The 288,358-nt window shown below is 42.0% G+C and overlaps 2 protein-coding genes across 3 annotated transcripts; one reads left to right on the plus strand and one right to left on the minus strand.

Moving 5' to 3' along the window:
• The first annotated feature begins 1,578 nt into the window (after positions 1–1,578).
• COL8A2 (collagen type VIII alpha 2 chain) lies at positions 1,579–216,626 on the plus strand. Its single transcript, XM_040337324.1, has 4 exons — positions 1,579–1,793; positions 107,142–107,202; positions 167,289–167,463; positions 214,174–216,626. Exons 3-4 carry the CDS (start codon positions 167,301–167,303, stop codon positions 216,093–216,095), a joined length of 2,085 nt encoding a protein of 694 aa, XP_040193258.1. The 5' UTR covers positions 1,579–1,793; positions 107,142–107,202; positions 167,289–167,300; the 3' UTR covers positions 216,096–216,626.
• Positions 216,627–248,488: 31,862 nt separating this feature from the next.
• Positions 248,489–276,061, minus strand: TRAPPC3 (trafficking protein particle complex subunit 3). Of its 2 annotated transcripts, none has more exons than XM_040337326.1 (5): positions 275,783–276,061; positions 271,063–271,160; positions 267,086–267,185; positions 257,590–257,772; positions 248,489–250,272 (listed from the first exon to the last, which is right to left on the minus strand). In XM_040337326.1, exons 1-5 carry the CDS (start codon positions 275,822–275,824, stop codon positions 250,153–250,155), a joined length of 543 nt encoding a protein of 180 aa, XP_040193260.1. In that variant the 5' UTR covers positions 275,825–276,061; the 3' UTR covers positions 248,489–250,152. The 2 variants fall into 2 exon arrangements, with proteins under 2 accessions (XP_040193260.1, XP_040193261.1); XM_040337327.1 differs by lacking the exon at positions 275,783–276,061 and adding an exon at positions 272,448–272,466.
• Positions 276,062–288,358: the final 12,297 nt, after the last annotated feature.

The raw sequence follows: 288,358 nt of genomic DNA on the forward strand, positions 1-288,358 counted from the left end.
CCCTCCTTCAACATCTGCAGCAATGCTGGCAGCACTCATACATCTATTTCCCAAAGACAACATTTGTGAAACAAAAAAAACTAAAAAAAACAAAGACAACCTCTGGATGTGACGCTGAGCATGTGCACTCAACTTCTTTGGTTGACCATGCCGAGGCCTGTTCTGAGTGGAACCTGTCCTGTTAAACCGCTGTATGGTCTTGGCCACCATGCTGTAACTCAGTTTCAGGATCTTGGCAATCTTCTTATAGCCTAGGTCATCTTTATGTAGAGCAACAATTCTTTTTTTCAGATCCTCAGAGAGTTCTTTGCAATGAGGTGCCATGTTGAACTTCCAGTGACCAGTATGAGAGAGTGAGAGCGATAACACTAAATATAACACACCTGCTCCCCATTCACACCTGAGACCTTGTAACACTAACAAGCCAATTTAGAAATTTTCACTTAGGGGTGTACTCACTTTTGTTGCCAGCGGGTTTAGGCATTAATGGTGTGTTGCGTTATTTTGAGGAGACAGAAAATGTACACTGTTATACAAGCTTTATGCCCTGTACACACGACCGGTTTTTCCTGACATGCCAAAACTCGACGTTTTTCCCCACGTGATTCTTGTCAAGCCTGCCTTGCATACACACGTTCAGTCAAAAAAACGCTCGACCAAATCGCGGTGATGTCCAACGCGTACGACGGCACTATAAAGGAGACGTTCCATTCAAATGGCGCCACCCTTTGGGCTGCTTTTGCTGATGCTCATGTTAGTAGAAGTTTGGTGAGAGACGATCTGCTATCTCCATTATGAACGCTAGTTTTACCAGAACGAGCACTCCCGTCTCATACTTGATTCTGAGCATGCACGTTTTTTTCCCCTCGGAAAAGCATACACACGAGCGGTTTTCGTGATAAGAAAAAGACTGATGGGAAACATGACGAGGAAAAAATAGAGCAGGTTCAAATTTTTTTGCAGACACTTTTCTCGTCGGGAAAACTGCTATGGAGCATACACACAACCGGTTTTCCCGACCAATATAAAAAATTGCAGTTTTCTTGTCGGGAAAACCGGTCGTGTGTACGAGACATTAGACTCACTACTTTACATTAAGGCAAAGTGTAATTTTTTCATGAAAAGATATTTACAAAAATGTGAGGGGTGTACTCACTTTTGTAAGAAACTGTATATACTGTATATATATATTTGACAGACCAAAAGAGACATTTATTGTTAAGGTTTACATGTACGTTAACCCTCTCCTAACAGTCACTGCAGACTCCATCATACTGCTTTCTTTCTCATGTAAAGTCAGATCTAAATTTATCCAGCTTTCTGACATTACACCTTGGGCAAGGTCATTTCATCCCACCCCAAACCACCCTACTTTAATATCACCCACCCCTCCGAACATACACCCTTCCTTCTTGTCACACCCCTCGTTCAGGATTTTGTTTTTCTTGAAAAGAAATAACAAGAAGAGGAAAAAAAATAAACTTTTGGGTCTGTGAAAGTGAAAAGTAATCTGGGGGCTGGAATCCAGTCCAAACCTCCTGGTCTCTGCCCCTTCTCTCTTCTTACACACTCCCGCCCCTTGGTCTTAAAGAGAATGTACTCATCCTGAATATTCACATGTTATAAAACTTTCTCCTTTGCTGAGCTGGGCTCAGCTGACTGCTGTAAGGCTGCAAGGTGCCACTAGCAGCTGACCAGACATCCAGCTGTTCCTGGAGGAGAGAATCACATCTGTCTGTTGGCACCAGAAGCACAAGCAACCTGATGCCACACTGATTGCTGGGATTGCAACGGTAAGCTCTAGTTATATTTGTTTGTCATTTTACCTAGTAGAAGTGTTTAACAGTCAGTGGGACAACTAGGGAGCAATAAAGAAGTGTGGTAACCAATAGCAACCACTTTCAGGGTACTGTCAGAGTTTACAGACAGGTTGCTATAGGTTACTAATTCTTATTTTATTAAATAAAACTAGCGACGCCGCTAACGTTTCTTATTGCATGCGAGAAACACAGAGCAAAAGACACAACATAATAAAAAGAGAACAACGTATTTAAATATGCTTCAGGGGAAGGTTATAAAAAGAGTAGAAAATGGTTACATATTTGTAACTGGGGTCAGCCTGTTTTGTCTGGAAACTTGTGTGTTTGATATTATCTTGAGACCACATAGAAGTCTAGATGAATCACCAGGCTGAATGCAGAACAGGTGCAATGAATTTTTATTATACATTTTTTGTTCTGTTCTGCCAGTTACCTGTATACAGTAGGGAGGGGGTCAGTGGAGGAGCCTCAAAATCCAAGGGAAATCAAAAGTGGAAAGTGCACTTTGCCGTAACCTATAGCAACCAGTTTGCAATCATCTCTCTTTGATCTCATTGTGCTAAATTGATGACATCTGATTGGTAAACTGATGACAGATGACACCTGATTAGTAAACTGATGACAGATGACACCTGACTGATAGATTGATGACAGCCTATAGCAACCAGTTTGCAATCATCTCTCTTTGATCTCATTGTGCTAAATTGATGACACCTGATTGGTAAACTGATAATAAATGACACCTGATTGGTAAACTGATAACAAATGACACCTGATTGGTAAACTGCTGACATATGGCACCTGATTGGTTGCTATTTGTTTGGACATACTGTTAATTGTGGTGCCCTCTGTACTGACATTTAATAAACTGGTACAGTAAAACCTTGGTTTGCGAGCACAATTCCTTCCAGAAACATGCTTGTAATCCAAAGCACTTGTATATCAAAGCATTTTTTTTACAGGGTATAAAAGAGAAGAGAGGCACCTCTAAGTGTTGCAATAAGTTGCTAAATGTTGTACCTTCATTAAATGTAACCATATTGCTACACTTAGAGGCTCCTCTCTTCTTTTTTATACTCAGTTGTGACATGACGCTACTCTTATATCAAGACATCGCTTGTATATCAAGGCAAAATTTATTATAAAATGTAGCTTGTCTTGCAAAACGCTCTCAAACCAAGTTACTCTCAAACCAAAGTTTTACTGTAAAAGGTTCTTATTGTACCTAGTTGCCTGTCGCAGAAATAAAGTCTTTAGAAGTGCTATGGCTAATGAAAACTAGGTGTTTTTGGCACTGAATTAGGAAAGAATTTGGTGGCATGAGTTTAGTCTGTGTAAAGCTGGACACCTTTGTTACAATCTGATTGTACAATGTGTGAGGACTTACCTAAGTAATCCACTACATTCTAGATTCTAGATTCAATCAAGTAGGCTCTTATGGAGGTTGTACAATGACATTCTATTATGTGTGGTCAGCGTAACAGATCTTCCAAGGACAATATCCTGATACCTTTGTATTTGCAGGATGTTTGTACTATTATGAGTAGGTATCCTGAGGGCTGTCTATTAGCAACAGATCAAATGCATTAAAACCTTGTTTAAGAAGTTATAGTGCACCAACCCATAAAAAACAATTAGCCATCAACCTCACTTATTCCAACTGCTATTGAAAAGTAAAATATGGTTGCTAGGCAAAACTGCACATGGTACATTTTTTTCTTGTATTGCCTTTAAAATGCCATTCCACCCAAAACTGATATACACTATACTGTCAAAAGTATTGAGACACCTGCCTTTACGTGTACATGAACTTTAATGGCATCCCAGTCTTAGGCCCCGTACAGACGAGCGGACAGTCCGATGAAAACTGTCCCCCGGACCGTTTTCATCGGACATGTCCGCTCCTAGATTTCGGTTTGATGGTTGTACACACCATGGCATGCTTTATTGAATTCCTCCTAATTCCTCCTAAGCTTCTAGCTTTATATACTGTTTATCTATATCTAACACATTTTAAAAAATGTAAATGCAATTTTGCACAGTATATTGAATTTGCTGTGTTTTGTTTTTTTAGTAGTATGGTATGAGGAAAGTAGGGGTTAGATAAAGTGAATCTAAAATTCACCTTCTTTGTGTTCTGGTGACTAGGACTCAAAGTAAGATAAAATCCAAAGTTTTAAGTTTTCACTGGAAGTTAGGGACTTCTCGTCCAACATCACTGCCTGACCTCGCAAATGCCCTTCTGGAAGAATGATCGAACATTCCCATAGACACACTCCTAAACCTTGTGGACAGCCTTCCCAGAATAGTTGAAGCTGTTATAGCTGCAAAGGGTGGGCCAACCCAATATTGAACCCTACGGACTAAGACTGGCATGCCATTAAAAATTATGGGCCGGATTCACAAAGCACTTACGCCGACGTATCTCGAGATACGTCGCGTAAGTGTAACTATGCGCCGTCGTATCTGTGTGCCATGCCCACAAAACCAGATACGCCTGAAAATAGGCTTCCTACGACCGACGTAACTTGCCTACGCCGTCGTATCGTGGGCGCATATTTACGCTGGTCGCATTTGCCGCTCCCATTGATTTTCTATGCACATATGCAAATGAGGGAGATACGCCGATTCACGAACGTACTTGCGCCCGGCGCATCATATACGCGGTTTGCAGTCGTACGTCCGGCGTAAAGTTATTCCCCATATAGGAGGCACAAGTCATGCAAAGAGGGAACACAAGCCGTCTTATTTTACGTTGTTTACGTAGTACGTGAATATGGCTAGGCGTAGGTTACGTTCACGTCGTAGGCAGTGATTCGACGTATCTTAGGCAGTTGTTTTGACGTGATTCTGAGCATGCGCACAGGGATACGTCCACGGGACGGCACATGCGCTGTTCGTTTTAAGTTCTTCTATGATGCTTGGCCCATCATTTGCATGGGGTCACGCCTCATTAGCATGGCTCACGCCCACTTCCACCTGCGCTGGCTTACGCCGAGGAAACCCAGCGTAGATTTAAGAGCGAGTGGGAGCAAGTGCTTTGTGAATACTGTGCTTGCCTCTCTGCGCTGCGTCGGCGTAGCGTATATTCGATACGCTACGCCGGCATAAATATGCGCCAATGTATGTGAATCCGGGCCTATGTGTATAAATGTACACTGAAAATGATATAAAATGTATATAAGATTGTATGGTGGTGAGCCTGAAGACTATGTTTTGGGACATAAACAGAGTGCTTTTATAGCGCTTGAGAATATGTTCTATGATCTTCAATTTAAAAATATAGGGTACTAGGATACTGCATGGTGGTTTTATAAGAGACTGCGCCGGAGGCAATCTGAAGTCTGATAATTGTTCCATTTCAAATTTGTCTATTCTGGCAGTTGACAGACCAGCAACTGTCACTGACTTTAGGTGACCTCTGGCCATCTACCTTAGGAATGGCATTTTTAAGATGTCCATCCTGACGTGTCCTTTTCAGGATTCTCTTCTAGATTTCAAGGTAGAATCAAATACTGACTTTCTGACAGTGTGTAGGACTGCAGTATGCCATATGTAATAATTTGTACCATTGCAAAAAGATAATAAAAGATAATAAGACCTATGCATTTTTTTTCTCTTTAAAGCGTCGTACACACGACCGGTTTTCCCAGCAGGAAAACTGCCAGGAGAGCTTTTGGCCGGGAAAACCGGACGTGCGTATGCTTCCTCGCAGTTTTCCCATCAGGAAAACAGCTGGGAATCCCGGCGGGAAAATAGAGAAATTGATGCCGTCGGGATTCCTGGCATTTTTTTCCCGCCAGATCTACTACTTACCTATGGGAAACACTGAGAGGCAGTGCCGATGGAGCATATACCAGATTCCCGGCCAAAGCTCCATGGCAGTTTTCCTGCTGGGTTATCGGCTTTCCCCTCGGTTTTCTCTGCAGACTTTTTACCGCCGAGAAAACCGAGCGTGTGTACAGGGCTTAACTGCAGACTGATTTCATGTATTTAAAATATACAGTATATCTAATAACTACTAACATGCTGTCTTACCAAAACAAATCCATCATGGACTTTCAATCTAAAGGGCTAATCTATTGATTTCCCTCTGCATCTCTAAAGGTTCCTCCCATGTGGAATCCTAATAGTATGCCCAATGTTCTGTACTAGAAAGTAAGTAGATATGTCAGTTTTTAGCAATTAGAGATTATATCCTGGTGTCCAAAACACAATAGGCCCTGTTTTAGCATATTAAAAACTGAAAAGTTCTTTGTCCTTATAGTACATGGGTCTTCAAACTATGGCCCTCCAGTTGTTCAGAAACTAAATTCCCATCATGTCTTGTCATGTCTGTGAATGTTAGAGATTAACAATGCCTCCTAGGGTGTGTAGTTCCGAAACAGCGGGAGGGCCGTAGTTTGGGGTTCCCTTTTTAACATTAATATTTGGCGACAGGAACCTTGTTCATTGTATAATAGAGATGGGCAAGCAGTACTTGACTTGTGCATATTCTTGTCCAGCTTGGATATCTTCACAATTTTAGTTCAGGTTTACTAATTAGAAATCAGTGTTATAGACACTCTTTGGATTCCATCACTCCTCCACCACAACAAATTTTGGTGCGGAAGACAGATTAATATACTTGTCAAAAACAAGTAGATGGATTTGTCATATAGAAGGGGTAGAACTAGGCCTAGAATGTCCATACTGCGGACACGCTTTCCTCAATGTTCATTCATTTGCTAGCTAGGACACTGCTGATGAGGCAGGCAACAAAGTCCTAGCAACAGGTGACTGATTCATGGCCCCATGTCGACCAGGAGATTCCCCACCCTACAGCTGAAAGTAAAAGGGAAAGGGCGAGATGTTGGCTGACATCATTTTCCAAATATGGCCATTGCAATGCCTGGTTATTGACATCAGCCAGAAGCCCTGCCCTATATTTATCTTTAGCTGTTGGCTGGGGGAACACCCAGCTAAAAGCTCAATAGGGCTAAAGATGAGTCATTGGCTGCTATAATGCTGGCGGTTGCTGGCTTCATAGCAACCAAAAAGTGCTGTGAGATAATCTGTCATATTCATAACAACTTTCCCGGCACAAAATACCCCACACTCAGCACTGGCATCTCTCTGTATGCTAGAATTAGAATTTGTCACAGACATAGTGGTACATTCTAAAAGTGGCACAAATAAGAACCACCTGAATTTGTGGCACATATGGCTGAACTAAACTGTCTCAATGCTAAGGTGAATTTGATGCAGGACCTTTGTTTTATGCGGAAATAATGCTAGAAAAGTGAATGATTGCTTTATTGAATTCCTCCTAAGCTTCTAGCCTTATATACTGTTTATCTATATCTAACAAATTTAAAAAAATGTAAATGCAATTTTGCACAGTATATTGAATTTGCTGTGTTTTGTTTTTTTAGTAGTATGGTATGAGGAAAGTAGGGGTTAGATAAAGTGTATCTGAAGGACAATCTTTTTATTAGCTTTGGATAGAATGAGAAAGGACTAGAACACCTGTCACATTGTTTTCTTTTATTTCTATGTCCCCACTAAGGAAATTCACCTTGTGTTCTGGTGACTAGGACTCAAAGTAAGATACAATCCAGAGTTTTAAGTTTTCACTGGAAGTTAGGGTACATTTTCTATTGGGGATGCTTATTCCAGTGACAAGTGTCTAAAAGGGGATTTTCCTTATGTCATAGAGATTTCCTCTTACTTACATAGTTAGTCAGGTTGAAAAAAAACACAAGTCTATCCAGTTCAACCATAAAACAAAATAAAATAACAACAATAATAATATCATACAATCCCATATACCCACTTCTATACCCATAGTTGATCCAGGTACTCCAGGTTGTACCTATGGGACAAGCAAGATATGAAGGTTAGTCTTTCCAAAAACACACAGATGGCAAAAAAAAGAGATAAAAATGCTATAATACGTCATTCAAAATGAACAAATTTCCCTTTATATATTCTATAAAGTGTCTTTATAGGCAAAGCTTTTTTTTAAGTTTTAAATGGAGTGGGGATGAACCTCTGTCAAGTTTTTATTGCTCTGTCCCCACTAGGGAGACTCTAAATCTCTATTTGCTCTTGTGATCATTGTCTAGCGCTAAAAAAAAAAAAAGTAGGGAAAGCCAAAATGCCACAGTTGTCACCAGAACAAGAGTTGAGTTAATTCCCGAATGGGTACATCTATTTAAAATTGAAATTTGCCTCATTCCGTAGAGATCATCTCTCATCTTCTGTTGTGTCTCCAGGACAGGAAGCAAAGGGAAATCTTCCCAACGGTAAATTTCTAACAAATTTCAACCCCCTCTACTCTATCCACAACAAAGAAAATGTTTTGGCCAAAATGGATTTGCGATAAGAGAGAAAAAGGTATAAGGGGTACCACTTGTACCTTTTGTGAGCTATAGGGCCTAAATGTCTAGCTATTATTTGGCAATAATCAGACTCTGGAAGATCCCTTCATCATCTGACATGCATAATCATTAATCAGTACAAGTCGGGAGGTTTTCCCAGCTGAGAAAGTACAATGTAGTGCTAGGATCATTACTGCTGTATGGTTAATCTGACATATTCTAACCCCAAAAAAGCCCTTTCAAAATGGCAATGGTTTCCTCATATAATCTTCAGATATGGTCACACATTTTTCAGACTTCTGCAATACATATTAGTATCTTCAAGCTTCTGATAAATGCAATTATTGTTGTGACCATTTGGATGAGTTCAAGATTTTGCCTTCCACCTCCACTTCGAATTTGTACTGTCGATGAACCTTAAAGGGGTTGTAAAGGTTAGTTTTTATTTTCTAAATAGGTTCTTTTAAGCTAGTGCATTTTTGGTTCACTTACCTTTTCCTTCGATTTCCCTTCTAAATGTTTTTTTTTTCTTTTTCTGATTTTCTCACTTCCTGTTTCTCCTCGGTAAGCTTGTCTGGTTAGTTATTCAGAACAGGTTATTCAGCCAGAACAGTTTACTGAACAGCTTACTGAGGAGGAACAGGACGTGAGAAATTCAAACAAAGAAAAAACCCATGTAGAAGGGAAATCGAAGGAAAAGGTAAGTGAACCAACAATGCACTAGCTTAAAGGAACCTATTTAGAAAATAAAAAACAAACCTTTACATCCCCTTTAAGTTCATGGCTTGTCGGTTGCTTGTATGATATGACTTACCTTTTTTTCAAGACTTGCAACTTCAAGTTCATTGTTAAACACCAGTGTTCCCCAGCCCTTGTCAGGACCTAACAATGTCCTATGGCAGGTGATGGTAAGCCATACCAAACAAGAAACAATTACACTCAAAACATATGTAAAATACCCTTTTAGAAAAATGCTTCCCAAAGTCTGGCAATTTTTTGTTGTCCATTACAATCATTCAGAATCCTTGTTTATAGCTCACTTTTGATACAGCAGCCCCTGTATATGTATTAATGCATTTTTGAATTTACAGTTCAAATATACATTTTTGTATTTTTCCATATTCAAATATGAGCATGTCAATTATATTTCCCCCGGCCTTATATTCGTTTAAGTTTGTGAGTTTTACCACAGATTTCGAAGTATGGGGCAGCTTAATATAAATGGGAGAAAGTCTGTGCTGCCCAATACATCTTTATATGACAGGGCACCTTTAAAAAAAACTTAGGCTAACCCCAAATATATAAAATGAATACCTTTACTTGTTCCTGAGATGCATTTATCAGCCATTCTTGTGTTGGTGTCAGACCCCCATGGTATATACCAACTTCCCTGTGGCACATGGTTTCTTCCTATTTTGAAGTACACTTCAAATGTTTAAATAGTACCCCTGATGGCACCAAAATGATAACATATCCAATTACACTATATAGTAGTAGCAGGACTACGTCAGAGTTTGCTGTGCTTTCTGTACATTGTAAGGAATGTAAGGTACTGCTATGTAACATTGTGGTTTATGGCTTAGAATTCTTCAAACATTTCCACTGTTATGATGTATTAATGTATTTCTAATGTCAAAATGTTTGTTTTTGTCAATTTTGCATAGAGTAAGGAACAGTTAAAACCCCTGTTGGTTTGTTGTGTCATTTGTGTCCCTTTGGAGAGATTTACCTTTTCTTTCTGTAATTCAAAAAGAACAGGAAGTGAAAATAAATCTATTCAAAGTGAGGTAAGTCCTCCCCTAGACCAGTGGTCTCCAAACTGCGGCCCTTTGCTTGCTTTTATCTGGCCCTTGGGGCACTATTTCATCCACTGATACCAACAACGTGGCATCATTTCTCCTACTGACACTAACAATGGGGCACAGTTTCTCTCATTTACACCAACCATGGGGCATCATTTCTCCTACTGACACCAACAATGGGGGCCAATGACACCAATGATGGGACACAAATCCTCATAATGACACAAAAAATGGGGCACAAGTCCTTACAATGACAACAATGATAGGGGACAATTCCTCTCAATGACACAATGGGGCAAAATGACATCAGTGATGACACCAACAATAGGACCCAATGACGGGGGACAATTACTCCCACTAAAACAAACAACGGGGTGTTCATTTTTTCCACCGACGTCTGGACCTTTTCGACTTCCACTGACCACTGTCCAGCCCTCGTAAACTCTGAAGGACAGTAAACTGGCCCTTTGCTTAGAAAGTTTGAAGACCCCTGCCCTAGACAGTTCCTGCATAAACCAGTGCCCCAATTTTGAAAACTTCCCCTCTATTTCTGTTCTGGCGGAAACTCAAGATTTTGGATTTCCCCTCACTTTCTTTCCCAGCGACAGTATACAGTAAAGCAAATAGAAAATTGAATAGTCCTAATGGGGACACAGAAAGTATTAAAAAGTTAATTGTGATTCTAACCCTTCAAAACATTGCATTTAGATATCCATTAAGTACATTAAGAAATTATACAACATTTGCCCTTTTTAATGGGTCTTAATGCTGGGTGGTAGAGGAAGTGTACCAATAAGATTATCACTGTGATTGGTTCTCAGAGCAATCACATGATCAGAAGCCCATCCCATTGGCTCCCCATAACAAACAGGGAGCAGTCAGTGTGCTGGGAGTGCACAGCGAGCATGCTCTCAGCACACAAACCCAGACACCCATGGATGCTGCTACATACAGTATATATACAGTACTTTACGGTGGTATGAAGAAGTTAATATGGCCCTGTTACTTTTATTTATTTACATTCATATCGAGGGTAACTGTGCTGACAGCTCAGACAGGAAAAGGGAACTATAGTTACAGTGAGCCCAGCTGATCCCTTATAAAGCAGCTTATACCACCTTTTACCCTAATCTGAATACAGTGCCTATTTTGTGTTTCCCATGCTGACTGTTTGCAACGTGATTTCTTACAGTGCAAATAGTAAGACATTAACACTTTCAAGGAATGAAAAAAAAAAGTGTAATTTTATGGTCCGAAACTAATTAGCAAGAGTTTAAATACAGAAGAAAGTAGAGGAAAGGATAAAGAAAAGAAAGAAAAGCCTAATGTTTGGGCAGACTGAATGGAAATGTGATGTGATGATATAAAAGGTTGGGTTGTTTGTCCCAGTGTCCTGCTCCTATTCTGGTTGCCACGTGCTCTGGAAGGAGTCTCGGGCCGCTTTGGCAAGGACATTGGAGGAGGTGTTCACCAGGAGTCTGGCAGTGACAGGGAGACTGTGAAGTTATACAGAGGAAACTGTGTATTCAAACCGGGGAAATATCCCTAGCTCAGCATGTAATGTACAGTATAAAAAGAAAAAAGAATAATTGTTCTTCATGGTGGAAAGAAAATGAGCGACGTAATCTGCGTCAGTATCACAATTAACTAAGGCTGGACAAGGAACTTTAATCATAATTAATAGCATCTTGCATACACTGGGCAGCTTTTAGCTTGTATAGCCTGCAGGTACCTTGGTGCATAAAAAGGCTGCTGTTTCCTTTGTGGTGTGTAGGAGCTATAGGAAATATGTAGTAAAGGCTGGGCAGGGAATAAAAAAACTGAATGCATTCTTTCCTATGTGATGTTCTTTTTCAGAAGGACCGGGATTTTATACAAAGTCCTGAGGTTAATACTATCCAAGTGCACATTTTACAGTAAATACGGATGATGGGATCTGATGTAAAGAAACATCACATAGCTCAATAACTTGTGGAGTTCATAATGTCTTTATGCTTTATTCATGTTGTTCTTTAAAACATTTAGGCTGACTGGATGTGTGTAACTGGCTGCAAGTTTAGGGGTCATTTCAGACTGCAGGTTAAGCATTAGGCTTGATTCACATCTATGCATGTTGCTTTTGAGAGTTTTTGCAGTGCTTTTTACTGCGCTTTTTAAATTTTTTAAACCACGTCTTTACCGCAATTTAACCATGATTTTGCTGTGATTTGTGCTTTTTTTTACATTCACTGTATATAGCTGGTTGCTAAGAAGCCGACCGAGGAGCCAGCTGCCAGATCCTTAACAATCGATAAGTCATCAGCTTTCAAGAAAAAAAAAAGAAAAAAATTGCATGGGGTCCCCCCACAGGTCCATACCAGGCCCTTCAGTATGGTTGAGGTATGGTTTGTATGGTTCAGGAGGGGGAGGGCACTCGCTCGTCCTCTCCCTTTCCTGACCTGATGGGCTGCATGCTCGGGTAAGTGTCTGGTATGGATTATGGGGGGGACCCCACGCCATTTTTTTAAAAATGTTGGCATGGGGGTGTCCCCTCGAAACCCATACAAGACCCTTTCTGGTATGGCTTTGAGGGGGACCCCACACAGTTTTTTCGTGATTTTTTTTAGCCAGAAAATCTATTTTTTACACTCAGCTGTCAGCGGGGAACATCGCTGACAGCCGATGACTCATTGATTGTTAGGGATGCAGCGGCCCGCTTCCCGGCCCACTCCTTAGCAAACAGAGCCCGAAAGCCTCCCCCAAAAAAACACAAATCGCAAAACTCAAAATGAGGCAAAATCGCGCTAAAACCGCAGTACTTGTATTTTGGATGCGGATCCATTAAAGTCTATTACATGCAAAACACTGCATGCTGTGGGAAAAAATTCCCTGAACCTTTCTAAAAATGCAGAGGCACAAAAATGCACTGATGTGGATTTGTTCAATAGGAAAATAATGTCCTGCGTTTCTGTAAAAAGCAAGAAGCATGAAAAAACTTATTTGAGTGAATGGAGCCTTAGGGTAAGATTAAAGGTTATTGTAAGTGCCAGCAGTTAAAGCAAGCTGTGTTTCGCCATTGCAGGGGAAAGCAATATGTTTATTTTAAAGCCCACACCTCATGCATTACTACCCACTGATCTATACAGTCTCTGAGGGTAATGGCAATACCTGTTACTTCTGGGTAAAGAAGGAACATGTGATTGGCCCAGCCCTGTGTAAGCTCCGACTGGAACTAGCTAGCTCCTGCCACCATCCACTGCTATCTGAAAACACTGGACAAAGTAGACAGAATTCTAGCTGGCAGCACAAAGGGAAGGGTGTGGTGGAGAAACAGAGCAGATGGAGCCTGCACAGTTATCCCCCTTCTCTGAGCGCTGCAAACAGAAAATCTGCAGCCCACCTTGTTATGCAGCCTGCAACCTCTTGCAGCCACCAAATAGTCCTTAAGAGAAGACTACAGTAGTAGCTGGTGACTTGCGTTGCATGAGTGATAGCAGCTGGGGAGCATGCTCTCATTTACAAAAAACAAGCCGACAACAGCACACACCAGCAGCTACAAAATTTGTCTGAGAGAGACATAGGACTGCTACACAATCACTGTGAATGCACAATGTCCTGGTGAATTCATACAGAGGTGTTTACCCAGGATAGAGGTAGTTCATAGAATGACATTGTTTGGCAGGATTGAACGATTGTCATGTGTATAATATAGTAGTGAAAGTCTTCCCAGTGCAGTGACATATATTACACTCATACATTTTGGTCCAGAAAGATGAGAACATCATTTGACACTTTTGGCTGCAAGAAAATAAAACATATATGCAAGGTGAATAGGCAGTGGCCAGGTGTAAAGCATTGTGCACATAGAGTAAACATATGTAAGTCAGTCATAAACAGACAATGGGGGTTATTTACGAAAGGCAAATCCACTTTGCACTACAAGTGCAAACTACAAGTGCAAAGTGCACTTGGAAGTGCAGTCGCTGTAGATCCGAGGGGGACATGCAAGGAAAATAAAAAAACAGCATTTTAACTTGCACATGATTGGATGATAAAATCAGCAAAGCTTCCCCTCATTTCAGATCTACCACTCAGATTTACAGCGACTGCACTTCCAAGCACTTTGCACTTGTAGTTTGCAGTTGTAGTGCAAAGTGGATTTGCCTTTCGTAAATAACCCCCATTGTATTCATTTTTTTTAAGGGGGTAAAGTAATCTTAATTAGATGAAGGAGCTAATGGTTGGTTTGGGTCCCTCCTAGCCTATCTAACCTATCTAGAGGTAGAAGTTCCTTAGTTGCCTCACAGCCCTCACCAACTATCCAGCAGCAATCAATTATGGACCTCCAACTATGAGATTCTGTCCCTATGGTACCAGACCCTGGTGGACCTACATCGCATGTACCCCATCTCTTCTAATTAATATTGGAAATGCAAGCAAGACAAGGGTTCCCCCTTACACATCTGGTGGGACTGCTTCACCTCATATAAAATCGATGTTTATTTCAGACATATAGGCATCCCGGACAGTTACCCTTCTGTATCCCTTCTTAGGCACTGTTTGTTGGCAGCGCAGGATGCTATTTTATGTTACTGGAAAACCACCTCCCCTCCTAGTCTGTTAAAATGGGCCCGGAAACCGAACAACAAAATGACAATGGAGATGTTGCGAGCTGAAGATGGTCCCAATCTGTTTTCTCAGAACTTTTCTCCCCTTTCCCTTCCTCTTCACCATATCTCAATGTCTTAGTTTTATTATAGGTTTACCACTTGCTTATTTTATGTACTGCAATGTTGGCTTTACATGCTCTCCACCATATGATGTCCTACTTGCATTCATATAGCCTTTTTTGGTGGCATTATAGGTATTCCTCAAGGTACATCTTTGATTTTTGTTTCTGATTATACTACCTTGCCTTTGTATCAAAACCTGAAAACTTGAATAGTAATAATATTCAACTAATGGGTCCACACTCCCTAATCTTTGCTGGGTGATACATTTATTTGAACAGCTCTGAGGAGGAGAAATAGGGTGTATGGGATAGCCAGCAACTTCAAAAAGGATCCATCCACAACAACCACAAACAGAGAGGAAAAAAATGATTTAGCCTTGGACTGGTTTTATTGTGCCTTTAGGCCGAGATTGACAATTCTTGTAGGGTTGGAAGTTCAGACTTCCTGCAGTGTCTACTGGTAGAGGCTTGTGCCCAGCCCACTGGGGCTCTCATAGTCTTGCCCAGGCATCAGGTCTGGGAGGCTCAGATAGACAGTATATCAACTACCCCCCCCCCTTCCAGAGAAGAGCCCCAGAAGCCGAAAGGCTTCCCCAAATAGTTATACTCTCCCCCAACATGCAACACTGACCATAAACCTTCTAGTGATTGGCCAGGATGAATATTCATAACCCAAGGCATGATCATTTCTCACACTATTTCCAGGGACACTACCCAGCAACGCGAGGAAGCAAACGATCACCTGAGCATAGGGCAACTCACAAAAATAAGATTATATACTGTAAATCAGGCCAAGGTTAACAGCCCGACAGTACTAAATTAGGGTGACCAGACTGAGGACACTGTCCCCGGAGCAAGACTGGCCCTGGTTTTGTCCCTGGATTCAGTGACATTGCTATGGGAATGGAGGGGGGCAGGCCACACCCGGGGTAATGGTTCTGTCAGTACTCTGTTGCTCCCATCTCCCCGCCTTATACATAGATTCTGCATGCTGCTGAGTCCACCCCCTCCTGACAATCTTCTCAGATTCGCTGGTATAGCGGCCACGGTAGATCGCGTCCCTTTCCCCGCCAACCTTGTCCTCATTAAAGCTAGGGGGCACTGCTGGGGAAAAGAGCCTTTTTATTTACAGTGCAAACTTGTTGGTCATTGACAATTTTGGAGACTGGGGAAAACCCTACTCTTACTTCCTTGGGCTGTGTTTCTCTCTTTTACGTGGCAGCAGGGCAGTGTTTATGCCTGAACTACCATTGTGAACTTCTTGCCATATCTCCTGCAGCAAGAACTGGCAAATGCACACATGCTTGTGCTGTGAACAACGGCCAAATCCTTTGCATTCTCTGTTGATCTAGGGAATTGCAGTTACAGTCTCTAAAGCACTTTTTTCTCAGGTGCAGCTTTCTTCCATGCTCTGGAACAGTGTTTCTCAACCTTTTTACAGTCGGGGCGCCCTTAAAAAGTATTTTCAGTCTTGAGGCACCCCAGTCCAAGGCTTGGTTCACATTACGGTGTCGCAGAACACGCGCAAAATCGTGCTCATTCCTGACACACAGACAAATGTTCTGCTCTTTAGGGGTACAATTAATTCTTAATGGTACCCCCACACATTGGAAAACATGGGGTGCTTTTGCTGCAGTGCAATTTAAATAAAAAAGTTTGGGGACTTGTTTCCCTGCATTTTGTGGGTACGGGTACCTACATGCAGCTACACAGATGTGAACAAAGGGCTTGTTCACATGTCATAGGGGCAGTAAAACCACATGATTGAGCTGTTTTACCAACCCCAACTTCTCCACCTTTAGCTGCAGAGGCAGCAGCTGAGGGTGTTCATGTGCTGTGGCTGCAACTGGAGGTATACCCAGGGTGAATAGGGCTGCACTGCAACTACCCCGCAACTGTGTGCATTGAACGGTTGCGGTGTAGTGATGCTGCATTTACGGGCTTAAAACAGGTGGTAAAGAGGCAACATAATGCCTCTTACCGCCTGTCAAATGCCTCTGAAAATCAATCTGTGCATGGATTGCTTTTCAGAGGAGCAGCAATCCTTGCTGCTATCAAACAAGCCCTACAAAAGCCATTCTGATGGTACAGGAATGGGGGGGGATGGGGTAGGGGGGTCAGAATTAAAAGTAACATACACACATACACATGCTTACACACGCATACACACGCATACACACGCATACACACATGAGATTCCTCATTCAGCCGGGTACTGCACTCTAGGGGGAAGCAGAGAGCACAGCACACTCCTCTGCACTTTACTTTCACTATTGAAGCCGACAAAGCTTCTCACAGTTCGGGAGGAGAGCAGGCTCATCTGACAGCCTTCTCTCCACTGACCCCGCGGCACACCTGAGAACCTCTGATGGCACACCAGTGTGCCGCGGCACACTGGTTGAGAAAGGCTGCTCTGGAACACTGCTTGGGTCCTTTAATCCCTTGAATGAGGGATTAAGTATCTTCTTTCTTAAAGGTATATACATTTATTTGCTTGTAAGCAACATGTCCGACATGTCCAACAGTATATGATCTGTCGAAAGAGATTTGAAAGTCATACAAAAATGGAGTCCGTACATATGACCTGTCCATCACCTTAGATTTCATGTGCAAGCTGTGTGAATGCAAGCTGTGTTCTGTCTCAGGCACTTATTTTTCTGGTAAAGTTTACTTCATTGTAGTTAGAGCTGTGAGTAATTTTCATCATCATGCTTCTGGTGATCTCCAATCTGTGAAACTTCAACCTAGTCTTCTGTTTAAATGTTCTCAACGTTTTACACGTTTGGTGTATTTGTCACTGAAGATAGTTTCTGCTAAAAAGTTCTGCAAGCAGATGTTTATTGCCCTTTTATTGATTTATTGATTGGTTTATTGATTTCTTTCTTGTTGGTCTGGTTCACCTATATCTTTTTTGGTGTGCCCGCCCAACTATTTTAGAGTGCTTTTCCCCCATGGACAATTAAGAAATTGGGATTTTTGTGCTCACTGTAAAATCTATTTATTTGAGTCCATTGACAGACACAGCTCCCTCTTCATTTGCTATCTTTCTTCTTTGGACTGCTACAGCTGAGCTAAGTGTTAGGTGGGAGGGGGTTATCCGCTCTAGGGGCCTGGACTTTGGTTTTCTTTGTACCTTACCAAAATTATTGAAAGAATAAACAAATAGTCACAACCATATGTTACTGGGATTTTGCTTTGGTGGTTTCAGGATTATTACAATTTGGAAGAATGGGTTGAACTTGATGGCTTTATTGATTCATTACCAGCTGTACTAAAATGATTAAACATGATTATATGAAGTATAGTGGAAGTTCATATCATATTCCTTAAATCATGGATTATATATTAGAATAATAATCAAGAAAAACGTTATATTCTTCACAGTATCTATCTACATGGCTAGCACTCTTGCTTTGTAGTACTAGGGTATCGTGTTCACTTGCCACAAAGGATGCTAGTTACATGGAGTCACATGGAGTTGTTCTCTATAAGTATCTGTAGGTTTCAATTGTATTCTTCCGATTCCCATCAAAATCTATGACAGACTGGTAGGTAAGGTTAACTGGCTGCTGATTAGACTGTCCCTTAAGAGTACATTTGTCTGTGTTTATATGGCTCTGGCAGGAAGATTAGAGTGCTTTACAGGCAAGGACTGATGCGAATAGTTTTGTGTATTCTCCAGTGCACTGTAGAAGATGTTAGTGCTGTTGATATATGCAAAATGCTAAAAATGTATAAACTGTACAATTACTGTACTAATTGTGTTTAACATTTACCACACATAACAACAGGGTAAACAGTTTAAACGCTGATGTCCAGGCAAGAATCTTAAAGCGGGGGTTCACCCTATCGACAGGAAAAAAAAAAAAAAATTTTCTTTTACCTTTAAATCAGGCACTGTAGCGCGAGCTACAGTATGCCTGTCCCGAATTTTTTCCCCCCATACTCACCTTGTAGTCGTCCATCGAAGATACCGGGGAATGGGCGTGCCTCTGGAGACGGAGGATGATTGACGGCCGGCTCTGGCGCGTCACGCTTCTCCGGAAATAGCCGAAATAGGCTTGGTCTTCACGACGCGTGCGCATAGCCTGTGCGCACGCGCCGTGAAGAGCCGAGACCTACTCCGGCTGTCTTCGGGGAGAGTGACGTGCCAGGGCCGGCCGTCAATCATCCTCCCTCTCCATAGGCACGCCCATTCCCCGCGGGAGCCGGAATCTACGATGGACGACTACGAGGTGAGTACGGGGTTAAAAAAATCGGGACAGGCATACTGTAGCTCGCGCTACAATGCCTGTCTCGATGGTAACATCATGTGGGTCAGGGTGAACTACCGCTTTAATACAGAGCTAAAATACATATATGGTAGCTTTTTGCCTGCCAAAAGGATTTGTCATATTGCACAGCCAGTTTATGGAATTTGGGTAAAACATTTTTCCAGCTAAACAGGAAAGGCTAACCTCTTAAAAAAAAAGTCCTTTTCTATGAGCTGACATTTAGGCATTTAATAATGATTGGGCTTAATGAGCAAATTTAGACAGATATCAAAAAATACCAATAAATGCAGTTATATTTTTATAAAAATATCACTAAACCTCTAAACATTTATTACTTTAATGCATTCCCTGCAGTAAGGTAATAAACTCTCCACTAACTGTTCACCCTCTAAACACTTTCCTGACACCTCTCACCGATCCACCGCTTATTTACTAGTTGCATTTAAAATCCATTTAAAGTGATGTTAAAGGCTATGTTTTAATAAAAAATTATGTTACACTTCTCTGCTCTGTGGAATGATATTGCACAGAGGCGTCACTTATCTCCTTTTTAGAGGTCTCCCACTGGCATTCTCCACTCCTTCTTCCATTTCGAACAATAGCTTGTCATCCAGATCGCAATGAGTTCAAGCACAACATGGTTGTCATAAACAGAGCCCTTAAAATTGCTTAGACAGTCCCTGGGCTGTTCTTTAAGGCCAGGACATACTATTTTGTATCAACATGTAGCCTATAATTTTCACCATCAGAAGCAATTGGTCTGATCTCCCTATGACTAACATTTTATATCTTAAGATAGATTAAACATATTCCCTCTGATCTAAGGAAGTAACACATGATTGTGGCCAGTCGGAGCCTCATTGTATAAAGCGCTCTCCTTCCTTGATCAGTTCTAGTCACACAGTCTGTGAGCATTTTTTTAGTACGTCAGGGAATGTCTGAACGAATAATTTAGTCAGCTAAACCGATTTTTGAATCGATCAATGAACCACAGTGCCTCCAATACCAAACAAATTTATAAAAATAATTTAACTGACTAATTAATTATTCCCTAATTCTTTTGCCTATGCAGGAAATTCTTTGAACAACACAACAAGATCAGTGTAATTATAGACTGCAGACTATGAAAATACATTAATATTTATTTACAATAAGTCACTTTACAAACACCACTAACATTTTTATTATTAGGTTGACACAGACACTAGATTATTTTTGCAATGAATTGCTAAAGCCTTGGTATATCTGTTGGCTTAAACCGAATATTTAATTTCTACTACTGTAGATATCCTAACTTGTTTTTATAAACTTTGGCAGATAGTAATCTGCATTTGTCTAACTTGAACTGTGAACCCTCTGCAGTTGGATTTCCGGGTGAAGTCCATCTAAAGTTATGTCAATACGGTAAATTAAAATGACCAAATTTTGGGGTGGCAGGATATCTAATGGGGTAGCAAAACAGCTAGCATAAAATACTTGCACACAGAAAGATGAACGATAGATATGGAAACAAGAGTTACCCTTCCACAAATAGGTGAAGGTTTTAAAATGGTTATTGGCCAGACTCTCCTAAGATGGCTGCCGATTAATAGGTAGATTTTCTGTAGATGATAAAGTGTGTTTTAGATGAGGCGGTCCCGATGATTTTGGATCTAACAATGAAGTGTGTGTGATCAGATCTAAATGATGTCCCTCAGATGATGCCTTTATCAAATTAACTAGTGTGATTTGATGTGTCCCCCCTATTGTCTCTCAGTAGATGATGGGCATGTCATCAGAGGTCAAGTCCTGGGGAAAAAAGTGTGGGAACTCCCACCCAAGATCCACTCACCCACCAAAAAAAGAAAATGATGCGCTCATATGCATAATTACTAAACCGCATGTTTTTTTTTCCGATCCACTGTACCATAGTAATCCTTTAAGAAAGTTCTTTCTAAATCCTGCGATAACTCGCGGCAGACCTCCGCAATATCTCTTGGGAACAATGACAAAAGACATTGTGGCATCGAGGTAGTGAGGGAATACCCGCACACTACCCAATGAATCCATATACAGGAAGCGGCCAGTAACATAAAGGATTACTAAGGTTCGCCTGCCCCTGACAGTGACTCGAGCTGGGCATCGCCGCTTAGTGAAGGATTGGCTCGGGTGGCTCGGCTGCTCTCTGCTGCTCTAGTCCTGCAAAGGGAACTGAGTTCATGCTGTGAAAAAAGTGCAGGAACTCCGTTCCCACGCGTTCCCGCAGGACTTGAACCCTGGCATGTCTCCCGTCTTGATGGAGAAGTCTGATCCCCCTTTTCAGATAATGCAATGTCCTCGCCTCCCCGTCCACCTTGACTTGTTATATAATCAGTGAGGACAATACACTCCTAAACTTCCTAACAAACCTGGCCCAAAAGATGTAACCTTCTCTCTGACTGGTGGATCAAGTTATGGTTCAATTATGTATTTACCTCTGCATTAGCTCCCTTGGCCACCGGGTGGCACTCTGAGACTAGAAATGTTTATCTTCAGTTTTCCAGTGAGAACGCATGTTATAGGACAAATTCATATTTTACTATGAGGTGAAATTTCATACATAACAATTAAAATATTAGTGATACATAGAAGAAAAAAAATAATTTGTATACTTAAATCATTACATGATTATGGATACATTATCACCCACACATATATACAATAATGATTCAGAACAAACACACATAACTATAGTAAGCTTAATAAATCCTTTTTTAGATAATATGATATTTAATCCTTATCACGTCTTTTCATATAGTATAATATATGTGGAAACAGCTGTGTGCCTTTTTAACCTTTTTACCCAAAACGAAATGAGCCTCAACAGTGTCACTAGAGTCATCTGATCAAATGATGAAATGCCCAGCTTCCTTACTATAAAGGTTGCAATCACCTATAAACTATACACATAATAATATTCATAATTGCATCTTGTGTGTATCAACATACATTGAAAAGTGTCCACATATTTTCAAAGTTAACATTCGTTCTACCTTCCTCAATGGTTTCAATTATATTTTTTCATAGCATTGGAATACAGAAACTTTTTCATATTGAATTTTGGTTAAAGTTCTACAGAAACCCTTTAGTCTTATGAGCAATAGCCAGCTGTGTACGCAAGGTTCGTTTGTCCTGGTAGTTTGTACGATAGAAAGAAAAATCTGTATATCTCCCCATAGGATGTTTGCCTGTGTTTGCTAGGTCCATGGCTTTTTTCAAACAGAGATCACGTTTAGGGTAATAAGATTTTCTCCCAGGATTCAGGTGTGTGTACATACCGGAAACTCCATTGTTCTGGGATATTGGATGTCAACAGCTTGTTGATTTAACACCACCAGCACAGTTTCTTTCCCTTGGGCGGGTTAAATGTAAGTTGGCCATACATTATACAGATGTAGTAGGGTTTAGTCAGGGAGCTCTTCACAGATTTACTTGGCAGGAGAAGTTATCTTGGTCTATTGATTTCTCCTTAAGTTTGGCCTTGTTGCACTTTTTTCTTCTACCACTAGGTGGCCCAGCCAATGGGCATGGATTTTCTTGAATCCCTTGGCCTGCTGGGAGAATCTATATATTCGGGTGAGGTCAGGTGATCTATGTTCCATGCCACCCAGACGGCTGTCTGGGTGGACGTGTGTTGTATTGTCCGGGCTGCTAGGCTGGAGATTGGGCCTATCCTGGGCACATCCAGCTGCTAGGCTGTCTAAAGGGCTTATCCAGAAGCAAGAGAGCAGTGCAGTGTTGGGATTGCAGATCGCAGCCCAACCAAAAGTGAAATTTCTGTCGGCTGGAGAACCTGTCAGTGGTCGGAGGTAGAAGGGAAGCTGTCGCCACAAAGGGATCAACCACCTTTACCAGGGACCACGGTAAGTAACTGAAGCAAGTACCGGAACCATATTCTCACAGAAAGGGCACAGTGGAGAATCTGGAAACTTCAGGCGGTGCTCAAGTCAGGGACCCAACCTTCGGAGGAGACGCTTGCAGAGCAGCCTTGCGAGTCAAGTCAGGGACCTCACAGGTTACCAGGAGTGAAGCTTCAAAAGTATCTGGAGTGCCAAGCTAGGAACCCAACAGGAAAGCGTGGGTGATGCTTGAGGGGATACCACTGCAAACATTGGAGGAGCTCAAGGGATTCAGAGTCAGTGCATCAGAGGGTCTAGTGAGAGACCGGGAGCTCAGTGTTGAAGAACTACAAGAGACAGATGTAGTGAAGCTAAAAGGACTGTTACGTCTGAGTTAGGAACTGTTACTGTTAACATAGGAGACAGCATTCCTGCAAGTGCAGTTGTGGCTTCTGGATGGGGCCTTTCCCTCCACGGCTGTTCTCTTTTTGAAGTCTCTGAGGCTGCCAATTGAATTTGCAATTACCTAAGGGTGTCCTGGCCCTAACACTCTTTCCACCAAAAATACAAAAAAGGACTGTTAAAAGAAATAAAACCTCTTTTACATCCAAGAAGTGTCTGGTGTTCAATGACTTTCACCATCTTTGCACCCACTATGCCCCACAACCTACTACATATTGAAGGATGTGAGCTATCTTTGGCCTGGAAAGTTCTCATTAGACTGGACAAGTCGGACCTTGCTACACATTTTTTTTATTCAATTTACTTTACATTTACACTTAACTATGTAGTGCAAGGGTCAGCCTGAAATGTTTAGGTTTGACCTCATATTATATGGTTTGTTAAATCTAAAGGAAAAATGAGGTTTTGGTCCTTTCTAAACTAAATGAAAAATGAAAATGTTCCCATCTCACTTGTTTATTTTCATCTGTTGTGAGAATAATAAACAAACAAGTCAAAATTTACAAAGAAACATTTCTGACATTAAAAAAAAAGTTGACCAAAATAGCGACCCTTATTTTCAGTAACAATCATAAGCCTTCCATATATGGAGTCTGTCAGTTTCTTTTTGTGCAGCAGCAACCACAGACTCCCAGACACTGTTCAGAGACAGAGAGGTGTATTTTTTTCCTTCACTGTAAATCTCCTGTTTAAGAAGGGGCCCACAAGTTCTCAATATGGTTTAGGTCAGGTGAGGAAGAGGGCTATGTCATTATTCTTTCATCTTGAAGGCCTTTATTTGCTAGCCACGCAGTGGAGTACTTCAGCACATGTGATTGAGCATTGTCCTGCATACATATCATGATCTTCTTGAAAGATGCACTCTTTTTCCTGTACCACTGCTTGAAGAAAGTGTCTTCTAAAAACTGGCAGTAGGTTTCGCAGTTGATTTTGAGTCCATTTTCAACCCAAAAAGCTCCAACTAGCTCATCTTTATTAATACCAGCCAATACACCTCCACTTTGCTAGCGTCTGAGTTGAAGTCTAGCTCTGTGCCTTTTACTGATCAAGAGACAGGCCCATTTATCTGGTCCGACAAGAGTGACTCTCACCTCATCAGTCCATAAAACCTTTAAGAAATCTGTCTTTAGATATTTATTGGCCCAATCTTGATGTTTCAACTTATGTATCATGTTCAGTGGTGGTCGGGTTTCAGCCTTCCTTACCTTAGCCATGTCTCTGAGCGCTGAATACCTTGTACTTCTGGGCACTCCAGGTAGGTTGCAGTTCTGGAATATGACCGCACTAGAGGATAATGGGTTCCTGGTAGCTTCATGTATGAGTCTTCCCAAATCTTGGTAGTTGATTTGTGTCTTTTTATCTCAACAAGTTTCTAGTGATCCTGTTGTCTATTTGCAGCAAAACCTTTGATGGTTTTGTGATCACACCCAATATTTTAGCAATTTCATAAGTGCTGCATTCCTCTGAAAGACTTTTTATCATTTTTAACTTTTTAGTCGAGTCAGTGAAATCTTTTTTTTGTCCCATTTTGCCCAAGGAAAAGAAGCTGCTTAATTATTATTATTATTATTATTATTATTATTATTATTAATAATTATAATTATGCACACCTTGCTGGGGTCTTGGTCTTTTTAGGCCACACCCTCCCTCATTACACAAAATTCACATCACCTAATATGCTTAAAACCAATAAGTTCAAGTTTATATAACCTGGAGTTAGACAATACGCATAACAATTATAATTTGGTCAAAATACTCACTTGCTTATTATATATATATATATATTAGGGCTGTTACTGATCAAAATTTTTGTGTTCGATTAATAGATTTTTTTTTTTAATCGATTAATCAACTAATTTAGATTAATTATAACGCACATACAGATCCAACTACTTTTAGCTGATCTCCTCCTTGCAGGCTGATTCCCAGTGCAGCTACCAACCACTGAAAAAATGGATAGCAGGATACAAAAAACACACAAAGGCAGCGCTCAATGGGAATAGCATTAAAACTGTTATAGTCTTTAAGTAGGTAACAAAAAAAATATTGCACTGGAGATAAAATCGATGTAGCTACATAAACTGTAAAAATGGTGCGAGTAATACCAAACGATAGCAAAAGCAGTCATTAAATTATGTAGCTAAGTATGATACTGGTATAAAAATGTGTACAACGATGCCACTGCTGAATCTAGATGAGGAGAAGTTAACATCAGTCCATCGGCATGTAGATGTCCCATGAAGGGAACTATCACAACTCCCAGTGGATGGCTGTAGAATCCCAGGTTGATAGAGGGAAGTGATGGAGGGAAGTGTAACAGCCCTTGCGTGTGGCAGATAGTAAGGTCCCGCCGGCATGAAGATATGAAGGCACAGCAAAGGAGCCCTTCAGATGGATACGATAAGCCCCGCCGGTGTCCGTGACGTCACCGGATCTCCGATGGAACTCCCTGAAGGCCCGGAAGCCGGCGGAGAGGTGGGTACCAATTAAAATAATTTTGATTGATCGAAAAAATTTTGATTGATCAAAAAAATTAAAGATTAATCGATGAATTAATAGTTATTTTCCACAGCCCTAATATATATATATATATATATATATATATATATATATATATATATAGTGGTGTGACGGTATTGCAATGATATCCCCGTCAAGCCGTCCCTTCTTCCCATAAAAGAAAACAACAGAACCATCCACACATGAGCCAAGGCTTAATGCTGGAACAAGACAGACTTTAATGGTATAACACAGCTTATATGTAATTTCCAAAACTGTTACAATGACAAATCTCCGCCCCCTCACACTGGGGCTTCCATACAGATCATAGGCAGACATTTCGGAGCCGACCCTGAAAACACATTTTCTTTAGATAATGACATCAGTGAAGGTAATTACTAGTTGTACAGAATACATTATCTAGACAGCTTGGCCCCGCATGTAGAAGAGATAATTACCACAATGAAGCAATCAGAATAATTAACATGAGCCCCTTCTAATCACAGTAAACAGTAACCACAGGGCTTCTTCACACAACACACTAGACCATTTACCCTTTGAAATAGGACTGGCTGAGGAAAGGTCATTACCATATCAACAGCCTGTTAGCCAAGGAGTGAGTCACACCTGAAATCCTCTAACACACACAACATAACTAGCAGGGAGAATTACACTGAAGCATCCTTCACAAGTGGAACCTCAGATTACGAGCATAATCCGTTCCAGGGGAATGCTCGTAATCCAAAGTACTCGCATCTCAAAGCTAGTTTCCTACGAAAATAATTAATTCTGCATTGACTTCCATGGCATGCAATACCGCATGCGGCCAGAGGTGGGGGGCACCAGAGAGCCTCAGAAACAGACGGAAAAGCCAGAGGACAGCTCAGCTAACCTCAGTAAACCTCAGAAAGGCTCGGGAATGGAGTATTTCCGTGTCTTTCTGAGCATTTCCGAATGGCCCTGAACTGCACCAATCGGCTGGGATTGGTGCCGTTCCGCTCCGGTGCCCCCCTACCTCAGGCCAAACGTGGTCGGCACACTGCTTTGGCCTGAATCCTGCTCGTTTTGCAAGATAACACTCGCAAATCGAGTTAGGATTTTTAAAAATACAGTGCTTGTATTGCGAAAACGCTCGTTAACTGCGTTACTCGCAATCCGAGGTTCCACTGTATATATACAGTAAATATATATTTTTTTTCCCCCATAAAAGTTCTGACAGATGGTTTATGAGGTGACAGTAGATTAACTTTATTTACATCACAAGCCTTCAGGGTATCTTAGAAAAATGAATTGACAGCTAGGTGATAATTCAGGTCTGCAGGCCTAAGCCGTCTGTTTAGATTCTAAATTGTGAACATTTGGCCATATCGCTAAACAATGAATCATGAACATATTTGTAATACTATCATTTCTACTTCTACATTTTATAGTACAATGTTCCACTTCTTATTATAAGGCCATGTTTTAAAGAACATTTCTTTGCACCTTTTCAGGAAGTAAAAAAAAAACGTGCTCACACATGGTGCTTTCTGTAAGTCGTTCCATACACAGTAATAAGCCTAACTGAGGAGAGCCCCACATGTAATATGATGCCCTCAACGGTCTCCTATTTTTCTTATATACAAGTCTGCAAAATGACTAAATTGTCATATACACACACCATCCTTGCAGGATACACTGTTAAATAAATGTTGCATAACCTTTGCTGATTGTTATTGTAATATATCAAACGTAATGGAATTCCTGTTCAGCCATTAACATTTGCCAACCAGCAATAATTTTTTGTAGACCAAATTAAAGGCAACAGTGTGCTGGAGGCAGTTAAATCCTGTAGTTCAAATACCCTAACATTTCTTGGATTCCACATTCACATTTAGCTAAGATTAATGTGATTGCTTGGCAAGTCTAAATAACATTTGGTAGGGTAATCCGTGGATATACTCTATATTAGTTGATACAGAAGCACAAATTAATACATATAACACCCTAAACTACATTCCTCCAACCTAGAAACTTCAGAAAGCAAAAGAGCAAATTCTAATTCACAGCATGTTGAAATGAAAAACAAATTAAGAACCTTTAGTGCAGGTACTATTTGCCATTCTCTAAAACAAAACACAAATACTAGTCCCTTGTATTGTGTAAGTTGACCATGCTGAATAATGCCGCGTACACACGATCAGTCCATCCGATGAGAACGGACCGATGGACCGATTTCATCAGTTAACCGATGAAGCTGACTGATGGTCCGTCACGCCTACACACCATCGGTTAAAAAAAACGATCGTGTCCGAACGCGGTGACGTAAAACACAACAAAGTGCTGAAAAAAACAAAGTTCAATGCTTCCAACCATGCGTCGACTTGATTCTGAGCATGCGTGGATTTTTAACCGTGCCTACAAACGGTCGTTTTTTTTTCTATCGGTTAGGTATCCATCGGTTAAATTTAAAACAAGATTGCTTTTTTTTAACCTATGGATAAATAACCGATGGGGCCCACACACGATCGGTTTGGTCCGATGAAAACGGTCCATCAGACCGTTCTCATCGGTTTGACCGATCGTGTGTATGCGGCATTAGAGTTCTTGTTTACTGAGGTAATGGTGTGCTGCCATTCTGGTTGGAAATTCCGTACTAGATGAGATTGATACAGTGGGACACATCAAGTGCAGACTTATGCCGCCTACACACGATCAGAATTTCTGATGAAAAAAGTCAGAAGGAATTTTTTTATCAGATATTCCGACCGTGTGTGTTCCCCATCTGAGTTTTTCCTTTGGAAATTCCAACGGACTTAGAAAGAGAACATGTTCTCTTTTTTTCCGATGGAAACTCTGTTCGTCTGTATGGAACTGCAACGGAGAAAAAAAACATGCATGCTCAGAATCAAGTCGACCAATGCTCGGAAGCATTGAACTTCATTTTTCTCGGCTCGTCGTAGTGTTGTACGTCACCGCGTTCTTGACGGTCGGAATTTGGTGTGACAGTGTGTATGCAAGACAGCTTGAACAGAATTCTGTCGGTGACAGTGACAGTTCTGACTGAGAAATCTTATGAAAAGGACTCAGTTTTGTCATCTTTACTTTTTCCTGCATAGAGACTGTTCAGAGAGGCTCAGCAAAATGGAGTGTCTCCCTGCAATTATTCAGTCGATTTGGAATATCCCATATCACCCTACACCCCACAATAAATATGACTTAAAAAGACATGACTTAGACTGGCAAATGTTACAATGCTAGAACATAGGGAGTGTAGGAAATATGGGCCACTGAAGAGGTGAGTTTACAAGTTCTGCTGATGCTTTGGAGTGACATTTGATTTGTTTAGAGACCTAACAGGGTCTTTTTTAAGGGGCCAACCAGGGTGAAAACACTGCTGTGCAATTTTACTACAGAATGTTACAACCAAAAATTTGAATGTATTTTATTGGGATTTTACGTACTAGATCAACACACATAATTGGCCAAGTGGCACATAATTGTGAAGTGGAAGGAAAATTATAAATGTTTTTCATTTTTTTTTAACAAATAAATATCTGAAAAGTGTGGCGTGCCTTTGTATTCAGCCCCCCTGAGTCAATACTTTGTAGAACCACCTTTCACTGCAATTACGGCTATAAGTCTTTTTGAGTATGTCTCTACCAGCTTTGCACATCTAGGGAGTGAAATGTTTTCCCATTCTTCTTTACAAAATAGCTCAAGCTCTGTCAGATTGGATGAAGGGCATCTGTGAACAGCAATTTTCAAGTCTGGCTACATATTCTCAATTGGATTTAGGTCTGGACTTTGCCTGGGCCATTCTAACACATAATATGCTTTGATCCAAACCAGGGGTCTCCAAACTGCGGCCCGAGGGCCAGATGTGGCCCTTTGCTAGCCTTTATCCGGCCCTTGGGGCACAATTCCTCCCACTGACATGAGGCACTATTCCTCCCATTGACACTAACAATGGGGCACTATATTATCCACTGATACCAATGATGATATACTATTCCTCCTACTAATAGGGGGAATACTCCTCTTCCTATTGACCACCAACCCTGAGGCCATATTTGTTCTCACTGATGCCGGGCCCATGACATTTTATTCCCTTGCTGGCCCCAATCCGGCCCTCCCAAAGTCTGAAGGGCAATAAAATGGCCCTTTGCTTGAAAAGTTTGGAGACCCCTGATCTAAACCATTCCATTGTAGCTCTGGCTGTATGTTTGAGGTTGTTGTCCTGCTGGAAGGTGAACCTCTGCCCCAGTCTCAGGTCTTTTTGCAGACTCTAACAGGTTTTCTTCTAAAATTGCCCTGTATTTGGCTCCATCAAACTTCCCGTCAATTCTGACCAGCTTCTCTGTCCCTGCTGAAGAAAAGCATCCTCACAACATGATGCTGTCACCACCATGTTTCACAGTGGGGATGGTGTGTTCAGGGTGATGTGCAGTGTTAGTTTTCTGCAACACAAAGCGTTTTGCTTTTAGGCCAAAAAGTTACATTTTGGTTTCATCTGACCAGAGCACCTTCTTCCACGTTTGCTGTGTCCCCCCGCGTGGCTTCTTGCAAACTGCAAACTGTCTTTCTTCTTGCCAATCTTCCATAAAGGCCTGATTTGTGGAGTGCGCGACTAATAGTTGTCCTGTGGACAGATTCTGCCAGAGCTATGGATCTCTGCAGCTCCTTCAGAGTTACCATGGGCCGTTTGGCTGCTTCTCTGATTAATGCTCTCCTTGCCTGGTCTGTCAGTTTAGGTGAGATGTTCAAAGCTTGGAATTTTTTTTAATAATCTATCCCTGCTTTAAACTTCTCCACATCTTTATCCCGGATCTGTCTGGTGTGTTCTTTGGCCTTCATGATGCTGTTTGTTCTTTAAGGTCACAGAACAGCTGTATTTATACTGAGATTAAAATACACAGGTGGACTCTATTTACTAATTACGTGACTTCTGAAGGCAATTGGTTCCACTAGATTTTAGTTAGGGGTATCAGAGTGAAGGGGGCTGAATACAAATGCACACCACACTTTTCAGAAATGTATTTGTAAATAAAATTAAATACCATTTACCATTTTGCTTCCACTTCACAATTATGTGCCACTTTGTGTTGGTCTATCTGTATCATATAGAATTCCAATAAAATACATTTAAGTTTTTGGTTGTAACATCACAAAATGTGGAAAATTTCAAGGAGTACGAATACTTTTTCAAGGCACTGTAAATAACTTTTTGTTTATTTTACCTACAGTTCCACTTAAAAATAAAAATAAAGTGGAAACAAAGCTGGTGTAGCTCTCTGTTGTGTTATTCATCTCATTTGTCATTTCACAATACAGTTGAACCTCAGATTACGAGCATAATCCGTTCCAGGAGTATGCTTGTAATCCAAAGTACTCGCATATCAAAGCGAGTTTTCCCATTGAAGTCAATGGAAACTAAAATAATTTGTTCCGCATTGACTTCAATGGGATGCAATACCGAATGCGGCCAGAGGTGGGGGCGCGAGAAAGCACCAAAAACCGCCGAAAAGGCCCGAGGACAATTTGGCTTGTTTCCTGCGCCCCCGTACCTCATGCCAATGTTTAGCTCTGCTCGGCTTCTGCGCCCCCGTACCTCAGGCCAAATGAGGTACTGCAGGCCTATTTAGGTTGAATTCTGCTCGTCTTGCGAGTCAACACCCGCAAACCGAGTCAGATTTAAAAAAAAAAAGTTGCTCGCAAATCAAAACGCTCTCAAACCAAGTTACTCTTAAACCGAGGTTCCACTGTATTGGTGGCTTTGATAAAACCATTAACGTTACATAGTCCTGCAATGTATACAAGTAGCTTTTAATAAAACTTTGTAGTGGTCACATAATCCTGCAATGTATTAAAATGTCAGCACTAAAATACCAGATATACCTTCTACTTAATCTTTCTGTTATATACTTTTATAATGATAGGTATCTTAAACAGGCTAGTTTGTTGAATGTAACTGCAAAGTATTGCTCTGTTATATTCTGTTTACCCTTTTCTCTTGAAGAATGTAATTGCAAAGCACTGCTCTTTTATATTTTGTTTACCCTTTATTAATGAAAAATGAAATATTGAAAAGAAAAATTTTAGCACTAATTTCCATTTAGGTAGGTGAATATGTATTTTGGATATTCTTCTATAACGGTCCATTTTATGGGACCCCAGGCATGGCTGTTTTAAATGCTCAGTCCAGACTTGCTTAAAGTGGAGGCTCACCCGGAAATGTTAATTTTTAACCTTAGATTGATGCTCATTTTGTCTAGGGGAATCGGCTAGTTTTTTTTAAATCGAAGCTGTACTTACCGTTTTAGAAATCGATCTTCTCTGCCGCTTCCGGGTATGGGCTGCGGGACTGGGCGTTCCTATTTTGATTGACAGTCTTCCGACAGGCTTCCGACGGTCGCATCCATAGCGTCACGATTTTCCGAAAGTAGCCGAACGTCGGTGCGCAGGCGCCGTATAGAGCCGCACCGACGTTCGGCTTCTTTTGGCTACTCGTGACGCGATGGATGCGACCGTCGGAAGCCTGTCGGAAGCCTGTCAATCAAAATAGGAACATCCAGTCCCGAAGACCATACCCGGAAGCGGCGGAGAAGATCGCTCTCTAAAACGGTAAGTACAGCTTCGATTTTAAAAAAACTAGCCGATTCCCCTAGACAAAATGAGCATCAATCTAAGGTTAACATTTTTTTTTAGGGTGAACTCCCGCTTTAAGGAAATGTTGCTCTTGTGGCTATAGCTTTGATTCTGAAGTTCATGTGTACCTTTTAGGTGTCTGTGACACATGTGAAAGCAGTTTTTTGGAATGGTAAAGGGAAAGGGGATAATTTACGGTGCATTTATATTGGTGGAAATGATGAGAAAGAACAATGTCTTTGTTATAAAAATACAAAATACATTTTATTTAATACATAGGAATATACAAAAAAGATATATATTAAAATCTAATGTTCAATTGATTTCATGGATATCAATGGTCATCAGCAAGCGGGATTGTAGTAAGCTTAACAGGAAAATCGAATATCCCTACATGTTTCGCGGGGTTCCGCTTCCTCAGGGGAAAACGATATCCAATTTAATTTAATAACTAGATAAAGAACATACATACATTAGCCATATAAAATACAACCATGCTACAAAAATATAATCGTTTAAAGATATGACATTGACATGAAGCAGTACATAGAACAGTAACAGGTAATAGCAATTGGTTCAAGAGTTCGACAAAATACGCAGCAAAACCAAGCCTACCTACAAGCAGCCACCAAAATCAATGCTGAACAACCCTCTGGGGCGTGGGCTGATGTGTGCAGACCCCTGCAGGAATGCAGGGGAAATTTCAAGGTAGGTCCCAACAGAACAATCTATAAGGGTGAATGCATATGGCGGCGGGTTAGGGGTTAAAATTAAATAGAGTACACATATTCCTATTGGGGAAATGATTAATGTAGAGACAAAATGTAGAGACACCATTCACACCATTCACACCATATCACGAACTCGGTGACATCATCGACTACGACGAGCATGCGCTCGTCACATTCGATGCCGTCGCCACCATCTTGCTTCACCCTACCTATGCCTTGGAAGCTACCGCGCATGCGTCAAAGTCATTTCGAGCATGCGCGGGTTTCCATGGAGAGGTAAGTATACCCACGCTCGGGTTTCTTGGAAAACACTGCCGAGAATCTCACGCAGCGCTTTACAACATCAGGGAAGACAGTACAGTTACAATACAATTCAATACAGGAAGGATCAGAGGGCCCTGCTCGTTAGAGCCATGTCCACTTTCCCCTTCTTCGATTATCCCTACAATGGAGGAGTGCAGCATGTAGCAAGATGGTGGCGACAGAACGTCACTTCCGTTACCAATTCTGACGGGTCACCATATATATATATATATATATATATATATATATATATATATATATATATATATATATATATATATATTTTTTTACTTTAGTTGTATATTTCTTTCTATATCCCACCAAATAAAAAACAAAAAACAGATAAATTCTACTCCTGTAGTTTGTGGCAATACAATAAAGTGCATTTTTCTTTTCTTTTTCACCCTACCTAAAACTCCTTGACTCTATCTTGACACTAACCTAGATTAAGCCCTGATCTAGCTATTTTATTAAATTTTTTTACACAGATGTTTACATACTTCTGCTCAGGTGAGGAGAAAAAGATACAACGAGAGGAATTCACGAAGGTTGAGTTTACACTTGTTGCTAGGTAACAGTAAAAATAAGTGGTTGCAATTAAGTTTTACAGTTACTCTTACTTAAAGCGGAGGTCCACCCGTTTTTTTTTTTTTTTTTAAAGCCAGCAGCTACAAATACTGCAGCTGCTGACTTTTAAAAAATGGACACTTACCTGTCCAGCACGCCCGCAATGTCAGCAGACGAGGCTGAGCAATTGCTCGGTCCTCGGCTGCTTCCGCTGCCATCCTTAGTGAGGGAATCACTGCCCAATTCCCTACTGCACATGCGCGAGGATCGCAGCGCACAGTCACTGGTCCCCGCTCTCTCCCGGGAACAGTGTTTCCCAGAAGACAGCGGGGGAGGGGGGTGACGTGACGAGGCTGGACTCCCGCAGGAGTCAGAACCCAGAAGTGGTGCAAATACCTGTCTCAGATATCTGCACCCCCCTCCCCCCTGAAAGGTGCCAAATGTGACACCGGAGGGGGGGGGGGATCCAAAAAGCGGAGGTTCACTTTGCCAAAGCGCGGCTTTGGCAAAAATGATACCCTCTCAAGTGAATGAAGCCATGGCACAACTGCACTGCAACTGTGTGTGAAGTGCATGTTTGTGGCCTAGTAGTGCAAGCTTTTGAGGGTTAAAACAGACAGTGTGGAGGTGACATATCACTTACCAGCTGTCTGTCAACCTTTGAAAAGTGACCCACCAGGGATTGCTTCTTAGAAGGTAAGTAAGAGCTGAATCTTGAGCAGCTGTGCATGGCAACCAATCATCTTCTTGTATTTTTAAAGTGTAACTGAACAAGCTTTAGACAGAAGCTGATTGGTTACTATGCAAAGTTGTTTGAAATTCTGTCTGCTCCAATTTGAATAAATCCCTCTAAAAAAGTATATTTTTCTCAATTCAGTGGAGATAGAGTACAGGGGTGGGTTTTTCAACTAGTGATCACTTCAGTAGCCAAAATGTTAGGCTTTTACAATGTTTGAATGATCTGGAGCCAGTTCTTCTGACTCCTGATGGTTAGTATGAGACCAGACGCTGTCAATGACAACTTGGTCTCTGTGCTGGGGGTTGTGGTATGGAGCACGTTTCCACCACAAACACAGGTGCACATATATAGGCGGTACCTTGGAAGAAGGCCCACATCTGTAATATCACATACTGTATACTGTATGTGCGAGGCTGGTGGCAACAGGTTAAGGCGGAATTTTACCTGTTCTTTTTCTTACCTGTTACATTTACTTACCAAGTGTTAAATAAACTTTACAATAAGCCCTCATTGATCTCTGTAGCTGAAAATAAGCAAAGTTTGCAGTGAAAGCTTTTCAGTTTAACCCCTTCTGGCTGACTGTACACATATATGTGGCCTCACGGAAGTGGGTCTTTATCCGTGGGGCCACATATATACATACCTGTGTTTCAGTCACTGTACACCCCACCTGTGATCATTCATGGTATAACCAACCCCTGCGTTTGTTTCTCCTCTTCAAAGGAGAAACATATATATTTTATCTTCTCCTTGCTAGAGGAGAAAAGTGTAAACAAGGAAGTGCGTGTAAAAAAATTAAGAAAATATACCTAAATCAGGGTTCGATCTAGGTTAGAGCCAGGGTTAAGCCTAGTACACGCAATGAGATTATCAGACGAATTATCGTCCATTTTCTTTTTTTATTTAATTTTTTACATGCTAGTCCCCATATCGAAAATGAATAGGATACTAAAGTATGACAATTCTCATACAGATGTAATGTATTTGTATTGTATTTTCGGACGACAACTGTACTGATTTATTGAGAATTGTACGATCTGGTAACTTGTAAAATTTTCATGTTTAACCCTTCGGAAAATTTCAGACGAAATGTGTGTAATCAGAATATCGTACGAACACTTCAAAAGCAGTATGTTTTGTATTATTTTCTGATCATGTGTACGAGTCTTTAGGGTCAAAGGTCATGGCCAGAGTCAAAGATCAGGGTCAAAGGTCAGGGTCTCTGTATTTCAGGTCGGATTAAGAAAGCATTTTTAATTAGTATCAGTGTCAGTTATTGTCAATGGCAGTGTGGTTTAGGTATGATAAAAAAGCAAAAAAGCAAAAAGCAAAATTGTGCATTATAGCAAAATGTGCATTATTGTTTCTGTAAACACACAAATCCCTGTTCTGACAGGGGAGGAGAACAATGATCTGGCTCCTCCTCTAGTCAGTCCCATCCCCTCACAGTTAGAACACACATGAGGGGACACATTTAACCCCTTGATCGCCCCTAGTGTTAACCACTTCATTGCCGGTGACATTTACACAGTAATCAGTGCATTTTTTATATGGTTCCAAATAAGTGTCTGATCTTTCCACCGCAATGTCGAAGTCCCGATAAAAATCGCTGATCGCCATCATTACTAGTAAAAAAAATGCCATAAATCTATTCCCTATTTTGTAGACGCTACAACTTTTGCGCAAACTAATCAATATACACTTATCGCCTTTTTTTTCCCAAAAATATGTAGATATGGGACGAAACTGATGAAGGAATTCGGTTTTTTTTTTTTTTTATTGGGGATATTTATTATAACAAAAAATAAAAAATATTGTTTTTTAAAAAAAAATTGACCATCTTTTTTTGTTTATAGCACAAAAAATAAAAACCATAGAGGTGATCAAATACCACCAAAAGAAAGCTCTATTTGTGGGGGGGGGGGAAGTTTTATGTGGGTACAATGTCGCACAACAGCAAAATTGTCAGTTAAAGCGATGCAGTGCCGTATAGCAATAAATAGCTCGGTCATGAAGGTGGTAAATCCTTCTGGGGCTGAAGTGGTTAAGGGCCATCTCACACTAGACACTTTGTAGCATCGATTTGTAGCAGCTACAAATCTGTTTATTTTCTCTAGTGATTGGAACTGGCTACAGAGTTGCTGCTGTGGCTGACTACAATGCTGATCTAGGCAGCTACAAATCTCTAGTGTGCCGCGATCATCAGCAGCTGCTTTGGATAACATTAGAAGTTACAGAAGCTGAGGATTCTATTGCTAGAACTGAATGCTACAAAAAGTCAATCGCTCAGCAACTAAGCTACAAATCATTTGGGATTTCTGCAACATAGATTATTTAGTTCTTGTACACATGGGGTGTATGTTAAAGCCCCTCTGAATGCTTAAAGTGGATGTAAACCCACTCTCATCCTTTCTAAACTACTGCCATAGTGCTGATCTATAAGGATATACACGCCTCCTGCATGTATCCTCACCTGTCAAATGTCTCCCCTCTGTCTGTTATAAGAACTGAAAAACTGCAGATTCTGTGGGTGGGTTTGTTGTCTGAGCTCGGTGGGTGTAGTCATGATGTCAGTAGACTCCCTGCCCACCTCTACACTCCCCTTGTTAAAGCGGGAGTTCACCCAAAAATCAAATATGATAAGAGGGGGGAACCAATGCGCAAGTCACCCTAATCAAGGATAGTTTTAAATTAAAAAACTAAAACTAAAATTAATAAATAGCAGCCACGACGAAAAGTGTTCACACACTCAAAGCAGATAGTATAATGTTAGGTGTAATGGCGCTAAAACACTAAAAAACTTAAAAAGACTTTAAAACAATAATCTCATCACTAGGCCCATTAATAAATAAGGAAATGTGTACGTAGTAGATCCTCCAATATATGTGAATAAATGTGTTCCACTCTGGGTAAAATCCTGGAATACCATCCGTCATTCACAAAAATGTGGAGGGTATTTATAGTGGTAAATAATAATACGTAACCAATAATGCGTGAACAACTGTGCCAAAACACTGCACAATGTTGCAACAATGTAATCAAAAGTGGATAGTGAAAACAAATCCAATAATATTATAACACCAAAACCACTAATCTAATTAAAGTGCAGCGTGCAATGATTAAAGTGCAAAAATATTAGTTTAAGTGATCCATAATACAAATAGATGACATGCAAACTGCAGCATGAAAATAAATAAATGTCCAGTGAGGTAATAAAATATTACCAATGTCTCTAATAGTCCACCAATTGAAGTAGGAGTAGAGACAAAGTGACAATGATAAAGTGTTCCAGTGCATAAAATAATAAAAAATACAAATTCATGGATGAATGTTCAGTGAAAAAATTGTGCTCCAAATCACAGGTCCTTATATCAACAGCGTTCAGTGATCAAATGCTGGATATGCATGCATGTTAAAACTTCCACCATCAGGCTTCCCAGAAGTGTCGGACAGACTAGGTGTTCCAGCCCCTTACCTCAAAGCGGCTTGTAATCAAGCCTAAATAGATATCTCCCAGGCAGTCTGCTGTTCATCAAACACCTCAGTTCCACGATTCAAACACGGCTGCTTGAAGTCTCTCAGAGGGAATACAAAGCAAGGGGAGCCTCCATAGTGCAGTATTATTAAAACATTTATTGAAAAAAACAAGTAAACACTCACAGTAAGGTAATGAAAAAGTCGGCGTGTACGATCTAAGTGTCAACCCGCTTTGCGGCCGCGAGCGGGTGACGTCACCAGCAGCTCCTCCACGTCCTCACGCGTATCGCAACTGTTACACGTTGCTTACTCATAGGATGGAGAGCGGCTGGCACGGAGGTGACTTATATAGCGCCAAATGGCGTCCTAATAATTCCAAGCTTGAACAGTTTAATACTTAAATTCTGATGTGCAGTGCAGGTACTTCTGAAATGTTTAATACAGTTAAGCAGGATTAAAAATAGAAAAATAAAAAATGCATAATAATAGAGACACGCTCAGAGTGCTCCCTCTGGTGGTCAATATACGGTAATGTGACATACAATCAACAAAGACAGAGGGTGTATAGACACCTTTTGATTAGGCTGGAGATTAGCAATTCACATATGTAGCATCTACTGAAGACAATAAAAGAGAGGAAAAGTGAGTATAAACAATCAATCCAAATAACCCCAGGAGCATTTTAACCAATCCGATCCAGGTCAGTCAGAGCAATGACCACATAACATAGTCACTGAAATTTATGCTTGTAGACCAACATATCAGCGCAATGAAAAGGATAAATATACTCATATAGAGAATAAAAGCCAGATATTACAAACGTAAAAATGGGGTTCAGGGTCATGTACTGCCAAATTAAATAGCAACTACTTCATTAAAATCATTAGAATCATTAAAAACGTTAAAATGTTAAAAAGGGTCTAAAAAGCAGGAGAAAAAATTCTAATAATTGGATATAAAGCAATTCAAGTCGAATTCCACATTGTGTCCATGAGGGGTTAAAGTGCATAGTTCGTGTATCCAGCGTGATTCTGCCTGGCTGATTTTTTGCACTTTATTATCTCCTCTCCAGTGTGGTTTATATTTCTCAATGCCCCATACCATTAATGAGGAGGGGTCTTTATTATGGTAACGTTCATAATGGCGGGACAAACTATGTTTGGGGTACCCATTTTTTATATTTTGAGTATGTTCACGTAGTCTTTTCCATAGATTTCTTTTTGTTCTGCCAACATACTGTATTTTACATGGACATTCAAGGAGGTACACTACCCCTTCCGTATCACAGGAAATAAAATCTTTAATTTTATATTCTTTGCCTGTGACACTGGATTTGAAGCCTTCCTTTTTCTTTTTACTCTCTTTCGTGTGTTTGCATGTAAAACATCTCTTACAAGGATAATATCCTTTTTCATTAAAAAATGAGAAGCTCTTTTTTTCCCGGAGGATCCAGTACATTCTTGGCTATTATATCCCTTAGAGTAGGGGCCCTTCTGTATGTGAATATTGGTTTTTCTGGTAAGACTGATGACAAATGACGATCCGCTTTCACAATATGCCAATATTTTTTACAAATTGCTTCCAATTGTTTGTGCTGGACACTATAGTCCATTATCAGTGGTACTTTTCCAGCAAAGGCATTGTTCTTTACGGAGTCCTGAATAAGTGTAACTCTGTCTAGAGCGGCAACATCTTTAATTTTTTTCTCAATATAGTCTTCTTTATAACCCTTTTCAATAAATCTTTTACCAATAAAATCAGCTTGTTCCAAAAATACATCAGTCTTTGTGCAGTTTCTCCTTAATCTTAAAAACTGCCCCTTGGGAATGTTCTCCAACCAGGGAGTGTGGTGACAGCTATCCAAGGGTAAGTAGCTATTTCTGTCCACGGTTTTGAAATGCGTTTTAGTTACTAACTTACTCCCTTCTCTGGCAATTTCCAAGTCCAGAAAGCTAATTTTCTCGTCACTAATCTCCCAGGTTAGTTTAATATTTTTTCATTGGAATTCAAATAAAAACCAAAATCTAAAAGGCTCTCCCTGTCTCCTGACCAAATAATTAAAATATCATCAATAAAACGCCGGTATAAAAGTAGTTGTTGTGGTTTTCTATTATATAAAACTTCAGCTTCCCATTCGGCCATATACAGGTTTGCCACACTGGGAGCATACTTGGCTCCCATCGCTATCCCACAAGTTTGTTTAAAATAATCATCACAATACCAAAAATAATTGTGGTCAAGACTGTATTCCAAGCACTTCAGTAAAAAACTCTTTTGTGTGTTTTTTAGATCACTAAGACCATTTAGCGCCCAATTCGTGGCTTGGATTGCTTCTTCATGGTTGATGATGGTATACAGAGATGAAACATCGGCTGTAGCCATATAAATAGAGCTTCCGTCAACAGAGATAGTATCAAGTAGTTGGATCAGGTGTTTTGTATCTCTCAGGTACGATTCCGTTTTCTTCACTAGGGGTTGTAGAAACCAGTCTATATATTCACCTATTCTCGCACCCACGGAGTTTATGCCATTAACAATCGGCCTACCCGGTGGGTCCTCTCTAGACTTGTGAATTTTAGGAAGTGTATATAGAACTGGGATTTTACATCCTACTGGTTGTAGATATTTTGCTTCTTTTTTGTTTAGAAGTCCTTTTTTCGTACCCCTCTTGACCAGGCTTGCTAGATCTTCCTTATAGCGTACAATGGGATTTCCTGGAAGTTTTAGGTAAGTGGTGGTGTCATTTAGTTGGCGCTCAATTTCCTTCATATAGGTAGCTTTCGATTGAATGACAATGGCCCCTCCCTTATCAGCTTGCCTAACCACCACATCTTTCCTTTCTTCTAGTTTGCGTATCCCATTCTTAAAATCTCCTGGATCAGATATTTTCTTTATTTTAAGGTCATGTAGATCTTTCAGTACCATTCGCCTGAACGCTTCAATGTGTCCATCATTACTAATAGGTGGATTGAACACCGATTTGTTTCTTAGATTACTATATACAATGTCATTCTCTTCAGTAGTTATTCTTGTTGTCCCATCTCCTGGTTTGTTCATCATATACTTCTTGATATGTAGGTTCCTAGCAAATTTGTTGATATCAACATATGCATCGAATTTATTAAAGTTCTTCTTTGGAGCATATTTTAGGCCTTTATCCAGTACTTTAATTTCCTCTTTGGTAAGTTCTACTCCGCTGATGTTGATAATTCCTTCTCCCACTGGTTTCATCTTCTTCTGCTTCTTCTTTCCCGCTCTGCATCCTCTCCTTGGTTTCCGTGCCTTCCAGATTGATTTTCCTGGGTTCTTTGTGGTGTTCTCCTCGTTTTCTCCTCTCTGTTCCGATTCTTCTGGATATCCTGATTCCTGGGATCTCCTTTCCTCATTTCCCATGATCTCGGTTCTGGACTCCAATTCCTGGATCTCTGTACCCCATTCTCTCGGTGACGCCTCGGGGATTCTTGGCGTCTCTGCTCTAAAAAACGCCGGGGGGAAGCATTTCTATTTTCTCTCCCATAGGAGAAATGCCGATTAGGTGATCTCCTATTTTCATACTGTCTTGGAGTTCTTCCTCCTCCCCCATCATCTCTTCTGAGCTGGTCATAATAATTCTGAACAGGTACATTATATGAGTAATCATATCCTCTTCTGTCATCATATTGGTAATAGTTTCCTTCCCGTCTCTGGTTTCCATAATAGTTACCATCTTGATGTACTTGATTTCTCCATGGGGGTGTCCGTGATCTTCCCCTATTTGGTAAATGTTGGAACGGTCTTGGGGCATTATAGGCGTTATGATTATGCCCATTCTTCTTCCAGAAGGGTTTCCAACCATTATTCCCATTTTTTTGGGGTTTTTGGTTCGGGGTGTTGGTCCCTTGATTTATCTCCACGGTTTTAACCTTCTGGTTAGTTTCTTTTATAATGTTTGGATTCTCTCCTGTATCCTGATCAGGTGTACTTCTATTTGAGACAGTCCCAGATTCATCCAATTTATTTTGCCATTTGAATACTAGGTCGTCTTCATAGTCTTTCATGTCCCTTTGGTATTTTCTTTTTTTCCTAGCTACTGTCTCCTTATCTTTTTGTTCCATGTCGCGCTGAAGTTGTTTTGACAGAGCTATAAATTCTGGTTTTTCCTCGCTACCCTTTAAATTATTTTTTATCTCAAGTAGCGTACGGTCTATTGCTCTGATTTTGCGCTGTTTTCTTTTTATCAATAATCCTAATAACTCAAGCCCTTTGTCATTAAAAAACTTAAACCACTCATCAGTGGCTTCTTTATCTGTTAGGCCATCATTGATGGGTACATCCCACCTGAGTCTCCTAGGGATCAATCTATCCTTAATATACTTTTCGTGGGTAGCAATATCCCACCAGGCATTGATCTTTTTCTCCATTAGATGTCCCATTTTTCTGAAAGAATGTTCAATATTCCCAATTGGATTCTCTTCTGGTTTCTCAAAAATATTTTCTAAATTAATTTCTCTATCCTCAAGATAGCTAAAAACCTCCATGATATGCTGCACAGGTAATGTAGATCTAAAGACAAATATGATAAGAGGGGGGAACCAATGCGCAAGTCACCCTAATCAAGGATAGTTTTAAATTAAAAAACTAAAACTAAAATTAATAAATAGCAGCCACGACGAAAAGTGTTCACACACTCAAAGCAGATAGTATAATGTTAGGTGTAATGGCGCTAAAACACTAAAAAACTTAAAAAGACTTTAAAACAATAATCTCATCACTAGGCCCATTAATAAATAAGGAAATGTGTACGTAGTAGATCCTCCAATATATGTGAATAAATGTGTTCCACTCTGGGTAAAATCCTGGAATACCATCCGTCATTCACAAAAATGTGGAGGGTATTTATAGTGGTAAATAATAATACGTAACCAATAATGCGTGAACAACTGTGCCAAAACACTGCACAATGTTGCAACAATGTAATCAAAAGTGGATAGTGAAAACAAATCCAATAATATTATAACACCAAAACCACTAATCTAATTAAAGTGCAGCGTGCAATGATTAAAGTGCAAAAATATTAGTTTAAGTGATCCATAATACAAATAGATGACATGCAAACTGCAGCATGAAAATAAATAAATGTCCAGTGAGGTAATAAAATATTACCAATGTCTCTAATAGTCCACCAATTGAAGTAGGAGTAGAGACAAAGTGACAATGATAAAGTGTTCCAGTGCATAAAATAATAAAAAATACAAATTCATGGATGAATGTTCAGTGAAAAAATTGTGCTCCAAATCACAGGTCCTTATATCAACAGCGTTCAGTGATCAAATGCTGGATATGCATGCATGTTAAAACTTCCACCATCAGGCTTCCCAGAAGTGTCGGACAGACTAGGTGTTCCAGCCCCTTACCTCAAAGCGGCTTGTAATCAAGCCTAAATAGATATCTCCCAGGCAGTCTGCTGTTCATCAAACACCTCAGTTCCACGATTCAAACACGGCTGCTTGAAGTCTCTCAGAGGGAATACAAAGCAAGGGGAGCCTCCATAGTGCAGTATTATTAAAACATTTATTGAAAAAAACAAGTAAACACTCACAGTAAGGTAATGAAAAAGTCGGCGTGTACGATCTAAGTGTCAACCCGCTTTGCGGCCGCGAGCGGGTGACGTCACCAGCAGCTCCTCCACGTCCTCACGCGTATCGCAACTGTTACACGTTGCTTACTCATAGGATGGAGAGCGGCTGGCACGGAGGTGACTTATATAGCGCCAAATGGCGTCCTAATAATTCCAAGCTTGAACAGTTTAATACTTAAATTCTGATGTGCAGTGCAGGTACTTCTGAAATGTTTAATACAGTTAAGCAGGATTAAAAATAGAAAAATAAAAAATGCATAATAATAGAGACACGCTCAGAGTGCTCCCTCTGGTGGTCAATATACGGTAATGTGACATACAATCAACAAAGACAGAGGGTGTATAGACACCTTTTGATTAGGCTGGAGATTAGCAATTCACATATGTAGCATCTACTGAAGACAATAAAAGAGAGGAAAAGTGAGTATAAACAATCAATCCAAATAACCCCAGGAGCATTTTAACCAATCCGATCCAGGTCAGTCAGAGCAATGACCACATAACATAGTCACTGAAATTTATGCTTGTAGACCAACATATCAGCGCAATGAAAAGGATAAATATACTCATATAGAGAATAAAAGCCAGATATTACAAACGTAAAAATGGGGTTCAGGGTCATGTACTGCCAAATTAAATAGCAACTACTTCATTAAAATCATTAGAATCATTAAAAACGTTAAAATGTTAAAAAGGGTCTAAAAAGCAGGAGAAAAAATTCTAATAATTGGATATAAAGCAATTCAAGTCGAATTCCACATTGTGTCCATGAGGGGTTAAAGTGCATAGTTCGTGTATCCAGCGTGATTCTGCCTGGCTGATTTTTTGCACTTTATTATCTCCTCTCCAGTGTGGTTTATATTTCTCAATGCCCCATACCATTAATGAGGAGGGGTCTTTATTATGGTAACGTTCATAATGGCGGGACAAACTATGTTTGGGGTACCCATTTTTTATATTTTGAGTATGTTCACGTAGTCTTTTCCATAGATTTCTTTTTGTTCTGCCAACATACTGTATTTTACATGGACATTCAAGGAGGTACACTACCCCTTCCGTATCACAGGAAATAAAATCTTTAATTTTATATTCTTTGCCTGTGACACTGGATTTGAAGCCTTCCTTTTTTCTTTTTACTCATATAATGTACCTGTTCAGAATTATTATGACCAGCTCAGAAGAGATGATGGGGGAGGAGGAAGAACTCCAAGACAGTATGAAAATAGGAGATCACCTAATCGGCATTTCTCCTATGGGAGAGAAAATAGAAATGCTTCCCCCCGGCGTTTTTTAGAGCAGAGACGCCAAGAATCCCCGAGGCGTCACCGAGAGAATGGGGTACAGAGATCCAGGAATTGGAGTCCAGAACCGAGATCATGGGAAATGAGGAAAGGAGATCCCAGGAATCAGGATATCCAGAAGAATCGGAACAGAGAGGAGAAAACGAGGAGAACACCACAAAGAACCCAGGAAAATCAATCTGGAAGGCACGGAAACCAAGGAGAGGATGCAGAGCGGGAAAGAAGAAGCAGAAGAAGATGAAACCAGTGGGAGAAGGAATTATCAACATCAGCGGAGTAGAACTTACCAAAGAGGAAATTAAAGTACTGGATAAAGGCCTAAAATATGCTCCAAAGAAGAACTTTAATAAATTCGATGCATATGTTGATATCAACAAATTTGCTAGGAACCTACATATCAAGAAGTATATGATGAACAAACCAGGAGATGGGACAACAAGAATAACTACTGAAGAGAATGACATTGTATATAGTAATCTAAGAAACAAATCGGTGTTCAATCCACCTATTAGTAATGATGGACACATTGAAGCGTTCAGGCGAATGGTACTGAAAGATCTACATGACCTTAAAATAAAGAAAATATCTGATCCAGGAGATTTTAAGAATGGGATACGCAAACTAGAAGAAAGGAAAGATGTGGTGGTTAGGCAAGCTGATAAGGGAGGGGCCATTGTCATTCAATCGAAAGCTACCTATATGAAGGAAATTGAGCGCCAACTAAATGACACCACCACTTACCTAAAACTTCCAGGAAATCCCATTGTACGCTATAAGGAAGATCTAGCAAGCCTGGTCAAGAGGGGTACGAAAAAAGGACTTCTAAACAAAAAAGAAGCAAAATATCTACAACCAGTAGGATGTAAAATCCCAGTTCTATATACACTTCCTAAAATTCACAAGTCTAGAGAGGACCCACCGGGTAGGCCGATTGTTAATGGCATAAACTCCGTGGGTGCGAGAATAGGTGAATATATAGACTGGTTTCTACAACCCCTAGTGAAGAAAACGGAATCGTACCTGAGAGATACAAAACACCTGATCCAACTACTTGATACTATCTCTGTTGACGGAAGCTCTATTTATATGGCTACAGCCGATGTTTCATCTCTGTATACCATCATCAACCATGAAGAAGCAATCCAAGCCACGAATTGGGCGCTAAATGGTCTTAGTGATCTAAAAAACACACAAAAGAGTTTTTTACTGAAGTGCTTGGAATACAGTCTTGACCACAATTATTTTTGGTATTGTGATGATTATTTTAAACAAACTTGTGGGATAGCGATGGGAGCCAAGTATGCTCCCAGTGTGGCAAACCTGTATATGGCCGAATGGGAAGCTGAAGTTTTATATAATAGAAAACCACAACAACTACTTTTATACCGGCGTTTTATTGATGATATTTTAATTATTTGGTCAGGAGACAGGGAGAGCCTTTTAGATTTTGGTTTTTATTTGAATTCCAATGAAAAAAAAAAAAAAAAAAATATTAAACTAACCTGGGAGATTAGTGACGAGAAAATTAGCTTTCTGGACTTGGAAATTGCCAGAGAAGGGAGTAAGTTAGTAACTAAAACGCATTTCAAAACCGTGGACAGAAATAGCTACTTACCCTTGGATAGCTGTCACCACACTCCCTGGTTGGAGAACATTCCCAAGGGGCAGTTTTTAAGATTAAGGAGAAACTGCACAAAGACTGATGTATTTTTGGAACAAGCTGATTTTATTGGTAAAAGATTTATTGAAAAGGGTTATAAAGAAGACTATATTGAGAAAAAAATTAAAGATGTTGCCGCTCTAGACAGAGTTACACTTATTCAGGACTCCGTAAAGAACAATGCCTTTGCTGGAAAAGTACCACTGATAATGGACTATAGTGTCCAGCACAAACAATTGGAAGCAATTTGTAAAAAATATTGGCATATTGTGAAAGCGGATCGTCATTTGTCATCAGTCTTACCAGAAAAACCAATATTCACATACAGAAGGGCCCCTACTCTAAGGGATATAATAGCCAAGAATGTACTGGATCCTCCGGAAAAAAAGAGCTTCTCATTTTTTAATGAAAAAGGATATTATCCTTGTAAGAGATGTTTTACATGCAAACACACGAAAGAGAGTAAAAAGAAAAAGGAAGGCTTCAAATCCAGTGTCACAGGCAAAGAATATAAAATTAAAGATTTTATTTCCTGTGATACGGAAGGGGTAGTGTACCTCCTTGAATGTCCATGTAAAATACAGTATGTTGGCAGAACAAAAAGAAATCTATGGAAAAGACTACGTGAACATACTCAAAATATAAAAAATGGGTACCCCAAACATAGTTTGTCCCGCCATTATGAACGTTACCATAATAAAGACCCCTCCTCATTAATGGTATGGGGCATTGAGAAATATAAACCACACTGGAGAGGAGATAATAAAGTGCAAAAAATCAGCCAGGCAGAATCACGCTGGATACACGAACTATGCACTTTAACCCCTCATGGACACAATGTGGAATTCGACTTGAATTGCTTTATATCCAATTATTAGAATTTTTTCTCCTGCTTTTTAGACCCTTTTTAACATTTTAACGTTTTTAATGATTCTAATGATTTTAATGAAGTAGTTGCTATTTAATTTGGCAGTACATGACCCTGAACCCCATTTTTACGTTTGTAATATCTGGCTTTTATTCTCTATATGAGTATATTTATCCTTTTCATTGCGCTGATATGTTGGTCTACAAGCATAAATTTCAGTGACTATGTTATGTGGTCATTGCTCTGACTGACCTGGATCGGATTGGTTAAAATGCTCCTGGGGTTATTTGGATTGATTGTTTATACTCACTTTTCCTCTCTTTTATTGTCTTCAGTAGATGCTACATATGTGAATTGCTAATCTCCAGCCTAATCAAAAGGTGTCTATACACCCTCTGTCTTTGTTGATTGTATGTCACATTACCGTATATTGACCACCAGAGGGAGCACTCTGAGCGTGTCTCTATTATTATGCATTTTTTATTTTTCTATTTTTAATCCTGCTTAACTGTATTAAACATTTCAGAAGTACCTGCACTGCACATCAGAATTTAAGTATTAAACTGTTCAAGCTTGGAATTATTAGGACGCCATTTGGCGCTATATAAGTCACCTCCGTGCCAGCCGCTCTCCATCCTATGAGTAAGCAACGTGTAACAGTTGCGATACGCGTGAGGACGTGGAGGAGCTGCTGGTGACGTCACCCCGCTCGCGGCCGCAAAGCGGGTTGACACTTAGATCGTACACGCCGACTTTTTCATTACCTTACTGTGAGTGTTTACTTGTTTTTTTCAATAAATGTTTTAATAATACTGCACTATGGAGGCTCCCCTTGCTTTGTATTCCCTCTGAGAGACTTCAAGCAGCCGTGTTTGAATCGTGGAACTGAGGTGTTTGATGAACAGCAGACTGCCTGGGAGATATCTATTTAGGCTTGATTACAAGCCGCTTTGAGGTAAGGGGCTGGAACACCTAGTCTGTCCGACACTTCTGGGAAGCCTGATGGTGGAAGTTTTAACATGCATGCATATCCAGCATTTGATCACTGAACGCTGTTGATATAAGGACCTGTGATTTGGAGCACAATTTTTTCACTGAACATTCATCCATGAATTTGTATTTTTTATTATTTTATGCACTGGAACACTTTATCATTGTCACTTTGTCTCTACTCCTACTTCAATTGGTGGACTATTAGAGACATTGGTAATATTTTATTACCTCACTGGACATTTATTTATTTTCATGCTGCAGTTTGCATGTCATCTATTTGTATTATGGATCACTTAAACTAATATTTTTGCACTTTAATCATTGCACGCTGCACTTTAATTAGATTAGTGGTTTTGGTGTTATAATATTATTGGATTTGTTTTCACTATCCACTTTTGATTACATTGTTGCAACATTGTGCAGTGTTTTGGCACAGTTGTTCACGCATTATTGGTTACGTATTATTATTTACCACTATAAATACCCTCCACATTTTTGTGAATGACGGATGGTATTCCAGGATTTTACCCAGAGTGGAACACATTTATTCACATATATTGGAGGATCTACTACGTACACATTTCCTTATTTATTAATGGGCCTAGTGATGAGATTATTGTTTTAAAGTCTTTTTAAGTTTTTTAGTGTTTTAGCGCCATTACACCTAACATTATACTATCTGCTTTGAGTGTGTGAACACTTTTCGTCGTGGCTGCTATTTATTAATTTTAGTTTTAGTTTTTTAATTTAAAACTATCCTTGATTAGGGTGACTTGCGCATTGGTTCCCCCCTCTTATCATATTTGTCTTTAGATCTACATTACCTGTGCAGCATATCATGGAGGTTTTTAGCTATCTTGAGGATAGAGAAATTAATTTAGAAAATATTTTTGAGAAACCAGAAGAGAATCCAATTGGGAATATTGAACATTCTTTCAGAAAAATGGGACATCTAATGGAGAAAAAGATCAATGCCTGGTGGGATATTGCTACCCACGAAAAGTATATTAAGGATAGATTGATCCCTAGGAGACTCAGGTGGGATGTACCCATCAATGATGGCCTAACAGATAAAGAAGCCACTGATGAGTGGTTTAAGTTTTTTAATGACAAAGGGCTTGAGTTATTAGGATTATTGATAAAAAGAAAACAGCGCAAAATCAGAGCAATAGACCGTACGCTACTTGAGATAAAAAATAATTTAAAGGGTAGCGAGGAAAAACCAGAATTTATAGCTCTGTCAAAACAACTTCAGCGCGACATGGAACAAAAAGATAAGGAGACAGTAGCTAGGAAAAAAAGAAAATACCAAAGGGACATGAAAGACTATGAAGACGACCTAGTATTCAAATGGCAAAATAAATTGGATGAATCTGGGACTGTCTCAAATAGAAGTACACCTGATCAGGATACAGGAGAGAATCCAAACATTATAAAAGAAACTAACCAGAAGGTTAAAACCGTGGAGATAAATCAAGGGACCAACACCCCGAACCAAAAACCCCAAAAAAATGGGAATAATGGTTGGAAACCCTTCTGGAAGAAGAATGGGCATAATCATAACGCCTATAATGCCCCAAGACCGTTCCAACATTTACCAAATAGGGGAAGATCACGGACACCCCCATGGAGAAATCAAGTACATCAAGATGGTAACTATTATGGAAACCAGAGACGGGAAGGAAACTATTACCAATATGATGACAGAAGAGGATATGATTACTCATATAATGTACCTGTTCAGAATTATTATGACCAGCTCAGAAGAGATGATGGGGGAGGAGGAAGAACTCCAAGACAGTATGAAAATAGGAGATCACCTAATCGGCATTTCTCCTATGGGAGAGAAAATAGAAATGCTTCCCCCCGGCGTTTTTTAGAGCAGAGACGCCAAGAATCCCCGAGGCGTCACCGAGAGAATGGGGTACAGAGATCCAGGAATTGGAGTCCAGAACCGAGATCATGGGAAATGAGGAAAGGAGATCCCAGGAATCAGGATATCCAGAAGAATCGGAACAGAGAGGAGAAAACGAGGAGAACACCACAAAGAACCCAGGAAAATCAATCTGGAAGGCACGGAAACCAAGGAGAGGATGCAGAGCGGGAAAGAAGAAGCAGAAGAAGATGAAACCAGTGGGAGAAGGAATTATCAACATCAGCGGAGTAGAACTTACCAAAGAGGAAATTAAAGTACTGGATAAAGGCCTAAAATATGCTCCAAAGAAGAACTTTAATAAATTCGATGCATATGTTGATATCAACAAATTTGCTAGGAACCTACATATCAAGAAGTATATGATGAACAAACCAGGAGATGGGACAACAAGAATAACTACTGAAGAGAATGACATTGTATATAGTAATCTAAGAAACAAATCGGTGTTCAATCCACCTATTAGTAATGATGGACACATTGAAGCGTTCAGGCGAATGGTACTGAAAGATCTACATGACCTTAAAATAAAGAAAATATCTGATCCAGGAGATTTTAAGAATGGGATACGCAAACTAGAAGAAAGGAAAGATGTGGTGGTTAGGCAAGCTGATAAGGGAGGGGCCATTGTCATTCAATCGAAAGCTACCTATATGAAGGAAATTGAGCGCCAACTAAATGACACCACCACTTACCTAAAACTTCCAGGAAATCCCATTGTACGCTATAAGGAAGATCTAGCAAGCCTGGTCAAGAGGGGTACGAAAAAAGGACTTCTAAACAAAAAAGAAGCAAAATATCTACAACCAGTAGGATGTAAAATCCCAGTTCTATATACACTTCCTAAAATTCACAAGTCTAGAGAGGACCCACCGGGTAGGCCGATTGTTAATGGCATAAACTCCGTGGGTGCGAGAATAGGTGAATATATAGACTGGTTTCTACAACCCCTAGTGAAGAAAACGGAATCGTACCTGAGAGATACAAAACACCTGATCCAACTACTTGATACTATCTCTGTTGACGGAAGCTCTATTTATATGGCTACAGCCGATGTTTCATCTCTGTATACCATCATCAACCATGAAGAAGCAATCCAAGCCACGAATTGGGCGCTAAATGGTCTTAGTGATCTAAAAAACACACAAAAGAGTTTTTTACTGAAGTGCTTGGAATACAGTCTTGACCACAATTATTTTTGGTATTGTGATGATTATTTTAAACAAACTTGTGGGATAGCGATGGGAGCCAAGTATGCTCCCAGTGTGGCAAACCTGTATATGGCCGAATGGGAAGCTGAAGTTTTATATAATAGAAAACCACAACAACTACTTTTATACCGGCGTTTTATTGATGATATTTTAATTATTTGGTCAGGAGACAGGGAGAGCCTTTTAGATTTTGGTTTTTATTTGAATTCCAATGAAAAAAATATTAAACTAACCTGGGAGATTAGTGACGAGAAAATTAGCTTTCTGGACTTGGAAATTGCCAGAGAAGGGAGTAAGTTAGTAACTAAAACGCATTTCAAAACCGTGGACAGAAATAGCTACTTACCCTTGGATAGCTGTCACCACACTCCCTGGTTGGAGAACATTCCCAAGGGGCAGTTTTTAAGATTAAGGAGAAACTGCACAAAGACTGATGTATTTTTGGAACAAGCTGATTTTATTGGTAAAAGATTTATTGAAAAGGGTTATAAAGAAGACTATATTGAGAAAAAAATTAAAGATGTTGCCGCTCTAGACAGAGTTACACTTATTCAGGACTCCGTAAAGAACAATGCCTTTGCTGGAAAAGTACCACTGATAATGGACTATAGTGTCCAGCACAAACAATTGGAAGCAATTTGTAAAAAATATTGGCATATTGTGAAAGCGGATCGTCATTTGTCATCAGTCTTACCAGAAAAACCAATATTCACATACAGAAGGGCCCCTACTCTAAGGGATATAATAGCCAAGAATGTACTGGATCCTCCGGAAAAAAAGAGCTTCTCATTTTTTAATGAAAAAGGATATTATCCTTGTAAGAGATGTTTTACATGCAAACACACGAAAGAGAGTAAAAAGAAAAAGGAAGGCTTCAAATCCAGTGTCACAGGCAAAGAATATAAAATTAAAGATTTTATTTCCTGTGATACGGAAGGGGTAGTGTACCTCCTTGAATGTCCATGTAAAATACAGTATGTTGGCAGAACAAAAAGAAATCTATGGAAAAGACTACGTGAACATACTCAAAATATAAAAAATGGGTACCCCAAACATAGTTTGTCCCGCCATTATGAACGTTACCATAATAAAGACCCCTCCTCATTAATGGTATGGGGCATTGAGAAATATAAACCACACTGGAGAGGAGATAATAAAGTGCAAAAAATCAGCCAGGCAGAATCACGCTGGATACACGAACTATGCACTTTAACCCCTCATGGACACAATGTGGAATTCGACTTGAATTGCTTTATATCCAATTATTAGAATTTTTTCTCCTGCTTTTTAGACCCTTTTTAACATTTTAACGTTTTTAATGATTCTAATGATTTTAATGAAGTAGTTGCTATTTAATTTGGCAGTACATGACCCTGAACCCCATTTTTACGTTTGTAATATCTGGCTTTTATTCTCTATATGAGTATATTTATCCTTTTCATTGCGCTGATATGTTGGTCTACAAGCATAAATTTCAGTGACTATGTTATGTGGTCATTGCTCTGACTGACCTGGATCGGATTGGTTAAAATGCTCCTGGGGTTATTTGGATTGATTGTTTATACTCACTTTTCCTCTCTTTTATTGTCTTCAGTAGATGCTACATATGTGAATTGCTAATCTCCAGCCTAATCAAAAGGTGTCTATACACCCTCTGTCTTTGTTGATTGTATGTCACATTACCGTATATTGACCACCAGAGGGAGCACTCTGAGCGTGTCTCTATTATTATGCATTTTTTATTTTTCTATTTTTAATCCTGCTTAACTGTATTAAACATTTCAGAAGTACCTGCACTGCACATCAGAATTTAAGTATTAAACTGTTCAAGCTTGGAATTATTAGGACGCCATTTGGCGCTATATAAGTCACCTCCGTGCCAGCCGCTCTCCATCCTATGAGTAAGCAACGTGTAACAGTTGCGATACGCGTGAGGACGTGGAGGAGCTGCTGGTGACGTCACCCGCTCGCGGCCGCAAAGCGGGTTGACACTTAGATCGTACACGCCGACTTTTTCATTACCTTACTGTGAGTGTTTACTTGTTTTTTTCAATAAATGTTTTAATAATACTGCACTATGGAGGCTCCCCTTGCTTTGTATTCCCTCTGAGAGACTTCAAGCAGCCGTGTTTGAATCGTGGAACTGAGGTGTTTGATGAACAGCAGACTGCCTGGGAGATATCTATTTAGGCTTGATTACAAGCCGCTTTGAGGTAAGGGGCTGGAACACCTAGTCTGTCCGACACTTCTGGGAAGCCTGATGGTGGAAGTTTTAACATGCATGCATATCCAGCATTTGATCACTGAACGCTGTTGATATAAGGACCTGTGATTTGGAGCACAATTTTTTCACTGAACATTCATCCATGAATTTGTATTTTTTATTATTTTATGCACTGGAACACTTTATCATTGTCACTTTGTCTCTACTCCTACTTCAATTGGTGGACTATTAGAGACATTGGTAATATTTTATTACCTCACTGGACATTTATTTATTTTCATGCTGCAGTTTGCATGTCATCTATTTGTATTATGGATCACTTAAACTAATATTTTTGCACTTTAATCATTGCACGCTGCACTTTAATTAGATTAGTGGTTTTGGTGTTATAATATTATTGGATTTGTTTTCACTATCCACTTTTGATTACATTGTTGCAACATTGTGCAGTGTTTTGGCACAGTTGTTCACGCATTATTGGTTACGTATTATTATTTACCACTATAAATACCCTCCACATTTTTGTGAATGACGGATGGTATTCCAGGATTTTACCCAGAGTGGAACACATTTATTCACATATATTGGAGGATCTACTACGTACACATTTCCTTATTTATTAATGGGCCTAGTGATGAGATTATTGTTTTAAAGTCTTTTTAAGTTTTTTAGTGTTTTAGCGCCATTACACCTAACATTACACCCAAAAATCAACTTTCTGCAGTTAGATCCAGCATACTGCTGACATCTGCAGTATACTGGCCTTTTTTTTTTATTTTGGTACTTATCGTTTTAGCAGTATGTCTTCTATGGCTCCGAGCGGGGAATCCTTTGGGGAATGGGCGTTCCCGAAGGCAAGCAAGTTGATTGACGGCCTTCGATAGTGCGTCACAGCTTCCGAAAACAGCCGAGGTGACACTTGGCTGTTTACGGCGCCTGCGCCTGCCGTGTAGAGCTGACTGCGCAGGCGCCGTAAATTGCCAAGCGTCACTCGTGTATTTTCGGAAGCCGTGACGTGCTATCGAAGGCTGTCAATCAACTTGATTGTCTTAAAGGGAACGCCTATACCAGGAAGTAATCCCTGCTCGGAGCCATAGAAGAAATACTGCTAAAACGATAAGTACCAAAATAAAAAAAAAAGACCAGCATACTGCAGATGTCAGCAGTATGCTGGATCTAACTGCAGAAAGTTGATTTTTGGGTGAACTCCCGTTTTAACATGCATTTTGTTTTGTGTATTACATACACTGAATTCTGCTATGATCACTAACATCCAGTCAAAATCCAGAAAAGTAACCACATGACTTCAGAAAAGCAGTGGGGGGTGGAAATTAAAAAATAATGCCTGTCTCCAGGCTAGTGCATGAGATATGTAAATAACCTGTCACTCACAGCAAGGGGGCGGAACGGACCAAGGTTTTTCTCTGTTAGTCCGTTTTATCTCACTGAACAATAAAAGAGGATTGCTCAGAGCTGGATTAACTTTGTGGCAAGACTGGGAACAGATGATAGGAAATCTTTTACTCTACATTGTGACAGCAAAAAAATAAATAAAAAATTGGGTTTACATCCACTTTAAAAAACAAGGTAAAAGCTGTATATTCCACATGTGTTTCGGTGCATTTAGGCACATCTAGCACTTGAGCATTAATGCATTCTGTTGGCCAAAATATGCATGCATACTAGCTCATTATGCCTTTGTCTTGTAGGGTGTATTTATTTTTTTTTTTTTTCAGGAGGCTTTACTTCCTCTTTAAACTGTGCTGTGTCTTGACCTATCACCTGTCTTAACATGTTGTTTTAGTTTAACACCATCAGTCAGTAAGACATTGTAGAATAACTGTGCTTGGGCACTTCCTGGCACACAGAGCTATTATCACATGTTGGATAAAACCTGCTGCAAATACAGACGAAGAGTGGGTAAACTAGAACAATATAGTTTTGCTGTAGAAAGAGAAATAGAAATCACTAAAAGGTGGTAACAATGCTTATTATAGCACCACCTACTGTACAGTTGATATAGTCCTTGTAGGATGAGTTGTAACTGTTTCTATAATCCGACAAATTATTTGAAAATACTTCTTCATATGCAGGTTAAAAAAAAATTGCAGTTTACGTGACAAGGAACGGACTACTTATTAGTTCTACTGCAGGGGATATTGCAAGTAGGCCTTACGCCTCGTACACACGATCGGAATTTCCGTCGGGATAAACTCCGACTGATTTTTCTGACAGAATTCCATTCAAGCTGTCTTGCTAACACACTGTCACACCATATCCCGAATGTCCAAAACGCAGTGACCTACAACACCACGACGAGCCAAGAAAAATTAAGTTCAATGCTTCCGAGCATGCGTCGACTTGATTCTGAGCATGTGTGTTTTTTTCTTCGTCGGAGTTCCATACAGACAATCGAAATTTGCGATAGAATTTTTTTTCATCAGAAAAAAAGAGAACATGTTCTCTTTCTAAGTCCGTCGGAATTTCCAATGGAAAAAATCCGATGGGGCACACACACGGTCGGAATATCCGATGAAAAAAATTCCATCTGACTTTTTTCATCAGAAATTCCGATCGTGTGTACAAGGCATTAGAGGCTTGGTGCTATACAGGACGGAATAAAGCAGCCCTGGGGTGTTTTACGCACACCAGCAATTCCTTTCCGTTTTTGGAGGACCAAATGTATTTTTTAACTGTCATCACAGGCAGTTTTCTACTATTGCGGAGTCAAGGGTCAGATGTGTATAAACTTCTGTTAGTTTGCTGTAAAACATGGTTTTCATTATGTTCCACAACAGGTCACAATAGTGTTACTAAACCCACAACAGTAGAATCAGTCTGTATATTCAGTAAAGCATGCTTGTTATACTCACTGTGGAACCTAAGGGGTTAATCTTTGGCATTGTGTAAAAAGGCTGTTTGATACTGTATGCACAGATCCACCTTTTCTTCCACTGACTCCAGAACAGGTCCAAATAAGACAGAGTTACTGGAGTCAGGCTGCACATGCTCAGTTTGGGGTGTATTGCTAGAGAGAATTTTATTTTATTTTTTTCTTGGGAGAGTGCATGTGATCAGCACAGGGCCAATCAGAACTGTCCAGACAGAGGGTCAGGGATCCTGAATCCTGATAGGACAGCTCAGTGCAGAATGAAAACTCCTACTACAAGCTTTGACCAGGAACTCATATAAGTCACAAGACTGCTATATACTGGTATTTAGCAGTTTATATTTACTAAAACAATTGCATTTCCTTGTTCTGTGGGAGACCAGATATAGTAAATTCGGGGTCTAGGGTCCTGGGTTTAGTACCACCACTCTTTGACCTTTGGTCTTTGCAGAATAGCCATATTGCAACTCTTGACTAGCACTGCATACAGTAAAACCTTGGATTGCGAGCATAATTTGTTCCAGAAACATGCTTGTTATCCAAAGCACTTGTATATCAAAGCAAATTTCCCCATAAAAATGTATGGAAACTTAGGTCATTCGTTCCACAACCATTTATTCATAAGCCCTTCAGTTTATAGTCCATATAAAAAGATTATAGCAATGTGATAGGCTGTGTAACCATAAAATGTCCATCCACAAATTGAAGCCTCCACAGCACAAGCAAAATTCAGCAGGAGCTGCAGAGCATAAAAGAGAATAGAGGTGCCTCTAAGTGTACCAATATGGTTACATTCACTGAAGGTACAACATTTAGCAACTCACATGGTTGATCATTAAAAGAGGCATATCTAAGTATGCAGGCATCCGTAGTAAAGCTGTCCACATAGACCATCCCCCGCACTGCCGGCTCTCAATGCTGTCAGTCTGCAGTCGTGACTGGGAAAACTACCCTGCAGTAGAGTGATCTGAAAGCGAGGCTTGAAGCACTCGTGAAGCGCAGCTTGGAAGGGATGACATCAATGGCGGTCAATGGTGTCAATGGCAGTTAATCATTAACCATGTGAATTGCTAAATGTTGTACCTTCATTAAATGTAACCATATTGCTACACTTAGAGGCGCCTCTATTCTCTTTTATACTCAGTTGTGACATGACGCTAATTGTATATCAAGACATCGTTTGTATATCAAGTCAAAATGTATTAAAAAATTAAGCTTGTCTTGCAAAACGCTCTCAAACCAAGTTACTTTCAATCCAAAGTTTTACTGTACTAGAAATTCCATTACCATGGCCAGCTCTGGGAGGCACCCTGGTAGCGGAGTATGAAAAAGTTCAGCAGTATTCAACATGTATGTAAACCCAAAAGCAATAAATGTAATCTATTGCAGTTTACCAGTCCTTGGTGTGGTGACTGCATTTATTTTCTCTTTTCAATCTTCTTTTACCTCTCTCAGTAATCCTGCAAATAACACATTTGCTGTACCTGGGTGGCTTTGTCACTCCTCCACTGAATCTTTGAAAGGAGTCGTAATTGTCACCCTTCACTCCTTGCCCGATATGGACTTTAAACATGTCCATATCTTCATTAGATGGCAGGCTTTGCTATGGTAGTGTACATAAGATAGCTAGGAAGGAAAATATTCTTTGGTACATGTGACAGAACCGCTTGGCACCCCGATTAGGTGCTGCCTCCTGCTAAACAGTGCCTCCTGTCCTGCAAACTGTTCTGACCAGAGCGAGAGCTAATACCAGCCCTTTTTACCCCAAACATTGTACACAGACAAGATGTGAGGTAAAGTCCAAAGGAATGACTGTTAATTGAACTCATGCTTTATGCCTCACAGAAGGACCTCCTGATCATATTACCCTAATAATACAAACTGTGAACAGGAATATAATTAACATAGCTAAACAGCCAACATATGTATACTATATAAACATTACATTATAGAAACAACTAGCCACCCAGACGACGCTGTGATTAAACCGAGATCCTACTTCTGGTCAGACTGCTCGGCACCAACGTCAGAACAAAGTACATTACACATTATGAAAGTATAAACATCCCACAATGTTTCATTAACAAGGTACAGTGGTCCAATGCTGTATCCTGGCCTAGGCCAACAAGGCCCAGGCCTAGGGCAGCACTTTGGAGGGGGTAGCACGGAAAGAGTCCCCACCGGTTTGCGCTACACTGTTAGTGTATGCAGGCTGCTTCCAATTTTGACTGTCCTATCGGCCTGGACCACAAACCTTCCTCACTGTGCTATATGTTTTCTGCTGTACCATTGGCATTGTTATATCTTCTTAGTCCTCTCCATAAAATTATCAGAAATTTGTGCTCACAGTAGAACTATAGGCAACACCTTTTTTCATTTTGGATAGAGTAAGGGAGGATTATAGTCCCTGTTGGTTTATTTTTTACCATCCCTGTTCTATTTAAGAGATTTCCCTTCACTTTCTGCCCCATAGCCAAACAGGAAGTGAGAGGAAATCTATGCAAATTAAGGGAATCCAATGCCCCCCCCAGGCCCTAAGAACTAGTGTCCCCACTCAAATAATTTTGGGGTGTGTCCTAAACAGAAAGGTGTGTGGCCTTGACAGGAAGGGGTGGGTCATATTTAAATTAGGGGTGCACACATTTAGTCAGGCCTAGGGCAGCACAAAACCTAAATACACTACTGCAGTGGTCACAATATTAATCACCTGTTCAAGAGATGAGCCGACTGACAGAAACAATAGGTGACTTATTTAACACTAATACAACTAACAATAGGACTGCAACCTAGAAAGCACACAATGGGAGAGACACACATTTGTATATTTTGTACACTAGACAAGTCATCAAAGGACATACAATGTCCCAGCAGTCTGTTACAGTGGAAATAATTTATCTTCATAGATCCATTGAGGATTATGATTGATAAATATTTCTGTCCCAAGTGAAGGAGCCTCTCCAACAGTGCCACCATATTCCCTCTGACCATTAGCCTGTACAAGATTAATTTAACCTCTTTCCATCCACTCCAGAAGTGTTCATGAAGTTGTTGTGCATAATTAGAGAATGATCTGCTCTCTCCATGGGCCATAATCAGTGGGTAGGAGGCTTACCCCTAGTCCTCTCCAAAAGCCCCTGTCCCTGTTGGGTCTGTCACAGTACAGCTCACAGGAAGTGACAAGGATGCTGCTTTTCTGGCAAGATCAACAGGTATTTTCTGCATTTGCTGAAAATGCTCAAAAAGGAAATTAATGCAGCCATCACATCTAAACTGCAATATATTAATTTTTTTTATCTTGGGTTTAGTTACCATTTAATTAACTGAATCAGCATCTACACCTGTTCTGTTACACAGGGACTTGGTGTTAATTGATTTGCTGCCATTTATTCCAATTTATTTCTTGCCTATTTCCAACTTTCAGATCTACTGTAGGTTCTTACTCTTGACTTAGTGATTTTTTTGGTCATCCACAAATACAAGTGCAAGAGTTAACCTCCACTTCCTACAAATGTAAGTGTTCCAGAAGCATGTAATACATGCTTCCTGAGTTTAAAAGTCACATAAGCATGACATTTGCCTTGTCTGGCAAAGACAGCAAGTAGTGGGAAAGGAAACTCACTAATAAGTTTATCAGTTCACACTCTTTGGCATCAATAAATCTTTCCTGTGTGATAATTCAGCTAATGACAATATATTCTAAGCTATATAGTAAAAAGCAATAGCCAGTGCCAGGTTTATTGGGTATTCTTGTCTCCCACTTCTTAGACTAGCTGCCCACCTCAAGGACCCTCCCTCTCCTTCCTGTTACATTCTTTTGTGAAATGTCCCGAAGGGAAAAATGACTTTGTGTTGATTTGTCTGGGCTGTGTGTTCACCTCCAAATTAGTCTTTTATGAAACAGCCTGGCTCAGAAGACTTAATTTCATTAAAAACATTCTTTTCATATTTTTATAAAGCCCGGAAAATCCACGGTGCTTACGCAGGGAATGCAGTCGGAATGTAAATGGGCTTATTGTGTATTAGGTACTGTATCATATAAAGCAAGTGGGTTCAGGAAGCATGGGAGCAGAAAAAGTTAACTATATTGGAGTCTGCATCTCCGGATGCCAAATGCACTTAGTACTTACTATCCATAACACATATAGTTGTGTGTTAACAATGTGTCTGAAAATGATCAATATCCATGTCATGTTAAAAAAGAAATGCTGCATAAAAGTCAAACAAATTGAATGTGTTATGGGTCTACTAAAAGGCCAAGAAGGCCAGAGCCAGTATTCCCACTGTTTTGTTATCCAGTGACATTTCCTTTTTATTGTAAGCCTGCACAAATGAAACAATAAAGAAACAAATATTACTTATTACACATACTTTTACACAGCTATTGTTTTTGTAGTACTAGTTTACTTACACCTTCAGTCTAGGTTCACATCTATGTGGTTGAGGTTGTCGCAGCTTGGTTTACGTTTTTAAACACGTGTTTTTGCATGCAGTTTTCATGTTTTTAGCATTTTCTTCTCTTTAACACACTGTGTATAGCTGGTTGTTAAGGAGCAGTCCGGAGCGTCCCTAACAATCAATGAGTCATCAGCTGTCAGCGGGATTCCCCGCTGACAGCTGATGGTAAAAAAAGAATTGCCAGCAAAAAAAAATCTGAAAAAATATTTTGTGCCCCCCCCCCATCCATACCAAGTCTTTCGGGTCTGGTATGGATTTGAAGGGAAACCCCAGACCAAAATGTAAAAAAAAATAAAAAAATTACGTTGGGTCTCCCCCAAAATCAATTCCAGACTCTTATCTGGTATCTTATCTAACATTGTTTACCGATGTAGATCCATCATCAATCTAGATGCCAGACTACTGCTGAAAATAAGTGATTTTTCATGCAGCAGATATACTTTGACGAAGGGGAGAACACTGGGCATCTTCTGTCAGTCCTAGTCAAAATGCAGCAAGGGACATCCCATATTGACGCCATCAGAAATGACAATGAACAGATCCAGTATACAGAAACGCAAATATCAACTATTTTTCACCAGCTTTATTTTCCTCTAAGGTTATGTGCACCCCTAAGCACTTGACACAGTTCTTAAATCAATGTTTCCTACTCAAGGCAAGTGCACAGGACGCCAAAATGCTAAACGCACCAATCACGTTGGTAAAATAGGGTTCTGTCCCACTAAACTGGAAAAAACATGTGAAACAGCAAATTCAGCAATAAATAATACATATAACATTGACTGCAAGGGAAATAATAGTATACTATGTTAGAGTGCAATCTAAAAGAACAGCTAAGCCCTGTGGAATGTCTCCTGAGAGCCACCTCTAAACTAAATAGACTTTAGTCCTGAATTTTCATCTAGCTAACGTTGAGGCCCAATGGTACCACTTGCCCGCATGAGAACAGTCGCAATAAGGCCTGCAACCAGTATTGGAGCTACAAGACAGCTTTGTTCCTAGGGGCTCAGTCTGTAGTAAGTAAACCAAAATACAATCTCCCGACTACCGTGCTCATTTGTGTTCCTCGGATGTAGGAGAACTGACTTTATTAACATCCATCTGGATCCATCCACTCCACTTCCACTATCCAGTGTATACAGCAGGGGGAACGGGAGCAAGCAGGGAAATCACAGCTCGCTATGACACATAGCGGACTGCTGCGCTTCTCTCCTCTACAGAAGTGGCTAGGGCAGGGGGGTGAACAAGGTATCCATACAGATGAGTTTGGCCTGCTCTGTCGCTGTTTACAGTGGGGCCGCTCAGTGGGAGAGGGGTAAAGGAGAAGGCACTGCACTGTGCTCCTCCAGCAGCTACACACTGCATAATAATATTGTACTTGCACATGTTTTGTTTGTTTTTATGAAGGATTGATCATTTAGAGCAGTGGTACAGATGTATACACTCCACCCAGCCTCCCACAACAATTGCTCTAAATCAGTGGTTCTCAACCTCAGTCCTCAAGTACCCCCAACAGGCCATGTTTAGGGAATTTCTCTTAGATAAAAAAAACTGTCCAAAATACCTGCAAACATGGCGTGTTGGGGGTACTTAAGGACTGAGGTTGAGAACCACTGATTAAGAGCAATTGTTGTGTGAGGCTGGGTGGAGTGTATACATGTGTCCCATACTTAGAAGTACATGGTTCCCTTTGAGACTTCAATGGCATATCAGGATGATAGTCAGAGGGTATGGTGATAATTCAAGGAGACTTCTTATGGTCTGCTATACAGTGTTTGTCTTGAATGTTATGGGAAGAGTGCAGGTTTACTTTAAAGTGTAACTAAAGGCAAAACTTTTTTTCATTTTGATAGAGTAAGGAAATGTTATAACCCCTGTCAACTTTTTTTTTCCATCTGTGCCCTATTGGAAATATTTCCCTTCATTTCCTGACCCATAAACAAAACCAGAAGTGAGAGGAAATTCCTCCAAATGCCAGAACTGGTGTCCCCATTGGAAGATATTCCCTGTTATGCCCTGTACACACGATCGGAATTTCCGATGGAAAAAGTCAGACAGACTTTTTCCATTGGAAATTCCGACCGTGTGTATGCCCATCTGAGTTTTTCCATCGGATATTCCGATTAATTCCATCAGAGTTTACATAGAGAACTCTTTTCCTCCGATGGAATTCCGATGTGAATTTAGTCAGACAAAGGTCCGATCGTGTGTGTATAGGGCATAAGTGTTCTGAAACCCAAAATTTGGGATTTTCGTTTACTTTTACTGATAACAATAAACAGGACAAATAGAGAGAGTGAATCTCTAACCGACAGGGGTTCTAATCCCTCTGCACTCTATCCAAAATAAAAAATAATATTAATAAAAAAAGGTTTTGCCATTAGTTACAATTTAAAGCTTCAAAGTTTGTCTTCAGCATCATTTTATTACTATCATTTTTAACTTGTTGATTGTTGATTGGACAGGGTGAACGTTGTTAAAGGCAACAAAGACTTCCGTTGATCCTTTACCATACATTTTCTTTCTTTAAGAGCACAGTTCCATCAAAAATAAATGATCCCTATGTAGGTGCCTTGCTGAGGACCCATCCCTCTTGGACATGCCAGAAACCGCACCTATGAAAGTGTTCTGGAAGACAAACAGTTCCAGCATTTACATACAACGGTTTACTATGTAAGGCCTCAGTTTCCTGTGCAATTCACATGCGATTCAGTGCAGTGCGATTTGAGCCTATTCATTTTGAATAGGCTCAAATCACACCCCATCGCACCAAGGACGTGCTTGCACCTTTTCTGGATACGCACCGCAACCCGATTGCATTGTCATTTTGTACCATCCAATCCGGTACGAAACAATGCAGGCAAACGCACTAAGTTTTCCACCTGCATTTGGGGTGTCATTAACTTTGTATTGACACCTGCAGCAGATCGCAAAGGCAGTGCGATTCTAATGCGGTGAGGTAAACACGCACGGATCATGGCATTTCCCATACCGCAGTAAAGTGGACCCAGGCTAAAAGTTGTACACGGTCCACACTTCAACAGTCCTTCAAGTCTGTGGGATATGAATAAGTCCCAACAATACAGGGGTTTTATATCCCAAAATTCCTCTTGAATCCCTTATACAGGTAATAAAAGCAGCATAGCAATAGTAGGGCCAAGCACAGCAGCAAAGTTTCTTCATAATCCACAGGAGTTTGTATCCTTTATTCTGGCCCTGTTTGATGTTCAGTGCAGTTCAGCAGTAGTTGCTCCTTTTAGGGCCTTGGCTATCCAATCATGTAGCAGGTTTTCTCTGCACTACTGACAGTAGCAGATACAGTATTTCACAAAAAAGAGTACACCTCTCACATTTTTGTAAATATTTTATTATACCTTTTCATGTGACAACCCTGAAGAAATTACACTTTACTACAATGTAAAGTAGTGAGTGTACAGCTTGAATAACAGTGTAAATTTGCTGTCCCCTTTAAAATAACTCAACACACAGCCATTAATGTCTAAACCGCTGTCAAGAAAAGTGAGTATACTCTTTAACACACAAATCTTAAAGTAGAACTAAAAGCATAACTTTGCTTTTCATTTTGGATAGAGTAAGGTAGGATTATAACCCATGTCAAGTTTTTTTTGCCATCTGTGTCCCATTGTGGACATTTCCTGTTCACTTCCTGTTCCATAAATAAAACAGGCAGTGAGAGGGAATCCCTCCAGAGTGAGGCAATCCATGGTTGTCACCAGGGTCACTAAAACTAGTTTCCCCATTGGAAGATTTGCCTACTATTAGTGTTCTAGAGACAACTCAAAATTTTGATTTTAACGGTAAACATAACAGAGTCCATAAATCTCCCTAACAGTGGCTGTTCTGACAATTGTACTAATCCCTTCCTCCCTACTCTGTTTAACAAATACATTGAGGGTAATACAGAGAAGTCAGGTGACTGATGGAATGGAAGCTTCTCACCACAACCGAAAGGAATGATATACAGGCTGTGTTGTGAAATGATCTGTTTTCTACAGTGCATTATGCATAACCTCAGAAAAATAGGTAACCAATTTAAACAAACTTGCCTTTCAACAAATATGCTGGTAAAGCAAGAAAACTTATCAGGGTGTGCACTTGGATCGACATATAGGATTCAAAACGTTGCCTTCCAGTTCAGTACACAAAGTATGAACCCAAAAGCCATGATTTTGATACCTCTTCGGCCTCCAAATGGCAGTTGCCAGCATCCCAAGGATTCCAGCACTCATGCCGCTTACACATGATCATTTTTCGGGTTGTAAAAAACAATGTCATTTAAAATGATCGTGTGTGCGCCTCAGAGCATTTTTCATGTTCTGAAAAATGACAATTAATTTTTTTCGAACATGCTCTATTTTTTCACGACGTTTTAAACTATGACGTTTTTCGGGATGTAAAAAATGATCGTGTGTGGGCTTTAACGACGTGCAAAACCCGCACATGCTCCAGAAGAAAGTTATGAGACGGGAGCGCTTGTTCTGGTAAAACTACCATTCGTAATGGAGTAAGCACATTCATCACGCTGTAACAGACAGAAAAGTGCGAATCGTCTTTTACTAACACGAAATCAGCTAAAGCAGCCCCAAGGGTGGCGTCATCGGCATGGAACTTGCCCTTTATAGTGCCGTCGTACGTGTTGTATGTCATCGCGCTTTGCTAGAGCATTTTTTTTCACGATCGTGTGTAGGCAACGTTGAAGTTGAAAAAAACGTTGTTTTTTCTAGAGCCTGAAAAACAATGTTTTTTACAACCCGAAAAATGAAGGAAGTGATGTCACAGGAAATACAACTTTAATAAAATGACACAACGAAGGACCACACAGCACAGCACGACACATCACAAATACATCAAAACACAATGCACAACAAATAAAAAATGACTGGAGCTGCTCAGAGTGACATCTGCCCAAATGCAAAATTAAAGGTGATATTTATGAAAAATGTAAAAAAAAATTCAACCTCAACCAGGAAAAATATCATCCAGTGCTGTACATCTACATTAGAAAACTGTGTAGCTTGCAAAGCTTATTGACCCTCAGGCTATGAGTAGTCAACTGTATTTAAAAGAATAAGAGAGGCATCTACTCGGGTCCACACAATCAACTCAGCTCTCCACTATCCAGGTACAGCGTGCCAAGTATATGAACATAAAACACAAGAGCAAATGTTTGCCCCTGATGACATCATTAATGACAAAACGTGTAGGGGGTAGCCTGGGATGCATGAATGCTGTATTGGATATTAGTCAAGTACAGTTGATTGTATGAAGCAGGATTTTTATTTTGGTATATAAAGTGCACTTTTATTCACAGTAATTTGTGATTGTTTTTAATTATTCTTAATAACATTGGCTTTACTTTATTTGTGTTTGTTCTTGTGTTCAATTTCCTATACTTGGCATGCTGTTCCTGGAGAGCATAGGGGGTCTCATTTGGATAGCTGGGCTGATTATTTGGCTTGACACAGGTAGGATGACTCCTTTAATCTTTCAAGCGCAGTTGACCACTTATAGCCTGAGGATCAATGAGTTTTGGTAAGCTGCAGAGTTTTCTAATGTGGATGTGCAACACTAAATGCTATTTTCCTGGTTGAGTTTTCACATTAATATCAACTGAAAGATTCCTCTCTTTTTTTTTTTCTTGTGACATCTGATGACACCCTTTGCTATATTCTTCTTTTAAAGGATAAGTTCACCTTTGGGAACATGTTATATATTCCACCTGTTTTTAGGGTGGATAAAATGTTCCATCTGCTGCAGCCTCTCCCTGACCCACAGCATTTAGTGACAGTGTGTCGGGAACCTTCTCCCCAAACTCGCTGTTGCAATTTTTTAAAAATGAGGCCATGCAGGGCTCCACTCACCGAGCCGCGTCATTCATTTACAGAGTTCTGTGAATGGCAGAACTACAACTACCGACATCCTTTGCAGTTGTCCACTTGTAGTTCTCAATGAACTACCAGATGGCTCCTGTGCGCTCTACATAGATAATTGTTTCTTGCTGTCATTGTGTAACTGCCGCTTTGTATGAGGTACAAGCAGACAGCTTACACTGACATGCTGCAGAAACTCTGCATTGCACCCGTAATCTGCAGATTCAGGCAATGCTTTGCAGGCTGTTAGTAAAAAAATTAATAAATGCAATTTTTTTTTCCCTGCAAAAAGATGTGCATTTATTATATAATTTTTTTTACAAAGGTGAATTTATCCTTTAAGATCTGAGGGCCAGATTCACAAATGAGATACGACGGCGTTTCTCCTGATACGCCGTCGTATCTCTGTTTCTATCTATGCGACTGATTCATAGAATCAGTTACGCATAGATATCCCTAAGATCCGACAGGTGTAATTGTTTTACACTGTCGGATCTTAGGATGCAGTACCGCGGCCACCGCTGGGGGGAGTTCGCGTTGTAAACCAGTGTCGGGTATGCAAATTAGGAGTTACGGCGGATCCACAACGGTTTTTCGCGTTCTCTACGTCGCCGCTAGTCTAGTTTCCCGTCTAGTTTTGGTGCCTTAACTTTAGTCAGCAAGTGTATTGCTGTCTAAAGTATGGCCGTCGTTCCCGCGTCGAAATTTTAAAATCAACGTCGTTTGTGTAAGCCGTCCGGGAATACGGAAGTACGCTACGCGCGTCGCCGTTCAAAAAAATGACGTCACGGCGCGCAAAGCACGGCGGGAGTTAGGAAACGGAGCATGCGCAGTAGGTCCGGCGCAGGAGCGCGCCTAATTTAAATGGCACACGCCCATTTGAATTGGGGTGTAGTTTTCATCGCAAGTGCTTGGTGAATCAGGCACTTGCGATGAAAAATTGCGGTGGTGTAACGTATCTAGGATACGTTACGCTGCCGCAATTCTACGTGAATCTGGCCCTTAGTACTTATACTTATTTGGACTGTAATATTATATTCCCTATCTTCTGGGTTGTTGGTGCACACATGTTTTTCACATTATTTACAGTGGGGATCGAAAGTTTGGGCACCCCAGGTAAAAACTTGTATTAATGTGCATAACGAAGCCAAGGAAAGATGGAAAAATCTCCAAAAGGCATCAAATTACAGATTAGACATTCTTATAATATGTCAAAAAAGTTAGATTTTATTTCCATCATTTACACTTTCAAAATTACAGAAAACAAAAAAATGGCGTCTGCAAAAGTTTGGGGACCCTGCAGAATTTATAGCATGCACTGCCCCCTTTGCAAAGCTGAGACCTGCCAGTGTCATGGATTGTTCTCAATCATCGTCTGGGAAGACCAGGTGATGTCAATCTCAAAGGTTTTCCAGTTTCTAGCAAATTTTCATGGCAAGTTTCTAGCAAGAGCAAAGTTGCAGTGGTGAGTCTCCAGCAAGAGCTCTGCAAGTGACAGTGACTATTGCACAACGTAACTAAACCAGAACTTGTAGCAGATTTGCAGAATGTTTGCAAAGAAAGTTGATCTGGAGTCATGCAATGCGGACTTGCTGCAATTGTGCAACAAACTTGTGAAGCCTAACAATAGCTTAGCAAATCATTTTCAAACTTGCAGGTCAATTGCTTGCTATCTGTAAATATTCAGTTAAAGCAAATGTCCACAGTCAGCTCATTTGGCTCCACGCTGAGTGTCACTCTTCAAAGGGACAGTCACAAAGCAAGTACTGGTCTGTAGCTAAAGTGAGATCTGATGTACTTAGTTTTGTGTGAGCCCCCTAGCATATGGTATTGAAAAAAGTAAGCAACTAGTGAACTTTAGGCAAATATGGAGAATAAGGTAAATAAACTAGAAAAACTAGAAAACTAGAAAAACCTAAAAAAAATAAACGCATTATGATATGAAATGTATATTTACTGCATGGAGCATAATTAGCAGATAGGTCCTAGAACGTTTTCTGTCCATTGCTTTTGGCCTGAAAGCCCCTTATTTCACCCTAAAATGTTCAAGTAAAATGAGCCTATTATTTTATTCCAAAGATGTTTATAATGAAAACATAGCCAATTCTAAACCCAAATTAAATGAGAAATTCAGGAATTTTAAATTCTTGTCTCTTTCTGCCCTACTGATAGGACACCACACCTTGTCCTATTTTTTTACTTTGTTTTAAACAAAGAAAGAGTTCATTTTTTGTTGTACAAAAAAAATGAAAGCTTTATAACAAGTATAACTTTTTTCTTGTTGTGTTTTCCCTTCGTTTTTACAGAAGTAACCAGTTGCTTACTTTGGCATTTCCCCAGCTAGTTCTTTCAGAGTTACAATAAAGCCTCATTTTGCTGCTGTTTTCTTTTAATTCAAACCAGAAAACGCCAGTCGTGGGTCTAGCCAAACAGGAAAAAAACGTTCCGATAATTGATCGACTTTTACTGACTGCTGAATTTAACCCTCCAGAATCAAGCTGAGTACAAACCATTCATTCTTTGGCCCTTACAACCATGTCTGTATCCCTGTTTTTGATACGACTTTCTAAGCTACAACTAAAATATTATATATAAGAACGAAAACATGAATAGGCCTTAAAGAGTTTTAATTCTACTATGTCTATGTCTGTGCAGCTTTTTAGACGATGGCACTGATCACTGTAAAATAGTGACCGTTGGTAGAATCCTAGCCAAATTTCTTCTTTCTAGTTTTGGATAGAGTTGGGAAAAGTTACAACATCTGTCAGGTTTATATTGGCATCCCTCTCCCCATTGAGGACATTCATCTTCTCTTTCTGCCTTGATGACCATGATCAACAGAACAGGCAAGGGAAATCTAAAATTGTGCAACTGTGAGTGGAAAAGGAGGAGGAATCTCACAAAGTAAGACACCTTTTCTGGTGACACTTATCAAAATTGAAATTGCCCTTAACTTTTAGGATTGTTGCTCTCTATTTCCTAGTGGTCTACAAACTGTGGCCTGCAGGGCAGATGCAACCCTGGGACATTTTTCCTCCCACTTATATGAGGCATTATTCTTTCCACTGAAATTAAAATTGGGGCACTATTCGTCCACTGACATCAACAATGGGATACTTTTTCTCTCACTGAAACCAGCATTTGGATAGCAATAGTGGAGTACTTTTCCTCTCATTGACACTAACGATCAGACACAATTTCTCCCACTGACACCAACAATTAGGCACTAGTCCTCCCACTGACACCAATAATTGGGCACTAGTCGTCCCACTGACACCAGTGATGGGACACCATTCCTTTCACTGGCACCAATGATATGGCATTGGTACACTCTTCCTTCCACTGACACAACTGATACAAACAAGTGGAATTATTCCTTCCACTAATACCAATGATGGGGCACTATATCTCCTCCTACTGACCACAGGAACTATCTAATTTTCTTACTCCCACTGACCACCAAGTCTGAGGCACTATTTAATCCCATTGAGGGTGGGGCATTTTTTTCTTTGACTGGCTTTTCTAAAGTCTGAAGAACCATAATGTCCCTTTGTTTAGAAAGTTTGGAGATCCCTGCTCTATTCTATCTAAAGCTAAAAATTGGATGGAGTACCATTTTAAAGCTGAATTGGCAAACAGTTACAATAAATACTCAGATGAAATATATATAAGGTAACTGTTTTACCTGTCAAATGATTTCTGTCCATTTACTTCATAGCTCATAGCACAGGTATGTCTTGTTTCTGCTGCAATGCAGGTCAGTGACCAGTCCGCAACCAATAGGGCATTGTGTCCTCCGTAGCATTTGCAGTGGCAGAGCAGTCTAGGACTGGCCATAAGAGGGATTACTTAGATGCAGTTGGCCAGCTCAAGCATGTATTGCAATATTTATGAACTAAAAATCCCTGTTTTTCATTGCATAGTTTGCTGGAAAGGGTGTATAGCAGTGTGCAGAGGGTTCGTTCAGAATTTGAACTGTTACACAGTCCTGGCACACATCAAAGTTCAGTCTGGCATGACAGGTTACCAGATTTAGATCTGCTACAGATCACTAACATGTGAAGGTCTCTTCCACACCCCACCCTATGATTGGACAGTAAAAGGAGAAGTAGCAGACTAATGTGCTCATTGTTTGCCCTCTCTTCCTATCAGAATATTCCCTGTTTGCATGTGGAAACTGAAGCTTAACGGACTGTCTATTTGTGCTGCTTCTCCCTTTCCCAATCTGAGGTCTACTGTAGTGGAGATTGTAAGAGGCTGATACCAAGTCAAAGTCAGGTAATGAATAATCATTAAATGATACATTTATAATACAGAGCTGCATCAATTTTGTATCTTTTATATCTGCCTGGAATGAAGATTTTTTTTGCTAACACTTTGACAATAATGCACACTATTTAGATAAGATTTTTATTAGGATTGTCCCGATACCACTTTTTTAGGACCGAGTACTAGTACCGATACTTTTTTTCATGTACTCGCCGATACCAATTACCGATACTTTTTTTTAAAATGCAGCTATGTGTCCCCAAATGCAGCCTTGTGTCCCCAAATGCAGCCATGTCCCTAAATGCAGCCTTGTCCCTAAATGCATCCATGTCCCTAAATGCAGCCTTGTGTCCCCAAAGAGAAAGCCAAGCCCCCCCCCCACCCCTGTTGCCGTCTAGTTGATCAGCACTCGGGGAACATAACAGCTTTCATTTGAATAGCTGTGTGTTCCCCGCCACGCCTCGTCATATATAGACACTCCCCATTGCTCGGGCACTTTGATAGACAGATCACCCGTCCAATCCTGGGACGGGTGATCTGTCCATCAAAGTGCCCGGACAAGGGGGAGGGGCTATATATGACGAGGTGCGGCAGGGAACACACAGCTATTCAAATGAAAGCTGTTATGTTCCCCAAGCGCTAATCAACTAGATGGCAGCGGCGGGGGGGGCTTGGCTTTCTCTTTGGGGACTAGGCGGTAGCGGCACCAGCTCTCCTCTCCTTCATACCCAAGGACTGCTCTGCTCCGCTCTCCGCCCCCTCTCCACCCGCTCTCGGGGGGGGGGAGTATCGGGGGAAGCATCGGGAGCATTTGCGCGAGTACAAGTACTTGCGCAAATGCTCAGTATCGGTCCCGATACCGATACTAGTATCGGTATCGGGACAACCCTAATTTTTATTATTTTCAGCAGATTGTTTTGTAAAAGGTTGTAGACTAATAGATGAAATCACCTAATGATGGCATCTGTCAAATGGATGTGGCTGTCTAGGTTACTATTTATTATTATAAATAGGAACTGCATGAAGATCATGCGAAACCTCAGTTGTGTTATTTTCCATATATGTTCTTATCCTGGGTGTATCCTTGTCCACTATCCCCTGTGGCAGGGGACCCTGTGCTACCTTAAGGATTGCTGGTTTACGCCAGATTTTGGAGAGAAAGGCACGCTGATTGCACAGCTGTGTGTTGGGCTTTTTAGTTGTGACCTGACTGTGGCTCAGGGCCCCACCCAACAGACAGAAAGTCTGTGCATGGGAGTCAGGTGGACTCCCATCCCTCTGAGAGGAGTCAGAGGCTGCATGGGTGCAGCCAGAGCATGCATGTCTGCAGAAGGCCGATGTCCTTGGTTATAGAGCAGCAAGGCGCTGATCAGGAGTGAGTTTAACTCCAGGAAACTGTTTGGTTCTGAGGAGCAGACCTAAGGCCTAGGCTAAAGGCCTGAAGCAGCCGTAAGGCAAGAATGTAAGCCGGGAGGCTAAAGTATTGTGTATGCCAGATACAGTAATGGTGGAACCCCCTGTGTGGGCTACGGATATCTTTGTGAACTTTTCTGTTTTTTTAAATAAAAGTGGGCTACCAGGCCCTTAAAAATCAGTTCTGGACTGGCGTACTCACTAAAAACGCACCTACCGCTGGAGTCTAATCATCCCAATCTTACACCCCATATATCAAAGAAAAGATTTTAAGCACAATTTCCATTGCTTTGTTTGCTGCTGCTACAATTTTATCTGTATAGACACCATATAGTATAATTATCATTGGTTTTCTTGCTGGTTTGGTTCTTAAAAATCTGATCTTTCATATGTGGGGATAGTGGGACGTGCCACTGCTCTCTGCTTGCTGAAAATTATTTTTTAGTATCTATTATTGTATGGGCACTGCAGAGCTTTAATTCCCTTGTTCTGTATACTGGGTATTTGTAGTATCTGTATCAATTATGTATTCATTGACTTCTATATGTAGTATGCACTTGTCTGGCAGATGTAATTCTTGGCATGTGTTCGCATTACCAACTGTACAACTTTCTATGATTGCTTAATCTAAATCTCTGCATGAGCTCCAAGTCTTCCAATAACGCTATCCCAATAGTTCTTTAATAACATAAACTTGAAATAGAACCAGTCTTAACTGGGTCGAGGAACAGCCTCATTCACTTGAATGGGTCTCGTTTGACGACAGTACTGCCACTAAACACGACCACGGGATGTATACAACCACTCTGTTTGGGATTAAGGTTGTGTTCGGGGGGTCACCTGACACCAGATGCAGCGTGTCACTTGCCACATTACCTGCCTTCAGATGCAGATTGGCACTTGCCACGGCCCCTGCCACCAGATGCAGATTGGCACTTGCCATGGCCTTGCCACAAGTTGCGGATTGTTACTTGCCTACCACCAGATGTGAATTGCCCCTTGCCACGTCACCTGACACCAAATGCCGAGAGATGATGTCATCTCTCTTCTCTCCCACCCACTGACCTGCTGACTGGCCTGCCCACCTGCTCCTCTGCTGATTGGCCTGTTCACCCACTGACTGGCCCGCCTGCTCACTCACCCGCTGACCTGCTGACTGGCCCGCCACCTCTCACTCGCCCGCCGACCTGCTGACTGGCCCGTCCGCTCACTCATCCGCCGGCCTGCCCACCTCGCTGGCCCATCACTAATTTCTCAAGTGGGGTCAATTTCCCCATTGCCCCCCCTGGATCCGTCCCTGCTGTGATGTAAAAAAGTCAGACAAAGAAATAATTTCAGAACTTTTTACACCTTTAACCACTTTCATACAGGGCATTTTCACCCCCGTCCTGCCCAGACCAATTTTTAGTTTTCAGCGCTGTCGTACTTTGAATGACAATGGCGCATTCGTGCGACGTGGCTCCCAAACAAAATTGACACCCTTTTTTCCCACAAATAGAGCTTCCTTTTGATGGTATTTGATCACTTCTGCGTTTTTTTTTTTGCGCTATAAACAAAAGAAGAGCGAAAATTTTGAAAAAAACACAATATCTTTTACTTTTTGATTTAATAAATATCATAATTTTTTTTTAAAAAAAGTTTTTTTTCCTCAGTTTAGACCGATACGTATTCTTCTACATATTTTTGGTAAAAAAAATCGCAATAACCGTATTTGATCGGTTTGCGCAAAAGTTCTAGCATCTACAAAATAGAATTATGGCATTTTTTTTTTTACTAGTAATGGCGGCGATCTGCGATTGTTATTGTGACCGTGACATTGCGGCGGACATATCGGACACTTTTGACACATTTTTGGGACCATTTACATTTACACAGCGATTAGTGCTATAAAACTGCACTGATTACTGTGTAAATGTGACTGGCAGGGAAGGGGTTAACACTAGGGGGCGCTGAATGGGTTAAATATGTTCCCTAAAGTGTGTTCTAACTGTTAGGGGTAGGGGGACTCACAAGGGGAGGAGATCGATGTGTGTTCCTCTGTACTGGGAACACACATCAGTCTCCTCACCACTGACAGGACATGGAATCTGTGTGTTTACACACACAGATCCATGGTCCTGCCGTGATTGCGGGCAATGGCGGGTGCCCAGCGGACATCGCGGCACGTGCACCAGGGTCCCGAGCAATGCGGCGAACTGGACTTCCCTCCAACATTGGTGAAAATTCAAGAAGAAAACTGGTCAGGGAGGCTGTCAAGAGGCCTACAGCAACATTAAGGCTGGGTTCACACCTATGCGAATTGGGTGCAGGTTTCCCTGGTTCGCTCACCTGACAAGAAGGCAGGAGTCTCTATGGCTTGTTGACATCCCAGGTTTCCCGTATATAGCCGCCTGGTAAAGAGTCTTACACTAATCAAAGTCGGTCTTCCGTGGGGCTTGATCCCCGTTTGTAGATCCACGAGGCATGACCATTGTAGGTCCACTTGCTGTGTCTCTGTAGCGCTATAACACCGTCTGGATAAACCATCCTGGTTCCTTACACAAAGGCTCCGTTGTCTGCAGGGTGTGCAATGAGCTTGCGCTGATGTGATTAGGTACATCATCTGTGACGTAGGGGCATCACTGCCATGGTATCGTAACCGACATGTTTCGATCAATCACGTGGTCTAAAAGTGAGTACACCCTTAAGTTAAAATGTCCAAATTGGGCCCAATTAGCCATTTCCCTCCCCGGTGTCATGTGACTCATTAGTGTTACAAGGTCTCAGGTGTGATAGGGGAGCAGGTGGTAGTAAATTTGGTGTCATCGCTCTCACTCTCTCATACTGGTCACTGGAAGTTCAACATGGCACCTCATGGCAAAGAACTCTCTGGGGATCTGAAAAAAGAATTGTTGCTCTACATAAAGATGGCCTAGGCCAGGGGTCTCAAACTCAAATTACCTGAGGGCCCAAGACAAGTTTTCATATGCCATGGGGGGCCGCATGCAAACTTTCAAACTTCAAAAACAACAGTACTGGTGTCAGCGAGTGCATTATTACCACCAGCACTGGTGTCAGCGAACACATTATTAACCCCCAGCACTGGTGTCAGCGAGCGCATTATTACCACCAGCACTGGTGTAAGTCAGGGTTTGACAAATTTGCTTGGAATCTAGGAGCCAGCTAAAAAAGTTAGGAGCCAGAAAACGCACCCCGTCTCAACGGGCTTGCGCGCAGAAGCGAACACATACGCGAGTAGCGCCCGCATATGTAAACGGTGTTCAAACCACACATGTGAGGTATCGCTGCGATTGGTAGAGCGAGAGCAATAATTCTAGCCCTAGTCCTCCTCTGTAACTTAAAACATGCAACCTGTAGATTTTTTTAAACGTCACCTATGAAGATTTTAAAGGGTAAAAAAGTTTGTCGGCATTCCACAAGCGGACGCAATTTTGAAGCGTGACATGTTGGGTATGAATTTACTCGGCGTAACATTATCTTTCATAATATTAAAAAAAATGGGGATAACTTTACTGTTGTCTTATTTTTTAATTAAAAAAAATTGAAATTTTTTCCCAAAAAAGTGCGCTTGTAAGACCGCTGCGCAAATACGGCGTAACAGAAAGTATTGCAACGATCGCCATTTTATTCTCTAGGGTGTTAGGATAAAAAATATATATAATGTTTGGGGGTTCTAATTAGAGGGAAGAAGATGGCAGTGAAAATAGTGTAAAATGACATTAGAATTTCTGTTTAACTTGTAATGCTTAACTTGTAATGCCAATCTGGTGGTAATAACTTGTAATACCAACGGCTCACCAGCAGATAGCACCAGCTCACAAAAAAAAAAAAAAAAAATATATATTTTTTTTTTTTACTCTTTGCTCGCCCCACTTCCACCCTGCCTGCGGGCCATTTATAACTGGTCCGCGGGCCGCAAATGGCCCGCGGGTCGGCACTTTGAGACCACTGGCCTAGGCTATAATCAGATTTCCAAGACCCTGAAACTGAGCTGCAGCATGGTGGCCAAGACCATACAGCGGTTTAAGACTCAGAACAGGCCTTGCCATGGTCGACCAAAGAAGTTGAGTGCATGTGATAAAGCATCATATCCAGAGGTTGTCTTTGGGAAATAGACATATGAGTGCTGCCAGCAGTGCTGCAGAGGTTGAAGGGGTGGGGGGGGGGGGTCAAAGTGTGTGTGTGCTCAGACCATATGCCGCATGCTGCATCAAATTGATCTGCATGGCTGTCTTCCCAGAAGGGAGCCTCTTCTAAAGATGATGCACAAGGAAAGCCCGCAAACAGTTTGCTGAAGAGAAGAAGACTAAGGACATGGATTACTGGAACCATGTCCTTTGGTCTGATGAGACCAAGATAAACTTATTTGGTTCAGATGGTGTCAAGCATGTGTGGCGGCAACCAGGTAAGGAGTACAAAGACAAGTGTGTCTTGCCTACAGTGAAGCATGGTGGTGGGAATGTCAAAGTCTGGGGCTGCATGAGTGCTGCCGGCAGTGGGGAGCTACAGTTCCTTGAGGAAACCATGAATGCCAACTATATGTATTGTGACATACTGAAGCAAAACATGATCCCCTCCCTTCGGAGACTCGGCCGCAGGGCAGTATTCCAACATAACAACCCCAAACACACCTCCAAGACAACCACTGCCTTGCTAAAGAAGCTAAGGCCAAGCATTTCTCCAGACCTAAATCCTATTGGGCATCTGTGGGGCATCCTCAAATGGAAGGTAAAGGAGCTCAAGGACTCTAACATCCACCATCTCCGTGATGTCGTCATGGAGGAGTGGAAGAGGAATTCAGTGGCAACCTGTGAAGCTCTGGTGAACTCCATGCCCAAAAGGGTTAAAGCAATGCTGGAAAATAATGGTGGCCACACAAAATATTGACAGGTTGGGCCCAATTTGGACATTTTTACTTAGGGGTGTACTCACTTTTGTTTCCAGCGGTTTAGACATTAATGGCTGTGTGTTGAGTAATTTTAAGGGGACAGTTATACAAGCTGTACAATCACTACTTTATATTGTAGCAACGTGTAATTTCTTCAGTGTTGTCACATAAGAAAAGATATAATAAAATATTTACAAAAATGTAAGGGGTGTACTTTTGCGAGATAATGTATGTTGCCCTCCAATGCTCCTTGCTGCAAAGGCCAGTTATATGTGGAGGCAGTGGCTAACTTTTTGTTTTTGGGCAAAAGGATATGTGGTGGGGGGCACTTTAGGAAGGGAAAGGACTAACATGAAGATGGACATTTAAAGCATAACTAAAACTTTATTTATTTTTTGGTAGTGTTGAGTACAAGTCACTCCAAAACTTTTACTTGTCCTGTTTACTATTATCGCTGGAAATAAAAGTAAAAGAAATTCCAAAATTTTGAGTTGTCACTAGAACAGGAAGAGAGGGAAAATCTTCCAATCGGGGCACTAGTTTTTTAGAGTTTGTTGATAACCAGGTATACACTCACTTTGGAGGGATTTGAAGGGAAATCTCACGAATGGGACACAGGTGGCAAAAATAAACTGACAGCAGTTATAACCCTTCCTTACTCTATCCAAAATAAAAATAAAACTGTTTTCCCTATAGTTCTACTTTAAACATTGTGGGATACCTAATTCATGTGTCTGTGATAGCAGGCTCTTTGTATTGAGAATGTGAGATGGAAAACACGGTAGTTTCATAAATGAAGGCCAGCGAAAGTTTATAATAACTGCCATGGGTACCAAGTGGAGTCTGTGCTTTGTTAAGTGTTTGTTTTATTTTATTTTTTTGCAAAAAAATCGAACTCATGAGAGACACCAAAAAAGTGTCATTATAATATGCTTACAGATGTAGATTAAAGTACATTAGATCAATCAACTGACATAAAAATGTCAAGCAAATTACAAAGCAAACATCCTGGCAATTTACATTATAATCATCCCAGCAAATGTAAATATACAGAAAAGCACTATCACATGATGTGCTATATAACATCTTCCTAACAGCTGACCATCATTGCACTGACAGAGGCACTGCTGGGGTGAACTTCTCAAGGCCTGTAAAGGATCTTTTGCTGTTAAAATGTACCTAAACTGGTACTGGCGTAGCAAAAAAACATTTAAATTGAAACCTCAGTTTTTTTGGAAAATAAAAATATAGTTTATCCTTCCAGGTGATCTTTATACAATGCAAGGATTTTAGTAAGTAGTATTGAAAATCCTTGACTTTATTTTTCTGGAGATACCAATGGAGGCCTTGCCACTGCCAGCACCTTTGAATACAGACTGCTATATGGGCAGGTCTGCCTTTACTATACCCACCTATTTAAGCAGTGTTATAATAAGAAAAGCTACAGCTCCCCCATCCCCTTATGCACAAAGGAGTTTTACAAGAGATTCAGAGAATGCTTGTAACTTGGCTTCCTGCTTTTTGCACATTTCTGAAAAAAAGCAGTAGGTGCATTGGATTACTAAGGAGCTCTGCATATTGTGAGTACTGGTGCTATGGCTGCAAAAAGACAATTTTTATTTAAAAAAATGTATATTTGATGGATTTGTCTTTTTTTAATAGCTGAGGAAAGTGGAAAGAAAGCGCTGGACCTGTAGGTTTATTTTACTGTTATTGTTATCTTAAAATGGAGTTCCACCCAAAAATGGAACTTCCGCTTTTTGGGACCCCCCTCCGGTGTCACATTTGGCACCTTTCAGGGGGGTATACAGGTATTTGCACCCACTTCCGGGGAGAGACTCCCATGGGAGTCACTCCACTAGCCCCCCCCCCGCACGCTGCCTTCTGGGAAACACACTGGTCCCAGGAGACAGCGGGGACCACAGGGAAGGCGCCGCGCTACTCGTGCATGTGCAGTAGGGAACCGAACAGTGAAGCCGCTTCACTTCCTGATTCCCTCACCGAGGATGGTGGTGAGGGCAGCAGAGAGACGAACGATTGCTCGTCTTCTGCTACCAACATCGCGGGCGCGCTGGACAGGTAAGTGTCTATTTATTTAAAGTCAGCAGCTGCAGTATTTGTAGCTGCTGGACCTCCGCTATAAGGTATTAATGTTGGTGTATGATCTGGTTCCTGAGCAGGTGGCTTCTACACCCCAGAGGATCTCCACACTCTCCTTGGCTTGTAGTGTATTGTAAGAAGGGTTGAATTTTAAGCATCACGCCACTGCTAAGAGGTCCAAATACAACTTTATTCCATTAAAGGTTAGGGGTACAGATCAAGGGATAGCCAAAGCATTTTGGGGGTCTAAAAGCTCCCTTGATCGGGGCTTGACTGGCAAACAAGTGAACAAACCAGTAGTGAACTGGGCCTACAATGGTATTTATACCAGTCTGAGTTAAAAGCACAGGCCTAGTCAGCAGCTTGTTTGGCAGCAACCCTTGGTTGCTGATTAGGTCTGTGCTTCAACTCACACTGGAATAAATACTATTGTAGGTCCAGTTCACTACTGGTTTGTTAACTTGGTTACCAGTTAAGCTCTGATGAAGGGGGCATGTAGAAACCCGAAACATGCTTGCTATTCCTTGATCTGTACCTCTAAACTTTAATGGAATAAAGTTGTATCTGGACCTCTTGTTCTTTTTGATGGCTGTTATAATAACACAATAGTAAAATCTGCAGCTACTGTGCTCATTTAAATTACCCTGCCAGGGTAAAAAAAATCCAGATCAAAGACCCTTGCAATAAAATAAATTCTATACTTGCCTTTCTGGTAACCTGTGTTCCCCCTTCCCTTCATTCCAGGCCTAAATTCTCACTAAGACTATTGAGCATTTAACATTTATAGGAGTGTGAGATGCATGTGTCCCCCACCTTGCTCTGTGGGTCTGTCTTTCGACCTGAAAGTCATTGCTGAGTCGTTTAGTGAGTAGGGTTTGTAGGATGAGACCATGGCGAGTAGCAGGGGACATAGGCACCCGACACTCCCAGGATGAATACTAAAGAGAATATTGAAGGCGACAACAGCTATGGGAGGAGTGAGGTGAGCATAAAAGCTCTTCTGTCACAGAAAACTTTAAACTTTGACTTTGATCCAGATTTTTTTTTTCAACCTGACATGTTTGCTTTAAAGCTTAACTCCAGGCAAAGATAAAATGTACATAATACATTGTGCATAAGTTACCTTACTCTTCAGTCTTGATTCCAAACACTCTACTTAAGCTATCCTGCTGTGTTATGAATCAAAGTCTCAGCTTCCTATTTGAGCCAAGCTATTTTTTTGCCCTGACCAGACAATTTTCCGTCCTCCTTATCTTCTTGGGCACTGGTCCTTTCACCGCCCCCATGAGTTCTTCTGCTTCTGGAGCCTATGAGAGAGGACCTGGCCACTGAAAGTGTTGCCTCCACCAATATGAGGTTTCCCCCTCAATCTCGGAGTGATGTGGACATCCAAGGAAGGATTCCAGGAAGTAAACAAAAGAAGAGAGAAAGATTATCATGTGGCCATGGCTTTAGGTGAGTTAAATGGGCATCTGAATATTTTTTTCTTTCATATCAGTTAGAGGGGGGTTAAAAGATGGGGGGGGTTGCTAATATGCTGGTGCTGGGCTTTAAGACTTCAACCTGCTTCTTGGTGTTCAAAGGATTTGTGTAACATATCTACAATTGCCCTGTAACTGAAATCGATATGCTCGATAATCTAAAACATGCCTGTAAGGCTGCACAGATAAAAGATATTGTAGAGCTAGTCTAAAAAACTGGAAGAAAGAAAGTTTTGTTGTTCTGACACGTTAACAGCACAACTGGTTATCATTCCATTAATGTCCTTTTTGTAGATAATCAGTTTTAGTTTATGGGCATATACTGTATTTATACTAAAATAACAGCAGAATCAGGAACATCATGTCATAAAGTGGGAAGGTGACATTTCTGTTGCATTGCCACTTTTTTTCGACATTCAGAAATAACTCAGTGTCATCATACATAAGAACGCCTTCAAGAACGCCTAGATATTACTGCTAAAAACAACTGCACTTTTTTGGAAGCTCTTTGTACTGTTTCACTTTATTGCTCCTAAAAATGTTCCATTTTATCCAAACCACAGGCTCCTAGGTTCTTAGAAGGAAGGGTGAAAGGATATTTCTAAAATACCCCAAAAGACTGCAGTATAGTTAACACTTATTTTCTGCCTGGCAGCTGATAGTAAAAGAGGTGTGATCAGATTGCAGGCACTGAATGAAAGACATACTTCACCTTTTAAAACTGGACAAGAGTTTAAACCAAATATCGTGGACATAGTTAAACATTGTAGGTCCCAAGTGGTTGTTGTAGTAAAACCAATACTTTCACACTAAACGGGTTGATGGCCATAAAGGTTTCAAGTAATCCCTGACCTGCCAAGTGAATTCTCTGTTTCAGTTGAACAGTTTGGTCTTGTTGACAGTAGGGTTACTATGGAAGTGGTTATATGAAAGGGGGGAGACTTATACATGTTTTATAATCTGCTGGGTTGAAAAGGGTCAGTTGCATGTTTTATATAGTATGTTATTTTAGACATATTCCCTTAAGAAATGCAATTCTATCTGAATTCTCTTTTATACATTTTTTTTATATAAAATAAAGAGTATATACAGTATGTATACCATACTACAATATTTTGCAGAAATATGTTGAAAATATAGAGAGAAGCATATTACTTGGAAATTCAGCTGTGTAAGAACCTGAGTCATTTGGCTTTTGTTCACGTCAAGTGGGATTTGCAATTACATACAATCTAGGAGGACAGAGGTTAACTTCATCTTAACCGTGCCTGTCAATAAATTCTCCCGAAGGCGTCTAAAACTGGTGTCAAATTGATGCAATCAACTCAAATCCAAAGTCAGTTGGCTCTGATTCCTATATCATATGGTAGAGGCACAACTATAACAGAGGTCGATCAATGGTTACAATTCTTTTTTTTTTAAATTATAAATTTTTTTATTGTTGTTTGCATATATAAAGTACAAAAAATGGTTACAATTCTTAACCATGCACAGGTGTTCTTTGGACTGGCACTTGGGCTAAGTGACCATAGCCTAATTTACTTAGTTCTCATCTCTGTCGAATGCTCACCTCTACTGAGAAACGTATGTAGACTATCATTGTTGACCCCTATTTCTGAAAATGTTAATTCCCTGGTTGGCATGTAGATCCATTGGCTTCAATAAATTCTGGGTCACTAGTCACTCATCCAGAACAGGTATGCAGATCAGGTGTTACGGCTTTACTGTGACATTTTCGATATGCACACTTGTTCTGGGCCAATTGCCTAAAGCTTGAAGAAGCCAGATACAGCCAGGCACCTAGCATTTTGAAAGGGAAGTCAGTAAGCTTTCAGTGTGGTTATGCAGCTTTTACAGACAGGTAGTGATGGGGAATCAGAGGGAGTTAAGCAGCAAGTGCCTATTACATGTGTTGTAAGAGGAGCACATTTTTGCTCAAGGTGACCTCGGCTCCAAAATGTTTCCCTCTCCACCGTTGTAGACCCAGTAAATCGTTTTTTCACTTTTGTAAGGCTGGTTACATGTACTGAAAGCAGGGTAGGGCTGGCAGACTTTGGCCTGGGGGGACAAGTCCACTCAAGTGGCCCATAGAGCGTGGAAAAGTGATGGATCGAGGAAAACAGTCTAAGATTTTTCATGATCACAAGAGTCCGCACAGAGGCCCCCCTTACATCAGAGTCCGCACAGAGGCCCCCCTTACATCAGAGTCCGCACAGAGGCCCCCCTTACATCAGAGTCCGCACAGAACCCATATACATCATATCTGATGTAAGGGGTGTTCTGGGAAACTTGATTTAAGGGTACATGCTGTGGATTATTGTGTAAAGAGGGTTTCTGCTCACCAAAGCCTGCCCCCCTCCCCTTTAACAAAGTCCACAGAGCACCCCTTTTTATAGACTGGGAGGCAGGAGAAACTAGAGAGGGTGAGCTTACTAGGATGGAGGCTGAGGCGCAGGCAGGCTGTCTGATGCTTTTTTGGGTTCAAACTTCCTGTCCAGTGCCGACACATGCCCAGGGAGTGTGGTCAGGGCAGACTCAGAAGGAGGAGGAGCAGATGAGCTCTATCTCTCCTCGTGTTTGTGCAGAGAGAGAAGGGGATGTCAGCACTGGTGTGCGCTGAGGCTGAGCTATGTGTGAGACATAGCTCAGCTCTGCAGCCATCTACCTCGGAGCTGACACAGGCACGGCTGCACAGTGGGAGGTGAGCAGCTGCCGTGACCTGTGTTAACAGAGCTCCAGCAGGCATATTCCTGCTCTGCAAAAATAGCATTTAGTAGTATTTTTTTTTGCTCAAATATTGGCACCCAACATCTAAATCAGTAAGTAAAATGTGTGGTAATGGGATTAAATAGTCACATTCGTAAAAACATGTATGTGCAAAACCTATTTCTCCGGTTTGGTGCTGTCCATCAAGATTTCCCATATACTATTTAGGCTGCATACAGAAAACAATATAGATATCTTTATTTATATATATATATATATATATATATATATATATATATATATATATATATATATATATATATATATATATATATATGTCAACTAAGCAAGCATAACATGGATTAACAATGGTAATAACACAATTTAGCATACAAAGTCATTGGATAAGATGACATTTTGCATCCTGATCAACATAAACAGTAGCAAGGCCACCTCAAGTGGAGCAGTGAGCAATAGTAAAGTTTAATTTACCAACTGCTGGAACTATACTGCCAGAGCGTATTTAGGGTGGCAATGCTAGTCCTAGACTGACTGGGTATGCACTGCCCAAAAAAAAAAGGACGATGGTAGTGGAAGGGGCAGGGGAACAAAGGGGCTTGCAGAATAATTATTACAGGAGAGGCAGTCCTTTGAGATTTTTTTCTGCCGACTATTGTTGGGGCCTTATGAGCATCTTTGCACTTAATGACAGTGCCAGTTAACCTGCATGCAGTACAGGTACAGGTGCAAGGCAGATGTGGTAAAGGTTTGGTATAATGCAATATAGGGTTGGTACAGGTGCAGTCTAGGTTTGGAATAAGTGAAGTGTAGAGTGCAGTATGGATTGGGTATATAAATTCTGCAAATTTTGGATGGTATTTTTATGACACCAAACGCAAACAAAGAAGTAATATAAGGTAATTTTTATTAAAGCAATAATTAAAAAACATAGCATATGGCTTAAAATTAGACAACAGTTCATAGCAGTTTATAATCATGGTTTGTATAAAACATTGGGTCCCAACTTGCTTTAACTCCAAAGAGTCTTCAAGGGTTAAACAACATTATGTGTTAGCAGAAAGGCAGAGGGAAAACCAAAAAAGATGCACAATTGTCACTGGTGAATCCAGGCCCATAAACAACATTTTATAAGGCTCAGATCTCAGCTGGTATAGCCTCCAGCTTGCAGGTGACTATTCAGACTAAGGTGCTATCCTTCTAACTCTCTCAGTGCGAAGATGAATCACTTTTCTGGGCTACTACTCCTCCCACTACAGTGCATATTGGGATCTGTAGAGTAACTATTGTAGTGTAGCCATTATATGGCTGCAGTCGCAAACTACTCCAAGGATTCTTAGTGTTCCGCATAGAAGTGTCTGTGCTTGCTTGGCTTTAGCTCTCCCTCTGCTGGTCAGAGAAGAATGGTGCAGCATAACATCAGTAACTCAATAGAGGAAGACAAGGATAAAACACAATGTGGAGAGTGCACAAAACTGGAGAATGCAGAATCTAGTGCAGCTCCGCATAGAAACCAATCAGGTTCCAGGTTTTTTTTTTTTTTTATCAAAGCTTAAAGCGAAACTTCAGTCATTTTTTCAACTTTCCATCTTTTAAATCCTCTGCCCTTGTTGTTTTAACTTTGGATAGTAAAACTTTTTTTTTCTGCCAGTAAATACCTTATACAGCCCTCTTCCTGTTTCTTGTCTGGTAAAAAGTCTAGGCTTATGACATCATGCACAGCTCTCTCTCTGAGGCCTCGTACACACGACCGAGAATCTCGTCGTAAAAGAAACATTGTTTTCCTTGACGAGTTTCTTGTCAGGCTTGTCGAGAATCTCGTCAAGCTTTCTTTGCATACACACTGTCAAGACAAAATCTCGTCATTCTCAAACGTGGTGACGTACAACAGGTACGACGGCACTATAAAGGGGAAGTTCGATTCCACTGGCGACACCCTTGGGGCTGCTTTTGCTAATCTCATGTTACTGCGTGTTAAGTAAAAGTTTGGTGAGAGACGATTCACGCTTTTCAGTCTGTTACAGTGTGACAAATGTGCTATCTCCATTACAAACGGTACTTTTACCGAAGGTGCGCTCCCGTCTCATACTTTATTCTAAACATGCGTGGGATTCTGAACATACACACGAACGTGTTTCTCGTCGTAAACCAGCCCGACGAGAAACACGACGAGGAAATTGAGACTCCCGACAAGAAAACAGAGAACATGTTCTCTTATTTTCTCGTCGAGATCCACAACAGTTTTCTCGACGAAAAACATACACACGACCGGAAAACGGTCGTGTGTACAAGGCCTGAGTCTCATGATAGTTTGCCAGGAAGGGAGGGGGGATGAGTCATAAGAGGGCCAATGAAAGCTACAGGGTGGCAGAGCTGGAGGTGTGCCTCTGTGTGTCTGTGTAAATCCAGGAAGTGAACAGGCAGCAGCTTCAGCTGCCCACAGTTAAAATGGTTGCAGCCAGAATCAGTGGAGGGAGATTTCTGCAGCATTTTTGGCAAGTACAGAATCACAGTATATATAAAATAATATGCAAAGTGGTTGGAGGGAAGCTTCAGATTGGCAAAGATGTTTTTATTACAAATTATGTGAGCAGACTGCAGTTTCTCTTTGAACACAAGCTGAATTTAGAAGCTGATTGGCTACCATGCACAGCTGCACCTAATTTTTCTCTGTCCATCTTGAGTAAATCAACCCCAATGTCTCCTTCTCGAAATTGCTGTAGCCTAAAACTAGCAATACATTATACAATTTTCTTATTCAATTTCCTTTAGATTTACCTTCAAATACATAGTGCAAGGACGTGCCTGATTGCATACAAATTGAAAGTGTTTAGGTTTGACCTCATATTACATAGTTTTAGAAAATCTAAAGAAAAATTGTACAATAAAGTTGTATCATGTATGGCCAGCCTAACTCTCTCTTTCTCTCCTCTCCTACAAAATTGTAAAATTAGCACTAAAACGTGTTTAGATGTAGAATATGAGAGTAAAATTCATATAATACCAATAACAATTTTATTAGAGGTCCTTGTGCCTTGTTAAAAAATGAAATATTGTTTTACAGCGTTATATACTATATGCATAATAGCATAACATAGTTCCAGTGCTTCCCATTTAATCTTGAACTGAAAGTCTTATCTTGGAGAAATTATAAAGCAGGATAAAAGGTTCTCAGGCTTTCGCTCATTTTGCTCCCTCTAGTGGAAAGCAGGAAAAGCAGCAAGTCTAAAAGTAAAGCTTGTGAGTAAACTTATTAGAACATAAAGTGAAATAGATTACATTTAGAAATGTATATTTGTTTCTTATTATTATTATTATTATTATTATTAATAATCATTTTTAAATTCATATTTTTATTATCTATATATTAATTTGAGGAACACTGAACGATGATTGTTACTATGCATTTTGGAGGAGGTTTAATGCCAAGTAAACCTAAACAAAAAACAGCAGAGTTTTGCTACTGTGACATTTGGAAGGGCAAGAAGAAAGAGTCAAATGACAGCAGACTAGACTGTACACTACAAGAACACAAGACTACAAAAGCATTAAATTAAGCAAATAAAAAATGAATGAAAGTACTGAAAGTGTATAACTACACAGTCAGGGCACAGCTACATACAGTTGTCCTCATAAGTTTACATACCCTGGCATAATTTATGATTTCTTGGCCATTTTTCAGAGAATATGACTGATAACACAAAAAACATATTTTTCACTTATGGTGTTTGGCTGAAGCCATTTATTATAAATCTACGTGACGTGACGATACGCGTCAGGATTGGAGCACTAGGTTCAGCCACTCACTGACTGCAGGAGACAAGCTCGGCGCTCGTGGATGTATCACGCCGCAGTTTCATGCGAAATGTGAGTTTTTAAGTGTATGTTTTTTAAATAAATCTCATATTCTTTGCGGGGTTATGCGATGAGTTTTCCTCTTTTATTCACCATTGCCACTGTCTTGGACCGAGTGACCATCTGATACATTTGGGAGGCCAAGAGGACTATAAGTTTACACACTGAAGGTTACGAACTCAGCGTTTTGTGAGATACACCCATGTTATTCCACTGCTTATTACACATTGCTTATTCACTGTGATTTATATATCCAGTCTACATTCACTCAGTGTGTTTATCAGTCACACCCCTTTCCCACTTCCCTTTTGTGTCCCACAGCGCAGACATCATCACTTATTCATTTACCATTTTTTCTGATTAGGACAGATCACCAGGTGTCTGCTGCAGTGCCCCCTAGCTTAGGTTTTAGACAGCGCAGGAGGCTCTCTCTCTACCAATTAACCCACTACAATTACCTTTTTGGTTCTCTCCCCTTCCCAGGGCCTGGGAGAGGGGGGCAGTGCGGCACATGCCCCATGTGATGCATTTGGAGGGGCGTTGCCAGGGGTGCCGCCCTTACCCACACTGGGAAGCGCTGCTCTAAGGGTGTCACTGCTGCCTGATGAAGTGTAATGGACAGGAAGCACCCGCACCATAGTTTTTCAAATAACGAAGAACCAAATATAAGGGAGACTGCACAAGCCCACTAGCGCCGAATCGCTCAGCTCCTCCTGTCCACCAATGCTATAGAAAGGCATTCCAGAGCAGCGCTTTAAAATGGGAGAGCCTTCCTGGAACTGGAAGGCATTTATTTCAAAAGAAGAGGGGTTTGTGTGCAGAAGGCCCTGGACTAGGAAGTTGGGGTTGGTACAGCAAAGGATTGGGGGGCCTTAAGGGGGTGCAGAGAAGGCCCTGAACTTGGAAGGTGCAGAGGAGGCCCTAGACTAAGGGGATACAGTAGAGGCCCTGGGCTGGGGGGAGGCCCTAGACTGGGGGGGATTAAGAGGATGCCCTAGACTCGGGGGTGCAGTGGGGGCCTTGGGCTGTGGGGGGTGTAAAGGAGATCCAGCTCTCTGCTCAGGGAGCACTGAGAACTGAGTGATTAGCAGTGTTTGATTACTTGGTTCTCAGCCTTAGAGCTTTAAGGGGACAGATGCAGCATCCACCTAGGATTAAAAAGGAAATCCTATACTTCTCTTTTATTTACCCAACATCTCCTCTTTCCTACTATCTGGCCCACATGACAGTACAGCACATTGTTTGTTAAACTGGTTGTAAAAGTACAAGTTTTTTTTACCTTTATGCATTCTTTGCATGAAAGTAAACGAATGTTCTGTGTGCAGCAGCCCCAATAGACCCACCTTATACTTACCTGAGCCCCCTCTCTATCCAGCGATGTCTACGAGAGCCTTGACTCTCCGGGGTCTCGCACTCCTGATTGGCTTTTGGCAGCAGTGGAAGCCATTGGCTCCCGCTGCTGTCAATCACATCTAGTGAGCCAATCAAGAGACAGAGTTGGTGGGAGCGAGCCACAGCTCTATGTGAATGGACACACACAGTGACGGCTCGGGAGTGGGCCTGCTGGGATGCTCCCATGCCAGATGTGCTAGCTACTGCTACTGCTATTGCCAGATGTGCTGCCCCTCCCACTTACAAAAACGGAGAAAACTGTTTGTTTTTATCCCAGGAGGCAATGTGATATCATTGGTACGTCCATATCACAGAATTCAGTGCATGCACAGATATGTGACTGGTCTTGGTATGTCTATCCACGTGCAGGACATTTTTGTGCATGCCCATAGATGCTGTGGGTCACTACAATCCACATGTACCAACTAGCGGCATTTGTATGCACGTGCAGAAAACCTCCACGCATTCGCAGCAGGTCTCGGCCAGATCCCAGAGACCTGTGGCACATCTGAGCATGCATTGGATTTTCTGAATATGGTGGCGTAAAGGAAGGGCGGAAGGAGGGGATTGATTTGGGGATGAACTTTAAGCAATATTCATTTATAGTTCTATAGCGCTTCTACCTGGGGACTGGGGAGTATTTTATCTGCTTGTGGGGCAGATGGTATAGTAGCTGTTTGGGTGCACTCAGTAGAATGTCACACTAGGGCCAATTCACCTACCAACATGTCTTTGAAGTATGGGAGGAAACCAGAGTACCTGAAGGAAATGCACACAAGCACAGGGAGTACGGGCAAATGACGAGATGGTATTTAACATCTATAGGCAGATCTTCTGCCTAGTACTTTTATGTCGCGTACACACGACCATTTTTAATGTCATGGAAAAAAACGAAGTTTTTCTCGACGTAAAAAATTACGAGAAACATTTGATCATGTTCTAAATTTTCCATGGCCATTTTTCACGACGAAAAAAATGCTCTGGAGCCTACACACGATCGTTTTCAAAGACCAATTTAAAAAATGGCATTTTTCACGTCATGAAAAACGGTCATGTGTACGCGGAATTACAGCAGCCACTGACCCAACCTTTCTAACTCTTATGATTTAACTAATAATTGTATCGTTTTTTCACCTTCCACAGCTGGTTGGAAGTCTGAAAAATAGGGCCATATTATTATTGGGGCAAGAAGTGCATTGGCCGCACGCTTATCACACTAGCCGATAATGGAGCCCAATAGTTGATGTTCTATTACAGTCAATATCTGAACCCCTGAGTGACACAGAAAAGTAAGTGATCCCTTACTTTAAAAAGGACAGTGTCCACTTAATCATATAAAATTCCAAGATATCCTTAGTTAAATTCTAAAAATCCAAGAAACGCTCAAAAGATTATTTGTACTTTACTCAAAAATGGAATCCCTCGGAAGTCTGGGATTCACCTCTTGTTGACAAATGTGTAATTTACAGCACACAAAAATCAGTGGAACCTATGCTTTAAAGTGATATTAAACGTTCAGTTTTACTTTTTATTAGAATAACAAATATTGTCTAAACTTACCTGCTCTGTGCAATGCTTTTGCACAGAGCGGCCCTGATCCTCTTCTTCTTGGGTCCCCCGCTCCAAAGAATGTATTAAGGTGAAAAACCTTAAAGAGTTCCACTGGTTGTTAAGTTATAAAAAAAGTCAGCAGCTACAAAAAGTATATAAACACACACACTCACTTGTCCCACGGTCCAGAAATGCGGCTGCCTGAAGCCTCGCTCCTCTCCTCTCCGCGGTGTCGGCATTGTAAGTGTGGGCGCCTCGTCTGTGACAGATTGCGGCTTAACAGCCGTGCTGCGCTCTGTCAGTGGCATGGCAATCTTCTGGGACCTGTGATGTGTCCCAGAAGATTGCCGGGAGGGAGGGGCTGCCTAGGGGGAGAGGAAGAGTCACCTAGGTGGCCAGAAAACGGAAGTAGGAAGTGGAACAGGAAGTCCCTCTCAAAACCAAGTACCCACTCTCCCCTCAAAAAAATTATATGCAGTTCAGTTTTGGGCACCAGTTCTCAAAAAGGACATAGGGGAACCGGAGAAAGCGCAAAGAAGGGAAACCAAACTGATAAGAGGCATGGAGGAACTCAGCTATGAGGAAAGATTAGAGGAACTGAATTTATTCACTCTTGAGAAGAGGAGATTAAGGGGGGATATGATCAACGTGTACAAATATAGAAGGGGTCCATATAGTGAACTTGGTGTTGAGTTATTCACTTTACGGTCAACACAGAGGACACAGGGGCACTCTTTACGTCTAGAGGAAAAGAGATTTCATCTCCAAATATGGAAAGGTTTCTTCACAGTAAGAGCTGTGAAAATGTGGAATAGACTCCCTCCAGAGGTGGTTCTGGCCAGCTCAGTAGATTGCTTTAAGAAAGGCCTGGATACTTTCCTAAATGTACATAATATAACTGGGTACTAACTAGGGTTGTCCCGATACCGATACTAGTACTTGTACTCGGGCAAATGCTCCCTATCCTTCACCCGATACTTGTACTGTCGGCGGTGATCAGTGTGTGGGGAAGTTACAAGCACCGATAACAGCTGATTATAAAGCAGCAGAAAGCCGCCGTGTATCCCGTGTATGCCGCCGTGTATCCCGCCGTGTATCCCGTGCATCCCGCCGTGTATCCCGTGCATCCCGCCGTGTGTATCCTGTATATGCCGCCATGTTTCTCTCCCCTTCCGTGCTCCACCTCCACCCCCTGGAATTGTCAGGATGGAGAGCGGGGTAGGAGCCGGTAAATCCGGCTCCTTACTGCTCCGAATGGACAGAGTCAGTGATCACTGACTCTGTCCATTCACATAACTGAAACATTGTAACCTGTGTTTACAAATGTTTCAGTTTATGAATGAAGAGAAGATGCTGTCTTCACTCCATTCATTTTCAGCGCAGCTGATGCTGCTGAGAAAGGGACAGGGGAACATGTGTCCCTAGTCCCTTTCCCTGTCTCAAAGGGAAGATGTCAGAGGTCTGTTAAGACCCCTGATATCTCACCAAAGCCCCCCCAACAGGGCTGAATAAATAAATAAAAAGAATAAAGAATAAAAAAACAAAATAATAAAAACAATTATTGTAGAAAATAAAAAAATTAAAGAAAAAACACACTGACACGGTCCACCCCCCCCCTTAAAAAAAAGAAAGCATTATAAATAAAAAAAAATGTAAAAAATTAAAAACAAATTGTTAAAGATAAAAAAAAAAAAAAACATACTGACACATGTGCCGCTGTCACATAAGATTAAAAAAAAGTATCGGTATTCGGTATCGGCGAGTACTTGAAAAAAAGTATCGGTACTTGTACTCTAGTACTAACATTTATAGGTAAAGTTGATCCAGGGAAAATCTGGTTGCCTTTCGGGGGATCGGGAAGGAATTGTTTCCCTGCTGTAGCAAATTGAAGCATGCTCTGCTGGGGTTTTTCGCCTTCCTCTAGATAAACTGTGGGTATAGAATTGGGTTTATTGGATTGTATGATATTTTATTTATTTTTATTGTTGAACTAGATGGACTTGTGTCTTTTGTCAACCTGACTAACTATGTAACTATGTAACAATGTAACAATCCAAATGTGGCATGTCAGGGGGAGAGAAGTACTTTAACTGGAAGTTCCACTTTTGGTTGAAACTCTGCTTTAAGGCTTTACAATCACTTTAAAGAAGAGTAACAATTACTTTGGACAAGTCAATTCAACAGAACAGTGTACAGGCATGTCCCACTTTTAAGTACACAATGGGGTTTATTTACTAAAGTTGGAAAGTGCAAAATAAGTGCAAAATCAGGCTCACTTCTGCAGAGAAACCAATGAGCTTCCAGGTTTTATTACCAGGCTTGATTGAACAAGCTGGGGTTAGAAGCTCATTGGTTTCTATGCAGAAGTGAGCCTGATTTTGCACTTTCCAGCGATAGTAAATAAACTCCATTGTGTACTTAAAAGTGGGGTATGCCTGTAAGCAGCAAAGTACACAATCCATGGCCTCCAATCAGAGTCTTTAATGTATTGGTCTAACTTCAGTAAAGATACTTCCTATTTGTTGTTATAGGATACTATTATTTGCTCTTATAACTTTACTCCATGCACAATAGTTTGACAACTTTTGGCTGCTTGGGGCCAATGAGAGTCAGTATTTAGGTCAGGGGTTAGGGGGAGGGGGATTTTGGAAGGGACTTTTCGCGGCACTGATAAAGACAATCTGATAAAAGGTATCGATATTTATTTAACAAAAAAAGGAAATACAGGTATAATACAAAAAACAGTTTAAGAACAAACCCCACATTTCACATCAGAAAGTAACTAACAGACTGTGTCTTAATGTAAGGAATCGATGGCCTCGACCGGTTTCGCGGTGATTTACCGCTTCTTCAGGAGGAGATTATGTTCCAGGTTGGTCATATGATCAGACGTGGAGCCTGGTAAAAGCCTTCTGTGGCGCGTGGAGGGGGATATTTTATTTAGACGGGCTCATCACTGCATTAAAAGTACGCAGATTACTGGGGCACAGGGAAATAGGTAAAATCAGCCTTATGTATATTGTCTTACATTGCCAGGATAAGGAGTCAGCACGGATGCTCTCCCTGGGGACACACTTGGATATCTTCTAGTCTAGTTGGACCGATTGTTATTGCCCTTATCCTGGCAATGTAAGACAATATACATAAGGCTGATTTTACCTATTTCCCTGTGCCCCAGTAATCTGCGTACTTTTAATGCAGTGATGAGCCCGTCTAAATAAAATATCCCCCTCCACGCGCCACAGAAGGCTTTTACCAGGCTCCACGTCTGATCATATGACCAACCTGGAACATAATCTCCTCCTGAAGAAGCGGTAAATCACTGCGAAACCGGTCGAGGCCATCGATTCCTTACATTAAGACACAGTCTGTTAGTTACTTTCTGATGTGAAATGTGGGGTTTGTTCTTAAACTGTTTTTTGTATTATACCTGTATTTCCTTTTTTTGTTAAATAAATATCGATACCTTTTATCAGATTGTCTTTATCAGTGCCGCGAAAAGTCCCTTCCAAAATCCCCCTCCCCCTAACCCCTGACCTAAATACTGACTCTCATTGGCCCCAAGCAGCCAAAAGTTGTCAAACTATTGTGGTCTCATTATTTTCTATATTCAATGGGATGTAGGCACCCCTTTACTTCTTGTACCTCTATTTTAAAAGAGGCGACACTCTCCCCTTTTTTCAATTTACTCCATGCACCTTTTTTTTAGCTGAAGTGTAATTTGTGAATATTTTTTCATCCCTGGTTCCTCCCTCATGCTAATGACATTTTTTTAAATAAAATGTTTCCATTTTGTTTAAACAACCTATTATAGACCAAGTGACATTATCACTAGGGCCTCTTTGCTTCTCGGTGCCATGCAGGCAGATCATGGCTGCTGGGTGAAGCTTGGAGGATGCTGTATAAACTTCCTGAAAACATCACAGCAACCTTCCTCAGTACTTCTCCCAAGAGCCCTTAGCCATGATGTAAGCAGTGACCTGGCTCCTGAGAAGAGTTATGCCAATACCAAAATGGCTTGATGGGTGGGTTTCAGTCTGGAGGATTGGGAGTTGCTAAGCTGACTATTTGCCTGTATTCCTCCCTAGGTAATGCTTTCATGTGATGTTGAGGCTCCATGATTAAAAGAACAGAAATCCATACCTCCCAACTTTTTGAGATGGGAATGAGGGACACCTATCAGCAAAATAATGTAGGCATAGGACACACACCTTGCCACGCCCCCTTAAAGGAGAATTGTACAAAAAAAACAAGATTGGTTAAACCCACAATTTTTTTACCACTACTATTCCTTTATATTGGCTTTTGGAATTTACAAATGAGGAAATGTAGAAATCAGATGAAAGGTTTAGCACTGGGAAACACTTTTTGATAGATAAAAAGAGCCTTTTTCTATACATCTATATAGATCAGACCAAAATGAGGGACAAATGAGGAGGAAAAAGGTACAGAGGGACATTGCTCCAAATCAGGGACAGTCCCTCGAAATCGGGGACAGTTGGGAGCTATGGAAATCCAATGAATGAAAGGGGCGGGCCAGGGACGGGAAGGCTGGGGAGTATAGGGTTAGATGACTTTGGACATCCTTCAGTCCAGAATTAAGATGGGCTCTATTTGACGTGTTGTAGTTCTGATACAGACTGTAAGAAGTGTGCAGTGTGCAGTGAGTCAGAAATTGACTGGAGAGGAGCCTGCACAACTGTACAGGACTGAGGCCTCGTACACACGACCGAGGAACTCGTCGTAAATGAAAGATGGTTTTCCTCGACGAGTTCCTTGTTAGGCTTGTCGAGAATCTTGACAAGCTTTTTTTGCGTACACACTGTCAAGACAAAATCTCGTCGTTCTCAAACGCGGTGACGTTCAACACGTACGACGGGACTATAAAGGGGAAGTTCCATTCCATTGGCCCCACCCTTGGGGCTGCTTTTGCTAATCTCGTGTTGCCGTGTGTTAGTAAAAGTTTGGTGAGAGATGATTCGCGCTTTTCAGTCTGTTACAGCGTGACGAATGTGCTATCTCCATTACGAACGCTACTTTTACCGAAGGTGCGCTCCCGTCTCATACATTATTCTGAGCATGCGCGGGTTTCTAAGCATACACACGAACGTGTTTCTTGTCGTAAACCAGCCCGACGAGGAACACGATGAGGAAATTGAGACTCCCGACGAGGAAAAAGAGAACTCTCGACGAAAAACATACACACAACCGTTTTCCTCAGCAAAAAAGCTCTGCCACCAAGTTTCTTGATGGTTTCTGTCGAGGAAAACGGTTGTGTGTACGAGGCCTTAGTGCAGCTATAACTGTTACTAACATTTGAGAGTACCTACTGTATGTGTTATTAACACGTTTAGTTTAGTTTCCCCCTAATGCAACAGGGCAGAAAGAAGAGATTACATTTAATTTAAGTCAGCTGTTTTTTTTAGAAGGGCCACATTCTATTTGAATCCCCCTTTGAAAGCACCAGCCAGATGCTGAAGGGCTTAGGCATTAGCCTATCCAGCAGTCATCATGCTATTTGGCCATTTTGTCATAGAGATATCATCAGTTATGCTTGGTATGAGGCCTATATATTTGGAATCTATAGTTACGCTGTTTTCTTTTAAATAAAAAATTCAAAAATATTACCATGCTGCTCCTGTCATATGAGAACACAGGATCAGCACTGGACAGCTCAGCAAGTACTTCTTATTGTTTATTTTAAAGAGGAAGAAAAGGCAAACAGTTGTATTCCCAGATGAAATATATATGGCAGTAGTGTCCTATCTGAAAACAATCTGTTTCTAATCTAGACATCCCTGTCAGATAGCACAACCAGGATCTGGCCTATGGCTAAATAGTAAAGAAGGTTGTATCTGTGCTCCCCCTAATATGAGCATGCTCCCCATACAATGTAGAAAAGCTGGATAGGCTTATAATGCTGCTCCATCCAATCATAGACTGTGGCTGTGCAGTGAGAGGCCAATATAAAGGCAGACCAAGGTACAATAAAAATGCATATAGGTATATTTTTACACATATGTAATTCAATTAACTTGAGTATTTTATATGGCTCTACCTGCACTATTGCTTCAACCCTTTCGCTCTCAGCATTTTTTGCACACATGATTAAAAAATTATTTTTGGCCTGAACACTACGTAAAACCCCCAAACATAAAGTCCCCTATGTGATGCATTTTTTTGGTGACAGGTTCTCTTCATTATGTAGATATTTGCCAGCGCACCATGGATCAACAAGGTAGCGCCCAAACAGATTTTATTGCTTGATCACAACACAAAGCAGTGCAATGTTTCGGAGCCACGCAGGACCTCCACACAGGTTCTCTTCATTGACACATCAGGGGACTAAAAGACCCATCCTCTAGTGAAACGAAGGCAGTGCAGGTCACACTACATTTGTTTCTTCCTCAGCCATACTGTCTGGGGAAAGTGACACGAGGACCTGAGGTTTTACAGATTGCTTCCAGGTCAATAACAAGAAAGGGAGAACAGCAAATGGAAACACTTCTCTTATGGCAGAGCCGGTAAGAGGGAGATCTTCCCCATGTTCCTGCTGCTATACAGAGTGATAACACTAATGTGCATGGGGTCATTAGGGTGTGCCTGGGCACACCCGGCACACCCTGTGCGCACGCCTATGTCAGCTGTAAACTAGATTTGAACAATGTTTGTCCTAGCAAAGGGTTAAAAATGTAGAAACTGCCCTCCTTCATTGTATGTTATTGAGGGGTAGTTGAGACAAAGACACTCTGAGACTGTTCAGAAATTCTAAGAATCAGCCATGACACCTTCTCTAGAAACATCTAAAAGTTAAGAACTATATACTGTATATATTTTTTAGATTTTAGGTATGCCAAGTGAATGGGAAAACATATAGATATAGAGGGGTTTTCTCAAAGTTGACTACAAAAGTGGAAATACACTTAAATCTGATGTCCTCCTGAAATAAATGGGAATCTTATGTGTAGAGTTAGGAACTCTCATGCGTATTGCTTGCATTTTTAACAAGTCAAGCATTAATAAGCACACCATGGTGAGCAATGATTTCCAGAAAAGGTACCACTCATGGTTTTGCCATTTGCATCATTGACCCAAATGTGTTGCATATTATATATTTTCAAAGTTGAATTTAGGATGATAGATTAGTAAATCAGTATTAAACCCAAAACCAAAAATGGAATATATTGTTATATAAAGTTATCAATCATTAGATGCGGGTTGCAAAATTTGAGGTAGGTAAGCTAAAGCTCTGAGCTGAACTAAACTTGGAGAATTTGAATGAAGTGTTGGTTGGTGTTTAACTAAAGTTAGAGGATTTGCAAGAGTGTTGGTCTGTGTTTAAGAGTCTCCTGAACACCTAAGTGATTTCAAAATTGAGCCATTGCTGTTACTTTTTGTCATTTTTGCAGCATACTTATGTTTTATATTATAATCTCAAGAGAAACCTAAACACAAACTTCTTGGGAGAAAACAACCTTTGGATTTGTAAAGATGAACCGCAATTTTTTTCATTGTCCTGGTCTAGTTGGCCTTAAACCATCCCTTTTGACAAAGCACTTCCTAGTAGAGTTGTTGTGACAACCTTCAAATTTGCTGAAAACACTTTCTGTTTTAATACTAAACCCCTTCAATATGTAATTTCTATTAGTTTATTCTGTAGATATTTATAGACAAATACAATACAAGGTCACAGTCTTAAACACATGTGTTTCTGAGGAGTCATTCCAGAACCCAGCTAATTAACACGCATATACGGTGCCTTGAAAAAGTATTCATCCCCCTTTAGTCTGATACCCCTAGCTAAAATCTAGTGGAACCAAATGCCTTCAGAAGTCACCTAATTAGTAAATAGAGTCCATCTGTGTGTAATTTAATCTCAGTACTGTATAAATATAGCTGTTCTGGAAAGCTGGGCAAAGAGAGCATTAATCAGAAAGGCAGACAAGAGGGCCATGGTAACTCTATAGGAGCTGTAGAGGTCCACAGCTCAGATGGGAGAACCTTTCCACAGGACATCTATTAGTCGTGCACTCCAAAAATCTGTCCTTTATGGAAGAGTGGCAAGAAGAAAGTCATTGTTGAAAGAAATCATTAGGACATCCCGTTTGCCATTTATGAGAAGCCATGTGGGGGACACAGCAAACATGTGGAAGAAGGTGCTTTGTTCAAATGAGAACTAGTGTTCCGAGCATAGGTATGTGTCCATCCAGAACTGATGTGCGAGCATAGGGCAGCCTGTCCAGCCTGGCAGTGCTCGGGGGAGGGGCCGCTCCTCTTCCTGACATGAGGGGTCTAGTTTTCAGTGGCTGCTGAGTGCTGATGTGCAGGAATGAATTCCTCATACTGGGAGTTTTGAATCCAGCACTGTCTCCACCAACTCCAGTTGGAATGCCTCCCACTCCCATCTCTATCTCGGGCTACACAGAGAGAGAACCAAGTTGAGTCACAGTGTTCAGCGTGCTGTGTGCTGGGTACTGGATGGCACCCCCAGCATCCCTTTACAAGCACTCTGGGCTGCCCCTGCTCCAGATGTTTTATGGCATGATAGATTGCATAGGATACACAGCCCCTGCCCATTCCTGCGCCTAGTCTATCTACAGATGTGATGTATAATGAGATGTACCAAGAGCCCTTTCACACTGACAGTGCGTCGCTGCTAAAGCGCCGCTAAAAGTGGTGCTTTACTGTCATTTTAGAGGTACATTTAACCCCCACTAGCGGCCAAATAAAGGGTTCAAAGGCGCCAGTGCCGAAGCGCTTTGCAGGCACTGCCCATTGTCTGCAGTCTCTGATAATCTCATGTACTATGTCTGCAGTCTCTGATCATCTCCTGTACCATGTCTGCAGTCTCTGACCATCTCCTGTACCATCTCTGCAGTTGCTGACCGTCTCCTGTACTACGTCTGCAGTCTCTGACCGTCTCCTGTATAATGTCTGCAGTCTCTGACCATCTCCTGTATGATGTCTGTAGTATGTCTGGGGGCTCTTTCTAACAGACACTCTAACAGAAGCCCTCTCTGTGTCCATCAGAGAGGCCCCCCTCCAGGTCCCAATAAAGTACTCTGCTTCTCTTCCTGTATTTTGTTTATTGTTAAGAGATCATGTAATGATCCCAGGTTAATGAAGACTTTGTGGGGGAGCATCTCTGTGGTTGAGTCATTGCCACAGAAACATTTGTAAAGGGAAGGAGTTAGTAAAATGAACACACCCATGTGGGGGCGCTAGAAATATTTCTGCACCCAGGCACCTGTGACCCTAGGATCGGTCCTACCTCTAAGTGCAACAATACAATACAAATGCACGCCACACTTTTCACATATTTATTTGTAAAAAAAAATTGAAAACCATTTAGCATTTTCCTTCCACTTCACAATTATGTGCCACTTTGTGTTGGTCTATCACATAAAATCCTAATAAAATACATTTACGTTTTTTCTTGTAACATGACTAAATTTGGAAAATTTCAAGGGGTATAAATACTTTTTCAAGACACTGTACTGGGCAAAAAAGGAACATGGAACAAAAATGTATATAACCTAAGTTCATAAATGACGTCTAAGGCTGACCATACATTGTACAATTTTCTTCTATAGATTTCCTTTAGAATTACCAAAACCATATAATAGAAGGTCAAATCTAAACACTTTCAATGTGTATGCAATCAAGCAGGCCCCTCTACTACACAGTTGAAGGCAAATCTAAAGGAAATTGAATAAGAAAATTGTATAGTGTATGGCCAGCTTTAGAGTATAAGTATTTGAGTGCAAAGGGTATTAATAAAGGGTTGACTTATTTGGAACAAGACTTCCACAACAATCTCCACTATTCAAAACACTCATGGAATCCATGCTCGGACTTCCAGTATTTCCAGAATTTCTAGGTTCTCCACTACCTCCAGTACTTTCAGAGCTCCCGGTATTGACACTCGGCATGTCCTCTAACCAGGAAAGCTTAAAAGGGTTGTAAAGGTTCATTTTTTATTTTCTAAATAGGTTCTTTTAAGCTAGTACATTGTTGGTTCACTTACATCTTCCTTCGATTTCCCTTCTAAATTTTTTTTTCTTTGTCTGAATTTCTCACTTCCTGTTTCTCCTCAGTAAGCTTGCCCCCATCATCCGAGCGGTAGTTAGTCAGCCAGAACATCTTACTGAGGAGGAACAGGAAGTGAGAAATTCAGACAAACAAAACAAAGAAAAAAAAAACATTTAGAAGGGAAATGGAAGGAAAAAGTAAGTGAACCAACAATGCACTAGCTTAAAGGAACCTATTTAGAAAATAAAAAATAAACCTTTACAACCCCTTTAAGTTTACCAAGTTTACTAAAAGAATAAGCACACATGACATTATTCTCCTTTATATTGCCTGATTATGTCCACCCTTGCCATCCAGCAGCTCCATCCATAGAAGCATATACAACTACATCTTCTATGAATGAAGGACAGGTGGATGATTCAAAAGTCTGATTCATAAATCACTTTTTATTCAAAGTAGCTGTGGTAAATTATACTCTAAAGGTAATCAGTGTCCCTTGTGCTGATTCTTTTTTGGCTTTAAGAGTAAGCCTATGAAATTCATAGTGCTGTTTCTTATCACCAGCTACTTAAGAGCTAAAGAGTGCTAATACTTTCTTGCTATTTTCCTGGTTGTTGCTGACCTAGAATAACCTGACTACTCTCTTGCTTGCTGTCTGCCTAGACCTGCTCTTGTGCCTGACTACTCACTTGTCTGCCACTTGTCTGGAAACCCTGCTTGGACCTCCCATCTGCAGCCCCATGAACAGTCTCCACACCTTCACTTCTCAGTTCCAGCCACCCTCTTGGTAGGGCAAACCAGAGGGCCATCAACTGGTGTCAGTTTGCAGAAAAGTAAACAGGGAACAACTTTAGTTCCCAGCCCATCTCTACCATTAGGAGCTCTGGTGAAGACCACATGCTACTTAGCTTCTGTGCCTTGGGTGAGCCCACATCATCTGCCAGGGGGCACTCAAACAAGGGACCCTGTCAGCGGTGGTCCTCATTCTTTAAAGTGATCTAGCTATCATGCAACTCCTCACATTCTTGAACCACAAAAGAGCTGAGATTGTCTTGGATAAAAAGTTTTCATGATAGAAGTAAGGAGTAATTTTGTGTTTTTTTGCTGCTACAAAAAAAAAATGTCTGCTATTACAGCAAGCATTACTACTTGAATAGGGTCACTTGAAACAAACCTTTAATTCTAGCTGTTAGAGGCACTGCTAAAATCTTCAGTATCTCATTAGTGTATTGGATGTCTGTCTCATCCCACTACATGTTGTTGATCCCCAACGTCTACAGATAATACATCAGTAGCGTGTCCTTTCAGAGCTGCAGGGACACATTAGTCCAGACACAGGATGCCAACACATCTGGAAGTGTTGGATGCTGAAGAATCAAGTAGCACCTCTAACTCTGCATCTGAGTATAGATTTGATTTAATGTAACATAAATGTATTTTCCAAAGCTGTTTTTAATTAAATTTCGGTATTATATTGCCAGTGAATTTTATATTTGTTTAGGTCTTCATAAACAGTGGAGTTTTACTTTAAACATTTACTTAGAGATGTAATATTTCCAGCAGGATGGGGATGTAATTTGGCCAGTTCTTGACTTGACCTCACTCACTTGTAATATACATTTTTCTGCAATAAGCTCATTCTTCCCTGGATCTTTTAACCGTAGGTTTTTAAACAGGATTGTTGTTACTGTGTAGCACTGCCATACAGTGGATGGTTCAAATGCCAAGGGGTAGATGAATAAAGCTGTACCTTCAATGTGGTTTGTTTAACCTAAAAATGGAACAGCCCTAATCTAGGTGTATGAGCCATGAATTTGCATCCAAAATAATAAAATTGTTTATATCAAAGTTGCCTACAGTAGCACATTTATCAGCTAGCCAACAATAAAAAAAAAATTACACCCTCTAAAAAATTGTGTTAACAAACAGAGGTTTTAAATTGAACTTCCAAAGGAAAGTGTGTTACAAATAAAGGGCTAGATTCACAGATATCTGCGGCAGGGTAACGTATCCCCTTTACGTTACACCGCCGCAAGTTTTCAGCGCAAGTGCCTGATTCACCAAGCACTTGCGTGTAAACTTACGGCGGTGTAACGTAAAGCCGTCTGGCGCAAGCCCGCCTAATTCAAACGGGGCGTGTAACATTTAAATTAGGCGCGTTCCCACGCCGAACGTTCTGCGCATGCTCCGTGTGAAAATTTCCCGACGTGCTTTGCTCAAAATTACGACGTATTTTTTGAACGGCGACGTGCGTTACGTTGTTTCGTATTCCCGGACGTCTTACGCAAAAAAAAAATATTGAAATTTGACGCGGGAACGACGGCCATACTTTAAAATGGCTGTTCTAATGTAAGCCATGAAAAAGCAGGCCTAAGTTTGCGACGGGAAAAACCGACAAGCGAAGACGTAAGAGATTGCGACGAACGCGCGAATCTTCGTGGATCGCCGTAATCAGCTAATTTGCATACCCGACGTTGGAAAACAACGCGAACTCCACCCGGCGGCCGCCGGAAAATTACACCTAGGATCCGAAGGCGTACGAAGCCGTACACCTGTCGGATCTTAGCCAAAACCCGTTGTATCTTTTTTGTGAATTACAAATAAAGATACGACGCGGCAAATTTGAAAATACGCCGGAGTATCAGTAGATACTCCGGCGTATTTCCTCTGTGAATCTGGCCCAAAGTACTTCATGCTTTTATCCTCTCGATCTAGTTACATTTTTTGTTTTGTTTTTTTACATTTTTAGTTTTAAATACAAGAAAAGTGACATTTAGAGCCTTTTGGCAACATCGTTGATATAGTTGGTATAGTTGATCTACCATTATAAATTCACACTTTGTTCCTATAAATACGTGGCAGCCACACTGCCTCATCAAGGCCCCCCTGTGTAGTGTGGACTCTAAAGTTGACCACACACTAGTAAATTTAAGAATGACTTGGCGCATGTTATTCGAAAACACTTTTATAAAAGTTTGCTTTTAAAGCCTAATTTTGGGTTTCATTTCACTTTAAATAACTTGTTTGGGCCTATTCTTCTGTAAAGACAGTGCCCAATGGGAACACACAAAAACTAAAACATATTTTAAATAGAGTGGGGAAGGTATGTGCCTTCATGTCCACATAATTGTCACATTTGGTATATTATTATAATATTTCGTACATTAAAGGCCAAGAAGTGAGTAATGATCTACTCAGAGGGGTCACAGAGAGAAATACACACCTTACAGAAAAATCGAAATTGGCTGGAATTAGGGTTTTAATCTAAAGCACAAACTCATTTACATAAAGTAACATTCTAAATAAGGTAAACCAATGTCTTTGGGAAAAAATAAGCTGCTTACCATAGCTAAACTAAGGTTGTAGTTTTATTGGGATATATTTATCTACAGTGTAGTATATTAAAATCAGTCATCCTTCATGTTTAAAAAATGTTGTGTGATGAAAGAACTGATTTGCGGATGAAACCACTCTAGAAACTTCAGTGAATCTCACAAAATCAGAATTAATTACGTGATCAGATTTCCATATAGTCACTCACAAATTTTCATATAGTCACTCACAATTTTTTTATGAAAAAGGTGAGATTTGTAAATTTGCCAGATTCTTTCAAATCACGAATCAGTTGGTCAATCTCTGTTATACCATAAAATAAATTCTAATATATACTGACATCACGTCACATTTGACACATCAAATGTACAGTGCGAATTACTGTCATCAGTCTGTCAGGATTTGGGAACTTCTATGTGAATGTGTCTTTAATAGTAATACCTCCCAAATGTCCCATTTTTAATGGGTGTATCCCATTTTGTGGACCCTAAAGGAAGTGGGGGCTAATGAAGTAGGTGCAGTTTGGGCCAAGGCTTTAATGGCCCAATTATTTATTTTATCACTTTGCCACGTATGAATAACTTCTCTGTGAAGGAACTGATGTTGTTGGTTAAGTGGCCCTTTAAAATTCATGCAACCAACAAGAAAAGAATGTACTACATTTTACCTTGTGAGAGAATAGGTCCAGCAACAACCTAGCAGCGCATTACACAACCTACATTTCTGTATTGTTCTCTGAAAACCTACTGATACTATGTAATGTCAACAAGATTTTTTTGAAAAAGTTTGAATGTTTTTTTTTTCTTCCTCTTAAAAGGTTCTATAAGAAGTTATTTACAAAAGCATTTCTGAACTCTGTCTCATTCCCATGTCTCTGTTCTTAACAAGAAAAAAAAATCATTTTTTCCTCTGGAAGGAATTTTTTTCCCCTTAAAAAAAAAACACATTTCAGAAGTACACGGTATAGGTTTTGGCAAGTGAAGCATCTTTCCACGAGCCGAGGAGGGGGTGAGAAGCAAAGACCTAGATTTTTTTTTCCTGTTAACATGCTGATTGAAATTCCAGAATTTTCCAGTCCTACTTAGTTTTATGTTGTGGTCTCTCCCGGACACATCAGGGACTTTGAACGCATTTCCGTATTTTTTTGCTTTGTCTTTGAGGTCATTCCCAAAACCGATTAACAAAAAGGAGTGTTACGGCATATGAAAACACAATGCGTTCAACTGTGAAATGGTATAGAATGTGCAGACAACATTTATTTTAACATATTCATGTTATTGTTATTGTATACACACCTTTGTTCAATAAAGAATTCCTATTCTAAAGTGAAAATTCCTAGTTGCAGTATTCCTAAGCAACCAATTAAAACCCAACTTGAATGAGATTGACTTAAGAAGAGTGAATTGTGAAGAGTTGCTCTAAGTTAGGAGTTGGCATTTTAAATAGAAAGTCTACCGACTAATACGTTTAAACAATACTATACATAGAATAATATCTTTTTTTCTGTCCGAAAAGCGGGTTGACTATAAAATGTAAAGTTATCAGCAACCAATTAGCATCTTTCTTTGCATTTTTAATGCCCAGCTCTACACTCGAGAAATAACATTAGGAATCTGATTGAATATTACAGCATCAATAAACTTATTAGGTTTTTTAACTCACCCCACTGTATCTAGTCCTGTACATTTGTAATTATAAGACAAAGTTTTTCAAAGGTTATTAAAAAAATATTTACTCTCACGCTTATGAAACATGCAGTGGGAACCTATGCTTGCAGTAGGTACCAGGGTAAACCTTGACAAATGCAAGAAAGTTGGAAATAGAGTGACCTCAGATCTCATAAGTGGCCTATAAAGGTTAAAGCTAAAGCTCCTTTCTGTCTTTTTAACAACATTGGTACCTCCAATTATTTTCACTGTTTATGCATATCTGTCTACTTTTATGTACTAACAATAAATATGTATTATTTCACCAAAGATATTTTAGGTTTACAGTATTATTGCACACTACTCGAATCAGCAGTTCTTAACTTTATCATGCCCCACATGCCTCATTCGGCTTATCCATCCTGCGCCCACTCTGCTCTGTCTTCCACCACCTGTTTCATTCTCTACCAACTTTGTGAACTACTTTTTCTGCCTGCACTGCCTTTGGAGCTGCCACCCATTCCATCTTCAGCACATGTGGCTTGCTCTATCTTCCATCTGCAGTGGCCTCTCCATCTTATTTAACATTTTTCTACAACAACTTCCATGCACTCTGTCCACATATCTTTCTGCTCATTCCACCTTTAGTTCCATGCTGTTCATACTACTTTTTGCCATATGCTGCTTATTCTGAGTCCATACATCTTCTTTCCACCTTGTCACTCAGTGCATTTGGCCACAGCAGATTGCAGGTCATTTATACTTACTACTTGAACATGTATGGCTTGGTACAAAAGTGTGTAGTAGGCCAGGCGTAGACTTGCAGATATAGCATTGATAAAAAAGAGGAAGCTCTGTTGGTGGTCTGCAGCTAGTCACTGAATATACGAAGCTGGTCTGTGAGGGATGTGTGGTGTCCAGTGTAAAGGGAATACAGTGATGTGAGTCCTCCTGTGGCAAGCGCAGCCATCTTATTGAGCACTTGTGACCACTCAGGAGTTAGCAGATTGGCCACAGTTGATAGGCGTAATTGATTAAAGTTAAAATGTGGTTCAGAGTGTTGTAGATTACTCTCTGAGGAGTTGTCCCAAGGAACTTTGAGTGCTCTATGTTATGTACTATGAATGTACATTATCCAATAGTGTGCCATTGTGAACCTCATTGTGTTTTTTTTTTTTACTAGATCTGCATGTCATTTTGGTTGAACCAGAAGCGCACTATATAATATACAGCGACAACACCAGGTAAGACTAAGAATACACCTGTAAAAGGGCACTTCTGACAAACATTTTATTTTGCCATTGAAAAAGACAAAAAAAATATTCACTCCATTGATCTAGTTTCATAGCAGTCTCCTGGAAGTAGCAATTGATAGATAACTCACATGCGTTTGATATCAGCATAGTGCTAGTGTTTCCTTCATAGCAAAATAAGGTCAATAAAGTATTGTATTTGGTACTTGGCAATGATCTATTTTAGTTAATTGTATTACTTGCAGTGATGGAAAGAAGTCAAGTGGCGTTTCCAAAACACGAATTTCCAGAAATGTTAATTGGACCAGCAAAAGCTGCACATCAAGATGCTAAATAATTTGTTTCCTTTATTAAAATAGCCACCCGAAACAAGTTCTATGCTGGCACGTTTCCCACTAGGCACAGTGCTTCCTCATTTCTTTGAGAAAATGCTGTGCCTAACATGAAACATGTCAGAATAGAACTTGTTCCCACTGGCTATTTTAATAAAAGAAGAATATTCATTTGCATCTCGGTGCATGACATTCCAGTTGCTGGTGCAATGGTACAATGAGATGTGATTGTGGAGTGTGAAGATGGCATGGCACATGAAATATTTGACATTTCTAGAAAGGCTAGTATAGAGAGTCTTCTTCTACAGGGTAGCTGTAGTGACAAGGTCACTCTAAAATTTTTAGTTTGTTTTTGATAGAGTAGTCGTTTTTTTATTGCGTTCTTCTCCCCCTGTCCCTACTGGGGAGGTTTCCCCTAACTTCCTGCCAGGAAAGGAAGTGATGAAGTATCTCTCCACTGGTAACACAGATAAATACATAAACATTTTTAGTAGAGTGGGGACGGCCTTGAACTTTTAACCATGTTGAAAAAACACAACCATTAGACCTGCATTGGTGCAGCTATGACTACGAGAAAAGTAGGTGAACGGCTGTGGCAAAGTTTTACCTTGGTTGGCATTATAATCTTTAAAGGAAAACTGTCATGAAAGATTATTGAAAGTTGCTAACACTGAACTTTTCTGAGAATGCTAGTTTCCTGGCTGTCATTTAATAGTGCCTGAGTCTCTGACCTGGAACAAGTATAAAGATAAATAGGTTTGACATTTTTCTGACACTGTGATTGTGACTGAAACATAGCAAAATCTGATACAACCAGGGTCTTAATTGCATTGTTACAATGGTCAAAGCTTGACTAATGTAAAGATTTCATGTCTACCATTTCATAAATGAATTGGAATTTGGCTAGTTCAGCAGGAACCAGACACATTTTGATCCATCTATAAGCAGGCTAGTTGTACAGAATTTGATCTCTCAAATTACTTCTGGACAACCAGCCTATTGAAAAACCTTAGCTCGATGATGATGATGATGATGCTGATGAGTGTGTTCTGATCGAGGGGAAGTCTCCCCGCTGTCAGAATACAATAGCTCCACAGGAGAGATTCTATCATCCACATGGAATTTGTGGATGGGAGAATCGATAAATTTTATTTATTTTCAGTTTCAATCTTTTTTATTTGGTTTTAACATGCAAAAGTTCCGCCCATGCAGGGGCTAGCAATGAGGTTGGAACAGGTATTAGATCATAAGAAGGGCAAAAATAAAGCGACACATAAATAAAAAAAAATGAGAGCTAACACAACAGTAGTAAATTTAGGTGTGAATCATACCGTCAGGATCCAGGGGTCCCAGAGAGGTTCCCCATACCTACGGGGCACCCCCTAGGCCCATTTTATTTTTAACCCATGCATAGCCTGCTTAGGGCACTGCAGCCTTGCTCGCTCAACACCACCGCCATTAGCAGAATGCCTTGTATTTGTTCAATGAATACAAGGCCTTTTTAATTGGATGAGGTGGAGTGGAGGGGCAGTGAAATCACAATCACCACCTAGTCCAATTATAGAAAGCTTTATTTATTAAAAAAATATATATATTGTGTTCTGCGAATGGGGGCATTGCTGAGCAAGCGACCCCCCCAGCTCAAGACCTTGAAGAACATGGCAATTACTGTAGTGGCGCCAACTACTACAGTGATCAGCTTCCACAATAGTCCCTCAGGCATCAGATATGCAATTTTAACAAGCTGGACCAATGCAAGTATACATTTAGGTCCCTGAACACTTATGCCGCGTACACACGATCATTTTTCGGCTTGTAAAAAACAACGTTTTTAAAAAATGTCATTTAAAATGATCGTGTGTGGGCTTCACAGCATTTTTCGGGTTCTGAAAAACGACAAAAAAAAAATTCGAACATGCTCTATTTTTTAACGTCTTAAACTATGTCATTTTTCGGGTTGTAAAAAATGATCGCGTGTGGGCTTTTACGACATGAAAAACCTGCGCATGCTTAGAAGCAAGTTATGGGACGGGAGCGCTCATTCTGCTAAAACAAGCATTCGTAATGGAGTAAGCACATTCATCACGCTGTAACAGACAGAAAAGCGCAAATCGTCTTTTACAAACACGAAATCAGCAAAAGCAGCCCCAAGGGTGGCGTCATCCGAATGGAACTTCCCCTTTATAGTGCCGTCGTATGTGTTGTACGTTACCGCGCTTTGCTAGAGCCTTTTTTTTTAACTATCGTGTGTAGGCAACCTCGTTTTAATGATGAAGTTGAAAAAAACGTAATTTTTTCTAGAGGCTGAAAAACTTTGTTTTTTACAAGCCTAAAAATGATCGTGTGTACGCGACATAACACTCCAAAACGCAAGTGCCACTCGGTACAATGTCCACCCACAGTCAAGTGATATTTTATTGTTGGGATTATTAATCTCTGCATATATTTTTTCTTTCAGCTAGTATAAGTATACTGTATATACATAGTCAAAACAAGAGACGGAAAGGATTATTGCTGTCTGGTTCTCTCTCTATTTTTCCTGGTGATCATTACCGGAAACTTAAAATCCAAAAGTTGTCACCTGAGCAGGAAATTAAAGGAAATCTTCCAATAGTGATAACTGTCGCTTTGTAGAAATTCCCTCTCACTTCCTGTTGCGTCTTCTAAACCAGTGGTTCTCAACCCTGTCCTCCAGTTCCCCACAACAGGCCAAGTTTACAGGTTTTCCTTTATCTTGCACAGGTGCTTTAACCACTTGCTTACCGGGCACATATACCCCCCTCCTGCCCAGGTGAAATTTCAGCTTCCGGCACTGCGTCGCTTTAACTGACAATTGCGCTGTCGTGCGACATGGCTCCCAAACAAAATTGGCGTCCTTTTTTCCCCACAAATAGAGCTTTCTTTTGGTGGTATTTAATCGCCTGTGCGGTTTTTATTTTTTGCGCTATAAACAAAAAAGAGCGACAATTTTGAAAAAAAATACAATATTTTTTACTTGTTGCTATAATAAATATCCCAGTTTTTAAAAAAAAAACACATTTTTTTTCTCAGTTTAGGGCGATACGTATTCTTCTACATATTTTTGGTAAAAAAAAAAAAAATCGCAATAAGCGACTGGTTTGCGCAAAAGTTATAGCGCCTACAATATAGGGGACAGAATTATTATTTTTTTATTTTATTTTTTTTACTAGAAATGGCGGTCGATCTGCGATTTTTATTGCGACTGCGACGTTATGGCGGACACATCGGACACTTTTGAAACATTTTTGGCGCCATTCACATTTATACTGCGATCAGTGCTATAAATATGCACTAATTACTGTATAAATGTGACTGGCAGGGAAGGGGTGACTGGGGGGGTGACCGATCTATGTCCCTATGTACAAGGGACACAGATCGGTCTCCTCTCCAGAGACAGCACCGCTGTCTCTGTGTGAGCCGGCAATGAGAAATGATCTCATATGTTTACATATGAGATCATCTCTCATTGGCCGCACAGATCGCATCGCAAACAGCCACTCTGATTGGCCGTTCGCGGCGATCTGTGATTGGCTGTGTCCAAGTGACACGGCCAACACAGACTTTCCCCGCAGCGCGCTCTGGAGCGCGCGCGGGGAACGCCCAAAGGGGCGGCCGTCGATTGACGGCCTGTTGGATATTCAGATCCGCGCTGAAGCCGTCATTCGGCTATAGCGCGGGTCTGTAGTGGTTAAATCAGAGACAATGGCTTGGTATTTTGGACAGCTATTTTATCTAAGAGAAATTCCCAAAACATGGCCTGATGGGGGTACTTGAGGACAGGGTTGAGAACCACTGCTCTAAAGGGACACAGACAACATTAAAAAAAAACTTATATTTGACATTGATGTATTTTATACTGATAAATTGATAGCTTTGTTACTAAGTTAGTTAATCATGTTATTATAAATATGAACTACAGTATTATACAAATTCTTTATTTGTGTATTTAAAACTGAACTCTAGCATTACCTTTGGTTTTGAACAGTTGTAAAGGCTTCTCTCTTGTATTGAGACTGCTTAGTCCGATTTCACTGCACACCATGGCCTTCTCACAGTGGCATTAGAAGCTGCATCAATTCAGATAAAATCTCTCTCATTTTCTAGCTGGAGGGTGTCCAGCATCATCTAGCGCTTTTATCCGTATCCTGACTTTCCCTAGCCTACGCCGTTATTTCACTGGATTTTGTTTCTTTTAATTATGGAGGATCGGCACTCAGAAATATATACAGGCATTGCCTAGGGTGGTCTTCATGCAAATACAGCCGGTCTAGGAATGCCCACTCCTCCAGACTGACACAACCATTCCCCCATTAAGACTTTTGGATATTTGTGTAGCGCTACCCCTGAAGAAGCTGCTGGATTCTTGGGGTTACTCTTTCCCCATTTCAGGTGCTTTTATAGTTCCATCAATTTATGCAGAACTTTACATATACACGTTCACATAAGTCCCTACCCTCAAGGAGCTTTCAATCTATGGTCCGTATCTCACAATCATACACTAATTTAGAGAAGATCCAATTAACCTACCAGCATGTCTTTGGAGTGTGGAAGGAAACCAGAGTACCCAGAGGAAACACACACAGGCACAGGGAGAACATGAAAACTTCAGGCAGGTAGTGCCATGGTTGGAATACTAACCAGCGACCCTTTTCTAGGCAAAAGTGCAACCACTACACCACTGTGCTGCCCATTAACCTTCTACCGAGACTACACTGACACACCTTAAAGTGAAATTATATTCCTTTCACTACAGCAATGTTGTGTCTCACTCACTAGCCAATTACATTTTTGGAAAGTCTTCCTCTTCCTCCAGGTTTTAGTCTTTGATTGGTCAGGCAGGATGGCATCTTTCCCATGTATGTGCGGGAGTTCATTCATATTGTCAAATGCAGAAATTGCACATTGAACTAACTGTTCATGTACAGCTCAGTGTACAGTGTTGACAGGCAGGTAAGTAGCTATAATGCAGATGAGACATAATGAAGTAGATTTACTAAAACTGCTGCATGTAGAATCTGGGAGCTCATTTTGCATAACGTGTGAAAATCAATGTTTCCCTATGGGAGCCGTCTTAACTGGTCTGGCACAAGTCAGTCCAACTTTGAAAATGCTCCCTGCACTACTTTGGTCCGAGTTTGATCCTACTTCAGCCCATTGAATATTACTGAAGTTGGATGAAAGTCAGATCGCCGTCTTGCCTGATCCGACTTTGGCATGCGACTTGTGCTCTGATGATCTTGAGGGGGAACTCCTTGCCAAATAAAAAAAAACGGCATGGGTTCCCCCTCTAAGAGCATACCAGGCCCTTCGGTCTGGTATGGATTTTAAGGGGAACCCCTATGCCGAAAAAACGGCGTGACGGGTCCCCCATATGTATCTTACTCTCTATGTATTTCTATGTTTTTTCTAATTTGATTTAAATGTGTTTTCGATTTTGAATGAAATTTTGCCCGAATTTAGGTTTGTTATTTCGGATTCGTTTAAATGTGTTACTATTGTATTTCCGAATAACAAAAAGTGATGTAACCGAGAAGTGATGCTGCATGTGAATCACCTGCTGCTGCTCTAGGCCACTCCCAGCCCGCACAGATCAAAACAAACAGGCCTAGCTTACAGCTATGCCTGATTAAATTTACCTGCACTACAAAAAAAAAACTACTTCTAGCAGCTACCTAAAGTAGAGGGTGCTGCATATATTATATTCTTTCTATTTTTTTTTCAAGTCTATTGTTTTTCTATTGTATTGTTTACAATGCAATTGTATTCTCTTTTTTTCTATTCTATTATATTATTTTGTTTTCTATTCCATTCTAATCTTTTCCATTCAATGCCTGATTAAATTTACCTGCACTACAAAAAAAAACTACATACAGTATATTATATTCTTTCTATTTTTTTCAAGTTTATTGTTTTTCTATTGTATTCTTTGCAATGCAATTGTATTCTCTTTTTTTCTATTCTATTCTAATCTTTTCCATTAGAATTTGAATTCATGCTATTCGAATTTCTAAAACAATATCTTTTCAAATTTTAAACACAGAGCTCCACGTCCTGTCAGGGGAGAGAGGAGACCGATCTGTGTCCCTTGTACATAGGGACATAGATCGGTCACCTCCCCCAGTCACCCCCCCTCCACACACAGTGAGAACACAATACAGGCACACATTTAACCCCTTCCTCACCCCCTAGTGTTAACCCCTTGAATGCAAGTCACATTTATACAGTAATTAGTGCATATTTATCGCACTGATCGCTGTATAAATGTGAATGGCGCCAAAAATGTGTCAAAAGTGTCCGATGTGTCCGCCATAATGTCGCAGTCCCAATAAAAAAAATCGCAGATCGACGCCATTACTAGTAAAAAAAAAAAAAAAAAAATAATAATAATAATAATTCTGTCCCATATTTTGTAAGCGCTTATTGCGATTTTTTTTTTACCAAAAATATGTAGAAGGATACGTATCGGCCTAAACTGATAAAAAAAAATTTGGAAAAAAAAATTGGGCTATTTATTATAGCAACAAGTAAAAAATATTGTTTTTTTTTTCAAAATTGTTGCTTTTTTTTGTTTATAGCGCAAAAAATAAAAACCGCAGAGGTGATCAAATACCACCAAAATAAAGCTCTATTTGTGGGAAAAAAAGGACGTCAATTTTGTTTGGGAGCCACGTCGCACGACCGCGCAATTGTCAGTTAAAGCGACGCAGTGCCGGAAGCTAAAATTTCACCTGGGCAGGAGGGGGGTATATGTGCCCGGTAAGCAAGTGGTTAAACATCCCTCATGCTTCAGGGAAAACAATAAGGTTTGGACAGGAAAAGCCAACTAAGCAATTCAATGCAATGTTTTAATTTGTGGATTTTTGGTAAGGTGAGACGGCTCTTATGACATGTGATCCAACCTTAATTGGTCCAATCAAGCAGAGTCTGTCCTACTGTAAAGAGGAAGAAAGAACAATCTGCAAAATAGGAGGACTGTCATGCAGAGAGATAGATGTGTGATAACCCTGCACGTCATACATATTTATGAGTCTGTAGGGGCTGTTTATAGGAAAACTACAGGTTGGAAGACTCAACACTTATAATCGACCCAAACAAATGCATGATCATGTTTTCTATGCTGCAATGAGCTCTAACATGATTCAAACACAAGAGCTGCTTTAAAGTAGATTATAAACAGATTAGAGAGATGTGACTAGTAATTCATCTTGTGATTTAGGTAATTAGCATGCAGTGCTGAATTGGTATTTTGAAAAGGAAATGAGGTCAGTGGAATAAAAACATTAAAAGCAATTTTTAGGAAACGTAAAGCACATGTTTCAAGAGAATTAATAAATGCACCGTTTTTATATGGGTATCACTTTCAAAGTAAAGATGAATTTCAGGTATGGATATTTTATACATAGTTTCCTTGGTCCAGCATGACATCATTGTACTGCCTCCCCACCTTGTTCAGAGAACACCTTGCATTCATTCAGAAAATACAAAGCATCCTCTGAATGGCACCGTGCCAAGTGGCTGACCTCCTATGTTCAGAATGCAGCAGGCCAGCCCCACAGCACGGAACTCAGAAGCTAGTGGATATTCACTGGAGCAGCGGTGTCTACTTCCAGCTTCCAGTGGCATCGGCCAGGTACCACTGGTACCATTAGTCAAGCTGGAGCAATGTAACTATGTATAAAATATCCATAATTGGAATTATTTTTTAAAGGAAATCCTAATGCTAGTTGCCCGAGTTATGGCCAAGTACAAGAGTTCTGACCTTACTAGCTACATGCCCATTCCAGGTATGTGACCCACAAAAGTACTGCAGCAAGAGACAGGGAACTATCTTTTTCAGGAAGCCAGTATTTGCAACATCCATGTTTCTCCCAGTACAGGTTTCATTTTATATTTAGACTGTTATAATTTTGGAGCACTTGGAACAGTGATTTTTGATTTCTCCTGAAATCCACTTTCCAGAGTGACAGTTCAGATTCTGAAAATTCCCACTGTAATGTTTCACATGCACTAAATTTGCAATAATAGAGCATGCTTCACTCTTCAAAGTATGAAAATCAATATTTAAAGAACCAAATGCTAAGAGAAATATACAAGTTGCCAATACTGACCTTATCCTAAATAAAATTGATGCCATTTTCCCTCACAAATAGAGCTTTCTTTTGTTGGTATTTAATCACATTTGCAGTTTAAATTTGTTTGCACTATAAACAAAAAAACACTGATAATTAAAAAAAAAATATATATATATATATATATATATATATATATATATATATATATATATATATATATATATATATATATATATATATTTTTTTTTTTTTTTACTTTATGCTATAAAATATTCCCAATATTTTTTTTTTTTAAATCGAATTTATTCACCAATTTAGGCCAATATGTATTCTGCTACATAGTTTTGATAAAAACAATTCAAATAAGCATATATTGATTGGTTTGCGCAAAAGTTATAGCATCTACAAACTATGGGATATCTTTATGGAATTTTTTTTATTATTGTTTTTATAATGGTGGCGATCAGCAATTTTTAGTGAGACTGCGACATTGGGAAGGACAGATCTGACACTAAGGGGTTGATTTACTAAAGGCAAAAAGACTGTGCACTTTGCAAAGTACAGTTGCCCTCTGCAAGTGCAGTTGCTCCAGAACTTAGTAAATGAGCAGAAGCTCTGCTGACTTTCATCATCCAAGCACGTGCAAACAAAATGCTGTTTTTTTTTATTTTCCTTGCACGAGTTTGGGTATTCTTTGCAAAGTGAAGCCTTATCTCATTTAAGTTCTGGAGCAACTGCACTTGCAGAAAGCAACTGCACTTGCAAAGTGCACAGTCTATTTGCCTTTAGTAAATCAACCTTTGTGACACTTTTTGGGGACCAGTGACACCAATACAGTGATCTGTGCTAAACAAAAATGCACTGTCGCTGTACTAATGACACTGGCAGGGAAGGGGTTAACATCAGGGCCAATCAAAGGGTTACATTTTCTCCTAGGGAGTGCTTTCGAACTGTGTGGGGGAGGTGCTTTGACTGGGAGGGAGACAGAGATCTGTATCCTGGCTTAGCAGAAACACAAGATCTCCATCTTCCCCTCTCACAGAAGGGTGGTCTACCCTGTTTACAAATGCAGACTGCCATCTGCATCTCCTGAGTACGATTGCGGTGTGCCGGTGTTCTGACGTTATGGTTCCCCCGCGTTGGTTAATGCCCTGGCTGGACTGCGCAGGCGCAGCGCATGCGCAAATGGAGCTGCCGAAAATCTCAGAGGATGAATAGCTGTTCTGTACCTGTAGACGGCGCATGCGCAATCAACACGCCACTCGCTCCTGATGCTCGGGGCAGGTTATTCATTGCTTACAACAAGAGACAGAATACATCAAGGGGCGGATGCTTTTCTCAAAGGGGCGGATGCTTTTCTCAAAGGGGCGGATGCTTTTCTCAAAGGGGCGGATGTATTCTTGAGCAGTGATCTTTTGGGAAATGGTTTTCTCAATAAACTAAACGTCTTTGCGGGGCAGATTCATTGAAGGACCCTCTTATTTGCACACTTTGTAAGTACACTATTACATGCCCCGCAAAGACGTGTAGTTTATTGAGAAAACCATTCCCCAAAAGAGCACTGCTGAAGAATACATCCACCCTTTTGAGAAAAGCATCCACCCTTTTGAGAAAAGCATCCGCCCCTCCTTGTATTCCGTTCCTTGTTGTATGCAATAAATAACCCGCCCCGAGCATCAAGAGCGAGCAGCGTGTTGATTGCGCATGCAAGGTCTACAGGTACAGAACAACTGTTCATCCTCAGAGATTTTCGGCAGCTCCATTTGCGCATGCGCTGCGCCTGCACAGTCTAGCCAGGGCATTATCCGAAGGGGGACCCATACCGACAGGACAACCGCTGGACCTGTTGATTGGCACCCCAGACCCAATGCACAAAATCCCATACAGGTACGGGATTTCGTGCAGAAGGGCCGCCCTGCCGCAGTATATCTGCGTGGGGTGGTCCAGAAGGGGTTAAACTGTTAAGTAGGGAACCACACTATATTACCTAACTACATTCTAGCACATATCCAGGAGGGTGCTACAGTAATACGTGTGGTTGCTGAGTGATATTGTACACTGCCTACCAAATATTTCGGAAAAGCAGGAAATGTAATTTTTGGCAATTATGATTTAGAATCTCAGATCTGCAACGAAAATCCTATTGGCAACACACACATGTGTACGGGCTATCTTTCTGTAAACAAGATGCGTATCAAGTGATAAAGGATAGCCTAATATTTTATTTCTGTTTCCTCTTCGCTCTCTGACCCAAGTTATGTGCTTTTATTGTAATAATAGAGCGGAACATGCTGAATGTTGCCTCCCCCCCCTTGTAACTTTACACACCTAGGAGCAGGGCAGCCTCTCCCTTGTTATGTCTCAAGTCTTCCCAGTGCCCAGCAGACCGCACTGTCCCACAGAAACTTATTTGAATATAAACCGAGTTCCTAGGCAGCTTTTTCTCATTTTCAAACTATTTCATATCAGACCTTGGCCTGTCGTTTGTTTTCTTTGAATTTGGTTGAGAAAATGGTCTACATTTTTAAGGATATATCTGCCTAGGAATCTTGGCAGGCGAAAAGACATATATCTAAACACACAGCAAATCTGAAACAGGAGGCGCCTATTAGCAAGAAATAAACAAGATTTTCTGCTAGCCTTGGAACAGGAGCATGATGGAAATAGATGATACTGAGTAGTGACAGAGGGTTGGTGCTCTTTAACCAGTTCTTACTTTCTTAGCAGCTGGCGCATTTACGCTGCTGAAACACTGCTTAAAGCTGCCTAAAGCTGCTCCAGCTTTACTTTCAGTCTCACCCAGCTGTACAGGCTCTTCTCCTGTACAGAAATTGCTTACTCCTATTTCACTGTACACTGTGAACTTCCCACATTGTCCCTTAGAAGCTGCAGCAATTCAAACAGAGTCCGCTGAATTTACTGTCTGGAGGACATCTAGCATCAGTGGCCATAGAGGGCGCACGGGCGCCGTCCCCCCTATCCATGCGTCTGGCCCCCTGATCTACATATCAGGGCGCCGGACTATGGATTCCAATGGGGTGGGTGTTTTTTTTGTTCTTGAAGCACGTTATTAGAGCCAGAGGCTCTAATAGGCTTCAAAAAAGGGTGGGCTCTGGGGCGCAGCGCACTGCCAGGTCCCGAGCCCACCCAGTTGTGTGACGATAGCAAATATATTTTTGCTATTTTCAAACTAAAGTTCCTCCCTGCCAATCAGGAGGCAGATCGTGAGACCTGTTTCCCGATTGGACAAAGCGTGAAGCGATCCTATTGAAAGCCTGACGCTTAAGCGGAAGAGAGAGGAGACGGCAGAGGAAGGAGCTGGAAGAGCAGACACCGGAGCCACTGGCTGCCCAGGGGGGTGGTTGTTTGCCGCCCCCCAAAAGTAAAAAACCCACCAGCTGCCACTGTCTAGCATTATCTAGCTCCTTTCTACCCAGCCTTAGTGTCCCTTTCATTCATTGGATTTCAGTTCTTTCATTCATGGAGGCTCAGCATTACAGGGAGTGCAGAATTATTAGGCAAATGAGTATTTTGACCACATCATCCTCTTTATGCATGTTGTCTTACTCCAAGCTGTATAGGCTCGAAAGCCTACTACCAATTAAGCATATTCGGTGATGTGCATCTCTGTAATGAGAAGGTGTGTGGTCTAATGACATCAACACCCTATATCAGGTGTGCATAATTATTAGTCAACTTCCTTTCCTTTGGCAAAATGGGTCAAAAGAAGGACTTGACAGGCTCAGAAAAGTCAAACATAGTGAGATATCTTGCAGAGGGATGCAGCACTCTTAAAATTGCAAAGCTTCTGAAGCGTGATCATCGAACAATCAAGCGTTTCATTCAAAATAGTCAACAGGGTCGCAAGAAGCGTGTGGAAAAACCAAGGCGCAAAATAACTGCCCATGAACTGAGAAAAGTCAAGCGTGCAGCTGCCAAGATGCCACTTGCCACCAGTTTGGCCATATTTCAGAGCTGCAACATCACTGGAGTGCCCAAAAGCACAAGGTGTGCAATACTCAGAGACATGGCCAAGGTAAGAAAGGCTGAAAGACGACCACCACTGAACAAGACACACAAGCTGAAACGTCAAGACTGGGCCAAGAAATATCTCAAGAATGATTTTTCTAAGGTTTTATGGACTGATGAAATGAGAGTGAGTCTTGATCGGCCAGATGGATGGGCCCGTGGCTGGATTGGTAAAGGGCAGAGAGCTCCAGTCCGACTCAGACACCAGCAAGGTGGTGGCGGAGTACTGGTTTGGGCTGGTATCATCAAAGATGAGCTTGTGGGGCCTTTTCGGGTTGAGGATGGAGTCAAGCTCAACTCCCAGTCCTACTGCCAGTTTCTGGAAGACACCTTCTTCAAGCAGTGGTACAGGAAGGAGTCTGCATCCTTCAAGAAAAACATGATTTTCATGCAGGACAATGCTCCATCACACGCGTCCAAGTACTCCACAGCGTGGCTGGCAAGAAAGGGTATAAAAGAAGAAAAACTAATGACATGGCCTCCTTGTTCACCTGATCTGAACCCCATTGAGAACCTGTGGTCCATCATCAAATGTGAGATTTACAAGGAGGGAAAACAGTACACCTCTCTGAACAGTGTCTGGGAGGCTGCGGTTGCTGCTGCATGCAATGTTGATGGTGAACAGATCAAAACACTGACAGAATCCATGGATGGCAGGCTTTTGAGTGTCCTTGCAAAGAAAGGTGGCTATATTGGTCACTGATTTGTTTTAGTTTTGTTTTTGAATGTCAGAAATGTATATTTGTGAATGTTGAGATGTTATATTGGTTTCACTGGTAAAAATAAATAATTGAAATGGGTATATATTTTTTTTTTGTTAAGTTGCCTAATAATTATGCACAGTAATAGTCACCTGCACACACAGATATCCCCCTAAAATAGCTAAAACTAAAAACAAACTAAAAACTACTTCCAAAAATATTCAGCTTTGATATTAATGAGTTTTTTGGGTTCATTGAGAACATGGTTGTTGTTCAATAATAAAATTAATCCTCAAAAATACAACTTGCCTAATAATTCTGCACTCCCTGTACATTTGGGGCGTTACTGAAAATCAGACTGCATAGGAATGCCCACTTCTCCAGACTGGCATCCACCTATCCATTTACCCCGAGACTGAGGGCTCTTAACCTCCCTGGCGGTATGATTTTTTCAGAAAAAAGGTGCTGAAAGCGGTACCATTATTTGCAAGGAAATTTGGCGTTTTATACTGTAGGTCTGTAATTTTTAGAAATAACTCACTTAAATCTGACCAAACAAGAGTCTAATAGGCATCCCGGGTATGACATTTTTTTAAAAACAAAATTATAAATTATAATATAATAAATAATTATAAATAATTATAACAAGTAATAATATAATTATAATAAAAATGATTCAATAATGTAATCAACTCAAAATCACAAAAATGTTCTCAGTTGCAGAATTGTCGCTGTCATTATTTTTTTTTTTTTATGACGAATTTCCCCACAAATCGCTATCGCACAATTCTGCAAGTGATTATAATTTATTATCGCTGTTTTTTAGCTGATCTAAAACTATTTTTTACATAAAGGGACACTTTTGGTTGCTATGGACAATCTACAGTTTACAGGCAGAAAAAAAAGGTTTTTATTAGTTAAAAGTACATGTAGGACACTGGGCAGACCACTAGGGACAAGGAGTGTGTGTATTTTTTACATACAGTACTGTAATCTATAAGATTACAGTATACTGTATGTAATGTGTTTGTTTACATTTTAGAATTTGGCGCCGTTCTCCGCTCCCGTGCGTCGTAACGTCGCAGGGAACGGAGATCGACATCACACAGAGGCACTGTGTGAATCGAGCGAGGTCCCACTCGCTCGCACAGTGCGGTGGCATCGCTGGATCCAGGGACAAGGTAAGTAAACACTCTCTGTGTATCCAGCGAGGCAAGCCGAGACTGACTCGGGGTTACCGCTCGCAGCAGGAAAATCTCACCCCGAGTCAGACTCGGGAATACCGCCAGGCAGGTTAAAGTAGTAGTAAACCAGATTAAAAAAAAAAACCTGTAAGACAAAGGTATAATGTGCTAGTATGCATCGCATACTAGCTCATTATGAAATAATTACCGTATTTATCAGCGTATAACATGCACAGGCGTATAACACGCACCCTAACTTTAAGAGGGAAGTTTCAGGAAAAAATCTTTCCACAGCCCCCTGCGTATAACACGCAGGCACAGTTTACCCTCTATTTTCAGGGTAAAAAAGTGAGTGTTATACGCCAATAAATACAGTACCTTAGAAGGAACCCCTGCAATGGTGCCCTCACACCGCTGAGACGGCTGACATCTTTCACTGTTTCTGTTCCGGGTTCGTGGGCTCCGACACTGTGACATTATTCCTGCGCAAAGGAGCCGTCAGTCATGGAGCAGGGCCCTGAAGAAAGGGCACAGGGGGCCATTCCTTTAGAGTGCATTCGCTGATGATGTCAGCCGCGGTGTATATAGTAAATATCTCCCAAACGGTGCAAGTTTAGGAGATATTTATAGTATCTACAGGTAAGCCTTATTATAAGCTTACCTGTTGGTGAAGATAAAAAGCAAGGCTTTACTTCATCTTTAAAATAGGAAAACTGAGGCAAGGTGCTGTGATGTTTTCTGGAAGATTTATACGTTACTCTACTGGCCCCTCCCACTAGCCTTATATGGATTTGGTTTGGATTGAATAAGGGAGTGTTAGTTTTTATTTCAGCCTGCATCCCCGCTGCGGAGAGTACCCTTTCTGTTTGACCTAGTGACTATTGTCACAGAGACAGAGGCATAACCATAACCTTCAGGGCCCTGGTGCAAGAAACCATAAGGTCCCCCCCTGACCTCTAGTCCTAGGGCCCTTTACTCCCATTGTGATGCCCTTTATTACAGTCCCACAGCGGCCCTGTGCTGCCATCCTGGCAGAACACAAGGGTCCAGTCACAAGTGCACCAGGGTCCAGTCACAAATCTTTGTGACCCTGGTAGTTCTGCCACTGTGTTCCACCTGTATTTAGGTACAGCCAGGTTCCTCCCCCCTCTCATTCTCCCCAGTACAAATCTTCTTTCCCCCATGCCAGCATAAATACTCACCCCAGTTCTGTCACAAATCCTACCCCTATTCTACCTACCTATCCTCCAACACCCACTCCCCTAAAAAAAACACAAATCCTCTCCTCTTCTAATACAAATCCATACTTTCCAACTGTCCTGGTTTTAGCGGGGCCTTCCAAAGATACAAATGAAATCCTATGTATCTGGACTAAAGGTCTGTTCACACCAGAATGCCATGAGGGAAACCTGTGTTTTGTGTGCATTTTTCCCACACTGCATTCAAAATGCACTGCTGTAGTAATCTGCAGCGGGTGTCAATTTAATAACTCCCCAAATGGTCGCAAATGCAGTATGATCGGAAGTATCATGCGATTCAGTTGTTGTGCCTTTTGTAAAGTAGAGAATGCACATCTCTTGATGCAGACTGGCACAATTTCAGCCCATTGAAATGAAAGGGCTAAAATTCGCACACCACCTGAAAGGCATGCGAATCGCACAGGAGCACACAGCTTGCTCCTTTGTGATTCGTCATGTGAACCAGCTCTGGAACCCAGTGCTGAAAAAAGTTCCGGCACTCGGCTCCACTAACTTGCCTGGTGGGGGCACTAGCTTGGGCACCTGGGCGGATTGCCCCCGAATCTCTAGAAAGGTGCTTGTGATCCCAGACACTACAATTATCCCCTCAATAGCAGCCATTTTATCTTTGAAGAAGGGAGGAAGTTGTCAAAGAACAACACTTGCAGTGATTTGGTGGGGTAAGAGGATGCTGTAAAGTATGTGGTAGGGGACACTTTGGGAGGGAATATTTGTATTTGTGTTAGAAGGGGGGTTGAATATAAAATCCGACCCCCGCAGCACAAGTTCTCTCCCCTCCCAAAGTGCCCCCTACCACTTAATGTAGCGGGGTGTCAAACTCAATTTCATTGTGGGCCGCATCAGCATTATGATTGCCCTCAAAAGCGTTGTATCTGTAAGATTAGATGTCCAGCGCATCCCTCCCTTTACATAAGATGTCAAGAGCCACCCCACCATCAGAAGTTGAGTCCCCCACTCTCCGTTACATCACAGTGCATTCCCCTTTCCTTATACTGCTGCTGGGAAGAAGCTGGATGCATTGCTTGAAAGCAGAAAGTAAGGGTCTGGAGGAGGACCAGAGGAGGGCTGGAGCTCTCCTGCAGCTGCAGGAGAGGTGTGAGGGCCACATGAAATGGCCTGGAGGGCGGGATTTCGGCCCACGGACCTTGTGTTTGACACCTGTACTGTACAGAATTCTCTTATTACACCCCCCCCCCCCCAAATAATCACGCATGTGTTCTTCTATAACAACTTACCCCCCCCCTACTTCCTCTGCAAATATAAACCTCAGATCAGCAGGGGACATGTAAGGATGTGTCCACTCTCCTCCCCTCCTGTCTGCGTATAGGAAAACATCCGAGCCGAGGAGGAGGAGGGGGAGTGGCTTCAGTCCATGTGTTAGTGTGAGGTCTGTATCACCTGGACATCCAGTGCTTCAATATTTTGAGCCAGATGTTCATTTGAACTTATAGTTGTTCCAATAATATCCCAAACTATTAGACTAAGGATACATCAGGTGAACAAATGGGCCAGTCCTTTGGCTTAACTGCTTATCTAATTATGGTTGCACTATCTGGTTGGACATTATGGGCCAGATTCACAAAGAGATACGACGGTGTATCTCCTGATACACCGTCGTATCTCTGACTTAGGCCCGTTGTATCTATGCGACTGATTCATAGAATCAGTTACGCATAGATATGCCTAAGATCTGACAGGTGTAACTGTGTTACACCGTCGGATCTTAACTGCAATTCAAAAATGGCCGCGGGGGGCGCTCTCGCTGATTTACGTTGAGAAATATGTAAATCAGCGAGATACGCCAATTCACGAACGTACGCGGGCCGACGCAGTGTTGTTACGACGTTTACGTAGCGGTTTTCCCAGCGTATACTTACCCCTGCTTCTATGAGGCGCAGCCAATGTTAAGTATAGCCGTCGTTCCCGCGTCGATTTTTTTTTTTTTACGTCGTTTGCGTACGCCGATTCTCAAACGCGCTGGACGCGAGTTACGCTCACGCCGAAACCAATGACGTCCTAGCGACGTCATTGGGAGCAATGCACGCCGGGAAAATTTGAGGACGGCGCATGCGCATTTAAATCGGCGCTGGGGCGCGCCTGATTTAAATGCTACACTCCCCCTAGCCGCGGAATTTGAATTCCGCCGGGGGATTTACGATCCGCCGCCGCAAGTTTGGAGGTAAGTGTTTTGTGAATTACCCACTTGCCTCTCAAACTTGCAGCAGCGGATCTTAAATCACATAGGTCACGCGGATCCAAAGATCCGCTGATCTATGTGAATCTAGCCCTATCTCACTATAGAATGTTGCTTTCACATGTGTGGTTTACAGCAGTATTTACCTCTGTCTGGAAATCATAGTACCCTCTAAACAACCAACAGTACAAACAAATGACAACCACCCCAACCTATAAATGGTCTTTACAGCAAGGAGCACATGGAAGGGTGATGCATGTCTAAAAACAATATATATATATAACAGATATACCTGCCCTTAAAGTGGTTGTAAAGGATCAGTTTTTTTTTTTTTAACTAACAAACATGTCATACTTACCTCCACTGTGCAGATAGTTTTGCACAGAGTGGATCCTCCGGTTCTGGGGTCCCACGGTGGCTCCCGCTGCTCCTCCCCGCAATAGCTAACCCCCTCTGGGAAGCTCTCTCTATCTTACATCTACTGACCAACCAAACTATCGCTTTCAGAATCACCAATATAGAAGACTCAGGTCAGCACCTCCTCTTGCTTTTCTCCCCACATTCTGGCTTTGGGCATATAGATATGAAACTGTAGTCAAATTATTATCAAAGATGTTGGTTGTTTATATGCAGAGTCGGCTTAATCTTTTTTGAGGCCCATATGTAGAAATTATTTACGAGGTCCCCATACTGTATTTTTTTAAAGGCTGAGCTCCATAGACATCACTGTTTTCAACCTATCAATGGCAACCTAGCCACTTTAAACATATAAATGCCCTCAAAACCTATGCTGACTATCTTTTGTAAGAAAGATTTATATGCTTACCGCTCTGGTCTGGTCAGGAGATCTGGCACCCCTGTGTCAGCCAGCGGCGGCTGCAGGGGAGAGAAGGATGCACCAACAATGGATGGGTCATAGAAGCCTATGAATGATGTTCCCTGTTATTATCAGCCCTTGTCGAGCGCTCTCTCTTCTCCCCTGCAGCTTCCACTGGCTGACACAGGAGAGATTACATGACCAGACCTGAACGGCCTGAAAATAGGTAAGTATATACATCTGTTTTACACTGGCAAGATGTTAGGATGGGGGAGGGAGCATTTTTAAGATTGGTTAGGTCTAGTTAGTTAGGTCTAGCCTGAAATTCTTCTGGTTGTGAACTAGAAAGGACCAATCCTAGGCCTGATGTATTAATATGTTCCTACTAAGATCAGGAGTTACTATTTTATAGCCATCAGGCCAAAAGCTTTTAACCCTGAACTTTCTCTGAGCCATTCAAAATCGAAAAGTATTGAACAACATGCATGAATACCTTTAATAGACACTATTATACAAACAAAGGAGGTTTTTAAAATTTAATATTTTTAGTAGGACAAGATAAAACATATGAGTTTGCATTTGTAATGCTTTATTAGGTAAAAAATGTGCACTACTTTATTGGATAAGATCATACATATTTCCATTTCCATTAGGGAAAGAAAGCCAAATGGCCTGTACAATTTAACCCTTTTTTGGCCATATGTTCCAGAATATGGATTACTTGGTCTGAGGTTTGAAAGAACAGTAGAGCTGAGGGAGTATTTTGGCTGAACACCTTCCTTCTATGTAATCTCTGAATCATTGTTCTCCACAGTGAGACATTAAAGCAGCCCGGCAAAACTTTCACATTTCTGAAGTGCTGCAGGATCTGTTCCACTGTAAACAATGGAAAGTATTCTAAGTCTTGCAAGAGAGTGTAAATATGCATGTGGAACACAGAGAAGGAATTCTGGCAAAGATTACACACAGGTGAACAGAATTCACTGGGGCACAGTGTCTGACATCTCAGACTTTCCAGTTAACTGTTCTACTCCGTCTGTATAACAACTGAACCCATTAGGAATCATGCACACTAGGCGTTTAGTCCCAGTCCATGAGTCTCTGACATAGAGGTGCAAGCGGAGGGCACAGGTGCTTCATCCAGCTCTGCTACCGGCAGCCTGTCAATTAGAGGTTAAAAGCTGCTGCAGCAGGACATTGCTGGAAGGCACACCTAGCGGTACAGTACATAGCAAGAGGTATCTTGCTTGTGCTCCATGCATTTTTCCCAGGGTGCATACTGCATTAAACATAAGCACTGCTGGGTGCACTGGCCAATCAGCTGGCATATGTCAGGCTGCTGACAGCAGGGCTGGATGGTGCACCAATACCTTCCACCCACACCTAAAAACTGGAGTCTTATGCACCAGGGCTAAACGCCCAGTGTGGATGTGGCCTTATGCCTTGCACACACGACCGGAATTTCCGATGGAAAAAGTCAGACAGAATTTTTTCATCGGATATTCCGACCATGTCCGTGCCCCGTCTGAGTTTTTCCATCGGAAATTCTGACGGACTTAGAAAGAGAAAGAGAAAAAAATTTCTATCGGAAATTTCGTTCGTCTGCATGGACGTGTATGCAAGACAGCTTGAGCGAAATTCCGTCAGAAAAATCCATCTGAGTTTATCCCGATGGAAATTCTGATTGTGTGTACGGGGCATTAGACTGCAGTACAACATGGTTCACCAATAACTATATTGCTCATGACATGCTTCGACGTCCTTGCTTATTGATAACGTATCCCTGAAAGTGTCCCTGTGATCTCAATACCCATGACAAGATCATAAGAAAATCATCATCTGCGTGAAATTAGAGTAAGTACATAGTTCAGAGGGTGGGGCAGGGGTGGAACCCACCGCCAAGCAAGGACCTTAATACAAAACAGAATCACATAGGGTTAATCCATGGTCCCACTCCCCACACACGCTCAAACTTCAGAGGACACCCTCTGTTCAGGTACCTCAGTTTATACAGAGGCAAGACAGCATTAACCGCATCTATCCATGCCCCCACCGTGGGAGGGGCCCTGGAGGTCCATTTGAACAGAATTGCCTTTTTGGCGTAAAAAAATAGCAGAGACATTAGCAGCTTGGTATACCTATGCCTCTGCTCATCATCCTGTACCCCTAGCAGAGCCAGCTCCGGAGAGACCGGGACATCCAGATGGAGACGGACATTAATGGTCTCAAAAACTGCGGACCAATAGTCTGAGAGCCTGGGACAGGTCCAGAACATGTGAATATAAGTACCCTCCGGAGAGCAACATAGCGGGCAGTTCGGGGGGCGTTGCGGATAGATCCCATGCAGTCTCTGAGGTGTAAAGTACACCCTATGTATTTTTTTTTTACTAGTAATGGCTGTGATCTGCGACTTTATGGCGGACACATCGGACACTTTTGACACATTTTTGGGACCATTGTCATTTTTAAAGCGATCAGTGCTATAAAAATGCACTGATTACTGTAAAAATAGCAGTGAAGGGGTTAACCACTAGGTGGCGCTGAAGGGGTTAAGTCAGTACTAGGGAGTGATTCTTACTGTTAGGGGGCGTGGCTACGAGTGACACGTAACTGATGACCATTCCCGATCAAGAGGGAACAGCCATCAGTGACATGTCACTAGGCAGAATATGGGAATGCCTTGTTTACAATGGCATCCCCCTGTTCTGCCTTTGCCGACCCCATTCGCGGGCCGCCCAGGAACACCGAGCTCCCGGGACCCGCAAGCACACTCACGAGGCATGTGGCGGGCGCCCGCAGGGCGGCAAATTTAAAGGGACGTACAGGTACGCCCATTTGCCTGCCGTGCCAGTGTGTCGACGTACATCTGCGTGCGGCAGTCGGCAAGTGGTTAAAGGCTAAAGAGACAATTTACAAGCTGATTTGCCACTGGTGCTACGTTTTACCGGATAAACCATTAAAAAAAAGTTATTGTCAAAGGGTATTAGCATTAAAAGCAGGTGTGTGCCCCCACTTTTTAATGGTCTTGTGTGGGATTAGGGTAAATTACAGACGATCTATCCTATTCTGACATTTTTGAATCAAAAAGGGCTGGTAACTCGGATACTCTTAAATAAAAGTCTTTTATTGGAATCATGGGTACACGGGTAAAAGCTATATGTTAACGCGTTTCGTCTAAGAAGCCTTTATCAAAGCATACATGTTTGATTTAAAAACTGAAACAAAGTAAGCACTCCAAATGGGGCAGGTGCATCCTGATCAGAAGCAATCGGAAGAAATCAAAACAATTAAAAACACATGGAGAAAAGAAAGGAAGAAGCACAGCAGGCATATGAAGGACATATAAGCAAATAAAACATGTTTAAAGTGGCACAATAAATGTATCAAAACAATGCGATTATGTTAGAAAAAGATTTACCGTATATACTCGAGTATAAGCTGACCCAAATATAAGCCGAGGCACCTAATTTTACCACAAAAAACTGGGAAAACGTATTGACTCGAGTATAAGCCTAGAGTGTCCATCTGCATGCCTCACTGCACCTCACTTTGCCTCACTGTGTCTATGTGCATGCCTCACTGTGCCCATGCCTCGCTGTGCCTCACTTTGCCTCACTCTGTCCATGTTCATGCCTCACTGTGCCCATGCCTCACTGTGTCCATGCTTCACTGTGCCCATGCCTCACTGTGCCCATGCTTCACTGTGCCCATGCCTCACTCTGTTCATGTCTCACTGTGCCCATGCCTCACTGTGCCCATGACTCATTATGCCCATATCTCCTTGTGTCCATGACTAGACTGACGTTTAACATGGGAGTCTATGGAAGGGGTGTCCGGCTTTGAAAAATCGGTGCTGCCCAGCCGTAGTTTCCCCAGGCAACAAACTTTGCACACTTGTAGAGGAGAAATGGGGCTACATGTGAGCCAAGGTACCAGGTCCCCAAAGTCTGGGAGATCAGGCACAAAAAGGTGACGCGAGTATAAGCCGAGGGGGGCATTTTCAGCACAAAAAAATTTGCTAAAAAACTCGGCTTATACTCCAGTATATATGGTATGTCCATCCTATCATTCAAGCCATACGGTTTTCTAGTATTGAGGGTATGGATCCACCACACTTCACGCTCAAGCAAAATACGATGAGTGTCACCTCCTCTTGGGTTTTTTTTTTCTTATCCTATTCTGAAATTTCATTGAGCAGCATTGACAATTATGGGCTTGTGGCAAACATATGCTATTTGTAACTATTTCGGACAGAACTAGAGAACTGTAATAGTGATTTGAGGTGCTACAGATTCAAGAATGCAGTTTTCAGCTTTGATGTATAACTAGTCTATTTGAAGCAATTAGGAAATATAAATTGCAGTTGAAGTGGAAATGCTAAAACTCTTAAGAAAGGAGTAGACTGAGAAATAGTTTGTTTGAAGCCAAATAAAATGATAAAGCCTCATTGTGAAAAGCACAGCTTATAATCATTGGGACCAATTATGATTGTTATACCATGTTGGAGCCCTAGATTCTTTTTTGTAAACTTATTATGTGCTATAAAATGTATTTTAACTATTATATGATGTTTTATTATTATTATTAGTTTGTATATACAGCAAGGGGCGGACTGACAACTCATGGGGCCCCCAGGCAATAGGAGATTATGGGGCCCCGGGCAATAGGAGATTATGGGGCCCCAGGCAATAGATTATGAGGCCGCACAGTATACACACACGCACACACACACATACAGTATACATACAAAGTATACACATACAGACACACGATATACACACATAGGCCCGGATTCAGAAAGGAGATACGACGGCGTATCTCCGGATACGCCGTCGTATCTCTGAGTGTGCGTGGTCGTAACTATGCGACTGATTCAGAGAATCAGTTACGCATAGATTTCCCGACCGTAAGTGTCTTACACAGTCGTATCTTAGGCTGCATATTTACGCTGGCCGCTAGGAGGCACTTCCGTATTGTTACACAATGAATATGCTAATTAGGTAGATACGCCGATTCAGAAACGTACGTCCGGCCGGCGCATTTTTTTACGTCGTTTACGTTAGGCTTTTTCCGGCGTAAAGTTACCCCTGCTATATGATTTTACGTTGTTTGCGTAAGTCGTTTGCGAATAGGGCTGTACGTAAGTTACGTTCACGTCTAAAGGATTGACGATTTGTGGCGTAATTTCGAGCATGCGCACTGGGATTTTTTCACGAACGGCGCATGCGCTGTTCGTAAAAAAAACGTCCAATACGCGGGGTCACAGTTAATATACATAAAACACGCCCACATCATCCACATTTGAATTAGGCGGGCTTATGCTAAGGGCGCAATTTGTTTCTGAATACGGAACTTGCGCCCTAATTTACGGCGGCGTAACGTATCTGAGATACGTTACGCCCGCAGAAAGATAGGCTATTCTATCTGAATCCAGCTCATAGTATACACACACACATACAGTATACATACACAGTATACACACACAGTATACATACACAGTATACACACACACAGACACACAATATACACACACAGTATACATACACACACTGAAAAGGTACTGGAGAGGCAGGGCAGCTATAATCTTGGGATTTAAAAAAAACACAAATTTTTGCATACTGTCCCTGGTTTTACTGAGGCTGACAACCCTGATGGGGCCTCCTAGTGGCATGGGGCCCTCGGGCAGTGCCCGAGAGCCCGAATGGTCAGTTCACCCCTGATATACAGTATACTAAACTCCCCTAGTTATGGTGTTATAACTACTTTACACCGTATGTAGACATCAGTCAGCAGGGATAAAATGCAGAGATGGTAAAACACATTCGCAGACATCTGGCTGCAGAAGAATTGAGAATAATGAGACATTAGTATGGTTGCCAGCTATCCAGAGATGTATAACCAGTATATAAAAAATAGAGGTTAATTAAGGAAACCCGTGAGGCTATAAACATGGAAGCTACCACCGTTGACTTCTATTTAAAAGGTGAAGGTTCCATGACTGTTTTCTGATCATGGCTTACTACCAAGTGAGTTTCTGATGTGGAAAAGGCAGTTAACCACTTAAGACCTGGACCTTTATGCAGGTAAAGGACCTGGCCAGTTTTTGCGATTCGGCACTGCGTCGCTTCAACTGACAATTGCGCGGTCGTGCGATGTGGCTCCCAAACAAAATTGGCGTCCTTTTTTTACCACAAATAGAGCTTTCTTTTGGTGGTATTTGATCACCTCTGCGGTTTTTATTTTTTGCGCTATAAACAAAAATAGAGCGACAATTTTGAATTTTTTTTAATATTTTTTACTTTTTGCTATAATAAATGTCCCCCAAAAAGATATCAAAAAAAATGTTTTTCCTCAGTTTAGGCTGATACGTATTCTTCTACCTAAAATTGATAGCGTTTACAAAATAGGAGATAGTTTTATTGCATTTTTATTAATTTTTTTTTTTTACTACTAATGGCAGCGATCAGTGATTTTTTTTGTGACGGCGACATTATGGTGGACACATCGGACAATTTTGACACATTTTTGGGACCATTGTCATTTTCACAGCAAAATATTCAATAAAATTGCATTGTTTACTGTGGAAATTACAGTGCAGTTTAGGAGTTAACCACTAGGGGGCGCTGTAGGGTTATTTGTGACCGCATATGTTTTTCTAACTGTAGGGGGGCAGGGCCGGACGTGTGACGTCATTGATCGTGTTTCCCTATATTAGGGAACACACGATCAATGAAGCCGCCACTGTGAAGAACGGGGAAGCTGTGTTTACACACAGCTCTCCCCGTTCTTCAGCTCCGGGGACCGATCGCGGGACTCCAGCGGTGATCTGGTCCGCGGGTCCCGCGGCCGCGGTCACGGAGCTTCGGACCGGGTCACTGGCGCGCGCCTGCGACCCACGGCTGGGCACTTAAAGAGGACGTACAGGTACGTGCTTGTGCCCAGCCGTGCCATTCTGCCGACGTATATCTGTAGGAGGCGGTCCTTAAGTGGTTAAAGGAACACTAAAGTTTTTTTTTTTTTTTAAATAACAAACATGTTATACTTACCTCCACTGTGCAGCTCGTTTTGCACACAGTGGCCATGAACCTGGTCTTCTGGGGTCCCTCGGCAGCTGTCTCAGCTCCCCCCCGCAAGAACTTTCCACCTTCATGCGAGCATCTACCTTTACAACCCCTTTAAGTCTGAATAGCCTAAACCCTACTGATGCATTTTGTTTGTTGCAAGTCAGTGGGGTTGATTTCTAAAGGCAAATAGGCTGTTTACCTTTCAAGGGAATTAGCACTTTGCTACAGTAGTCGGCAGTTGCAGTTCTCATGTTTCTGTCCTCACATGTTCACTTTTCTGTTTCTGAGTAACATCTGATAGCATAAAACCGACATAAAATGTTTTCCCCAACATTTGTCATTAACCTTATATATCCATGTACACATGGAAAAAAGTATTAGGTATCATGTCACCGCTAAAGGTTTACAGCCTACTGTACATATAGCCATCTATACTGTTATACAAGCCTGCCCAATCATTGTTACGCATACACATTATTCTTCGAAAAAATTTAGTGACTCGGATGCATATGCCAGTTAATTTGTTTTTATCTGCAGATGAACACTTTATTTCTCAAGAGACTTGAATTGAACTTGCCATATCCAGTTCCGTTCACTGCAAGTTAATCAGTGTACTATGAATTAGACCACAGAGCTTAATTATCCCTACATGTTAACCACTCCCAAACTCAGCCACAAATTGGCTATTCAGTATAAAAGCAGCCTAATCATCAGTGTGTTTGTACCCTAATCAATACATTCACCATAATCATTCATGCACATGAACACCAGCAATTAATAAAATGTATTTTATTATTAATTATAACTTATTTTCTGCTGTTATTTTATAGTTTTCAAGGAAGCTATTTACCAATTTCTAACTCACTATGCATGTGTTTCAGTAGTGATTTTTTTTTAAATATGCATATTATTACCTACATTAATAATCACTTATAAAGAGAGCTGTCAATCCAAGGCTTCCTACTTGGTTCTGGCCTGGCATGATAGAGTGGGTAACGTCAATACAATATTATGTGTATATACTACTGTATATATATATACTGTATATATATATATATATATATATATATATATATATATATATATATATATATATATATATATGAAGCATTACCCCCGGAGGAGCTGCTGGTTGTTTTAGGTGGCACATTTACCTCATGGCTCCCCCCGAATTCCTAGGGGGGAATGATGCGTATTGCATTTGGTAGAAGTAAAGGAATGTCCACAACAGGCGCTTTTTGCTGTGCTTTTTCTTACCCAGCCGGGTAAAAACAATAAAACTTGTAGTGAGGAAAGTAAAGTTGAAGAAGAAAGAGAACAGCAGACTCAGGCGTGATGATAGGGAAACTGTCCTGCTCCCAAGCGTAACACTTTCTCTGCGCCACTCCTGCCGGAGTGGGTTTAGCATACCCTAACAGGCCTCTCTCACTGACCTGGCAGCCGGAGTATCACTCGAACGTTTGTAGGATAAAGTCTCTGCCACAGACCCTCCTTGGTGAACATGAGCTTGAGGAAAAGTCTCTGCCACAGACCCTCCTTGGTAAACTTTAGAGAGACACCCCTGCCACAGGCCCTCTCTAATTTGGTAGTCATGGAGATAATCCTTCTAGATGGATCTCCTTCAATTTGTCGCTCAAGTACCGACTGACAGGTCATCAATCCTTCAGTGTCCGGCTACCTTGATCCCTGGTGGTTTGTCGAGGCCCTTTTGTATCGTCAGCCTCTCAATGTGGCTCCTCAGATGGACTCTCCACCGAACAGCAAATACAGCTTGGGATCCTCAAAGGTGGGAACCCAGTTGCTCACTGGGTCCCCATCGCTGTTCAGATGCTCCGGGCCAACATGGTCCCGGAACCAGGAACACTGCGTTGGCACGCATGGCCCGGCCAAGTAGGCCATAATGCCGGGGCGCCGTGATGTGGTCATCCTAAAGGTGGGTGCCACACTCGAAGAAGAAGACCCAGAACCAATGGCGTCTGCCTTATAAATACCCCTCCCCAGCATGCACAGCAAGGTCAAACCCTCCTGATTGGCTGCTGGTAAAAGAGCACCCAAACCTTAACTCCACTGCTGCCACCTGCAGCACCGGGGTTGGAAGAACACCCCAGTGTAACAGAATAGCCTACAGCACAGCCAAGCTGAGACAGAGACAGGCGCAGGTGGATCAGTCAGTGGGCCGGTGGGTGAGCCGGCGGATCAGTAAGCAGGCTGGCAGGTGAGCTGGCGGATCAGTTAGTGGTGCCGTTGAGTGGATCAGTCAGCGGGGGAGCAGGCAGGCGGGGGAGCAGAGAGATGATATCATCTCTCACCCCCCACCCTGCATCACCACTCTCCTGCCCTCACTGCAGCCGCGGGCAACAGAGAGATTACATCATCTCTCTGTTGCCTGCCTTCACGCTGGGACACAGCAAGTGAGAATCTGCACAATGTAGCTGTAGCAGGCAAGTGACACAGCAAGTGACAATCTGCATCCGGTGGCAAGGTGATGTAGCAAGTGACACAACAGGGGACAATCTGCATCTGGTGGCAAGTGACACAGCAAGTGACAATCTGCAATGTATGGCAGGTGACATGGCAAGTGACAATCCGCACCTTGTAGCAGGCAAATGACAATCCGCAAAGTGTGGCAGGTGACGAGGCAAGTGACAATCCGCAACTTGTGGCAGGTAACACAGCAACTGACAATCCGCAATATGTGGCAGGTGACGTGGCAAGTGATAATCCGCAGTGTGTGGCAGGTGACGTGACAATCCGCAACTTGTGGCAGGTGACGTGGCAAGGGACAATCCGCAACTTAAGGCAAGTGACGTGGCAAGTGACAATCCACATCTGGTGGCAGGCGACGGTGGCGAGTGACACACTCAGGGCTCCCACTGATTCTGCATTAGGGTGAGTTGAACTATTTTATTTTATAGTCCAATGTAATAATAGAAATAATGCTCTTTAATCATCCCGACCCCATAACAACCATGGTGTCATGATGATTGAAACGCCAACACCAGCCATTTCCCCAATAAATTGCCTGCAAAAAGACTAGACTCGGGATCTGCCCCTGACACAGATCTTAACACTTTTCATAGTCGGACAGTATACAGGGCTCATTTTGCCACGGCATCCCTGGGGACTCTTTGGGGCACCCTGGTTGAAGAAAAAACTGTAGTCTAAGGACAAAGATGGAGAATTTTGGGAGAGGGGTTGTGCTAGAAGGGGGATTTAGAAAGGGGGGTTTGTGGCTAGCAGGGTGGGGGTTTGTGTCAGGAGGGAGAATTTGTGTCAGGAGGGGGGATTTTGGAGGGGGGGATTTGTGCTGGACAGGGGATCTTTCTTTTTTGTGTGTGGGGATTGGGGAGATTTACAATCTAACACTTAACTCAGCCTTATAAGCTACATTTTAGGGAATTTTTTACTCCAGGTGATGTGCATGTGAAATTGTATGTTTTCCCGCACCACACAGAAATGCGTGGCCTTTTTCAGTTGCATACGGGTGCCATTAATTCTTAATGGTACCCCCACGCATCCACCAATTGTGTGTACCCTCTTACAGCATGGTACCACAGTACCATGTATTTTGGTGGGGCTCAATTTAAAAATCATGCCAGCACATTTTTTTGCGTGTTTCACAACCATAGAGGAGATATACAGATCAATACTTTAGCTTCTGGTATTTAGTTGCGTGTGCATCGTCCTTGCAACCAGCTCTTTACTTTTGAAACATCTGTATTTTAAATAGAATTCTCATTTCTTCTTAAAAAAAACTATTATGCCGCGTACACACGACCGTTATTCATGTCATGCAAAAAAACAACGTTTTTCTCGACGTGATTAGTTGTGATTCCTCTCAAGCCTGCTTTGCATACAGACTTTCGTGAAAAAAAATGCTCGAGCAAAGCGCGGTGATGTACAACACGTACAACAACACGTACGACGGCACTATAAAGGGGAAGTTCCATTCGAATGGCGCCACCCTTTGGGCTGCTTTTGCTAATTTCCCTGTCTCATAACTTGCTTCTCAGCATGCGCGTTTTTTTCCCCCTCGTAAAAGCGTACACACGACTGTTTTTCACGACATAAAAAAGAACGACGTGAAAAACGATGAGAAAAAATAGAGCAGGTTCTAAAAAAATTTAGGTCATTTTTCTTGTAGAGAAAAATGCTCTGGAGCATACACACGACCGTTTTCATGACCAATTTAAAAAATAGAATTTTTCTCATCATGAAAAACGGTCGTGTGTACGCGGCATTAATCAGTAGTAGGAATATCCTTAAAATAGTGATGTGCAGATGTGCAGCGTCTAGATACGTCAGAATGTTGTGGCAACAAAATGAAAAGCCCCTGTTACATGCACATCTTTTGTCGGAATGATCATCCAGGTCATTAAATGTCTGCTAGGCTGCTTGAGTAGCTACAGAGCCAAGCACGGGGCCCTGTTGCATTTTTGTGGCTATTGAGACCTCCGTGTGGTTTGTCTGCGGCTCTGCTTTCGCAGATGTTTTTTTCATCCAGTGGTTACCTTTCCTGGCTCTATATTAACCCTTCTATTGGAAACAGTCCAGCTGTGATTTGCCAGGCAAAAAATGTGCCTTAGTCGTTGTAGGACTGCTACAAGGAAGCAAGGGAAAGCTTAGTACTATGGAGCTCCTTGGTAGCCACTGATCCAGCAAGTGACTTTGTATAATGTATAAAGCAACCAAGCCTGAACATTTCTAGAATTCAGCAAGGCATGAGATTAAAAGTCCCAAACCTCAAACGTAGCTCTGAGTGAAATGTCTGGTATGGATATTCAGAAATACCCGGCAGTAACACAAGAACATACCGGCAGAAAGATTAAAAGCTAGTCAAATTTAACATCTCCCTATTGAAATCATGTCTCTGTTTTATGTGGAGATAATCCGCAAAGTATTTAGTGTTACCTGTCACTCATTTTCACCTCCTCGATATATCATTTTTTTTCTTCTGGTTTCTAGACGGTGGAGACAAACTTTAGTCAGTTTCTGTTCCACAATTCAAAGCCATACCAATTGTTGGACACAATAGGTACAGATTGCCATGTTGGTTCATCAAACACCAGCTAAAGATAATAATGCTTCAGAGACCTATGTCATTCTAAAGAAAAAATAAAATAAAATAAAACCGTAGGGCCCAAATTTCTTTTAAAGCATTCTTACCCAACATAACCAACGATGAGTAATTATTTCTCATATCCTTTTTACCCAAGTCCAAATACTACCTTAAAAACTGTTATGGATTCATATACAGGAGGTTTTGAAAAAAAATCTTCTTTTTATACTTCCTATGATGGTTACATGAGCTACATTGTTTATAGCTGCACCATTGTGGACACATGGTTGGCTTCAGTGAAAGCATTTCAAGGCTCAGGTAATTCAATTCAACTAAATGCTTGGTTTAATTCTATAATAAAATTCAGATTCATTAAATTTGAACTCCATCCTTTTCTTTTAATCCTTACCCAACCATCTTCTTTAACCTGCTAAGAATTCAGCATCTCTCATAGCTCTGAACTGAGCTTCTCTCCGTTTGCAATAGAAGCAACCTATTCCCCGACAGTTGCTGTCCTACTCCCAGTGTGGATGACATTCATCATAATCCAGCCCCTTCAACTTCAGCCTGGGGTCCTAGTGAGCCACCCCCTTCAAATAATTGGAAAGCAGCCGTGTCTGTAAAATCAGGCTTTTGTTAGATGTGAGAAATACCAATGGGGGTGTGCAATCCATATGATTGTTTGCAAAGAATGGTTTTCCAGCAAGTTGGAACATTCCAAATTCTGTCTCTCAATTCTGTCAGTTGGTATGGATCCTACTGTACCTAAAAGGTTGCATTCATGTTTTCATTGGTTGAATAGTTGTCTTTCCACATGAGCTACACTATATTACCAAAATATATTTGTGAAGCCTGCCTTTACATGCACATGAACTTTAATTGCATCCCAGTCTTAGTCCAAAGGGTTCAATATTGAGTTGGCCCACCCTTTGTAGCTACAACAGCTTTAAATCTTCTGGGAAGACTGTTCACAAGGTTTAGGAGTGTGTCTATTGAAATGTTTGACCATTCTTCCAGAAGGACATTTGTGAGGTCAGGCACTGAGGTGGACGAGAAGGCCTGACTCACAGTCTCTGCTCTAATTCATCCCAAAGGTTTTCTATCAGGTTGAGGTGCAGGCCAGTCACGTTCCTCTATCCCAAACTCGATCATCCATGTCTTTATGGACCTTGCTTTGTCAGCTGGCCCAAATCATTTGATGTGGGGTTGTTTTTCAGGGGTTGGGCTTGGCCCCCTAGTCCCAGTGAAGGGAACTCTTAAGGCATCAGCTTACCAAGACATTTTGGACAATTTCATGTTCCCATTTTTGGGGGTGGCCCCTTCCTGTTCCAACATGAGTGCACTGAGTGCACAAAGCAAGGTCCATAAAGACATGGATGAGTGAGTTTGGGGATGAGGAACTTGACTGGCCTGCACAGAGCTTCTGTTGAGCTACACAACTAGGTATTCTCCCTACCCTAAACCTATAATTACACATTAGGAACAGCAAAAGATTTCTCTGGCACATGTGCATGCAGGACACTATTTTGGCCCCAAATATTGTCCCCTATCCTGAGTGATCCTGTAAAATGGATTACAAGTTGCTAAGTCAAATTCAAGTATTTACAATACTTTACTTTAGAAAAATATATATATAAATATGTAACTTTATTTACTTTATTTTATATCTGCCTGGAGTTTGGTTTTTAAACTTTAAATGTTATGGATACATTTGAATGATTCTAACAATGTTGGTTCTTATCTATTTATATTCATCTACAGTACAATACTATTTATACTGAACTATACTTTATCACTGTCTGTATCAAATTTTGCTATATAGTTTAAGCAGAGAAATTCCTAGTAACAAAAGTGTTTAATTTGTTTACTAAGGAGGTTTGCAGGCACTGAGGCAGCATTTAGATCCCCGGGTGGTCAAATGACTTGCATGCTCTTTCTAATCGCATGTGCTATGACTTAGTAAGGATTGCCTTTCTGTAAGGTCATCAAGGACATGCTCTGCTGCTTAATACTTAGCTTGACCCAAGGCACCCAGTCACTGTAGATTCCAGGCTGAGCTTACTGAATGTAGAAATTCCAAATATGCAGACAGCATGTCCCAGTCACCTTTGCAAGGGATGATGTCGGCATGTGGCCCCTGAAAGGCTTTACTGTGTAGCTAACCTGCCACCTATTGTACAGTAAGAAGTTTTTTTGTGTGTGCTGATAATTCTGTCTAAGACAGGCTATTAACATTTTAAAAATACAGTCACATTATTGTTTATGATATAAATATAAGTGCATACACAGGGAGGCAAGAGGTGTGCTTGGGCCTGCTAACAAGGTGAAGCTGTTGAGGTTGAATCTTGATGGCATGACTCTGTTCATCACAATAACTTTATTGTGACATGTGCTTAAAGTTTCCAGAGAGCACCGTTATGCAGGATAAGCATACCTCCCAACATTTTGAGATGGTAATAAGGGACCTATTAGTGTAGTAGGTTGGCATAGGACCCCCGGCGCCCCCCCCCCCCCCACCCATGCCTCGTCTCCTGGTTAAACCCCCAAGTGCTTTTTTTTTACCATTACTATTCCTTTATACTGGCTTTCAAAATTTACAAATGCAGCAATTTTAAAAGTAATGAGGCTGGATGAAAGGTTTAGCACTGGGAAAATATTTTTGAAAGATAAAAAGTGCATTTTATATGCAACTATCTAGATAAGAACAAAATGAGGGACAAATGAGAAGGAAAGAGGGCCAGAGGGACTTTGGCCCAGATTCACAAAGGAGATACGACGGAGTATCTCAGATACGACGGAGTATCTCAGATACGACGGAGTATCTCAGATACGACGGAGTATCTCAGATACGACGGAGTATCTCAGATACTCCGTCGTATCTCTCAGAGTATCTATGCGACTGATTCATAGAACCAGTTACGCATAGTTAGCCCTAAGATCCGACAGGTGTAATTGTTTTACACTGTCGGATCTTAGGATGCAGTACCGCGGCCGCCGCTGGGGGAGTTTGCGTCGTAAACCAGCGTCGGGTATGCAAATTAGGAGTTACGGCGATCCACGACGGATTTTCGCGTTTGCGACGTCGCCGCTAGTCTAGTTTCCCGTCGCAAAGTTAGTCGTCGTTTTGGGTGCCTTAACTTTACACAGCACACGTATGTGCTGTATAAAGTATGGCCGTCGTTCCCGCGTCGAAATTTAAAAATTAACGTCGTTTGCGTAAGCCGTCCGGGAATTACGCTACACGCGTCGCCGTTCGAAAAAATGACGTCACTACGCACAAAGCACGGCTGGTAATTCAAAAGCATGCGCAGTAGGTCCGGCGCGGGAGCGCGCCTAATTTAAATGGCACACGCCACTTTGAATTACGCGGGCCTCCGGCGTAGTTTTCATCGCAAGTGCTTTGTGAATCAGGCACTTGCGATGAAAACTTGCGGCGGTGTAACGTATCTACGATACGTTACGCTGCCGCACTTCTACCTGAATCTGGCCCTTTGTCCCAAACCAGGGACAGGCGAAATCAGGGACAGTTAGGAGTTATGGGATAAGTAGTGAATACATATAACTCATGCATAAATGATGCTGAATCATCATTAGTGGGCATGGGCAAATCATAAACAATTTGGGGACACGTAGGGCGCTCCTTTTGCAAGGTAACATACAGTAGATTCCAGAACACAACTGAGTTTAAATAGGTAAAGCAAACAAGCAGCAATATTTAAATTTGTATGGGTGTAATGCACTATAAATACATTTATTACCCACATCCTGATTTATACACAGAAATACCAAAATAAAAGGAAGGTTGGGGTATTCATAGGCACTTCCCACGGTCAGACAATATATTTTAAAATATTTCTTTATAATTAAATAGATTTAAAATAGATTGACATGCAGTATCTCACAAAAGTGAGTACACCCTCACATTTTTGTAAATATTTTATTATATCTTTTCATGTGACAACACTGAAGAAATGACACTTTGCTACAATGAAAAGTAGTCATTGTAAAGCTTGTATAACAGTGTAAATTTGCTGTATTCTCAAAATAACTCAACACGCAGCCATAAATGTCTAAACCGCTGGCAACTAAAAAGAGTACAACCTAAGGGAAAATGTCCAAATTGGGCCCAATTAGCCATTTTCCCTCCCCAGTGTCATGTGACTCCTTAGTGTTACAAGGTCTCAGGTGTGAATGGGGAGCAGGTGAGTTATATTTGGTGTTATCGCTCTCACTCTCTCATACTGGTCACTGGAAGTTCAACATGGCACCTCATGGCAAAGAGGATCTGAAAAAAAATGTTTTGCTCTAAAGATGGCCTAGGCTATAAGAAGATTGTCAAGATCCTGAAACTGAGCTGCAGCACAGTGGCCATGATCATACAGTGGTTTAACAGGACAGGTTCCACTCAGAACAGTCCTTGCCACAGTCGACCAAAGTGGCGCAGTGGCGGTGCGTCCATTAAGGGCGCACAGGTGCCGCCCCCTCTCTCCAGCGACCCCCTCTATGTAAAATAGATAGATTCATGCATTGCATGAGGCGATCCCATTGGCCACCTAGCAGAACAGAAAGAAGAGATGCAGGGAGGAAACAGGAGCCATCGCCTGACCCGCGCTACCCGTCAAACAGCTCACTGCCGTCACCTGCTGCCTGACCCACCACCACAATAGGCTAAATGTCAGGCAGACAGTGGGCGTGAGCCGGCGGAGGGGGAAGGCACAGTGGCTGCATATTATAGGCACAGAGGCTGCATATGATGGGCACAGTTGGCTGTATTTGCTGGGCACAGTGGCTTCATAAGATGGGCACAGTTGGCTGCATATAATGGGCTCAGTTGGCTGCATATGATGGGCAGAGTGGCTGCATATGCTGGGCACAGTTGGTGGCATATGATGGGCACAGTGGCTACATATGATGGGCAAAGTGGCTGCATATGCTGGGAACAGTTAGTGGCATATGATGGGCACAGTGGCTGCATTTGATAGCACAGTGGCTGCCATTGATGTTTTTGTTTCAGTATTTTTCAGTTTGTTTGCCCCAAACATTTTGAGCACCAGCCGCCACTGCTTTTGTGAGATACTATATGCCATTCATAAAAAATGATCCTCATTACTATACAATTTACATATAGTAGTACTGCCAAGCCTCCATATCACCCCAAGTAATTCTGTATTTCCCCAAGTTTTCATAGGCAATTCACATGGTCAGAAAATATATTTTGAAATATTTCTTCATAATTAAATAGATTTAAAATACATTGACATATGCCATTCATAAAAATGCTCCTCATTACTAAAAAATGGACATATAGTATAACTACCAAGCCTCCATATCACCCCAAGTAATTCAGTACTTCCTCCATAAGATCAAAATCATCACCATTCCTTGTCTCAATATTAACCTAGGTATTACTGATAGGGTGATATATACTTTTATACATGTTTCTTAGATCAATGGACAACTTCCCCAGGAAGCGCATGGGAGATGAATATTAGAATAGCATAGTAAAGTTGCAAATCCAAATAAGATCTCTGGTAGCATTCCCAGTCGCTGCTATGCAGACACCCAGGCAGAGAGGTTCTCAGAGGACCATAGGTGAGACTAGTTCTTTTTGATCCTGTCACCCATTACCTCTTATTACATTTTATGTGGATTCCATTCCCTCTGTATACTCCAATAACAGGTACCACCTCAAAATATTCCAATCCAAACCCACAATGCTATGTGATTCTGTTGTAATGGGTGCACACTACAAAAAAGATTTATTTGTTAAACAAAGATTTTAGATAATCATATACAAATCGGCTTAATTTTTTTTTACACTTAAAAAAAATTAGTTTTTATTAAACCATAAAAATGTTTTTGCAATACTACAATTTCTTAAGTTGCTTATATATATTAAAATTTATATATTTACCCGTTTAATAACCTATTGCATAACACTCCAAACCCCCTCACTGGAGAATATGTGGTTGCTGTGATGAAAATGAGGCAGGGGGATGAGGGGATACAATTTCACTGAGATGTATAGGATATTAAGTTTTACAGATTGGACAAATATATCAGAAGACTGTAAGGCAGTGGTCAAAGTAAAAAATACTGAATGTATTTGAGCTACCACAAGAACTTGTGGTCTTGGAAAGTTGATTTGTTTGCATGCATAATGTGCATAACACTTTTAGGCAGTTATATATTGCCTCTTTGTCATTACTGCAACAGGTAATAAAAGAAATTGTTTACTACTAAAGCAATTATACAACCAGACAGGTCATTCTGAGGTGGGCTAAAATCAACCAAAAAGCCCAAATATGAGGAGGCTTTTAGCCCACTGCGCCATAATCTGGTTACACTGTGTTGCTGGTCCATAAGCCCTACTCCAAAGAAGCCATGGTTTTCATACACTGCACTGATGACGGTCAAGTAACCTAAAACAGTTTTATGCAGTTTGTAATTAATGACAGTATAGTAATAAGGCCTCATGCACGCTGGACAGTTTTTCTTCAGCTCTTTGGGGCAGTTGGCATTTTTCTTTTCCTGCCTCCAAACGCCCCAGCATGTTAACCTAGCACAAAAAAAAAACACTATATTGTGTTTTATGCGCACCTAAACTTTAATGGCAACCCTTTGCAGCTATAACAGCTTCAACTCTTCTGGGAAGGCTGTCCACAAGGTTTAGGAGTGTGTCTATGGGAATGTTTGGCCATTCTTCCAGAAGTGCATTTGTAAGGTCAGGCACTGATGTTGGATGATAAAGCCTGGCTCTGCTCTAATTTATCCCCAAGCTTCTCCACCCAAACTCACTCATCCATGTCTTTATGAACCATGCTTTGTGCACTGGTGTGCAGTCCTATTAGAACAGAAAGAGGCCACCCCCAATCTGTTGCCACAAAGTTGGGAGCATGAAATTTTTCCAAAATGTCTTGGTATGTTGATACCTTAAGAGTTCCCTTCACTGGAACTAAGGGACCATGAAAAACAACCTCACACCATAATCCCCCCTCCACCAAATGATTTGGACCAGTGCACAAAGCAAGGTCCATAAAGACATGGATGAGCGAGTTTGGGGTGGAGGAACTTGACTGTCCTGACCTCATACCATAGAACACCTTTGGGATGTATTGGAGCGGAGACTGCAAGTCAGGCCTTCTCGTCCATCATCAGTGCCTTACCTCACAAATGCACTTCTGGAAGAATGGTCAAACATTCCCATAGACACACTCCTAAACCTTACAGACAGCCTTCCCAGAAGAGTTGAAGCTGTTATAGCTGCAAAGGGTGGGCCAACTCAATATTGAACTCTATGAACTGAGACTGGGATGCAAAAATAATTGATTTCAGTGGAGTCTGCTCACATCCTTAAACTTTAGTGACATTTGTGCAAGCTGAATGTTTGTGCATTAACCACGTAACCTCTAGAAGGTTTTACCCCCTTCATGACCAGGGCATTTTTTTCTGTTCAGCACTGTTTAACTGACAATTTTTTAGTCATGCAACACTGAAAATTAAAAAAAAAATATTACATAAATGGAGCTTTCTTTTGGTGATATTTAATCACCACTGGGTTTAGATTTTTTTGCTATATAAACTAAAACACGTTTTTCTTAGTTACTGTTAGAAAATGTTGCAAATTAACAATCTTTTTAGCGTAAGTTTAGACCAAAATGTAGTCTGTTACATTTCTTTGGAAAAAGTAACCCAACTCAGTGTATATATTTAGTCTGTGTGAAAGTTATAGAGTCTACAAACTATGGTACAGTAATACCTAGTTCCAGAAGCAGACTTGTAATCCAAAGCACTCTTATATCAAAGCAAATTTCCCCATAGGAAATAATGGAAACTCAGATGATTAGTTCCACAACCATTTATTCATATAAAAATGATTAAGGCAAAACAAAATACATTATAAAGTGTAATGTAAAAATAAAACAAATTAAACTGCACTTCAAAACACAGTACTGTATAAAGTGTACTGTAAAAATAAAACTATAGTAATTAACCTGCACTTTGCCTTTGAAAATAATTGTGGCTGGTGTGAGGGAGATGAGAGAGAATAGAGGAGGGTGGTTATTGTGCAGGACGTCTTTCACTAACTTTAACAAGAAACCTATCCAATAACACCTGCTTTTGTCTCCTTTTTGAGAATTTGGTGGAAATGCGACATTACATGGTCGTTTTACAGATTTATCGCTCGCACTGCTGCAGCCTTATTCGGGCGGTGCTTTTCTACAAAATGTAGCACTGTTTCCCACATTTTACACATCTCCCTAATCTCATTTGAAGTGATGGATTCCTCTGCCGTTTTATTCTCCTCTTCAGATAAGATCTCCTCCATAACCTCTTGCTTTTGCTCGCGATGCAGATCCATCAGTTTGTCGGTGGTCAGCTCCTGGGCATGCTCATCCACCAGTACTTGAATGTCATCCTCATTCACCTCCAGTCCCATAGTCTGCCTCAAGGACACAATTTCATCGACAACTGGTGGCTCCTGTTCCCGAGCAAACCCCTCAAAGTCATGTCCAAGAATACAATCAGACCACAGTTTTCTCAAAGCAGAGTTGGGGGTTCTCTTGGTGACCCAATCCCAGGCTTTATCGATGATCTTAAAGGGGTTGTAAAGGCTTGTGTTTTTTTCACCGTAATGCATCCTAAGCATTTAGGTGAAAAAACACCCGGCAGTCACCGGCCCCCCATCCCCCCAATTTACTTACCTGAGCCCATTCATCTCCTCAGCAGGGAAGCGCCATCCGTCTCTGCACGGAATCTCTTGATTGGATAGATTGATAGCAGCACAGCCATTGGCTCCCGCTCCTGTCAATCAAATCCAATGATGTAGGCTCTGGGGGGCAGGGCCGAGTCCGGCATTCGTGTCTATGGATGCAAATGCTGCACTCGGGAGTGCGCCCGCAAGGTAACCCCCTAGGGAGAGCGCTTCTCCTATGGCATTATCTAATGCAGGGAGGAGGCGCGAGAGCTGCCGAGGGACCCAGAAGAGGATGTTTGGGGCCACTCTGTACGTATGACATGTTGGTTATTTAAAAAAAAAAACTATCCTTTACAATCAATTTTAGGCAGTTTTACGATGAGGAAATTATTTTTCCAAAACTCTTGGAAGCTAAGGTTTGTTCCTTCAGTAACCTCGCAGCATAGCTGAAATAGTGCTTTGGTGTAAAGCTTTTTGCAGTTGGAAATGACCTGCTGATCCATGGGCTGGATTAGTGAAGTGGTATTGGGAGGAAAGAATTTGACCTTAAGCCTAGGTTCACACTGCTTCGAATTCAAAATCGCGGTAAAATGCGCGATGTTACCGCGATTTCGTGGCCACGATTTTGCCGCGATTTGCCGCGATTTCGGCCGCAATTTAATGTAAATCGCGGCCCGAAATCGCAAAAAGTAGTACAGGAACTACTTTTTGAAATCGCAGATGCGGGGTCGCACTGATTAGGACAGTGCCATTGCCGACAATTGCCGCCGATTTGAGATGCGATTTGACATGTCAAATCGCATCTCAAATCGTTCCGAATCGTACCCAGTGTGAACCAGGGCTAATGAACACAAACTCCTCCAGTAAGTCGTCCTGAAGAACTGGAGGATGAGCAGGGGCATCATCCATTAGCAGCAAGACTTTGAGTGGCAGATTATTTTCTAAAAGATATTTCTTCACTGTAGAACCTAAGACCTCGTTGATTCACTCAATGAACAAGATACGAGTGACCAAAGCCTTGCAGTTGGACCTCCACATAATGTTTAACTGGCTCTTCTGCACCTTGTATTTCTTGAAGTCTCGTGGATTCTCAGAATGATACACAAGCAGGGGCTTGATTTTGAAATCCCCGCTTGCATTAGCACAAAACAAAAGGGTGAGAAGGTCTTTCATGGGTTTGTGACCACGCATTGCATTCTGTTCTGCTATAATATAGTTCCTCTTTGGCATTTTTTTCCAAAAAAGTCCCATCTCATCGCAGTTAAAAGCTTGTTGGGTCAGATAACACTCGGAATCCATGAGCTTTTGGAACGCGGTAATAAATGCCTCAGCTACCTTAGTGTCAGAACTTGCAGCCTCTCCATGCCTCACAAGACTATGGATGCCACTTCTCTTAAAGTTATCAAACCATCTCCTGCCTGCCTTGAAAACTTGTTTGTTTTCTTGCGACATACCTGCCGGTTTACTTACAAGGTTGGCGTACAAGGTCTTTGCCTTTTCACAGATAATGTTCTCAGACACAGTATCACCTGCTAGTTGCTTCTCATTTTTTCATACAAGAAGCAACTTTTATACATCTTCCAGAAGTCGGGCCATTGCTTTCATACTCTTGTGACTCCTTTTGCTGGATCTAGTCTCCTTGTTTCTTCTTCAATATTGTGAAAATTGTGAAAGTAGCCTTATTATAAAATCTTGCGATGTTGGCCACTCGCATACCTTGTTCATGCTTCTCAATGATCTTCTTTTAAATTTTCACTGTAATCGCCCCCTTCTTCTTAACACCTTCCTTTTCCACCTTTTGTTTCTTATTTAGGGTCATTATTGGTGAGGCACTCCAAGTGGGAACGGCAGACGATTACCCACAATCCTGCATCTAGAAACAGCATATTAATTCTTTACAGTATTGTACAGTAGTAGGAATAATGTACTGTAACTCTGTGTTGCAAAAGTTTTGAGGTAAAAAAAAAAGAATGTGCACACTCACAATGTTAAGGAGTCTGGTGCTCACCTATTTTAAGCCGCTGTGTATACTGTATGTAGAGTAAAGCTTCTGGTGTACAGTATACAGCTCATCTATTTAAAGCCGCTTTGTATACAGTACTGTATGTTCGGTAAAGCTGCTGGTGTACAGTATACAGTACAATGCTGTATGTGACCACAGGTTCAGTGCTTGCGTCCCTGTGAGATTCCTTGTGCAATTTGAGTGCAGTGCCTTTTCAGCCCATTCATTTAAATGGCCTAAAATTGCACTACATCACGCCAAAAGTAGTGTATGCACTGCACCTGGATCACATGGTACTTTGGTACCATGCGATCCGGTGCAGGGAAACACACTGCGTTTGATATTTCCATTTGGGGTGTAATTACTTTTATATTAACACCCGCAGGGTTTCCTATACTGTGTTCCGTTGCGAACCGACACTGAAAATCTAAATTTATTAGGATTCTTCATATAATATATATGCTTGTTAAACAGGAACTCCAGACTCCCCCCTAGAAAATTAAAAGTCAGCAGCTACAAATACTGTAGTTGCTAACTTTCAAGCCTCGTACACACGTAAGGGATTCCCGGCGGTAAAAAGTCAGCTGGAAATCCCAAGGGAAAAACTAAGAACCTGCTTGGTAACTTTTTTTCCCTACACACGACCGGGTTTCCCGACAGGAAAACTGCCATGAGAGCTTTGGTCAGGAATCCCGGCCATGTGTATGCTCCATCGCAGTGTTTCCCATAGGAAAACTGCCGAGTTAAAAACCGCTGGGAATCCTGGCGGGAAAAAAGAGAGCTGGTTCTCTTTTTTTTCCAGCAGTTTTCCTGTCGGGAAAACTGTGATGGAGCATACACACGGCCGGTTTTCCCGGCCAAAAGCTCTCATGGCAGTTTTCCAGATGGGAAAACCGGTCGTATGTGCGAGGCTTTAATATTGGGGCAGTTACCTATCGTATTGTAGCGATAATGAGGAATGAGAGAGAGGGAACTCATGAGAGTCCAAGCTAGGGTCCAGAACTCATGAGAGTCCATAAACATTATCCAAGGTAGCCATTTGTTTCTGCAGGCTTCAAATGTTAAAGAGCAGTTTTGATTAATGTTTACCATTAGTTTAAACAGAGTGGTCTAAACAGGCATAATAAAAAAGGAGAATATAAGCGGTCAAAACACAAATAGTATGAAGAACTGAGCAAACCGCAAATATATCCTGATAATACTGAACGGATGTAAAGCGAGACACCACAATTAGGTGACAATGAGGCCCCATACACACCATAGAATCTATCCGCAGATAAATCCCATCAAATGGGTTTCTGCGGATAGATCCTATGGTGTGTACACTCCGTCGGATATTTATCCGCAGATAAATCTCCCCTGGGATGGATTTCCAGCAGATGGATATTTGCTGGCATGCTCAACAAATCCATCTGCTGGAATCCATTCCAACGGATGGATCCGCTCGTCTGTACAGACTTACCGGATCCATCCGTCTAAAGGGATTCCCCGCACGCGTCGTAATGATTTGACGCATGCGTGGAATTCCTTATATGACAGCGCCTCGCCCGTCGCCGCGTCATAATAGCGGCGACGGCGCGACACGTCATCGGCAGAGGATTTCAGCGCGGATTTCAATGCGATGGTGTGTACACGCCATCGCATAGAAATCCTCTGAAATCCTCGAGAGGATTTATCCGCGGATACGGTCCGCTGGACCGTATCTGCGGATAAATCCTCTCGTGTGTATGGGGCCTCAGGTGTTGAGGAAATGCACTGCAGCTGAAAGTAACATCTTTCTTTTTAGGTGATTATCTTTATTGTTTTTTATAAAGAAAATATGGATGTAGGCATAGGTGGTCCTCCATTTTAGTAATAAGGCTGGAAGTGGTCTGAAGTCTTAAAATATTTGAGAACCACTGCATTATAGCCAAAGTTTGTTAAAAAAAAAAAAATGTTTTTAATTATCACAAGGGACAGTAATTACAGTGCATCCAGAAAGTATTCACAGCGCTTCGCTTTTTCCACATTTTTTAATGTTACAGCCTTATTCCTAAAAGGATTAAATTCATTAATTTCCTCAAAATTCTACAAACAATACCCCATAATGACAACATGAAAGAAGATTGTTTGAAATCTTTGCAAATTTAAAATAAAAAACAAAAAAAACTCATGTACATAAGTATTCACAGCCTTTGCCATGACACTCAAAATTAAGCTCAGGTGCATCCTGTTTCCACTGATTATCCTTGAGAGGTTTCTACAACTTGATTGGAGTCCATCTGTGGTAAATTCAGTTGATTGGACATAATTTGGAAAGGCACACACCCTGTCTAATAAGGTCCCACAGTTAACAGTACATGTCGGAGCAAAACCAAGCCATAAAGGAATTGTCTGTAGACCTCTGAAAATGGATTGTATTGAGGCACATATGTGGGGAAGGGTACAGAACATTTTCTGCAGCATTGAAGGTCCCAATGAGCACAATTGCCTCCATCATCCATAAATGGAAGAAGCTTTGAACTACCAGGACTCTTCTTAGAGTGGGCCGCCCAGCCAAACTGAGTGATCAGGGGATAAGGGCCTTAGTCAGGGAGGTGAGCAAGAACCCAATGGTCACTCTTACAGAGCTCCAGCATTTCTCTGTGGAGAGAAGAGAACCTTTCAGAAGAACAACCATCTCTGCAGCACTCCACCAATCAGGCCTGTATGGTAGAGTGGCCAGACAAAAGCCACTCCTCATCAAAAGGGACATGACAGTCCGCCCAGAGTTTGTCAGAAGGCACCTGAAGTGCTCTTAGACCATAAAAAAAAAAAATCTCTGGTCCAATGAAACAAATATTGAACTCCTGGCCAATACCATCCCTAAAGTGAAGCATGAGGGTGTCAGCATCATGCTGTGGGGATGTGTTTCGGCAGCAGGAACTGGGAGACTAGTCAGGATCGAGAAATACAGAGACATCCTTGATGAAAACCTGCTCCAGAGTTCTCTGAACCTCAGACTGGGGCATAAGTTAATCTTCCAACATGACAACTACCCTAAGCACACAACTAAGATAACAAAGGAGTGGCTATGGGACAACTCTGTGAATGTCCTTGAGTGGCCCAGACTTGTTTTTTTTTTTTATATATTCTTTATTTATATTTCAGGAACAGGATACATCTATCAGTACATTTATATGTTCTATTGTATTTCCAAACATGGTACAATGCTCATCTCATTACATTCTTTAAACCTATTTTTAGTCTCCTCCCTCTCTTCTATCTATATTATCGTTACTTTACTGTCCATGTACTACCGAAAAGACCACAATATTGTGCCCCTCTTTCTCCTAAGTATCCTTGGCTTTTATTTCTCTAAGCCTTCTGCGTTTTCCTCTCTTAACATTTTTCTAATCCCCCAACTCCTCCCCTCCCAAAACAAACCTGCAAAAAAAAGGCCCAGACATCTCTGATTGAACATCTCTGGAGAGATCTGAAAATGGCTGTGATGCTCCCCATCCAACCGGGTGGAGCTTGAGAGATTCTGCAAAGAAGAATGGGAGAAACTGCCCAAAACTGCCCAAAAATAGGTGTGCCAAGCTTGTAGCATCATACTCAAAAAGACTTGAGGCTGTAATTTGTGCTAAAGGTGCTTCAACCAATACATATGTACATGTGATTTTTTTTTTTTAATTTGCAAAGATTTCAAACAAACTTTTTTCACGTTTTTTTTTATTGGGGTGATGTTTGTAGAATTTTGAGGGAAACAATGAATTTAATCCATTTTGGAATAAGGCTGTAACATTACAAAAGTTTGAAAAAGTGAAACGCTGTGAATACTTTCTGGATGCACTGTATGTTCAGTGAAGTGTCCCTTGTGCTGCTGGCTGCTCTCTTGGTTGAAATTCAAAGTCCTCTGCCTCCCTCCCAGCACCACACCTGGCCAGCTTTTTTCAATCCTTGCTTTGATGTGTAAACATTTGAAGTTACCCTTTTTATTTTTAAATAACTTAGAAAAATGAAATAAATTGCGCATTGCTACCTTTTAAGAAGGACATTTCAGAGCTTTGAAGTGCCAACAGAGCAGCTGGGGAGGAAGGAAACTCAGATGAAGACTGTGGAATGGCGTTTCATAACAGGAAGGGCCTATAATGCACCTAAGGCTTGGCACACAAAGAGGGTAAAGAACTGCAGAACAAAGCAATATCAAGCTTCAAAACTGATTCTAATGCCACGTACACACGACTGTTTTTCATGATGAGAAAATGCAATTTTTTAAATTGCTCATTAAAAACGACCGTGTGTAGGCTCCAGAGCATTTTTCTCAACGTTAAAAATTTAGAACATGCTCTATTTTTTCACGTCGTCGTTTTTCACATCGTGAAACAACGGTTGTGTGTAGGCTTTAACAACGGGGAAAAAACGCTCATTCTCAGAAGTAGGTTATGAGAAGGGAAATTTGCATAATCAGTCCAAAGGGTGTCGCCAATCGAATTGAGCTTCCCCTTTATAGTGCCGTCATATGTGTTGTACGTCACCGCGCTTTGTTCGAGCATTTTTTTTCACGATCGTGTGTATGCAAGGCAGGCTTGACAAGAATCACATCAAGAAAAATATTGTTTTTTCCATGACATTAAAAACGGTCGTGTGTACGCGGCATTAGTCAAACACAGCTTCTAGGCCACTTTAGCAGATAAATCGTATTTGCAGTAATCACTTTGTCCACACTAGTGTCATACCAGTCATTGGATGTATGGTTTTCCTTCTGCTTTAACTTAACACTGTGAATAACAAATAAGAAATTGTACTATTTTATGATATTTTCAGAATGACCTCAAAATCACACAATGGAAAGTAAAGGGTATAATAATATTACTTACATAAACATTTAAAATAACTATACTCATGTAAACTTTGAGTCCAAATGCCAAACCTGACTCTTCCCAAGCAATCTAAAGATCCCACTGGAGACCTTTAGATCAGCCACATGAGAAGTCAGGGATGGATGATTTCCACTTGGATTTTGCAGATAGATCTGATGGAGAGTGGGACACACCTGTACTGAACTGCCCTAGGACACTTCGTAAGTGGACTAGATATACAGTTAGCCATGATATCCCTAAAGCAAAGCATGAGGGTGGCAGCATCATCCTGTGGGGATGTTTTTCAACAGCAGGAACTGGGAGACTAGTCAAGATCAAGGCAAAGATGAATGCTGCAATGAGACATCCTTGATGAAAACCTGCTCCACAGCGCTTTGGACCTCAGACTGGGGCGAAAGTTCATCTTCCAACAGGACAACGACCCAAAGCAAACAGCCAAGATAACAAAGGAGTGGCTATGGGACAAATTTGTATACACCTGGAGTATGCTGTCCAGTTCTGGGCACCAGTCCTCAGGAAGGATGTGCTGGAACTGGAGAGAGTCCAGAGAAGGTCAACCAAACTAATAAAGGGACTGGATAACTTTAGTTATGAGGAAAGGTTGCGAGCACTGAACTTATTCTCTCTGGAGAAGAGACGCTTGAGAGGGGATATGATTTCAATGTACAAATACCATACTGGTGACCTCACAATAGGGATAAAACTTTTCTGCAAAGAGAATTTAATAAGACACGCGGCCATTCACTAAAATTAGAAGAAAAATGGTTTAACTTTAAACTGCTTAGAGGGTTCTTGTAAGAATGGTAAGGATGTGGAATTCTCTTCCACAGGTAGTGGTTTCAGCAGGGAGCATTGACAATTAAAAAAAAATATTTGATAAGCACCTGAACGACCAAAACATACAGGGATATACAATGTAATACTGACATATAATCGCACACATAGGTTGGACTTGTGTCTTTTTTCAACCTCGCCTACTATGTAACTATGTAACTACTATATGTAACTATATCACATTAAAATTGCCAACCCCTCACATGCTGTATCAAAGATTATAAAAGCCATTACATTCCAACATATCTACATAGAACTTGTTGAGTTGAAAAATTTCAAGGCGTTTCAGGGTTAAACACATAATTATATTTTGGGGTCCGTGCTTGCTCTAATTATCTTATGAATAAACTAAACCTTACCTGTGTACTGCTTATCCACTTCACAGAAAGCACACGTGAACAGCTTCATAAACCACAGTCCACAGTCTCAGCAAGAGCTCATTGTTGCATACCACAATGCCTTGTTTAATTTCTATTTTTGGATTTATACACTGATTTATAAAAAAAATTTAAGCTTTGGGATGCAAGTTCCAAATTTGATATTCACCCCCACCCTAAATTCTAACACAAACTAAACTGTGGGCACATAAAAAGCGTTTTGTGGATAAAACTGAATAAATGTTTTGGCCTTGGTAGCAGCTTGTGAGAGACCTTACTTCTCCACACCTTCTGACTGTCACTGACAGAAAAAATAATAGCCATTAAAAAACTGAATATGATAATAATAATAATAATAATACACATTCTTTCCATTTTATCAAACACAAATCAATAATAAATATCATAGAGTTGGAGTAAAATTTGGTAATATCATTACTCCGCTGCTCATTGTTGTCCTTGCTGGAGGCTCTGACATAAGGAAGCAAAGCCCTGCCTCTAACAAGATGGCCACCTCCATATAGCAACAGTGCAGAACAAGGCATGGCAAGTCAATATTTTGGAAAGGGCCAGAAAGACCACAGGCAACACTGGTCACTTTTTACGGTCCAATTGACATCTATACTATTAAAAAAAAAAAAAATTCAGACACTAGAGATCTTTTGCAATTGTTTGTACTCCCCACAGTGAGTGTCATATTATTTGCCACAAAACTATTGCAACAAAATCTAGATTTTTTTTTTCTTTATTTTATTTAAGGCATACCCTTCCTGGGGCCGCACATATGCACTACAAGGTCGGCAAGCGGTTAAAGCAGAACTAAATTCCATCAAGAAGCAAAATGTTTCCACTTTCCTCACAAAACATGATATCAAATGCACATATTGCCACCCTGTATGATAATTATAAAAATATTTCTATAGAATTCCAGTGCGTTCATCTGGCAGGAAAGAGGTTAAATGGATTGGTAAAAAAAAGCTTTTGAGTAACTCCCTCCAAACCAATGAGTAAGCCCCCTCCTCCTGTACATATGTGTATATTTATGCATGTGACTGTGTTTGACAAATGTTTAACTTGAATTGTCTTGTCAGCTGTCATTTGCTTATTAAACAAGTTGCGAACATTTAAAGACCCAGACTCTCTTAGACAGTAGAAAAATATTTTTCTTTTTCTGATTTTTCGAATTCTGCCCACCACACTCCCTCCTTTCTTCTCTTCCTTTCTTCTTCGTCAAATTCTCCGTCAGGCTCCAGTTTCAGAGAAATATTGATGTAAAATCATTTTACCGCTAAGGGCCTTTGACATGAAAGAAAATGAGGTTTCTGTTTATGTTCTCTCACTATAGACTTTTATTACAAATAAAACTAAATGATCTAAATGAATACTGTAGTTAACAGCTTGACTGCCAGGGGCCCTAGCCAACTTTTTCTCTTTTACTGGGCTGGGTGAAGGTCATTTTGTGACCCAGTCTATTGTTTGACTTTTCTTCAGCATTGGTGGCTTTTTGTAATGTCAGAGGCTTGACAGATGTGTGAAAAACTACAGTTTGAACACAAATATTTTAGTTAGCAGAATCTGGAAAGTGTTCATACCTAGTTAAGTTGAGGGGACAGGAGCACAAAGCAAATTTACTTGACACCATTTATTTTTAGAACTCAGAGGGTTATCTGACTAGTGACATAGCCTTCCATAGAATCTTTAAAAATACATAAATTCTGTATCTTAATACGTGTATTCTAATGTATGATAAAGGTGGGCCCTGACATGCAGGGTTTTCAAGGATGCTAATTGAGAGGCTCCTTAGTGATTGTTATGTGTGTTTTCTCTGGGTTTTGTAAATGCCAGAGTGGGTTCTAGAAACCAGAGATTTCAAAGAGTCTTGGGAGAAACTAAGCCTCTAACCCTATGTCCAGGTCTTACCAGAGATCAGCAGGCTGGGTTCAGGTGTACACAGCCCCAATAAACAAGAACCTGACAGTAATTTAGGGCTCCAAGTAGGAGCCAGGAGGTCCCCTGCCCAGAGGACCAGCCATGGGCCAGAAGAGTAAGGCCTCGTACACACGATAGGATCGCCAGGGGACAACAGTCTGAAGGACCGTTTTCATCAGTCCAAACCGATCGTGTGTAGGCCCCATAGGTTATTTAACCTTCAGTCAAAAAAATGAGAACTTGCTTTAAAATTGAAACCGATGGACGCCTAACCGATAGGTCAAAATCCAGGGCTGTGGAGTCGGTAGATAAATGTTCCGACTCCGACTCCGACTCCTCAGTTTTATGTACTTCCGACTCCGACTCCCCGACTCCGACTCCTCTGTATTAATATGCGAATGTATTTTATACATTCCTTGAGTGAAAGAAACGCAACCTATCACAGGACTACTGGCTGCACAGTTTAAGCAAAAGACAAACACAATGAAAACAATCAAGTGACTGGATAGTAGCAGCAGGCATAAACATCAGGAACAGGATCTTTACCAGTTCAAAAATACAAACCACATTATTTGGTTGTTTTAGAACAAAAACAAAGCTTATCTATAATGAACCAAAAACAAAATCTGCAAAACCTAGAAATGGTTTATATTAATCTTGAAATGTAGTTCTAGGCTTAGCAAATGCAAATCAATTCAATGTAGAGTTCTAAGGAAGAGAATTGCCTCTGCCAGATCCTCTTTCATAGAGGCTCTTAAGTCAGACTTTATTATTTTTAGGGCTGAAAATAATCTTTCGACACTGACTTGGGTGGGTGGCATTGCAGTAACTATTCTGGCCACATCACTAACGATCTCTGGATAAACAAGGATGGCTTCTTCAACAGTAAGTTTTGATGAGCGATCATACTTTTCAACTTCTTTTAGTGCTTTATAAAAACTCCTGTTGGAATTTTTTTATTTGGACACTTACTGGTTCTCTAACATGCGTTCCCTGTAAAAGCAGAACACAACACTATGGAAAGTATAAGTATTGCAGCTCCTAATTGTGCGTTGCGTGCCATATAGTGAAGCACATGAAAAGCATGCTTCTTCACGGTCACTTAACGTGTTCGTTTTGCGGTTACGTGAGGCACTGCATGCATTGGTCTTTATTCTTACAGTAGAGAAGTCATTAATTATAACTTTTTGTGAATTGGGACATTTAAACTTGCTTTTTTTTTATTTTTAATTCCAATCTAAATTTAGTAGGAGTCGGAGTCGGAGTCGGTGCATTGTTTGCCGACTCCGACTCCAGGTACCCAAAATTTCCCCTGACTCCTCGACTCCGACTCCGACTCCACAGCCCTGTCAAAATCGATAGTTAGTATGCAAAAGCATCGGTTAAAAATCCACGCATTCTCAGAATCAAGTCGACGCATACTTGGAAGCATTGAACTTCGTTTTTTTCAGCACGTCGTTGTGTTTTACATCACCGCGTTCTGACACAATCGTTTTTTTAACTGATGGTGTGTACGCACGACGGACCATCAGTCAGCTTTATCGGTTAACTGATGAAAACAGTCCTTCAGACCGTTCTCATCGGATGGACTGATCGTGTGTATGAGGCTTAAGAGAGCTGCTAGAGAGGGAGGTGCAGAGTTGTGAGCACAGTGGTGCTGGGAGATGGTCTGAGGAATCAGACCAAAGGCTTAGGCCTGGGTAGCAGCACTGCAAGAGGGAGCCAGAAAGCCTGATGTAATTTTGTTTGAGTTTGAAATATTGGTGGAAACCCTGCAAAGGCAACAATTTTGTAGTAAAAATGGACTACCAAGTTCTACAACAGTATTTCCTGGCTGGAAACCACTACACTTAAGTGAAACCCCCTGAATTACACTGTCACTTGCTTATTAATAGCAGAGTGATGGTTTCTCCAAAAAAGCCACTCCACACCACCACAAGCACCAGTCCATGTACTCCAGCTCCAATACCTCAGTATAAGGTCTTTTCAAAATGTATTTAAAGGGGTTGTAAAGGTTCGTGTTTTTTCACCGTAATACATCCTATGCATTAAAGGGACATTAAAGGTTCCCTTTTTAAATAACAAACATGTCATACTTACCTACACTGAGCAGCTCATTTTGCACACAGTGGCACCGATCCTGGTCTTTAACAGGAAAGGTGTTAGGGCAAAGGATACCCCAAAGAATGATTAGCAAAACAATGAGAGGTCAGTCTTCCCCATAGTCTCTCTCTAGAGGTAATTTGGGACAATGAACAGTCTAAGGACTCAGCTGTAGGCCATAAAGCAGTTTCAGCACTGACCTATCAGGATTGATCCTGTCCACCCTAAAAGTGTAAATGATGAAGAGGGAGAAGCGTGGGGATCCACTGTCTCTATATAAATGACACTAGCAGGGAAGGGCTTAACACCAGGGGCGATTAAAGGGTTAGGTGTGTGCCTGAGAGGTGCTTTCTAACTGTAGGGGGAATGGATACACTGGAGGAAAAGAGAGATTGTGTTTTAGCTTAGCTGAAACACAAGATTTCTCTTTTGCACCCTGAGACATCAGCGGGTTGGATTGCTTACATAGGCACACCGCTGCTCCGTCTCTCCACAGAATGATCGGCAGGTCGCTAATTAGCTCCCACGCTGTACAATCACAGCGGAAGCAGCACTCCAGCGGCGCACGCGCACCCCCTACACCGCATGCACAAAAGCACGTACAGGTACGTGATTTTGCACAGCCGGGCCTCCCTTAAAATGGTATATATGTGGTGGGCTGTCTGGAAGAGGTTAAAGAATAGCAGTCAAGTCAACAGAAAAGAATGCACAGAGGGGTAGATTTACTAAAACTGGTGCACTTAGAATCTGGTGCAGCTGCACATGGTAGTCAATCAGCTTATAAGCTCAGCTTGTTCAATTAGGCTTTGGCAATAAAACCTGGAAGCTGATTGGTTTCTATGCAGAAGTGGGCCTAATTTTGCACTCTCCAGCTCCAGTAAATAAACCACAGAGTATCTACATTTCTACAGCTGGTTTTAACGAAAGTAGAAACATTGCAGGTATGGGTATGTGCAGAGGAACAAGGAAACTTGCAGAGCTGTACTGTGAATGGACAAGCTCTCTGCTTATCTATTTCTAGGTTCCGTCCCCGACACAAATTTCCAGCTGTTTTTATCTCCTGTGTCTGGGAGCATGTCAGAACTTATCATGCTAATAACAAAGGAACGGAGCAGCAACAAGACACAGGACTTAGGGCTTTGGTGATGTATAAGTAATCACTACAGATATATGTTCCCAAGTCAGATTTTATGAATGGGGTTTACATCCACTTTAAGGTGTGACTTTTCTGTCTGCCTGGATTTTAGTGTAAAATGTGTAGCGTTACTCCCATAGGGGCTGCTAAGTGTTGTGGTCCACCTGTCACCCTACCCATACACTCCAAGACAATCAACAGTCTATTATCTTTGTTTTTAATTTTATTGAGGGATTAGAACTTGGATGGTGTTAACGAATTTATGGGATACCCAGAAAGATTTGCATAGCTTAAGACAAAGTATATATACTCTTTTTTCTCCAGCACAACTCTTGCTCCAGCACAGTTCTTTAGCACAGTTAGCACGTGGTTAGGTCTGACTATGGATTCAGCTAGGCCTTAGCAACAGCCATTTGCAGGCAGGGGCCATGGGCCATTTTGGTGTAGTAAGAAACAAACGGATAATTCTGGTGCTAGCTGCCCTAGGTAGACTACTGACCCCAGTCAGCCCTCTTCAGGCCCTGCAAACCCTCCTGGCTGCAGCTGCCTGTTTCCACTACCCATGACACCACAGTCTTCACTGGCGCTACATTCTTCTCAGATTGCATCCTCCCACTCCACTCCAGCATACCTCCCCAGCATTCCTGGCTGCGGGTCACTTGCCAACACCTGGTGGATCCCTCCTGGAGATTTGCCTGGCAGTACTCTCCACTGTCCTCTCCTGCTCCTGGTCAGGACGCCCCTGTGGTTTGAACAAGGGTCCCTTCCACTCCCGAGCTCCAGGCCCAAGGTCACCCCCCCCCCCCAGACTGGGGAGCTTCCTCAACGACCACGACAACTAGTACTCCATCTCCCAGTTCTTCCACCTGACAAATCCTATCCAGTGGGGCTGACTTTGGGTACCTAAGGAGGCCTGCCCCCTGCCAATCCAGGTGGGAGATTGGTCAAGGCTCCTTAGAACACCCCAGCTAACTCCACCTCTCTTCCCCTTCTCTCTTCTAGAAGCCTCTAGATGCAGCAGGGAAGTAACTGAAAGTTGAAACCAGCTGGGAGTCACCAGCCTACTCTAGGCCACTCCCAGCCCCACAGATCAAAACAAACAGGCCTAGATTTTAGCTAGCTAAATTTACCTGCTCTAAGTAGAGGGTGCTACAAATGTACTATAGCAGGTCCGAGGTAGTGTATCTTCTAGGTGAAAATAAAATAAAAAAACACAAAGAGGGTATTTAGATAACTAATATATTTGAAGAGACAGATGACCGGGAAAAGATTAATCTTGATCCTATGAAACCCAGCTACAAACCTAGTCTCTGATATGAGTTTATATGCTTAAATTATTCCCAAATGTAAAAATTTTAATCTTATTTATTCACTGTGCTATTAGTAAAAGTGGATACATATTGGGACTCCTCCTGCTGTTATTTGAAAAGGTTGCCAACATTGAATTCTGACCCAGACACAGACTTTTCCCAGATGTAATATTTCAGTCACTACATGTGTGCTTTAAAAAGTTTAAAAACACACATACATTTTTGCACCTCCACCCAGCTATACTGCAAAGCCATTTTACCTACATCCAAGGCTTAGTTCACTGTTTTTTTACTCAAACTTAAGCAAGTAGGATTTAGTGGTCTTAGTTAAAAAGTTTTATGAATTCTAAAAGAAAGACATTTTGTTACATCTATTACTATATGCATGAAAGATATGACGTCTTCTTGAATGGGTCATTTCAAGAGTTGTGGGGCTTGAGTAACTAGATATCTACTGTAAGTATAGAACAAAAATGTAATTATCAAATGTTAGAACAGAGGTTTGCAAGGCTTTATAGTCCACTCATCATATTATGTGCACACGCAATCCCAAAGTAATGCAACCCCGGAGGAAACCATTTCAAACGTGCTCTCCCTGGCAATGCAATTACTGGCCTCTAAGTTTGCTTATGTAAATAAACAGATATTTATACAGGATGGGCCGGATTCAGAGAGATCGGCGTATCTTTAGAGCGGCGTAGCGCATCTGATATGCGATACGCCGACGTAACATAGAGAGGCTTGTACTGTATTCACAAAGCACTTGCTCCCTTTCTTGCGCCAGCGTAACGTAAAATGGGCGGCGTAAGCCCGCCTAATTCAAAGTAGCAAGGCAGTGGGCGTGTAGTATTATAATGAAGCGTGACCCCATGTAAATACATGGCCGAACGAACGGCGCATGCGCGTGCATGCTCAGAATCATGTCGCAAATACTCCCAAAGATACAACGGCTCAATGCGTACGACGTGAACGTAACTTACGCCCAGCCCCATTCACGTACGACTTACGTAAACGACGTAAAATCCGACGGCTTTTTGGTGGTTTAACTTTACGCCGTAAAAACGCCTTACGAAACAACGTAGATTACAGTGATGGCGCAAGTACGTTCGTGAATCGGCGTATCTAGCTCATTTACATATTATACGCGTAAATCAACGGAAGCGCCCCTTGTGGCCAGCGTAAATATGCACCCAATATACGACAGCGTAGGAAACTTACGTCAGTCGTATCTTGCCACAATTCTGGCGTATCTGATTTAGAGAATCAGCGCATAGATACGACGGCGCATATTTGGACATACGACGGCGTATCAGTAGATACGTCGGCGTAAGTCTTTGTGAATCTGGGCCTATATAGATATTTATTATATAAATACACCTGCCTAGTTTCAGACTGGGTTCACATATGTGCGAATTGCATGCGGTTTCCAATTTGCATGACAGGCGAGTGTGACCAGCTATCAATGGAGTCGGTTCACACATGTCCTGGGAAGCAGCGGAGCAAATTAAAAAAGGGTCCTGTGTGTTTTTGGGTTCGATTCAGGCAAAAATTCAGACCCGTATCACACCTGAACTAGTGGACAGAAACACACTGGACCCCATGCTGGGAACCGTGGCTGCACATATGTGAAACCAGCCTTATACAGGTGTGAAGAAATGCTGTAAAGTAAGAATTCTTTCAAAAACATGTATTCAAATTTAATATTTAATATTTTTATCAATTTATAAAATGCAAAGTGAGCGAACAGCAGAAAAATCTAAATCTAATCAATATTTGGTGTGACTACCCTTTGGCTTCAAACCAGCATCATGTCTTACACTTGCACACCTTTTCATTCATAAGTATTTTATTACACCATCCAGCACAGCTTCTTGCACAGATAATCAAAAAGAAAATATTCCACACCATAAGCATAGGGGCCACAAAGGTCTAGTTGTTGTAAGCCAGTAGCCTCCCCTGGGGTGACCGTACTCTGCTTAACAACTAGGAAATGGTGTCAAGCCAGACACATTGAACTTAAAAAAAGTACTCTTAAGCATTGCTGAAACATGGTGTAGGTTCTTAATTTTAATACCAAAAAGATGGATAGATGCTACCATAGGAGCTACTGGGGGGAAAGGGCAAATAGGAAAATGGGAATGTTTTAAAAAAAGGGGGGTAGAGAGAGGAGTCCCAAATTTGTTTTGCAGCTGAGAACTGGAGAGTCAAGCATTGGCACAGAGGTCAAAAACAAACACCTGCCAACAGTAATGCGGCTATCGGCTAACTAGGGGAGGCCCATCACGTTTTCCTAAATGTTTCCTCTTTTCTGTGTATGGCCACTGTGAGGCATTCAATCTTATTGATTTTGTTAACCACAGATATCCACTGTCCAAGTCCAGGACATGAAAACATAGAGACTAGGATACAGAAAAATGGCAGCAGGTACTCCGGACTGATAAGTCGAAATGTGAAATATTTAGCTGTAGCAGTTTGTTCACTAAGGGCTGGACATCTGTACAATATTGAGTGCCTGCAGGCAACAGTGAAGCATGGCGGAGGTTCCTTGCAAGTTTGGGGCTGCAGTTCTGCAAATGGAGTTGGAGATTTGGTCAGGATCAATGGTGTTCTCAATGCTGAGAAATACAGGCATATACTTATCCACCATGCCATACCATTAGGGAGTTGTGTGATTGGCCCCAAATGTATTCTGCAGCAGGACAATGACCCCAAACATGCAGCCAATGCCATTAAGAACTATCTTCAGTGTGAAGAAGAAGAACAAGGAGTCCTGGAAGTGATGGTTTGGCCCTCACAGAGCCCCAATCTCAAAATCATCAAGTCTGTCTGGGATTTCAAAATAGACAGAAGGATTTAATACATACCAAGCTCCTTCAAAAATTGTGTGCAAGTTACACCAATATTGATTTAAACTAAAGAAAAAGTAGATGTGAGGAATGGATTTTTCTGGTACCACTTTAGACATACTACAACCATAATCTTTAAAATGTTACCAAACCCAGGAGCCTGCATTCACTATATCTGGTCTGCCACAGTACACAGAACATGGAAATGCAATTGTTTTAGTAAATATAAACTGATAAATATATTTTCTTATCAGCAGCATATAGCAGTCTTGTGACTTCTATCAGTGTGTGGCCGAGCACTGGTTAAAGCTTGTAGGAGGAGTTCTCATTCTCCTTTGACTGTCCTATGAGGCCGCATGACCCCTCGTCCTCTGTCTTGATAGTGCTGATTGGCCCTGTGCCAAACACATGCACCCTCCCCAAAAAAACCTCTCTATCAAAACACAACAAACTGAGCATGTGCAGCATAACTCCTAGAGCTCTGTGCTATCAGCAGATGGATTGGGGACAGTAAAAGAAGGGGAGGATCAGAGAATCCAGGATAAAACAGACTTTTTACACAATGCAGAGGATTAACCCCCTCAGGTTCCACAGTGAGTATAACAAGCATATAAAAACTGCATATACAGACTTATTTTACTGTTGTGGGTTTAGTAACACTTTAAAATCAATCAAGTTTTTATTACAATCATGTAAAAACAATTTGTATAGAATAGATATTACAGAAACATACATATAACAGCATTACTTACCTGTGGCTGAAACGCCGCTCCTAACATAGTTGATAGTCATATACCCATAGGTATAGTGAAAAGCTAAAAGTATCAGTAACATGAAGGACCATGTGTGTAGTCAATGTTTCTTGACATGTTTCACAGTTGACTGCTTCCTCAGGAGGTCTGGGAGTAAATGTTATCAATAATATGAGAACACATAAAATAATATAATACAACATGATATGAAAAACGGAAAAGAGCAAGAAATAACAATGCTTAAAGAACACAGGCTGCTGAGTGAGGGGCCCAAATCTTACCCAGATATGTAAAACCACTGGACCAAACAAGTGGGAAAAGGAAATTACCGCTCCAGGTGGGTATGCTTAGCAATCATTGTATTCTCAGGAGATCCAGGGTGCCGGCAATGCACAAGGCAAATGGTAGAGACTATTGAATGGACAGCCGCACTCCAAAAAACCTTGAAGGTTGTCTTTATTGTAAAACAAGTAGAAAATGCACTACAAAGCACAGCAAAGATAGGGATGGCAGCCTACGCATTTCACACTATCAATTAGCGCTTAATCATGGCTAAGCACTAATTGATAGTGTGAAATGCGTAGGCTGCCATCCCTATTTTTGCTGTGCTTTGTAGTGCATTTTCTACTTGTTTTACAATAAAGACAACCTTCAAGTTTTTTTGGAGTGCGGCTGTCCATTCAATAGTCTCTACCACTGGACCAACCAAGTGGCAGAATACAGGCAACTATGGTCGCCCCCAGGCAGACATGGGAACCGTACTGACCATAAGGAATAAAAACTGTAACGAAAAAGTATATACGGTACTGTATGAATATTGTACTAAAAAAAAATATAGAAATGAGAGTACTATATTGTATTATGTACACAGACATTCTACATACCACATTTAATTTATAATCATCAGCCCAATATCTGTAAATGGTTAATAGAGAATAGAGGTATAGATGAGTCTCTAACCTATTGATTTGATTTGGATTTCTCTTCTGTTCATTTGCTTTTTTTTATTAATTTTACAATAAAAATAAACTATTAAAATGTCTATTTCTGAAAGCTTTCTGAATTTACAGCATTTTTTCACACCTGCCTATAACATTTGCACAGTACTGTATCTATAGATAGATATTTAATATATGGGTTATATAGTTTTATTAATGATTAAAAAAAAAAAATTATCAGGAAAAAATACTAATATAAACTAATCTAGAATTGAAATGGATTTCTTACAGATTGAAAAAAACATAAAGTGACACTAAAAATCTCCTTCTGCTCCAAAAAGAATCCATACACATCCACTTCTTAACCACTTTCCACCCAACCTATTGTAAAATGACAGCTGGGTGGGAGCACTACCATCCTGGGTGGACATCATATGATGGAAATTTGGTGGAGGTTGAAAGCAATAGAAGGTACTTTTCTGAGTTAAGAAATATAGGGCCAGATTCACGTAGAATTGCGGCCGTGTAACGTAACCCGTTTACGTTACACCGCCGCAAGTTTTCAGTTTAAGCGCCCGATCCACAAAGCACTTACCTGTAAACTTGCGGCGGTGTATCGTAAACACGTCCGGCGCAAACGCCCGATTCAAATGGGGCGGGTACCATTTAAATTAGGCGCGCTCCCGCGCCGGACGTTCTGCGCATGCACCGTTCGCAATTTTACAGACGTGCGTTGCGGGAAATTACGGCGGCGCGACGAAAAAAAAAAATTCAAAATCGACGCGAGAACGACGGCCATACTTTAACATGGCTGGTGTAAAGTTAAGCAATGAAAAAGATTGCTTAACTTTGCGACGGGAAACTAAGACTTGCGCCGACGTAATGACCGCGAAAACCGCCGTGGATCGCCGTAACTGCTAATTTGCATACCCGACGCTGGAATACGACGCAAACTCCACCCAGCCGCGGCCGAGGTATTGCATCCTAAGATCCGACGGTGTAAGACAATTACACCTGTCGGATCTAAGGGCTATCTATTCGTAACTGATTCTATGAATCAGTCGCATAGATACTCTGAGTGATACAACGGCGTTTCAGAGATACGCCGTCGTATCTCTTCTGTGAATCTGGCCCTATGACCTTAAATAGAGTCACTTTAGAGTCACTTTTAAGGGTAAATTATGCGAGTGCTAAAAAGTAAAATTGCTGTGAGTCTAACGTGGTAAAATGGGGCTTCCTATCAATAAAAAAGTGGACTTCAGTGTCATACCTCCCAATTTACAAATAAAGAGAGGTCCATGCCCTCAAAGCTCTTACATAGCCACTGACCACAATGCCACCATCCAGTAGCCTTAAACAATGCACAAGCTCTTGTACTGAGTGCACCTTGTCCATGACCACAAATTATTAATGCATATATTATAATGTATAAAACCTTGACCACATGGTCTTGCAAGTGAGTGAATACCCAGGGTGGGCAATTTTACTAGATAATAGGACGTTTATTGCAGTCTAAAGCTTGAGGCATCATTGAAGAAGATATTAATATCAATGTTTTACTCCATCTCCCTTTGCAGATTTATTTCAAGATGTCCCTGGGACGTAGCACTTTATTCCTTTTGGTGGCTGCTGTGGGATCTGTGTCTGGAGGTGGACCAGCTGGAGGAGCATACCCTCAAATGAAATACATGAATCCAATGATTAAAGGGCCTTTGGGACCACCCTTCAGAGCGGGGAAAGGGCAATATTTAGGTAAGGTTAACTCGCTGATCTTTGTAGTAATAATTTAGTTGGGTAATAACTGTATCTATAGTATGACAAGAATGAAGAAAAAGTAGCAAGATTTCTCAATGACAGGCTTATAGCTGACAATTAAGCCCTGTACACAAGCTCGGTTTTCACGGCGGTAAAAAGTCAGCCGTGAAAACCGAGGGGAAAGCAGAGTACCTGGCAGAAAAACTGCCATGGAGCTTTGGTCGGGAATCCCGGCCGTGTGTATGCTCCATGGGCACTGCCTCGCAGTGTTTCCCATAGAGTATTAGTAAATCTGGCGGAAAAAAAGCCGCCGGGAATCCTGACGGCAAATAGAGAGCAGGTTTTCTATTTTCCCGTCGGGATTCCCGTCTGTTTTTCCGACGAAAAAACAGCGAGGAAGCATACACACTTCCAGTTTTCCCGGCCAAAAGCTCTCCTGGCTGTTTTCCCGACGGGAAAACCGATCGTGTGTACGAGGCTTTAGAGCAGTGTTGAAGGCTAAGGTGCAGTAACTTATAACAGCCTTTCATCAGTTTTATACTACAAATTTAAATGTGATTTTTAAATTGGTTGTGGTGACTTTATGTCCTTTTTTTGTTTGCCATGAGCTTAATTTTACCTTTATTTAAACTTTTTTCTCTCAAGTAATTACAAATAGTGCGTACTTTTCTATGAGAAAATATACAACCATTTTTTTTTTTAAACTTTAAAGTGTTACTAAACCCAGTAATATGAAAATAGTTAAACCCCCCCCCCCCCCACAGTACCCACAGCTTATAAATCTTCTTTTTACATTAAAATACTGCCACTATATTCCTTTTTGGATGATCTGTATGCCACGTTCAGTGATAAACTGCACAGTTTCTCCAGTGCTGAGAGCCCAGGAAGGAGTAGATTTTCACTATATATGTGATGTCAATATCATGTGACCTGGCTAGCTCTGAGAACAAGAAATTGTTCTCTCCAGCATAAAAGACACAACTGAGCATGTGCAGGTTGAGGTTGGCTACCTTGCCTGTTGTTTACAAGGTAGACATTGCAGGGTGAGGAGGATCTGTGCATACAAAATAAAACAGCCTTTTTACCTAATGCAGAGGATTAATCCCTTAAGTTCCACAGTGAGTATAACAAGTGCTATACTGCATATACAGACTGGTTTTACTGTTGTGGGTTTAGTACTTTTCGACATCACAAGTTTGAATGCGTTTGGTTCAAAATATTAGTCTAAATATGTCAAATCAGCTCTGCGCAGTTTTTTAGTTTGGTGCCATCTGCAGGGCATCCATATGTTTGCATGTGATAAATGTGATGTAGCTTCTAGTTACAGTAGGTTCAGTTTAGATGCAGTAATTCAACTTCAATATCAACTAAAAAGTGATCTATTAAATGTGTGCAGAGCCCAGAATTTGTGCAGATATGTTGTCACAATAACCTGATAATAAGTGTCTGTACTGATCTATTCTTCCTGCTACATATGGTTACTGAATGCTAGTGTTCATTCTCTCTTGATACAACTCCACATAAAACAGTATATAAGAAAAATAACACAAAAGATGTCAAACAGATGTAACTTTAGTTTGTGTTCCTACTTTCCTCTGTAAGGTATTCAGTGCGGAGAATATCCATAAATAATAGTCAATGCCCCTATGTAGATAATTTAGCCCAAATGAGTGCCAAATCCTTTTTTTGCATTATATTTTTATCACAGTAGTATTTTTGCTGCCGTTATCACTGTGATAGTATTCATTTTGATAGCGGCCTAAAGCCTAACTCAAGTCTAAATTGTTTTCCTTTATATATATATATATATGTATATATATATATATATATATATATATATATATATATATATATATATATATATACCCACGCATGCACAGGGAGAACATGCAAACTTCAGACAGGTAGTGTCGTGGTTGGGATTCAAACCAGCGACCCTTTTTGCTGTTAGGCAAAAGTGCTAACCACTACACCACTGTGCTGCCCAACTGCTACACCACTGAAGCTGTTATAGCTGAAAAGGGTGGGCCAACTCAATGTTGAACCCTAGGGACTAAGACTGGGATGCCTTTAAAGTTCAGCAAGGGGATGTGACTTTTCCCTCCAATCAGGGCTCAAAGTGCTCCTGACTTTTCCAGATTTTAGATCCCCGCCCCCTGATTTTCAGAGATCAGAGACGCTGTGGGGAAGTCTGTGTTTTAGAAGGCTATACAAAAGAAATGGCTATAGATAAACAGATACACCTTAAGTAGGAGGATTTGTCTCATCTCTGTGTATCACCTGATGCTAGCCAATTCACTGGGTATACGTAAAGGTTTACAACCACTTTAAAGTGATTTGTAAAGTTTTGTTTTTTTTCTTCTATAAAAATAACAAACATGTTATACTTACCTGCTCTGGGCAATGGATTTGCACAGGGCAGACTGGATCCTCCTTGTCTCGGGTGCCTCTTCAGTGCTCCTGGTCCCTCCCTCCTTTTGAGTGCCCCCACAGCAAGCAGCTTGCTATGGGGGCACCCAAGCCAAGTTGCAGCTCCCTGTGTACATAGCCGGGGGGCGCACATCACATAGAGGACCTCTACAACTAGGCCCGGTGGGGATGGGGCAGCCATGATGCAGGCACTGTAGCTGAAGCCTCTGTTAGCTTATCAGTGGACGTGGCTGATCTATGTGGTGCATGCCTCCTGATTTGCTCTTGTGGTTGTTTAATGAGTGAGATGTGTTTATGGAGGGCCTGGCACCCACTCTGGGAGGAGAACAGACAGAAGGACAAACTGGAGGTGTTTGAATAGCGCTATTCTTTACATGTGGTCACATTCCAGACAGAACAACCATTAAAAATTACCAAGAATTCATGCTGTACTTCCAAATTGTCTTTAATGCCACGGGTAAAAGAAACATGAATAAGCACTCCTAAAGTAAAACTAAATCCATTGATTTAACTGTTTCCAAAAACAGTTATATTCTAGACATTCCGTGAATGATGACTGTCACAGTTGTTTGTGCTCTGAGCCAAACTGTCAAGCCACCATAATGCTGGTGGTATAACTGATCACATGTGCAGCATCAGGAATAGCCTTGGATGCAAAGGCAGAGACTTAACAACTTTAGGATACACTTTTCAATTGGTTAAAAATAGAATGAAAGAGATATAAAAAAAAAATTATCTTTCACATAAGCAGTCTGAGGAGCAAATATTTATGCTGAGAAAAAAAATAAAAAAATCATCCACTAGTGGAATGCCAAATTGTGTACATAAGTAGAAGCCAGAAAAATAAAAACAGTCAAGATAATGAATAAAACCACCAAACAAATTTGAGAACGAACATAGAAAAAGAAAAAAAAGCATGAAAATAAAAGTTTAAAGAAAAACCCATATGCATATATATACTGTATATGTCAAAATAAATTACTGTCAAATTGAAAACCAAGGTAATTAAAACTTTGAGGGTGTATGGGCAATAAGTGATATGCAGATGTTATATATATATATTTTTATCTGCCTTTGCAATTAAGGTCCACCTGCCAAAGCACCTCAGCAAAACAAGGGCTTTATTAAAGAAAGGCATGCCGATTCTGTGACCCTGTGCACTTTAACCTGCATCCAGCTCCTGTGATCCCTGTGCACTCCAGCCTGCTTCATGACCCAGTGATCCTGTGCACTTTTGTTTGATTCCTGTGTCCAAGGGTGAACTCATCCACATCCCTGTGCTACAGGAGACTGTTTCCCAAACACGTATACTCTGGCCCTGGTAGCTGCTGGCTTTGGTGATCAAGAGGGCTGCAACCTGGGAGTTGTCTTCAGCAAAACCCAACAATTCAGGAGGTCCCTTGGATCCTGTTCATCCAACCTTTTAAGGGCTCTCACTTTCCTGAATAAGCAAGCACTCTGACTTAAAGGGGTTGTAAAGGTACATTTTTTCCCCCTAAATAGCTTCCTTTACCTTAGTGCAGTCCTCCTTCACTTACCTCATCCTTCCATTTTGCTTTTAAATGTCCTTATTTCTTCTGAGAAATTTTCACTTCCTGTTCTTCTGTCTGTAATTACACACAGTAATGCAAGGCTTTCTCCCTGGTATGGAGAAAACCTCTTGAGGGGGGGAGAGGGCGAGCAGGAGGGTTAGGACGCTCTCTACTTTGCAGATAGAGAAAGGAGCTGTGTGTTAGTGGGCGTCCTGACACTCCTGCTCACCCCCTCCCCCCTCAAGAGGCTTTCTCCACACCAGGAAGAAAGCCTTGCATTACGGTGTGTAGTTACAGACAGAAGAACAGGAAGTGAGGATTTCTCAGAAGAAATAAGCACATTTAAAAGCAAAATCGAAGGATGAGGTAAGTGAAGGAGGGCTGCACTAAGGTAAAGGAAGCTATTTAGAGATTTTTTTTTTTTTACCTTTACAAGCCCTTTAATTCTCCATCATCAGGTATCCAGTCTCCACAGTGTTGTTTGCCTCTTCGTGAATCCATGAAGTACTCTGTCTCTCTATTATATTTAAGCTATGCCACTGTCTAGCTTCAGCTGCTACTACCAGTCCCGGTCTGCCAGTCTACCCTCAGTGGGAGCGAATTTCCCATCTGTGACGTCTGGTTCTTTTTTTATGTAACAAACCAAAAAAGTGAAAAAGCCTAAAATTTCAAAATAAATAGGAACTAAAGGAGATCAAAACTGTGCTTCAGCTAATTCCTTTCAAATATTTTCCCTACATATAGAAGGGGGGGGGGGCATTCAATGTAATTATTGACCCAGGAACAGCCATTGCCATTAAAGGCTGGGACCAAGGGACATTAATGGAAACCTATTGGAAAGGATTTCAGCCGTCTTGCTATTTAAGTACTGATCTAGCCATGACATTGGTGACATGGCCAGACCTTTCTGACATTTTTACTAAAAGGCATGCCCTTTGTAGCACTAGCAACATCTATTGTTTGAAGCTGAAGAACAGCATGATACTGAATGGGGTCCAGCACACAATGAGTATTTTTGCTTGGGATAAAAAGAATAATTGCGCTATACCAAAGTGGTTGTTCCTCAAGAAAAACCCATGTGAAAGGGATATAAACAAAATTATATCCCCAAAAATGTACAATGTATCATTGTGAATTATAATCTCAACAGAGATAAATCTGTGTGTGACCAAGTGTATTAGTGTCTCTAGGCGGAAGAAACCGCAGTCACCCGGAACACAAGATCAGGTGCATGCGGCACTAAACCGAAAGGGCAACAATTGGTACATTCAGTGATTGAACACCACAATAAATAATCATAAACGTGACAGGTTATATAAACAAAATAGACATTAATAAATAAATTAATTCAGACAAATGAGTACTCAAAGTCCATATGTTTGTCTGAATACATGCAGAAAGAAAGTTCATAAGGGTTCAAGGTTGAAAGAACACCCGTGCTCAATCCCACTGTTCAGTAATCACCGCACACCACATGTGAATCCACCACCGTATGCAAACTGCTTACCAGATGCAAAGGTCCTAATGGACCAAACCCAGCATATCACTCCAAATGGCAGGCTAGATAATAACGTTTCCACAACAAAGAGACTGGATGATGGTGTGTCCCCAATAGGATATGGCTTCACATAGGGCTCAAGTGGTGTATGGATATGGAAAAAAGGAAATGCTCCACATAGCATAAAACCAGGGACATTTATTTTAAAACCAACATAAAGATGTAAACTCACATTTCAGCAGACAAAACGGACATTGGCCTGTAACGCCGCCCGGACGTTTCCAGGAAAAAAGCCGCTCGTGTTTAGAATATTGCGATGAGGGGGATGATGTCAGCACGTCGCTCGCTCCGCCCGACGCATTTCGTGATAGGTCACTTCGTCTCGGGGGACAAGCGGCGTGCTGAGCCATCCCCTCTTATGGACGACAAACAATTACAGAGAAGGAACCAAGCCTCGTTCCCGGGATCCTGCGCGTGCGCGTCATTGGACGTGGCTGCGTCGGTGCGCTCCACCAGAAGCCGGCACCCGATTCGCTAACAGCCCTAGTCCCGCCCATAGGGCTGTCATGGTGACGCTGCAAACGATTTAACCCCGGAAGCTGGCATGGCAATATCGTGTCCCGGAAATGGGCTCATGCGAACTACATCCCGGGGACACGGACAAATGAATCAACAAGGAATCATATACTACATAAATTACATTAAAGACATTGCACAAAATTATTTTAAAAACCGTTAAATTCATGCACTGCTATAGAGACAGTGAACATTCACAGGGGACATATAGAAGTAATACCAAATATATCAGCTATGTCCCATGTTTTACAGAATTACAAAATTATTTAAAACCGTTAAAATTCATGCACTACTATAGAGGCAGTGAACATTCACAGGAGACATATAGAAGTAATACCACATATATCAGCTGTGTCCCATATTTTACAGATATCAATCTATATCGATGTAATGCAAACAAATGATTAATACAGAACAAATTGCTGAATCTACATTAGGTATTCAACACATTGCCAAACCAACAGGCATCACAATACATGTTCACCCCATTGTCCAACCAACCAAAGGGAGTGACTATATTCCCTTAATCACCATAGATAGATTGGTTCAGGCGAAAAATGTAGATACTCCTAAAACCAAAACCAGACTCAAAGACCCAATCAACCAAATATCCTGTCCTTGGAGGATATCCTGCCCTTGGAAGATCAACATGACTCACCCGATGATGTTGGTGCACATGAGCACCCCATCATAAGGGTGATGGTTGCCCAACCCCCCTCAAAGGCAGGACAGACTAAATGGGGGACATCCATGCATGCTACGCATTATTAATAAAGGCATTAATGTCAGTGTCCACATTGAGTCCATAAGGTACATAAGTTCTCAATCTATGGATCCAGGACATTTCGGTTTTGGATATTTCTCTGACCAGGGAACTCCCCCTCCAATGTGGTTTGTACTTATCTATACCTACAAAGAGGGTCCCTGCGGGGTTCCTGCTATGAACGAGATCATAATGCCTCGACACGGAATGGTTAGGGAAGCCACTCCTAATCTTGGCTATGTGCTCGTTAAGTCTGATTCTCAATTCCCTCTTGGTCCTCCCTATGTATTGCAGCCCGCACGAGCATTGGAGAAGGTAAACCACCCCCTTGGTTGAACAGGTGACAAAAGGCTTAACTTCATGTGACCTCCCAGTGCTTGTAGAGGAAAATTGAGTGATCTTACGATCTTGGCATCTATTTAGGGAGCATACCTGACACCTCTTGCACCTGTGATACCCAGAGAGGCCCTGCAGGAAGGTCCTGTTCTCACATTCGGGGGGTCGTGCACACTAGGCGCAACGCTCGATCCCAGAGAAGCGGCTCCCCGAAAAACAACAGACGGCCTCGCCGGCAAAACAGGCACAAGTGTCAGGTCACTCTGCAATATATGCTAATGCTTTCTTATCAGATGTTTGATACTTTGATGCTGTGCCGAGAAAGTAGTGATGAATGGCAATGAGAATCCATCCCTCTCCACCTTAATTCGGTCTTTCAGCAGAGAATGTCTCTATCTGTCTCTATCACGAGTGGATTGCACTACCTCAGATAGTGTATTGGGGTCATACCCTTTCTCTACAAACTTATTTGACAAGATAGCTGCCTGCCTGTCATAGGCCTCGACTTCAGTACAGTTTTGCCTAATTCTAGCAAATTGCCCTTGAGGGACTGCCTTCAACCATGGGGCATAGTGACAACTGTCCAAGGGAATGAATGAATTCCTGTCCGTTGGCTTGAAGAATGTGGTCGTTGTGAACTTATCGCCAACAATCTCAATGTTTAAATCCAGAAAGTTGACCATAGTCTGGCTTGCCGAGAAAGTGAATATAATACCCCTCGCATTGTCATTAAGGAATGCCATATAGGCATCCAAATCCTCCCTCTCACCGTCCCATAGGAGGAGGACGTTGTCGATGTACCTGACCCAGAGGATGACCTCGGACCTCCTGCAATCATCGACGACGTCCTCCTCCCACTTGGCCATGAAGAGGTTGGCCAAGCTGGGGGTATATTTAGCCCCCATGGCCACTCCCCTATCCTGGCGGAAAAAAACAGTGGTCAAACAAAAAATAGTTATGACTCGCCGCAAACTGAAGCAGAGTCATAATAAATTCGATCTGTTCTGGGGCCAGACTAGAGCCTCGGATCAGGTATAGTCTAACTGCCTCAAACCCCAGATCATGGGGAATAATGGTATACAAGGAGGCCACGTCCGCCGTGACCATCCATGTACCATTTTTGGGCGACAATCTCGAAAGGAGATTGATGACCTGTCTGGTATCTCCAATAAAGGAGGGAATATTCTGCACCAGAGGCTGCAAGAAAAAGTCTAAAGATTTCAAGGGAATGGGGGTAGGGGAAAGGCGCAAGTTTTTACCATTGATTGGTTGGTATATATTAGATCCTACATCAATGATGGAAGTGTGGCCGTAACCTTGGGCATGTATCAAAAATGGCAAGTGAAAAAAGGAAAGAAAGATAGGGTAAGTAGAAAATAACCTCAGATGAGGTCATGAAAAAGAAAAAGAGGGTTACTATGGGCCACACTGTAGTGGTCTAGATCATTATAGATGTAAACTCATTGATTGGAGTATCAAAAGTTTATTATAAATTTTAAATAGTCATATAAAGAATTGGTGCGGAATACACAGTACAGTCTAATAAAACATGATATTGATTAAATGGTATCTAACCATGAACACACACAACAACATACCAGACATACAGTGGACAACATAAAGACACAACACTGTCCGGACTAGCAGGGGTCAGTCATTGGTTGTCGGCACTGTGATTATCATATAATTTAGATACTGGATGGAAATTATAGTAGTGTGGGGATATAGTCAGGGACAAGTAGTGTCACCTGACATCCAGACTATTAGTCCAATGAATGCACTCACCAATGACTGAGCCCTGGGGGGGGTGGGAGAGAGAGGAGGATAAGGAAATGTTAGAAATTATGGCTGCAGCGATACATTGATAACAATACCAGAGAGGAAAAACTAATATTGGATTGAGTTCATCAATTGTTGTTGGTATTGTATTCACTTCTCATCCTTAGTAAAAGGTAGACAAATAGCATCTGATGTTAATCAATGGACCCTGTACAGTGTTCTATCTCTCAGATTATATCTGTAAGCAATCAATTGGAAGGTAGGTCACATTTATCTTGAGATTAATCCAATTAGTGTTCCCATAGGCCTTGGTATCTAGACTTGGTAATTAGCTGAATTGCAGTGAATGCTGTGTACTGCGTGGTGATGACTGTAAGAACAGTAGATATCTGGTAATGCACAGATATGTCCGTCTCGCTGATACGAGATTACTGCAAATTAATGCAAGGTTACACACAGTATACCATCTGCACGGCCACTAGAGTAATCAATGTCATACAGGTCAGGACTGTACTCCACTGGAGTCAAAATACTGTTTCCTGGAGGTTGATAGTGGCCTCAGCAAAACATGCTAGTCAGATGGTGATATTGATATGAAATAGTAACAAGGGCAGCACAGTGGTGCAGTGAGTAGCACTTTCGCCTATAGCAGCAAAAGGGTTGCTGGTTCGAATCCTGACCACAACACCATCTGCCTGGAGTTTGCATGTTCTCCCTGTGCCTGCGTGGGTTTCCTCCGGGTACTCCGGTTTCCTCCCACACTCCAAAGACATGCTGGTAGGTAAATTGGATCTTGTCCAAAATTGGTCCAGTATATATGTATGACTGTGTGTCCCAAGCGTGTCACGATCCTACGGGGTAAAATGACCGCACCAGCCAAGCAGACTCTGGCTGTAAAAAGCGCCCAGAGGCGATTCAGTTCGCATGAGTAGCGCTATACAAGTCATTCATTCATTCATTCATTCATTCAGCACACAAAGCCATGTGTACAGTTCCAGAAAAAAATGCTCTCTTATCCAAGTCAATGTAACATTTATTTAAGGTACAGACCTTTAGTTGATACCAATTCCGCTTCGGTATTATGATCGGGATAGCGGTGGAGCCTGTTCAGACAATCTTGCAATGGCTCATCCTTTACAATGTCCCGTTCATGCAGGGATCAGCTGTAGCCTGATACGGTGCCTCCGTATCTATCTCTCTCCCACACCAACACAGTCACATGGCCAGCGTCGGATGGTGACGTCGACGCGTTTCGCCGTAGCCAATGGCGTAGCTTCTTCCTGGACGTAGTTTGATATCAGCTGATGGATGTTTTTATATACAGTCCTCAGCTGATGCTATCACCGATACGTGGTGAATTGATGCTGGGCCAATGCATGAAGCGGCAAACGTTGCTGCGGTCATGGAAGTTAGTTACTTATGTTTTTTTTGGAGATTTGTATTTTCTTCATTGGATATGGCGTATTGAAACAATTGTTGTTCGTATATTCATATATAATTAATATGAAAGGAAAATAGCAGAGGAAAAGAACAACAGGGGGGGGGGGTTTGGGTGTTTAAACTCAACAGTGAAAAAGGTTTTCCTCTCTGGTATTGTTATCAATGTATCGCTGCAGCCATAATTTCTAACATTTCCTTATCCTCCTCTCTCTCCCACCCCCCCCCCCCCCAGGGCTCAGCCATTGGTGAGTGCATTCATTGGACTAATAGTCTGGATGTCAGGTGACACTACTTGTCCCTGACTATATCCCCACACTACTATAATTTCCATCCAGTATCTAAATTATATGATAATCACAGTGCCGACAACCAATGACTGACCCCTGCTAGTCCGGACAGTGTTGTGTCTTTATGTTGTCCACTGTATGTCTTGTACGTTGTTGTTGTGTGTGTTCATGGTTAGATACCATTTAATCAATATCATGTTTTATTAGACTGTACTGTGTATTCCGCACCAATTCTTTATATGACTATTTACAATTTATAATAAACTTTTGATACTCCAATCAATGAGTTTACATCTATAAGAATCTAGATCACTACAGTGTGGCCCATAGTAACCCTCTTTTTTTTTCATGACCTCATCTGAGGTTATTTTCTACTTACCCTATCTTTCTTTCCTTTTTTCACTTGCCATTTTTGATGCAAGAAAAAGTCAATGGACTTGCCCACCCGGGACGTAATAGAATCTATCCCACTTACAATGGGACGTCCCGGGGGGCAAGTCTGGTTCTTGTGGACCTTAGGGAGATAATAGATTACCGGTGTGCGCGGAGCCACCGGCACCAGAAAAAGGCTTTCTTTCTTATTCAAAATCCCCTTTTGTAAACCTTGGTCCACAATGACTTCTAACTCTCGTTTGTATCCTGCCACTGGGTCTCGGTTCAAAGGGGTGTAGGTGTCACAGTCGTCCACAATGCGATGCATTTCTGCTAGGTAGTCACACCTATCTAGGACTACAATGCCTCCCCATTTGTCCGCCGGTCTAATAACATATAGGTCCGGTTTCCAACTATCTGGCTAGGTCGTTTCTGGTTCACCTTCAAGTTGACTCTCTGTTAGAATGTACAGTGGATTTTTATATGTTTATGTATTTATGATTTATGCTGTGTTATTACTCTGTGACCTTGACTACAGAAAAATAAAGAAAAAGGTTAAATATGAAAAAAAAAATAATAACAAGGGATTTGTTTGCACAAAGTGAATCCAATCCAATTTCAAGTTCCCTGTTCATTCTGGCCTTTTTCACTCTCATCTTATCCAAATCCTTGAGCACTACGTCTCTAAAGACCCTGATACTAGCAGGTAGTGTCCCAGGATTAAACAACAAGGCATTGGATAAGTTGGAATGCTTGAATTTGGGGGCCGGGCCCAACTCCTCCCTAATTGGATTTGTCAGAAAGTGTCTCTTGATACTCAGCTTTCTAGCAAATTTATGGACATCCATGAAGGTCTGAAATTTGCTCAGATTCCTTGGAGGAGCAAATTTCAGACCCTTATCGAGTAGCTTCTTTTCGGAATCCGTTAGTGTCTGTTGGCTCAAAGATGAAGATGCCAACACCTACACTCGCCTTCTTTTTGGATGCTTGGGCCCGCCTCCCCCCTCTGACCCCTCTCTTGGTTCTATAGGCCATGTTGACCCGTGATGGCTCCTGGGAAAACCCCAATTTTGAGTTGGACGAGAGGGTGGTGGTCCTTGCATATACTCTGGTCTAAAGTTCCCATAGCCTCTCTCTGGTTGACCAAAACTGGGAGGAGGGAACGGTCTCTCCCAATTGCCATGAGCCCCATCTCTGGGGCCATAGCCATAAGGTCCCAAACAGTCACCCAGAGGGAAAAATCTATTTTGGGTTGGAACACTATAGTCAAAATTATTATCCCTCCTAAATTTGGGATTAAATTCTGTCTGGCCAAAATTACCACACTGGGGAAGAGCACTTGAGGGAGCTTGGTCCCATCCTACTGGAGAGTCGCTCCTGTAGTGGTAATACTGAGGCTCTTGTCTCTGATTTTTTGGTTTATGTAGGACTCTAGCCGGGGTATTGGGTTTGGCCATACCTTTTTTTGTGATTTTGGGCTTGACCTTAGGTTGTTGTTGAGAATATGCTAGTGTAGAAGTCCCTATCTGATCCGTCCTTTGACTGGAGGTCGATGCAAGTTGAGAAGAGACAGGAGGGACACCTAAAACCTGAGGTGTGGTATCCATCCCCTCCCTACTAGCAGTTTCTGCGGAAATTAACAGCTGACTAAGAATTAAAGCGGGAGTTCACCCGGAATTTTTTTTTTTTTTTAACATTAGATTCATGCTCGTTTTGTGAAGGTGAATCGGGTATTTTTTTTAAAAACGAAGCAGTACTTACCGTTTTAGAGAGCGATCTTCTCCACCGCTTCCGTGTATGGTGTTCGGGACTGGGCGTTCCTATTTGATTGACAGTCTTCCGACAGGCTTCCGACAGTCGCATACATCGCGTCACGAGTAGCCGAAAGAAGCCGAACGCCGGTGCGGCTCTATACGGTGCCTGCGCACCGACGTTCGGCTACTTTTCGGAAAATCGTGACGCGATAGATGCGACCGTCGGAAGCCTGTCGGAAGACTGTCAATCAAGTAGGAACGCCCAGTCCCGCAGCCCATACCCGGAAGCGGTGGAGAAGATCGCTCTCTAAAACGGTAAGTACTGCTTCGTTTTTAAAAAAAACTACCCGATTCCCCTTGACAAAATGAGCATGAATCTAATGTTAAAAATTTACATTTCCGGGTGAACCTCCACTTTAACATTAGGCTTTGTGTGAGTCTGTGACCCATTGGCAACAATATATTTAACTGAATGCCAACATCTGCAGCACTCCATGCAAGGTTGGCAGTTGACAGTTTTGCCTAAAATTAAAATTTTGCCACCAAAATGACCATAAGGTAAAGTGAAAAACATTGATTATCTTGTTACAATGGCATCTGAAAGTGGGTGGGATTTATTAGGTAAGTGATGATGTCTTTGACGTTGAAGTGTTATAAACAGAGAAAATGGGAAAGCATAAGGATTTGAGCGACTTTGACAAAGGCCAAATTGTAATGGCTAGACGACTGGGTCAGAGCAACTCCAAAACTGCAGCTCTTGTCGGGTGTTCCCCATCTGCAGTGGTAAGGACTTACCAAAAGTGGTCCAAAGAAAGGAAACCTGGCAAATTGGCAACAGGGTCATAGGTGGCCAAGGCTCATTGATGCATATGAGGAGCGAAAGTTGGCCCATGTAGTGCGATCCAATAAAAGAGCTACTGTAGCTCAAATTGCTGAAAAAGTTAATGCTGGTTCTGACAGAAAAATTTCAAAATACAAAGTGCATTGTAGTTTGTTGCATATGGCGCCGCATAGCCACAGACCAGTCAGGGTGCTCATGCTTACCCGTATCCACATCCAAAAGCATCTACGATAGGCACATGAGCATTAGAACTGTACCACAGAAGAATCGAAGGTGGCCTGCTCTGATTACTTCAAGAATGGTTTGTGAAACACAACAATGAGTTTGAGGTGTTGACTTGGCCTACAAATGTTCCAGATCTCAATCTAATCAAGCATCTGTGGGGTGTGCTGGAAAAACAATTCTGATCTATGGAGGCCACACCTCACAACTTACAGGACTTAAAGGATCTGATACAGATGGCTTGGTGACAGATACTACAGCATACTTCAGAGATCAATTAGCGTCCATGGTTTGATGGGTTAGGCCCCTTTCACACGGACTGATAGAATGGTGCTTTTAGCTGCGGATTCTACCGCAGCTAAAAGCACACAATGCTTTCCTATGGCCCCCTTCACACAGTGGCCCGGGTTCAGAAAGGACTTACGACGACGTATCTCCAGATACGCCGTCGTAAGTCCAAATGTGCGCCGTCATATCTATGCGCTTATTCAGGAAATCAGATACGCCTGAATTTTGGCAAGATACGACCGACGTAAGTCTCCTTACGCCGTCGTATCTTGGGTGCATATTTACGCTGGCCGCTAGGGGCGCTTCCGTAGGTTTACGTGTCGAATATGTAAATGAGCTAGATACGCCGATTCACGAACGTACTTGCGCCCATCGCATTAAGCTACGCTGTTTACTTAAGGCGTACGTCCGGCGTAACTTTACCCCTCATAAAGCAGGAGTAAGTCATGTTAAGGTATGGGCGCGGGAACAGAGTCGTATTTTACGTTGTTTGCGTAAGTCGTACGTAAAAGGGGCTGGGCGTAGGTTACGTTCACGTCGAAAGCATTGAGCCGACGTATCTTAGGGAGTATTTGTGACGTGATTCTGAGCATGCGCGCACATGCGCCGTTCGATCGGCCATTCATTTACATGGGGTCACGGTTAATTATAATACAACACGCCCACTGCCTTGCTACTTTGAATTACGCGGGCTTACGCCGGCCCATTTACGTTACGCCGGTGCACATACGGGAGCAAGTGCTTTGTGAATACAGTACTCGCCTATCAATGTTACGACGGCGTAGCGCATATGAGATGCGCTATGCCTATCTAAAGATGCGCCGATCTCTCTGAATCTGGCCCATTGTGTTTATCTGCGGTTTTGTTACCTGCGGTTTGGTGCAGATAGAAAAAATAGAACTGACTGCGTCCAGGAACAATTTGGCGCAGCTATCTGCACATAACCGCAGGTAATCACAGTGCACTGTGTCAGCTGCGTTTGGTATGAAACTTGAGGGGGAACTCCACGCCAAATTTTAAATGAAAAACCGGCACGGGTTCCCCTCCAAGAGCATACCAGGCCCTTAGGACTGCTATGGATTTTAAGGGGAACCCGTATGCCGAAAAAACAGCATGGGGGTCTCCCCAAAATCCATACCAGACAATTATCCGAGAACACAGCCCAGTCGATCAGCAAAGGGGGTGGGGCGAGTGCCCCCCTCCTGAACCGTACCAGGCTGCATGCCCTCAATATGGGGGGGTGGGTGCTTTGGGGCCGCCCCCCCACCCCAAAGCACCTTGTCCCCATGTTGATGGGGACAAGGGCCTCTTCCCGACAACCCTGGCCGTTGGTTGTCAGGGTTTGCGGGTGGGGTGCTTATCGGAATCCAGGAGCCCCCTTTAATAACGGACTCTCACGGACGCTCTTCCAGGGGACCAAGGGACATGGGAAGCGCGAGAATGTCAATGTATGCCCTACCGGAAATTTAAGCATGCGTTGTAGCCATCTTTCGGCTATAGCGCGGGTGGCAAGTGGTTCATATGGCCCTTTATTCAATTTAAACCAGTCTCATGCAGGTTTTCTTATCTGTGAATCCATAGGATTTCCAGATTTTTTTTATTCATGTTGCATTCTCTAGAACTGTAAATTGCCTATATTGGAGTGATGGAAAGCAGATGGCATCCTTGTTATGATATAGTGAACTATGTCCTGCAGCAAAGGGCCTAATTTGCTAAACTGCTAGCTTGTGAAGAGAAGCGAGGCGAATACAAGCAACCAGTCACCTGCAAGGAAATTTAAAGAATAAAACTTCTGCATGTGAAGAGATGCTTAAAAATGAACAGAAGATACTTCACTGCACATTGTCTATTTTCACAACCCAGAAAAGCAGATGCAGAGTATTGGTGTGTCAAGCTATATGCAAATATTGGGACTGATCCACTAAAGAAATAGGGACCACCCACCAGGCAGAGAAGAGACCACGTTCTTCCCCCTATTTACTAAGCTTAGTGGTCAATCAGTGTATCTCCCTTTTAACACATACGCACGCGCACACACACGCGCGGCGGCGGCACACACACATTTTCTCAAACTCTTGTACGATATTTGCTATTTATTTAAGATAAACTCACTAAAATGCCTAATACAATAAACAAATGTAATTTTAAAAATATGACTATCTTTAAAAGCAACACTTTGATTTATTTATTTTCTTTATTCCAAAAAAGTGAAAATTCCACTATTTTTCTGGTATCTGGTAAATGCCCCTAATCTGCAAATAATGTAAGGGAGTGGAATCTGAAAAATGAGAAAAACAACATTGTGAATTACTCAAATGACCACGTTTATATTATGTTACATTCCCATCGTGAGCTGCCTGTCCAAATGCTTCCAGGGTGAAGTATGACTGTATGTCTGCGTCTTTCATAAGTACGGTATGGGAATGTGAAACAGCAGCCCATTCAAAATCAAATTATATTTAGCAATTAAATTCAAATTCATCACATATGTGGATGCGTGCAGTGGTGTTTATTTGGAAAATAAATGGGAATTTAGAGCGGAGAAAAGCTGCTTTCCTTTTATGGGGATTTAAAGTACGCACAGCTCTCACATTTAGTTTTATGGCTAATTTAGATGTACAGCAGAATATGCAATCTTGGCATTCTTTGAAGACTGGGCCTCCATCCTTAGTGCCTGCATTCTATATATAGTATGGCAGGCAATATTGCCTCCCCTTTTCAAAGGATTAAAATTGTCAGAAAAAGAAAAATGTAATTTAGCAAGGATTCATTTTATCATCATAAATGATCACATAACACTGGGGGGGAGATTCTTCATCCTGGTATTGTTTATATACAATGGATATCAGAGGTGTGCGCTCATTAGCACATGCTAATGTCAAATGTACTTATTTAAAAGGAATGTATTGAGTTGTTTCATATCTCTTCCTTTTATTATCTGGGGGAAAAATAATATAATTTCAAATATTGTTTATTTTTATTTAACCGCTTGCCGACTGCCTAACGCACATATACGTCGGCAGAATGGCATGGGCAGGCAAAGCAACGTACAGGTACAATGCTTTGAATCTGCCGCCTAGTGGGCACCCGCCGCGGGCTCGATGTCTGATGTCCGCCGGAGAGGCAGAATGGGGGGATGCCTTTGTAAACCAGTGTTAATTTAGTAGACTAAAACAACTAAAACATTTTAGTCGACTAAATGAATACTATTTTAGACGACTAAAATACGACTAAAACTAAAACAATTGAGATGAATAAAATACGACTAAAACTAAAATGTAATTTTAGTCAAAAGACTAAGGCCCGGATTCACGTAGAAGCGCGCATCTTTGTGCGGGCGTAACGTATCCTATTTATGTTACGCCTCCGCAACTTTGACAGGCAAGTGCAGTATTCTCAAACCAAAGTTGCGGCGGCGTAGCGTAAATAGGCCGGCGTAAGCCCGCCTAATTCAAATGTGGAAGATGTGGGCGTGTGTTATGTAAATTTAATGTGACCCCACGTAAATTATGCTTTTTACGAACGGCGCATGCGCCGTCCGTGAAAGTATCCCAGTGCGCATGCTCCAAATTAACCCGCAAGAAGCCAATGCTTTCGACGTGAACGTAAATGACGCGCAGCCCTATTCGCGAACGACTTACGCAAACAATGTAAAACGTGAAAAATTCAACGCTGTTCCGACGTCCATACTTTACATTGGTACGCCTCATCTATGCCTCATATAGCAGGGGTAACTTTACGCCAGAAAAAGCCTAACGTAAACGGCGTATCTGTAATGCGACGGCCGGGCGTACGTTCGTGAATTGGCGTATCTAGCTGATTTACATATTTCTAGGCGTAAATCAGCGTACACGCCCCTAGCGGCCAGCCTAAATATGCAGTTAAGATACAACGGCGTAGGAGACTTACGCTGGCCGTATCTTATACAAATTCTGGCGTATCTGATTCTTTGAATCAGGCGCCAAGATACGACGGCTCAGACTCAGAATTACGACGGCGTATCTGGAGATACGCCAGCATAACTCGTACGAGAATCTGGGCCTAAGACTAAAACTAAATTGAAATTTGACTTCAAAATGTTCATACCTCAATACCATAAAGATTTTTCACTACAGCAGTATATAATGAGTTTGGAAATTGTAGAGAAATGTTAACTAATGCATTACAATTTAATTACGCCCATTAGATTTTAGATTAATTATTTTTAGTCGACTAAAATGCACTGGAGATTTTAGTCGACTAAAATGCACTGGAGATTTTAGTCGACTAAAACGTAGGACATTTTAGTCAACTAAAATCTACTGGAGATTTAGTCGACTAAATATTACAAAAACTAAAACAATTGCAGAAGACTAAAATGGGACTTAAACTAAAAACCCATTTTAGTCCTAATACACACGATCATTTTTCGGCATTAAAAAAACGTTGTTTTTCAAAAACGTCATTTAAAAAGATCGTGTGTGGGCTAAAACGACGTAAAAAACCCGCGCATGCTCAGAAGCAAGTTATGAGAGTGGAGCGCTCGTTCTGGTAAAACTACCGTTCATAATGGAGTAAGCACATTCATCACGCTGTAACAGAAAAAAAAGCACGAATCGTCTTTTACTAACACGGAATCAGTTAAAGCAGCCCAAAGGCGAATAGAACTTCCCCTTTATTAGTGCCGTCGTACGTGTTGTACGTCACCGCGCTTTGCTAGATCATTTTTTTAAAACGATGGTGTGTAGGCAACAAGGGCCCAGATTCAAGTAGAATTGCGCAATATTTGCGTGGGCAAAGAGCAAATTTTTTTCTCTGCGCCCACGCAAATATTGCGATTTGCCCGCGATTCACGGAGCAGTTGCTCCGTAAATTGCGCGGGCAATATGCTAAGCAGCCGGGCGCAAGGCTGCCTAATGTAAATGATCCCGCCGGGGGCAGGAATCATTTAAATTAGGCGCGCTCCCGCGCCGAGCGAACAGCGCATGCTCCGTCGGGAAACTTTCCCGACGTGCATTGCGGCAAATGACGTCGCAAGGACGTCATTTGCTTGTAAGTGAACGTGAATGGCGTCCAGCGCCATTCACGGTTCACTTACGTAAACGACGTGAAATTTGAACGTCGCGAGCGGGAGGCGCAGCTATACTTTAGCATTGGCTGCGCCTGCTATTAGCAGGAGCAGCCTTATGCTAAAGGCGCCGTACGGAAACTCCGTACCTTGCGTGAGAAGGGCCCGCGCAACTTTTGTGAATCGGTGGTAGTATGCAATTTGCATACTACACGCCGATCACAAAGGCCGCGCCCCCTAGCGGCCAACGCAAGAATGCAGCCTGGGATGTGAAGGCATAAGGAGGCTTATGTTTGTCACATCCTAGGCTGCATTCGGTGTAACGAGGTTCCTGAATCAGGAGCACTCGTTACACCGGAGCAAGTAAGCCCTTGCGCCGCGCAACCTATGGTTGCGCGGGCGCAAGTGCTTCTTGAATCTGGGCCATCGTTTTAATGATCAAGTTGGGAAAACGTTGTTATTTCGACATGCTGAAAACAATGTTTTTTTTCATGCTGAAAAATTATCATGTGTACGGGGCATAAGACTAAAACTAACTCGAAATTTGCTGCCAAAATGAACACTGTTGTAAACAAGGCATTTCCCATGCCAAGTAACAGGACACTAATCTACCGCTCCCTGTCATTGGGAACAGTGATCAATGTCGTGTCACTGGTAGCCCAGCCCCCACACAGTTAGAATCACTCCCTAGGACACACTTAACCCCTTCCTCGTCCCTTACTGGTTAACCTCTTCACTGCCAGTGTCATTTGCATAGTATAGCACTTATTGCTGTATAAATGATAAAGGTCCCAAAATAGCGTCAAAAGTGTCCGATGTGTCCGCCATAATGTAGCAGTCACGCAGATTGCTGCCATAGCTAGTAAAACAAAATGTATAACTAAAATGCCATACAACGACCCTATTTTGTAGGCAAGTGGTTAAATGTGAACTATTGCATGCAAACATTTAATATTTACCACTGGCAACCAGCAAGTGGCGCATTCAGAGCTTTTTTTGTGTAATTTTACTGCTATGCTGGGAATAGCCTAGTACAATTTTGCCTCCTGCTGTTCAGCTTTATTCAAACACATATCTAGATGATAAGAGGGTGACATCACTCCTGTAACTCATATAGTCCCATGTATATTTTCAGTTGAAGAGAGACAGTCTAGAGACATCTATATGATACAATGTTGACTCCAGATCCCGTTTTATGTCTTTTGGTATATGTAAATTCTAATAGCCTGGATTGTAATCAGTGACTATTATGAGATCTCTTTTTATAGTACGTATGATGATAGCCTCCCGTTGGGTTTCACCCAGCACTTCTACCCTTGGGGACTGGATTCAGGAAACGGATACATATGTAATGTTTGTGTAGCGCCTGTGTACTTTTCGTACAGGTGCTATGTTTAAATTTAGTAGGGGAATGAGAGAGTTATGTTGTTCTCATTCTTTGATTTGACAAATTTGGCTGTCGCCAAATCTGGATTGTCCTGTGGGTCAGTCTGTGCCCCAGAGATGCAGTCTCATCTCTGGGCGGCAGGTGGCACCAGAGGGGTCCAAGCGGAGCCGCTTCTTCCCAGCAGCCAATGGAGGAGTTTTCCCTCTGGGGCATGCTGGGAGGGGTATTTCTGTGGCGGAGGTTGTTGTCCGGGGTTCTTCGCGGGTTCCTGGTTCCAGGTGCGGCACCCACCTTCAGGGTGTGCGCACATCACGGGCCCCACCACTATGGCCTACCAGGCTGGGGTCGCGTGCTACGCAGAGTTCCTGACTCTGGGCTCTCAGTGCCCGGAGCAACCGATGCTGCAAAGGGGCCCCAGTGACTTACTGGGTCCCCACTTCTATTGAGAAGATCCTAAGCTGGGTGCTGTTCGGTGGGTGATTGGTCTAAGGAGAACCCGGAGGCAGGTGATCCAACAGGGCTTGAACGAACCATCGGGGATCTGGGTGACCTGACATTGACAGGTCACATTCAACCTGTCAGTCGGTAACCCCAAGAGACATACTGGGAGGATTCGCTCTGCCGTTCACAATTTCAGCACTAGGCCTGTGGCAGAGGCCTCATCTAACATCTCAATTTAATTAGAGCCAAGTCGGTGGCAGAGACTTGTTCCTCCCGAAATTCTAAGTGGCGCTCTGGCTGCCAGGCCTGTGAGAGAGGTCTGTCCAGGGGCACTTTTACTCACTCCTCCGGGAGTAGCGTTACATTTGAAAAATACACTTATGTTCAATGCAACACTTTTCAGAATCTTGAAATGATATGGAGAAAATGAATAGATGCACCATGTTCTAATTTCAATTTAAATCCATAATAAAGACTGGGGGAGGCCTGTCAAAAAGTTTTCTTTTATACTATTTGTTCCGGAGTATTTCTGTTTTTTTTATATATCTATGTATATCTTGGGAAAATTAGATGCTGATGTATCAAATGATGCTGATACTGTTTGGAGTTTTTTTCTTTTTTGAGTGTCATTGATGATTATTTGTTATAAAAACTTTAAAAATAAAATCTAAATAATAAAAAAAAGTAGAGAGACAGTCATGTAGATTAGCACTGATGGGCTTTCTTATGCCTTGTACACACGATCGGAATTTCCGATGAAAAAAGTCATACGGAATTTTTTCACCGGATATTCCGACCGCGTGTGGGCCCCATCAGCCTTTCTTCCGTCGGGGTTTAGAAATAGAACATTCCGATCGTCTGTGTGAAACTCCGACGGAGAAAAAAACATGCATGCTCAGAATCAAGTCGACATTGAACTTCTTCTATTTATCTTCAACTAAAAGGGTAGAAATGATTACTGACATGTTTACATTAAATGGGTAATGCTGCGAAAGAAAATTATCTTTTCGAGAAATACATTTTGAAAATATATCAGTGGCTTTGTTGCACAAACATGTCCACATAAAGAATTGCTCTTTAATTGCTCTTTAATTTTACTTACACCCTTAAAGTGTTACTAAACCCACAACAGTAAAACCAGTCTGTACATGCAGTAAACAATGCTGGTTATACTCACTGTGGAACCTAAGGGGTTAATCCTCTGCATTGTGCATTAAGGCTGTGTGATCCTGTCTTCTCTGTTCCTCCTCTTCTTCCACTGACTCTATTTCCTGATTAAACAGAGCATTAGGGGACAAGCTGCACACGCTCAGTTTGTTTTTTGTTTTTCTTGGGAGAGTGCATGTGATCAGCACAGGGCCAATCAGCACTGTCCAGACAAAGGGCCAGGGGCCCTGCAGTCTTATAGGACAATCAGGGGGAAATTAAAACTCCTCCTATATGCTTTACTTAGATACTAATAGACGTTACAAGACTGCTACAACTGCTGATGAGAAAAGGTATTTAGAAGTTTATATTTACTAAAATAATTGTATTTCCATGTTCTGTGTATTGTGGGAGACCAGATATAGTGAATGCCGGTTCTGGGTTTAGTAACACTTTAATGCTCCACTCATGGGAGATATAAAATACATAATTGAATCTGAGTTGATATATATGATTCCGCGCTATGGATTATTTTTAATTAGCAGGACCTATATGTATGTATGTTATTCCAAGGGAATTGAAAAAGAACTGCAGCCTCTACGTGTTACTGCCACCTAGGTGAAGTAAAGTGTAAGGGAAAAAATGATAGTAGATGTGGCGCTCTTCTATTAATTCCTATTCAAGTTAATGTAAATGTAAATAATTGATCATTTTTGGCTGCATTCACACATTAGCGCAACGTTTTGTACCGCGATTTGCCGCGACAAATTGCGGCGTTTTTTACCGTGATTTGCCACGACAAAACGCAGCGTTTTTTATCGCGGTTTTCGCTGGAGGGGTGATTTACACATTGTCGGCTATGCCGAATGCCGAAGCCGCCTGAAAAAAAGGGTCAAGGACTTTGTTTTGAGCTTCAGGCGTACGGCGTTTCAGCGTTCGGCGTGGAGATGTGAACCATCTCCATAGAGAACAATGTTAAATCACCCCTCCAGCATATTTTAGGCTGCAATAGCGTCGGGCTTCAGGCGTTAAAACGCCTAGGTGTGAATGGAGCCTGAAAGTGCATACGTGCATATGTGCAATGGTGCAATGTGCCAAATGTTACAATAAATAATCAATTTGTACAAATCAAAAAAGGTGCATAAAGTGCAATCAAGTTCAGACCACTAATTTGATCACATAAAAGTCCATGTTGGTAGGTAATCCCAGATTCTGAATGTTCCCACTCGTGCTGAGTGATATAATACGTGCTTAGTGCCCAGTGAAAGTAACACTCTAACTTTGGTAGGTGCAGGGCCGGATTAACAATGGGGCTGATGGAGCTGCAGCTCCAGGCCCCTTTCTCAAGATAGGCCCATTTGCCCAAAAAAAAAAAAAAAAAAAAAATTTTTTCTAAGATCGAATTTGGGGGGTTGTAGCTCGATGACCACCACAGATCTATGGTGGTCTTTGCACTTTTTATGTTACACGGTATAGAGCTGCACGATTCTGGCTAAAATGAGAATTGCAATTTTTTTGCTTAGAAGATAGATCACAATTCTCTCACGATTGTTGCGGCGTAACATCATCTTTCACATAAAAAAAAAAAAATGGGCTAACTTCACTGTTTTGTTTTTATGGTTTTTATTATTCATTGAAGTGGGAAAATGCAGTGTGACATAACATATTGCAGCAATAGCCATTGTATTCCCTAGAGTCTCTGCTAAAATATATATAATGTTTGGCAGTTCCAAGTAATTTTCTAGCAAATAATATTGCTTTCTAACTTAAGAAACAAGTGTTGGACTTTAAGTGGTTAAATTTAGTTACAATGTTAGTTAGTTACAATGTTTCATTTTGTTTACAAACTTCGCAGACTGCCCAGATTTGTTCTTTACACACAGAAGTGTATCTCTTTGATCTAAGAAGGAAGTGTCAGTTACAATGTTTCCTGTTAAAAACTTGGCAGACTGCCCAGATATTTTCTTTTGACAGCTGAAAGTCTCTCCACTTCTTATATGAAAGAATCAGCAAACTCTGCATTGAAGATCGTCAGGGGGGTTGAATCGAGATCACGATTTTTTTAACGATTAATTGTGCAGCTCTAGCACGGTATTTGCGCAGCAATTTTTCAAACATGTTTTTTTGGGAAAAAAAATTTCATTCATTAAAAAAACAGTTAGTTAAGTTAGCACAATTTTTTTTGGTATCCTAAGCGATGCTTTACATTTTTTTAGGTTACATGTTTAGAGTTACAGAGGAGGTCTAGTACTAGAATTATTGTTCTCGCTCTAACGATCGTGGCGTATGTAACCTGTGTGTATCTGGCTCTGATACTACCAGGGCCTACCCAGCCACTGACTAGTATCTCTCCCCAGCCTGTCCCCACACACCCTCTCACCTGCTGACCTGTGGATGGGGGAATCACTCCTGCAGTGTTATTGTGTTCTGCCAGTGCGTACAATGATCAGTGTTGCTAACTTTAGCTGGCAGCACTGATTGTTTTAAGAAAAAAAAAACAGGCTGGTTTTACTCAAGTTGATTATCAGGAATCAAGTACTCACCGAGACCGAACTGCCGAGGGTGGTTCACCTTTACGACCAAGCGCGCCCGCCCACTGAGTTTTGGAACAGGTGGCGGAAGCACGAGGCGGTACCGGTGCCAGTGGAGAAGCGTTGACCGGTGACGGTTGAAGATGACAGGTGCTTCTGGGTGACTGCAGACGGAAACAGGAACAAACGATACTGAAGCCGGATAACCGGTACTGAAAGAGTCCAAGAAACAAACTGGAAAGTCCGGGGTGCAAGCCAAGGTTCGGGGAGCAGAGAAGACAGCAGATCCGGGTCACAAGCCAAGAGGTTCAAGGGCAGGAGAAACAACAACAGAGTCCAGGTCACAAGCCGAGGTCGGGGTCAGAAGAGTTCAATAGAGTGGTGAAGCAATCCGAAGTCAGGTTCCAGGTGAGAGGTGAGTCGGACGGAATTCCAACAGGAAATGGTTTCCAGAGACACAGGTTCAGGAAGTAGCTGACGATAAACCAGCAATCTGTCTACTGACAGGAGCTGGTTTAAATAGGGCAGTCACGCTGGTGATTGGCCCAGAGAGGTCACATGCGTATGCGCACACGCCTAAAGTGCCCAGTTAGCCGCCGGGAAGCCAATCTACTACGCTGGTGTGTTAAAGGAGGAAGTACAGCGCTTTGGCCCTGACAGTGCCCCCCCCCAACGGGCGGACTCCGGACGCCTAAACTGGCCATCAACTCCGGATGCTCCTGGTGAAAAACACGAATTAGCCGAGGGGCATGCACATTTCTTGAAGGTTCCCATGAGTTGTCTTCTGGAGGGTAGCCCCTCCATTTGATCAGGTATTGGAGTTGTCTCCCCTTTTTTCTACAGCTCAAAATGGCCTCGACCTCAAACTCCTCTTCTCCATCAATCTCCACTGGTGGTGCAGGAAGAGCTGCCCTTCCCTGAAAAGGGTCGGGGATGGTAGGTTTTAGGAGGGAGGCATGAAAAACCGGGTGGATTCTATAAGAGTTGGGTAATGAAAGTTCAAAAGCTACTTCGTTGATCTTGCGTTTGATTCTAAACGGGCCAATGAATCTCGGACCTAGCTTCCGGACAGGAACTGGCAACTTCAAATTAGCCGCGGAGAGCCAGACCTCTTCCCCAATTTCAAAAGAGGGACAGTCCTTCCTTCCCTTATCATAGAATTTCTTATAATCCTCTTGGGCTTGCTGCATTACATCCCTGAGTTTCCGAAAGTTAGACTGTAAGGTGGTTATACGTTCCTGGGCAGCTGGGACAGGTATCTCCGGGAGAGGGTCTGGCAGGAAGGCCGGGTGAAAACCGCAATTAGCCCAAAAGGGTGTTTGGTTGGTGGTAGTGTGAACAGAATTATTGTAGGCAAACTCCGCGGTGGGCAATAGAGATGACCAATCATCTTGGGAGGCGGAACAAAAACATCTGAGGTATTGTTCAAGAGTTTGGTTCGTCCTTTCCGTTTGCCCGTTGCTTTGCGGGTGGTAGGCCGATGACAAACATGTTTTGACTTCCAGGGATCTGAAAAGCTCTCTCCAAAATTTAGAGGTAAATTGGACCCCTCTGTCTGAGACAATGGTTTTGGGGACCCCGTGAAGCCTAACGATTTCTTTGAAGAAAATTTTCGCCGTTTCGGCAGCAGAAGGGGTTCCAACCATGGGTAGAAAATGTGCCATTTTAGACAGGCGATCCACGACTACCAGGATTGTCGTGAAGCCCTCCGATGGAGGTAAATCTACGATGAAATCTAGAGCAATATCAGCCCACGGACGTTCTGGAACTGGCAGAGGCTTAAGTAACCCCCAGGTCTTGGTTTTAGGACCCTTGTTGCGTTGACAGATTGCACATGAAGAAATGTAAGTTTTACAGTCTTGTTTCCATTTTGGCCACCAAAAATAACGGGAAAGTAGTTCAGAGGTCTTCCTTGCCCCAAAATGACCGGCTAACTTACGGTCGTGGAAGGTGCTCAGAACTGATTGCCTGATCTCGGTGGGAACGTAGATCCTGTCTTGAAGCCAAAATAAGCCATCGCGCTCCTTTAGTGACGATGATACTGGGTCCGAGATTTGTCTGGATGCAATTTTGATGGAATTTAACAGATCAGTTTCAGAAACCAAGAGAAAATTCCGGGAAGGCAGGATGGTACTTGGTTCCGCTGTGCAAGGAGTCTCTGGGAACATCCTGGAAAGTGCGTCCGCCTTTCCATTTTTCGAACCAGGCCTATAAGTAATATGGAAATTAAATCGTAAAAAAAAAAGAGCCCATCGAGCTTGTCTAGGTCTCAAACGTTTTGCGGAGCGCAAGTACTCGAGATTTTTATGGTCTGTAAAAATTATAATCGGGTGAATTGCTCCTTCTAACAAGTACCTCCACTCCTCGAGGGCAAATTTGATAGCGAGGAGTTCTCTGTCCCCTACGTCATAATTCTTCTCTGGAGTTGTTAGTTTCCTGGAGGCAAAGGCCACGGGATGGAGTAGGGACTTTAACCCTTGCCTTTGTGAAAGAATGGCTCCTAGGGCTGTCTCAGAGGCATCCACTTCCAAAGTAAAGGGCAACTTTGGATCAGGGTGCCGTAAGACAGGTGCTGAAGAAAAAATCTTTTTTAGTTTCTCAAAAGCTTCCTGAGCCTCCTGCGACCAGTGAAAATGGCTGCCTTGGTGGGTAAGTTTGGTGATAGGAATCACGATGGCAGAAAACCCGACGATAAATCGCCGGTAGAAATTGGCGAAGCCAATAAACCGCTGCACTGCCTTCTTATCCACTGGTGTCGGCCAGTCTAAGATGGCTTTGATCTTCTGGGGATCCATGGCGACCCCGCCGGTGGAGATGACAAAACCTAGAAACTGTATCGTCGTTCTTTCAAATTCGCATTTTTCGGCTTTCAAAAATAATTTGTGTTTCCTGAGGATAGTAAGAACTTTCTTGACGTGGTGCCTATGAAGCTCAAGAGAAGGGGAAAAAATGAGGATGTCGTCCAGGTATACAACTAAAAAATCGTCCAAATACTCACGAAAGATATCATTGACCAGATGTTGAAAGGTGGCCGGGGCATTGCAGAGCCCGAATGGCATGACGAGATATTCAAAATGACCGAACCGTGACCTGAAGGCGGTCTTCCATTCATCCCCGACTCGGATTCTAACAAGATTGTAGGCACCCCTCAGATCCAATTTGGAAAACACCTGGGCATCTCGAAAACTCTGAAAAAGCTCTGGTATGAGAGGCAACGGGTACCTATTTTTGATGGTGATCCGGTTAAGTTCTCTGTAGTCGATACAGGGTCGTAACGAGCCGTCTTTCTTTTGAACGAAAAAGATACCTGCCCCCGCTGGAGAAGAAGAAGGTCGGATAAAGTTCTTTTGTAAGTTTTCGTCGATGTATTCCTTAACCTCCTGGGCGGTGTTCCCGAGTCTGACTCGGGGTGAGATTTTTGGGCTAGGATCGGTAACCCCGAGTCAGACTCGGGCTCGCCTCGCTGGATGTACAGGGAGTTTTACTTACCTTGTCCCTGGATCCAGCGATGCCACCGCGCTGTGTGAGCGAGCAGGACCTCGCTCGATTCACACAGTGCCTCCGTGTGACGCCGATCTCCGTTCCCTGCGACGTTACGACGCACGGGGACGGAGAACGGCGCCAAATTCAAAAAAGTAAACAAACACTATACATACAGTATACTGTAATCTTATAGATTACAGTACTGTATGTAAAAAAAACACACCCCCCTTGTCCCTAGTGGTCTGTCCTGTGTCATGCATGTCATTTTATATAATAAAAACGTTTCTTTCTCCTTGCAAACTGTAGATTGTCCATAGCAACCAAAAGTGTCCCTTTATGTCAAAAATAGTTTTAGATCAGCTAAAAAACAGCGATAATAAATTATAATCACTTGCAGAATTGTGCGATAGCGATTTGTGGGGAAATTCGTCATAAAAAAAAAAAAATAATGACAGCAACAATTCTGCAACTGAGCAAATTTCAGTGATTTTGATTTGATTACATTATTGAATAATTTTTATTATAATTATATTATTATTTGTTATAATTATTTATAATTATTTATTATATTATAATTTATAATTTTGTTTTTAAAAAAATGTCATACCCGGGATGCCTATTAGAATCTTGTTTGGTCAGATTTAAGTGAGTTATTTCTAAAAATGACAGACCTACAATATAAAACGCCAAATTTCCTTGCAAATAATGGTACCGCTTTCAGCATGTTTTTTCTGACAGAATCATACCGCCAGGGAGGTTAAGAGCCGCAAGCTCGGTTTCAGATAACGGGAAGATGCGGCCGAAAGGTATTTCAGAGCCAGGTAAGAGATCAATCGGGCAATCATAAGGCCGATGGGGAGGGAGAGAGTCAGCCTGCTGTTTATCAAAAACGTCTTTAAATTCATGGTAAACAGAGGGGACGTGAGGTGGAAGTTCAGGTGAGGTTACCACAGTTGAACAGGTGGCTACCGTGGGTGCGCAGCAGTTTTGGGCACAAAAGGAAGATGTAAAGTTGACCTCTTTCTTCAGCCAATCGATGCAAGGTTGATGTGTTTGCAACCAGGGAAGTCCTAAAATAATAGGAAAAAGCGGTGAAGGAATGAGATCTAGTTGTAGAAATTCCTGATGACCTGAATCGGTAATGGCTAGAAGAGGCACAGTTTCCTGTGAGACTAGTCCCGATTTAGGAAGAGAGCCATCGGCCAAATGTATTTGCAGGCGTTGATCCTTATTGCGAAGGGGTATGTGGAGTTTAAGGGCTAAATTGGAGTCCAGAAAATTACTGCATGCACCTGAATCAAGGATGGCCGGGAGGCGGATGGTCTTTTCCGGTAGCTGTAAAGAGACGAAGAGTACAAGATGAGTTTGAGAACTATTTGAGACATGAAGGTTGAAAACGGGTTGAATCGGGAACTTACTCGGTCTTATGGGGCAGGTGCGAAGAAAATGACCGGTGGCACCGCAATACAGACACAAGTTATTCTGGCGTCTACGCAGTCTTTCCTCACTGGTGAGAGGAGTTCGAACCAGTCCGAGTTGCATGGGTTCCGGGTCTGGAAGACTGCCGTGTTGAGGAGCCACAGGAGGGGATGCAGCTGGAACTACCCTGGGTGGAACCCAAGCAGGGCGTGAAGTCTGGAAGCGCTCAGTGCGTCGTTCTCGTAAACGTCGGTCCAGCTGGGTGGCGGACTGGATCAAGGCCTCTAACGAAGCGGGAGCCTCGGTTCTTGCCAACTCATCCTTGAGAGTTTCTGAGAGTCCCTGGCGGAATTGGTATTTTAGTGCTGCGTCATTCCAGCCGGTGTCAGCTGACCATTTGCGGAATTCCGCGGTATAATCCTCTACCGGACGCCTCCCCTGGGTTAGATTATGGAGGACGGTCTCAGCAGAAGCCATACGCTGCGGGTCATCATATAACTGAGCCATATGATCAAAGAAAGAGTCCAGTGAATCTAGGATCGGACTTCGTTTTTCCATTAGGCTGTGCGCCCAAGCCTGGGGTTCTTCGGACAAGAGGGAAATAACAAATCCAACTTTCACGGCCTCGGAGAAAAAAGTTCTAGGCTGGAGGTCTAAGTATAAAGTACACGCATTTTTGAACGCCCGGGATTTTCGGCGTTCGCCAGAAAAACGCTCCGGAGGAGGGACCCGAGGTTCCGGGTGGATCAATCCGACAGCTGAACTGGGAATGGACTGTGATGAGGAAGTCCCGACAGCAGATGCAGCAGGTGGGGGTGCTACCCCAGGAGACCCAGTTAACTGTTGTAGACGGCCATCGACTTGGACATATCCCTCCTGAAGTTTCTGCACCGCCTCGGTAAGCGCGGACACCTGCTGGCAAAGTGTCTCGAAAGGTGAACGCACCCTGTCGGTCTCGGACATTTTTTTTTGCTGGTTTATACTATCAGGAATCAAGTACTCACCGAGACCGAACTGCCGAGGGTGGTTCACCTTTACGACCAAGCGCGCCCGCCCACTGAGTTTTGGAACAGGTGGCGGAAGCACGAGGCGGTACCGGTGCCAGTGGAGAAGCGTTGACCGGTGACGGTTGAAGATGACAGGTGCTTCTGGGTGACTGCAGACGGAAACAGGAACAAACGATACTGAAGCCGGATAACCGGTACTGAAAGAGTCCAAGAAACAAACTGGAAAGTCCGGGGTGCAAGCCAAGGTTCGGGGAGCAGAGAAGACAGCAGATCCGGGTCACAAGCCAAGAGGTTCAAGGGCAGTAGAAACAACAACAGAGTCCAGGTCACAAGCCGAGGTCGGGGTCAGAAGAGTTCAATAGAGTGGTGAAGCAATCCGAAGTCAGGTTCCAGGTGAGAGGTGAGTCGGACGGAATTCCAACAGGAAATGGTTTCCAGAGACACAGGTTCAGGAAGTAGCTGACGATAAACCAGCAATCTGTCTACTGACAGGAGCTGGTTTAAATAGGGCAGTCACGCTGGTGATTGGCCTCGAGAGGTCACATGCGTATGCGCACACGCCTAAAGTGCCCAGTTAGCCGCCGGGAAGCCAATCTACTACGCTGGTGTGTTAAAGGAGGAAGTACAGCGCTTTGGCCCTGACATTGATTAATAGATTGACTTGTGTAAAACCAGCTAGCCCATACATAGATTGACTATGGCTGGTCTCTGCATAATTGGCATAATTTCAATCAATGTATGACCCGCTTAACCACTACTCAGTCCCTAAATATCCTTCCACTCCTGTACATAGTGCTCACTGTCATACTCTCCACTCTCCTCTCCTGTACATAGTGCCCACTGTCATACTCTCCACACTTCTCTCCTATACATAGTACCCACTGTCATACCCTACACACTCCTCTCCTGTACATAGTGCCCACTGTCATACCCTCCACACTCCTCTCCTATACATAGCGCCCACTGTCATACCCTTCACACTCCTCTCCTGTACATAGTGCCTGCTGTCATACACTTCTCTCCTGTACTTAGTGCCCACTGTCGCACCCTCCACACTCCTCTCCTGTACATACTGCTCACTGTCATACCCTCCACACTCCTCTCCTATACATAGTGTTCACTGTCATACCCTCCACACTCCTCTCCTATACATAGAGCCCACTATCATACCGTCTACATTCCTCTCCTGTACATACTGCCCACTGTCATACCCTCCACACTCCTCTCCTGTACATACTGCCCCATCATACCCTCCACACTTCTCTCTGGTACGTACTACCCTCTGTCATACCCCCTCACTCTTCCTGTACATACTGCCCATTGTCATACCCTTCACACTCCTCTCCTGTACATAGTGCTTTTTTCCGTACCCTTTGTACTCCTCTCCTGTACATAGTGCCCACTGTTAGACCCTCCACATTCCTCTCCCTCACCTGCACATACTTCCCACTTATATACCGTCCATACTCCTCCCCTATGTCGCTTACCCACAAAAACAGTTCTTTAAAATTATACTGAATATCCTCAATGTTACCAGCTCTAGAATGGACACACTTTTGTTAGTTCAACTAAAGGAAATCTCAGTTCTCATATTTGTTCTGCCCCATTATTAGTACTCATTTAATTTTGTGATTACTACTATGATGTATAGAGGAACATCGGGGATCTCAGCTACTCTAAATATAGCACTTATATAAAAAAGTGGCCCTGAAAATATTTTTTAAATGTTGGCAACTGTGCACTTAGGCACTGCCCAAGGGCCACCGTCCACCGGGTCAGTAGGGGGCCCCATGAGAGGCTCCTGGGATCCTGTGATAATAAAGCGGTAGTAAACTTTCCTGACATTACTACTTTTTAGAGGCCCTGGGGTAGGTTATGCCACAACGTACAAGTATGCACAGCATATTAGCACATTAGTGTACACTTCAATTTTCAGACTGAGCCCTCAGTGCTGCGCTGCAATGAATCAGGTGGGGCCCGGGCACTTCCATCTTCACCCGGTCTTCCTTCTGGGTTCTGTGCCTTTGGTCACTTGCCTTGGCTGGGCTGCGTTCATGTCATTCCCACGCATTTATTTATTATTTATTACACCCCATTCACACCTCCGCAACAAAACGCCCGACGCCGGCCGCTCGTGCCGCTGGAGGGGAGAATTCCCATTGCTGTCTATGAGATGGTTCACATCTCATAGACGCCGTACACCTGCGGCATGAAAAAAAGTCCTGGACCCTTTTTTTCAGGCGGCATTGGCGTTCGGCCATACAAAGCAATAGGAAGGATTTGTAAAAAAAAAGTTACACTATTCGCGGCAAAATACGCCGCGTACGCGGCGTTACTTGTCGCGGAGGTGTGAATGCAGCCTAAAAGGCCCCACCAAAATCCTCAGCACCAGGCCCATGATGTTCTTAATCTGGCCCTGGGTAGGTGAACACTGCAATCCGTGTCCCTGCAAAGCCTGCACTCACCGGATTTTCCACCCCCTTATGTGGTTTAAAAGCCTTCACAGTGTGTGCCACTGTGTAGCAGGGCCGGTACAAGGCAGGGGCGGGAGGGTCGAGTGCCCTGGGCGCTACCATTTTGCACAGGAGGGGGGCGCAATCAGCCGCGGCCGCCACACCAGTTGGATCAGTGTGTTAGTGAGTTTCATAGACAGCGCAGTGGCACTTTACAAACTGTGTGCCGACTGGCTGCCGAGTGCGCTCCTGGCTCGGGCTCCCTTTCCTCCTGTGCGTTTCCTCGCCCCCCCCCAATGGAGGATTCATTTGGTTGATTCCAACGGCGTGCGCCGTGTGACGTCACGCGGCACGCCGGAGACGAGGTGAGAAGTGAGAGAGGGAGGACTCACGCAGGGAGCTGTGTCGGCGCATTCTGAAGGAAGAACAAGTCACGAGGAGCCTGCTGCAGTGCTGCGCCTGCCTACAGTTGCTAGTGCTACTGGTCTGGCCTAACATAAGAACACTACTGAAGTCAGACACACACAGACTGTAAAAAGTAAGAAAATAATGAAATGACTGTATTGGGGAGGGGATTGGACTGAGATGATCATACATTTTTTTAATATAAAATAGCAGTTTAAAAAAATGCTTTTGTGTTATTTTGAGCTTGCCTTCTCTGTAAAACATTAATTGCAGCCTTACTGTGCCACCAAATGCAGCCACTGTGCCATCACATGCAGCCACTCTGTGCCCATCAAATGCAGCCACTGTGCCATCACATGCAGCCACTCTGCCCACCAAACGCAGCCACTGTGCCAACACATGCAGCCACTGTGCCAACACACGCAGCCACTGTGCCACTCGTCAATTTTCGCCACTGTGCCCATCAAACGCAGCCACTGTGCCCATCAAACACAGCCACTGTGCCCTGCAATTGACGCCACTGTGCCCAAACGCAGCCACTGTGCCCATCAAACGCTGCCACTGTAACCATCAAACGCAGCCACTGTAACCATCAATTCTTGCCAGTTTGCCCCACGGTGCCCATCAATTGCCGCCAACGTGCTGCCAGTTTGCCCGATCAATTGCCACCAGTGTGCTGGTGGAGGAGGCTGACCAGCACTTTGTTAATAAAAAATGGCAAATAAAAATAAAGTGTTTGTTATTTTGAGCCATGCTTGCCTTCTCTGACTAGCAAAAAAAAAAGAGAACATCAATTGCAGCCTCACTGTGCCACCAAACCCAGCCACTGTGCCATCACATGCAGCCACTGTGCCAACACACGCAGCCACTGTGCCATCAATTGTCGCCAATGTGCCCATCACACGCAGCCACTGTGCCCATCACACGCAGCCACTGTGCCCATCAAACGCAGCCACTGTGCCCATCACACGCAGTCACTCAGCTGTGCCCATCACACGCAGCCGCTGTGCCCATCACACGCAGCCACTGTGCCCATCACACGCAGCCACTGTGCCCATCACACGCAGCCACTGTGCCCATCACACGCAGCCATCGTGCCCATCAAACGCAGCCACTCAGCTGTGCCCATCAAACGCAGCCACTCAGCTGTGCCCATCAAATGCAGCCACTGTGCCATCAAACACAGCCATCAAACACCCCCTACCTTTTCTGGCCGTGGCCATCTTGAGTAAGGGCAAATGATTCATATAGCATTTACTTGTAAATGTAAATAAAAAGTATAAACCAAATAAATACGGTATACTTTCTTATCTGTTTACAAATGCTAGCAGCATAAGGAATAAAACTACTAAGTGTTGATTGGGAGAGTGAAGGTCCACTTTAACGTTCTTTGGATATTTTAAATATTGAAGCTGCTTACTGTGTTTTATTTTTTTGCACATATAATGTATGTATTTAGACAGGGCTCGACAAAATCCGGGCGCCCGATCGCAATTGCGACAAGAAATTATGACCTGGCGCCCAGGGAAGCTTAGGCCCATCACGGGGCGCGATCACGGCGGGCAACATTGATTCTTTCTTAAAAACGGGGGGGGGGGGGGCGCAGTTTGCCATCTTCGCCCTGGGCACCAAATGGCCTTGTCCCAGCCCTGCTGTGTAGCACTGTGGCGATCAAAACGTCCCTTGTTCCGCTGGTATTTTTCTCAGTATGGCTCATGTACAGAAGAGAAAAGCCCCAAATAGTGTCTTATCGTTTATAAAAAGATTTATTGATAAAACTTAAAAATGGGTGCTCACAATTTTGCAAGTTAAAAAGGCATTGATACTAGCAGGTAGTATTATGGCGTTCTGCTATCTGTGTTTGACCGGTTTCGTCTGGTGACGTCATCTACAACCTGTGGTTGCAGGAAGGAAAATTGCATCATCTATGGCTTGCTTCCACGTTCCATAGTTTTCAATATTTTTTTAGGGCACAGGTCAAGTTAGGTATTGGGTCAGATGACAGGAGAATTTCTTCTATAGGGTGCATACTGCATGAATAAAGCAGCTTAAGCAATAGCTGCAAATATGAACAGTATCTCACCTAAGTTAGTACACCCTCACATTTTTGCAAATACTTTATTATATCTGTGACAACACTGAATAAATGACACTTTGCTACAATGTAAAGTAGCGAGTGTACAGCTTGTACAACAGTGTATATTTGCTGTCCTCTCAAAATAACTCAACACACAGCCATTAATGTCTAAACCACTGCCAACATAAGTGAGTACACCCCTAAGTGAAAATGTCTAAATTGTCAATATTTTGTGTGGCCACCATTATTTTCCAGCACTGCCTTAACCCTCTTGGGCATTGAGCTCACCAGAGGTTCTCCTCTTCCACTCCTCCATGACGACATTAGGAAGTTGGTAATAAAAAAAGTAACACGTTTCGCGCTTAGGTATATGGGAAAAAGATATCCACTAGATAGGTAAGTGAACTTGTGGGTGAAACCCAAAGTGTAGGAAAGAAGGGAGGAGGAGCCTCCTAAGGGATTCAAACAAATAAAAATAATAAGTAAATATATAAATAATGTCCTAGTGCAAAACAACTGATGCTCCCTCAAAGATGGGAGATAGCTAGTGATACTCAGTAGTAAAGCAATGTGCAACAGAGGCTAACTGTTCATATAATGAATTATAACCAATTAACCACTTAAGGACCCTTTCACGCTGATATACGTCACCAGAATGGCACGGCTGGGCACAATCACATACCTGTACGTGTCTCTTTAAGCCCAGTCGTGGGGTCGCGAGCGCGCCGCCGGCAGCGCGCTCGTGACTCGGTCCGAAGCTCCACGACCACGCCCGTGGGGTCCACGGACCCGATTGCTGCCGGTGTCCCGCGATCCGTCACTGGAGCTGAAGAACAGGGAGAGGTGTGTGTAAACACACCTTCCCTGTTCTTCGTTGTGGCAGTGTCATTGATTGTCTGTTCCCTGATATAGGGAAAGACAATCAATGATGTCACACGTCCAGCCCCACCCCCCTACAGTTAGAAACACATATGAGGTCACACTTAACCGATACAGTGCCCCCTAGTGGTTAACTCCAAAGCTGCAATTGTCATTTTCACAGTAAACAATGCTTTTTTATAGCACTTTTTGCTGTGAAAATGACAATGGTCCCAAAAATGTGTCAAAATTGTCAGATGTGTCCGCCATAATGTTGCAGTCATGATTGCCGCCATTAGTAGTAAAAAAAAATGATTAATAAAAATGCAATAAAACTTTTCCCTATTTTGTAAACACTATAAATTTTGCGCAAACCAATCGATAAACACTTATTGTGATTTTTGTTTACCAAAAATAGGTAGAAGAATACGTATCGGCCTAAACTGAGAAAAAAAATGTTTTTTTTATATATTTTTGGGGGATATTTATTATAGCAAAAAGAAAAAAATATAGATTTTTTTTCAAAATTGTTGCTCTATTTCTGTTTATAGCGCAAAAAATAAAAACCGCAGAGGTGATCAAATACCACCAAAAGAAAGCTCTATTTGTGGGAAAAAAAGGACACCAATTTTGTTTGGGAGCAACGTCGCACGATGCAATTGTCAGTTAAAGCGACGCAGTGCCGAATCGCAAAAAGGGGCAAGGTCCTTAACCTGCATAATGGTCCGGGTCTTAAGTGGTTAATAAACAATGTGTGATAAAACAAGTGGCTTAGTCAATAGTCAAAACAAAAAATGTCCAACACTGCATATAACTCCAAAGAATAAATATAATTGAAAGCAGGGCTTTTTTTCAGGGGGAACTTGGGGGAACTCAGTTCCACCACCTTTGGCTCAGACCCTTTGGTGCCTCCTCACCACAATCACTTGTAAACACAGAAGTCTGGTTTCTGTGTTTACAAGTGACAGTTCTGCACTCTGTGTGTAACCCCCTGAACTCTGCACTCTGTATGTAATGCAATCCTGGTATTTAATGCCCCTTTAAAGACCCAACTACTGTTTGTGAAATCTAAACGGGGTCGTGGTTGAGTTCCTGCACCTATTTTCTGAGAAAAAAAGCTCTGATTGAAAGGATTGCTAAATATCCATAAGGCTCCCAGGAGTATCCATAAGCAGGCAGTGTATGGGTTAAATATTCAAGAAAATGCTCTTTCAGCAGTTCATAAAGTGACTGGTGCTCCATGCTGACAGGGGTATATCACGAAGTTGGTGGATGTTAGAGACCTTACGCTCCTCCCCCTTCCATTTGAGGATGCCCCACAGATTCTCAATAGGGTTTAGGTCTGAAGACATGCTTGGTCAGTCCATTACCTTTACCCTCAGCTTCTTTTTCTTTTTTTTTGTAATTCCTTTATTGACTAAAGAAAGTTACATGTACCAGTGAAAGAAACCAAAATTCACAGTATGTCTATTAAGTAACATTAAGGCTCTAAAAAAAGTCATAAAGCAACAGGCCCAACGCTGCACAGAATACATGGACTTAGTAACGACAAATAGAGGGATATTGCTCAGTGCATCACGCTGGAACACCTGTCAAAAATTCCTATACGTGGTCAAGGTAGTTATGCTTAAAAGACAAAAAATAGTGAGACAAACCGATTATAAAACAAGTGGTAGCAGGGAGTAACTTGGTTTGGGATTTTCCAGTAAAACTTAGAGGGAAGTAAAACCTCCCTTGGGCCTAGTGCGCCCAGGGATGGGGCAATATGAAAACAAAAGATGCCTGAAGATACACACCGTATCTGTAAGGTAATTCCCACCCCTGAATCTAAAAGAGGGGAAAGGTAAGGGGAGGGGGAGGGAAGACGGGGGGACGAGGGACAGAGAGAGTGTCCCAGGACAGAGAAGCATTGAGTAAAGAAAAAAAAGAGGAAGGAAAGAGAGAGCAGAAAGGGCCTCTCACCCAGAGGGTGGGGCTGTATCCAGGAAGCTCAGCTCGATTGAGCCATCTCCTGCAGATAAGCGTCAGTGTATATAAAGTGATTCCAGGGTCGCCAGGTCTCGCGAAAGGTCTCCTCCCGGTTGTGCAGGGTAGCGGTTACTCTCAGCTTCTTTAGCAAGGCAGTGGTCAACTTGGAGGTGTGTTTGGGGTCGTTATCATGTTGGAATACTGCCCTGTGGCCCCCGTCTCTGAAGGGAGGGGATCATGCGCTGCTTCAGAAAGTGACAGTACATGTTGGCATTCATGGTTCCCTCAATGAATAGCTCCCCAGTGCCGGAAGCAGGGCCGTCTTTAATATGGTTTGGGCCCAGGGCAAACATTTTTTTTGGGCCCCCCTCCAGCTTATTTTGGGCCTGGCTTGTTCACATGTATGTTTTGGTGGCCCTCATTTGTGCAGGCACAGCAGCCCATTGATTTGAATGGGCTGCCATGCCTTTGTTTCCTGCAGAAAAAAGGTGCATTCAGCATTTTAAAAATACAGTTGCCTTGAAATCCATTCTGCTTTTGCACCATGCTACTTACCTGCAGTTCTTGCACACACAAACGCACTGTGTTTTTAAAAGCGTAACCTAAACATCTAAAAATGCAGCAAGTTTGACAGTGCGGGAACTGCAGATAAGTCACAGCAGACAGCATAATGGACAGACAGTGCTGTATTTCAGTGCTTGATGGGCATAGGCGTGCCGTGTGCGCAGCCTATTACATGAGGCATGCGCTTTTCTTTGCAGGAAACACAGGCATGGCGGCCCATTCAAATGAATGGGCTGCTGTGCCTGCGCAAATGTGGGCCGCCAAAACACATACATGTGAACCAGCCAGGCCCAAAATAAGCCCATCAAGCAGTTAAATACAGACAGTAATGTCATGTGCTCTGAGGCCTTACTCAGCCTGGACTGCAGGTCTGGTCTGTGATTTAAAGAGTTCCTCTATTTTACACATGGCATGGCATGGGGTCCCATGGTGCTAAAGCAGAATGGACAGACGGTGCTGTGACCCCCATGCCATGCCATGTGTAAAATAGAGGAACTTTTTAAAACACTGACCAGACCTGCAGTGAATCATCAAATATTATAAAGACTTTGGGCACACTCTACAGAAAACTTCAATTTACAATATAGATTAGCAAACAGTGATATACCTTGAGGAGCAGGACATGAAGAAGTCAGCCTCGGGAAGAGCAAACTGGGGATGTTATAAAATCACATTCTAATTCACTTTTATATGCAAGCAGCACCCAGTGGCAGGAAGGGAGAAGTTCACGTCTAAAGGGAAGCCAGGGGTGCTGTACATTTTCAAACACTGGGAAGGGAAGCAGTACTGTCACTGGCTGAGTGCCACTGATGATTTTCAGCCTGATTTGTGGGCAGCACAGGGGCTTAACGGGAGGCAGGGCCACCATCTGGAATTATGGGGCCACTTACACAGCTTCAGGCATGGGCCCCCTGGAGCAGAGAACCGGGATGGGGGGTGCTGCCGTCTGAAATTGAGAAGCAGCGGGGGGGGGGGGGCTGCCGCAAATTTAGAAGCGGGGGGCCCTTTACAAAAAAAGAAATAAAGAAAGAAAAATATATATAAAAAAGGGGTGTAGCCATCCGGGGCCCTGGGGACCTCTGGGCCCTTTAATAAAAAGAAAAAAAGAAATAAAAAATATATATAAAAAATATATTTTAAAAAGGGGGTTGCCATCTGGGGCCCTGGGGACCTCTGGGCCCTTTAATATTTTTTTTTTAATAAACATTTATTACAAAAAAAAGGGGGTTGCCATCCGGGACCTCTGTGCCCTTTAATAAAAAATATATATATAAAGAAACATTTATAAAAAAAAAAGGGGGGTTGCCATCCAGGGCCCTGGGGACCTCTGGGCCCTTAAATAAAAAAAAAAAAAATATATAAACAAAAATAAAAAAATAAACATTTATAAAAAAGATAAAGGGTGTTTGCCACATGGGGACCTCTGAGCCCTTTAATAAATATATATATATATATATATATATATATATATATATATATATATATATATATATATATATAAAAAGAAATAAAATATATAAAAAAAATGTTTTTTATAAAAAAAAGGGGGGTTGCCATCCGGGGCCCTGGGGACCTCTGGGTCCTATAATAATAATAATAAACATTTATATATATAAATATATATATATATAAGATTTTTTTTATAAAAAAGGGGGGTTGTCATCCGGGGCCCTGGGGAACTATGGGCCCCTGGGGACCCCCAGACCTCTAAAAAAAAATTGTCCCTTTAATAAAAAATAAAATAAAAATATATAAAAAAATTGTCCCTTTAATAAAAATATATAATTTTTTTTTTATTTAAAAAAAAAAAGAAAAAAAAGGGGGGGTTGCCATCTGGGGCCCTGGGGTCCTCCGGGCCCCTGGGGGCCTCCGGACCCCTAAAATTTTTTTTTTTTCAAAGGGGGTTGCTTTGGGCCCCCAACAGTGACAGGGCCCAGGGCACCTTCCCCATTTGCCCTGCGGTAAAGACGGCCCTGGCCGGAAGCACTCATGCAGCCCCAGACCATGACACTTCCACCACCATGCTTGACACACAAGTCTTTGTACTCCTCACCTGGTTGCCACCACACATGGTTGACACCATCTGAATCAAATAAGTTTATCTTGATCTCATCAGTCCACGGGACATGGTTCCAGTAATCCATGCCCTTAGTCTGCTTGTCTTCAGCAAACTTTTTGTGGGCTTTCTTGTGCATCATCTTTAGAAGAGGCTTCCTTCTGGGATGACAGCCATGCAGACCAATTTGATATAGTTTTGCAGCGTATGGTCTGAGCACTGGCAGGCTGACCACCCACCCATTCAATCTCTGCAGCACGTACACTTAACTACTTTGGTCGATGTATGGTCTTGGCTACCATGCTGCAGCTCAGTTTCAGGGTCTTGGCAATCTTCTTATAGCATAGGCCATCTTTATGTAGAGCAACAATTTATTTTTTCAGTTCCTCAGAGAGTTCTTTGCCATGAGGTGCCATGTTGAACTTCCAGTGACCCCCCACAGGGGCAGACTCCTCCAAATGGAGCCTGACCTCATTCCCACTGGTCACCTCCTCCTCCTCAACCACCTCCTGAGGAGAGGTGTGGCCACTCCCTTCCACTGAGGACTCCTGACTTGCCAGGGGGTCTGCCTCAGACTGATGTCCGGGGGATGGTGTGGACTGGCCAGATGGCCCAGCACCCTCCTGCACATCTGTGGATGACACAAAACATTCACATGTTGGAGGATCCACACACTTGTCACATGTTCCCTTCCACCCCCACACATGCTACACACCAGATAGGAGATAAAACACACTTACCTGTCCTCAAGGCCTCCATAATGGAGTCAAAGCCCTCCACTCCCTCCACTTGATGCCTGTGGAGGCACTGGGCAACCACCTGCTCCTCAGGAGTCAACAACAGGGTAGTTGCTGGTCCCCCTCCAGTGCCCCTGGCATGAGCGCTCATCCTGGCCAGCTTACCTTTCACCAGGCGACGCAGGTCATCGATTTTTTTAAAAATGTCATTTGGGGTCCTGACCTCACTTCCCAAAGCATTCACATCTGTGGCAATCTGCGCCAGGATCTCCTTCCTCCTGGCCTGGGTGGTGTTGGCACTCTCTGCCCCATAGAGAAAGGTATCATACTGGGCCATGGCCCTGATAATGACCGCCTTCTCCTGTGGGAATTTAACTTCCTCCTCTGAGCTGCTGAAGCAGACATGGCTCAAAAACAAACAGCTGCAAAGAAAACAACAAAAGTACCTTGCTTCAGGGGGGGAAACAAGTGGATGTACTTTTGCACTGGACGGGCGCATGTCTGGGCGTATTTATGCCCTGGGCGTATCTCACTGATTACGCCGGGCCTAGTTCTGAGCATGCGCAGAGAGGCGCGGAACATAGTCAGCGTCACGGCGCATGCGCCATTCGTTCAGTCCTTCTTTTGCATGGGGTCACGGCTCATTTCAATGGAACACGCCCACTTCCTTCCTACTTTCAATTACGCCGGCTTACGCCTAGGAATTTACGTCGCGCCGGCGCAACGTTGAGCGCAAATACTCTGAGGATACAGTACTTGCCTCTCTAAGTTGAGCCGGCATAGCGGAAATGAGATGCGCTACGCCGGCCTATATATGCGCCGATGTACGTGGATCTGCCCCAGGATAATTAGAGTTAAGTATTCTTAAAAAATCTGGTTCAATTCAGCTGCTTTACCTATCCTGCCATATATAAAAAAAGATCACACAATTTGGTTTACTTGTGCTTCTCAACCAATGTTCAATATGACCAAATCATAAAAACAAAATCACACCATTTATTTTCTGGTGCAACACGATGCAATCAAAAGTTTCTAAATAATTTCTAATGACTTGGCATCAGTTCCATAGTCAAGTATTTAATTAACAAAAGTAAGAAATTCATGACCATAACAGCCTTTTTATTATTACCAAAATAATTAATCAATTAAATAATTAAATATTTTCCAAATAAACATTCTTTAACGGCAACTTTTTAACACACACATACCCAGCCTGTTGGTCTTTGACGGAACCCCGAACTTTAAAACATTACTTAAAACATTACCACCACTACAATGCGGGCGATTTACCATACCGGGCCCTTTTTCCCGCAGTGCCACCATACCCGTATTCTAACGGACACCGTTCCACTGGAATACCCCAGAGGGGCCCATACCACAGATGAACCGCCCACACTTCCATCAGATATGTTATCTTCCACCATCAAAGACCAAGGACACCGCCGTACCCCTGCTGTTATGACGACCCGCATGCAGATCCTGAAAGAAAAGACACAAAAAACAAACCACACAACAGTACCAACATAGGGAGGGTGGGTGGTAAAACTGCCTCCTTCCGTCCTGTCTTCCTGCCGCACTTTGCCTGAGACCCCACCTCCCCTTCTTATACCGCTCCTCCCCTTCAACTAAACTTTCCCAGTCAGCCCCTTCTTATCACCACCTCCCCCAAAACGTAACCCTGTGCAGTCTCCCCTGCACATGGTCATGCCCAGCCCTCCGTTATTTGCTTATTTTTGTTTCTCCACTCCGGGCCTCACTGCACTGTTGCAATTCTCCCTAGTAGTGGGTATCCCACAAAGACCAATGCAAGGGCACTCTATACAATCCTGAATGTGATAGAGGGGAATACAAGGATGACACCTAAGGATCTGCATATATCTCATGATGATGTCTGAATTTATGGGTCTACCCCAAGGAAAACAATAAACAGGAGTGGTGGATATGGAAGTTTACCAAGGCTCAAAACACTGGTCTAAACTAATATTTCTGCCCATCTTAAGAAAAAAAAGTTGAACTTTTCCACTATATTATTCTTGCAGAGAACAGTGCATGCAAATGCAAAACCATTATCCCAGTAGTGAAAGAAAGTAAAGGAAGTATAATGATGTAGGGATGTTTTTTTTCTGCCTCACCTACTCAAATCATCCATCAATAAATTCCTGTCCTGACTTCATTCGCATTGAAATGTTGACAGGAATGAATCAACCTGAGAGTGTCTCAAACAGAAAGAACTCTGAATTTTAGAATGGCCATGTGAGAGGCTTGAACTCATTCCAGTTAAAATGCTGTGCAGTGCTCTAAAGCATTATGTTTAAAACAGGGCATGCCAAAAAAATATGGTTTGCATATAGAAATCAGCTAAAATCTATTAACCACGCACCATGGTTTGATTGGACATTAAGAAAAATGATACATTTTCTGTTAAATTCGAATACCTTTTTATTATTGATTAGATAACATTATTTCATAGGAGCCTAGGAGCTACTCATGTGGAAATCCAGATATTGATTTATTTTTTTAACCTAAATTAACATATATCAATGTCACTGTTTTCCTTGCTCAGAGTTTGATTAGTATATGGTTAACAAAAGAGATGTTTACATTATGGGACAACATCAGCAAATTAGAAATAAAGTAGCTATCTAAAATGTCAAACCTTACCTTATGCTAAGCTATTGTGTGCCAGCTTTATTATGTGTCAACTACTGTATAAAAAGTCATATTTGGTGCCAATTAAATTGTGCTATTACAGATTTAAAGCCACAAATTGAAATCAAAGTTTGCACAACCTTTAAAGCTCAGTAGGCATGAGTGTTAAATATGTTAAACTTGATTTTGCTAAGAAATTAGCAGATTAATTTTTGAATGTGTTCTCTAATTCCACCTTGTGGACACTGTAGGGCAAACTTAGAAAAACAACACAAGTAATTTAAAATTACTCACCATAAGAAAGTAAGCTTAAAGCTTTTGTTACCCCAACACTTCAAATTCCTGATATGAGATATGAGAAAGTATCATGTAGTCTTTGTATTGCTCCCTTTATGTGAAATCCCTGGTGTTCCTGACAGTCCCTCTGTTTCCTATTAAAAACTGACCACACTAAGTAGGACCACACTAAACACTAAGCACACCAACACTGTGGTATAGCTATGGTGGAAACTCAGTGTACTTTCCTCCAATGATCAGACTTGTCCTGACACGCCCCCGCTGCACAGGCATTCACTGGGAAGCTCAGTGTGCTGCTGCTTCTCCTCCTCCCAGCTCTTATGCAGATGAGAACAGAGGGAATGTGATCATTTATAAAAAAAAAAGGGGGGGGGAGATGCTTATAATGTTTTGTTTTTTTAATATCTATACAAAAATGTTTTGTTTTGAATCCCTATTTTAATTAGGTGTGCGTATAATACAGCTCACTGGTAACAAAATGCAATCTTAAAAAATACTTTTATCAATTGAACATCTTACTGTCTGTATTTTAAACACAACCCTTTGAAAACACTCTAAAGCTCCATACACACGGTCACACTTTTTGCCAACCAGCTTCAAAATCTGCAAGTTTTCTAATTTGTCCGACCGTGTGTACGCTCCATCGGACCAACTTTTTCGGGTTTCATCCGACAAAAAGTTGGGTCTGCAAACGGACCAACTTTTCAGCAACAAAAGTCTGATGGTGCCTTGTCTGACCGTGTGTACAGCAAGCCAACCAACTTTTGTACAAAGTGCAAATACGCATGCTCAGAACCAATGTTAAAATCAACAAACAATAGCAGAAGTTAACCAAAGGGTGGCGTTAAAGAGCAGAAAAGAGCAGAAAAACCACGTGATGTTGGGTAATTTTTAGAAAAGTTTGCAGAAAAGTCTGAGCGTGTGTATGCTATGGGTGTGACCGGACAAATCAATTAGGACAAAAATCCAAGGGAAAGTTTGTTGGATGTCTGACCGTGTGTACGAGCCATTAGAATGTAAAATGAGGTCATAGTGACTCATCATCATGTTGTCATTTGACTCAAAATTCATTCATTCAGTTAAATAAAAATAAAAAGTAAAATGTAAGATAATTAAATACCCTTTCTCTTCTTCTTAGTTCTTTTAACTCCAATATATTAACCTATAAGTGATTTTTTGTTTTACAAAAAATGGAAAAAATGTATTTTGTAGATTTAATTTCAGCCAAGCAAAATCATTCATGCACACTGCTAAGTATGCTATATATGATGGCAAAAAAAAGAAACTATATTTGATCTTTTTTGATATGGTGTCTAGAGTTTAGTATCAAATATACAATGACCAAGTATAATAAAATAAGCCATATGTGCAGAAAATCTAATGCCGTGTACACACAACTGTTTTTAATGGTCTAAAAAAAACGAAGTTTTTATCAACCCGATTATTGTTAAGCCAGCCTTGCCTACACACGATCATGAAAAAAAATGCTCTAGCAAACCGCAGTGACGTACAACACATACGACGGCACTATAAAGGGGAATTACCATTCGGATGGCGCCACCCTTGGGGCTGCTTTTGCTGATTTTGTGTTAGTAAAACTTTGGTGAGAGACGATTCACGCTTTTCAGTCTGTTACAGCGTGATGAATGTGCCATCTCCATTACGAACGCAAGTTTTACCAGAACGAGCGCTCCCGTCTCATAACTTGTTTCTGAGAATGCGCGTTTTTTTCACGTCGTTAAAGCCCACACACGACCCTTTTTTATGACGTTAAAAACAACAAAGTTAAAAACGACGTGAAAATTTAGAGCATGTTCAAAATTTTTAATTCCCATTTTTTACGTTGTGAAAAATGCTCTGGAGCCCACACACGATCGTTTTTAATGACATTAAAAATTTTTTATTTTTTACATCCCTAAAAACATGTCGTGTGTACGCGGCATAATACATAATTAGATCTGATGATCAGTATAATTTGCAGCACCTTATAAGTTTATAGCTTTGCACCTTTGTAAACAAACATTTACTGGATTGCAAATAATTTGTTCTATTTTATCTTTACAGATGCACCCCCCATGCTTCCAATGGATCTTAAAGGAGAACCTGGCCCAGAAGGAAAACCTGGCCCAAGGGGACCACAAGGACCACCAGGACCCCCAGGAAAACCAGGAGTTGGAAAACCTGGCTTACACGGACAACCAGGCCCTGCTGGTCCTCCTGGTTTTTCCAGCATTGGAAAACATGGTTTACCTGGAATGCCTGGTAAAAGTGGACCGAAGGGGTTACCTGGCTTAAAAGGGGAGTCTGGAATGAGGGGTGAACTAGGACCTAGAGGGTTACCTGGTTCTCCTGGTATTCCTGGTCCTTCAGGAATCTCTACTAATGGAAAACCAGGTGTACAAGGTTCCCCTGGACAACCAGGCATTAGGGGTGAACCAGGGCCAAAGGGTGAACCAGGGCATCGTGGAGAGAAAGGTGGTAAAGGTGAATCTGGCATTGGAAAACCAGGAATTCCGGGAATTCGAGGGCCTACAGGTCCATTAGGACCCATGGGGCCACCTGGTCCACAAGGGAATGGAAAACCAGGCCTAGTTGGATTACCCGGGGGTCCTGGAGACAGAGGAGATATAGGTCCACCTGGGGTACCTGGTGTAGGGGGACTGCCAGGACCTCAGGGTCCACCAGGTAAACCTGGAGTTGATGGCATTGGTAAACCAGGCTTAGATGGATTACCAGGATTACAAGGACACGTGGGTCCTAAGGGGGAACCAGGCATTCGAGGTTTGCCAGGTTTACCAGGATCACCAGGATATGGAAAGCCTGGTCTAACTGGTTTGAAAGGGGATCGTGGACCTTCTGGGATGTCAGGTGCAACAGGAGATAAAGGAGAGCCAGGTGTTGATGGTGAAGCAGGTGAATCAGGGCCACAGGGAATTATAGGGCCACCAGGACTACCTGGAATAATGGGGTTACCTGGAAAAAATGGTTTGCCTGGCTTGAAAGGTGATGTAGGACCTACTGGTCCTCCAGGTTCACCAGGACTTCCAGGAAACCATGGTCCCAATGGATTTGCGGGTAAACCTGGGATACCTGGTGAAAGGGGTCTTCCAGGAGCCCAGGGACATCAAGGGCCAACTGGACCAAAGGGAGATGGTGGGTTAATGGGACTTCCAGGTTTGCCAGGTCAGTTAGGTAGTCCAGGGTCTAAAGGAGAAGGAGGAATTCCAGGACAACCAGGTCCTAGAGGTCCAGCCGGAATTCCTGGATTGCAGGGGTCATTGGGCCCTCTAGGCCCACAAGGACTACCAGGTCTGAAGGGGGAGCCTGGACTACCTGGACTACCTGGTAATAGCATAACTGGTGAACCAGGTCCTATTGGCCCCATGGGCCCAACTGGCGTTTCAGGTCCCCCTGGTTTAAATGGGCAGCCTGGGCTACCAGGTCCACCTGGGCCACCTGGTCCACCAGGAATATATGGTGATGGAACCATTGCTGGTCTACACTTGCCTGAAGGTGGTGTGGAAGGAGGTTCTGTTGGGAATGACAAACCTGAAAAGCCTCAGTACGGCACTGGAGAACTGTCTGCTAAAATAGCCCCTGCATTCACTGCCATCCTGACTACACCATTTCCACCATCTGGCATGCCCATAAAATTTGAGAGGACTTTGTACAATGGTCACAATGGTTATAATCCTCTTACTGGAATGTTTACTTGTACTGTGCCTGGAATCTATTATTTCGCTTATCATGTACACATAAAAGGCACCAACATCTGGGTCGCTTTGTATAAGAACAATGTGCCTGCTACCTACACTTATGATGAATATAAGAAAGGTTACATGGACCAAGCTTCTGGAAGTGCAGTACTAGAACTTAAAGAGAATGACCAAGTTTGGGTTCAAATGCCATCAGATCAAGCCAATGGATTATACGCAACAGAGTACATTCATTCTTCTTTCTCTGGCTTCCTCCTCTGTCCTACATAATGGACATATATTTCCACCCTTAGTTATAAACTATCTTTTAAAAAATTACATGCAAAACAAATGAAAACTTATCTATACATACATATATATCCACTGGGGAAAAAAGCACAGAGAAGACATGAATACTTGTTTGATGGGTCAAATTGAAGCAAGACCTTTCTAAGTTCCTCTTCTGACAAAGTTGCATTAAGGTTACATCCTTACATAGTGAACTAAAACAGAACAGTCCTGCAAGCTTGTGGCACAAATGGCCATACTATGCAATTTGATGTTCTTCAGCTTATAACTTAATTGGAATTTCCAGATGTTCCCTAAGAATTATGTTTTTTCTTTGTAATTTATCTGCATCTTCAACATGTGTTGATTAGTATTGTAGTTTAAAAACACTGCACTTACACTTAGCGCAATGAGGATGGTTCTGCCAGGGTGACCATGGTTTCACATTTTCCATATTCTGCATATTAGGAAATGTACACTTTTTATATATTGTTTTCTCTTTGTATTACATATGTATTGTAATGTTGGGTTTGATGTCATCATACAAGGTATGAAGAAAGTCAGAAATACTTATGGTTTAGGTTTGTTTAGTTCTTTCTGTACAATACAAAGATTAAGAAATAACATTTAACTAGGTTATCTGGTAATTTTTTGCTTTGTGAACTAAGTACTAAGCAAATAAAAAAAGGTGAAATGGGGGGGGGGGTTCTACTGTGAAACATTTAGAGCTTTAAATCATTTATTTTGTTTAGATGCAATCCTATCTTTAGAGCAGACTTGCTCAAACGTCTGTGCATAAAGCAGTGGACCCTCAACTAAAACATAGTCCTTTTAATTCATCTTCAGGCCTTAATCAGACCATACACAATGCAAATTTCGGTTGCAGGAAAGAAATTTTCTCAATTCCCCCATCAACACAGACAGTAATTATTTCTAGCAGTTATAGCAGCCATTAGCGATAATCGCATGTAAGATCCGGCAGGCCGGTTGTACCCAAGTTGATCGATCGATCAATTTGATACATTAAGCCTGCCCCCACATAGTTCGAGTCATCTATGGCCGGCCTTATGCTATCTAACTAATTGTTAAAAAATAAAATGATGACCTGAAATCATAGCATTTAAACAGTATATAGATGACAAGCTCTATTCAGCACCAGTGTGCGTTCTTTGTTGATTCACAAGGCACTATGCAACAAAGAATTAAAATATCAGTTTTTGAAAAGTCCAACTTGAAGAAGTCTTTGAAAAGTCGTATTACTATTAAAAGACCCATTCAGTTACGTTCAGTGTTACATTGGCATTTATGCGTTTGACTATTTTAATTAGTCAGTTTTTGTATTTTTTTTTAGTTGATAGTGAAGATACTTTGTTTCTTGCAGAATTTTGCCCAGTGAACAGTTTGTGTTGAATTTTTAAAAGCAATGAAAATGTGAAACATTGGTGGGGCATAGAGGTTGATTTACTTAAGGCAGTTGTACTCTGCAGGTGCAGTTTCTCCAGATATTAGTAAATGAGATAAACCTTCACTTTGCTAAGAGTACCCAATCACATGCAAGGAAAAAAATATATATATTTTTGCGTGCACATGATTGGATGATGGAAGTCAGCAGAGCTTTTGCTCATTTACTTAGCCCTGGAGCAACTGCTCTTGCAGAGTGCAACCGCCTATTTGCTTTTAGTAACTCAACTCCAAAGTGTCTTGTCTGGTAGAAAGATTTTCTGAAAGACACAAGACAAGAATGGTAATAGAAAAATCTAATTGGAATATGTTGCAAGATTAGTGAGTACAAACTGATCAAGGAGATCTTAATTTGGGGCTAAACTTGCTATAATATGGAACCCACAACACACAAGGAAAATTATTTAGGTCAATAGAGGCGGCTTCCATCTCTGCACTCCATTTGTAATTCCGTTTTTTTGTGCAGCAAGAGTTTTTAATCATGTGTTTTCTTGCATTTTTCATTCTGCAAATTTCTTTTCCCTTATATAAAGGTTTTGACATTTCTGCTGTTGGGATAAACACACTGAAATATTTGATACATGTATGCTGCGTGTTTCCATTTTTTTCTCATGGGCATAAAAAATGCATTAGTTGTATAGTGCAGAGTTGAATTCACTTATAGAATAAATCAGTGAAAGTTTGCTCATCTATCTTATTATATTCAACAAAATGCAACCAAGTTACAGTAACTTTTTTCATTCAAAGAAACTCAGTATAAATAAAGGTCTTTTAAGCCCAGGTATTTGAAGAGTAAAACTTGGGCAAACATGTACTGCTAAAATGATAAGGTAACATCCAGTTTAGTTGATTGAATTATTTTATTTTTTGACCTGTAGGGCTTCTTTACTGGATTGAGCAGTTCTATTCCCATAAGAAATCATCAAAACATTTTATGATGTACTAAATTTGGATTTTTTTTTAAAAACTTAACATATTCACAATCAGTATGGCTAGAATATTTTATGTTGGCGCAATAACTCTGGCATTATGCCTACCTACTTACCTATTTGTTTAAATAATTCAATTATTACGCTTCCTGCTGCAGATAAGCAAGAACATTCTACTTGGAACTCTTGCTTATCAGTTGTTTTACGGTAATGCTAAAGTATAACTAAAGGCATTTTTTTTTAGATTTAGACAGGGTATAGAGGGATTAGAAAACCTGTCCAATTTGTATTGCTGTCTGTGTTCCCGTTAGGTAGATTGACCCTCTGTATTTGTCATGTTTATCATATACACTAAAGGGGAAAATGGAATAAAATCCTAAACTTTCATTTGTCCCCAGAACAGTAACAGTAGGGGAAATCTTTCAATGGGGACACTAGTTCTGGTGACAATCAGGAATTCCTTCACTTTTGAAGGATTTTCTCGCACTTCCTGTTTTAGCTATGGGACAGAAAGTGAAGGGAAATCTTCACAATTGGACATGGATGGCATAAAAAAAATAAAAAATATGAGCGGGGTTATAACCATCCCTCACCTAATCCAAAATGAAAAAATGGTTATGCTTTTAGTGGTACTTCAAGTAACTCCAAAGTTACCACTTGTCTATATGGATTTTTTCGGCTACCCCCAGAAAACAGCATTGCTGAAATTTGGTGGCTTTGCAGTTGCACAGCAGAGCTTAGTAAACCAGCTAATTAAAATGAGTTCTTAGTAGAACACCCACTGCCCACCAGTAGCTAGGGGGACACTTTCATGCTGAAAAAAAGCTAAAAGATTGTCAATTTGTACTAAGCATTCAGTAATTTAATTAAAAATAACATTTGCTAGTACAATCAATAGTTTCATGTACTGTATCTGTTTTTTTGACAGTTTTTATTTTATGGAGGTTGACCAGCTTTTACAAAGTTTTTCTATTTGTTGTTTTCTGAGGTACCTGTCATAGTCTATAAAGTTACTTTGTGATTTACATAATATGGCACATAGTTGTTGTTTTTTTTTTTTTACACAGTCATTCATAAAAGCATGGCTTTCATGGCAACCAACTGCATGGAAACTATTCATTACAAATTGTATAAGATATTTGGAGCCTACTTGACTAACTTTATGTGAACACTATTATGTTTTGCACCATGATAGAATCAAGGATGTTATACAATGCATTCTCAGTTATTGGGCACAAAAGGTTTTAGCAGATGTATGTCTCATTTAATTTGTTTAATAATTCCATTGTATGATGCTTATGTTATTTTATTTTTGCGTGGGTGGGGAGGGATCGTTTAATGTTTCTTTTCACCATACAGTGCCTTTTTTAATAAAATACTGTTTATTGTATTCTTTTTTTACTCAATTGTTTGAAATGGTGCTATACCCTACATACCAATGTTATATATTCATATAGTGCAAAATAATCTCATTCTTGACAGTGGTTTTAAAGATATCATTTCTATTTGGTCCTGCTAATCTCATTGAAGTTGTATTGATTGCGCTTGAATTGTATTGGTGTAATGAAATCTGTTACTTTGCATCTAATATATAATATCACTACAGGTACAGGCTGTGAATATGCCATGGTCACAAGTCTGTAAATGCCTCTAATGCCCCAACACTGGTGGTGTTTATATAATGTGTCTCTATATAGTGTGCAGACGCAGTGTCGCAAAGAGCATCTTAAGATGATTGAAGGGAAGAATTAATTCTCCCCTAAACTAATGTAGAACAATTTGGTTACAAACCATCATTATTATTTCTGATTCTGGAAAGGATTATGGCAAGCAGTGCTTGGGAGCCCAAGCTTTATTTAGCCAGGCCACAGTTTCAAACTGTTTCTTGGAGACTCTTCATCAAGTTAAACTTGGCTAAACTACTCCACTAATAGCCTCCAAGAACATCCATATAAAATGCCTAGACATTCTTACATATTTATTTACAAATCTGTCTCAAGTGTGGTTAATGGAGGAAAAAAGTTTATGCTGGTAAAAAAATCTTAAAGTGGAAGTTCAGGCAAAACCTAACGCTAAACCTGCTCTCTGCCACATTCTAAACCTAATCTATCTAACCCTGTAAAGCAAAAATTGCTATACTCACCTTAGCCAATCCAGTCTGGTCCCAGCATTAGCTGGCGGCTTCAGTGTAGAGGTGTGTGCAGGAGAGGCAGCTGACAACAGAAGCCCCATAGTAAGTCTAAGGGTGAAGTCACTTCCCAGCCATTTTACAACTGTTGTCAGTCCTCTTCTTCACACAGCTTTCGCTGCTGAAAGCAGACTTGATCAGCTGCAGAATAGGCAAGCATAGCAATTTTTGCTTTACAAGGTTATATAGATTAAGTTTAGAATGCGGCAGAGAGCAGGTTTAGCGTTAGTAAGGTTTTACCTGGACTTACACTTTAAAGTGAACTGGTGCCCAGACTATGCATACAAAAGTATTTACAGATTCTTAACATACAGTAAAAGCACCTTAAACTTAAAAACAAGCCCTAACTCACCCTTGTAATTATAGGCATTGATGATTAATAAATACATTTCAAGTTTACAAAAGAGGCACTGAATCCCCGACTCCCTTTCTCTTATGGAAAACAGAATCTTGCCAGCCTGCCAGCCTTGTATAGTATATAAACAACTGGTACTTTAAGTTGTTTGAACCTGACGGTTCCCCTTCTTTACATTCTGGGGCTCAATTCACACATCTAACACACCAGGATTAGAAAATGTATCTAAAAAAAAAGTTTTTTTCTGTGAGATTTTAAAATTATAGTCACAGGCTGAAAATAAAGTTTATTTATGCTTTGCTGTGATCTTTGATAATTTTGAGACTGAATTACTTCACAGTACAAGCAGCTAGTGTGGTCAGGGATGGCTTGGTTTACAACTCTTTTACTGCTTGTAAAAATATGTAAATATTTTAATGTCCATAGTATGAGCACAAGAATACAGTACTTAAAGGGTAACTCCACATTTGTGAAAAAAATAGCAAATAAAAGAAAAATAATATAGTGTATACAATTAATGTTATTAAAAATGACCTTTCCGTTTCAATATGCAGCTCTGTAATTTTCTACACAATGCAATGCAATATGGCTTCCTGGAAGTGTAATGTACACAGAATGTATACAGAACATCCCCAGAAACATAATTTCCTGCTTGTCAGATTGGCTCCCTAATTTTCCCAGAAGTCTGCACTAAGATACAAGTCACATCAGGCATCCCCTGCAACAAAAAATACATTTTTGGTTAGATACTCCTAATAGGAAATCAAGCCTAAAGGGATGTAGACACTACAATTTTCCTCATTAGAGCACTGCAGGTGCAGCAGCTGATTAATAATTAAGAAACCACTACATTAGATTCACTTACCACATGGATACAGACAAACACACAGGGATTTCTTCAGAATAAAAAAACTGCAACAAAATCCTTGTAATGTACATAGATCACCCAGAGGGAAATTTTTTTTTTTCTTAACAAAAGTGGAGTTACTTTTTAATCTTCCAAATATTATAAATACATTCCCAGTTGTGAGATAGCTAGACTATCTGGCTTAAGGTAACTAGCAGTGCTTTGTTTCTAATAACCCAAAAGCCATGTTTTCGCAGAAAAGTTTGGCTAGTTATTTCTATAATGTGCAGTTGGTTTCTCTCGTTCAGCCAGTGGGGCTGAACAAGAGCAATTTTAACATGTATGGCAAGGCCCTAACTACAAATAAACTCAGCTATGGTTATAGCCAACTATGGGTGAGTAACAGATTGTGTTATTACAGTGCTCTTGTCTTATAATAAGGTGTAAAGAGGAATGAACTTATTTTGCTGATGATTATTGAGGCTGACCAATCCTGTAAGATCAGTATTCTTATATATGGAGGAAAGGTCCACATCTGCACATTCATAGCACCGAAAGGACTGCATATATTTTTTCAGCTAGAAATGCTCAGTATGATAGCACTGCTAACTTTGCTTAATTTATGACAAGCTTTACTATTCACATTCAACAAAGATCACTAGAATGATACCTACAAAATGACGTTGCTCAAGTGTCCAAACATATTGTTTGATTATTGAATATATTTTAAGTTTACAGGAATAGCAAATATTAATTGAACAAACTAGTCTTGTAACATTTCCATTACATGCCCATGTAATTTTATGATAAGACTGTCATCACAGCTGCACTGTAGTAACCTATGTAGAAGCTAAGCTTGCCAAGTAATAATCAACCATCATTAATCAAAAAGACAAATATATTACTTGAAGCTGTTCCCAACAAAAAGTGATACTTGTTCACTTTCCACCAAAAATATTAAGACAATTATGAATTGAATCATTCTAAGAAAACCAATTAAATTAATGGTTTGAAAAGCAATCTAAAGAGCAATTCGGCAGAACTCTAGAAGCTGTCATCTGACACATGGTTATAAATGGTGTTCTACTGAGAATTTGCCCTGTTCTGCACACTATCTGGGCCCCTGCCTGTGGGTGGCTGAAACAGGATTTCTACTGGGGGGTTTTCCTGTCCAGCCAGAGCTGACTGCCTATGTTTTTGCTGACTGGATAACATAGAGACAGTTTCCTAATAAAATATCTGAACTCTGTCCTGTCTGCAGTTTTCTTTGTAGGAATGAGGTGTGCGTGAGAAACGTGGGCAGCTGTTAGTTAGCTCATAGCAAATCTTGAGTGCTCCATAGGTGTTCTCAGTTTATGGGGGTCTGCATTATACAAGTGCTTGCATGATTCAGTGTATAATTATAGTGCTACTTACAGGAAAAACACCTAATCAGCAATGTGCTTCACTTCAGAAGTCTGAAGGAAATAAAATACATTAGAAAATGGCAAAATCCGGCAGTGAAGTTGATGTGTATGGGCATCTTGTAAACTTTGGTAATGAGTACCATCAATGGCTTGCAGCTGTCAGTGTCACACCCACCCTAAGGTAGACATTCTAATACAATGCAAAGCTGCACCTTTAAGCCTGTTTTACCCTGGTGCAACAAGCGCTCCAACTTTCAGAGCACAAGTCGCATGACATGTAAAAATCAATGTTTCCCTATGTGAGCCGTCTTAACTGGTCCTACTTGTGTGGGTTCAACTTTTGAAAAGGTTCCTGCACAACTTTGGTCCGACTTGGGTATGATGGGCCCATGACGTCACAAGGGGTTTATTTTATTTTTGACACATATTTATATTTAAGGATTGCATTAGTGGTATCGCAGGAGTTACAAAACCTTTTTTTTTATATATTTAAGAGCTCTTCAAATGCGCAGGGATTTAGTTTTTATTTAGAGCATTTCGAAGATAAGGCTTAACAATTTTAAAACATCAGTGAGACATGAAAAAGTTACCCCTTCAGGCTTCTGCTGCTGCAAATCTGCTCAATTGCAGCCTTTGGAGCCCATTCATGTGCTGTAAGAATACTCTCACAAGGTAGGAAAGATGCACACTGAAGACATCAGTTGGTTCAGTGAAGCTTATTAAACTATACAAATATAGTAAATTGTCTCTGCATGGAGACAACTCATCTCTAACATGTATCACTCTGATTAAGCCAGTACATTTGAAACCTGTCAGAGAGAGGTGGTCTCCAGTGGGAGAGACATCATCGGTGTGCAACTTTCCTTTCTTGTCAGAACTTTAAAAAGTTATTTAATGAAACGAAAGGGAAAACTGTGCAAGAAAAATATTTACAGAAAAACAGATATCACAAAATAGACAATAACAGCAACAGTAAAAATAAATACTTAACAAGGATTCAGCTTTTTTTGTGGACCCTCTAGAGGGTGTAACTGATTACCTCTACCCAATCACAAGGGCTGAGGGGTATGGAGGAGGAGGGCTGAAGTGTATATAGTATTTCAGCAAACCCTGCTACAATGTCAGTTTTCTAACTGTATAGATATTTTCATATTTTATAGCCTAACGGCCAACTTTTTTTAAAAGATTTAAAGAAGACCAAACAAAATATTAATATTGTGCCAATTCCTCTTAAAAGATGTAATGTTGATATGCACTAGCTAATCTTCTATATATGATAACGAAATTATAAGGGGTCTTTAACTGTTCTATGTCTTTCCATAAATTTGTGTAAACACATGTTGTTAATGTAATTTTATCTAATCAGGATTTATGAAATATTACTTTTTTTTTTTAATCTACAGTTAAAAAGCTCAGACAGTGGGCATTCAAGCCTCTGCTAATAGATCGTATCATAGTGCTTCCATCTAAAGCCATTCCTTTTCTCTTCTTAATCAAAAAAAAAATAGATCAATACACTAAAATGGTTATACTTACCAAAATCTTCAACACCACATTTCATGCTAAAAGAAATGTGTGTCTTTATCTACTCATGCATCTAGCTGAAATGTTGACAATCACACAACTGGCTAAATTTTTTTACAACATAGTCACTAGGCTTTCGGTATAATGAAGGTATACTCTCATTTGTTTCCATTATTTGTACACCATAAAAAACAGGATTATTGACAGATACCTAATTCTATGAATATAGTAATATAGAGATAGAGCTTCGGCTTTACTATTGAACATTAACAGTGGAACTCTTCAGCTATTCTCCGAAGCAGTGGTCTCCAAAATGTCACCCTCAAGCCAAATATGGCCCTTTGCTTTCCTTTCTTTATGAAAAATAATAATGAAAATATTATTATCTTTCCTTTTTCGGATGATGGATTAAACAGTGCTATGTCAGATGTTCAAAGCTTGGGATATTTTTTATAACGTAACCCTGCTTTAAACTCCTTCACAACTGTATCCCTGACCTGTCCATTGTGTTCCTTGGCCTTCATGATGCTGTTTTTTCATTAGGGTTCTTTAACAAACCTCTGAGGGCTTTACAGCACAGCTGTATTTATACTGAGATTAAATTACAAACAGGTTACTTCTGAAGGCAATTGGTTCCACTAGATTTTAGTTAGGGGTATAAAAGTAAAGGGAGCTGAATACAAAAGCACACCACGCTTTTCAGATATATTTTTGTAAAAAAAAATTAAAACCATTTATCATTTTCCTTCCACTTCACAATTATGTGCCACTTTGTATTGTTCTATCACATAAAATCCCAATAAAAATCCCAATAAAATACATTTACATTTTTAGTTATAACTTGACAAAATGTGGAAAATATCAAGGGGTATGAATACTTTTTCAAGGCACTGTAAATAGGTCTAGAAGAAAAGGGCATAAAGAAGGGAAAGAACTCAAACAGTATTTGAGTTCAACTCAGTCCTGAATCAGTTTGTTGTTTGTTGGAGTGAGTGCTTATAATATAGTGGTTACTTACTGGTTACTTACTGTAGTAACTAGATAGTTTTAGTGGTTAGGCAAGATGAACCATATTAAGTGTGGCAAGAATTACAGACTCAGATTATTGTTGGGCTAAGGCTTAGAAGGATCAAAAACACTCCCTCTTCTCTGCTATGTTGGAAAGCTGATTATAAGTTTAGTACTGTTAGGAGAACGAGATGTGCTTACTCTGCTGCTGGAAGGCTGGTTCACCCTTCTTCCTCCCTCCTGATTGGTTGGGTGGCTTTGGTGCACTATTTGATTATCACAAGTCCAGAGCTCTGGGTTTTGGGCAACGTTGCTGCTTCCTGACTCTATATCTGTACTCCTACCAGTCCCTGACCTTTCTTGGCCTTGGATTCCATGTTGCTGCCCCTGCTCGGATTATTGATTACTCTCACTGGATTGCTGCCTGCCTTGACCTTGGATCCATTACTTGATTATATTTATCCACTGCCCAGTCAGACCTCAGTCTTGTCTTCAGGATTTTGCATGGTTGCCGCCATCCCTGACTTCAAAAATGTTTACTGCATCATGCTTGCCTGCAGCCAACCCTGACCTTGAACAGCCTCATGGACCTTCTCCATTATATCTTCCCTCCATCCTGGTGTTCTACAGCCAGGAATTATAGCATTGTGTTTTAAGATCATGGTGGTAGGCTTGCTTCCCTTAATAGAATGGTGGCTGCTATAGGTGGAAGAAACACTAGCTAGCAATAGTTCCTGACTTAGTCGTCGTGTGGAGCACCACAAGTTCACAGAGAGTTACAAGAATAATACATTTCTGAAAGGATCAACAGGTATTTTCTGTACTGAAAGAAAATATTCTTATGCCTCGTACACACGACCAGTTTTTCCGTGGGTAAAACTTCCGTGACAGCTTTTGGCTGGGAAAACTGGCCGTGTGTATGCTCCATGGCAGTTTTCCGACAGGGATTCCTGGGGGTTTTTAACCCAGCAGTTTTCCTATGGGGAAAGCCTGCAGGGGAGCATACACATGGCCGGGTTTCCCGGCTAAAGCTCTCATGGCAGTTTTCCTGCCAGGAAAACCGACCGTGTGTAGGGAGAAAAAGCTACCGAGCCGGTTCGAGGCTATTCCCTCGGGCTTCCCGATGGTAAAAAGTCCGCCGGGAAACCCGATCATGTGAACAAGGCATTTGCCTAAAAAATTTAAAGTAGGACAGCTGGCAGCCACCACATCTACAGACTGATACGCTTCAATGTATCAAAATTTTATTTTTTTGAGATTCAGCATTCCTAAATAACATAGGTATATATATTTATACTTCAAAGAAGCATCATTATATAAACTGCGCCATTAAAGCCAAAATAGGTCATCAGAAAAATATTGGAAGTTAGTCTTTTACGTACATCAACACATTTTCACAGCTTGATTAGATCAAATGGGAGCAATTAAGCAATTTAATGTGAGAAGAGAAATACAAATGTATTCTTCCTCTGCTAAACAAGTAACAAATTCAATCATTATGTTGTTCCTGTAGCTGTCAAACTTTCATATTTGTATAGCTGAAGAGGTACTAGAATGTACCCTGAAAGATCAGCAAATTAATGTTTCTCCATTTCAAAATAGTTCATCAGCTCTGAACTATTATTGCGATCGCTTTAAAGTGTTGTAGTACTTTTCCTGAGATCAGTTTAACAACAGGACACTTAAAAAAAAAATTAGCATACATGCAATTAATCCATTCTGATGTGGATCCAGAGTAAAAAGTTATTTCAACTTCCTCAAATTACAAAAATATTATACTTCACAGTTGGCTGCAGTTCTGACAATGTAGCTCATTTTCATTTTTCTATTAAGGAAAAAAAAATCCATAGGCATATAAACTTAAGTCAAACAAATCAAGTGTTTTGTGGTTATTTTCTTTGGTGTCTGTTTGATCTACCACTTGGAACCACTTTAGAGAAGTGTAATGTAATTTTGAGATAGTTTTACAATTAGACAGATCTATTACAAGTCTGACAGAGTTTACATAGCTTTCCAGCTGCCTGCAATACATGACTTGGAGAGGTGCTGGAGTCTGCGGCTTATAGCGTTAAATTAGGATGTCGAAGGTTGTGGATCAAATGACAAATGTATGTAAAACATATAAAGTCTCAGAATATCTGTCACCATCTGGTAGCCCATCTGGCAGATTCATTAGAACATATATTGGGTCATATACAGGTAACTAGCATTTTTATTTACTTGAAAATTTCCCAAATTTGTCACTAAATGTAAAAATTATATTATCTGATATGTAAGAGCTCCAAATAACAGACACAGCAACAAAAAACTTGAAATATGCCTTAATGTAGCTTTATTATTTTATGTGCACATATTTCTTTCAATGATATAAGTAATTTTGATTGCGGACCACACACCGTTGATATACGTCACTACTTTGAGGTAAAATACCATTGGTATGGCAGGATATAGCTGCCATAACTCGGTATATTTTTTTAATTGCGGGCGATCCGCTTTAAGATAAAAGTGGTTTCCGCAGTGGATTCGCCACTCCCCCTCCTGCCACGTCCTGTTCATCTCCGTGGCTTACTGGAGCCGTCGGTAGCGGCGGAGATGATCCAATGCTTTTTTCCTGATGGACAGGATGTCGAGTGAGGGAATGATAGCCCCCACCTGACTCTATGCCATTGGATGACAGGAGTGACATCAAACATCACTTCCGTTCAACGGCCTTAAAGGGACAATTTTTTTTCTTGAAAAAAAAAATATATATATATATTTTATTGCTTTTTAAATGTAAATGTGAGATCTAAAGGTCTTTTTGACCCCAGATCTTACATTATAGAGGTCCTGTCATACTTTTTTTCTATTATAAGGCTACTTTCACACTGGGGCGTTGCGCTGTCGGCAGTAAAGCCCCGCAATTTTTATCGGCGCTTTACCATTTTTGCTGCACTTTTCGGCCGCTAGCTGGGCCGTTTAACCCCCACTAGCGGACGAAAAAGGGTTAAAACCGCCAGCAAAGCGCTGCTGCCCAATCATTATAATGGGCAGGGGCACTGTAGGAGCGGTGTATATACCGCTCCTACAGTGCCTCAAAGATGTGGCTGGCAGGACATTTTTGAGCGTCCTGCCAGCGCACCGCTCCAGTGTGAAAGCCCTCTGGCTTTCAAACTGGAGTGAGAGAAGAGGCTTTTTCAGGGCGCTTTGCAAGCACTATTTTTAGCGCTATAGTGCCTGCAAAGTGCCTCAGTGCAAAAGTAGCCTAAAGGATGTTTACATTCCTTGTAAGAGGAATAAATGTGGTCCAACTATTATTTTTTTGCAGGGTAGTGTAACATTTTTAAATAAAATGTAAAATAAATTAGAAAAAAAAAGTTTTAAAAAGTCCCGTTCCCCCCGTGCTCACGCGCGGAAGCGAACGCAAAGGTAAGTCACACCCACATATGTAAACGGTGTTTAAATCGCACATGTGAGGTATCGCCACGATCATTTCCTCCTCTGTAACTGAAAACTGGTAACCTGTAGAAATGTTTAAATGTTGCATATGGAGATTTTGAAGGGTCAAAGTTTGTCGCCATTCCATAAGCGGGTGCAATTTTGAAGCATGACATGTTGGGTATCGATTTACTTGGCGTAACATTATCTTTCACAAATACAGTGTGACAGAAAGTATTGCAACGACCGCCATTTTATTCTCTAGGGTGTCTGAAAAACAAATATATTGTTTGGAGGTGCTAAGTAATTATCTAGTAAAAAAAAAAAAGTTTAACTTTTAAAAAAATAGGCTTAGTCCTTAACTAGTTAAGGTATAGCTCAAGGTGAAACTCTTTTCTATACTTAAACTGAGTGGGGAAGAATTAGAACCTCTGCCAGTTGTTTTATTCTGTCTGTGTCCCCACTGGGAAGTTTTCCATTCACTTCATGTTTTAGAGACTTAAGCCCCATACACACCATCAGATTATCTGCAGATTTTTGTCTTCAGATTTACCAAAACCATGTAGTACAAGGGCCTGCCTGATTGCATACAAATTGAAACTCTTAAGGTTTGACCTCCTATTAGATGGTTTTGGTAAATCTGCAGAAAAAAATCTGCAGATAATCTGATGGTGTGTATGGGGCTACAGCTGGAAGTGAAAGGAAAACTCCCCAGAGTGAGGGAAATCACCTCTAAGGCCCTTATCCACACAGTTTTTTTGTCCAGACAGCCTGACGATCCGAACTTGGGACACAAACAAAATGTGGATTTTTTTTTTATTATTTTTTATATTTTTGTACTGTCATCAGTCAGTGTTCCTCATCACCGCCACACCCGTTATATGATTACACTGTACTGCACTGGTGACAGTATGTAAAAATAAATAAATAAAATAAAAAAATTAAATGTCTTCATTTTCCAAAAAGTTATGACAAAAAAAATGTCAATTTCAGAAAAACTGCCATGCTTCTTATTAAATACCTTGGATTGTCTACTTTCCAAAAAGGGGTAATTTGGGGGATATCTGTACTGTCCTGACATTTTTGGACCTCAAGAAAAGAGATCCCTCAATACATCAGGATTGAGCAATTTCCAGATATATACCATAGTTTTATGGACTCTATACCTTTCTTACAGACTTAATAATATACACTGATTTGGGTTATTTTCATCAAAGAAATGTGGTAGAATTCATTCTGGCCTAAAATTATGAAGAAAAAGTTGTGATTAATTACCACCAAAAGAAAGCTCTATTTATGTGAACAAAATTGTAAAAGTTTAGTCTGGGTACAGTGTTGCATGTACGCGCTAGCTCTGAGGAAGGGAGTGTGCCCCCGAAACGCGTTAGAGTACCCCGTGTTCTGTGCATGTACATGCACTGTTTATGGCCTTTTGTCAGTTGCATTTTGTAAGTACTCACTTTTATACAAAAGTTTCCATTATCATTAAATGATCTCTGGTAATGCACTAGGTAAACCTGGGTATGAGTGTATCAACATGGCACATCTTGACTTTGCAATATTTCCCCACTCTTGTTTGTAAAAATATTTCAAATCTGCCAGATTCATCGTCTCAGAGCATCGTCTGTGCACAGCCCTCTTCAGATCACCCCACAGATTTTCAATCGGATTCTGGCTGGGCCATTCCAAAACCTTAACCACTTAAGGACCGAGCCTCTTTTTCAGACTCTGTGGGCCAGATTCTCGTAGTTCGGCATATTGTTGTGTGGGCGTAAACGTATCCTATTTACGTTACGCCTCCGCAACTTAGACGGGCAAGTGCTGTATTATCAAAGCACTTGCTCCGTAAGTTGCGGCGTCGTAGAGTAAATAGGCCGGCGTAAACCCGCCTAATTCAAATTTGGAACAGGGGGGCGTGTTTTATGTAAATAACTTGTGAACCGACGTGATTGACGTTTTTCACGAATGGCGCATGCGCCGTCCGTGGAATATCCCAGTGTGCATTGCTCCAAAGTACGCCGCAAGGACGTATTGGTTTCGACGTCCAGCCCCATTCACGGACGACTTACGCAAACAACGAAAAATATTCAAAATTCGACGTGGGAACGACGTCCATATTTAACATTGGTACGCCGCATGTACGCCACCATATAGCAGGGGTAACTTTACGCTGGGAAAAGCCTAACGTAAACGGCATATCTGTACTGCGTCAGCCAGAGGGGGTACGTTCGTGAATTTGCGTATCTAGCTGATTTACATATTTCTAGGCCTAAATCAGCGTACACGCCCCTAGCGGCCAGCGTAAATATGCAGTTAAGATCCGACGGCGTAACAGACTTACGCCGGTCGAATCTAATAGAAATTTATGCGTAACTGATTCTAAGAATCAGGCGCATAGATACGACGCCGTTGTATCTCCCTTGAGAATCTGGCCCTGTGTTTACAAGTTAAAAACAATTTTTTTTTGCTAGAAAATTACTTAGAACCCCAAAACATTATACATTTTTTTCTAACACCCTAGAAAATAAAATAGAGGTCATTGCAATACTTTGTGTCACACTGTATTTGTGCAGTGCTCTTACAAGCGCACTTTGTTTTGGAAAAAATACACTTTTTTTAAAAAAATTAATAAAAATAAGACGACATTAAAGTTAGACCAATTTTTGGTTTATATTGTGAAAGATAATGTTAGGCCAAGTAAATTGATACCCAACATGTCACGTTTAAAAATTGCGCCCGCTCGTGGAATGGCGACAAACTTTTACCCTTAAAAATCTCCATAGGTGACGTTTAAAAAATGTTTGGGTTTACAGAGGAGTAATTATTAGGTAATTTTGAGTTACAGAGGAGATCTAGGGCTAGAATTGTTGCTCTCACTCTAACGATCGTGGCAATATCTCACATGTGTAGTTTGAACACCGTTTCCATATGCGGGCACTGCTCACGTATGCGTTCGCTTCTGCCCGACGATGGGCACTTTAAAAAAAAAAAATCTTAATTATTTAACTTTATTTTATTTATTTTGACACTGTTTTAAAAAAAAATGGATCACTTTTTTTCCTATTACTGTATTACCTGTAAACATCCATTGTAATAGAAAAAAGCATGACAGGTCCTCTTGAATGTGAGATCTGGGGTCAAAAAGACCTCAGATCTCGTATTTGGACTAAAATGCAATGAAAAACAAAAATGTTGTCATTTGAAAAAATTACAAAAAATATGACCCTTTAAGAGCTATGTGCAGAAGTGACGTTTTGACGTCTCTTCCGCCCTGCTATGGTATGAAGACAAGTGGGGGCCATCTACCCCTCACTCGTCTCCATACCCAGCACGAGAGAGGACCCGATCTCCTCTCCACCGCTACCGACAGCTCCGGTAAGTGGCGGAGGGGGCAGAAGAGCGGCGGCGGCCCTCTCCCGCCGCTGATAACAGTGATCTTGCGGCGAATCTGCCGCAGAGACCACCTTTATCGTAAACCGGACCGATCATTGAAGAGATGGATACCTGGGTTATGGCAGCTAGCTGCTGCCTTAACAGAGATATCCATCTTTAAAGTGCCGACGTATATATACATTGGGCGGTCCAGAAGTGGTTAAACTTTTTCTGGTGAAGCCATTCCTTTGTTGATTTGGATGTATGCTTTGGGTAGTTGTCATGCGGAAAGATGAAATTCCTTTTCATGCGACCTATGAGGCCGCGTACACACGGGCAAACATGTACGATGAAACCGGTCCGCCGGACCGTTTTCACCGTACATGTCTGCCCGGGGATTTCTGTACGATGGCTGTACTAACCATCGTACAGAAATCCGCTCGTAAACAATACGCGGGGCGTGGCCGCGACGATGACGCGGCGACGTGGGCGGCCCTGCCAGTTTAATGCTTCCACGCATGCGGCGAAGTCATTCGACGCATGCGAGGGATGGTGGGCGCTCGGACATGTACGGTAGGTCTGTACAGACGACCGAACATGTCTGAGCGGACAGGATTCCAGCGGGCTGTTTTAAAACAAGTCCAGGAATATTTGTCCGCTGGGAAAAGGCCCGGCTGGCAAATGTTTGCTGGAATCCTGTCCGCTCGGGCCTACACACGACCGAACATGTCTGCTGAAACTGGCCCGCGGACCAGCAGACATGTTTGGTCGTGTGTACGGGGCCTAAACGGTACAACTCAGTTTACCAAAGAAACTGAAAGGACCTGGGGCTATATTCTGATTATCTATCTGGTATCTCAGGAGAAAGGTGTCACATGGATGTTGGAAGGAGGCAACCAACTGTCCCTGGACATTTTGTGAGTACAGACTGCTGTGAGAGATCTTATGCCCCATACACACGATCTGGCTTTTGTCTGGCCAAACTAACATCGGAATTCCGACGGAATTCCATCGGAGCAAAAGAGAACATGTTCTCTATCTAAACTCCGATGGAATTCCTGGGAAAAAAGTCCGATGGGGCATACACACGGTCGAAATTTCCGATGTTAAAAGTCCGTCTGACTTTTTCCATCAGAAATTCCGATCATGTGTACGCGGCTTTAGAGATGTTTGGGCTGCTGCCACCCCTCTTGTGCTAGAGAGTCAGCTGTGTGTTTGTTTAAAGGGGACACCAGCTGGTGTCCTGAAGAGCTTAGTCTATCTAGTTCTTTGTGAGGGGACTCTGGTTGCTCTAAAGAAAAAAAACTGCTTTTAACGGCTTCTACTACAAGCCAAGTTTACAGTTTTGCAAAAACTTCTGCTTCAGCTTTTCAGAAAGGAGTTTACTGTTCTCAACCTGTACATAGTTCTCAGGTTAATTAACCCACTTAATTCCCTCAAATCTATCCCAATTACTCCAAACATAAAAACAACAAATGGAACACCCCTGTTTTTTGAAGCAAAGGGTGACTGTGATCGTGTGCCTGGCTGTGGGGTAATCTGCTAGGGAAAAACTCGGGGCATCTTCCAACGGCTCCTTCGGGGTTAGCGCTACATTTATTTTTGTAGACATGGCCAGGGGATATCGGGGGGCCTCATTGACCAGCAGCACCAGGGGAACTGCCAAGATGTTATGTGCATTGGATTTACATCGTGGGACTTTTTTTTTTTCAAACAAAAGATTTTTTATGTGTCGTGAGTTTTATTCATTTAAATAATTTATTTTTTTTACTAACAAGATGTGTCCTGTGTTATCTCATTTAGGGGTGAGGAACAGAAATTTGGACCCCCTCTTATTTTAAAGAGGGCCTCCAAATTCTGATAAGGTCAGGGATATGGGGATGAGCTCCTTGTCCCCGGCAACATTTGTGAGAATAATTTTCATTTTGTTTCCAAAAGTATTGGAAACATATTATTACTTTATGAGACTTTATGAGACTTGGGAATCCAAGGAAACTTTAATTGAGACTTAGGGACACCTTTTTAAAAAGCTAAGTACCACACTGACTGATCCTAATGCAAACAGTTACAATAGGAGCAGCTCTGTACAAGTTGTTTATGTAACTGCCAAAGCTCCCTGTTACTTTAGCTGCACGCTCCCGATCACAAACTGATTTAATTAATTTGAATACTGTGGGTTCTATGTTTTCATGTTGGCTTTGTTCCATATGGAGTACTTTTAAAACAGTGTCAAGGAAAACACTGTTATCTAATTACACTTTCTATAAAGAACCTTTTGGTACAAGTCAAACATAGGCACATTGTTGGTTGCCTATTTCTCTAGAGGACAAATGATCTTTTAATATATCCTGTAGGAATACTAATAATTTGGCCATGTATCCAGTATATTTCAGGAAGAGGTTTGGCTGCTTCCAGAACGAGAATAGGAGGCCTGAGCTAATTACAGCACGCGTAAATTAATATGGGGAAGGCTGCCAGGAAAGTGTGATTATATTGTGGGGTAAAGTCTCATAAAGTACTAGAATGGTTCCAAGAATTTTGGAGACAAAAAGAAAATTATTCTCACAAATGTTTAGCATAGTCTAACTTCCTCACTCAATGCTCCCTGATGGCAAGAAGTATTTAATCACAAATTATAGCTGTCTGTACAAACTGGTCTATGTTATGTTTCTGGTTGCCTGTACAATAACCCATGCCAAGCTTCCAATACTTTCATTTCTCAAGCTTGATTTTCCTTCAACTATGTTACCGAAGTGTATATTTTCTGTAGAACATTTCAAACAATAGACAGATAGACATTGTTATGTGGTGATTGAGTTACATTTTAGAAGCACCTGATTAAACTTACTTTGCTTAAAACAATAGAGTAGTTTTATGGTCTTTAATAAATACACCAAGCTATGTTATCCCACACTGAGGTTATAGGTTTCACTGTGAAGGGAAATATACACCTCACTTACAAATTGATGTAACTTACAGTATGCAATTTAAACCAATGATGTATGCTGGCCATTTAAAAAATACTATTCTTCTTGCACTAATTTTTTCCTAATATACTGGACCCATGCTGGAGGTGCAGAGAAGGTGGCAACCTACCTTCATATTTAGTGGGAATGTCATCCCATCCACGTACTGTATACCTGATTGAAATATTCTGTAACATAATTTATAATGCTGTGCTCTTTTGCACAGAGCACCCCATATCCTCCTCCCTTCTTGTGTCCCCCGTCAGTGCTCCTAGCTCCTCTCCCCTGTTGAATGCCCCCCATAGCAAGCTGTTTGCCATGGGAGCACTTATGTGTGTTTGCTCCTGAGCCCCGCTCTGATTTCTATTGACACACAGAATGGGGCTCACCCCCACCTCACTGGCTGTGATTGACAGCAGTAGGAGCCAATAGTAACAGCTGCTGCTTCTGAGTCAATGAGAATGGAGAGAGCTGCTCTAGCACACATTACTGGGAAGGGGAAAGGGAAAAAGGGGTGGATGGGAAGGAGATAGTGAAGGTAAAATGGTGAGATAGGAACAGGAAGAAAAAAGGCGGGGGAAAAGGAGAGGAAAGGGTGGAAAGGAAAAAATAATAAGGAAACCTGGCAAAGTTATTCGTAATAATGAGTGATATGCCATTTATAATTCAATCCTTCGGGAATGGATGTATCCAGTTTGAAGATCTAATAAACTTCTCTTTTACACAGAAGAGAGAAGCGATCACCTCCTCTAATAGGTCAATCTATCCTTTCTATAATTTGAATTCTAAGTGTTTACAGGTCTAAGTTGCGTTGTGACCTAAAATGTCTAGCTATGGTGGTGTCTTTATTGGTCCTAATATTGGAAATCTGGTCAAGCAACCTGTCATACAACCTCTTCATGGTTCTGCCCACGTACTGAATTTCTTTAAATGCAATGCCGTCTTTCTGTTCTAGTTGTCAACACACAGGTAATCCACACATAGGTCATCCTCTAATGAAAATTCTTATGAAATAATACAACTCGTGAACTGACAAACAAAATATGTAGTGTATGTACTGTACAACCAATCACATACACTACATATTTTGTTTGGCAGTTCACGAGTTGTATTATTTCATAAGAATTTTCATTAGAGGATGACCTATGTGTGGATTACCTGTGTGTTGACAACTAGAACAGAAAGACGGCATTGCATTTAAAGATACCAGTTGTATGTAGCCACGTTAGGCCTGGTTTGTTTAAAGTTAATAGACTGGGGGAGATGATGTTGCCTAGGGTCTGCGCATTCCTGGCCACATACTGTATTTTACTACTTGTGCTAGAACTACATTATAATCAAGGTCTCCATACAACACAGGTAAGTACCGTATTTATCTGCATATAACACGCACCTTTTCACCCTAAAAATCGGGTGCAAATAGTGTGTGTATATGCCGACACTTGCATTTGGGCTGCCTCAGAGGGGAGGGGGCGGAACGAGTGCTGTCAGATTACATAGAGAGAGAATCTCCTGTTTACTTAACGTCAGCTGTAGTACATAGTCCTGTTTCCTGGACCAACATTGGACCAGTGTTCTGTCTATCATAGAAGCCAGTCCAGGAGGTGGGACTTTGTATGAAAGTGAAACTGTAGTTGAGAACTGATTAGGCTGCAGATGGACAATGGTAACACCTGTGCATATTATACACTGATAAATAGGGGAACTAGATATGATACACTTAATGTAAAATTGTTGACCATAACGTATGGAAAATACATAATTTCAGGGTTGTGTATAAACTCCCCCAGCTTATGGCCTAGGAGAATTTCATGTAAGGAATTCTTAGCTTACAACCGTGCTTGTTTCACCAGATGTGAGAGTGGAGCAATTCTGTTTTAATCTTAAATATATAGCAATATAAAATATTTTTTTTTCCAACACCTTCCCCCACCCCCCTATTTTTCCTTTTATTATAATCTCACCATTTCACCTTCATTTTCTACTATCTATCATCCTTGCCCAACCCCCCTCCTTTTCCTTCACCCCCTCTCCCTTTCCTTACCTCCTTCCTTTTCCTCTCCTCTGAGAATAGTTAAACTTTTTGATTTGGATGAACACTCCCTTTCTTACCCTGTTTTTGTCATTTTTTTTTTACCCTACTTTCGTTTTTTCGTTGTCATCCTCTATGGTGGGTCTGTGAATAGGATGTCAATGAGTATGTTTCATTTCCCAAGCACTCTGATTTGATTTTACTTCACTGGATGCAGGACATTTTCCCCACTTTTTTTATTTTCCAATTTTCCTTAAAAGAATTAATGATTTTTAGCTTTTTATCCTTTTTTCTTTTGCACGGATACATTTCCAACTCCTGATCGATTTTTATATAAATCCATTTAAATTTTTATATACACTGCTCCAAAAAAATTAAGGAACACTTTAAAAACAAATCAGATCTCAATGGGGAAAAATATCATGCTGGATATCTATACAGATTTGGACTGGGTAATGTGTTAGGAACGAAAGGATGCCACGTCATTTGATGGAAATTAAAATGATCAACCTACAGAGGGCTGAGGTCAAACATACCCCAAAAATCTAAGTGGAAAAAATTATGCAGCAGGCTAGTCCATTATGCTGAAATTTTATTGCAGCAAGTCAAAATGGTAATCAGTTGTTTGTATGGCCCCAACATGCTTGTATGCATGCCTGACAACGTCAGGGCATGCTCCTAATGAGACGACGGATTGTGTCCTGGGGTATTTCCTCCCAGATCTGGACTAGGGCATCACTGAGCTCCTGAACAGACTGAGGTGCAACCTGGCAGCGGAGGATGGACCAAAACATATTGTCCCAGAGGTGTTCTATTGGATTTAGGTCAGGCGAGCATTGGGGCCATTCAATGATAAAAAAATTCCTTCATCCACCAGGAACGGGCTGCATACTCTGCCACATGAGCCCGGCGAGGAACCCAGGACCCACTACATCAGCATAGGGTCTGACAATGAGTCCAAGGATTTCATCCCGATACTTAATGGCAGCTGGGTGCCATTGTCCAGCCTGTAGAGGTCTGTGCCTCCCTCAATGGATAAGCCTCCCCAGGCCATCACTGACCCACCACCAAACTGGTCATGCTGAACGATATTACAGGGAGGAGGCAGCATAACGTTCTCCACGGCTTCTCCAGACCCTTTCACGTCTGTCACATGTGCTCAGGGTGAACCTGCATTCATCTGTGAAAAGCACAGGGCACCAGTGGCGGACCTGCCAAATCTGGTGTTCAATGGCTAATGCCAATCAAGTTCAATGGTGCCGGGCAGTGAGCACAGGGCCCACTAGAGGATGTCGAGCCCTCAGGCCACCCTCATGAAGTCTGTTCCTGATTGATCAGAGACATTCACACCAGTGGCCTGCTGGAGGTCATTTCGTAGGACTCTGGCAGTGCTCATTCTGTTCCTCCTCGCACAAAGAAGCAGATAATGGTCCTGCTGATGAGTTAAGGACCTTCTACGCCCCTGTCCAGCTCTCCTAGAGTAACCGTCTGTCTCCTGGAATCTCCTCCATGCTCTTGAGACTGTGCTGGGAGACACAGCAACCCTTCTGGCAATGGCACGTATTGATGTGCCACCCTGGAGGAGTTGGGACTGCCGTGCAACCTCTATAGCAGGGATATGCAATTAGCGGACCTCCAGCTGTTGCAAAACTACAAGTCCCATCATGCCTCTGCCTCTGTGTGTCATGCTCATGGCTGTCAGAGTCTTGCTATGCCTCATGGGATTTGTAGTTCTGCAACAGCTGGAGGTCCGCTAATTACATATCCCGGCTCTATAGGGTCCAGGTATCGCTTTATGCTACCAGTAGTGAGCCAAATGCAAAACTAATGAAAAACGAGTAGAGAAAAAAATGTCAGTAGCCTCTACCTGTAAAACCATTCCTGTTTTGGAGGTCGTCTCATTGTTGCCCATCTAGTTCACCTCTGCTACTTACCTGACCAGATCAATATCCCAGGAGTTTAATTGACTTGCTATACTCTGATTAAAAAGTGTTCCTTTAGGCCTCATTAACACGGACAGAGTCCGCCTCGTGTGAATGAGGCCTTAATTTTTTTGAGCAGTGTAGATTCATGCTAAATATAACAAACACACACACTCTGTTTATTTATTTTTTCTTTGTTTAATTTTCATATAAGCAGACACATCACATTAAGATGGGTTTTTCATTATTCTCATATGGCAGCTATTCCTCCACAGCTTTTTGCTTCACTATTTCCAGTTTTTTTAATTTTGTCCTTTTAACCTCCAGTTAATTGCATGATCTGTAAAAAACAGCGCCTTTCACACGTTCACCTCTACGATTAAGCCCGGGGGCAGGGCAAAACACGTTAGCATGTACAAATGGAGGAGGCCGTTTACATCATACATCACCCATTGAGCTAGTGGAGTGAAGCATCCATTAGTTTCCATATTACTGGAAGGTTTACCGTAATACAGAGAATGCATTAAAGCGTTTGTTAACCCCCAAAGAAAAACAAAATGATTCTGTTCCTTTAAAGCATGTTATACAGCACAGTGCTAGTGCTGTGTCATTTGACCCCCTGTATACCCTAAAAAACCTGGCTGATCCTGCCTGACTATACATTCCCCTCTGCAAACAGACCATGATAATAATAATGACTGTTGAGCCCCTGATACCATGGTTCCGTCAGCCACAGCTCTCCTGTCTCCCTGCTTGTACCAGCATTCTATCTGCTATAAAATCTTCTTATCTCCTCTATACCTTACTAACATGTGTCCCTATTTAATGTAAAAAATCCACCGATCTGTACCTTGTATGAGCACGGCTCCAGGCACTCAGCCGATTGCCGGCTCTCTGTCTCTTCTCTCCCCCTCCTCCCCGCTGATGTCAGCGGGATGGCTTTGCCCCGCCCACTGCAGCTGTGAGCCGGAAAGAGAAGGAGGAGAGGATTCAGCTGTGTGCACAGAGCAGAGCTTATATCAGTACAGATCGGCGGATTTTGTACAGAACACAGGGACACATCTTATTAAGGTACAGAGGAAATAAGATGATTTCATAGAAGTGGGTTAACAACCACTTTAAGGTAAAATAAATCTTATGTCTTTAGAACCACTAAGTATTTAATATTCTGAAATAGCAGTATTATCACTTTAAAACAAGCCCTCATTCACAATGTGTGTATTATTTTTGTAATGCAGCACACTATAACACACAGTACTGTTTAAATGTTGAGTTGAGTGGTATCTTAACCACTTCCCACCCGCCCGACGAGTTTTTACAGCCACAATGTGATTCTAAAATGCCGGGAGGCTGTCTATATCCGGCCTCCAGCCACTGGGGGCTGCGCGAGCGCTGCGTCACTCAGGTGCCGATGCGCGTGCCTGGCGGCCGCGATGTCCTCCAGGCACCCGCGATCGGCAGTCACAGAGACGGATATTTGTGTGTAAACACAGAGATCCACGTCCTGTCAGGGAGAGGAGACAGATGGTGTGTCCCTTGTATATAGGGATAACCATCGGTCACCTCCCCCAGTCAGTCCCCTCCCCCCACAGTAAGAATCACCTAGCAGGGCACACATTAATCCCTTCCTCGTGCCCTAGTGTTAACCCCTTCCCTGCCAGTCACATTTATACAGTAATCGGTGCAAATTTATAGCACTGTTCGCTGTATAAATGTGAATGGTCCCAAAAATGTGTCAAAAGTGTCTGATGTGTCCTCCGTAACATCGCAGTAGTGACAAAAATCACAGATCGCCACCATTACTAGTAAAAAAAATATATATATATATAATAATTCTATCCCCTATTTTGTAAGCGCTATAACGTTTGGGCAAACCAATCACTATACGCTTATTGTGATTTTTGTTTTACCAAAAATATGTAATAGATTATGTATCAGCCTAAACTGAGAATTTTTTTTTTTTTTATTGGATATTTATTATAGCAAAAAAGTAAAAAAATATTATTTTTTTTCAAAATTGTCGCTCTATTTTTGTTTATATCGCAAAAAATAAAAACCGCAGAGATGATCAAATACCACCAAAAGAAAGCTCTATTTGTGGGGAAAAAAGGACGTCAATTTTGTTTGGGAGCCACATTGCACGACCGCGCAATTGTCATTCAAAGCGTGACAGTGCTGAAAGCTAAAATTTCGGCTGGGCAGGCTCGGCTCTTCACGGCGCTATACGGTGCCTGCGCACATGTCTAGGAGCTGACTGCGCAGGCGCCGTGAAGAGCCAAGTCCCATTTCGGCTATTTTCGGGAAGCATGACGCGCCATAGCCGGCCGTCAATCATGTTACTCCCTCTTCATAGGAACGCCTACTCCCCGAGGGAGTCTGAAACTTAAGTAATGGATTAAACTGTGAGTACAGCGGGAAAAAAAAATAAAGGCATACTGTAGCTGACACTAGTATGCTGCATGGCATGGTAGACAAAACAAATTTTTTTTTTTTAGGGTGAACCCCCGCTTTAATATAGCTCGGTCTTACCCCCAAGGGTCCCGACATTGTGGTGTGCTTCATTGCATATCCCTTGACATTGGGGTGTCATTCAGACGTGCAACGCATGTGTTGCAGTTAGTCACATATTACTGCACCCCAATGTAGGGCTGGTGCAAGGATTTTGGACACCTTAGGCCACCCCCCCCCCCCCCCCCGACTCCACCCAAATTTGCCCTGCCCATGTATACCCCACCTTTTTAATGAAGTTCCAATCAAATGCAGCCTCACCAATGCCCATCAAATGCAGCCTACCAGCGCTCAACAAATACAGCCTACCAGTGCTCATCAAATGCAGCCTACCAATGCCCATCAATGAATGTTTGCTTGCTTCCCTTCATTCAGGAGGCGGGACACAGACACAGCGGTGGCTGCCTGCTGGCACTGAGACTTAGTTGATAGCTGCAGACAGAGGAAAGTAGGAACACCAGTGGCCGGGCACCCTAGGCAGCTGCCTGGTTTGCCTAGTGGTTGCACCGGCCCTGTCCCAAAGGTGTGGAGGGGTCCTGAAATCCAACTTTAAAGTCTTTGTTGTGATTTCTGAGGATAAAATTACTCCAAGTTGCAAGCAGGTAAAAGGGTCAATGATGGCTTGTTCTAAAGCTCTTTAACTTACATATTAAAAATATTTAAATACTTGAATCAAAGCAAGATAGTTCAAGCCGTGATTTGTCATAATTGTGATGATTATGGCTTACAGCTCATGAAAATCCCAAATCCACAATCTCAGAAAATGTGAATATTACATGCAATCAATAAAACAAGGATTGTATATAGAACAATATCGGACCTCTGAAAAGTATAAACATTCATATGTACTCAGTATTTGGTTTGGGCCCCTTTTGTAGCAATTACTGCCTCAATGTGACGTGGCATGAAAGCGATCAGCCTGTGGCACTGCCGAGTTGTTATGGAAGTCCAGGAAGCTTCAATAGCAGCCTTCAGTTCTTCTGCATTGTTCGGTCTCATGTCTCTCATCTTTCCCTTGGCAATGCCCCATAGATTTTCTATGGGGTTCAGGTCAGGCGAGTTTGCTGGACAATCAAGCACAGTAATCCCATGGTCATTGAACCAGATTTTGGCAGTGTGGGCAGGTGCCAAGTCCTGCTGGAAAGTATCCCCATAGAGCTTGTCTGCGGAAGGAAGCATGAAGTGCTCCAAAATCTCCTGGTAGACGGTCGCGTTGGCAATGGACTTAATGAAGCACATTGGACCAACACCAGCAGATGACATGGCTCCCCAAATCAACAGAGACTGTGGAAACTTCACACTGGTCTTCAAGCATCTTGCAGTGTGTGCCTCTACATTCTTCATCCATACTCTGGGTCCTTGGTTTCCAAATGAGACGCAAAATTTGCTCTCATCAGAAAAAGAGGACTTTGGACCACTGAGTAATAGACCAGGTCTGTTTTTCTTTAGCCCAGGTACGACACATCTGACGTTCTTTGTTGTTCAGGAGTGGCTTGACAAGAGGAATACGACATTTGAAGCCCATGTCAGGGATCTGTCTGTGTGTGGTGGCTCTTGATGCACTGACTCCAGCCTCAGTCCACTCCTTGTGAAAGTCCCCAACACTTTTGAATGACAATCCTCTCCACGCTGCTCCTGCTCCTTGTGCACCTTTTTCTTCCATACTTTTCCCTTCCACATAACTTTCTATTAATGTGCTTTGATACAGCACTTTGAGAACACTTAACTTCTTTTGCAATTCCCTTTTGAGGTTTTCCCTCCTTATGGAGGGTGTCAATGATGGTTTTCTGCACAACTGTCAAGCCAGCAGTCTTTCCCATGATTGCGATTCCTACTGAACCAGACAGAGACCATTTAAAGGCTCAGGAACCCTTTGCAAGCGTTATGGCTTAATTAGCCGATTAGAGAGTGGGACACTTTGGGCTAGATTCACGTATCAGTAGATACGCCGTCGTAAGTCCGAATGCACGCTGTCGTATCTTTGCGTGCATTCTTAAACAGAGATACGCCTCTCTGTTGCCAAGATATGACCAACGTAAGTCTCCTACGCCGTTGTATCTTGGCTGCATATTTACGATGGCCGCTAGGGGCGTGTACGTGGATTTACGCATCAAATATGTAAATGAGCAAGATACGCCGATTCACGAACGTACGTACGCCCCGTCGCAGTAAGCTACGCCGTTTATGTAAGGCATTTTTCCGGCGTAAAGATAAACCACCAAAAAATGGCGCAGTCCATGCAAGGTATGGACGACGGAACAGCTGTCGTATTTTACGTCGTTTGCGTAAGCGTACGTGAATGGGGCTGGGCGTAGGTTTTGTTCACGTCGAAAGCATTGAGTATTTGCAACGTGATTCTGAGCATGCACGCGCCGTACGAACGGCCTTCATTTACATGGGGTCACGGTTAATTTAAATGTAGCCCGCCCACTACATGCCTACTTTGAATTAGGCAGGGTTACGCCGGCCCATTTGCACTACGCCGACGTAACTTACGGAGCAAGTGCTTTGTGAATACTGGCCTTGCCTCACTATGTTACGTCGGCGTAGTGCAAATGGGATGCGCTACGCCAGCCAAAAGATACGCGGCTCGACGTGAATCTGGCTAATTGAGCCTAGAATATTGCACCTTTTCACAATATTCAAATTTTCGGAGATTGTGGATTTGGGGTTTTCATGAGCTGTGAGCCATATTCATCACAGTTATGACAAATCACGGCTTAGACTCATTACATGCAAAGCAAGATAGTTCATCTCATATATTAGTTTCACCTTCTAAGTTGCATTAGTGAAATAAATGAATTTTTGCACGATATTCAAATCTTTTGAGTTTCACCTGCAGTTCTTGCACCTCAACAGAAGAATGGGTCGGGTACGCCTGACCTTAGCAGGGACCACTACTCCGTCATCAGAGCTATCTGTCAGGGTGCCGCTGCTCTCTAAGGGTTTTTATACTGAGCCTGAATCTGACAGTGAAGCAGCTTCCCTTTCGCTCCCATCTGTCATGCTCAGCAACGTGTAGGCCTCTTCACTACTGTACCTCTGGACATTTTTTAGGTATAGCTAGTGTGACTCACAGGCAAAAGAGCACCTGGTCGTCAGCGACTGTTTCAATCGCTACCAAAAAAATTAACTGTTAGCAGAGTCAGGCCTGATCCCTGCGAATGCTAAAACACTGCAGTTATGCATGTTGAGTTTTGTGACAGTGATCAGTTGATACTACACTTGGGTGGAGTGGGCTGGGCAGAGGATCTAAACACAAGTGCTAGCAGGTGTCTGGGTTGATCCTGCCAATGCCTCATTTTTGGGAACACTAAACTATTGGGGACGCTAGTGTAGATCTGATCAAATCAAAGATATTGATCTGTTCAAAGTTCAAACACTATACTAGTAAGGGAGGTGTACGGTGTGGGTATAAGCGCTACTGGCACTAATCTGACACTGCCTGGAATTGATGCTGACCCCGACACTGGGGGGGGGGGGGGATCAGGGATTGAACTTTTATTCAGTAATATATGGAGGGTACCCTGGCGCTATAAAAACCTGACGGTGACAGTAACCAGCGACACTAAATACAGTGATCAAAAAAGAGATCTGTACACTATATTAGTGACACTGGCAACAGGGGGTGATCAAGGGATTAAACCTTTATTAGGGGGGGTACCCTAAAGCTACCTGGGCCTACTACTAACTTCCCCAACACTGATTAGTGTCACAAGTGACAGTGATCAGTGAAAATCTGAAAACTGAACTTGGCGACACAGTGACGGTGTGAAAGGGTTAACTGGGGGTGTTGGTGCAACTTGGATGTGCTCTCTCCTTGCTCTGGAACCGAAAAGGATTCCACAAGGGGAGGTGACATCACTTCCTCTGCCTGTGTTTACATTACACAGGCAGAGGACAGTCTGCCATTCACCAAAACCACACACAATATCTCACAAAAGTGAGTACACCCCTCAGATTTTTGTAAATATTTTATTATATCTTTTCTTTCAATCTCCTTTTATTTGATTTTCAAGCAGATAAGTAACAGAAACCAGGGAAGCACACATTTTGGTTTTAAAAACAACACATAATACAAAAAAGAGGAAAACAAACATTGCAGGTATCTCTCTCAGTACCACTCCAAAAAATCAATTGATATATTCCTTGTCTACTCATAACTCTTCTTATCCACCATCAATACCCCAAAACCTAATCAAGTTGTACCCCCTCTTATGCTTTAAATTCCTCTATTACCCTCAATTGGGCAAATAAGCCCTCTCACCTCCAGGCAACCTCTTGTCCTCGAGGCAATGGGGCAATTTTCCATCCTTCCCTTGTTCTATCTCCCTCTGCTTTACCATCCCCCCCCCCCCCAAAAAAAAAAAGGGAAAAAAATATTTTAAAGCATTTCTGCCTTTCAGACCCCCCTCCACTGCCTTTCAGACCCCTCTCCGCTGCCTCTCAGACCCCCCTCCTCTGCCTCTCAGACGGGGGATGGGGCCCATGATGCTATTGAGATGGGGCCCATGATGCTATTAAGATGGCCCTGGGCGCGAGCTGTATTCAGAAAATGACAAACTACAGACTTCCTATACCGTCTGACCGATATATCAGATTCCTGCAACAGGTAAAAAAGTCCAATTCCCTGGTAATTCCTCCTCGCTGAACTTTTGCACTATTTCCCGGACCTTTACCCAGAAACTCCATATTTTAGGACAGGCCCAAAAAATGTGTATTAACGTTGCTCCTTTTCTCCCGCACCGCCAGCATCTGTCTGACATAACTGGATAACACCTATTTAATACAACTGGGGTACGATACCACTGAGATAAGATCTTAAAATTCAACTCTTGTACCTGTACACACACACCGAGGATTCAAATACATTCCGTAATATCTTATTCTTTTGCTCCTCTGTAAAGCATTATATCTTTCCATGTGATAACACTGAAGAAATTACACTTTGCTACCATGTAAAGTAGTGAGTGTACTTCTTGTATAACTGTAAATTTTCTGTCCCCTCAAAATAACTCAACACAAAGCCATTATTGTCTAAACCGCTAGCAACAAAAGTGAGCACACCCTTAAGTGAAAATGTCCAAATTGAGCACAAAGTGTAGATATTTTGCGTGGCCACTATTATTTTCCAGCACTGCCTTAACCCTCTTGGGTATGGAGTTCACTAGAGCTTCACAGGTTGCCACTGGAGTCCTCTCCCACTCCTCCATGAAAACATCATGGAGCTGGTGGATGTTAGAGACCTTGTACTCCACCTTCCATTTGAGGATAACCTACAGATGCTCAAGAGTTTAGGTCTGGATACATGCTTAACCAGTCTATCACATTTACCCTCAGCTTCTTTAGCAAGGAAGTGGTCATATTGGAGGTGCGTTTGAAGTCATTATGTTGGAACACTGCCCTGTGGCCCAGTCTCCGAAGGGAGTGGGATCAAGCTCTGCTTCAGTATGTCACAGTACATGTTAGCATTCATGGTTTCATCAATGAACTGTAGCTCCCCAGTACTGGCAGCACTCACACATTCCAAGACCCTCCCACCACCATGCTTGACTGTAGACAAAGCAAACTTCTCTTTGTACTGCTTACCGCTACACATGCTTGACACCATCTGAACCAAATACATTTATCTTGGTCTCAGACCACAGGACATTATTCCAGTAATTAATTTCCTTAGTCTGCTTGTCTTCAGCAAACTGTTTGCGGGCTTTCTTGCGCATCATCTTTAGTAGAGGCTTCCTTCTGGGATGAAAGCCATGCAGACCAATTTAATGCAGTGTGCGGCGAATGGTCTGCGCACCGACAGTCTGCCCCACCCCTTCAACCTCTGCAGCAATCATACGTCTTTTTCCCAAAGACGAGAGAGAGATATTTAACACACCTGCGCCCCATTCACGAGTCACATGACACCAGGGAGGAAAAATTGCTAATTGGGACCAATTTGGTGATTTTCACTTAAGGGTGTACTTACTTTGTTGCCAGCAGTTTAGACAGTAATGGCTGTGTGTTGAGTTATTTTTAGGGGACAGCAAATTTACACCGATATACAAGCTGTACACTCACTACTTTTCACTTTAGCAAAGTGTCATTTCTTCAGTGTTGTCACATGAAAAAATAAATAAAAAAATAAATAAAAAAGATATGTACAAAAATGTGAGGGTGTATTCACTTGTGTGAGATACTGTAATTCCCTTAAGTGGCTTTGCCTACAAAAGATAAAGTGATTTGTATTGGGTAAAGCATCTCCTTGCATGATATACATATTTTAATTTGAATTATATTATTGTATTCTTCTGTAGTAGTCACATAAAGTGCATACGTTTTCAAATACCAAACTTTCCGATTATAAATTTAAAGCTGTATTGATTAGGTAAAGATACATTTTACGCAACATGTCTAATGGTACTGTAAAAAAAAACAAAAAACACACACACAACAGTTGAAGATAAAATGAGAACAAACTGTTTTAAAATGTATTTATTCCAAATATACTAGACAAATAATTATGTAAAACACAAACCGACAAAACAATAGAAGATTAACACCGGAAAAATGCCTTCAGTATATAAATCAGCAGCAGAACTAGATTGATATCCTTCTCATCTGCTCCCATTTTGTAAAACCACATCATATCCCAACCTGACACCAGCTGGGGCTTTTAGGTTAATAATACATTTCATTCTAATTACTAAATATTTAAAAATGAAAAGTGAACTAAAGCATGTGTCATGTTGTCACTACAATAATGGAATGCCATTTTGTTAAAATTGACTTGACAGAGACCACTGGCTCATTCTTGCATTGGAGTTTTACGATAGCTAAATAGAAACATTGCGACACTGCTGATCCTGCTTTATGCTTTTAGATTTTTCACGGTGACATAAAACAGGAGGTGTGTGGAAGTCCAGCTAGTTCATAAAAATTGGCTCCCCAAATGAAATAATCTCATTTAGAATGTTTTCCCCTGTCTGAGAAGTTAGAGGTCTTACCAAAAGAAACAGGTTAAAGCTGAAACATCTGCATCTTCCCGAACCCCCAGTGATGTGATGAGCGGAAGCAGCACATATACAATTAAATACTTCCTTTCATTTCTTAATGAGAAACATTTAGAATTGCACTGTATAACAGATCTGGAAATGCTGGAATTACAGTGTTTCTCAACCAGGGTGCTGCAGGCATGGAACCCAATTTGCCATTGTACAGACTGTCAGAACCATAACAAATAACGCTCTAGGGCCAGGATGCATGACATCATTTATTGCTTTGGGGATGGTGTACAGCTCCTCAGCACCTTGGCAAAGCATGACTTTAATGCAGGTGGGATGCAGGGTCACCCCCAGAATTGAATGGCAGGCAGAATTTTGCTTCCTCCACCTCCCAGCCCTCTGCCACCTGCTGAAGCTAAAAGGTCGGGCTCTGATTTGAAGAGGGGACTGTATGATTGAGGGTTCTGAAGCGATGGGGACCTTTAATGTACAGGGGCAAGTTTGTGATCGGGAAGGTGGGTCTCATTTTTATGGTAGCCGCTGATGTGGTGGGGTGACTGACATCATGAGGGAACCTCTGGTGTGAAGTTCAGCAAGGCATCCCAGGCTAAGCTTTCCCATTGAGAAGTAACTTTTTTTTTTCCCACATCTTAAGACTTGGGTGCCTATATATTTTTACACGGTTCCACAAGTGGGAAAAAAAAAAAAAAAAAAAAAAAAAAAAAAAAAGGTAGAACAAACATTGCTCTATTACTTGCAGGGAATTCAAGGTCATCCCCCCCCCCCCCCCCCGGCCAGAAAGGCTGTGCAGACTTGGACAGTGCGTGGTCACTCTTAGCCATAGAAAGTATATATGCTACAGAGCATGCTGCAGAATCATATACTTCTAGTTGTTTTATATGTTTTTGTGAATATGGTAAAAGAAAAAGCCACAAAATGTCACACTGAAATACAAATAAAAAAAAAAAAGAAAGAAAGGGGAAAAGGTTTTTTTTTTTTTCATTTGTCCAGAATCATGTACGTTGATCTAAGACTTTTGTGTCAAACTCAAACTAAAAGGAAGAAACATCAGAAAGTTGGCTACAAATGATGCTTTCCCTCAGAGAGCAACAACACCAACTGAGAGATAGTTCCTGCGGTCATTCCTCTCCTGCAGGCAAGTTGTCTTCAATCCGTCGGATAAACTTCATCCGGATTTCTGTAACACTGTCACCCTTTAGTGTGTCTTGCACAAATTTTACATCAACTGCCATCTGTACCTGAAAGAGAGTTTGTACATATATTTTCATTGGAAACTGAGTTGTGAGGAAAGCAGACAGAAGGTTAAAATGAGAAATATAAAAGTTAAGGTGGGAGTGAGGAGGAAAATAAAATGTTCAATATATAATAAATGCTGGAGGTATTGTCCCAGCCACAGTTAGAAAAAAAATCCTCTTAGTATGTGTGCACAACATATTTAAGAAACCGGTGCTGAAAGAAACTTGGAGCCACAATTGCTGACCTAATTTCTAAAATTGTTAGTTGCCTGGCTACTGTTATAAAGGGACCCAACCAGATAAGCATATTGAGTAAATGTGCTTAAAGGCCGTTATCAATTTTTATTTTTACTTTAAAATTCCTCAGACACCGACAGCTCAGATGCTCTGTATTCCAGAGACTCAGTTTTACCCCTCTGTGGTGTTAGTGAAGGTCCTGGCAGTAGCCAGGGAAGCCTCATTTGAGCCTCCGTCACAAAACGTGTGAATGCTGAGGTCATGACTCTATAGCCAGTTTTGTGCAACCTCAGGGATAGGGAAGGTGCGCTCCTAAGTATTTCAGGAAAACAGAGCCCCTGACACGCCTAGGAAGTTTTAGAGATGCTTGGAAATAAATGGTCTATTACCAATAAGGATGGGATCCAAGATTAATAAAGAAAGCCAACTTGACCCATGGTTATGCAAAATCCTTCACTTCATGCGCTTTTCTGGTTAGGCATGTAATGGTGACAAAGTCCTGTTAATCATCTACAGTGAAGCAGGAACAAAGATTGTCTCTGGACAGCCGCACTCTGAACAAATTGTAGCCTTTTATTGAAAAGACAGCACTACAGCACTACAAGTCATAGCAAAATAAAACCTGACTGCCGACGCGTTTCGCACTGAAACTAGTGCTTAGTCATAGCTATGACTGAGTGCGGCTGTCCAGAGACAATCTTTGTTCCTGCTTTGCCAAGTGCATTGCCTGCACCTGAGTTGTCTGCAATGGAGGATATTTATCTGGCTTCCCACCTGGAGCGGCTATTCCCTTTCCCCTAATCATCTACAGTGCCTTGAAAGAGTATTCATACCCCTTGAAATGTTCCACATTTGGTCATGTTACAACCAAAAACATAAATGTATTGGGATTTCATGTGATAGACCAACACAAAGTGGGATTGTGAAATGAAAGGAAAATAAATAGGTATTTAAATAGGTATTTGTAAAAAAAAAAAAAAAAAAACACACACATCTGAAAAGTGTGGTGTGCATATGTATTCAGCCCCCCTGAGTACTTTGTAGAACCCCTTTCACTCAATTACAGCTGCTAATCCTTTTGGGTATGCCAGCTTTGCACATCTAGAAAGTGACATTTTTGCCCATTCTTCTTTGCAAAATAGCTCAAGCTCTGTCAGATTGGACGGAGAGCATCTAAATGGCAATTTTCAAGTCTTGCCACAGATTCTCTATTGGATTTAGGTCTGGACTTTGACTGGGCCATTCTAACATATGAATATGCTTTGATCTAAACCATTCCATTATACCTCTGGCTGTATGTTTAGGGTCATTGTCCTGCTGTAAGGTGAACCTCTGCCCCGTCTCAAGTCTTTTGCAGACTCCAACAGGTTTTCTTCTAACATTGCCCTGTATTTGGCACCATTCATCTTTCCATCAACTCTGACCAGCTTCCCTGTCCCTGCTAAAGAAAAGCATCCCCACAACACGATGCTACCACCACCATGTTTCACGTGGGGGTGGTGTGTTCAGGGTAATGTGCAGTGTTAGTTTTCTACCACACATAACGCTTTGCTTTTAGACCAAAAGGTTACATTTTGGTCTCATCTGACCAGAGCACCTTCTTCCACGTTTGCCGTGTCCCCCACATTGCTTCTCACAAACTGCAAACCGGCCGTCTTTCAACAATGGCATTCTTTTTGCCACTCTTCCATAAAGACCAGATTTGTGGAGTGCATGACTAATAGTTGTCCTATGAACAGATTCTCCCACCTGAGCTGTGGATCTCTGTAGCTCCTCCACAGTTACCATGGGACTCTTGGCTGCTTCTCCGATTAATGCTATCTTTGTCTGGCTCATCAGTTTAGGTAGACAGCCATGTCTTGGTAGTTTTGCAGTTGGGCCATACTTTTTCCATTTTCGGATAATGGATTTAACAATGTTTTGTGAAATGTTCAAAAATATATATATATATATATATATATATATATATATATATATATATATATATATATATATATATATATATATATATATATATATATATATATATATATATATATATATATATATATATATATATATATATATATATAAAATAATTTTTTATAACCCAACCCTTTAAACTTCACAACTTTATCCCTGAGCTGTCTAATGTATTCCTTGGCTTTTATGGTGCCGTTTGTTCATTTAGGTTCTCCAACAAACCTCTGATGGCTTCACAGAACAGCTGTATTTATACGGAGATTAAATTACACACAGGTGAACTATATTTACAAATTGGGCGACTTCTGAACGCAATTGGTGCCACTAGATTTTAGTTAGGGGTATCAGAGTGAAGGGGGCTGAATACAAATGCATGCCACACTTTTCCGATATTTGTAAAATTATATATAAATAAAATTCAAAACTTATAATTTTTCTTCCACTACACAATTATGTGCCCCCTTGTAATTGTCTATCACATAAAATCCCAATAAAATACATTTACGTTTTTGGTTGTAACATGACAAAATGTGGAAATTTTCAAGGGGTATGAATACATTTTCAAAGGACTGTAACTTCAATGCTTTGACTTACAGACGTAGAACAAAGGTGCCGCAAATGAAGTCAGAATAGCTTATTGTGATAACACCTTTGTGATGTCTGTTATTTTGCATCACATATTTGTTACGGATTAGCAAGTAGAAACAACCACCAAGTGGTCACACCAAGCTTATGCATGCTAACATTCCTAAATCTTTAAGTATAGAATTCCAGATTTGGGTGGGACTTTTCAGGCATTCTACTTCTAGATGTATATACTGCAAGTCTATAAAAATAGGATTTTTTGTACTCACCGTAAAATCCTTTTCTCTGACGTCCATGGACGGACACAGCTCCTTAAGTCTTGACAAGTGGGTTATGTTCCCTGTTTACAGGAGAGGACTAGGCAGAAACATGTTAAATGGTTAAATACATGTTACATTAACAGAGTTGAACAGCCTCGCCCAGGAGGCGGTCCCTCCAGACATAACCCTCCTCACTGCAGCATGCAGCCTCAGTTCGTAACAAGCAGTACAAACCTAAAAAGGAGGGGTGGGAGCCGTGTCCGTCCATGGACGTCAGAGAAAAGGATTTTACGGTGAGTACAAAAAATCCTATTTTCTCTTATCGTCCATGGACGGACACAGCTCCTTAAGTCTTGACAAGTGGGACGTCCCCAAGAAGTGTCAAAACGAGGGGTGGGAAATATATCAGTAAAACCAATTGTAACTTCACCCCAAAACAAGCAGAGCTCCTCAACGGAGGAGGTGCAGTCCTAAACAGCCACTTGCAAAAACTAGCAGCCGAAGGAAGCATCATAAGATGTACTCACAGCAACCACGTAATTCAGGGAAAAGCGTGAACGGGCAAGTCGCCACCTCGCACACCCGTGATACCGACGCATGCAGTCGGAAAAAGACCCAGGAGGCACCATTGCCCTGGTCGAAAGTGCCGTGACCGGCAAGGGGGGCCCGCCCCCTAAGAGCATTGGGCCGTATGACAGCCTGCCTGATCCACCGAAAAAGAGGTCGAGTAGACCACCAGGCCTTTGTGGACCAGACACTGACACAAAAAAAAAAAAAAAGAGTCAGATCTCCGAAGCTGAACCGTAGCAGGCTGGTACACCCGCAGTGAGTACCGTGCCTAAAGTATGAAAGACAACCTCCGTAGGATGCGCCAGCTGAGGACAGAAGGATGAAAGAACAATGTTCTTATCCCGGCGAAAGTTCGAAACCACCTTCGGGAGAAGGGAAAGTCACGAGCGCACCACCATCATCTAATCCTACAGAGGGCCAAGCATGGCGGCTTGCAGGGCAAGGCCGCCAACCAGAAACCCCTCTAACAGATGTAAAGGCCACCAAAGGGGCCACCTTCTGAGATATTTGTCAAGAGATCTCTCTGACGTTTCTAAAAAGAAAAAAGGTTCCTGAAGAACCGAGAGCACCAGAGTCACAACTCATGGGGGAAGAGATGGGCCCAGAGGGGAAAGTGTAGGCCTAACCCCCTGCACAAAAAGGTACCCACCAGGGAACGGGCCGCAAAAAAAGGGCCACTGAAGAACACAGCCAGGGCTGAAATCTGCCCCCAAACAGTGCTTTAAGCCATTTTTGGATCCACTCCAGGCTGTAAAAAAAAAAAAAAAAAAAAAAAACACAGCAGGACCCTGGACACAGAGTATGTCCCTGGACGAGGCTCCATCTTGATTACATCAAGAGATGTAAGCCTGGCAGATGCGACGGTAGATCTCCCGGAAGAAGATCACCGTGCCCTCAGCATGATTGAGATGACCGAGTCGGACAGACCCCGGTCTCTTAAAGTCTGGCTTCCAATACCCCTGTTGAGCAAGTCAGTGACTGTACAACAGGAGGAAGTATGTGGCATAGGGACAGAAGGAACTCCCACCCTGGCAACCGCCAGGATACTTCCGCTACAAGGCGCCCGATACCGCCGAACCAAGGACCCCAAGGCCAACCTGGAGCGATTAGAATCGTTGCGATTCCCCAGCCTCCACTCTGCGGAGCAGCCGGGGAGGCCACTACAAAGGAGGAAAAACATAATGTCGTTGATACATACCCCACAGGGCCACCAACTCGACTGTACAGGATCACCATACCTGGTCACAAGTTTTGACACCCTTGCGGCTGAGAAGAACGGCTAGGAGATCCATGCCCTGTAAGACTCACCTCCTGCAAAGGAGTTGACTCCAAGTACCAAGACCAGTCGTCCTGGTCCAGCATCAGGCGACTCCAGTAGTCCGCCTGTCGGTATACCTGATGAAAGACCCAAGTCACGGAAGAGTCTGCAATTTCTTCAGGGAAAGAAAAAACCTACGCCACCACGGAGTCCTACTCCAAAACTGAGTCGGATGGTAGACAGGGTCTACAGCACCTGGTATCCCCAGGTGGAACCCCACCCAGGTACTAACCAGGCCCGACCCTGAGTAGTTACTGAGGACAGACGAGAGCGGACGCATACAGGGAGGCGTGGCCGTAGGCTCACTCAAGTCCAGCGACTCTGGGCCGACTGGACCCCCAGGGGCTCCCACAACACGAAAGGTTGGCGTCCGTCGTAATCACCGTCCACAAAAAAGAAGAGAGACTATTTCCCGGACCGAAGAACCGGGGATCTCAGTCACCAATTCAGGGAGAGTAATACATACACCTGTTGTATATGTATACACAAAAAACAGACGCTCCCAGGCCCTATGCAGGGCACTCACCTCATGCTGCACTAACCAGGGTATCCAGGGGGCTCACCTCGGGAGGGGACTGCCCAGCGCTGCCATCCGTCCGCAGCACACGGCGTGTGGGGAGGAAAGAAACCGCGAGGGAACGCAGCAGCCGAAGGGACCCGTGTGCGCCGTAGGATACAGCACTAGGTGCCAGGACCATCCAAAGATGGTCGCCGAGCGTTCAGAACACGGCCACAGAAAAATGGCCGACCGCAATTTTAGCCTGCGTAATGGCGCGGCTATGACAAAATGGCCGCCAATGGGGTTTTCAATACAATTGAAAAACCACCCAAAAAATGGTGCCAGCGTCAGCAGGATGGCGGCAAAATGCCGCATTTAAACAGTAAAAAGCCTTTTAAGGCTTAAAAAGTTCCCAAAGGACAAAGCCCCTCACAGGAATGCCCCAGACACGCTCAATGTATGGCAGGCAGGCACGTAACCACTGAGCTATAGGCTCTGTTGGCCATATACACAGTCCCCTCAGGCAGGCCCCCCCCCTGACAATATACATGTTGTATATGTACAAAATAGCATTTTAGCAATGCAGCAGAGAGAAAAGAGCAGGGGAAGGGAGGAGAAGAGGACCCCCGAACCCCAGCCGTACCAACCCACCGAAGCGGGAGGGACTGTACTTACCCGTCCGAGCGAGGACTCGCTGACGCATTCCTGACAGACCTACAACCGCAATGGAGGTAGCTGTCGGCCCAGTCCACTGTGAATGAGGCAACACCACAGCCCAGTCATATGTAGACCTCGGAGCAAAGCTCACTGGCCACCCCAGGAGTCATGGGGTACGGCGTGGCAGACCAAGCCTCTTTGCATAGGTGTGCCCACGCTTGCTGGTCGGACTGAGTAGACTACAAGGATCTATAATATCCAGCCTGTCACTCAGCCGACAGCTGAAAGAAGATTCTTCAAGAAAAAGTGAAAATAAAATAAAATTTCTCCTCAGGGCGCTGGGCCCAAAGGGAGCCATACGTCCTTTCTCCTTGCTAGGCAGAACGAAACTGAGGCTGCATGCTTCAGTGAGGAGGGTTATGTCTGGAGGGACTGCCCCCTGGGCGGGGCTGTTCAACTCTGTTAATGTAACATGTATTTAACCATTTAACATGTTTCTGCCTAGTCCTCTCCTGTAAACAGGGAACATAACCCACTTGTCAAGACTTAAGGAGCTGTGTCCGTCCATGGACGATAAGAGAAATTAATTTTACTACACTTACAAAAATACACAATTAAAAATCAAACCAATACATAAGGCGATAATAGCAATCAAGACATTACGTGCATAATTAGTTTCACTCTCCTGTGCCAGGAGGGCGTTAACTGAAGTCCTAGGGGTTTAGAGCTGCACACTTTCCTTGAGAGCATGCTGATCCTTAGAAGGTGGCTGTAGACCAGGGGTCTCAAACTGGTGGACCTCCAGCTGTTGCGGAACTACAAGTCCCATCATGCCTCTGCCTGAGGGAGTCATGCTTGTAACTGTCAGCCTTGTGAAACTAAAAGTCCCATGAGGCATTGCAACAGCTGGAGGGCCCCCAGCTTGAGACTCCTGCTGTAGACTATGTGGGGTGGCCTGGAAAATGTGACTTAACTAGTCTGAGTGGTAGCTGGTATGGCACAGCAGCAATGGGAGGAAAACAAACTAACGGCTGTGACAGCAGCCTTTTACTTCTACGTACAGCGATTGGGAACCCCCCAGCCCCTGTGCCTTTTATTTGGAAGGCTTATGTGGCTCCTCCGAGTCCAGGCCTACTGTGAAAACATTCAAGATTAAAAGTGGTTGGAGTGATTGGCAACATCTATAACTGGATTCTTGACATACAAATAGAACCATTGATTTAGTAACTTACCATTTCTAGAGCTCCACGCAGTACTCCACACAGCATGTTGGAGTATATAAGTGTAGAATGGTTATCTGGCAGTTCAACAAAGTCTACTAGAGGATTGTTTTCCAAAATGAGGGAGAACTCATCACCCGCTGGGCTCCAGTTTGTAATTGTGGGTGTGATCCCCAGGTACATTTTAAATGCCACCTGTACCAACACAGAGAAATAATAAATAAGTAGAGAAACTCTACCTAGGTTTCTAAGAATTTGTGCATTTCAAACCTAAAATCAAAGATTATAACAGAATGAACAATGTTAACCATACTGCTTTGCTAAAGAAAACCAATTACTGCAATATACATTGTGAAAAAAGTAAAGCTTGGAAGATCTTTGGCAAGATTAATAATTTTCTGGTTAGAAAAAAATCTTACTTGTGTTAAAGTGAAGTTCCATCCAAAAATGAAACTTATGCTTTTCGGATCCCCCCGCGGTGTCACATTTAGCACCTTTCGGGGGGGGGGGGGGGGGAGAGAGATACCTGTGTAATCCAGGCATTTGCTCCCACTTCTGGGCATAGATCGCCCCTCCTCCGCTGTCTTTGGGGAGACACACATGTCCCAGAAGACAGCAGGGACCAGTGAGATCATGCAGCACGGCTCGCGCAGTAGGGAACCAGGAAGTGAACTTGCAAAGGCTTCACTTCCCAAATCACTTACCGAAGATGGCGGCACATCCCCATGGCGCCTCAACCCGAGAGTCAAGGGACAGATCGGCTTCGAGTGAGGACATCGCAGGCGCCCTGGACAGCAAGTGTCCATTTATTAAAAGTCAGCAGCTTCAGTATTTGTAGCTGCTGACTTTTCATTATTTTTTTGGGGGGAACTCTGCTTTAATTCATAGTGCTACACGGGTATTTCAGTTATTTGCACTTTCGCCTGCTTTAATAGACACTTGGGGGTTGATTTATAAAACTAGAGAGTGCAAAATCTGGTGCAGCACTGCAATGAAACCAATCAGCTTCCAAGTTTTTTTTTGTCAATGCTTAACTGAACAAGCTGAAGTTGAAAGGTGATCAGCTGCATCAGATTTTTCACTAACCAGTTTTAGTAAATCCAACTCTTGTGTATCAGGAGGAGCTGGGCTGTAAGTGAACTTGCATGTACTTTTGCTGGATCTTCCTGAGTGCGGACTCTCATTTGTTTGTTTCAGTGCACTATTGCTAGGGCCCAGAAGAACCTCTTTGATGCCGGCAGGCTGGCACTCATTCACTGTGTGAGACACTGGGGAATCTCGCAGTGGCACTCTAAGTTCTATAGTTTATGTCAAATAAGGAGATGGGTTGGAGTGAATCCTAAATTAACTTTTACAGGAAAAATCGTGGAGGACGTTCCAGTTAAACTGTGCACATCCCTTGCTCAATATAAATTTAATTCAGTGAAAAAAGTGCCTAAGAGCAAGAAAGGATTGCAGAAATTATAGCAAATATTAGTTTAGCTGGAATAAAACGCTAACACTGGTTGCACTATGCCAGCAAAGCAAGAGGGTTTACACAGGGAAGTTCACCAGCATGGCACTTTAGGAAGTCACCTTCTTCAGGTAAGAGACAAGATGGATGGTGATCTTGCTCCACTGTTACAAAATGCCTAGTTGAAGGTTGGCATTAGGGCCGAAAGAACTAATCGCTTAATCAGGCCTGCATAACGGAAATGCATTATTTGTTTAAATATCAGGAAATACAGTGCAGAACACATACAGCTCAGTACACCGTCCATACATGTCAGAAAGTCCCTGAGAACTTGTGAATATGTGAGGAGCAATGCCTCATGGGACATGTAGTCCTGGGCAGGAAGTGAGTGCTGAAGTTTTCTTTACCTTGCTATTGGGGCACTCTATACAATACTTTGCAGCTTGCTGTTGAGGCACTCAATGCAGGAGGAGCCAGAAACATTGGTGGGGGACCCTAGATGCAGAGAATCATGGCTGGTCTGTGCAAAACCATTACACAGAGCAGCTTTGTATGTTTTGTATAGCCAGCATATAATATATTACAGTTCTGTTTGAAAATCCACAAAACAGTCTAACTTTTTTTATTTTATTTTTAATAAAAAAATATTGTTCTCCGAGTCTGATGATATTTACCAGATTCAACCTCTAATAGTATGTACAGCATATGTCTTCTGTCTGTGTGTTATTCTCAGAGTGGATTAGAGATTCCTCTCAATGGACTGTGTGCCGTCCATAGAAAGCCGTGCAGCAGCCGTGACTCCCACATGCATTCACGGGAGTGACATCATCGCAGTTCCACCAAAGACAGCTGCCCATGAAGATCAGGTGAAGGAGGATACTAGCATATTATTACATTTACTTGCAGATAGAAGATTTTATTTTTGCAGTTTTCTACCGCTTTAAAGCTTATACAATTTCAGAGAGGTCAGCAGACAAATGTACAACAGTATGGGGGTTATTTACCAAAGGCAAATCCACTTTGCACTGCAAGTGCACTTGAAAGTGCAGTCACTGTAGATCTGAGGGGGACATGCAAGGAAAATCAAAAACAGCATTTTAGCTTGCACATGATTGGATGTTAAAATCAGCAGAGCTTCCCCCTATTTCAGATCATCCCCTCAGATCTACAGCGACTGCACTTCCAGTGCACTTGTAGTGCAAAGTGGATTGCCTTTCGAAAATAACCCCCTATATGTCAACCTATGTTTAGGAATTATACAGTGAGGAAAATAAGTATTTGAACACCCTGCTATTTTGCAAGTTCTCCCACTTGGAAATCAGGGAGGGGTCTGAAATTGTCATCGTAGGTGCATGTCCACTGTGAGAGACATAATAAAAAAAAAAAAAATCCAGAAATCACAATTTATGATTTTTTAACTATTTATTTGTATGATACAGCTGCAAATAAGTATTTGAACACCTGTCTATCAGCTAGAATTCTGACCCTCAAAGACCTGTTAGTCTGCCTTTAAAATGTCCACCTCCACTCCATTTATTATCCTAAATTAGATGCACCTGTTTGAGGTCATTAGCTGCATAAAGACACCTGTCCACCCCATACAATCAGTAAGAATCGAACTACTAACATGGCCAAGACCAAAGAGCTGTCCAAAGACACTAGAGACAAAATTGTACACCTCCACAAGGCTGGAAAGGGCTACGGGGAAATTGCCAAGCAGCTTGGTGAAAAAAGGTCCACTGTTGGAGCAATCATTAGAAAATGGAAGAAGCTAAACATGACTGTCAATCTCCCTCGGACTGGGGCTCCATGCAAAATCTCACCTCGTGGGGTCTCAATGATACTAAGAAAGGTGAGAAATCAGCCCAGGACTACACAGGAGGAGCTGGTCAATGACCTGAAAAGAGCTGGGACCACCGTTTCCAAGTTTACTGTTGGTAATACACTAAGACATCATGGTTTGAAATCATGCATGGCACGGAAGGTTCCCCTGCTTAAACCAGCACATGTCAAGGCCCGTCTTAAGTTTGCCAATGACCATTTGGATGATCCAGAGGAGTCATGGGAGAAAGTCATGTGGTCAGATGAGACCAAAATAGAACTTTTTGGTCATAATTCCATTAACCGTGTTTGGAGGAAGAAGAATGATTAGTACCATCCCAAGAACACCATCCCTACTGTGAAGCATGGGGGTGGTAGCATCATGCTTTGGGGGTGTTTTTCTGCACATGGGACAGGGCGACTGCACTGTATTAAGGAGAGGATGACCAGGGCCATGTATTGCGAGATTCTGGGCAACAACCTCCTTCCCTCAGTTAGAGCTTTGAAGATGGGTCGAGGCTGGGTCTTCCAACATGACAATGACCCGAAGCACACAGCCAGGATAACCAAGGAGTGGCTCTGTAAGAAGCATATCAAGGTTCTGGCGTGGCCTAGCCAGTCTCCAGACCTAAACCCAATAGAGAATCTTTGGAGGGAGCTCAAACTCCGTGTTTCTCAGCGACAGCCGAGAAACCTGACTGATCTAGAGAAGATCTGTGTGGAGGAGTGGGCCAAAATCCCTCCTCCAGTGTGTGCAAACCTGGTGAAAAACTACAAGAAACGTTTGACCTCTGTAATTGCAAACAAAGGCTACTGTACCAAATATTAACATTGATTTTCTCAGGTGTTCAAATACTTATTTGCAGCTGTATCATACAAATAAATAGTTAAAAAAATCATACATTGTGATTTCTGGATTTTTTTTTTGATTATGTCTCTCACAGTGGACATGCACCTACGATAACAATTTCAGACCCCTCCCTGATTTCCAAGTGGGAGAACTTGCAAAATAGCAGGGTGTTCAAATACTTATTTTCCTCACTGTATAAGCATAAACTTTTCTTAGAATCAAAGAATGGAAATAAATACCTAATGCGGAAATTGACAAAGAACAATACAGCAGCAAGTTTTTTAAAACCAAAAGATATGCTGTAAGTGTAAATAAATGTTCTGGTCTGCGAGAAAACTACTGAAGTTCCTCACAGACAACTACATGCCGCTTAAATGGGAAACAGACTAAGCCTTTGCCAAACTGGCAGAGAATTATAGCATATGCAAAGCAGTATGTGATGAAGTCAATTGAAGAGTTGCAAGGGGGAGCCTTGGACGACATTTACGCTGAAAAATGCTTCATAAACTACCCGAGGAGCAGTACTATGAATACATATCTCAGCTTCTTGCAACACATCCTTTAATACAAGTCTGAGACAGGAGAGCCTGTGAGCAAATCTGAATGCCTTCCATAAAAATGATTCAGACATAACGGATTCTTAAAACATATGTGTCCAAATCTATGTGTGCGATTATATATCAGTATTCCTTTTTTTATCCCTGTATGTTGCGATTGTTCAGGTGCTTATCTAAATGTTTTTTTTTTGTTTTTTTTTAACTAAACTATCGATGCTCCCCGCTGAAAACACCACCTGTGGAAGGGAATTCCACATCCTTGCCGCTCTTACAGTAAATAACCCCCTAAGGGTTAAGTTCAAGGTAAATCTAATTTCTTCTAATTTTAAAAAGCGGCCACGTGTCTTTTTAAACTCCCAGTATTGTCTGTTTAAAATATTTTTGAATCTTTATGTATGTTCTTTACATGCCTAAGACTAAACCAGAAAGAGCTGACCAGTAATCAAAATAAAAATGATCTTTCTTTTAATATTCAAATGGGTGTGATGAATAGTCTGTTTGCTGTATACTTCAAGTGATACTAAAACCACACACGGTTTAAATTTACCGCAGATTGTCCCTTCTATTTCTGTAAAAAAGAGAAAGAGAGAGAAGGCGCCTCCAGATTAGTACACATAAAAACTTTAATCATTCAAAGGTGCAGCATCCACTTACAGTAAGGTAGTAGAAATACGGCATGTTTAGGAAAGTCCCTTAGGTGTTGTCAGACCGCGCTCGATGGTGGAGATCACCAGTGTTTTTTTCCGTCGTTCAGTCCAAACGATCCTGCAGTGAAGTCCAGCTGGTATACTGCAGCGTTGTGGATGGGTTTGGAGGAAAAACGTAGGCCGCGTTGACGTCACTAGGATGCGACAACGTTTCAGAGCCATGCTTGAAAAAGGAGCGCGCTCTGTCATCCACAAGCGCTGGCTCTGAAACGTTGTCGCATCCTAGTGACGTCACAGCGGCCTACGTTTTTCCTCCAAACCCATTCACAACGCTGCAGTATACCAGCTGGACTTCACTGCAGGATCGTTTGGACTGAACGACGGAAAAAAACACAGGCGATCTCCACCATCGAGTGCGGTCTGACAACACCTAAGGGACTTTCCTAAACATGCCGTATTTCTACTACCTTACTGTAAGTGGATGCTGCACCTTTGAATGATTAAAGTTTTTATGTGTACTAATCTGGAGGCGCCTTCTCTCTCTTTTTTGCATATTGGAGCTCTGCTTTTATTTCCCCAACCTGTGAAGGCTTTGCCCCGGATCATAGACTGTTACCTAGAGGTAGACCGATATGGGTTTTTCTCTGGCCGATGCCGATATTTGGAAATTGGGGCGGCCGATGGCCGATATGTGTTGCCGATTTTTGCGGCCGATATTTTAGGCCGATATTTATTTTATTTTTTTCCCTCATCTCCAAAAACCTAGGGTGGAGAGGAGATAATTGTTTAGGGTGGAGTGCAGCCTGTCAGTGCCACATCAGTGCAGCCCATCAGTGCCCACCAGTGCAGCCTATCAGTGTCCATCAGGGCCACCTCATCAGTGCCCACCAATGCACCAGTGCGCATCCCATCAGTGCCCACCAGTGCATCACCTCAGTGCATCACCTCTTCAGTGCCCACCAGTGCATCACCTCATCAGTGCCCACCAGTGCCACCTCATCAGTGCCCACCAATGCACCAGTGCATCCCATCAGTGCCCACCAGTGCATCCCATCAGTGCATCACCTCATCAGTGCCCACCAGTGCATCACCTCATCAGTGCCCACCAGTGCATCACCTCATCAGTGCATCTCCTCATCAGTGCCCACCAGCGCTCATCAGTGCCAATCAGTGCATTACTAAGTCATCAGTGCATTACCTCATCAGTGCCCACCAGTACAGCCCAATGTCATTCACTGCCACCAGCGGAGCGCTCCAGGCTCCATTCCATCTCCCAGTCCCAGCACAAGAAAGTTTTTTAATGTCCCTGGCCCCGACGTGCTGCCCCGCCTCTGCCTACAATCCCCAGAAGGCAGAGCGGGGCTGTGACAGCCTATCGGCGGCGGCCGCTGCCGACATCCTCCACTCTGGGGAAAAAAAACGTCCCCTGACTTGCTGCGCGCCCTGCCTCCGCCTACAAATCCCAGAATGCAGCGTGGGCCGGTAACTGCCGGCCCGCGCTGCATTCTGGGGTTTGTAGGCAGAGGCAGGGCGCGCAGCATGTCAGGGGACGTTTTTTTTCCCCCAGAGTGGAGGATGTCGGCAGCGGCCGCCGCAGATAGGCTGTTACAGGCCCGCTGGTTGGCTGCCACGCAGGGTGTACCAAGATGGCCGCGGCTCCGGAGCTAGGCCGAAGCCGCGGCCTTTCCTGATGCTGTGACCGATTTCCTGATGCTGTGACCGCGGCGGCAATCGGTCACAGCATCAGGAAAGGCCGCGGCCTCGGCCTAGCTCCGGAGCCGAAAAAAAAAAAAAAAAAAAATCGGCCTAATTTGGGGAAAAAAAAAAAAAAAAAAAAAAAAATCGGCCGATGCCGATTTCTCCAAAACAGACAAATATCGGCCTGCCGATATATCGGTCGACCTCTACTGTTACCATCTGCTTTTGCAAAGGATTGCATCCCTCTCACCATTACCATGCTCCCTGCTTCCGCCCAACTCTATGGTTTTATTCATTAATCATTTATTATTGTTCCATACCTATAAATCCACACTCAGGAGGTTTTTTTCTATGCATTATGATTTATTGTTAGCCACTTCTTTTTTTTTTTTTTTTCAGCGCCACTACCCCATTTTTTTGTATGCTTCTATTTCTGTATGTGGACGATGATACAAACTATTTTAAAGTAACTTTTTTCCAAATCGATATTCAACCGTCACATGACCCAGATCTTTCCCAGCCTGTCTGCAAGGAAACAAGCAGGAGCTTCTAGTCCTCTTCTGCTGTTAATTAATAAAACGGGCATACAAAATACACACACACACACACACACACACACACACACACACACATATATACCCACTTGACCACCAGGCCTATTCTGGCACTTCTCTCCTTCATGTGAAAATCACAATTTTTTTGCTCGAAAATTAATCAGAACCCCCAAACATTATATATTTTTTTTTTAGCAGACATCCTAGGGAATAAAATGGCAGTCATTGCAATACTTTTTGTCACACCGTATTTGCGCAGCGGTCTTACAAGCGCACTTTTTTTGGATAAAAATCACTTTTTTGAATTAAAAAATAAAACAATACATTTTGCCCAATTTTTTTTGTATATTGTGAAAGATAATGTTACGCCGAGTAAAATGATACCCAACATGTCACGCTTAAAAATTGCGCCCGCTTGTGGCATGGCGTCAAACTTTTACCCTTAAAAATCTCGATTGGCGACGTTTAAAAAATTCTACAGGTTGCATTTTTTGAGTTGCAGAGTAGGTCTAGGGCTAGAATTATTGCTCTCACTCTAACGATCGCGGCGATACCTCACTTGTGTGGTTTGAATACCGTTTTCATATGCGGGCGCTACTCGCGTATGCGTTTGCTTCTGCGCGCGAGCTCGTCGGGATGGGGCGCTTTAAAAAATTTTTTTTTTGTTTTCTTATTTATTTTTATTTAGTTTTATAATTTTTTACACTGAAATAAAAAAAAAAAAAATTGATCACTTTTATTCCTATTACAAGGAATGTAAACATCCCTTGTAATAGAAAAAAGCATGACAGGTCCTCTTAAATATGAGATCTGGGGTCAAAAAGACCTCAGATCTCATATTTAGACTTAAATGCAAAAAAAATAAAAAAAAAATAAAAATGTCATTTTTTCAAATGACAAAAAAAAAAATGTTGTTTCTTTAAGAGGCTGGGCGGGACTGACGTTTTGACGTCACTTCCGCCCAGCTTCAGTCCCGTCCCCGCTCAGCTGCCGGACACATCCGATCCCCTCCGCCGCTACCGACGGCTCCGGTAAGCGGCGGGAGGGGGGGGGCCCCTCTCCCGCCACCGATAACGGCGATCTCGCGGCGAATCCGCCGCGGAGACCGCCGTTATCGTGTACACCACCGCCCCCTGAAAAGATGAATATCTCGGTTGTGGCAGCAGCTGCTGCCGTTATCGAGATATTCAACTTTAAAAACAGGACGTCTTTTTGACATGGGGCGGTGGTCAAGTGGATACATATATATATATATATATATATATATATATATATATATATATATATATATATATATATATATATATATATATATATATACACATATATACACACATACATATACATACATATATATATATATATATATATATATATACACATACACACACACACACACCTGCTAGTCGCAGGCTGGGTCACACCCATCCAGCCTGTGTATTAAAATAACAGGGAGGAAAAGCCCCCATCAATCTACATGTAATATCCTACCCCTATTGTGTTTTTTTAGCTGGTTAGTGGGCACGGAGGAAGAGGGATGAAGTGGGCTGTCATTTACCACTGTGTATACGCACACAGTCACATGGGCTGCTCAGATGTGATAGAAAGCAAATGCACATGCTCAGTATAGAAACTTACTGAAAACTGAGTATGTGCAGAGTTGCCACCACAGCTGCACAATCCCTATCTCAATTGGGGACATGAACAGAAAGAAGATACAGCATCAACCAGTTTTTTTTTTTGTCAGAATGTAAAGAAAAAAAAATAAAAGAAGATGCTCATAGTAACCGAGTGGGTATGAACAGCATGAAATACAGCATTTATTGATCGCTTATGATGTGCGTTTAGTGACGCTTTAAGAAATTAAAATATCAGTTTTGGAGTTTTTCTATTTTTTGTCAGAAAAAAAAAAAAAAAAAAAAAACTACCTTAGCTATGACATCTGACGTTTCTCGAAAGTCATGACATCTTCCAACATTTGAACGGGCTAGAAAATCTTCAATCAGCCGTACACCTATATTGTATCCCCTGAAAGGAAAAAAACAAAAAAAACACATAGAACAGTAGAAACAGACAAAAAGCACGTCATGCACTGCAGGAGATAGGTGTCAGTAAAGTAGTGCAAATCACAACACAACCCACATGAACCATAACAGGTGATGTCCAAACCTTGCGACACTCTCCACTCCACACTCAAACCCCCGTTAGCCCCACCCAGGCATTGTTCCTCTAACATTTAGGACTCTTCCCACACTGCTGCTGGAACCACCAATAACATAGTGTCATTTGCTGCTATGGTAAATGCCTCTGGGGAAAAGAAAAGAAAAAAGAAAAAAAAAAGAAAAAAAAAAAAAGGGAGGATGATTGAGTGGACTAGTTGCACACCCAAACAAACTTAAATAGATTTTCTCAGTTGTATTTCTTTTTTTTATTAAAATCAAAAGTAGAACACAATTCTTTAATTAGTGATGCCTTGTCCATCAAAAAACAAAAAAGCTTGTACCAAGTACTTGTCCAACTTCACATTTCCCATTGGAAAACTTACAGCAGCTAGTTGTTTGAAAGTTGCTTTAGTTGCAGTTTGGCAAGACTGCATTGAGAGGCATCGTTTATAATGTCTTGACCCTTTGTAACTGCTTCTGGGGGAACAACAACAGTCCTTCCCTTTAGGCTTATGTGGTTAGGTCTGCTTTTTTGCGGGGGGGGGGGGGGGGGGGTTCCGCTTTCCTGGATATTTAAAACATCTACTTTAACAGTGAAAACGTTTTTACACGGTCCTGCACCTGATGCAATTCCATAAAGAAAATGCCAGACTGGACTGGTCTTCTTAAATACAACAGAGCCTGTTCATTTAAGAATTTGTACATGATGAATCCTTTCACAGACAGAATACAGATGTGACAAATATATGTTCTCAAACATCTAGCATAACCAATTATAGCACTGGTCTCACTGGCCAAGCAAGATGTCAGATCATTTCTAGCAAAACATTATGGAGGAAAAGATTATATAAAAAAGGCACACTAAATAAGTGAGCAGTCTAGTAAAAGAACTCTATAAAAAGAGCTATACTTGAACAAATAAAATAAAGTACTCAGAAAACCACAATATAAAAAAGTAAACCTGCCAAAAAAAAAAAAACTGTGCAAGTAAAACGGAGCAGATGTTGACCATGAAATACATAAGTAGTAGGTCACTTTCAGTTAAAATACATCTCCAAATTATCAGTAGATCTACAGGCAGCCAAACATATGTAAAAGCCAACACTGGTCCCGATTGCCAGGTGCACTCCACAACAGAGAGAATATTCAAAAGTGGAGTTTATTCAGGTAGACATTTTGGCAGAGCCTCTAGAGATCTAGGTCTTCTAATCCAGCAACACGCCAGTTTTATTGAGGGTAACCTATAAAGTCCAACTAAACTTTTGATTTAAAAGCAGCAAATAAAATTCCAGGTTTGACAACAGCATTGTCGAATTTCCAGACACTGACACCAATATGTGATGATGACCCTCTCAGCAGAGAGATTTTCTAGTTCACTGGACCACAATCTATGTGCCAGCAGATTGAAAGTGATCGACACTGGGTCAGCTAACTATGCCATTAATCGTGTTTTATTGGAAACATTATCTAATCACAATTACGTTAGCAATTCTGACTTTTAAGGAATGTCAGTAATACACATGGTCACAACAGACTTGGACATTTCAGAGATTTACAATGTAGTAGTGGTCTTCAAAGACACCACAGGGTTTCTTTAACTACTTTCAGTCCTTAGATCGTATATACAGTATACATCCGTAGGAACAAGGTTATACCAGGATCATGGCTGCAGCTATCATTTTTTAGTGCTGGCAAAGGGCTTTACGGTGAAAGCATTAAAGTGTTACTAAACTCACAACAGTAAAATCAGTCTGTATATGCAGTAAAGCATGCTGGTTATACTCACTGTGGAACCCAAGGGGTTAATCCTATGCATTGTGCAAAAAGTCTGTTTCATCTTGAATACAGAGATCCTCTTCTTCCACTGACTCCAGAACAGGCCTGGATAAGAGTTACTGGAGTCAGGCTGCACATGCTCAGTTTGGTGTGTATTGCTGTTTTTTTTTTTTATTCCATGGGAGAGTTTATGTGATCAACACTGCATCCTGATAGGACAGCTCAGTGCAGTATGGAAACTCCTCCTACAAGCTTTAACCAGGGACTGATAGAAGTCACAAGACTGCTATATACTGCTGAGAAAAGATATATAGCAGTTTATATTTACTAAAACAATTGCAGTTGTGTACTTTGGGAGACCAGATATAGTGAATGCAGTGTCCTGGGTTTAGTAACATTTTAAGAGCATTTATAGAAATATCTGACCACTTTTACAGGGCTTGAAAGGGAGCTCCCCACTCCCAATGCCATTCTAAATTTCTCCTGTTTCCAACGGGGTTCCCAGGATCGCTACAAGTGGTGGGCCCGCTGCCCGTGTCTGCTTCGTGATGAATGAAGCGGAAACGCAGATGGACAGTGAACATTTCTTTATATAAATCAGATATAGGCTTTTTTTATGGTGTCATCAAGTAGCTCATTCTCCAAAGTTGAGGGCCAAAAGCATGCCATATCTAAAGAGATAGGGGTTGGGCAGGTCAAACCATTGTTTCAGATCAGAAAATTATGGCAATTCGTTCCGTCTAGTGACATCATAGTTACATAGTTAGTCAGGTTGAAAAAAGGCACAGGTTCATCCAGTTCAACCACAAAAAAAAAAATAAACAAACAAAATAAAAAACACAATACAATCCCATACACCCAACTCCATACCCACAGTTGATCCAGAGGAAGGCAAAAAACCCCAGCAGAGCATGAGATACAATTTGCTACAGCAGGGGAAAAAATTCCTTCCTGATCCCCCAAGAGGCAATCGGATTTACCCTGGATCAACTTTACCTATAAATCTTAGTACTCGGTTATATTATGTACATTTAGGAAAGTATCCAGGCCTTTCTTAAAGCAATCTACTGAGCTGGCCAGAACCACGTCTGGAGGGAGTCTGTTCCACATTTTCACAGCTCTTACTGTGAAAATCCTAGTTTTAAACCCCTTAGTGGCTCATATAATGGGGTCAGGTCTAGTAAGAAACTGGGGGAACTGGGGATTCAGCCACAGCAGGGAAGCCAGTGAAAAGGAGCCAGAGGTGGGTGCCAGTATAACCTGAGCACATTCCCAAGCTTTGATTGTGGCTCGCATCGTTCCTGCAAAGGGGAAATTTGGCTCCCCGAGCATCTGTATATGAGAAGTCACAAGATCTTGTAAAAGCCCAATACTGCTGCCTCCAACACCATGGCCAAATCCCCATCACCCTCTCAGGAGCCACCTTTGTGCAAAAAATGCCTGTCCTGCCAATACTTGCACAAACCTGGGAGTGCTAGACCCCCAGGCCCCCGAGGCCAATTCTTGGAGAAAAGGGTCTCCAGATGAAGGAACCAAAAAGGTTGTGTACAACAGAAAAGGTTTGGTCTTTAAATGGTTAAACTTCCTTCATCTACACACTTCGGTAAAAGAACAAAAAGATACTTTGTTTCCACTTATTTGCGTTGTTGGCAGGCTGCTTGGATTTTGTTTTTCCAGCTGTGAGAACTCTCTGCACTTGTTAGAAAGATTGTGACATGCTGTTTCGAAGATCGGGAAGGGAAAAAGATCGCAAATTTGATTCTTCATGATTAATCGTTCAGCTCTATGCAGAAGATAGTCACATACAACAGCCATCATTGTAGTAACTCGTCCTATTGCAGTGATTTTCAGCATCCACAAAACAGAGTAGGCATCACATTTTTTAACAATGTATTTAGTCATTTGTTTGGAGTTCCACTTAAATTACACTAGTACAAACCGTCACAAGAAATCACCTCAACACTTACATTTTCTCCAGTTGCTTATTGACATCTTCATCATTTTCGTAGTCCTTACACAGCTGTGCAACAAGGGATCCATAAGTTAGATTGAAGAGCTCGGAGTTCTACAAGGAACAAAACCCATAATTAGCACCAAGAAATGTAATTCTATGCAATCATTCAGATGCACAAAACCTACCTTGTCCATAGCAATCAGACCCAAATAAGACTGTTCAAAACTCTCTAATAAAGTCAAAAAAATTAAAGCCAATGTGTGATTGTGTACAATAGCCATAAACTTAGCTCTTTATTACCGCTTGGCTTTAAACAATAAAATACCTAACATGCACAATATAAGCATGTAGTAGTTGCAACAAACAGAGGAAAGAAAATGTTTTGAATAAAATATAAGAAAATATGACATGCATGTAAAGGAAGAGAGGAAATCTCTATACATAGCAGCATAATAAACTTTAACCTGCAAAATTGTATTAATTATGGAGGGCAATAAAAAATAAAAAAAATTAAAAGAAATTCACAAAGCAAATTCACCCAACTCCAGACAATTTTTTTTTTTATTTTATTTTTTTGAATAGAGGTTGGAGGTTTTGCCAATTTTTTTACTCCAGCCTTATTTTATCTGTCACATTTGAAAAAAATCTCATTAGTATTTTAGTCTGTACAGGGAGTGGGTAAACATTTATGGGTTACAGAGAGCAATGAAAACAATGTTTATAGTAGGGTGGGAAAGTGTTAGAACCTGTCAGGTTACCGGTGGTGTCTCCACTGGGGAGATCTGCCCTCACTTCCTGCGCAGGTGATGGATGTCAGACAAAAAAGGAAGCGAGTGGAAATCTCATCAACAGGGCACAGACAATATTTAGAAGCCGATTGAGGTTCTGACCCCCTCTACTCAAAAACAAAAATGTATATCTGGGGTTGAGCTGTAGGCATCCTCTAGCTGGCAAACAAATTCTGACTTAAGACTTCTTGAAAGGAAAGGTGAAACTGTTTAACTCCTGACCATTCTAATAGGCTGTATTCCATTCAAAATGTAGAGAAGTGTAAATTATGACTATTGTGAAATTTGTCTAAAGCATGCCAATCCTCAGCCACAACTACACTTCTATAAGCAGTTTAATATCCCTTTGCAAAAGCATAGGTTTATTGTAAAAAGCTAAATGACAGGTGGAACAATGACACATTCCAGTGCTGTAGGTTGTATTAGCCATGTTTTCCACAGCGTTTCTCAGAGAAGCTTTACATTACTATCAATATCCTAAAACACATAGGCCATTAGAATGGCTGCAGGAAGCTTGGAGGTGTATTTTAAATGGTAAGGAGCTGCATCAATTTCACAGATGCGGCACAATCACAAATATGCTAAAATTAAAGTGTGTTTAGAAACATACCATGAGATGCAGAGATGCAGCAGGTGAAATGAATGGCAAATACCAATACTACAGAATGAATGCAGTAGCGAGATGGAGAGAAGGGAAAAGAAAAATAGTTAGGCGATACAGGTCTACTTGCCTAAACATACCAAGCGCAAAAGCAGCCTCACTCTCATAAAACAAGACTCCTAAAGAGAAACTGCCAGGAAATAAAAAGCATTCATCTCACTACGCAAAGTGCAACAAAGTACATGTAACACTTTGTCCCAGATTTCTAGCTAGTCTCGTTGCTTGGATAGTGGTCAACCGTGAGACCCCCACCACTTTCCAACCATGCATCTATCAAGGGGGCCAATATTTAACCACTTGCTTACTGGGCACATATACCCCCCTCCTGCCCAGGTGAAATTTCAGCTTCCGGCACTGCATCGATTTAACGGACAATTGCACAGTCGTGTGACGTGGCTCCCAAACAAAATTTACGTCCTTTTTTCCTCACAAGTAGAGCTTTCTTTTGGTGGTATTTGATCACCTCTGCGGTTTTTATTTTTTGCGCTATAAATGAAAAAAGAGCGACAATTTTGAAAAAAAAAAAAATTCAATATGTTTTACTTGTTGCTATAATAAATAGCCAAAAAAAAAAAAACATTTCTCAGTCTAGGTCGATAAGTATTATTTTACATATTTTTGGTAAAAAAAAAAAAAAAAAAAAAAAAAAATCGCAATAAGCGACTGGTTTGCGCAAAAGTTATAGCGCCTACAAAATAGGGGACAGAATTATTATTTTTTTTTTTACTAGTAATGGCAGCAATCTGCGATTTTTATTGGGACTGCGACATTATGACGGACACATCGGACACTTGACACATTTTTGGCACCATTCACATTTATACTGCGATCAGTGCTATAAATATGCACCAATTACTGTATAAATGTGACTGGCAGGGAAGGGGTTAACACTAGGGGGCGAGGAAGGGGTTAAATGTGTACCCTGCATAGTGTTTTCAACTGTGGGGGAAGAGGACTGACTGGGGGAGGTGACCGATCTGTGTCCCTATGTACAAGGGAAACAGATCGGTCTCCTCTCTCCCTGACAGGACGTGGATCTGTGTTTACACACACAGATCCACGTCCTTGTCTGTGTAACCGCCGATCGCGGGTGCCAGGTGGACATTGCAGCCGCCAGGCATGCGCATCGGCATCTCAGTGTATAGACGGCCTCCCGGCAATTGGGATCCACACTGCGGCCGTACAAAGTCATACGGCTGGCAGCAAGTGGTTAGTAAACTATAAATGACAGTACTTATCTCTCGTAATTTTTCCAAGGGGCCACATGAGAAACTGGGACTGTTGTGGAGGGTCAAATGCAATTCTGTCTCTGGGAAGGTCTGTAAATATACAGAAAACAAACACCTGGCGCTAAGAATAGCTACAACTGTTTAGGAGATCTTTCAGATGGATAGTCGGGGTAGTAAAAACAGGCGGCTGAGCTGCAGTCTAACACCCAAAAATTGTTTAACAGCGGGGTTGTTCACATGCTGTGGCATTTTTTCTGACAAGTGGCAAAGCTGATCAAACTCACCCATTGAGAAAAGCAGCATACTAACAGTGGAGGCTTTGAGGGCCTGATAGAGACAGCTAAAGACCAGATTAGCCCAGGGGCAACAATTTTGCCCAGGTCTGGTTTATAAAAAAAAAAGAGTTGAGCAAAACTGGTACCAGAACAGAGCCCTGAGGACCACTGCTTACAACTCTATACCATTCAGAAAATACACCAATTATCATCACCCTCTGGACATGCTGCTGTAACCAGAGTAATATCCAGGTACATACTATATGACCATCGTTAGGGTGGCTAATCCCACCGCAGACGAAGTCCAAACCGGACGTAACGTGCGTACAGGGGGGAGGAGCTTTTCCTGTGTCGTCACCCGCGTCCTTTCTGCTGCTGCTGGTCGCTGTTGCTCCAAGTTTTTATTTTAGTTTAGTTTTGCCATTCGCCTACTGGCCAGTTGTTTTCTGGCAGATTGTCTGCAGACATACCAGATTGACTGTAGTATGGTGAAGCTCTGCAAGACTGTTCTTCATAAATGTATGTTAGTTACTACTGATATTCGCATGATCAAATTTATGGAAATGGTATCTTATCATTCCTTCCAATAGCTTACATACTACTGATGTCAGGCTGACTGGTCTGTATTTTCAAGAGATAGGTCTCAAGCCCTTTCTGAATATCGGTACCTTGTTTGCCTTTCACAAATCAGCTAGTACTATTCCAGTCAGCAAGCGGTCCTTAAAAACAGAGAACCTTACCAGTTAACTATTTCAGAGAGAAAGAGAGAAACTCCTTCCACCTAAACAGAAATGATCCACACAATTATAAAAGGCCTGGACAGAACTCTCATTCATAGACAACTACTGCAGGGCAAAAACACTTTCCCTTACTCCGAGAGAGGGTAGCAAATATACCTCCAAAAATATTATAATCAGGACCAAGGGAGGGTATAGGCGCTATTCTGGAAGATTCCTGAAAATAAAGGTTAATAGGTAAAAAAAAAAGCTCAATTTTCCCAAACCATCTTTCAAGAACCGCTTACAAGACGCTACAAATACCTGGAGCTTGGTTGCAGCTTCAGAGGAGTTCTAGGTGGTTGTGACGAATGAATGTTTGAAAACGTCAAGTAGAAGCTTTGCAATTCCAACTCAGATTCACCTTCCTATTCCACCCAAGATATGGCCATCACCCTTGTGGAATGCGCTCAGATACTTGTTGGGATCAGAACATCGAGTTTGATGCGCTTCTTCTATTGCGTGTCTAAATAGACACACAGAGCAGCTGGTTGGCTCTGGTGTCCCCATAGCAAGCCGCTTGCTGTGGGGGCACCTGGCAGGAAGGAAGAGCGCCAGCGCGGGACCAGAGGAGAGGGGAATCTGGGCTGCCCTGTGCAAAACCACTGTACAGAGCAGGCAAGTATAGCGGCAGGGCTATCTCTTCCTATTTTTGCAGTATGTTTTGCGTCTGGAGGGACCTTTCCTCAACCTGCACCATCACTAGTCAGCGGCATCCACTCGTCAGACCTTGTCCCTTAATTTATCATGGGCCCCTAATGTCTCTGCCTCTCTCTCTACACACACTTTCAAACATGTTCTTATAATTAAAAGGAAAGAACAGATGTACCAAATCTACTGGCAATACCCCAAAGAGAACTGAAAGGTAATGACAGGAGTCCTATGAGCCCCAGAAGCAGACTGTGCTGTACTATGAGTCCTATGCATGGGCCCGGTCAGTATAGAAACAGGAAGTGTATGCATGGGCCCGGTCAGCAGAAGAACAGCATACCCAGCCCGCTCACCATCTTCTTGCTCTCCGTTCCTCTGTTAGCTTGCCGAGACATGGCTCACAACTCTAGCCGCCGCCACAGTCAGGAGAAACACGACTTCTCTTTCACACACAGCTGAGGAAACCCTATCCAGGCAGTTTTCTCCCACTGACAGAGCCGAATTCCACACTGGGCCTGCGCGAAATAACGACAGGGCTTCTGGGAAATGTAGTCTTATACTTCGTGTATGCCAGTGGCCGACTACGGATAGTAAACTACAAGGGTGCTGCTGCGAACTTCCTTGTAGGAAACGAGGTGTCAAGGTTCACTTCCGCCCAGCAAGTAGGCTTCCCCTGTTTCGTCACATTCCCCTGTGACCGGAAGTCACAGAGACCCTTGCGAGGACATGAAATATCGCTGTGCAGCACGGTGACGGAGCACCAGAGGGCGCGCCGCTATCTGATATAGGAGACTGAGCTGAGTGCGAGTACACTCCTAGTCAGTATTGTGGAGCAGTTTCCATGGAGACTGCTGCTGCTCCATGGCGAATTAGTGTTTAGTTTAGACATAACATACAAGCCTTTTATTTATTCTGCTGATATTATATAGCCGCCAGCTCATGTCAGGCTTTATTTCTTAAAGCCATAGTCTACCTTTTGCAAAAAAATTGATTAAATGCACCTATATTAAGGCCCCATTCACACTGCGCCACGGGCAGCGTTAGCGGTAAAGCGCCGCTACTTTTAGCGGCGATGTTCGGCCACTAACAGGGCACACCCCCCCCCCCCCCCGCAAGTGATCGAAGAAAAGGTTAAATGCGCCCGTGTATCGCCACTGCCAGAGCGCTTTGCAGGTGCTTCTGCATCGGTGCCTATTCATTTTAATGGGTAGGTGCACTGTATACACCGCTTCAAAGATTCTGCTTGCAGGACAGTTTTTACCGTCCTGCCAGCACACCGCTCCAGTGTGTAACCCACGGACAAATTTGTGCTGTGTCCAATAACAGCACTGGTCAGCAGGAAGTACTCTGTGACATATGGAAGAATGCACTGGAAATGGAGCGAGTACAGAGAAGGGCAACAAAGTTAATTAAGGGTCTGGAGGATATTAGTTATAAAGAAAAGTTGCAAGCACTGAACTTATTCTCTCTGGAGAAGAGACGCCTGAGAGGGAAAATTATTTCAATTTACAAATACCGTACTGGTGACCCCACAATAGGGATAAACGTTTTTCACGGAAGGGAGTTTAACAAAACACGCGGCCACTCACTAAAATAAGAAGAAAAGAGGTTTAACCATAAACTGCGTACAGGGTTCTTTACTGTAAGAGCGACCAGGATGTGGAATTCCCTTCCACAGGCGGTGCTCTAATTGGGGGGCATCGATAGTTTCAAAAAACTATTAGATAAGCACCTAAACAACCACAACATACAATGTAATACTGACATATAATCACACACATAGGTTGGACTTGTGTCTTTTCTCAACCTCACCTACTATATGGGTATGTGGCAGTGCCTGGCTGTGCCACCCGCTAGCAGTAAATGTACTATGTTAGTGGATGGCAGGTGATTAGACTTTTGCATTGAAACTTCTAGAGCATTGCAACCACAATGGGCCAGATCCACGTAGATGGGCGTAAATTTATGCGGGCGTAGCGTATCATAGTTGCGCTACGCCTCCGCAACTTTGAGAGGCAAGTGCTGTATTCACAAAGCACTTGCGTCTAAAGTTAAGGCGGCGTAGCGTAAATGTGCCGGCGTAAGCGTGCCTAAATCAAATGAGGAACAGGGGGGCGTGTTTTATGTAAAGTAAGCATGACCCCACGAAAATGACGCTTTCTTCGAACGGCGCAAATTTTCAAATTAAATTACGCCCGCTCAATGCCTAGACGACATATACGTAATTTACGCAAAGCCCTATTCGCGAATGTTTTACGCAAACGACGCTGGCCCGACGTCCATACTTAACATTGCGTACGCCTCATAGAGTAAGGGTAACGTTACGCCGAAAAAAGCCTTACGTAAACAAAGTGAAAAAATGCGCCGGGCGGACGTACGTTTGAGAATCGGCGTATCTAGCTAATTTGCATACTCTACACGGAAATCAACGGAAGCACCACCTAGCGGCCAGCGTAAATATGCACCTAAGATCCGACGGCGTACTAAGACGTACGTCAGTCGGATCTTGCCCACATTCTGGCGTATCTTGTTTTGTGAATACAAAACAAAGATACGCCGGCGCATCGTAGAACTTACGCGGCGTATCAATAGATACACCGCCGTAAGTTCTTCGTGGATCTGGGCTAATGAGTGCATCTCTTGTACAATGCACGGGCTACTTCATTGTTTACCCCCTGCTTCAGGTCTGTACAGATTCATGTGCATCTATCGTTATGGGACTGGAAGAAGTAATAAACAAAAAATGCTGTAATGTGACCTTACTTATACTCTGAATATCTCTGATGTGGTGACAGATATAGGAGTCCTCCCAGTCATAGACCCCTATTAACTACTTAAGGACCTTGCCTGTTTTTCAGATTTGGTGTTTACAAGATGAAAACATTTTTTTTTGCTAGAAAATTACTTAAAACCCCCAAACATTATATATATTTTTTTCTTACACCCTAGAGAATAAAATGGCGGTCATTGCAATACTTTTTGTCACACCGTATTCGCGCAGCGGTCTTACAATCGCACTTTTTTTGGAAAAAATTAACTTTTTTGAATTAAAAAATAAGACAACAGTAAAGTTAGCCCAATTTTTTTTTATATTGTGAAAGATAATGTTACGCCGAGTAAAAGGATACCCAACATGTCACGCTTCAAAATTGCGCCCGCTCGTGGAATGGCGTCAAACTTTTACCCTCAAAAATCTCCATAGGCGACGTTTAAAAAATTCTATAGGTTGCATCTTTTGAGTTACACAGAAGGTCTAGGGCTAGAATTATTGCTCTCGCTCTAACGATCGCAGTGATACCTCACTTGTGTAGTTTAAACACCGTTTTCATATGCAGGCGATACTCACGTATGCGTTCGCTTCTGCGCGCGAGCTCGTCGGGACGGGACACTTTAAAAAAAACATTTTTTTGTTTTCTTATTTATTTTTATTAATTTTATAAATTTTTACACTAAACAAAATAATAAAAAAAAATGGGTCACTTTTATCTCCTGCGTTGCTGTTGAAGAATTGCTTGGCTGACGTCCCTTCTGGCTCCAGATCCTGATTGCTGTTCAACTACCTTCATCTCTGGCTCGCTGACATTTGGCTTGGCAGACTTTCTGATCCAGTTCCTGAACTCTGGTGTGTTTTGTTCTGTTTTGACTATGCTTACTCTGTTTATCTTTTATTATTAGTAAACAAGTGTGATTTAACTGTACTGTCTCGGTCTGATTCATGGTTTCTGACAGATTCATGTAACTGGGAAGGCTACTTTTTATCGGGGGCACTTGCACTGCACGTTTTTTCCCTAAGAGAGACTCAGGGTGCATGTTATTGGGGCCTGCCCTGATTTTGGGGAGAGGATCTGTAGCATTCGAGACTTTTTCCTCTCCCTAACCATGGGTCTCTTGTCTGAAGACCCCTCACCAAGTACTTGGAGGACTGGCTTCGGCAGGTCCCTAAGGAGCAGGGTCCGCCTGGCTTCATCCTTGGTAGAGAGTTTTGTACTGTATTTTGTTATTCATTCTTGTGTAGCACCCTCTGCATAGGTAGGTGCTAGATTTTATTTTTTATTTTTTTGTAAGTGTAGGCAAATTTAGGCAGGCTTAGCTGGAAGCTGTGCCTGTTTATTTTGATTTATGTGGGCTGGGAGTGGCTCAGAGTTAGCAACTGATGATTCACAGGCAGCATCACTAAGACCTCCCTCTTCTTTCTAGAGCCTTCTGGAAGGTAATAGAGAGGAGGAGAGGTGGAACTGCCTTGGGTGTGTTAAGGAGCCCTGACCTATCCCCAATCTGGATTGGCAGGGGGTAAGTCTGCTTAAATACCTAGAGTCAGCCCAGCTGCAGAGGAACAATATAAGAGGGGGGAAAGGGTAAGAGTACCAAAAAAACCCAGGGGACTTTAATAACACAAATAGTATAAGAATATAGAAAAATAATTTTAGTTCATAACAATAAATATATAAAAACCATCCGATGGGTATTGAGTTGTTAACTTCAAAACATGAGGTATAAGAAGACCTGTTGCAGTATTTGCTCGCTCTACATGTTTCGCTCCAAATTGATCTTCACGGAAGGGAGTTTAACAAGACACGCGGCCACTCACTAAAATAAGAAGAAAATAGGTTAGACAGGTTAAGTGGTTGTTCTGCGAGCTGTCCGGTAAGGAGGCTTGGTTTTTTCCTGGGCATTCCCCAGGTTTTGTTGTTATGGGGTTTTAGTGCACCTGTGAGACCCTGTGAAAATCTATGGCAGCAGGCTGAAATATGTTGCGACTGCACTGGGCTGATTTTTGTACTGAGTGGTATTCGTGCTTACTGCTGTATGCATTCAGGGACACATGCCCGGAATGTAGGTACTCTGTATACCATGGTGGTTGCTAACTGGGAATTGTTTGGCTAGGCATCCAGGGTCCTAAATGGCCTGCAGGTATTACAGTAAAATGAATGAACGTTTTAAAGTGCTGAACAGTTTTTAAAATCCCAACTGGAGTCCCGTGACCTTTTTCTGCAACTTAGGGCTCTTTCACACGTCCGTTCCGTTCGTCCGTTTTTTGGACATCCGTTAACAGACCGCAATGCTTCCCTATGGGTTAACGTCCGTTAGGGGATGAGCATCCGCTAATGTCCGTTAGCATCCGTCTGCGTTAAGTTCCGTTTTTTTGGACGGAAGAAAACCCTATTTTTCTTCCGTCAAAAAACGGAACGGACGAAAAACGGATGATCCGTTTACCATCCGATCCGCTAACGCCATGTGCGGCGTTTGGTATGAATCCTGAGGGGGAAGTCCCCGCCGGATTTTAAATAAAAATCCGGCATGGGTTCCCCCCTCAGGAGTATACCGGGCCCTTAGGTCTGGTATGGGTTGTAAGGAGACCCCCCCTACGCCTAAAAAACGGTGTAGGGGGTCCCCCTACAATCCATACCAGACCCGTATCCAAAGCACGCTACCCGGCCGGCCAGGAAAGTAGTGGGGACGAGCGAGCGCCCCCCCCCCCCTCCTGAGCCGTACCGGGCTGCATGCCCTCAACATGGGGGGGGTTGGGTGCTGTCCCCATGTTGATGAGGACAGGGCCCCTTCCCGACAACCCTGGCCGTTGGTTGTCGGGGTATGCGGGCGGGAGGCTTAGCGGAATCTGGGAGCCCCCTTTAATAAGGGGGCCCCCAGATACCGGCCCCCCACCCTAAGTGAATGGATATGGGGTACATCGTACCCCTACCCATTCACCTGGAGGCAAAAAGTTAAAGTTAATAAACACGACACAAGGGTTTTTAAAATAATTTATTAGTCTGCTCCGGAGGCCCCCCCTGTCTTCTTTATTAGCTCTTTCACCAGGGGGGGCTTCTTCTTTGACGTCTTCGGGTGGGGGCCGCTCTTCTTCGTCGCCGTCTGGTTCTCTTCCACCGCCGGGGGGGGGGTCGCTTTTATGAAAGCGCCCCCCCCCCCGGCGGGTTTCCTCCGACGTCTTCGGCGGGGGGTGGTGTGCTTCTTCTTCCGCTATCCGGGGGGTCTTCTCCGCTCTCCGGGGGTCTTCTTCTATGTTCGCCGCTCTCCGCTGTTGACTCGGCGCACCCCGGTTCTTCCTCCCGCTGTCCGGTGCCTTCTCCTTCAGCGCTGAACGTCTTCTTCTTCTTCTTCTTCTGTGCTGTGACGTCGTCTTCTTCTTCTTCTCTTCTCCCGATGTTGACACGTCGCCTCTTCTCGCTGCAATGACTGGTGCCCGGTTTGCATCTGACTTATATAGGCCTCACAGTCCCATCATGCTCCGTACCTACCCATGTGATACCTACCCACGTGGGTAGGTACCGGAGCATGATGGGACTGTGAGGCCTATATAAGTCAGATGCAAGCCACGCACCCGTCATTGCAGCGGGAAGAGGCGACGTGTCAACATCGGGAGAAGAGAAGAAGAAGAAGACGACGTCACAGCACAGAAGAAGAAGAAGAAGACGTTCAGCGCTGAAGGAGAAGGCACCGGACAGCGGGAGGAAGAACCGGGGTGCGCCGAGTCAACAGCGGAGAGCGGCGAACATAGAAGAAGACCCCCAGAGAGCGGAGAAGACCCCCCGGATAGCGGAAGAAGATGCATACCACCCCCCGCCGAAGACGTCGGAGGAAACCTGCCGGGGGGGGGGGGGCGCTTTTATAAAAGCGACCCCCCCGGCGGTGGAAGAGAACCAGACGGCGGCGAAGAAGAGCGGCCCCCACCCGAAGACGTCAAAGAAGAAGCCCCCCTGGTGAAAGAGCTAATAAAGAAGACAGGGGGGGCCTCCGGAGCAGACTAATAAATTATTTTAAAAACCCTTGTGTCGTGTTTATTAACTTTAACTTTTTGCCTTCAGGTGAATGGGTAGGGGTACGATGTACCCCATATCCATTCACTTAGGGTGGGGGGCCGGTATCTGGGGGCCCCCTTATTAAAGGGGGCTCCCAGATTCCGCTAAGCCTCCCGCCCGCATACCCCGACAACCAACGGCCAGGGTTGTCGGGAAGGGGCCCTGTCCTCATCAACATGGTGACTGCAGCCACCCCAGAGCACCCAACCCCCCCCCATGTTGAGGGCATGCAGCCCGGTACGGCTCAGGAGGGGGGGCCGCTCGCTCGTCCCCACTCCTTTCCTGGCCGGCCGGGTAGCGTGCTTTGGATACGGGTCTGGTATGGATTGTAGGGGGACCCCCTACGCCGTTTTTTTGGCGTAGGGGGGGTCTCCTTACAACCCATACCAGACCTAAGGGCCCGGTATGCTCCTGAGGGGGGAACCCATGCCGGATTTTTATTTAAAATCCGGCGGGGACTTCCCCCTCAGGATTCATACCAAACGCCGCACACGGCGTTAGCGGATCGGATGGTAAACTGATCATCCGTTTTTCGTCCGTTCCGTTTTTTGACGGAAGAAAAATAGGGTTTTCTTCCGTCCAAAAAAACGGAACTTAACGCAGACGGATGCTAACGGACGTTAGCGGATGCTCATCCGCTAACGGACGTTAACCCATAGGGAAGCATTGCGGTCCGTTAACGGATGTCCAAAAAACGGACGAACGGAACGGACGTGTGAAAGAGCCCTTAAGCTTTTCAAAGCCAGAAACTGATTGGTTGCCATGCACAGCTGCTACAAGTTCTGTCTGCTCCAAGTCTAAGGGCTCTTTCACACGTCCGTTCCGTTCGTCCGTTTTTTGGACGTCCGTTAACGGACCGCAATGCTTCCCTATGGGTTAACGTCCGTTAGCGGATGAGCATCCGCTAACGTCCATTAGCATCCGTCTGCGTTAAGTTCCGTTTTTTTGGACGGAAGAAAACCCTATTTTTCTTCCGTCAAAAAAACGGAACGGACGAAAAACGGACGTTAGCGGATGATCCGTTTACCATCCGATCCGCTAACATCCGTTTTTCATCAAAATATGTAAAAAGCCCCCCCCCAAAAAAAAAAAAAAAAAAACGATGAAAAAACGGATGGAAAAACTGATGAAAAACTGACGGAAAACGGACGAAAAACTGATGGAAAAACGGATCAACTGATGAAAAAAAAACTCATCTAAAAAACTGAGCGGACGTGTGAAAGAGCCCTAAGGCTGGGTTCACACTACGGTTTTCCCGTCCGTCAGCCGCATACGATTTCAGTATCGAAAACGTACGGGCCCGGACGGGAAAACGTATAGATAGAGAATGCATTGCAAATCGTATGCACCCAGATGCATCCGGGTGCGTACGATTTGCTGGCAAAACGTTTTTTAAACGTACGCAAAACCGTGTTCAACCACGGTTTTGCGGTCGTTTTTAAAACAGTATGGCAACCGCATAAGTTTTCCTTTAACATTAATGTCAATGGAAAACGTACATATGTGCGGTTCCATACGTTCCCGTCCGTTTCAGCCGCATACGTTTTTTCATATAAATCGTATGCGGCTGACGGACGGGAAAACCGTAGTGTGAACCCAGCCTAAGTCAGGGGGAGCAAGACAGTGCTGGTGATCGTGGTCCTTTACTTTAAGGCCAGGTTCACACCTATGCGAATTGAGTGCGGCTTAAACCGCATCTAATTCGCAGGACATTTCAAAATACATTGTTTTCAATGAGGCTGGTTCACATATGTGCGATGCATCCGCACTGCGCATTGCCTCCAAACCGTGTGCGGTTTTTATGTCTTGCGGTGCGGCTCAGGTGCGAATTCAGTCCCATTATCTTCTATGGGTACGCAGCTGAATTCGCAGATGTGTTCATTTCTCTTCAGTATTTGTCTTATTCAGTTCAAAACACTTCCCCCCTCCCCCTCCCCTCTCCCAGGTCTCCAAATTCGCACCTGATCTGCAGCTAAAACGCAGTTGATCTGCAGAACACCTTATAGAGAAATTCGCAAAGACAACAGAGCTCCAAAACGCAACGCACTAGTGTGATTCAGGCCTCAAAAAAAAAATAATGCAGTTCAAAGAAAAGCTTGGTTGCGAAAATCATGACATTTAACCAAATTTGAAATAAATTTGGTTAACCAGTTCCCGCCCAGTCAATAGCAGATTGACGGTGGGGTGGTGGCTTTGTTATACTGACTGGACGTCATATGACATCCTATGAGGATGCGCTAATCGCACGGCTGTGGGGCCACCCGGCGGCGTGACCTGTCACCGGCCATGTCCACAGGACATGAAAACATGTATACAAATGTATACAATGATGGATTCCTCTAATGCCATCCATCAGATAGCACTGTGTTACTAGCTGTGATTGGTCAGTGTGATCACATAGTACAGACAGGGCCAATCACAGCCTACCTGTACCATGTGATTAGCTCTGGCCAATCACAGCTAATCAGCAAACAAAATGTGGAAAAAAAAATCCTGATCACTTCCTCAGAGTATTACAATGTTGCTATGGTAACTGGTGACAGAGTGCTAAAATATATATAAAAAAAGGAAAAAATGTAATAGAAATAAAAATAAAATGGAAAAAAATATTCTTATTTTTATTTTTGTACTGTCACCAGTCAATGTCCCTGATTACCGCCACACCTGATATATAATAACGCTGTACTGCACTGGTTTGTTAAAAAATAAAATAAAAATTAAAACTTCGAAAATCTCGCCATGCCTCTTACTAAATACCTTTGACTGTCTACTTTCCAAAAAGGGGTCATTTGGGGGATATTTGTACTGTCCTGGCCTTTTTAAGGCCTCAAGAGATGAGAGGTCGTCAATACATCAGGATTGATGCATTTTAAGATATACACCATAGTTTAACTTTCACACAGACTACATAATATACACTAATTTGGGCTATTTTTACCCCCAAAAAATTGCAGAAAACACTTTTACCTAAATTTATGAAGAACAATTATTCATTTGCAAAATTTTATAACAGTTGTTCAAAATGTTCAGTCTTTTTTTGTTTATTTAGCAAAAAAGTTAAAAACCCAGTGGTGATTAAATACCACCAAAACACACCTATTTGTGTGAACAAAATGATAAAAATTTAGTTTGGGTACAGTGTTGCATGACCGCGCAATTGTCATTCAAAATGTGACAGCGCTGAAAACTTAAAATTGGCCTGGGCGTAAAGAGGGTAAAAGTTCCCTGTATTGAAGTGGTTAAAAGCTAAAAAAAATTATAAAAAAAGAAACAATAAAAAAAAAGGCATGAAAAGATGTAACAAAAAAAGTTCGGAAAAAAATACATCTTCAAAAAAGCATAATCTGGAAGAAATACTGTTAAAAAAAATATTTAAAAAAAGCTTCGAAAAAAATGATAAAAAATTGAAAAAGACAACTGTAAATGCAAAAACAGACAGAAAAAAACAAAACTGTTGAGAAAAAAAAGAATGAAAATAAAATGTGTGAACAAGAAATATGGGAAAAGTTGAAAGAAAAACTGCAGTTTGGAAAATGTCGTTAAAAAAAGCAGTTTGGAAAAAAGTGCGGTTTGGCCAAAAAAGCACATTTCAAGAAAAGTAAAAAAAACGGGAAATAAATAACAGGTTAGAAGATAGAAAAACGGGTGAAAAAACTAGAATAAATAGGTGCCTCCAGCTACAGTTGTATTCAAAATTATTCAACCCCCACTGAAATTGATTGTTTTGGCCAGTTTGACATTGATTTTGATCATTCAGTCATCCTGCTTACAATTAAATCAAAGAGGCACGTGTAGGTCAGACAAATATAACATAACATTTATAATGAAATAACCACAAATGTCTTTTCTGTGCTCACATCATTATCAGTTTTATTCAACCCCCAATTGACATTCAATCTTAGTACTTAGTACAACATCCTTTTACAGTTATAACAGCTTTTAAACTTGAAGCATAGCTTGACACAAGTGTCTTGCAGCGATCTACGAGTATCTTCGCCCATTCGTCATGGGCAAAAGCCTCCAGTTCAGTCACATTCTTAGGCTTGCGCACTGCAACTGCTTTCTGTAAGTCCCACCAGAGGTTCTCAATCGGATTTAAGTCTGGTGACTGCGATGGCCACTCCAAAATGTTCCAGCCTTTAATCTGCAACCATGCTCTAGTGAACTTGGAGGTATGCTTGGGATCATTGTCCTGTTGAAAGGTCCAACGTCTCCCAAGCCTCAGGTTTGTGACGGACTGCATCACATTGTCATCCACTATCTCCTGGTACTGAAGAGAATTCATGGTACCTTGCACTCGCTGAAGCTTCCCTGTACCTGCAGAAGCAAAACAGCCCCAAAGCATGATTGATCCCCCGCCATGCTTCACAGTAGGCAAGGTGTTCTTTTCATCATAGGCCTTGTTCTTCCTCCTCCAAACATAGCGTTGATCCATGGGACCAAACACTTCTAATTTTGTTTCATCAGTCCACAGAACACAATCCCAAAACTTCTGTGGTTTGTCCACATGACTTTTGGCATACTGCAGTCGACTCTTTTTATTCTTTGGAGACAGCAAGGGGGTGCGCCTGGGAGTTCTGGCATGGAGGCCTTCATTACGCAGTGTGCGCCGTATTGTCTGAGCAGAAACGTCAGTACCCACATCTGACAAATCTTTTCTCAGTTCCTCAGCAGTCACACGGGGACTTTTCTCCACTCTACGCTTCAGGTAGCACACAGCAGTCGAAGTCAGCATCTTCTTTCTGCCACGACCAGGTAGCGTTTCAACAGTGCCCTTTGCCTTGAATTTGCGAATGATGCTTCCTATGGTGTCTCTTGGTATGTTTAACATCTTTGCAATCTTCTTATAGCCATTGCCCTTCCTGTGAAGAGTAATCACTTCTTCTCTTGTCTTCCTGGACCATGCTCTTGGCTTCCCCATGTTTGTAACCACACCAGTAAATGTCTAGAAGGAGCTGAGTATCACAGTCATTTTAAAGCTGCCTGATTGGTGCTTATTAGGCTTTATTGCTGCTCCTTGACATCCACAGGTGTTTTCAATACCTGATTGAAAACACTTCAATGAACCTCTGTTCTTCAGAGTGGTAGTCTTTAAGGGGTTGAATAATTGTGTAAATGAAGAATTCACAAAAGAAACATTAACTACTGTATTACAAAACCAATTGATGTCATTTTAGTTGCATATGGTTCTTTTAGAAGTCCTTGTAGGATTTCATTCTGAATACAATTACAAATGTACACGAAATTCCCTAAAACCCTTTACAGCATTGGGGGGTTGAATAATTTTGAACACAACTGTACAGGTGGTTCTCAAATAATTAGCATATTGTGATAAAGTTCATTATTTTCTGTAATGTACTGATAAACATTAGACTTTCATATATTTTAGATTCATTACACACAACTGAAGTAGTTCAAGCCTTTTTATTGTTTTAATATTGATGATTTTGGCATACAGCTCATGAAAACCCAAAATTCCTATCTCAAAAAATTAGCATATTTCATCCGACCAATAAAAGAAAAGTGTTTTTAATAAAAAAAAAAAGTCAACCTTCAAATAATTCTGTTCAGTTATGCACTCAATACTTGGTCGGGAATCCTTTTGCAGAAATGACTGCTTCAATGCGGCGTGGCATGGAGGCAATCAGCCTGTGGCACTGCTGAGGTGTTATGGAGGCCCAGGATGCTTCGGTAGCGGCCTTAAGCTCATCCAGAGTGTTGGGTCTTGCGTTTCTCAACTTTCTCTTCCCAATATCCCACAGATTCTCTATGGGGTTCAGGTCAGGAGAGTTGGCAGGCCAATTGAGCACAGTAATACCATGGTCAGTAAATCATTTACCAGTGGTTTTAGCCAGGTCGTGCTGAAAAATGAAATCTTCATCTCCATAAAGCTTTTCAGCAGATGGAAGCATGAAGTGCTCCAAAATCTCCTGATAGCAAGCTGCATTCACCCTGCCCTTGATAAAACACAGTGGACCAACACCAGCAGCTGACATGACACCCCAGACCATCACTGACTGTGGGTACTTGACACTGGACTTCAGGCATTTTGGCATTTCCCTCTCCCCAGTCTTCCTCCAGACTCTGGCACCTTGATTACCGAATGACATG

The sequence above is a fragment of the Rana temporaria genome, chromosome 2 (genome assembly GCF_905171775.1).
Source record: "Rana temporaria chromosome 2, aRanTem1.1, whole genome shotgun sequence".
NCBI classification, from domain to species: domain Eukaryota; kingdom Metazoa; phylum Chordata; class Amphibia; order Anura; family Ranidae; genus Rana; species Rana temporaria.

Bases quoted from the DNA above. Each gene is read 5' to 3' on its own strand.
- COL8A2 (XM_040337324.1), top strand. From the start codon at position 167,301: ATGTCCCTGGGACGTAGCACTTTATTCCTTTTGGTGGCTGCTGTGGGA. The intron at 167,464-214,173 runs GTAAGGTTAACT...TTATCTTTACAG, and splicing joins GGGGAAAGGGCAATATTTAG to ATGCACCCCCCATGCTTCCA.
- TRAPPC3 (XM_040337326.1), bottom strand. From the start codon at position 275,824: ATGTCTCGGCAAGCTAACAGAGGAACGGAGAGCAAGAAGATG. The intron at 267,186-271,062 runs GTAAGTGTTGAG...TTTTCCTTTCAG, and splicing joins AATAAGCAACTGGAGAAAAT to GGGATACAATATAGGTGTAC. The intron at 257,773-267,085 runs GTAGTTTTTTTT...GTGTTGGTACAG, and splicing joins CGTCAGATGTCATAGCTAAG to GTGGCATTTAAAATGTACCT.